General features: G+C 51.0%; 11 protein-coding genes and 1 long non-coding RNA gene across 34 annotated transcripts in view; 8 read left to right on the top strand and 4 right to left on the bottom strand.

The window, feature by feature from the left end:
• Positions 1-6,666, top strand: part of LOC112829588 (pepsin F-like) — a 10,210-nt gene extending 3,544 nt beyond the window's left edge. Inside the window, exons 3-9 of the mRNA XM_025879262.2 lie at positions 603-720; positions 822-940; positions 2,088-2,287; positions 3,957-4,073; positions 4,990-5,134; positions 5,225-5,323; positions 5,770-6,666. Coding sequence (XP_025735047.1) covers positions 603-720; positions 822-940; positions 2,088-2,287; positions 3,957-4,073; positions 4,990-5,134; positions 5,225-5,323; positions 5,770-5,922 — 951 coding nt within the window. The 3' untranslated portion in view covers positions 5,923-6,666. The remainder of the gene's footprint in view (positions 1-602; positions 721-821; positions 941-2,087; positions 2,288-3,956; positions 4,074-4,989; positions 5,135-5,224; positions 5,324-5,769) is intronic.
• A 16,742-nt stretch (positions 6,667-23,408) lies between these two features.
• LOC112829368 (pepsin A) lies at positions 23,409-32,190 on the top strand. Its single transcript, XM_025878892.2, has 9 exons — positions 23,409-23,608; positions 24,051-24,207; positions 26,094-26,211; positions 26,753-26,871; positions 27,594-27,793; positions 29,272-29,388; positions 30,431-30,575; positions 30,666-30,764; positions 31,876-32,190. The coding sequence occupies exons 1-9, from the start codon at positions 23,553-23,555 to the stop codon at positions 32,023-32,025; spliced, it is 1,161 nt and encodes a 386-aa protein (XP_025734677.1). The 5' UTR covers positions 23,409-23,552; the 3' UTR covers positions 32,026-32,190.
• A 6,166-nt stretch (positions 32,191-38,356) lies between these two features.
• VWCE (von Willebrand factor C and EGF domains) lies at positions 38,357-63,519 on the bottom strand. Of its 4 annotated transcripts, none has more exons than XM_025879489.2 (20): positions 63,222-63,519; positions 60,696-60,790; positions 60,500-60,589; positions 60,049-60,177; positions 57,725-57,841; positions 55,263-55,379; positions 54,027-54,155; positions 52,767-53,200; positions 52,591-52,684; positions 51,078-51,160; positions 49,557-49,644; positions 47,771-47,856; positions 46,318-46,435; positions 45,751-45,836; positions 44,327-44,423; positions 43,213-43,295; positions 42,021-42,111; positions 41,855-41,937; positions 41,478-41,568; positions 38,357-39,359 (listed from the first exon to the last, which is right to left on the bottom strand). In XM_025879489.2, the coding sequence occupies exons 1-20, from the start codon at positions 63,329-63,331 to the stop codon at positions 38,755-38,757; spliced, it is 2,826 nt and encodes a 941-aa protein (XP_025735274.1). In that variant the 5' UTR covers positions 63,332-63,519; the 3' UTR covers positions 38,357-38,754. The 4 variants fall into 4 exon arrangements, with proteins under 4 accessions (XP_025735274.1, XP_073739760.1, XP_073739761.1 ...); XM_073883659.1 differs by having other exon boundaries at positions 44,327-44,419; positions 45,771-45,836; XM_073883660.1 differs by lacking the exon at positions 60,500-60,589.
• Positions 63,520-63,722: 203 nt separating this feature from the next.
• On the top strand, positions 63,723-70,003 carry LOC141370967 (uncharacterized). Its single transcript, XR_012375504.1, has 3 exons — positions 63,723-63,838; positions 66,113-66,223; positions 69,915-70,003. It is a non-coding gene; the product is annotated as an uncharacterized lncRNA (long non-coding RNA).
• DDB1 (damage specific DNA binding protein 1) lies at positions 67,599-97,752 on the bottom strand. Its single transcript, XM_025878940.2, has 27 exons — positions 97,518-97,752; positions 96,171-96,319; positions 94,841-94,957; positions 94,272-94,493; positions 92,112-92,226; positions 91,082-91,179; positions 90,152-90,310; positions 89,461-89,544; positions 88,760-88,876; positions 88,051-88,153; positions 84,637-84,712; positions 84,432-84,540; positions 82,493-82,671; positions 82,232-82,395; positions 82,041-82,148; positions 81,681-81,888; positions 80,814-80,909; positions 80,593-80,704; positions 79,297-79,420; positions 78,785-78,949; positions 77,975-78,069; positions 71,774-71,944; positions 71,289-71,398; positions 70,851-71,020; positions 70,518-70,620; positions 68,994-69,117; positions 67,599-68,420 (listed from the first exon to the last, which is right to left on the bottom strand). The coding sequence occupies exons 1-27, from the start codon at positions 97,735-97,737 to the stop codon at positions 68,337-68,339; spliced, it is 3,582 nt and encodes a 1,193-aa protein (XP_025734725.2). The 5' UTR covers positions 97,738-97,752; the 3' UTR covers positions 67,599-68,336.
• Positions 97,753-97,811: 59 nt separating this feature from the next.
• Positions 97,812-110,737, top strand: TKFC (triokinase and FMN cyclase). 6 transcript variants are annotated; one of them, XM_073883662.1, is made up of 19 exons: positions 97,837-97,907; positions 98,274-98,528; positions 99,258-99,373; positions 102,243-102,432; positions 103,375-103,485; positions 103,560-103,741; positions 105,035-105,113; positions 105,421-105,510; positions 106,273-106,307; positions 106,386-106,470; positions 106,563-106,652; positions 107,208-107,324; positions 107,642-107,761; positions 107,922-108,059; positions 109,181-109,287; positions 109,392-109,495; positions 109,637-109,670; positions 109,775-109,864; positions 110,171-110,737. In XM_073883662.1, the coding sequence occupies exons 3-19, from the start codon at positions 99,371-99,373 to the stop codon at positions 110,330-110,332; spliced, it is 1,737 nt and encodes a 578-aa protein (XP_073739763.1). In that variant the 5' UTR covers positions 97,837-97,907; positions 98,274-98,528; positions 99,258-99,370; the 3' UTR covers positions 110,333-110,737. The 6 variants fall into 6 exon arrangements, with proteins under 6 accessions (XP_025734726.1, XP_073739763.1, XP_025734727.1 ...); XM_025878941.2 differs by lacking the exon at positions 98,274-98,528 and having other exon boundaries at positions 97,812-97,907; XM_025878942.2 differs by lacking the exon at positions 98,274-98,528 and having other exon boundaries at positions 97,842-97,914.
• Positions 110,738-111,810: 1,073 nt separating this feature from the next.
• CYB561A3 (cytochrome b561 family member A3) lies at positions 111,811-120,359 on the bottom strand. Of its 6 annotated transcripts, none has more exons than XM_025878945.2 (9): positions 120,215-120,358; positions 118,625-118,717; positions 117,846-117,953; positions 117,385-117,442; positions 116,589-116,787; positions 115,731-115,939; positions 114,930-115,084; positions 114,041-114,197; positions 111,811-113,374 (listed from the first exon to the last, which is right to left on the bottom strand). In XM_025878945.2, exons 5-9 carry the CDS (start codon positions 116,770-116,772, stop codon positions 113,351-113,353), a joined length of 729 nt encoding a protein of 242 aa, XP_025734730.1. In that variant the 5' UTR covers positions 116,773-116,787; positions 117,385-117,442; positions 117,846-117,953; positions 118,625-118,717; positions 120,215-120,358; the 3' UTR covers positions 111,811-113,350. The 6 variants fall into 6 exon arrangements, with proteins under 6 accessions (XP_025734730.1, XP_025734732.1, XP_025734731.1 ...); XM_025878947.2 differs by having other exon boundaries at positions 118,640-118,717; XM_025878946.2 differs by lacking the exon at positions 120,215-120,358 and adding an exon at positions 120,067-120,198.
• Positions 120,360-120,461: 102 nt separating this feature from the next.
• Positions 120,462-126,884, top strand: TMEM138 (transmembrane protein 138). Of its 3 annotated transcripts, none has more exons than XM_025878949.2 (6): positions 120,462-120,726; positions 120,809-121,042; positions 122,942-123,207; positions 124,255-124,426; positions 125,581-125,656; positions 126,153-126,884. In XM_025878949.2, exons 3-6 carry the CDS (start codon positions 123,080-123,082, stop codon positions 126,263-126,265), a joined length of 489 nt encoding a protein of 162 aa, XP_025734734.1. In that variant the 5' UTR covers positions 120,462-120,726; positions 120,809-121,042; positions 122,942-123,079; the 3' UTR covers positions 126,266-126,884. The 3 variants fall into 3 exon arrangements, with proteins under 3 accessions (XP_025734734.1, XP_073739769.1, XP_073739770.1); XM_073883668.1 differs by having other exon boundaries at positions 125,916-126,884; XM_073883669.1 differs by lacking the exon at positions 120,809-121,042.
• Positions 126,885-140,444: 13,560 nt separating this feature from the next.
• TMEM216 (transmembrane protein 216) lies at positions 140,445-156,205 on the top strand. Of its 3 annotated transcripts, none has more exons than XM_073883656.1 (5): positions 140,445-140,574; positions 141,241-141,342; positions 141,899-141,991; positions 144,664-144,865; positions 155,994-156,205. In XM_073883656.1, exons 1-5 carry the CDS (start codon positions 140,562-140,564, stop codon positions 156,067-156,069), a joined length of 486 nt encoding a protein of 161 aa, XP_073739757.1. In that variant the 5' UTR covers positions 140,445-140,561; the 3' UTR covers positions 156,070-156,205. The 3 variants fall into 3 exon arrangements, with proteins under 3 accessions (XP_073739757.1, XP_025734735.1, XP_073739758.1); XM_025878950.2 differs by lacking the exon at positions 155,994-156,205 and adding an exon at positions 145,157-145,733; XM_073883657.1 differs by having other exon boundaries at positions 140,446-140,588.
• CPSF7 (cleavage and polyadenylation specific factor 7) lies at positions 149,007-171,245 on the bottom strand. Of its 5 annotated transcripts, XM_073883655.1 has the most exons (11): positions 171,169-171,245; positions 170,439-170,557; positions 163,911-164,129; positions 162,974-163,077; positions 162,420-162,592; positions 159,143-159,557; positions 158,519-158,637; positions 156,200-156,368; positions 155,388-155,555; positions 151,402-151,422; positions 149,007-150,971 (listed from the first exon to the last, which is right to left on the bottom strand). In XM_073883655.1, the coding sequence occupies exons 2-9, from the start codon at positions 170,490-170,492 to the stop codon at positions 155,393-155,395; spliced, it is 1,416 nt and encodes a 471-aa protein (XP_073739756.1). In that variant the 5' UTR covers positions 170,493-170,557; positions 171,169-171,245; the 3' UTR covers positions 149,007-150,971; positions 151,402-151,422; positions 155,388-155,392. The 5 variants fall into 5 exon arrangements, with proteins under 5 accessions (XP_073739756.1, XP_073739755.1, XP_025734000.1 ...); XM_073883654.1 differs by having other exon boundaries at positions 149,007-151,422; XM_025878215.2 differs by lacking the exon at positions 151,402-151,422.
• A 70-nt stretch (positions 171,246-171,315) lies between these two features.
• Positions 171,316-184,138, top strand: SDHAF2 (succinate dehydrogenase complex assembly factor 2). 2 transcript variants are annotated; one of them, XM_073883652.1, is made up of 5 exons: positions 171,398-171,435; positions 174,047-174,178; positions 174,538-174,761; positions 174,846-174,955; positions 183,388-184,138. In XM_073883652.1, exons 3-5 carry the CDS (start codon positions 174,538-174,540, stop codon positions 183,516-183,518), a joined length of 465 nt encoding a protein of 154 aa, XP_073739753.1. In that variant the 5' UTR covers positions 171,398-171,435; positions 174,047-174,178; the 3' UTR covers positions 183,519-184,138. The 2 variants fall into 2 exon arrangements, with proteins under 2 accessions (XP_025734003.1, XP_073739753.1); XM_025878218.2 differs by lacking the exon at positions 174,047-174,178 and having other exon boundaries at positions 171,316-171,435.
• A 17,557-nt stretch (positions 184,139-201,695) lies between these two features.
• SAXO4 (stabilizer of axonemal microtubules 4) lies at positions 201,696-210,014 on the top strand. Its single transcript, XM_025878997.2, has 14 exons — positions 201,696-201,794; positions 202,325-202,463; positions 202,934-203,051; positions 203,323-203,476; positions 204,691-204,819; positions 205,427-205,490; positions 205,959-206,071; positions 206,441-206,500; positions 206,639-206,725; positions 207,064-207,177; positions 207,259-207,353; positions 209,003-209,167; positions 209,635-209,716; positions 209,902-210,014. The coding sequence occupies exons 2-13, from the start codon at positions 202,355-202,357 to the stop codon at positions 209,702-209,704; spliced, it is 1,278 nt and encodes a 425-aa protein (XP_025734782.1). The 5' UTR covers positions 201,696-201,794; positions 202,325-202,354; the 3' UTR covers positions 209,705-209,716; positions 209,902-210,014.
• The last annotated feature ends 3,744 nt before the right edge of the window (positions 210,015-213,758 follow it).

Here is a 213,758-nt window from a genome sequence, read left to right as displayed (position 1 = left end):
GGTTAGCCTGGTGATGGGTATTGAAAAGGGCACGTACTGAATGGAGCACTGGTGTTACATGCAAATAATGAATCATGGAACACTACATCAAAAACTAATGATGTAATGTATGGTGATTAACATAACATAATAAAATAAAATTAAAAAAAGGAAAAAACTAACAGGGTTATCATTATTGTTAACATAGGGTTATCGTTATTGTTAACATAGGGTTATTGTTATTGTTAACAAAAGGTCTCATCTCTTCTCCAAGAATGCATAGCCCAGCCTGAGAGACAAGCAGAAAGTAAATGAATGTCAAGGAAAAGGGCCAACTGCATGGTATTGATGTTCTATTTTGAATTCAGAGGAAGTGGTCTGGGGTGACCTAGGAGGGCTACCTGGAGGAGGAAGCACTCAAGCTGGGCCAAGAAGGGGGGAAAGGATTTAGTGAGTTGCGGGGGACACTGAAGAGCTTTTCAAATGGAGACACTGGCCTGAGTAGAGGCTATAAGGTAGAGTGGTTGAAAGCTGATTTCAGGACATCCGACAGAGGCAGGCACCCTGGGGGTCAGGGAGGACTAGGGCAATCTGCCTTAACCATCCCTTCCCGGCCCCTGCAGCTGGCCTACGTCGGCACCATCAGTATTGGAACACCCCCGCAGGAGTTCAAGGTCATCTTTGACACGGGCTCGTCTGACTTGTGGGTGCCCTCCATCTACTGCTCCAGCCCTGCGTGCGGTGAGTGCCTGCACCCGTCTCGTGCCCCGCCCCCCCCCCCCCCCCCCGCCCCATCCTCTGTCCTTGGCAGGCTGACAGATGCTCATCTCCTGTGTCTGCAGCTAATCACAATATCTTCAACCCTCTGCTGTCTTCCACCTTCCGGATCTCGGGCCAGCCCATCCACCTCCAGTACGGCTCCGGGAGGATGTCAGGATTTCTGGCCTATGACACCGTTCAGGTAACATGGAAACCAGAGGCTGAGGAAGGCTGACCCAGGGAGCAATGACGGCTTATAGGATCAAATGTAGGGTCAGCTGGGAGCACCTGTCTTTCCCCAAGTCCCCCAGCAGCTGGCTGCCTGCCCTGTGGGGCTGGCTCCCTAGGGAGACAGTACCCCTCGCTGACACACGGAATCCTAGAATAGCTAACCTAGAGGGTGGATCACTGTGCTGGCGGGGCTTGGGGGCATGGATTTGCAGCTCCTTTCCCCTTGGTTAGCTCAAGGCTGAATTTGGGGGGAACAGGGAGAGGTGTGGATAAACCACCCACTTTTATTTTTTCAAGCATGGTGCTGGGTGCTTTCATTGTAAGAACTTGTTTGATCCTGCAGCAGCCCCATGTGCCAGGCACTGTTACTGCCATCACGCAGATGGGTGAATCAAGGGAGAGCAAGTGCCTTTCCCAGGGTTATGCACCTGCTTAGTGGCAGAGCTGGGATGCGAAGCAGGACTCACACAGATGGGGGATGTTTTGGAGAAGAGGGCAGAACTGTTATGGAGCCTCTGGGTGCAGCTGAGGATCCAGGGACCTAGGCAAAAAAAGCAAGGGCCACAGAAGTAGGGGGGGGGGCTAAAAAATGGGTGCTTACCCTTGGGGGCCTCTGAGACTCCAATAAAAACTATGAGCTGCCTCCCCTAACGTGCCTGAACACTCACACGCACACAACAGCATATTTCCCAGGCAGAATTTTCCTAAGAGCTCTGATGGCTGGTGGTATAACAGGCATCTCTCTCTCTTTGGGCAGACACAGAATCCACAATTGCAATGAATTCACTCCATTTCTGTCATCAGAACTAGTCATGCCCAAAAGAAGACTATCTTACTCTCTATTCTTTCTGTCCTCGAGTGGAAACAATTCAGTCCCACTCTGAGTCTGTTTCCCCACCTGTAAAAAAAGAAGGGGGGGGATGACGTCAGCAGGAGGAGCAGGTGTTGGTCAAAATCCACAGGGTCCACGCACACGGAACCTGTATCTCTGTTCTGGTTTGTCATAGCCAGCCAGCCAGACCACAGCCACACCTTGGTTCTTCTCTGCCGTTAGTGGCATCTTCCAGCCCAGCCCCACTTTCCAAGCCTTTCCCTGGTGACACCCTCTTCTCCCACAGTTCGGGGGCCTTATCGATGAGTCCCAGGCATTTGGCCTGAGCTTGAGGGAACCCGGCAAGTTCATGGAATATGCAGTCTTCGATGGCATCCTGGGCCTGGGCTACCCCAGCCTCAGCCTCGGAGGCACCCTCCCCGTCTTCGACAACCTGTGGAAACAAGGTCTCATTTCTGAGGAGCTCTTCGCCTTCTACTTGAGCAAGTAAGTCTGGGCTGGACGAGCCGTTTGTCCAAATCAGCTGTAAGATGCTTCCAGTTACATGAAAAAATTGTAGACTACTTGATCCTGAAGTTTCTTTTTTTTTTTCTTAAAGATTTTATTTATTTATTTGACAGAGAGAGACACAGCAAGAGAGGGAACACAAGCAGGGGGAGTGGGAGAGGGAAAAGCAGGCCTCCCGCAGAGCGGGGAGCCCGATGTGGGGCTCGATCCCGGGACCCTGGGACCATGACCTGAGCTGAAGGCAAATGCTTAACGACTGAGCCCCCCAGGCGCCCGATCCTGAAGTTTCTTGAGAGAGAGCCTCGTCCAGGGGTCAGCACACTATGGCCTGGGGGCCCTATCTGGCCCAGCCCCTGTTTTTGTAAATAAAGTTTTAGCTGCCATTGCTCTACAATCGCGGAACGGAGCAGACACAAGGGCTATCTTGCAGGCGGCAAAGCCTAAAATCATGATGATCCAGCCCTTTACAGGAAAACTTTGCTGACCCCTGTAGTCCAAGTCCCTCATTTGACCGACGGGGGAACCGAGGCTCAGAGGGGAGCTTTGCACAAGATTGCCCAGGCAGGTGGCTATAGACGGGCTGTAGCAGAGGCCCCTGTGAGCTGAGGCCTCTGTGATGGGAGAGAGCCGGGCTGCAGAGGCGAAGTCCCAGGCAGAGGGAAAACCCCGTGCAATGGTCTGAAGGAGCACCCCAGGCCCAGCGAGGGGGCCAGTGTGGCTGGGGCACTGGGGGAGGAGTGGGGAGGGAACGGAGCCTGGCAGGGAGGCAGGGGCAAGGTTCGCCTGGGGTTCTGCACCACGTGGGAGTGGAGGCCTCTGGCAGGGGTGAGGCAGGGAAGAGACATGATCCAATTTCCACTTTTGAAAGCTCACCCTGGTTGTGTGCTGGAGAATGATGCAGTGGAGTGGAGGCAGGGAGGCCAGGGAAGAGGCTACAGCAGACTCTTTAGGAGAGAGAGGGTGGCAGCTTGGTCCAGGGAGGTGGAGGGAAGAGGGAGAACAATGGAAGGAGTTGAGATATATGTTGGAAGAACGGGCAACAAGATTTGCCCATAGATTTGCTCTGGAAGGAAGGAGAGGGGTCAGCAGAGACATGTCCCCCCTCACTAACAGCGTGCTCCCAGGACCTGCTACATACAGTTCCTGCACTGCAGGAACAGTGCAAAATGAAAATAGGAGTCCCCTTGTTCTACAAGTATTAGGAATTTCAAGACAGGGACAGCAGAGAGGTGGGACCTTGCTGAGCATGGGGCCCCACAGCCCGCACCCCATGTGAGCCCGGACACTCGGCTTTTCTGAAAGAGGACAGGCCAGACCTCTCTGGCTGGCACGTCCCCCAACTACATGGCCGAGTGCTCTGATCGCCAAAAGGGACTGGCAGAGGGGGTGGTCAGAGCCAGCCCTGCAGCCAGACTGTCCAGATTTGAACTCAGCTTCACCATCCATTAGCCAGGCCTCAATCCCTCTGGGCCCCAACCTTCCTGTCTGTAGAATGGAAAGCAGAGGAGTGCCTACTCCATGGGGCTTTGTGACGTGTGGACAAGTGAGCCATGAGAAGCGTGTCTTTAGACAATGCTTTAGACAAAGCAAATCCCCCCTCCCGGTTATTTTCCCCTCACAATGAACACTTCCCCCCTCCCCCTCTCAGAAAGGAGGAGGAGGGCAGTGTGGTGATGTTCGGCGGTGTGGACCACTCCTACTATAGCGGAGAGCTCAACTGGGTGCCCGTGTCCAAGCCCCTCTACTGGCAGTTGTCCGTGGACAGGTAAGCCCGCCCCTCTGAAGGCGGCCCCAGGTGATGCCCGCACACGCACACACATGCGCACACACAGACACATGGACACACACAACCGCCCACAGGTTCTAATAGCCCCACACCTCCTGACAAGGTCCTGGTATCAGCAGACAAAAGCTTAAAATGTCCTTTGGAAGCTTCCATAGCCCGTGTCCTGCCCCCTGGGCTGGCTCAGGCATTGGCTAGCCCATGGCCAGGGGCCCTGGCATCTGAGCTGGGAGCTGGTTGAGAGCAGCCTGTGACTCCCTTCCTGTCATTCTGAGCACCTGCTGCCCAGGAGAACCTCCATCTTCACTGTGTGGGCCCCATAATGAGCCAGACACCAGATACAGGTCTCTCGTCCCTCCCTCACTTACTGGTTCATTCATTCATTCAACAAACATATGTTCAGCATCTGCTGTGTGCTGGACACTTGAAGGAGGAGCTGAGGATAGAAATTGCTCTTACAGAGCTCACCATCTAACAGGGCAGATGTACATGAAACAAGTCACACAAATAGTGAATTACCACTTTGATACATGCCAGAAATGAGTAAAAGTATGCCGAGGTGACCAAGAGAGGAGCCTGATTGAGTCTGGTGGTAAGACTTCCCTAAAAAAGTGACAGTGAAGCTGGAACCTGGAAGGTGAGGAGAAATTAGCCAGACAAAGGGAGTGGGGATGGTTCTAGAAGGGGCTACTGGCATATGCAAAGGCCCTGAGGCACAAGAGAGCTTGGGACATTCAGGAACTGAAGGAAGTCAAGGAAGGTCAGTAGGATCAGAACAAGGGGAAACAGCTGTCAGGCATGAGCTGAAGGGGTGCCCTGAGGTCAGCCAGGGAGGGGGTGGTAGTGAAGGGAGCCCCCAGTGTGATCCTGGTACCTGCTTTATCCCCCTGTCTCTCAGCATCTCCATGAACGAGATGGTCATTGCTTGTGATGGCGGCTGCGAGGCCATTATTGATACCGGAACCTCGTTGCTGATTGGCCCATCTGACGTTGTCTTCAACATACAGAAGATCATCAATGCCAAGCAGTCCTACAGTGGCGAGGTGACGGGTCATGCCGCAGGGGCACTCTGGGCTCTCCAGGCATAGAAGGATCGGCTGGGCCAAACTTCTCTCTCACTCTTTCTCTGACAGTATGTAATTGACTGTGACGCCGTCAGCACCCTGCCTGACATCGTCTTCACCATCAACGGCATCAACTACTCAGTGCCAGCCAGTGCCTACAGCCGGGAGGTGAGGAGCCAACCCTGGGGACCTGGTCCTCAAATCTGGGACTTGCAGGAATGCGGGGCAGAGGCCGGGAGGAGGAGGCCCCCTGGAGGCGAAGCCACACCACTGCAGATGCTGCCGGGCGGCCGCGGAGGGCCCGCCTGGGGTCGGAAAGGCAGCCAAGAGACGGGCTGAGCTCAGTCTTAGGGAGCTGATGGGGGTGAGGAGAGAAGGAAAGGCATTTTCCGCCAGAGGGAACAGCCGGAGCGTGAGTCACAGGAAAGACACAGCAGAGTGTGAGGAGAGCGGCAGACAGTTCTGGTGCCTGGATGGGCACCCCAGTTCTGCAGCTGCTCAGAGAGCCACGTGGCTCCCGGGAAAGGAGGGAGATCCAGCAGAGAAGGGCTGGCTGTTGAAGGCGGGCTGCAAGTGAGGGCTCGGGCTGACTGGTGAGTTTCTGTCTCCTCCAGGATCATCAGGGCACCTGCTACAGCAACTTCGACGAAGGCAAAGGCGGCCTGTTCCTCTCGGACTCCTGGATTCTGGGTGATGTCTTCCTGAGGTTGTATTTTACCGTCTTCAATCGAGCGAACAACACGATTGGCCTGGCTCCGGCAGTGTAAATGCTGGAGCTGCTTCAGGAAGCAACCATTCCACCCCGCCACACACACACACACACACACACACACACACACACACACACACAGTCACTCGGGGCATTCCCGCCCGGGGTCCATCCTGAACTCTGTCTGGGGCTCTGTAAAGCCTGCTCTCGGTAGAGAATAAAAGACCTCATTTTCCATGGTGCTGAAATGAACGAGCGCCTCTCTTTGGATGGGGTTGCATCAGAATCAGGCAGGACTCCCGAATCGAGTCTGGACCACCCATGAGAGGAGCCCAAGGCCAGCTGGCTTCAGTGAAGGGGGAAACTACTGGAAGGCTACTGGGGACCCAGGATGCAGGAACCAGAGCAGGTCCAGAGGGCTCGGTGACCCAAGAAATCAAAAGCCGTCAGCTCATTCTTTCTCTCCCTCCCTCTTTCCCTTCTCTCATCTTTGATCCTCTTCGCCTGGCAAGTTTCTTTCCTCAGTCTTCTACGAGGGCCGAAGGACCTGGCTGCTGCCCGCCTCAGGGCTTCCTAGCCTTAAGGGATGCAAACAGAAAGGAAGAAACCCTAGAGAGGAGCTTAGTACCAGGCAGGGCTCTGATTGGCCCAGCTCGGGTCATGTGTCCAGCCCTGGACCAACCATTGCGGCCCGGACCTGGGGTACTCTGATTGGCGCTACTTGATCACGTGGCCTCGCTGGGCGGTGGGTGTGATTGACAGTTTCCTACACAACCACTTGGCCGCGTGAGCTGAGGAGAACAGTCCCCCAAAGAAGTGGCAGAGGTGTGTTCTGGACAGATGAGCAGGTTCGTGACTGCCTCCCCAGTCACCACCACCTCCACATTCAGAGGGACGGGAAAGGATCGTAAAAATAGATTCTGTTCTTCTGACCGCAAAAGACCGGTTGGCAGTGGCCTTCTGCTGCAGAGAGTCTCTGCGTGAGGCCCTTCAAACTCGGATGGTTCCACCCTGGCCCCCTAGAGCAAAGCAGGCAAAGGACCCCGGCCACCAGCTCGCTGCCACCCGCACCTACAGTGTCCTTTCCAGTCCTGCTGCCCGAGTGACAGGCCCACGTGAATGCCTGAGCTCTCCCCACCCCTCTGAGGGCCCAGCAGGACCCTACCCTTGGCCTCTGAGACTGTCCTGGGGAGACTGACCCCCTGTAAAAGGGGACCCACAGTGCACAAAGCCTTCAGCCCCCTCTGGGGCACACAGCCATGACACCCTTTGGTGTGAGCTGCCATGGTTTGGGAAGTTTGGGATGAAGGCATCACTTCCTCCCACCCGGACACCCCAGGCGGTGGCCCACGTTGGGGCTGCAGGAGTCAGAAGGCAGAGGGTGGGGGGGCGCGGACGGAAGAAGGAGTACAAAGGTGGAAAACAACGTCCTATCCGAGGGCATCGTGCTGCCACTACTCCGGTAGGACAAACCGCAGTGACAGTGACACTTCTTCATCCTGCATCCTTTCATCTGCCACACATTCACTGAGCACCTACTATGTGCCAGGCACTGTGGTGGACCCCTGGGATAGAAGCCAAGGAGAAAGAAAGAGACAAAGGAGAACACCCACCCGTGAGGGCCGGGTGGGAAAACGACAGAGGTGTTAGCAGGAGGCCAGAGGACTGACGGGCTTTCTCTTGCGGAGCCAGGGGAAGGCTGGGAGGGGCGGGCATCGACCTCAATCTTACCAGCCCGGCCGGAGACATAGCCCCAAGCCCTGCAGTTACCATCCGTGTGAGGTCCGCTGTGTGTCCACAGTTCCGTCCCAGTCCCTTCGATGACAGAGGATTATGATCACGTGAGGGGAAGCAAAAGAGGACTAGATGCAGGGCTGATGTAGGGTGAGGCCAGAATTGGTAATGTTTTCGAACAAATAATAAAAATCAAAAACGTCATGAAGACTCAGCTGTGTACAGTTTGTAAACTCATTTTCCAAGGGGGTCTTCATGGAACCATAGGCCCCTCCTCTCTTGGTCGGAAGCCGCCCATAAGAGCAAGAACAATAGGTCCAGGGAATTGCCGGTGCTGTCTCCCCGTGACCCCCTGCGAGGCAGGAAATGTTGCCCTGGTTGTACAGATGAGGGAGGTGTCCGAGCTCCTGGCTCCAGCTCCCAGTGACAGACACATAGTAGGCCCTCAAGAAAGACACGTTAAATAAATGAATAGTGGAATTTGTTAGTGCTCCCACTGGTGCATACTGCTGCATCCATGGCGGGAGACACGTGTGGCATTAGCGTGGCTTACCGCCATCACTTCAACCATAAAAGGTCGGGCTTTGCTCCCCCTAAACAAGCCCAAGCTCAAGGCTGGAGCTGACGCCCTTTAATGAACCAAACTTTCCTCGAGGCTCTGTATGTGTAGCCTGTGCCCCCAACACGGGCATTAATTCTGATCTTCAAAGCAAAGATCCCCTCACCCCCCAGCCCTCCACTTTGATCCTTTACCAATCACATCCTGAAGGGATGTTTACAGCCTTTGGTGAGAGAGAATGTAGGGAAAAAGGAAAAAGATAGCTTTTGAACACTTCTTGTAAGAATGTACATTGGTACCAAGTTTTTAGAGTTGATTTGTCGTCAGAATAAGGTGGGGGGTGGGAAGCTAAGCGTTATTCAATGAAAGAAAAAGGCTTCCAACAGAGAGGAGACGCTGGGGTTGCGCTGGAACAAATAAATCCATTCCCATAGACCAGCCATCCGGGAACAGACTGTGACGTGCTGACACCTGGTGGCCAAAGTTGATATTGCACACGCGCTCTTCCCGGTCACGGCGGGACCTGCCTCTGGGTTCCATCTGCTTGAATGGCTATTTGGCAACATAAAACCATTGTCACATCCACTCTTCCACCTTTAGACCTGCTGATCCCTGTTCAGACTTAGACAAATATATTCCAGATATTTATACTTAGCTGAAACTTATTTACTAGCTATACATATTTTCTCAGGGAAGCTATACTAATAAAAGTTGGAAAGTGGTACGTAAAGAAATGTGCAGCTGGAATTGTGGGTCACTCCCTCCCTCACCGCCTTCAGGTGTGTACTGCAAAGGCCCCTCCTGGGGAGGGGGTGGCTTCACTGGCACCTGTCTCTACAAGGTCAACCCTCGCCGACGCTCCCCCTCCCCTTCCTTGTCTTTACTTCCCTCCACCGTCACCATGTCACACACAGTATAATGTATTTATTTCTCTTGTGATTATCTGTCACCTTCCCTGGAGTGGAATTTCGTGAGGGAGCGATTTCGGTCTATCTTGTTCCTGATAGATCCCCAGTGCCTAAGTTAGGGCCTGGGCCATGAGAGATGCTCCATAAATATTCTGGGGATGAATGTTATGTGAAACCACTGTTAAGAAAACCACATCATCGGTTCACGCTGAGCACAACTCTGCAAAAGCAAGAAGTGTGGACATTGCCAACTGTTACCAGTTTGCTGCGGCTGGCTTAACAAACACCATGGACTAGGGGGGTCGGGGGGCTTACACAATGGAAATTCATTTTCTCACAGTCCTGGAGGCTGGAAGTCTGAGGTCAAGGTGTTGGTAGGGTTGTTTCTTCCGAGGCCTCTCTGCTTGGCTGGTAGGTGGCCACCGTCTTCTGATGTCTTCACGTGGTCTTTCCTCTGGGTGTGTCTGTGTCTTAATCTCCTTTTTTTTTAAGATTTATTTATTTGAGAGAGAGAGAGAGAGCATGAGCAGGGCGAGGGGCAGAGGGAGAGAGAGAGAGAGGATCCCAAGCAGACTCCCCTCTCAGCACAGAACCTCACGTGGGGCTTGATCTCACAACCCATGAGATCATGATCTGAGCCAAAACCAAGAGTCGGACGCTACACCGATTGAGCCTACCAGGCGCTCCTCATCTCCTCTTCTTATAAGGACGCTGGTCAGATCGGATGAGGGCCACCGATATGACCTGATTTCATCTTAATCATTTCTTTAAGGACCTTGTCTCCAAATACAGTCATATTCAGAGATTCTGGGGGTTAGGACTTCAACATATGTAAACGCTGGGGGAGGGAGAAATCATTCAGCCCATTACACAGATAAACACAAAAACTGCTGGGATGTGTCAAAAGAATATAGGAGTCAGCTGAAAGGGGCTCCAGGGGCCAAGCCCAGGACAATCTAGGCATGAAAAGGAAGAATAATAATACCGGATTATAACTCACTAAATAAAACAAGAATCTATGAGTACAAACAGATAAATAAACACATAGAGTGAAAGGACAGCCAGTCCTCACCATAGACTGCCAATCGGAAAATGTCAACAAAAATTGCCATCAGTTTAATGATCGATTCAGGCACAAATCCTCAAGGGATGCTTCAACTTGCGTGAAGGTCTCATGGGGAACAGCCTGTTTGCACAGTCTCAAAGCACCTCCCCACAGAATACCTTAGTCATCCCAGCGCGAGAACTGGAATGGACAATCTGGGAAGCAGGTGCCACCTTAACCAAGTCACCAAAGTCAGCAGCACCCAGAATGGCACAGACCAGCACCTGGTGCCTCCCATGACACTCCTGCAAAAAAATAAAATAAAATAAAATAACCTGAATCAAAAAGTAAGAATACCTCAAACAAACCCAAATCCAGGTACACTCTGCAAAACCAGCCCGTATTCTTCAAAACTGTCCATGTCAAGAACAGCCAAAGGTAGGCTAAGGAGCTGTTCCAGACTGAAGGGGAGTGAAGAGACCAGGCAACCAAAAATAAGGCACAGTCCTGGATTGAATCCTGGGTCAGAAAAAAAAAAAAAATCACTGAGAAGGACAATCTGAGGATAGCTGGTGAATTTGAATACATGCTGTGTATCAGATTGTGTATAGTATCGTGTCAATGTTAAATTTCCTCAATATGACCGTTGTGTCGTGGTTATGTAAGCCGATGTCTTTGTTCTTTGGAGATACACACTAAAGATTTAGGAGTAAAGGGTCATGATGTCTGCAACCGACTCAAATTATTCAACCAAAATAATACTCCGTGTGTGTGTGTGTGTGTGTGTGTGTGTGTGTACATAGAGCAAAATGGCGAAATGTCAATAATGGGTGAACCTGAGGGAAGTATACATGGGAGCTTGTGGCAAATTTTTCTGGAAATTTGAAAGATTTTCAAAATAAAAAGTTTCAAAATTTAGAAATGGTTTCATGCTTGGTGCCAGGGGTGAGACAGACGGCAGGGGAAGGGATGGTGCCTTACCTGAGCCAGCCCCGGAACAGAGAGAACAGGTGGGGGTTCCACTGCCCGCCCACGCAGGCCCGCCCCCGACTGAGAAGGGCGACCCATGCTGCAGGCACACCAACAGTGTGATTTCCAAGCCTCCAGCCAGACCCCCAAAGCCTCCTCTACGGGTCCTTAGTGATCATGAGCTCCTTCCCAAGGGTCTGTTGGGGTGCTTAACCACTCGCCCAACACGGACTCTGTGCCAGTTTCAAATGCCTGTAAAAAGTTGATTCCCCCTGGGAATCTTAGGCTACTCTCATTAAGACAGTTCAAATGCCTCCTCCTCCATGATGACCTCCCAGATGGTCCCTGGAAGTGAGCTCTTTTTTCTAAATGGCCTGTAGCACCTTGACTCTTTGGTATCCTGCTCTAGTGAACTATTACGATCATTTTCTGCCCATTATTACAATGATTTAAGTCTGGGTCTTATTCCCCCCACTCAGATGTGAACCCAAGGAAGGCAAAATTCATGGCTAATTTGTCTATAGCAGGCCTATTGTCCAGGACATGGAATGAATGAATGAATGAATGAATGAGGAGATGGACCAGGCAAAGGACTCATGGGGAATCTGGGTGCTCAGGGACCAGTCCAAGATGGGTGATGCAAAGCAGTAAGAGGGTCTAGAAAGACGCCAGAGGCTTCTGCATGCATTTGGGGCCTCACCACCCACCCCTAGGCCAAGGCCAGAAGCCCTGTGCACTCCTGCAGCAGGTCCTCTGGCTGGATGCTCCAGCTCTTTCAAGAACAGCTTTTTTCATCTGGAGCCCGAGGCCCAGGTCAAGGGTTTTAAATACCCTCCGGCCACTTTCCCAGCTCCCTCCACTGTAACCAAACATGATAAAGCCACAGGTCAGAAGCCAGGACCCAGGTCACTGCCAGAAAGAACAGGGCCTCGATCAGATCAGATTGGACCAGAACAGACACAGAGGATCAGATAGGTCCAGAGGCACGCTCACCAGGGAGTGAGGTGGCATTCGGAGGATAAAAGAGCTGGTGCCCTGTGGGGTCGGACTCCTTATCAGCGACTTTGACCTCTGTCCCCAACAGGAGTTCACCCCAGGCCACCAGGCAGATCCAGCTCCAGGGAGGCACCCTGAGGAGGAGCGGGGACTGTGAGGGGCAGAGGGGCTCTCTGAGAATCCCTTTGTCCCTGCTGTGGGACTTCAGGCCAACTCCTTGGTTATGCTCCAGTTCCTGAGAATTTTCCATACCCTGGTTAATATCTCCATCCTCTGCCAGCCCACTCCCAGGCTCCAAACATTTCCTTGTCTGCTTCCAGTTAACCCTTGTTCTGCCCACTTCCGAATGCCTGTCTCCCCCAAGTCCTTCTTGTGCGTTTTACCCAAAGCTGGGCTGGAGGCTCTGCTTACATACCTCCCGCAGGGCAGAGCTCACTACCTCTCTGTTGCCTTATCCATGGTCAACAACTCCATTTGCTTGAGCAGAACTTCTCCCCCAGTTGGGCCCCAGGGACGACCTGTGGGAGTTCAGAAATTGGGTGTGTGTCTCAGTGTGTGTCTTGCCCAGGAAAGTGGTAGTAAATGCTTACAAGCTTGGGCTCAGGCTCCAGACAGCCTGGGTTTGAACCTCAGCTCTGCCCCAGCTGTGAACTTCGGTAACCTTGAACCAGTCACGGAGCCTCTCAGCAGCCTACCAATAAAACCCGAGGAGGGGGCAGCCCTTACTGACAGGGCTGCCCTTACTCAACAGGGTTGCTGAGATGAGCCTTAATTCCCAGCACACACTTGCCTTTACACCTGTCAGTCATTACCATGCTCACTGGCATCTATGCCTTATTGTCACTGCCACTGACCTGCCTCCTTGTCCCAGGGGCTGGCCCGGGTGGGAGGGGCTTTATTCGACCCCCCCCCCACCCCCGGCCAGGGAGTTGGACTGGGCTGGGATGAGTGTCCTATCTCCCCTGTGCCATTTGCCAGCCCTTGGAGGTCTGGAAACCAAACCAAACCAATTAGAAATTCACTTTCCTTTTTTTTTTCAGGGATCAGGGCGCCTGGGTGGCTCAGTTGGTTAAGCGACTGCCTTCGGCTCAGGTCATGATCCTGGAGTCCCGGGATCGAGTCCCGCATCGGGCTCCCTGCTCGGCGGGGAGTCTGCTTCTCCCTCTGACCCTCTTCCCTCTCGTGCTCTCTCTCTCTCACTCTCTCTCTCAAATAAATAAATAAAAAATCTTTAAAAAAAAAAAAAGGCAGAGGGAGAAGTGGGTTCCCCGCCAAGCGGGGAGCCTGATGCGGGACTCGATCCCAGGGCCCCGGGATCATGACCTGAGGCAGACGCTTAACCGACTGAGCCACCCAGGCGTCCCGAAATTCACTTTCCTTAGTGGATAAGGAGGCTCCAGAGCCAGAATGAAGAGACTGCCTGCTTTTTCTTTTTTTTTCAATTGTGAAGCATAACCGACATGTAAAATAGGCTTCCAGCATAAATACATGATTTAACACATTATCGTGAAACGCTTAAGTGAACCCATGCAGGCCAAGAAATGGAACACACCAGCCCCCAGAAGGCTCTCACGTGTCTCCATCCAAGAGAATTTTCACCCCTACTATCCCAAGAATCTCAGGCCCAGTAGGGCAGGCAAAGTCAGCAACAGACCCTCTGAGCAGAGGAATCAAGGATGCCAGCTCAGCCTTCCACTGCTCTGCACTCTAGGCAAGCTGCTAAACCTCTCTGAGCCTCAGTTTTCCAGCTATAAATCTGTGAAATGGTGCCATATAGTCCTGGACCTATCTCCCAGGGAGATCTCATGCAGGCATGTGGGCACCTGGCCCCACACAGGTGAGTGCTCGACACCTGCAGGCAATTACTTTTACTAATCTGGGTGGGGACAGCTGTCGGGGTGGGGGGAGATTTCTAGGAGGGCTCTCACCTCTGCTCCCCCAAACTCCGAATCTGCAAATGAGATAGATACCCAAGAGGTAAGGGTGAGAAGAGCCTCTATTGCATGGGTTTTTCAAACTGTGTACCTTCGATTCCCAGGGGTGCCATAGAAATATCTTGTGGGGTTGGTGGGTCTTCATCCCCTCTGTTGCCCAGGCAACTCAGCTCTTCCCCTTTTCCTATAATGGCATTGCATGCATGTAAGATTTTATAAAGATATTTTGTCCCTAGACAATTAAATTACTGATGCAAAACTATAAGTTGCGATGAAAGACAAGCAACTTAATTGTTTTTTAAATGAGCAAAAGAGCAGGCACAAATGACCAATAAGCACAGGAAAAGGTGCTTAGCCATTACTATTCAGGAAATACAGATTAAAACCACAATGGGGAAAAGCTGAGAGCCTTTCCCTTAAGATCAGGAACACATCAGGATGCCCGCTCTCGCCACTATTGTTCAGCATAGTACTAGAAGTCCTAGCAACAGCAATCAGACAACTAAAAGAATAAAAGGTACTCAAATTGGCAAAGAAGAAGTCAAACTCTCTCTCTTCACAGACGACATGATACTTTATGTGGAAAACCCAAAAGACTCCATCCCCAACTTACTAGAACTCATATAGCAATTCAGTAATGTGGCAGGATACAAAATCAATGTACAGAAATCAGTTGCTTTCTTATACACTAACAGTGCAACTGTATGAAAGAGAAATTAGAGAAACGATTCCATTTACAATAGCACCAAAAACCATAAGATACCTTGGAATACACCTAACCAAAGAGGTAAAGGATCTATACTCTAGGAACTACAGAACACTCATGAAAGAAATTGAAGAAGGCACAAAAAGATGGAAAAACATCCCATGCTCATGGGTCGGAAGAATAAACATTGTTAAAATGTCTACGCTGCCCAGAGCAATCTATACCTTCAATGCCATCCCGATCAAAATTCCAATGACAATTTTTCAAAGTGCAGGAACAAACAATCCTAAAATTTGTATGGAATCAGAAAAGACCCCCAATCGCCAAGGAAACGTTGAAAGAGAAAAACAAAGCTGGGGGCATCACATTGCCTGATTTCAAGCTATATTACAAAGCAATGATCACCAAGACAGCATGGTACTAGCACAAAAACAGACATATAGACCAATGGAACAGAATAGAGAGCCCGGACATGGACACTCAACTCTATGGTCAAATAATCTTTGACAAAGCAGGAAAAAACATGCAATGGAAAAAAGTCTCTTCAATAAATGGTGCTGGGAAAATTGGACAGCTATATACAGAAGAATGAAACTCGACCATTCTCTAATACCATACAGAAAGTTAAACTCAAAATGGATGAAAGACCTCAATGTGAGACAGGAATCCATCAAAATCCTAGAGGAGAACATAGGCAGTGACCTCTTTGACATTGGCCACAGCAACTTCTTTCAAGATACGTCTCCAAAAGCTAGTGAAACAAAAGCAAAAATGAACTTTTGGGACTTCATCAAGATAAAAAGCTTCTGCACAGCAAAGGAAACAGTCAACAAAACAAAGAGGCAATCCACCGAATGGGAGAAGATATTTACAAATGACACTACAGATAAAGGGCTGGTATCTAAGATCTATAAAGAACTTCTCAAACTCAACACCCAAAAAACAAATAATCAAGTCAAAAAATGGGCAGAAGACACGAACAGACACTTCTCCAAAGAAGACATCCAAATGGCTAACAGACACATGAAAAATTTTCATCATCATTAGCCATCAGGGAAATTCAAATCAAAACCACATTGAGATACCACCTTACACCAGTTAGAATGGCAAAAATTGACAAGGCAAGAAACAACAAGTGTTGGCGAGATTGTGGAGAAAGGGGAACCCTCTTACACTGTTGGTGGGAATGCAAGTTGGTACAACCACTTTGGAAAACAGTGTGGAAGTTCCTCAAAAATTTAAAAATAGAGCTATCCTATGACCCAGCAATTGCACTCCTGGGTATTTACCCCAAAGACACAGATGTAGTGAAAAGAAGGGCCACATGCACCCCAATGTTCATAGCAGCAATGTCCGCAATAGCCAAACTGTGGAAAGAGCCGAGATGCCCTTCAACAGACGAATGGATAAGGAAGATGTGGTCCATATATAAACTGGAATATTACTCAGCCATCAGAAAGGAGGAATACCCAACTTTTGCATCAACATGGATGGGACTGGAGGAGATTATGTTAAGTGAAATAAGTCAATATATGTGGAACATGAGGAATAGCATGGAGGACATTAGGAGAAGGAAGGGAAAAATGAAGGGGGGGAAATCGGAGGGAGAGATGAACCATGAGAGCCTATGGACTCTGAGAAACAAACTGAGGGTTTTAGAGGGGAGGGGGTGGGAGGATGGGTTAGCCTGGTGATGGGTATTAAGGAGGGCATGTACTGCATGGAGCACTGGGTGTTATACAAAAACAATGAATCGTGGATCACCACATCAAAAACTAATGACGTATTGTATGGTGACTAACATAACATAATAAAATAAAATTTAAAAATAAATAAATAAAACCACAAGAAGTCACCTCCTTACACCCACTAGAGTTGCTAAAATTAAACGGTGGACATACCAAGTGTTGACCAGAACATGGAGTAACTGGAACTCCCATCCACGGTTGGTGGGAGCACAAAGTGGTACAACCACTTGGAAAACTGTTTAGCAGCTTCTACTAGAGCTGAGCCTACTCTATGATCCAGCAAGTCCACCCCTGGGTCTACACCCAACGGAAATGCATCCATAGGTTCACCAAAAGGCATGTACTAGAATGTTAATTGCACCACAGCTCCTAAGAATCCCCACTCTGGAAGCCACCCAAATGCCCATCGACCAGAGAAGAGGTCCAGAAAATGTATATTTACACAACGGAATGACATACAGCAATGAAAATCACCGACTTGCAGCTGCCCAATACGGAGGTGAATCTCACGAACATAATTTGGAGCCAAGAAGCTAGACCCAGAGCATGGGTGTTAGATGGTGCTGTTTCCCTAAAATACAGAAACAGGACAAATTAGTCTTTGCTGTTTGAGGTTAGAGGGGTGATTTGGTTTGCCGGGGGGTGGGGGCGAGGGCGGGTTTGGATCTGGAAGGGGGACCAAGGGGGCTCTGTGGGTCCTTGTAATGTTCTGTTCCTTGATCTGGGTAGTGGTTTATGTGGATTTGTTCCATTTGTGGAATTGCATCAAGCCATTCCCTATGGCACGCACCTTTTCGTGTGCACCTTATACATCAAGAAAAGCTTTTAAAATGACAGTAATAAACTGACAAGAAATCACCTGGAAAAATACACAAGCATTTCATTTTTCTTTTATTTTTTTTTTGAAGATCTTATTTATTTATTTGCCAGAGAGAGAAAACAAGCACGGGAGCAGCAGGGCAGAGGGAAAAGCAGGGTCTCCACTGAACAAGGAGCCCGATGCAGAACTCGAACCCAGGACCCTGGAATCATGACCTGAGCCAAAGGCAGATGCTTAACCGCCTGTGCCACCTAGGCGCCCCTCATTTTTCTTTTAAGAACAGGCTGCAAAACAGTGTGTACTGGACTATCTGGCCCCATTTTTGTAAGAAATAAATATATTCCTTTGCAACATTAATGCTGGATCATTCTGGGGTGGGGGGGGCGGGTTGAGTTGCATTAAAAGTTTTATTTGCCGAGCGCCTGGGTGGCTCAGTTGGTTACGCGACTGCCTTCTGCTCAGGTCATGGTCCCGGGGTCCTGGGATTGAGTCCCATATCGGGCTCCCCCTGCTCTGCGTGACCAGAGGCTCAGGTCAGGTCAGGAGGAGCCTGCTTCTCCCTGCTTGTTGTGCGTGCGTGCTCTCTCTCTCTCTCTGTCAAATAAATAAATAAAATCTTTAGAAAAAAAGTTTTATTTGCCTATAAGTAATCTATAAGGGACATGTATTATTTGTAGATTTGGGCCCAAAAAATGTTATTATAAATTTAATGTTAAACCCTGTGCCCATCCCTAGAGCAACTCCACAGGTCAGGGACTGGGGAATGGAAGTGTGTGCTGGGGCGAGGCCTTGACTGAAAGCCCCTAGGGGACCAGCCGGCCCACTGCCTATCACACCAGTTCGATAACACTTATCGTGCTTAAATGCTCCACTTCAGTCTTGCCAGGATTGGGTTCTTTAGATCTCATTCCATTGCTTGATTTGATATGTTCACGGAACATTTCTGAACACCTGTGCCCTTGGCAGGGGGTACCCTGCCTTGGGGATGCTGTTCCCGGGGCCCCTCAGAGCTGAGTGCCAGGCAGGGCTAATGGCAAAGTACACAGTGTTGTCTAATCTTTCTGCCAGGCCAGTCTGGCACGATGAGATTACCTGGCGTCCCCCCCCCACCCCTTGGCAGCCACGAAGCGGCTCTGGCTGATGATCAGACCTGCTCATGGAGGACATGTGGTCCTGGAGTCGGGGGTCCTCTTTCCCTCCCAGGAGTTCCTGTGGGCACCGGGCAGAGGGGCTTCCCTGAGTGTCCCCGGGATGGAGGCTGTGTTGGTCATGGAACGTCCACCTGACGCTCTAACCTACGGGCAGGAGCCAGGTGGGTGGGTGACGGCACAGAGTCTGGCCCGGGGGGAACAGTCTCCCAAGACCAGAGCCTTCTGTGACACGGGTTCTAGTCCCTAAACAGTGTCACTATCTAGTTATATGAACCTGTGTTGACCACTGAAACCTCCTGGATTGTAGGGATAATGCAGGATGACCATTTTTTAAAAGCTCATGTATCTCAGAGCACTGAGAAAAGCCTGGAGAGCCACAGAAACACAAGTCTTATTTTCTGGTTGGAGGCTTATGTGTCAACTCCCTCCTTGTCAGATCATTCATGTTGCCTGGGCAGAAAACTGGCTTGCAGGGCTCTGGAATGGCCCCGAGTGGGGACGAGCGGAGGCGGCTATGTGGATCCTTGTGGAATTTTCAAGGGGGTTTCTACAGCAATAGAAACTGTACTAGTTTCTATTGCTGGTGACAAATTAATACAAATTTAGCAACTTGAAACAACTCACATTTATTATCTCACGGTTTCTGTGGGTCAGGCATCCAGGCTCAGTCTAACTGGTCCTCTGTTTCAGTGTCTCTCACAAAGCTGTGGTCAGGGTGTCAGCCAGGGACATGGTCTCATCTGGGGTTCGACCAAAGAAGGGTCCACTTCCCAGCTCCCACGGTTGTTGGCAGGATTCAGCTTTGCGTGGGTTGTCAGACTGGGGGCCTCAGTTTCTTGCTGGCTATTGGCTGGAGACCACCCCCTGTTCTTCACTGTTTGGAGCTCTCCACGGGGCAGCCTGTCTCATCAGAGTGAGCGAGGGAGAACATCTATACAGAGAGACTACTGGCAAGACAGAAGTGATGATCCCACATAATGTAATCACAAAAGTGACATCCCATCTGCTCTGTCATATCCTATTGGTTAGAAGCAAGTCACAGGTCCTGCACACGTTTGGCTGGGGTGGTGGGGGTGGGGGTGGTACAAGGGGCATGGATACCAGAGGGCAAGAATAGTTGGGAGTCATCATAGACTGTGCCATAAGCTGAGAATTGGTGCCACCAAGCATTTCAGCCTCCCTCAGGCTGTTAAAATCTCTAATAAGGGAAGACTCAATTATCTTCACCAATTCAAGAGTTTCCCATTAGTGCAATCCAAAGAGCTAACCAGGTGGGAAGGAAAGAGCCTCCCCCACCCGCCGCAAATCATCCAACCTCTTTTTTTTTTTTAAAGATTTTATTTATTTATTTGAGAGAGAGAGAATGAGAGAGAGAGAGAGCACATGAGAGGGGGGAGGGTCAGAGGGCGAAGCAGACTCCCCGCTGACTCCCTGCTGAGCAGGAAGCCCGATGCGGGACTCGATCCAGGGACTCCAGGATCATGACCTGAGCAGAAGGCAGTCGCTCAACCAACTGAGCCACCCAGGTGCCCATCATTCACCCTCTTTTGACTTGACCACAAACCCCTTGAAGGCTTGGCATATTTCCATTTTGCTTTTGGATGTACCCCCAGCCACTGGAACATGCCTACCAGCCAGTAGCTCCGAGGAAGGTTGTGGTCAGAGCTTCTCCTCAACGGGCCAGCTTCGTCACTGCCGCCATTCGATGTGGAGGAGAAAAGCAGACTGTGACAGACTTTACTAGGGGTTCCAAAGGACCGAAACAGAAGCAGGGATGATGAATGTGTAGTTCTTTTATTTTGCATTTCCTTAAATGGTATTGCAACATCTTATTTGAAACAAATCCTGTGTGTCCTCTCCAGGGCGCCCCCACAGGCAGAACCTAGTGCCCAATTTCCCTTCGCCCCCTCCCTCGTGTGGCTGTCACTGGCTGAACGCATCACCTGTTATAAAGTCAGGGGCATCGCTTCTGACACCCTAGAGTGAAACGTACCTTTCCAAATGTACAATCTAGAGACAGAATATTCCCATCTCCCCAAAGTCAGCATCTTCCCCTGGCCTCTCACCTGTGTTCTGTTCCCATTATTTTTGCCTTTTCCAGAATGTCACATACAATGAGATTCATCCAGCAGCTCATTTGTGTCTATTGCTGAGCACTCTTCTATCAGGTGGCTACAGCACCATTTGCGCATCCAGGGAACAGCTGAAGGACTTCCAAGTTGTTTCCAGTTTTTGACAATTATGAAAAAAAGCTGTTTGAAACATCTGTGTACAGGTCATTGTGGGGACATATGGTTTTCATTTCTTTTCAGTAAATACCCAGGAGGGGGATGGCTGGGTCAAATGGTAAGTGCATGTTTACTTTATACAAAACTGCTAAGCCTTTTTCCAAAGGGGCTGACCTCTTGTGTGCCCACCTGCAGTGGTGGCCCAGCATCCCCACCAGCACGTGGGGTTGACGGTTGCTTCCATTTTAGCCACTGTAACTGCATGGCTGATTAGGGGCGCCTGGGTGGCGCAGTCACTTAGGCCTCTGACTCTTGGTTTCGGCTCAGGTCATGATCTCAGGGCGGTAGGACGGAGTCCCGAGTTCGGCTCCGCACTCAGTGTGGAATCCGCTTGAGATTCTCTCTCCCTCTCCCTCTGCTCCCCCCGCCATGCTCTCTCGCTCTCTCTCTAAAATAAATAAATTAATCTTTGAGAAGAAAAAAGTGAAAGTGTGCGGCTGGTTAGCATTCCATGTTTAATCCTCACAACGATCCCATGAAACTGGTGGGACCATTATCCCCATTTGACAGACGAGGAAACTGAGTCTCAGAGAGACTAGCTCACTAGCTCCGGGTCTTTCAGACATTCAGAGGCGGGCTGGGATTCCAACCCAGACCCTGGATCCAGAACTCTTCCTAAGAGTCCTCCATGGCCCACAGGAAACTCCAGTCAGGGGACTGAGGCGGAGGAAGGCACAGGGACCCACAGAGACTGGCCTGGATTCGAGCTCCCTCAGGCAAGTGGCGCAACTTCTCTGCACCTCAGTCTCCTCATCCGTCAAATGGGGATCATAATATTACTTACCATAGTGAGCGAAGAGTAAGAGGTCAATAAATCTAAGCTCCTGTCTCCTCTAACTGCCAAGGGAGAGAAACACGTGGGTGATGCCGCTCCAGGTAAATTAGCAGAGTGGCTAATTAGGGAATCATGACCCCACTCAGAGCCACGTTCCCAAGCGGCTCTTAGCTAAACCCAGTTTGCCTGGGATTAATCAAAACACGGTGGTGAACACTCCCGTGCACCATATAATCCATTGAGGGAAATGAAAGATGAATAAAATACACAAAATGATCTTCATGGTTCATTCCCCACACCTCAATCCTGAGGGCTCCCTGACTCTCCCTGCTACCACCCACCCACATTTCCCTTCATTTGCAAGTTGAGAGGTAGGCGCAAAAGACTCAGTCCTTCTTTCTTTCTTTTTAAAAAAAGTTATGATGAATGGTTTCAGATACACATGACAGATTACATAGGGTATAAAGAATAATGATGAGCACCCAGGTACCCGCCCCCCAGCGTAAGACCCCAGTTACCTTTGAAGCCCTGATGAGCAGCCCCCCACCCCCCTGACACACACACACACCCACATTCCCTCCTGCCCCGTGGCAGCTTTGAGCCAGGGTTTTATCTGGAGCTCCCAGAACTTAGGCAAGCATCTGCAGGACCATCAGCTCTACCATATAAGGGCTGAGATCAGCCCACAGGTCAGGGTGAGAAAGGCTGGAGGGGAAAGAAAAGAGAGGAGAGGAAGCAGGGACCAAAATATGTGAAGGATCAGCATTTGGGGGTACAAAGATGTCTTAACGGGTAAGTCTGAAATGCAAATGAGCTATGTACTAACCACACCTGGTCCCAACCTTGAACCACACTGCCCACCCCTCCACACTCACCCAGAGGCACTGGGCAAAATTTGGAGATTTCATAGAATCTGTGTCTCCTGATGCTAGAAAAATCAGGGGTGGCCCAGGGAATCAGATTTCAAAACAAGACCCACAGACAGGGCTTGCTACTGACTGGCAACCTCCCTCCTGCATATCTCCATCCCCCACAATTTCTGAATCAAAGTTTTCACTCCACTTGAACACTGAATAAAACCCACAAGGTAGAGAAAGAGGTAAGTATCCTCTTTTTTTTTTTTTTTTTTTTTAAAGAGGATCCTCATTGAAATCACTCACATGCTATTCTGAATTTGCCCAGATAGCTTTGCTCTGCGGTAGCTGATTGGGCCATGTTTTATGCATGGAGCACCTGGGAGAGACAGACCCTGGTAGGATTGCCAGAGTGGAGGCTTCCAGCAACCTGAGAGAGTAAGAGAGGAGCAATAGGGGGAGAAGGGTTGCAGAATGAGAAAGGCGCAGATTCCAATGACAAACCCAGCCTGGTTCAAGTTTGCTTCCTCCGGCAAAGGAAGGCAGTATTCTCCCGCTTGCTCAGCTCCCTCCCCTTCCTCTGTGCTGCGCGCACCACTTTCCCAAAAGTCAGCCCAACTGCCATGAGAAGCCTGTAGGCTAGTTTGACACCCAACAATCCCACAGGAGGACATTTCTGTGTGAAAATGTGTCCTGAGTCCCGAACCACCAACCTAGGAATGCGCTTTGGGGAAGCAGCTACAGGAACATGGTCATTGGCTGAGTCGGGGACTGTTCTCGCAGGCGCATCCCACAGGGACGGGGGGCGGGGTACAATGAGCCCCCTCGACATCTGTTCAGTGTTAAGAGCACTTTAGACCAATTTTATCAAAACATGCAGCTTGTCAAGTTTTAACGAATTCCGTTATTTAAGAAGTAAGCTACCACTCCGTAGCTTGCCCTCTGCAGGTCCTTCCCCACTGCGGCCGGTAGGGTCATGGTGGAAATCTACTCAATTGGAAACTTCCCGGAACAGAGCTGAGGGGCGGGGACAGTCTTATCAGGAACTTTTCTGTTTGGGGTTACGAAAATGGGTGACATTTGGAGGCTGATAAAGCTGATCCCCCAGCCCTTGGACTGTATATAAGGAGCAGCTCCTGCCTGCTCTCCTGCACTTTCCAGCCTTCAACCCTTCTCTGGAGATCGGGACCCGAGAAGAACCATGAAGTGGCTGATGCTGGTCACCTTGGTGGCACTCTCTGAGTGCACTATCATCAGGTGAGTCTGCAAGACACACAGCCCCCGGACCAGCCTCCCAGGGCTGTTTCCTTCTGCTGCCTGTCACGTTCCTTCCTTTCCCCTCACATTTTTCTTCCTTCTTCCCTCCTCCAACTCTTCTCTGCTCCACCACCTCCAGCCCCCCTTCTGGTTTCCCTCTGCCCTTTTGGGGAGGCAGCACTGATGACGTGCATCTTGTGTCCTACCCGGGGCTGGGTTCCCAGCTCCAGGACCGGGCGGGGTGACTTTGCGCAAGCATTCAAGCTCTTTGCGTTCGGGTGCCAAAAAGAGAAGCGTCTCCCCTCTTGGCTTCCCCCTCCTTCTCCCTCTCTTGGGCCAGCTTCCTTTTCCTTCCGAGGCTTCCGCGGCACCCCACGAGCAGACTCCTTGCCTAACTACGCTGCCTCCTCCAAGCCCCCTGTTTGCCAATGCTCCGTCGCAGGGTTCCCCTGGTCAAAAAGAAGTCCTTGAGAAAGAATCTGATGGAGCATGGGCTCCTAGATGACTTCCTGAAGAAGCACAGCCCCAACCCAGCCAGCAAGTACTTCCCCCAGGAGGCCGCTATGATGGCCACGGAGCCCCTGGAGAACTACATGGACGTGAGTGCCCAGGCCGGCCCCGGAGGAGAGAGAGGGGCTCCCGGGGGTCTAGGATGATGGGCCGGGGCTCCCAGGCAGGAACCCAGGGGTCTGAGCCCAGGATCGCAGACGCACAGGGGGTGCAGGAAAACTCACAGTCAGAGCCGTGGTTCTCATTGGCTCTTTTGTTCAGCCATCCCGTGTTTATGCACAAAGAGCACCTCCTTCTGTGCCAGGCATTGTGCCGGGCCCAGGGGCAGCTGCTGTGGACAAAACCAAGCGCGGCCCCTGCCCTCATGCAGCTCACAATCTAGGAGGGAGAGATAGACAGCAAGCGGGGAGCCTCACAAACCATGAAAAGCACAATGGGGCCAAGGGCTGCACAGTAAAATTCTCAGGCTCAGAGAGTGCAGCCGGGGCAAGCAGCGAAGGAAGAGCTGGGGTTTCCAGGGGACAGAAGAGTGTCCCAGGGGGTGAAAGCTCGTGCCAGATCCCGTGACAGTGGGGAACAGAGTGCATTTGAGGAAAGGAGACTGGTATTCATGGAGAGCGGAGAGGGAGGGAGAGAGGCACAGCGAGGCCTGCGGGGTCAGTGAGTGGAGCCAAGTCAGAGTCTCAGGAAGGTCTGCAGCCTAATTGGCACTGAGTTGCCTTCACCGGGAGGGCTGACATGACCAGATGGGAGCTTCAGGAAGATCACTCCGACTCTCCGATTTGGGACCCCAGGACAACACCCAGCCCTTCGGTAGATACTATGCGTCCCTACTGTGAATGGCCCTGGGCCAAGGGTATGAGACCAGGTTGCCTGTCCTTACAAGTTTAGCCTATTTAAAACCTCCAGCCCTGGTGCCTTGGCTCTCTTGCTTGGGAGCCACGTGACTTTGGGCAATCATTTACATTCTGACTGAGCCTCAGCTTCCTCGTCTGTAAGACAGAACCACTAATATCTACCATCAGGGTGTTGTCGCAAGTAATGGATGCAGGAATGTTTTTTGGAGTGCTTAGCATGGGGCCTGGTCCTTGGTAAGAGCTTGGTAAAGTCAGCCCACCTGTTCACTTAACAAATATTTAGGAAGCGCCTACTATGTGCAAGCAGCTAAGAAAACAGTGGTGGAGAAGTAAAGTTCCTGGAGCTTATATTCTAGAGGGAAAGACGAATAGAGACAAATAAATATGTAAGATAATATCAGGGAATGACAAGGGTCACAAAATAAAAATCGAGCAAAGGGGGAGGTGGGGAAGGGGCAAATGTAGGTAAAGGGGTCAGGGAGGGCCGCTTGGCAGAGGGGACGTTTGACTAGGGCTCTGAATGAGTGATGAGTAGGAGCCAGCCCAGGAAAGATATAGAATAAACATCTTTCTAGCACAAGAAATAGCCAAGTGCAAAGGCCCTGGGAGGGGAAGGAGCTTATCATCATCGAAGAATCACGAGACCAGCGGGGCTGGAACAGAGCTGGCAAGGGAGAAAGTGCTGCCCATCGTTAGGTGGCTCGTTGATCTCCCCATCAACAATTTACTGAAAAAAGCATTTCAGCATATATTCTGATGAGTGCTGTCAGGTTGCACCCCTTTCCGAGAACGTGCATTCTCTAGGACAACAAGACTGAGATATACAAGGCGAGAGCTGAAGAGGGGACAGCAGATTGGGTGTTCATGGTGCTTAGAAGAGAACAGTCAGAGGGTAACAGGGGAGCAATCAGGGAAGACTTCCAGGAGGAGGGGAGACCAGGCTGGGCCTTGAAGGATGGATGCATTGGACAGGGCAAGAAGGACCAGGAGAACAGTGAAGGGAAAGGTGGGAGATAGGCTGAAGAGCCGACCCAGACACAGTCCCCGGGGAGGCCAGGCCGGGGAGTCCCAGGGAACGGTGCGCTCGGTGAACTGTGCCCCCCATCCCCCCCGGACAGATGGAGTACTTCGGCACCATCGGCATCGGCACACCCCCTCAGGAGTTCACCGTCATCTTCGACACAGGCTCCTCCAACCTGTGGGTGCCCTCCGTCTACTGCTCCAGTCCTGCCTGCAGTGAGTGCTCGGCCCCGCCTGGCCCAGGCTCCCTGGCACCAGCCCTTCGGGGAGCCCACAGCACCCAGGGCTTCAAGCCTGGGGGAGGCACTCAGGGATTCACTCCACAGGCATTTACTGAGTACCTACCTTGTGCCAAGCATGGGGCTTAGGTGCCCAGGGATAACAGGGTGAATCACACATGGTCCCTGCCCTCAGGGACTTCAGTCCACTGGCAGAGAGAAGCGTGAAGGTGCTTAGCACCATGGATGACCGTGAGCCTGCTCTGCTCAGAGAGCAATCAGGGAAGACTTCCAGGAGGAGGGGAGACCAGGGGGTCCTTGGGGACCTCCCATCGGGTACATGGTCCCAACTGGCCCAACTAGACAGAAGTGGAAACTGGGAATGCTTAGGCTCTAAAGTTTGGGGGAAAGGTTACTTTTCTCCTCCAAAGCCCGCCCCCCCCCCCAGAACCAAGGCACCCATCTTAGGAAGACACTCTCAGCCCATGACTCTCGCTCGGCTTTTTGAGTTTGACGTCATTACTTCTTGCCCCTGGCAGGCAACCACAACCGCTTCAACCCTCAGCAGTCCTCCACCTACGAGGGCACCAGCCAGTCAGTCTCCATCGCCTATGGCACCGGCAGCATGACAGGTATCCTGGGCTACGACACCATCCAGGTGAGTACCTGCTGGCCGGCCACCTCCTCCGCCCAGCCCTGAAGCCATCTTCCCAGGACCCTGGGGACCACAGTGCACCCCCAGAGTGAGCTTATCCAAGCAATGTAGGTCTCGGTGACCACAAAAGTAAGCTGAAAGGGGACGCAGGAGGGGAAAGTGGCAAAGATGTCGCAGCCATTTCTAGGTGGAGCAGTAGTGGGTAAGGGGGTGGGGCGCCAGGAGCTTTAAGCCAACCTCAGCACCAAGTTGAATGCCAGGTAGAGGACAGGAGCAGAAGGCAAAAAGGCTCAGTTCTCTTTCAGCACCGCCTCCCCTTTTCATACCCCCACCTGCAGCCCCCCTGAGTCAGTGAACTCGACAAGCCCCGCCCCCGACCCTGCAGGGTACAGCAGGGGTCAAGGGCTCTGACTTGCCTGGGGTCTGCTTTGCACGCAGTCGTCAGAAACACACACACACACACACACACACACACACACACACACACACACACTGTGACCATCTGCTCTGCAGCAAATTCTCACTCCGCATCTCAGACCGTGGCCATCTGGAGATCAGTAACAAGCATTCCCAGGGCCAGTCCCTCCCCCTTCCTTCCAGCCTGCTGCCCTGGAAGCCAAGTCCTACTCGAAATGAAGCAGGGATGCTCTGGGCCCATGGCGGGCACCCCACAGTCCTCAGTCAACACAGGCTGACGGTGAACATCTTGGTTTCCCCCAATTCAGGTTGGAGGCATCTCAGACACCAACCAGATCTTCGGCCTGAGCAAGACTGAGCCCGGCTCCTTCCTGTACTACGCTCCCTTCGACGGCATCCTGGGTCTGGCCTACCCCCAGATTTCATCTTCCGGGGCTACCCCTGTCTTTGACAACATGTGGAACCAGGGGCTGGTTTCCCAAGACCTCTTCTCTGTCTACCTAAGCCGGTAAGTTGGGCAGGGTGGGGGGGGGGCAGCAGGGGGCCGTCCAGGGCTGGGTGGGGTGGACGGGGTCTCAGCAAGCAAGGGATTTGAAAAGTCAAGGTCTAAGTCTCAAGAGGTAAATCTCAGAGACAATGGTGCCAAATCCCTCCCTGACGAACCACCTTCCTTCGTCTTGTTTTACCAGTGTGACTTTTGTCACCTTGACTTACACAATCAAATGTCATTAACCATTTGCTCCCCAGCACCAGTCCCCTCATTGTTGGCCCCCGGGAGTGGATTAAGTGAATCCACTTAAAATGGAGGCCAAAATTCCATAGCAAAAAATGAAAATAGGATTTAATGTCTTGAACAAGGGAACTTTTAACTGATGAAAGCCAGTTTCTTCCATTAGTTAACAAAATCTAGATTCCGGTTGTGACTATGAGTTAGTTAATTGGAACAATGAATAAAGAATAAGCCAAGGGCTGGTTTGGTTGAGTAAAGGTTTATGCAAGCATATCAGAGGGTGTCATCAATTTTCTTGAGACACTCAGCTTTCCTCTGACACATCCTTCTCTCTCTCAAAGTGGTTTGTTGTGGTCGATGTTTCTCTCGAGTTGCTAACTGTTCTGCTGTAATCTCATTGGGTCACATTGTACTGTCGGATGTTTTCAGGGAGGTGGGGTGGGGTTAGGGGAGTGGGGATGGTTTTTTCTGTGGCCAGTTCTTTCATGGTTAATTTCCTATCATTGCCCGCCTTTGCTTCCCTATCTGACCCGAAACTGCAAGGATGTAGAAAGTGAATGTCCCAGTAACAAGGACTCCTACAATTTACAACAGGGGGAACCATTCATCCATTTCTCCTCTTGGCCACTTAATATTCCAGTCGGCTGGTGCACATAACCTGTCTTTATGGCTACTTCGGTATTCCTCTTATTTCTCCAACCAATCAGGGCTTTCTCCTTCACAGCACTCTGGACATTTTAGACCAGAGAATTCTTTGCTGTTGGGGGGGTGGGCTGTCCTGTGCATTGCGGAATGGTTAGCACCTCCCCGGCCTATTAGCTTTCAGTAACACCCCTTTACTCTTTCTGAATCACGACAATCAAAACTCATCCCAGATGTTGGCAAATTGGAAACCACCCCTGGCTGAGAGCCAGTGAACTACACCATCAGGTCCTTACGAGCGGCCACTGCCATGCATTTGCTTCTCTCGAGCTCCCCGCAGCAATGGGAGTGAACATGGGGTAGAAACCACACACCTTGGAGCCAGAAGGACATGAGCCACTCCCTGGCTGCGTGACCTTGGGCGAGTTGCCTCATGTCTTTGAGCCTCACTGCAAAGTGGAAATAAAAATAGTGACCCTGTCTGTCACTCACCACAGCTCCTGGCACTGGCAAGAGCGTAATCAAGGGTAGCTCTTAGGACGGGCATAGTAGATGTTCCGGTGAATGAGTGACTGCGTGAATGAATTCCTGTCTCTCACCCCCACTTTCCATAGCAATGACCAGAGTGGCAGCGTGGTGATGTTTGGTGGCATCGATTCTTCTTACTTCACTGGAAACCTGAACTGGGTGCCTGTTTCTGTTGAGGGTTATTGGCAGATCACCGTGGACAGGTGAGAGCTCTATGAAGGGCCAACACCCTGCTGTGGGCCCCCGGTCTCCTTTCCATATAGACTTGGAGGTAACTAAGCTTTCTAGAATCCCCCTGGAAGAGCCAGCGCCGGGAAATGTTCCCCAGGAGGAGAAGGCAGAAGCTGGCCAAGCCAGAGAGATCCCAAGAAAGGTACCTCCCTGGAGAAGGAAAGTCACTTTCCTTCTGGTCAAACGGGCAGGACAATCTCCCAGCAGACATGTCCACACATCCCAGCACTTAGCGGACCTTGAACTAGCTCATGTCCCTCCCTCCCACCCTGCGGTGAGGGGACTGACTTGTTTCAGGGCGTTCCTTTCTACTCTCCCCTTCGGGGCCTGCCCCTCCCCCAAGCAGCCTCGGTCCCCAGCTGTTCGTTGCCCAGCTGGCCTGCCAGGGTGACCAGCGGCCCAGGTTTGCCCGGGAATGCCCCATTTCCTGGAACGCCAGACTCACAGTACTGAAACCGGGATGGTGCTGACCAAACTGGCACATGCTGGTCACCTTGCATCTGCCCCAGCCCAGCTGAAACTTCATCACGTCTTCCACCTCCTGCCCCTGCTCCGTATCTCCCTCACTCCCTGCCTGTGATGCCCTCCTCCAGCTCTGCACCTCCTTAGCAACCTCGGGGGTCTGCTTGCCGGAGAAGCCTTCCGCGGCACCACCACCCTCCCCCTGGATTATGCTTCCGTTCCACGGCCATGTGTCCTGCTCCTCCGGCTCTTGTTCCACCAAAACCCATCTTTCCAGCCAGACCGTGTGTGCACTGCAGCACCGTGTGCTCACTGCAGCCTGAAGCCATGCGGCTGTCTGGTTCTGCATCTCCCATGCCTAGCGCAGAGCCTGCACTACTCAGTCGATATTTGTTGAGTAACTGAATGCGTGAATGAATGAGAATGGCTGGAATTTTATGTATTGGCCAATGGATGCAAGGGGGGACCCTCTGGGGCCACCTGGTTCCTCCTTGGGGAGATATATATATCCCCTGGGGACTCAGGGGACCCTTACTTGCATCTCGTCCTTAGTGTCACCATGAACGGACAGGCCATCGCTTGTAGTCAGGGCTGCCAGGCCATTGTTGACACAGGCACCTCTCTGCTGAGCGGCCCAAGTGATGCTATTGCCAACATCCAGAGCTACATTGGCGCCAGGCAGGACTCAAATGGCCAGGTGAGTCCAGCCCTGAGTGCCCTGATCTAGACCCAAGTGGTGGGTCTGCCATGCAGAAGAAACAAGTCTCCTAACCCTCACTCTTTCCAGATGGCGATCAGCTGCTCAGCCATCAGAAACCTGCCCGACATCGTCTTCACCATCAACGGCATCCAGTACCCTCTGCCTCCCAGCGCCTACATCCTGCAGGTAAGGGGGCTCTGGGCCAGCCACCTGCAGGTGCCTGCAGTGAATGTGGCCACGCACCACGGCACTTTGCACAAGGGAAAGTGCTCTTCCAAGGGCTGAAGCTGACATCTGTTCTGCACAGCCTCCAGAGAAAAAGGAGACATTTAAAATAAATGCAAGAATGACAATGTGGATGCAGCGCCCCCCAAGGGGAAAATGAGGCAAAGACTGGTGGCAGGAAAGGAGGATTTCCGGTTGGATGCCTGAGTCCAAGTCCTGGGTCTCAGTGACTAGCTCATTGATTCCGAGCCAGTTGCAAACTCTCCCAGCTCTCAGTGTCCTTGTCTAGAAACTAGAGATGTCAGCATTCCCCACCCCCAGAGCGTGGGTAGGGTAATCGAGTGGGATCGACCACATCAAAGCTACAAGGGGTTGAGCAAATGGAAACCATACCTTCCGTAGGGTCAGGGCTTGTGATGCTCCTACTGTCTCTGCAAGTAACAAATCTTTACTTGGTAGGGTATGAGCCACAGGACAACACTTCACCGACTACTATAATGCCAGGTGGAAAACCAGTTCTGCCCTGCGGGTCGATGTTATTCAGCAAGAAGTATTGATGGCCAGGCGGTTCCCTCGCAGGGATGCCAATTAATTAAGAGGGGGCGTGGCCTAGGCAATGAGGAGAGGGGTGGGTTTCAAAGCTCCCCAGGTGGTTCTAATGTGCAGCCAAGGTGGTGGCCCGGTGCCCTAGTAAGTGAAAAGGACTAACAGCTGATCTGCTTTGCCACCGGACGGGGTCAGAATGAGAAAAGGCTGTGTCACGGGGGCTTCCAAAATCCTTCACGGCAGCTGACTTCTCCCTAAACCTCTTAGCTCCGATGCTGATGTCAGGGTTTGTACATCTGCCAGAAACACTGGTTCATGTCTAGTAATCCCTGGAAACCAATAGCAGAGCTAACAGCTTATCCAGGCAGACCCCCGGCCAAGAAGAGCCAAGTCCCCGGACACGAGCCAGGAAATTCTTCCCTTGCACGTGCCATGCGGTGGCCCGGGGACCTTGATGCTTCGTCCCCGGCGCCCTGTCACCGCAGAGTCTGTGCCCCGTCTCCAGCTTTCTTCTCCTTTCCTCCAGAGCCAGGAGGGCTGTGTCAGTGGATTCCAGGGCATGAACATCCCCACCGCCTCCGGAGAGCTTTGGATCCTGGGTGACGTCTTCATCCACCAATACTTCACTGTCTTCGACAGGGCCAACAACCAGGTCGGCCTGGCCCCCGTGGCCTGAGCTGGCGTCTCTCCCGCCACGTCCCAAGAAGATCTAGCCTTAGTCGCCCGCTCTAGATGTATATAATTCTCCCAAATGTTCTTCCTATGGGACTGTGGGGGTGGAATCTTGGGCCCCTCCCCTGTCATACCAATAACGTAGAATAAAAACCTACCCTCCTGGAAAGTGTGCCTTGTATTTCTCCCCACACCACCAGGATCAGAACACCAGGGCAGGGGGACAAGATGACCATGTCCACTTGGACAACACCAAACAGTGACAGGGCTACACACCCCGTAATAGAGCCGGGAAGATGATAGGCCTTCAGCAGGTCCAGCTGGGAGAAAGACGGGCACCAGAAATACCAGGCCTTTTGCCTCCTCGTGGAATAGGGCACCTAGGTTCTTGGTGAGGGAGTCAGCTTCTTATATCTCCCAAAGGCAGTAAGAGATAGTGAGAAAAGGGAAGAGATTAGGGGGAGGTAGCATTCCACTGATGGAAATATTCCTAAGCAGGCCAGGCAGGGGATTGAGGGGTGACCAAAGCTGACACCCCCACATCTACTGGGCTGCTCTCTGGGATTAGCTGGTTGGTCCAGACTAACACTTGAAGACCCCTTGACGCTCTGGGTGCAGGACACTGAACTGATCCGATGGTTTTCCATTGGGGAGGGGGTGTGCAGAGGTTGTGAGAAGGCAGTGGGCATGCCCTTTAGCAAACACACCCTCGCCTGCAAATGGAAAAAAACCTAGAGCAGCATTTCTCCCAGTGGGTTTGGTAGCAAAACCTCCAGTGAAAAACAAAGTTACAGAATAAGCATGCAACATGTAGCATTCTAGGCCCTGCTTGGAGGTGCAGGAGGCCCGTTTCCCCAAGGCTCTGAGAAGTGCTCCCACAAAGTCATCTGTTTGACCTTGACCCAGCTCAGTCTGATGCCCAGTGCCTCTCTTGCTAGCAAACCTTTTGCAGTCCTATGCTCCTCGGCTGGACTGTTGGAAAACTCCCACGGCTGGCGAGCTGGATTCCAGGCGGAGGGCTGGCACTGGGCCTCCCTGCGGGGAGGGAGTGACTTTGGGGTGTCCAGGATGGGATGGCTTGGGAAACTCTCTTGTCACATCCTCCTCCAGTTTGTCGTTTGTCACTCACACAAATATAAGATGTTGGGCTCTAGGATGCCCTGGGTCTCCCCAGTGTCACGGATCCCCTCCCTAGCCCATTTTCCAGAGCCGAACAGTCTTTTTGAAATAGAAATCTTGATCACATCTCGCCCTTGCTTAAAACCTTCAACTAACGCCTTGCACTTGCACTTGGAATAAGACAATACATCTTCCAGGCTCTGCATGCTCTCTGGTCCCCGAGTACCTTCCCTGCCTCACGTTGACCCCCTCCCCTCACCGTGAGCCCCCCACCCACCCACCTGGGCTTCTGCCACCTCCACAAATACCCAAACTTCTTCCCTACCTCTGGACCTCTGTACACCTTGTGCCCTTTGCCTGGGTTGCTGCTCCTTTTCTCTTGACCTGCGACCACCGAGCATCCTGCAGATCTCAGCTTACACAGCACCTCCCTGTGAAGACTTCCCTGACCACCCTCTCATGGAGCCCGGCCCTCCTATCTGTTAGGGCACTCGGCACACCCTGCAATCATGCATTTCTACAAGTGCTCGTTTTAGATCCACGAAGGCAGGCACTGCTGAAGCCCCGGCATCAAGAGCAGGGCCTGGCACATCGCAGGTGCTCAATAAATATTTGCGGACTGAGTGATAAACTCAGGATGACTTTTTGAAAGGAAACAACAAGGAAGTGGATCTGCTTTCACTGAGGGCATGCTTAAGACAGCAGGTGGGTCCGCTCCCACCCCCACCAACGTTCTGTCCCAATCTTATTTGGTCCTGAGACAAACAGGTGGACTTCTCGGGTTTCTGGGGAGGAATTTCACACTGTCCTGGCTCCTTTGCTCTGTTTATGTTTCTGGCATTTCCCGAGCACCTCCCATGAGCCAGGCAGTGTGCTAGGCTCTGGGGATGCGGGCCCGTCCTCCTGGACCCTTCCTGCTCTGCTCCTGGCCCCTGCAGCTGCAGCTCAGCCCCTCCTTCCCGCCCCTCTTCCGTTTCCTCGCCCTGGGATGCCTGGATCCAGACAGAATCTAAAAAGACTCCCCTTTAAACAGACCATTTGGACTAGGAAACCTGGAGCTGACATGTCTGATCTGACTCTTTCCGCTTTGCCTCCAGGAGATAAGATAGATTCACATTCCTGTTCTACGGTCTCAGGCTTCCCTCCGTTCATCTTTCTCCATTCCCTGCAGGCCTCGAGGGTCTAAGCACAGCTCCATCCATCCTTCCGCTTCACATCTGTCCAGGAGTATATTTTCATCTCCCAGGTCTCTGCTCCACTCATCTGTGGAACCCACACCCTCCCTGGACGCGGGGTCTCGTGCAGTGCCAGTAGGAACATAAACTGGTAGGCTCCCTAAGGAGCACCATTTGGCAATATCTATCAAAATGAGAAATGTGTATACGTTCTGGCCCAGTAACTTCCCTTCTGGGAATTTATCTTTAAAACATACACTTGCACAATGATGTAAGTACGAGGTTATTCTCTGTAACATCTTTTGTAAGAGCAAGATTTGAAACAACCCAAATGTCCACCGATGGGGTCCACCCTGGTTAAACAGGCTATGGTGTGTGCACATAAGGAGCTACTCGGCAGCTGTAAAGAGGTTAAAAATGAGTATGCTCACATGCTTGCTTTGGCAGTACATATACTAAAAATGAGTATGCTCACTAGGTGCTGGGAAAAATCTTGAAAAGAGATTGTTAGGTGAAGCACACACATGCACAAAAACAGGTGACAACCAGGCTTATACTAAGAATCTTTGGATTACAAAAAAAGAAAATAAGATTTGCTTGCACTTACACAATGGAACTGAGAAAGGACACCCAGAATCAGAAACCGTAAAAGGAAGAAGAGGGGGAGCTGGGGAGACGTCTCACTGAATACAATTTTACATATTTTTATTTCTAATGATGTGAACACATTACATGTTAGAAATAAGGGAGGGCACCTGGGTGGCTCAGTTGGTTAAGGCTCCGACTTGGTTTTGGCTAAGGTCACGATCTCAGGGTCGTGAGATCAAGCCCCACGTCAGGCTCTGAACTGAGGGTGGAGCCTGCTTAAGGTTCTCTCTCTCTCCCTCTGCCCCTTCCCCCACTCTCTCTCACCTCTCTAAAACACACACACACACACACACACACACAAAACCAGGGCACCAGGGTGGCTCAGTCGTTAAGCGTCTGCCTTTGGCTCAGGTCATGATCCCAGGTCCTGGGATCGAGCCCCGCGTTGGGCTCCCCGCTCGGCGGGAAGCCTGCTTCTCCCTCTCCCACTCCCCCTGCTTGTGTTCCCTCTCTCGCTGTGTCTCTCTGTCAAATAAATTAAATCTTTAAAAAAAAAAAAAAAGAAATCTTTTGAGCCACCTGGGTGGCTCAGTTGGTTTCGCATCTGCCGTCCGCTCAGGTCATGATCCCGGGGTCCTGGGATCAGGCCCCAAATCAGGCTCCCTGCTCAGTGGGTAGCCTGCTTCTCCCTCTGTCTGACGCTCCGCCTACTTGTGCTCTCTATCAAATAAAGAAATAAAGTCTTTTTAAAAAATTATTTTTAAAAAAAGTTAAGGGAAGTTACTCTTAAACCTCTGAGTTATCCTAATTTTTTTCAAAGATTTTATTTATTTGTGGTTTGTCCTACTCGGCTTGGTTTGTCCTTGAGCCTATTGATCTAAAAACCTCCAACATTAGGTCTCTTGAACTGGGTCCGATCATTGGGCCCTTTGAGAACTCCCCAGGTCCGGTGAAGCTGACACCATGGACCAGGCTTCAGGCATCCCCTCTTCTGCATCCTCTACTGCTTCTCAGAAGATTCCTGAAGTGTGGAATCCAGGTAAGGGACCCTGAAGTGTGTGTTCACCCAAAACCAAACCCCCCACTGAGTGTTGGAGTCTGAGAATTCAGACCAGCTCCTGCCATTCGTTAAAAGCAGCCCTCACCCATCTGGGGTCTTGAAGGCAGTCCCCTGGCCTGCTGGAGCCAGCCAGCCCTGGACAGGGGCCCAAGCGTTCTGAGGCTTCTCTCAGGCAGAACACGTTCTCAGAAAGTTGGATCCCACCGGGGCCTTCCAACATGTCACGTCAACAGTACCTGAAGGAGGACAGCTCTGAGCCCCGCAGGGGTCCTGGGAAGGGACTATGCTGACGACAGTGTGAGAGAGTGAGAATCCTGGGCAGCCCAGAAGCCCTCTGGGGACAGCTCCTTCACCTCTTCCCCAGGAGCGTGCATGTGCCCGGGGGCCAGTGGAAAGGAGGCAGGCTCCATCCTCGACCCCAGCCAGCTGGACGTGCTGGAGAGCCAAGAGCCTGGGAACGAGAGAGGGACGAGAGTGGCATCCTCAGGCCCTCGGGAGGACGATGCGGAGTTGTGTGCCACACGGTCTCCCAGAGGGTCTGCAGAAGGACTGGGTGCCCATCGCCGTGACCTGCTCTGTAATGCACGGCGGTCGGTTTTCTTCCTGTCTCTGTCTCACCGACCCCTCCCTCACTGTGCTTTCTGGGATCACGCCCCCAAGGTCAGTGACTCCCCCAAATATTTCCCTCTAGGTCTGCTCCTGGGGGAGCCCAAACCAAAATAGGGTAATCACAGCGCCCTCCACAAACTGTCTCTGAAACCAGAAGAATTGCACCAGGTGTGCTGCGTAGGGACGAAGGCGAGCCTGGTAGTCAGAGAACAGGGCTCCCCTCCCAGCTCAGACGTCACAATCCGTGCAACCTCAGGACACTTCTCTGGGCCTCTGTGGTCCCCGCTGTCAATGGGGAGAGGGAGCCCAAAGAAGCATTTTTTAGACTTGGACCACCTTGGGGAAAATGTTTACAGCTATCCTAATGCCCTTCGTTTTGTTTTTTTTCTAATGTTCAAAATAAACACGATTTACTTGAGCTCTATGGAGGAGAAAGCTGGCATGAAAACTCAAACTGCACACTTTATTGAATAGCGATGAGCAAATTTTGGCACTGACTCTCAACCACTACCACCTTGACAGCTGGACTGTTCCAGAAGTGGCAACATGGAGGCAGCCAGCATGCTGCACGTTCATCCTGAAATTAGATCCCAGGGGGCATCGTGACGTGGGCCGGCTGCCCCCGGGGCGCAAGCACAAACCACTGAGAGGTATGGAGGTATTAGCGCATGCCATGGTCACAGCTACCTGGGACATTTACAGGTGAGGGAGCTGGACCTAAGGTCCCTGGGCAAGTCACAGCTGACCAGGGCATCCCAGACCTCACTGTCCATCACATGCCTCAAGTCTTACTGGACAAGAAGGTCTCTAAGTCCTTTGCATCTCTCAAGCCTTGGGTTTGCACGCTCCCAGCTAGAAATTCATTATTCCTGCCACCGCGCTGGGATTGGGACCTCACTGCCACGCTGGTGTCTGGGTGGGTGCCTCAGATGGCCTTGCATCCAGCACCTCTGCAGATGCTCCGCCCTGGGATGTGTGCTGAGCAGCCGGGCACAGAAGAGCTGGGGGGCGAGGGGGGTACAGCGCCCCACAAATGTGGGCGGGGTCTGTGCCCTGGGGGTTGCCAAGTAAACGGATTTCAGTGATAGCAAGCTGGTGACCAGGCGACAGCATAGCTCCCTGTCTTTCGGCTCCATCCCGCCCCCATTAACGATAGCACTGTCCTCTTTCCACCTGTCTTGTGAACTGGGCTCCACCACCCAGATCCCACCTCAGGACTGACGATGTAGTCCCACAGCTGCTGGGAAGGCTGTCTGCCCTCTTAGGGAACCGCCTGGGCTGAAAGGAGCCGCCAAGGTCACGCCCCTTTCCTGGGGCAGCCCAGTTAGAACTACTGGTCAACACGGGGCACAGAGCCCTGGCTCCTGGCACCAACTCGGGACAACCCTGAAGGGCCAACCTAGCCGCACAGGGGGTTGGCTGAGGCTTGGGACTTCTCCCTCGCTGCTGCCCTCCCCGCCTCCCGCCCACCCGCGGGTGCCACTGCTGAGAGGGTGCTCTCGGGAACTGCCCACTCCTGTTCTAGCTCTGAGGCTCCCACCAAGGGCACCCAACCCGCGGAACCGCCTCTGTCCATCTTTTCCCTTTTCACTGGAAGAGCCCCCCCACCAGCCAAAGGCAGCAGGTGCTTCCACAAGATGTCACCGCACGCCACCCCCGTTTGGGCCGGTTTTTCTCCCTTGCTGCAGGGTGGAGGTGGGGTGCTGGTTTACCACCCATGGGCTTGGAGTGACATTTCCCCACCTTTCCAAAGGCGAGAAGTGAACAAGCAGGGCAGTCTGGGGGAGACTAAGACAGCCTTTAATCAGGAAACCTCAGGGAGGGAGGCAGGACGGCTGGTGGCACAGTCCCAGGGGGATCCCAGGCCCTCTCCGACTCTTCTCCTCCAGAGCAGGGAGCTCAGCAGCCCCGACCTTCCTCAAAAGACAGGCCGGCTGTGGTGTCCAAGGATACTCACCATGGAGAGTGCCGATTACCTGTTCCCACAGCACGTTCCAAATGCCTCTTGGAGACAAGGCTGCGTGGGGCCCTGGGGACTTTCCATCCCTCCAGGAGCCTTGCAGAAGTGGGCATTGGGTCTCCCCGGCCTCATTGGCCCCAGAGCCTCCCGCCAGCACCTAGGGCTGCTGGCCGTTTTCTCTGTCCGGCGTGTCCCAGGCACAGCCCTGACCTGGAGGCCTGCTTACCCGGTGGCCTCATCCTCCCGTGAGGTCCCCGTGGCGGGCCGCTGGGGGCTGGAGCTGGCCGTGGCTGCGAGGGCTGCAGAGAGTCTGGAGGTGGCGGGAGAGAGTCTGCGAGGCCTGAGGAGGGTGGCAGGGGTCTCTGAGGGGCTGGGGGCCGTCGTGGAATGGGCTGAAGCTTCAGTCAGGACAATGGCAGACAAAGAAGGCCTTCTGGTCACTGTCTGGGCCCTGGAGGCGGAGGCCGAAGGCTCGGGAGTAACAGGAGGAGGCCCAGGAGCCCCGGGAGGGGTTGGAGGTAGAGTGGAGGCTCCTGGAGGGATCGAACGCCCAGGTGACGGCTGGGAGGCCCCAGGCTCCCCTGGGAACGTGCCCCCAGGCCCCAAAGGGGGTGAGGGTGAGGCCTGGGCTCCTGAGGGGCTCGTGGGTAAAGTCTGCCCATTAGAGAGGTTCGTTCTGAGATGGAGCTGGAGGACATGGAGCACCGACTTCGGAGGCAGCACTGCCGGGGGGCCTGGGCAGGAGCTACAGTTCACCGGGGCCACAGCATCTCCACGGGCACTCCGAGCTGCTTTGCCCACCTCCACCGCCTTCCTCTCTGGGCCATCTAGAGAGAGGTGGAGGAAACAAGATGCACTGGGGTTCTCCCGACAGCCGAGGCGGCCCCGGGACGAGCTGCACGGGGGAGGGACAGGGGCTGCTCACACCTGGTAAGGACCAGGGAGGCAGAGGGAGGCAGTCCGCCAAAGTCACTCTGCCAGGCCTTGGCTGTGTGACCTTGTATGAGGTGCATAACTCCGCTGGGCTTCTGTGTCCTCATCTGTAAAATGGGCATCCTAACGACTCACAGCGCCACTCTGAGCACTGACTGAATGGTGCGTGCGGGAAATCCCAGCCCAAACCCGGATGTTAACCACGGACTTGGGCTGATAATCCTGCGCCAGTGCGGGAGGCTCACAGATTGTAACAAATGTCCCATCTGGCGCAGGCTGTTGTTAGTCGGGGGAGGCTCTGCCTTCGCTCACTTTCGCTGGGAACCGAAAACTGCTAAAAAAAAAATAAAGTCTATTGAAAAAAAAATTTCTTTAAAAAAAAAAAAAGAAAGAAAGGAAAAAAAAATTTCTTTTAAGTCTCAGCCAGTCCCACAGGGCCTGGAGCCTGGCACATCATAAGGGCTTGATATATGGGAGGACAGCAAGCAGAAGAGGCTAGGCAGAGAGAACATGGGGTGGGAAGAAGCACAGGAAGAAGAGTGTTGGAGAAAGGTATATGATCAGGAAGAGACAGATGCTGTCAAGCCCAGAAAACCCGGAATGGACTGTATTTTAAAAATCACCCATAGGACGGTCACACAACTCTGAACCTGCCTGAAGGCACCGGATTGTATACTTTGAGCGTGTGAATTGTATGGGATGTGATCTATACCTCAGGAAAACTGTGACTTTTATGAATTATCAAAAGGAAACAACTCATATTCTACTGCAACAAAAAGTGCTTTCTCCTTCTATGGAGCTCTTGTTAGGAAGAGGCGCCTGCGAACGTAGCCGAAGCAGTGCATTCCAGGAGAAGGGGCCCGGCTCTGCACCTCACCTCCCTGGGCCTCTGTTTCCCCATCTGGAAGCAGCAGAGCACGGGGGAAGGAATCAGAGAGACCTCGGCTTGAGCCCAGCGCCACCAGCTAGAGCCCAGCCATAACACAGAAACCTAACTTCTCTGGGCCTCCGTTTGCCCATCTGCAAAAGGGAGGTATAATCACAGCTGAGGTGACATGGGTCACACGCTCCACACGTGGCCTGGCATCTTAGCTAACGATTAGTCTCTGGACTAATCAGGGGGAATAATCGCCATTGGCTTGCTGAGGAGTTTTGTGACGGGTTAAGCGAAGCAAGATCTACAAAATGCTCGACGGTTCTCAACAACAGGGCTATAGGGGCTCAGGATGCTTCCAGCCCCACCAGTCCTGACGGCAGCTCTTCGTCAGCCACGGACCTGAAGAGTGACCCTAAATATGGAGGATCCTCTTCAAAAGGCCAAAGGAGTTAAACAGGTATTTTATCCAAGAGGAAATCCAGGCCACATATCAGTAGGAAAATTCAGTGTCTTCCTGGAAGTTTAAAAAACATAAAGCAGAGGCGCCTGGGTGGCTCAGTCGTTAAGCGTCTGCCTTCGGCTCAGGTCATGATCCCAGGGTCCTGGGATCAAGCCCCGCATCTCGCTCCCTGCTCGGCGGGAAGTCCCGCTTCTCCCTCTCCCTCTGCCGCTCCCCCTGCTTGTGCTCACTCTCTCTCAAATAAATAAAATCTTTTTTAAAAAGGCATAAAATAGCCACATTTAAGGTACTTAATGGACATGTTAAATCAGAAAAATTCAATTCAAGACACACAGCGTAGAGTTGGTGGGAGTATGGGAAGCCAGCTACATCATGGTGAGTTTCCTGTTTCTAGAGGACCCTGGTCGGGTGAGGACCCGTCTGGTGACGCGCTGTCCTGCCCGAGGAGGCCCCACACTGCTCCCAAAGCTCCACCACCCAGTACTCCACCTGCTAACCACAGGGCCCCAACCAGGTGTCCTCGCCACATGCTGGCTATGTGACCTCGGGCAGAACACATTCCCTCTCTGAGCCCGGGCTTCGCACATCCAGCCCTTTACAAGTTCTAGGTTACTGGGAAGAAGAGTAAAGTGCAGGAAGACACGGAGAAGCTTCAGGACCCAGAGGCCCACTTACCTGGGCAGGAGGGACAGCAGTCCCCGGGGGGCCCAGGGGGGTCGGAGCAGGCCCGAGGGCAGGGGACCTTCTCACAGCTCACCTCTCCCAGCTGGGGAAGCACAAGCACACACATGAGGAAGCCCAGATTATCTCCCTTCCTGTAACAGTGCCCCCATGCGCCTCTTCCACCCACAGAAAGATCCTGGGATGGAGGCTGACACAGTAGGGCCGCTTTAAGGAACCCACAAAGAGGGAGGATACCATCAAATCCAAAGGCATTCTAGCTGCTACTTAAAGTTGGGAAGGCAGGAGGAAGATGGGCTTCCGTGGGCTAAGGGGACTCGGAGTTTCGCAAAGGGACAAAAGGCAAGCAGCAGTCCCCAGGCCCAGCTTACCTGGCACGTGCACTGGGTACAGGGCTCATCGTCCAAGGTGAACACCTGGCCGTTCACCACCTTCCTTCCCTCATAGTTGCAATCTGCAGGGGTGGAGGAGACCAGGCCGTGAGAGCCAAGGCCTCCCTGGGAGCCTGGGACGCGGGGCAGTGGCTCCCCCACTCACCTCTGCACACCGGGCAGCACTCCCCGTCAGGGTGGAAAGGGTAGGTGCAGGTGATGGGGCAGTCCATGGGGGAGCAGGCCACGGAGCCTAGCTGCACGACACAGAAAACACACGAGGCCCTTTGTTCTGGGCCGCCGACGAGACACTCGGGAAGGACGGCCACAGAGCCACTGAGTGCCCATCGGAGCCCCTGCGGTGTGGGAACAGGTTCATTCACTCAGTCAGAGTCTGTCTTCCTGCCAGAACGCAAGTCCCACGGGGCCAGGGGCCTGGCCTTGTTCACGCAGCTCATCCGTCAAAAGGCCCCAGAGGAACAAACCCACGAATTACCCGGCAAAGGTGAGCACCAAATACCAAGGAGAGAGAAGGACCCAGAGCCTGAAGCTCCCCGAAGCACGCGAGTGAACAGGACCACTCAGAGGCCGAGACATTCGGTGCTGAGTTCCCCTGATCCTGCAGACCTGCCCCTTGCCACACTGCGTCCTGACCCACTGCAAGAAGCTCCACCAGCATCAAATGTTTCCAGCAACACAAGCAGGAAGGCCTTTCCCCCCCATTTTCCCAATCCTAAATGATACGGACGATCCCACATGCTTTTTCAGACCGAGAGGCAGTCTGGCTTCAGGGCAAACTGCACCTCCTAGAGCACAGCATCAGAACACCAGGATTCGATTCTTGGCACTTCAGCGGACTAGCAGCAGGATCTTGAGGGAAGAGTGACTTCTCACTGTACCTCATTTTTATGACCCACAGATGGAGAGGAGAGTGGCTCCCACCTCATAGGATTCTTGCAAAGATTAATTGAGCTCATGCAAGGAAAGGGCCGAGAGCCAGACTGGCACACGGTAAGAGCTCCATCATGTGAGTCTATGAGACTGCAGCTCAGAGTCCTGGGCTGGAGTCCCTCACCTGTGTCCTCAGGGAGCACTCCCACGTTATACTATAAGGAGTCCCCCAGATGCCCTCTGGTCACCCAGGAGCAGAGGACTTTTGCCAGGCAGGCTTAAAAACGATTTCTCTGGCCCTGGGTAAAGATTCACACCCTGGGCAGGGCCGGAGGGAGCCAACCTTCACCGTGACCCAGAGTCACCTTTCTCATGGAGGGCTCTGGATTGTGCCTCCAAGGTCCAGGAGCTGGTGTCAGCCCCTGGGGAGTTTCCACAGACAGGGGTCAGGGTTGGGTGGGCCGTACCAGGCAGATGCAGCTCAGACACGGGTCCAGCACGGACGGGAAGGTCTGGTTGTTGTAGAAGATTCTGCCTGTGTAGGTACAGCCTGCCAGAGAGAGCACGGGGTGAGCGCCCGCTGGGCAGGTGGCCGGTGACCAGGCTCCTGCCAAGGGCGAAGGTCCGAGAGCTTTCTGAGTAGCAAAGGTCAGGCCAATTGCCTCCCCAGGCAGTCACCCCGGGGTTTGGGGAAGGGACAAAACACAGGTCTGGACTGGGTGCCACCTCTTTTTTTTGCCCTAGATTTAGCAGAGGGATCAGAATGTTTCCACCTCCAGGGAAGGGAGTGTTTCCTCCTCTGCCCCTCCCTGGGCAGGATCAGGCCAGAAGGGCTGGCCCAGGCATCACTGCCATCCTCTCTGCTCTTTCCCCCCCAACCCACTCAGCCAGTCCCCACCTTCCAGAACATTCCCCCACACCCTTCCCCTGGGCTTCCCCAAGCCCGCTGAGGTCTGATCTGAGTGTTGCCACCTTGATGACATTTATCACATCCTAGGAAGTAGAGAGCAGGTTAATAGGACAACAGGGAAATGTTTTAGAACATCTATATGCTATTTGTTAGATATAGACCTGGGACATAGCGACAGAGATACTTCATGAAAAGAGATTAGAAAAACAAAACCATGAGGCTAAAAGTGATAAGGGGCCCTTTTTAATTGTTTTTATTTTTGCTTTCTGTATGTACTTCAATAAAATGTTACTTTGGAAATCATGGAAAAGCGGAACATTAATATAAAAAAAGAAAACAGCATTGTTGTGTTCTCTCACGCTTCCCTGATTGTTTCACAGGTATGGTTCCTTGGTTCCCCCCACCCAGGCTGGAAGCTCAGCGTATCTCCACATCGGCTTCTAGCACCGAGACAGGGCCGGGCCTTGGGCAGACTGCTTTCTATCTCTGAAGCCTGCGTTCCTCATCTGTACCACGGGCTGGCCCCGTGGGGCTGTGGGGATGAAGCCCGTGTGGTGCACCCTTTGCATGGAGGAGCCTGGTGCAGGGCGAGCCCAGAAGCAGGGGGAGGGGGGCAGGATCCCACCAAGGGGAGCAGGGGGTGCTGTGCAGCCCCCCAAGCAGGAAATTACCTGCAGAACAGTCTGGGCAGCACTGTCCAGGGATCCGAATTGGGTGAGGGCAGGAGTCTACGCAGTCTGTCCTCTTGCAGCTCACGGAGCCATCTGCCTGAAGGAAGGAAGAACTTCACCAAGACCCCACCTGTAACACCAGGCCCCGCCTCTGTGCCCCACTCCGCCCTCCCAGCACCCCCCACCCCCAAGGAAGGGCAGTGCTGCAAACTGGCCGAGGCTTGCCATGATGGGAGGTGGCAGGTCCCCCACAAAGAGGACCGGCTCCTGGGGAAAGGGGGTGTGAGCCTTTCGTGAAAGCCTCCCTATCTAAGGAGAAGGAAGGTCAGAGGGGGGTTTTGGTCTCCGTGGCTTCCTGTCCCTCTCCAGCAGCAGCCAAAGCTCACCACCACCCCATCCAAATTCTTTCACTCAGCTTTTGCCTGGAACCCTCGCTCACCCCAAACCTATGGAGTACAATAAAATCCTATTTTTATAGAAAACTATTCCACCGGAAATGTCTATTTCAGAAGACAAAAGCACCACATATGGTTTCTTTCTTTCTTTCTTTCTTTTTTTTTTTTTGGTCTAAGACTCTGAATGTTGATGAAGCTTTTGTGTCGCTTTCTCATACTATGAGTGCCCTGGATCAGTCGTAAAGGGGAAAGGCAGCGGATATGCCCTCCTCCCAACTGTAATTCCAATGAAACGCTTCCAAGGTTTGCAAGGGTCTAAGGCTTTTTCACAAACAGTGCATCCGAGACACTCGAAGGCCATGCCTCTTACACACCAGTGTGCACATGAGTCACCCAGGGGATTAAAATGCAGATTCTGAGCGTGGAGGTCTGAGCAGCCACACCTCTGGATCTGGAGATTCTGCACGTCCGGCAAGCACCACTGGGGCACGGACCTCATTTTGAGAAAGAAAGCTCTAAGCTCCAACGGACTAAAATCTCTTCTAAAGCAGAAAGGAAAGCCAGCGTGTACTCAAACAATGAGCTGTAACCAGAGTGTTTCCTGGTAAGCGGCTGTATTTGCATCTGGGCCCATCTGACTCTAAGACCCGCGCACCGCACCGTCTCCTTATCCGTTTCGGATGAGCCGAGGTCACAGATTCAGGGGACCTCAGGAAAAACCCGGCAGTGTCGCAGGAAAGGCCCAAACCACGGAGCCTCAGGTCACCCCGCTCCTTCAGTTATCCGTGCCCAGGGAAATTCTGCTCTTGGGGCCACTGACTCCTCCCAAGCAGCGGGTCACACCCCCTTCTGTACAAATGGAAGCTGCCGGCATAGGAGGGGGACAGAGGATGGGCTGAGGCGGCCCAGCTTCGGGCACAGCAGGGAGGCCTGGCCAGGAGGGGCCAGTCAGGGCCGAGGGGTCTGCTCGGGGCAAGGCAGGGACAGCCGGGGCGGGGAGCAGCTGAAGGCGTGCAGGTTGCCATTCACCTGGCAGATGCATAACTCACAGGGGTCACCGGGAGACCAGATCTGTCCGATTGGAAACTCAACCCCGTTGTCGTCCAGAGAGCAGCCTGGCCAGGGGACAGTGAGGGAGAAAGCACGGGTGGGCACAAGGGCCAAGGAGGGCCCTGAACGCCTGCCCGACCTACAGCGTGCCTGCCACCCAAGGACAGCCGCCTCCACTCACTCCCGCCACGGAGAGGGTCCCCCAGAGCGTCCATCGCCCCACCTGCTGGGCCCAGGGGCTGCCTGCAGCTGCCGGTCCAGCTCCCTCATTTAGGGAGTTTTCCTTCCAAACACGTGCCCGGTCCACATAGGCAGCCTCATGCAAACAGATGCTTACCTCGGAACCCGTAAATGCACACTTACACACAAGCGCACAAACACACACGCTCCCAGAGACATACACGAGCAGATGCTGCTCCCACACACACAGACACGCTTCCAGAAACACACACTGGGTCTCAGCAGGTGAAGCGCCGCCACCCTCCTGGAGGGCATCCAGGCCCCGGGTGGGGCAGAAGGCCAGCATGCAGGGCTGGGGGCCCTCACCTGTCATGGGTGTGGGCTCCCGGCAGGTGAAACAGCACTGTCCAGGGCCCAGCCACCAGTCCTCTCGGGGGCAGTCCAGTTCCGGACACGGTGTGAAGGAACATTCTACCTCCCCATTCTGGAAGAGAACCAAGGGCACAGGCCAGTGAGGGCAGCTCCCCAGCCTTGGGCCGCCTGAAAGCTAAAGAGGAGGCTGGCAAGCGGCGGTCACCCTCCTAAAAGTGACAAAGAATCTGCGGGGGCCGGGGCGGGGGGGGAGTAGGAGTGAAGGTGGGGTGATGTGGGGGAGGGGGGCAGGAAGTAGGGGGGAAACACTGGGAGCATGTTCTGGGATGTCCCGCCTGTTGGGCTGAGGGTTCCTGCCTGCCCAGGCTGCAGCCCCAGCCCCATTTCCCCTCACTTCAGCAACAGCCTCCTGCTCTCCCTCCAGTCCGCCCTCACTCTGCGGCCTGAGAAAGTTCTCGTGCACCAAAGTGGGATCGCATGGCTCCAAAACTAAAACCCATCAGCAGCTCTGCCAAGCCCAGAGCCCTCAGCCTGGCCGGCGAAGCCCTTCATGACTGAGTCTGAGGTAGAGGCTATGGGGCCCCCTCCTCCCCAAGACCCCTTCCCCTAAGTACTGCCCTTGGCTGACAGGGGATGGGCCCTCCAGGTACCTGGATGGTTCCTTCACCCCCCACTCTGCTCCCCAGGAGCAGAGAGAACATATACAACTGACTGATGCCCAGCTCCCTGGCCTCTGGGCACACCCATCTCCACCATGCAACTCACTCCAGAGCTCCCTGTGGGATCAGCCTGAGACCCCGTTGTCCCCTGCCTGTCCGGCTTCTCTGGCTGGCTCCTCCTGAGAATCTTCAGAAAATCACTTACATGCCCCAGGCCCTGCTTCTCGGACCCCGACCCAAGCACCATCCCTGTCTGCAGCCTCTTCTCCTGCCTGACTCGTCTCCCACATTCCGCGCCCCAACCAGATGGGACACCTTCAGGCCCTGACAACAGGCCACACGCTTTCACCTCCTGCCATCTGCTCATGCCAGGCATGTGCTCTGCCAGGGACACCTGCCTCGGATCCTCTTCTAATAAGTCCCTCACCCCTCAGATCTCGACTTAGCACCTCTCCCTCCAAAAAGCATTCCGCTCCAGTCAGGAGCCCTAGTCACCTGCCCATGGCCCACCTAGGCTGTGGACCCCCTGAAAGAGGGGACTGGGGCTGTCCTGTGCTTAGCTGTGTCCCCAGCACTCAGCATTGCTCCAGGCATACAGTAGGTGCTCTATAAATAGCTCTGCTGAAGGGTGAACCTCATGGAGACTATGGGTAGCCCTTGGTGAACGCAGGTCCCCATAATGCCTTTGCTGCCTCAGTGTCCCTTCTGCTGCATGGCAGCTCCCATTCTCCTGGTCAAGGCATGCTAGCGAAGGCCTGTGCCCGGCCCTCTCTCCTGCACCCACCTACCTGGCAGACACAGGTGGTACACTCGTCACCAACCCCACTGAACACAGCCCCGTCTGCGTACCACCGGCCGTGGAAATAGCATCTCACTGCAGAGGAGAAAGGGAGAGGCAGCTCAAGGTCTTTGGGCTGGGGCCGCTAAGGAGAAAGGGGAACAGTGGGTCGGGGGGGCCCTGGGGAAGCTAACACACTCCCACCACGCTCCACAGCATGCACCACGCTCAGGGAGCCAACCACTCCCCACCAAACCCTCGACAAAAACTAAGTTGCTGCTTAAAAACTGATGGGAGAATGAAACACATGAAAACTAAGATCCTTAACCAAAAAGGGAGGGGACTCCCTGAATCACTAAAAAGTAACAGAAAAGCAGAAATGAAAAGAGACTGCCCCAGGGCTTCCTGGGTGGCTCAGTTGGTTAAGCATCTGCCTTCAGCTCAGGTCATGATCCCAGGGTCCTGGGATCAAGTCCCACCTTGGGCTCCCTGCTCAGCAGGGAGACTGACTTCTTCCTCTGCCCCTGCCCCTGCTTGTGCTCTCTCTCTCTCTCAAATAAATAAATAAAATCTTAAAGAAAGAAAGAAAGAAAGAGAAAGAAAGAAAGAGAAAGAAAGGAAGAAAGAAAAAGGAAGAAAGAAAAAGAAGAAAGAAAAAAGAAAAGAAACTGCCCCAGATGCCTAAGACAAGGTCTGGCACCAAAGCCATCCCCTGGAGACCAGGAGGAGTCAGTGAGAGCCTCTCATCCAAGGATTCTCCCCCCAAAACAGCCCACAAGCTGGCCCAGGCCCACCCGGCTTAGTCAGACTGCCCTGGGTTCAAATCCCAGCTATGCAACTCAGTAGGGAGGGATTTGAGGCAACATCCTTAATTTCTCTAAACCTCAGTCTTCCCATCTGTAGAATGGGGTTGATAAGAGCTGATAACGGTTACTACTGCATAGGCAGTATATTACCTATTCAAAAATGTCTTAGCTAAAAATAACATTTAAAAGTTAAGAAAACATTCATTTATTTTTTTTATTTTTTAAAGATTTTTATTTATTTATTGAGAGAGAGAGTGATAGAGAGAGAGCATGAGAGGGGGAGAGTCAGAGGGAGAAGCAGGCTCCCCGCTGAGCAGGGAGCCCGATGCGGGACTCGATCCCGGGACTCCAGGATCATGACCTGAGCCGAAGGCAGTCGCTTAAACAACTGAGCCACCCAGGCGCCCAGAAAAACATTTTTTTAAACAACACCAGCTTTGCGATCAGGTAGGCTTGATTTCAAGTTCTGTTCTCGTATTAACTGGTTGTTATGTCTCTGGGCAGTGACAACCTCGGTGAGCCTCAGTTTTGTGATCTATAAAATGGGGCTGTGAATAGTACTGCCTCAAGGCTGAGCCACACGGATTCAATGAGTTCGAGGGCTGGCAAGCAACAGCACAGAGCCGTCAGGGAACATTTGTGATGATTATGAGGTCATCCCGAGAAAAGAGAACCACATTTTTAACAAAGGACCAACTCATTAGTGGGGAAGGGGAGACGCCCTCCCAGCCTCAAGACAGAGCCATGCCAAGGGTGGACTCACACTCCTTCCTGGCTGTGTTGAAGGCGCCTCCTGGGGCGGAGAGCCCGATCTAGCATCCAAGCCACTGTGCACATTGTAGGTGCTCAATTAAACTGGCACTTTGGAATGTTCCACTTGATCTGAGTTTCTAAAGCAAAAATCAATGCCTGTCCTCTGCTCCACTCACCCTGCTCCCAAAAACACACAAAAGAGCTAAACCCCCCCCCAGCCCCCAAAGAGTCACTGACCTGGAACACAAGTACAGCAATCTGACTTCAGGGAGGTCTGACAGGGGCCGGGAGGACACTCGGGGGAGATGCACGACACATTTCCGGCCTGGCAGGGGAGAGATGGTGCTGGGTGGGGGCAGAGGGAAGGAGGAGAACCAGGCCCTCCCGCCCCTCAGCTCATTCCCTATTTCAAGCCACTCCTCGGGTCTCCTGCCCAACACCAAAGCCTCCTAAAGGAAGCCATCCAAGATCTCTGAATGCCATCACGGTGACAACAAGGACAGTGTGCAGGGACCCAGGTCCTGGCATTTACTATGGTGTGCCGAGAACATCCTCCCACAGCATACAGAAGCTCTGGAAGGATGCCGGGGAGAGGCAAACAGAGGTTACTCCACCAGAGACACCTTCCTGTGCATCTGAGTTTTGAACCAGGTGACTCTCTTGGCTAGTCAAAGAATTAACTTTAAAACTAAATTTCAAAATTTGGAAATTAAGGCAAAAGACAAAAAACAAAAAACAAAAAAACCCACAACAAGCCAAAAAACCAAAAACACTCCTCTGGAGCCAGCCAGAGCTGAGAAGCAGTGTTTGCTCCTCCACGAACGAGTCGTGTGACTTTAGCCAATGTACGTCAGCCCGCTGAGCCTCAGTCTCCCTATCTGCGAGAGGAGCTGGAAACAGTGCCTCCATCGGGGCTTGCGGAGGATTCGTGCCACGCACGACATGATCCATGAAAGTGCTTGGCCACTGCATGTGCGTGGCACCCACGGGGAGCTCGGTAAAGGGTGGTGCTAGTCGCCTCCGTGCCCCCCAACCCCCGCCTTCCACGGCAGCCGCCGCCCTTCACCACCAGGCTAGTGATGGTCAGAGGGAGGCAGTGAGGGGTAGTAGGCGGAGCCCAGGCCGTGGATGCAGACAGACCTCGCCTCAAAGCCCAGCTCATGCCTCCGTCCTTTCATCTGTAGAACAGGGACAGGAAAGCTGACCCAGACGAGCTGCCAGGAGCCACGGGTGAAGTGACAGAAGAAAAGCCCCAAGCCCTGAGCCTGGTACGCATGGAGTGCTCCTAATCCAATCTGTGGGACAGCACCTGGCCGTGTCCGGAACACAGTAGGTGCTTAATAACTATTCTTAAAGAAGCGAATTGGCGTACAGCAAAATAGTACTCTCCACGAGCTGAGCCTGGTAATAAGCCTCCTCCAACCCAAATGTGGATACCTTTATTGTGCTGGCAAATATTTTGCCTGGAGGGAAAAACAGCCTCCCTGGTGGGAAGTTTCCGAGGGAGTTCCATCCCCTCCCCTTCCTAGACAGATGGACCCTGTTTGCCTGCTGGCTCTTCGCTGCTCAGCACAAAGCTCCTCGACTCCACAGACCCCCACACCTTTAAATTAGACAGGTTCCGCCCAAAATCCACAACCTGGGAACTCTCTCTCCATTTGACAAGCTCACCTTTAACATCTGATCTTTCCCTCTTCCTCTAAAACCCCCAAAGGTTAGGAAAACACCCGCGAGGCTTTGGGCTCTTGTGATGCTCACCAGGCAGACACAGACAGTGCAGTTCTCGTTGGGAGGGGAAAACACGTCCCCTTCCGCTCGGATGACGCCACTGTCAAAACAGCCTTTGAAAGACAAACAGGAGTGGAGGCATCAGACCTCTTCAAAGTAGAGGAAGCTTGAGGTCTCATTACTTTTCCAGGCGTAATGTACCTGGAACCTTCTCTCACCGGTCAGGACGCCCCAGGCGTGACAGATCCAGGTACCCAGGACTGTGCGGTCCTAGGACCCCTGGAGAAGTAAGCAGGAGACACCCACAGAAGATGGCCCAGGAGGGCTCCATTCATGTCTGTAAACCCCGGACTCCATTGAGAACATGGCATTTTATTCCCATACGGCAAGAAAGGCAGCCAGGCAGCCCTGGGTTCAAAAACCTGGTCCGTCTGTTCATTTAACCTGAGTGACCTTGGACATGTCACTTAACCTCTATGGACTCAGTTGTCTTTACTGTAAAATGGGAACACTACCATGTGCCCTGCAGGGGCCTTGGAAGGATCCACAGCCTCACGTGTCGGGTGCCCAGCCATTCACATTCAGGGCTCAGTATATAGTAGGAACATGGCAAAAGATCACGATTATCATTAAGAAACCACTACGTCTATTCTCATTCTAACCCTTCGGAAGATGTCTTCACTGCAGCATCTTATCCCCAGAGCTTCAGAGAACACAGAAGTTCAGGCCCCTCCCCAGATCTATGGAATGAGAAGCTGTGTTTTAACAAGATCCCAGGGATCCCCGTGTGGAGTGAGTTTGAGAAGCTCTGTCGAAGGACTCGTGAGGATTTAGGGTCTGTATCCTAACAGCAAGGGGAAGCAAGTGAAAAACTGTAAGCAGGTTATGGGAGTAAATTGGAAAGGGGACAGAGGGGCGCCTGGGTGGCTCATTTGTTAAGCGTCTGCCTTCAGCTCAGGTCATGATCCCGGGGTCCTGGGATCAAGCCCCGAGTCGGGCTCCCTGCTCAGCGGGAAGCCTGCTTCTCCCTCTCCCACTCCCCCTGCTTGTGTTCCCTCTCTCGCTGTCTCTCTCTCTGTCAAATAAATAAGTAAAATCTTAAAAAAAAAAAAAAAAAAGGAAAGGGGACAGAATTTACAAAGGATTACTCTTCTGGCTGTAGGAGGGGAGTTGGGGCAGGGTAGGGGGACTGCTGGGTAGATCTGGAGAAACTCACTGAATGAATGAATGAATGAATGAATGAAGCTTAAAAGGATCCCCAGAAGATGAAAAGTTCCCCCTGAGGGATACCACAGCATACACCACCAGTGGTTCTCAAAGTGTGGTTCCTGGACCAACAAGAGCAGCATCACCCAGGATCTTGTTAGAAATGCAAACTCCCAGGCCCTGCCCACACCGGATAAATGAGACCCAGGAGTTGCCCTTCAAGTGATTCTAATGCCCCCAAAAGTTGGAGAACAGCCTTGCAGCTGCAGAAGGGCCAGGGAAGGGAAGAAGCAGGACCATGTGGGGAACTCACAGCCTCCCCCAGACCAGCTCCCACCTGCACACGATGGGCAGCACCCCCCATCTTTGGAGGGAATCGGGTGAGAACAAGCAGCTTCACACGTCACCTTCTCACAGGTCACCTCCCCGTTCTGGAAGCAGAAGCAGGAGTTCCAGCCGTCACAAGGCCCCAGACACCAGAGCCGGGCAGCCCCCAGGATCCCTCCCACCTACCTGGCACCAGCACTGGGAACACCCAGGCTCTGTCCAGCGGCTCCCTGATTCATACGTGGCTCCCAGGTGCCAGCAGGCAGAGGACCCCGGTGCCATCTGTGTGGCTGCTGGGCCCTTGGGCAAGGGCGGGGTCACCTCCTGTAGTCGTGAGGGAGGTCCGAGGGTCCCCAGGAGGGAGGCACCAGGCACGGGGGTGGCCACCAAGGTGGCCAGCAGCCGAGTTGGGGTGGAGGGCAAGGATGTGGGTGGCACAGGGGTGGGAGACGGTAGGCTGGTGGTCCTGACCCCAGGTGGGGGCCCCGGGGCCCCAGAAGGAGGGCTGTGTCCGGGGGAGAGGGCAGGCCGGCCCGCCTCTGGGGGCAGCAGTAACATCTTGGGCGGGTGCTGCAGGGGCTGCAGGATGGCCGATGGGGCCAGCACGGCTTTCGGGAAAGCTGAAACGGAAGCACAGGGGGGCTTAAATGCAGCTCCTCCACCACCAGTCACTGGATGTCTCTGGACCAGTTTCTTCATCAGCAAAACGGGTCTAATACCACCAGTTCGACCCAAGACCACGGGGGGCTGCAGTGACGATCGCACAAGGGGGATGGAAAAGCACCACAGGAGCAGGCCCAAGTGACAGGTTGGGAGTGGGTCCCCTGCTCCTCCCCCCCAGATGTGGCTTCCCAGGAGGGCATGCCGAGGTCGGGATGAACGAACAGTCTGGGGAAAGCTTGCCGTGGACTAGAAAGAGCATGCTCAGTATTTAGATGACCTTGTACGCATGTTTATGGGCGCACTGCTGACGTACGGCAGAGTGAGCTGACCCCACATTGTCCAAAGTGTCCCTGGGAGCCCAGGCTCCCGGACTCCTGTCACATGCTCCTCTATCATCTCCTCTATCATATGTTTTCCCCTTTTACCATTTGCAAGAAAACAAAAGGGTTAGGGAAACAGTACAATGACAAGGGAGGATGAGGATAAAGAAGTGGAAGGCGGAAGTGAGGAAGTGAAGAGGTGGAAATAACAAGATGAATTGAAAAAGAATGGATGCAAAAGAAAGAAGGCCCAAGGGCGGCAGGGGGCGGGGCCTGGGAGGGCCAGGGGCGGGGCCCGTGGGGGAGGGGCCCGGGCGGGGAGGGGTGGAGTCCGGGAGGGCAGGGGCGGGGTCTGGGGGGCCGGGGGCGGGGGGGGTCGACCAGGGCGGGGCCTGGGTCGACCGGGGCGGGGCCTAGCGTTGGGTCGGCGCCTGGGTCGGCGAAGGCAGGGCTGGTCGCTCACCTTCACAGGACACGCGGTCAGCTCGGAGCCTGAAGCCAGGTCGGCAGGTGCACAGGAAGCTGCCCACGGTGTTATGGCAGGAGTGGTGACAGACTCGCCTCTCCAGCGGCCTCCGACACTCGTTTACATCTGTAGGAGAGCTTCGCTGCCAACAGCTGCCTTGTTGGGGCGATCGACCCCTTCTTCCAACACCCCTAAGCCCAGAAAGCTGGGGCAGTCTCCTTGCCATGTTCTTATAGGGTCCATCCCTGCCTCAGGGTGTGGGACGTGACTCAGATGTCTAGGAGTGGGGCTGAAATCCCTTTGGAAGGTTCATACATCCAGATGGCATTTAATGGATGCACCAGTGACTCATCCCCCAGCACTACCCAGCAATGGTTACGCCCTGGCTGGTGGGGATGAGCCCCGCGGGGAATCTCATCTCCAAACCTTCCACCTTCCCACGTGGGGGTAGGGGATGGTGTGGCCCGTTCTGAAAAAGAGTCTCAAGAATCGTTGCACTGCTCGGGGCGCCTGGGTGGCTCAGTTGGTTGAGCGACTGCCTTCGGCTCAGGTCATGACCCTGGAGTCCCGGGATCGAGTCCCACATCAGGCTCTCTGCTCAGCAGAGAGTCTGCTTCTCCCTCTGACCCTCTTCCCTCTCGTGCTCTCTATCTCTCATTCTCTCTCAAATAAATAAAATCTTTAAAAAAAAAAAAAAAAAAAAGAACCGTTGCACTGACTGCTCAAGGTAGGCTTCGGGACAAATCAAACTCCGCCAGAACAAGGTCTGTTTTCAGGCCCATGGGACCCCACCTTCAACCCATGAGCCAAGCTTAAGCCAAACATGCCAATCCCTTTCTGGAAATTTCCGCTAATGGGCTGAGAAAACAGGGTTCTCCTTCTAAACCAGAGGAACCAAGACATAACATGCTTTATTTACCAAGGGGAGGAAAGGCAGCCAAGAAAATGGGTGAGCAGAGAGGAATCCCTGGGGCGTTATCTGGGAGAGGGGTGGAAGAGAAACCTAACGGGATAAAAGTGGCACGTGGCCAGGAAAAGTCCAAGACAGGGTCTTCCACGAGGAGCCACGTCAACCCCAGGGAAAGGCACGCTCTGAGCAAAAACTCAAGTGCTTACAGTCACCAGGCGGCCAGGAGGTCCGGACCGCTGGCCCTTCCCTGTCCCTGGGCTCGCCCTGCCCATCTTCCTGATGGGCATCCTAAGTATGAAGACGACAGGGTCCCCCCACCTTACCTACACAGGAGTGCCGGTTGCCATGGAGATGGAAGCCGGGTCTACAGGAACACCGGTAGCTGCCTATGCTGTTTTTGCATCTCTGCTGACAGGGGGTCCCGAGGCATTCATCAGTGTCTGCAAGGCACCAGGGCAAGGCTGCAGCTCATTTCCCCATGGAGTGTCAGAACCGTGTGCTCCCCTCTTCTCTCCCGTTGCCATCCCCTCCCCCACCCAGGGCCGTGGGAGACCCTCCTGACCCCTCTCTTTCTCACCACCCACATTCAGCCTATCAACGAAGTCCTCTCTGGGCCAGCCCTCTCTCTCTCCATCCTCACTGCCCTACCCCAGCCTGGGCCACCTTTGCTCTGGTCTGGAGAAGAGCAACGGCCTGATACATCTCCCCGTGCTCCTCCCAAGCCTTGCGCTACAGTGTCCCGGATATTCTGACCAAACATCCGGGCCACTCTCTCCTCCCACAGGCACCGATGCCGCACCACAGCTCATAAGCCCTGGAGGGCCTTTCCCACCTCCTTCCCTGTCCCTCACCTTTGTTCTGCCATCTTCCAAATGCACCTTCCTTGTGGGCCTCCCTCTTTGCCCATGGTCTTTCGTCTGCCTGGGATCCCTGTCCATCTCCTACTCCATGAGTAGGAAAACTCCTACTCATACCTCAAAACTCAGCTTCTATAGTACCTCCTGTGTCAAAGCTTCCCCATGCCATTGTTTGAAATTGTGAAAAACTGGAAATAATGTATATGTCCACCAATAAGAGAAGAGTTAGTCCACTGTGGGATAGGTGCCCCGCAGAGCCCCAGGTAGCAGTTAAAAAAAGCAAGGCCGGTCCATTTACCCTGATGTGGCGAGATCTTCAAGACAGATTGCTGAGAGGAACAAGCAAGCAGAGGCTCAAATCCCAGCTCTAACATGATCTTGGGCAAATTACTTAATTTCTTTAAGCCTCAGTGTTCCTATCAGGAAAATGGAAATAAACAGTACCAGCCTCACAGGGTCATTACGAGAAAGAAATGAGAAAATGCACGTAAAGCGCTTAGCATGATGCTGGAACCCAGCTCTGCACCTGTTAGCTGCTCATCCTATCACTGTGAGTGTGTGTATGTGTGTGTACACGTCGTGGGGAAAGGCAGGGAGGACATGCATCAGAGCAATGACCAGGTACGAGGGTGAGCTGTGTTCCCCCAGATGCACATGTTCAAATCCTAACCCCCCTCATGTGACGGGATTTGGAGGTGAGGCCTTCGGGCAGTGATTGGGCTTCGATGAGGTCTTGAAGGGGGCTCCCTCATGATGGGAGTAGTGCCCTTATAAGAACAGCCCTCAGAGCTTGCTCTCTCTCCCTGTGGGCACACAGCATGGAGACTGTCTGCAAGCCAGGAAGGGCCGTCACCCGAAAGTGAACGGGCTGGCACCATGACCTCGGGCTTCCCAGCCTCCAGAACCGTGAGAATAAATTCTGTTGTGTAAATGGTCCAGTCCGTGGGATTTTGTTATAGCACCCCAAGCAGACTAAGACATCAGGGTTATTCCCGTGGGAGAGCAGAGCGCAGGAGTAGCAGAGAAGGTCTGGAGGTAGCCATTTTTAAAACTTATTTTACAATTTATGACGATTTCAAATAATAGAAAATAATACCACACTTTCAGGGGGGATCTTTCGCCTTATCTGCCTTGCTTCCTTCTGGAAGTAAAAGGCTCCATCTTGGGCGCCTGGGTGGCTCAGTTGGTTAAGCGACTGCCTTCGGCTCAGGTCATGATCCTGGAGTCCCGGGATCGAGTCCCGCCTCGGGCTCCCTGCTCAGTGGGGAGCCTGCTTCTCCCTCTGACCCTCCCCGCTCTCATGCTCTCTCTCTCTCTCATTCTCACTCTCTCAAAATAAATAAAAAAAATTTAAAAAAAAAAAAAAAAGGCTCCACCTTCAAGGAAGGGGTAATTATGTTACAAGAGCTCCCTCATCCTGCTCACTCAGGAGCAGAATCGTCTCCCTGGGGCTCCCTCAGCACTTACCCCTCACCCCAAGCTCCTCCTGCCCCTCCCCACCAGATGGGGCAGCCAGGCCGCCGGCGGGGCAGGTGGAGCTAATGAAGGCAGTGGGTGAAGGAGCTCTCCCACGGCCCGCCCTCATCTCAGCGGCCCCCTCCGTCCTGCCCCTGGCCCTCCTGCAGGCCTCTCCAGCCCTTCCCTCCACCCTGCAGAGCCAGCTCAGAGCAGGGGCCCTAGAGATGGACATGCCAGGAGTCAAGCTGACCCCCGCGCTTCCTGCCGGAATGGCCTTGGGTGACCCTCAGTTTCCCCATCAGTAAAGCACGGAATGATAACAGGATCTGCCTCAGGGGACTGGGAAATGCAGTAATGCACGGAGCGCACACACCTTGGGCTGGGCGGGGCCGCATGCCTTCGACTCGGAGCCCAACCGCCCAACCGCCGGGGCTAGGGCATCATTCATTACCTGTCCCCGGGCCACTCACCTTGGCAGCTGTGGCGGTCGGCAGCCAGCTGCATGCCCGGCCCACACTCACACACAAACCCGCCTTCCGTGTTCACGCACTGGCCCTCGCAGGAGGTGCTTAGGCATTCATCGATGTCTGCGAAGAGAGAAAATATCCTTGCACAGACCACTCTGCACGTTGTCTGGGTACAGGGGAAGAAAAGCGACCCCACGAGGACGCCGTCCCCAAGCAAAGCCTGCCTTCAGCAGGGGGGAAACCACCACCATCCCCCAACACACCCGAGGAAGAAAGACCGGGCACCACCAGGAAAGTCATCAGCCAGGAGGGAACCACCAGAGAGCAGAGGCCAAGGGGCCAGGCTCCTTCTTTGTGACCCACGCAGACCAGACGACAGAGAGGACAGCTGAGACAGAACCATTTCCAATGGCCCCACCACAGGGCAACCCTAGGAGGGCAGAGGACACCGAGCAGGAAGGCTGATTCAATTCCATTAAGTGCTTATTGAGCACCACCTGTATGCAGCAGATCTGGAGGACTGCTGAGGACACCAGTGTGACCAAGACATGGCATAGACCCTCTAGCTGGTTACGGTCTGATGACATTAAGAGCCGCGCCACATGCCCATGAGGCCGGGGAACGCCTGGAGGACAGACGGGCAGAGGACCAGGAGGCACTGGGAGGAGAGACAGCCTGAGGAGCTTCCTCCCACCGCCAGGCTGGCCAGAGCTGAGGTTCCTGCTGGGCCAGTGGGAGGCTGAAGCAATGGGTTGAGGCCCGGCCGTGGAGTGCCGAGGAGGCCCTGAGCCTTCTGCCCAGGGTGGGGTGACTAGATCCAAGTAGTCCTTTGGGGAAGTTCAGGCGTGTGGGGTGAGGGGCGCCACCGAACAGAACTCCCCACCCTGGTTTCATGGCCTCCCTTCTCCAAGAACCACGGAGGCTCTCGAGGACCTACAAGATCTGTGTCTCCCACCCCCTGACCCCATGCCTGCCGGGGACCTCCATTCTCCCCACTTGCTCTCCCCACAGCTGGCCCCTCAGGACCACACCCACCGCCTCTAGGAAGCCCACCCTGACTAACCCATCCCACTGGGATGCCTCATGGTGGTGCCCCCCCCCCGCCCCCGCCTGGGGCTAGCTTTGACATTGTTCTCTGGCTTTCCCGAGTTCTGGTTTGCCTCAGCAACAAGAAGTGTGTGCAGAAAGTGCACCCCAGGAAACATTCAGGGAGGATGAATTGCTTCAGCCTTCCTGAAGAGGATGTTGCAATAAGCCCCGAGCACCAAAACTCCTCAGTGAGACCCTTGACCCAATGGTTCTCCTTCTGGGAATAACGAGAGAGGCTGATGAGAAGCCTCTTTACTGCAGCATTTACTAGGAGTAGCGAAACCCTGCAGACAACCTACAGACACGGCCGCAAAAAATTATGCCGTAAGCACTAGTCCCCACCCACAATATAAAGTGAGAAGAAGAATAAAAACTTTGCATAAGGTATGAGCCCAATTTATAAAACACACAGATATGCACACCTAAAACACACACACACAGGTACACACACTCACAAACACGCACCCAGGGAAGAGTGCAGAAAAAACAATTTCATGTTAGTAACAAATATCTCTGGGTAGGGACTTTGGGGACATGTTAGTTTTCATCTTCTACCCTTCTTTTACTTCCCAAAAGTTCCATAATAAGTTATTTTTTACTTTCATATGTGCAGAAGAAACATTATTTTTATCAAGTCAAAACTCAAACAAAAGAAAACAAAACAAGGGTGGGGGCTTCCTTTCACCTCTCTGGAAAGATACGCAAGAAACTGGTCCCAGTGGCTGCCTGTGAGGAAGGTAACAGACTTTGCCTGTAAGAACGTTTTAGAATCCCAAACAAATAGCACTTTTACAAAATAAGTACTGAGGTTGGCTTTCCTCGTCTTTCAAACATCACGATCCCAAGGGAGCCTTCCGCGGTCAACCAGCCTGCAGTGCTGGTTATCTGCCTCTCCGTGGGCCTGGCTCCCGGCACCTGGCCAGTTACGGCCCCATTACATGGGACCGTGGTTACCCTGACCTGTCTCCCCTCCTCCTGTTCAGAAGCAGGGACCAAGCCACCACACGTCACCCAATACAGCCCCTAGCTCAGGGCCTGGCCCATAAGAGGTGCTCATTATCAGAAGGGGCCCGTTTCTTGGGTTTGCCTGCCTCCCTGCCCACACTCCCAGCAGAGCTCGGCCTCGCTCGGCCTGGCCTGCATCTCTCCGGAGACTGTCCTGGCAGGACAGCCAGACGGACAGAGGAGGAGACAGAATTCCCGCCCGCCGCGCCCCCCACGGCGCCCAGGTCTCTCACCGGTACACCTGATGCCGACAGCCGTCTCTGTCATGGAGAAGCCCACAGGGCACACTCGGGCCACCTCCTGACAGCCGCCATGGTTACAGGTAAGGTCACAGCCGTACTCTCCACAGGGTCCGTGGGATTCTAAAACAGGCACCACACCCGTGAGCACACCGCACGCCGCAGTGCCCGCCACCCCCACCTCACCGGGGCTCCTCCTAAATTCTGCTGGGAAGGTGGCCCTGGAGGCTTAAATCCAGCTCTGCCACTTACTAGCCAGGTAACCCTGGGCAAGCCACTAACTTCTGTGCCTCAGTTTCCTCATCTGTAAAATGGGGATGAGAAGGCCTACCTAAGTGGGTTGCTGGAAGATGATATTCTAAGCAAGACAAAAGCCCAGAGCCTGGCACATAGTCGCAGTGCCAAAAGAATTCTTCCCATCAGCCATGGCCCAGCCCCGGTTTACCTGGGCAGGTGGCTCCTTGCTCTCCATCCTGGCAGGAGCAGATGTTGGGAGCAATGCAGATGCCACTCCCACAGCCAAAGGAGCAGAGGGCTGAGAGGAGAAATGCAGGTAAGGGAGTGGGAGCCCTACTCAGGCCAGCCCAGGGAGCCAGGGCCCTGCTGGGGAGGGTGTCTGGGGCACGGGGACAGGCACTTACGCAGGGTGCAGTGCCCGCTGCCCATGGAGGGGGCCCAGCCAGGGCAGCAGCCACTCCCGAAGCCCGAGAGGCAGACGTGGGGGCCCAGCCGGCGTCTAGGAGAGAGGAGAGAGCACTTGCCACATTGCTGTTCTGGGTGAGGGATTGGTCTGCCGTGCAGTGAAAGCCTCCCAGCCAGTCAGTCAGTCAGTCAACAAACAGTTCTTGAAACCCACCAGAGAGGCAGTGTGAAGTTCCCAAAGAAAAATGACCCAGTCTCTCCTGGAGGCAGGACAAAGACAAAGGTGTGAGAGAACAGACAGCAGCCTCCTACAGAGACCTGCGGCGTGAACACGGAGCAGAGTGGCTGGGGGCAGGGGTGCTCAGAGGGGCCTCGGCACTGAGGGGGAAAGATAGCAATGGATGAAGAGCCCCAGGCATGGCTGCCACGGGGCCTTTGCACTTGCAGTTCCCTCTATCAGGAAGGTTCTTCCTCAGAAATGTACCCAGCTCACTCCCTCCTTTACCGAGGTCTCGTCTCTGCTTATGTGCCTTCGCAGAGAGATCCCTCTTACCCACCCTTATCTTGCTTTATTGTTCTTCTTAACACTTACTTCCTGGGACCTTAAATTACTTATCAATTTGTTGTTTCGTTCATTGTCTGTCTCCCCTCTCATTCTCTGAGGAGCAGGGCTTCGTCTTTTTTGTTCCCCTCAGTGTCCAGAGCAATGCCTGGCACAGAGTAGGTGCTCACTAAATGGCTATTGAGGGAAAGGTTGAGAAAGGAAGCCAGCAGAAGAGACAAAGGAGGAGGGCAGCCCCAGGGGAGCCAGAGATGTCATTCCCCAGATGACATCTCTGCGGTCGGCGTGCGGGTGCCAGTAAAGGGGAGCCGGAGTGCCCGACACTGCATGAGGCATGGCAGAACAGCCATGAACAGGCCACTTTCCCCACCCTCAAAGGGACGCTGGGCAAAGATCCAGGTGATAACAAAACAGTGTGACCAGTGCCCCACGATGGGACAGGCTTTGGAGTCCCAAGGAGGGTCAGGGGAGGTTTCCTGGAAGGCCAGGATCTGGGCTCAGACAGGCAAGAGAAGGGGCAAGCTGTGGGAGTGGAGAAGGGGAGGGAGCAGCAGGTGCACGGACCGGACGGGGTCGGAGGCGGTGATTGGAACTGGTCCTTTGATGGGCTGGGCAGAGTGATGGAGCCCAGCCTGCTCTTAACTGGGAATCCTGGCACCACAGGAGAGGGACAAGAAAACCCGGCCCAACTGTGCGCTCCCCCTGCTGGGAATGTTCTGCCCGTCGGGCAGTGTACGGAGCACCCCCCAGGTGCCAGGGGCGGCAGCAGGCACTGGGGGACAAGGATGGCGAAGGCAGACTCACTCCACTCGGAGAAGAGCTGTCAAATGTGACAAGTACTCTGGGAAGGAGAACTGCGGGCACGTGGCAGCACAGAAACATCTGCAGCAAACTGTGCCTGGAGCCTCAAAGAGACGTTTCCTTCTCTGAAGTCATCACAGAAGAAGCAAGGAAGCGGGGCCCTGGGGGGTGGGAGGTGCCGGCAGCCGCGCTGTGTCCCCGCCGCCCCGGCTAGAGCCATTATGGCGGCAGCCTGGGAAAGCGGAGCCCGCAGCTCCTTCCCCTCAGACGGGGTTCCGGAAGGGACTGGCGTGCCCCCAGAGCGGCGGACGGAAGGATGCCCCGGAGGCTGGTGGAGCCGCACCCTCGGGTGGGCGGGGGCCGAGCGCCCCAAGGAGCCTCCTCGGGCGGGCGCTGACGGGGAGACAGGTGGCTGGAAGGCTCCGAAGCGCCGCGGAGCCGGGCCCATCTGGGCAGGAACTGGCGGTGGCTGCAGAACACACGTGCGAGCTGCGAGCCCGGCGGGGCCGCCCCCCTGCGCGCCCCCCGAGGCGGTGGCCGCGGGCCAGGCCGCGCGCTGACACCGTGTTCCCTCGCTCGGAGCATCACGCACACACGCGCTCGCGGCCCGCGGCGGCCCGGCCTCCGCCGGGAGGAGACTCGAGGGGAGGGTGGCATCCATCGGGAGAGAGCAAAGGGGCAAACACCCCACCCCCGCCCGCGCGCACACACAGGCGGAAAGCGAAACGTAACCCAGGGAGAGCCCGGCCGTTCCAAGGTCCACGGCGTGCGTGCAGCCTGGACGCAGGGGAAGCCCCCAGCCCCGGAGCTGCCGCGCCGCTCGGGGAGGCCCGTTCGCCAGCGACGGCCAGCCGCTCCGGAGACCTGGCACGTCCCGGGCTGCCCTCGCCAGGGGTCCACGCCCCAGGGCAGACTCAGAGGGGCTCACGCAGCGCCTGGATCTCCAGCCCCCGCCCCCCCGGCCCCGGTCCTTGCCAGGACAGCTCCCGCCCAGAGCACAGGCTGCCGTCTCTTTGTCCGGACCCCCTGGGCTGCGCCCGCTTGCGGACAGCGCCCCGGAGGGGAGCCCCGACCGGCGGCTGCCGGCGGCTCCCGGGAGCCCCTCTGCCCCACGCCGAGTGCGCCCCCGCGACGGGACAGGGGAGGGGCGCGAGGCGCTTACCTCTCGGCCGCGAAATGCCCGGGCTGCTTCCTCCCGGTGTAGCCGCGGGCCGGGGCCCCCGGCAGGAGGAGCGCGACGCAGGCGGCCCGGAGGAGCAGTCCGGCCCACATGACCGGCGGCGGCGGGTCCCCCCGGCTCGGCTGGGCTCCGGCGCGGCGCGCGGGGGAGGGGGCTGCCGGCCCTCGCCCCTCCTCCTGGCGCCGCGGGGAGCGAACCAGCGAGCCCCGAGCTGGCACGCGGAGCCGAGCAGGGGGGCTGGGGACTCCGAGAGGAGGGGCCGGGGGCCGCGAGGACACGCGGCGGACGGCTTGAGGGGGTCTCTGGCACCTCGGAGCGAAACACACAAAAGGTAGCGCCGCCCGCCGGCCGGTGGCCTCTTGGGGAGGCGCGGAGCCCGGGGCGGGGGCAAAGATCAGGGACCCCTGGGGGCGGGGTTTCAGCTTCGGCCCACGCCCCCTGCCCGGGTTTGGGAGTCGGCTTCCTGCGAAGGGCTATGGGCGTCAGACTGAGGCCGGGGGAGGAAGGAGACTCCCGGAGCAAGGCTGGTGCCGGAGGCTGTGAGCCCGGGGAACTGCTGGTCTCGGTGGAGCCGGAGTTGCCAGTGTTGTCCCAAGAAGGTACGCTGGGTCACTTCGTTGCCGGGCAGTTCTAGGCTGGCTCCCCGCCTGCCAGCAGCAGGTCTGCACACTAGTCCTGGGTGTGCGGGTCAGTGGATCCACCCCTGGCCAGGGGGCACTAGCGGGTCTAGAACCTAGAGGCTCCTCTTTGCTCCCTTCTGTGGCTGCCCCAGGTCACAATCAGAGACTGGGAGGCGGGGAAGTGGTGAGCAGGTGGAGGAAAATCGGGATCATCCAGTGGGGAGGAAGCGGGAAGGATGACCCTATGCCTTGTGTAGGAATCCTCCCTAGGCACCCAGATCCTTGCTTAAACACTTCCAAGGATAAGGAACTCACTACCTGTCAAAAGGCAGCCCAAGCCAGTTTTGAATAACTACATTTGTCAGGAAGTGCTTTGATTTCTCAGCTAAATAACCCCAGTTCCTTTGGTTCTGCCTCTGCAGCTGCCCTCCCACTGGCTACCTTAAGCTGTCACTGAGCTCCTTAACACTGGTGACCACAAATGACCATGGGGTGCCAACAATGGTCTGGACTCTAGTTTCCTTCCTTCCAGATACCATACTTTTATTAACACAGCCTAACAGGACTTGGTTTTTCTGGCAAACGCGTGATGCTGGTGGTTCATAACAGTCTCCACTGGAGGTGTTTCTGGCTGTTACCCTCTTATGTTGCTACTGTTGTTTCCTAAACACAGTAAGGCAATCAGGTGGGGGTTCAGGTGGGGAACCACCTGAACCTGTGTGCTTGAGCTTTCCCAGATGTTCGGATTTAGGCCCATTATCTCACCTTGTTAGTCTTGGTCTATCTTCTAATTTAAGCAATACATCCTCAGCAAGCAGATCACCAAAATATTCTGTATCATGAGTGCAACTTTCATACATATGTCCATCCTGAGTCCTAAGGATGCTCAGGCTCCTACAGAATCTTTCTTTTATGCCTTAAACATCCAAAGGCTCACTTTCTCCCTGCGCTGCTCATGCTGAATTCCTGTTACTTAAGTGTTTCAAGGGGCACCTGGGTGGCTCAGTCGGTTGGGCGTCTGCCTTCAGCTCGGGTCATGATCCCGGGGTCCTGGGATGGAGCACCGCATCGGGATCCCTGCTCAGTGGAGCGTCTGCTTCTCTCTCTCCCTCTGCCTGCCACTCTGCCTTCTTGGGCTCTATCTGTCAAATAAATATTAAAAAAAAAAAAAAAGTGTTTCGGTCTTTGGGCACCTGGGTGGCTCAGTGGGTTAAGCCTTTGCCTTCGGCTCAGGTCATGATCCCAGGGTCCTGGGATTGAGGCCCCGCATCGGGCTCCCAGCTCAGCGGGGAGCCTGCTTCTCCCTCTCCTCCCCTGCTTGTGTGCTCTCTCTCTGTCAAATGAATAAATAAAATCTTTATCCAAAAAAAAAGTGTTTCGATGTCCACATTGTTGAGAATCTAGCCCTGATTTATTCAAGAATAGGGATAAACACAAAGCCCTTCCTTCACTTGAGCCCACAAAACCTACCATACCACTGCCCTTTCTCTTTGCTACCTCGGCCACCACTCAATGTCAAACAGGTGCTCCTTCCTGATACTAGAAGCCACCCACAAATGCTCAACACAATTACGATGGACAAAAATTCCCTTTTACACACCTGTCCCTCCTCATGGCAGTCCTCTCCCACACTCCAGCACACCCCGGCTACCTCCTCCCTGAACTCTACTACTCTTTTTGCCCCCCCCCCCCCCCCCACAACCTCATCCCCGCCTCAGGCTCACTGGGAACTACGGCGGGCATAGTTGAGATGCAACTTTGTCCTTGAAGAAAATCCTCATTCTTCCCTCAAGACAAGCTCAGGATATTTAAGACTTAGCAAATCCCCACTAGTGAATTTCAAAAGAAACACCTCTCTAAATAGCCCCTGGCATTTCCTTCCTTCCCCTGATGGTTCCTTTTGACTTTATGGCATTCACCTTGCTCCTCTTAAAATGTTTGCTTCTTTCGCTTGGTGTTTGCTCCTTTTTGTCTTTTGGTTTGTTAGACCTTGAGGCTTCTCAAAGTCTGAGCTCTGAGAGACTCTAGCTTAGTATTGTTCATCTTCAAGGACTGGTTTAGGCATATCCCCTCGTTACAGCTCCTCCGTGTTTCCTCCCCACTTCTGTGGCCTGTGGCTTCTCTGTAACAAAAGGGACCCTCCACTGAGGGTGGAGGATCCAAGTTGTTGTTGGCTGCAGGAAGGCAGCCTCTGGCTTGTGACCCTTCCAAATGGTCATGTGATGAGTCAGTGTTTCTATTATTCTCCCAAAGGTCCATTCGTGCAGAGGCCTGGAGTGAGTGGCTCATCAGCGCCTACATGGAAAGGAGCCATTCCAGCTGGCTGCAGCAAAGCTCCAAGGGCAACCTTTCACCCCTGGAGAGGTGATTAATGGTTTTTAAAAGGGGATGTGGGAGTGTGGCAGGAGAATGTCAGTTTCCAAAGAATTGCTGGAATTCAATCCTGAGTGAATATACCCAAGAGTATAGAAAACAAACAAACAAAAAAACTCCAAGAACTCCACGGCTCCCAAAGTCAAGACTGAAGCCACTGGTAAGTAAGAACCTTCTACTCCATGTAGCAGGTCTCCATGGTGCAGGTCAGACCATGAAAAAGCACCAGAATATTCACCCCACCACCTTCTCTTTCTGATCGTAGCACCTTACAGGCAATCCTCCATCCAGGATTAACATTTTAAAATGATCCCCATCTGGAGACCGTTGCTTGCCTGCCCCATTAAAGCTGGCCTCTGGCATGGGGGCAGGCCTTTTCAATTCAAACCATGACTTGAAGAATTCAAATCACAGTGTTGAGTTTCAAGTTCAAACTGTGGTTTTTGAGAGATGCTGATGATTTTTTTCCCTTTAAGACCCTTATCCCCCACCCTCAGAAATCCCAGCAGAAGAAGGGGAAAAGAACAGTAATGAAACACAAGGAATGCCTCCAAGGAAGGAAACTGACTCCAGAAGACCCCCAAAGTAGAGATGCTTCCTTGCTCTTTCTCTTTTAAGCTAGAATCTCTCAAAACCACAGTTTGAACTTGAAACCACAATTTTCCTGACACTGTATCAAAGGCTGGTCTTAAAGGAGCCTGCCAATATGCCTAGGACCAACCCTACTCCCCACTGTTGGGACAGAGCAGCCTTTATTCCCACTGGATCACTGGTGGAAATGTGGGCCCAGGCATTCTGACCCACTGAGCTGAAAGAAGACAGGCTCGGTTTGCTGGACAGAAGGGTGAACCCCAAATGTGTCCCTACTCCTGAATTTTCAAACCAAAGGCGCCAAAGGTTTACTTGATTAAACCAGAGGAAATAAAATCAGCCTCCAAAGGGCATGTGGCAACAGGAAGCTGGAGGTGCATGAGGAGCCACTCACCCCAGCCAAGGAGCAGCGCCCCGGGGGCTAGCTGGCCGGGCGTTGTGCACACATCTAAAATGACATCAGGAAAGGCAACCCGAGCAACGCCCAGGCTCGGCAGGTTACTAACTGAGACAACTGGGAATCACATGGTGGCTACAGAGTCAAGAGCACCTAAAGACCACTGAACTTTGAAAACCTGACATCCGTTATCCTTGGGACCCCACCAAAAATGACTGCGTGGCAAAGGAGAGACACAGAGCTCGTTTCACTGCTCGAAAGGAGCTGTGGCAGCAGCCGCTGCCCTAAGGAGGGAGACAACTGTGCCTGGATTGGGCGTCGTGTGACTGGGATGCTGGGAAGCTGGGGAGCAGGAAGGAAAGCGGAGGCAAATGGATCTTTCTTCTTAGATTCTACTTTATTTGGTAAAACTCAGAAACTAACAACCAATTCACGGCCCCCAACCTCCTTCCCTCTGAAGGAGGCAGCTCCCCAGAGACAAAAAGGCTATGGCGGCTTGGGTATCACCCACCATCTCCAGGTTTCAGACTCGGGCAGCTCATGGCCTGGTGGTCAGGCCTCCAGACCCAAAGCTCTCAGGCAACAGAGAAAGCAAAAGGAAGCTCTCACTTCAGAGACAATGAACCCATCCCGCCCCTCTTCCCCCCTACCCACAGCATCCCCGCACCCCCAACCTAAATAAAAAGATAGCAGAGGACAACGCATGAGTGTGAGAGACGCACGCACGCACGCACACGCACACACACACACACACACACAGCACACAGCACACACACAGAGCTTCCTTTCAGCCCAAGAGCTGCAAAATCCCTCCCTGGAGGGAGGACAACTGGCAACACCAATCAAGGCTTGGTGTCCAAAGTGATGGTTGGAATCCTCTGGGACTGGTAAAAATCCAGGGAGAAAATATTCCACCTTCACCCCATTCCCAGGTCTCCAGTGAACTGGTTTTAGTTCAAAGAAATCCCCATTTCCACACAGATAGACTGTGGCTTCTGGGACAGCTAGCTTAGGGAAAGGCTTCCCACAGCCGAGAAGACAATGGTGGGGGAGGGGAGCAGGGCAGGAGAGCAAAGCCTTCGGGGAGGGCCTGGGAAAGGGGCTACCAGCCCTGGGCTAATGGATCCGCGTCAGCTCCTCCACAACCTTGATCAGGTCGTCTGCTGTGGCCTCTCGCTTCATCCCGCTGCCATCATCATACTGCAAGGAAGAAAGGGGAGGGCTGTGAGGGCCACAAGGGCACTCTCCCGGGGAAAGGGGGACAGTCACAGCAAGAGGGCACCTGGCCCCACTACTGCCATGGCAAGGAGGAAGGTCTCATCAGAAACTCACACCCCTTTCCTGAAAGCTACAAGTCAGCAAGGTCTACTGATGGCAAAGCTGGTTCGGAGGCCACCATCTGGCATATATTTCTGCCCCTTCCAGGATGTTCCCCAGAGGCACCATCTCCAGGGAGCAACACCCCAAAACTCCACACTGTGGAAACTTCTCTGCCCTGGAGGATCCTGACCTGATCCCTGTGCCTCCCGTCTATGGGTTGCCAGAGATCCCGCACGTGCCCGAACATGCCCTCGCTGCTGCAGCAAAGTCACACGGGGGGCGGGGGGGAGTTCCTAGTACTGTGCCATGCCCCTCAGCTACATCCCACGGGGGAAGGGCCATCTGCACTTGGGGATCGAGGCGGTGGCACCCGGCACTCCGACGCTCTCCAGCACGCCCGGCCCTGCCACGGACTTGGGTCACAGGCCCAGGACCAAACATCGCACAGCTCACCTGTAGGTTTGCCACAACCTCCTGCATCTTGGGCCGGCTGATGTCCAGGAAACTCTCGATCAAGTCTCCATCGATGAAGCCCGTGGCTGGTTCTGTCTTTCGCTCAGTATGAAAAGATCTCCAGGTGGACAAGTGAGTTAAGGAATGTGCGGTATCTGCAAACAGCCTTACTCTCGGTCACCCCCACCTCTGCACAGACCACAGTCTAAAGCAATCATCAGGGGCGCCTGGGTGGCTCAGTCGGTTAAGCATCTGCCTTTGGCTCAGGTCATGATCCCAGGGTCCTGGGATCCAGCCCCACATCGGGCTCCCTGCTCCGCGGGAAGCCTGCTTCTCCCTCTCCCACTCCCCCTGCCTGTGTTCCCTTGCTGTGTCTCTGTCAAATACATCAAATCTTTAAAAAAAATAAATAAAACAGTCATCAGGATGAGAACAGGAAACAACATTTTCAACTAAAAATCACACTGCTTTTTGGACAGCTTTGGAACTGAAAGACATTAGGTAGAATTATTACCCAATCTAGTGATTTTCAATTGAGGTGATCTTCAAGACAATGTTTTTAAAACTACAGATCAAACCCTCCTTAGTGTACGGCCTAGATGTATATTGACATTTTCTACAAGTGCTCCAGGTAGTCAGATGTGCACGCCTAGGAAGAACCATGCCCCTGAGTCTAGCCTTGACCTTCACATGTGAATAAACTGAGACTTTGTGGGACCAAAGCCAACACATCAGCCCATTGCCTCTCTCCCAGGCGAGAGCAGGAGCCCTCCCATCTCCTGCTTGGGGAGGACGCTTTCCCACTCCTGCAACAAGCAAATGTCCAGCAATACTGGGATCCTGGGTGTCCCGGACCAGGGGGCTGATCCCTGGGCTTCTGGAGTTTCCGGCTTCTTCACTTTTCCCCTCTTCTTCCACTAGCCTTTCTCACAAGGGTTCTCAGACACTGCTGTACCCAACAAAATCTCCGAAAGTACGTTCCTAACGTGGTCATCTATACTTCCCGTTTGACATGTAAGGCCAGAAAGACCAGAGGCAGACATATTTCAAGAACATTTCCAAGATGAACCAGGTAAGCTAGGTGACGGTACATGGGGATTCACTATATGATTCTCTCTACCAGCGTGTGTTTGACTTTTTCCATGAGAAAAAGTATATTTAAAAAACAGGACAGGGCACCTTGGTGGCTCAGTGGTTAAGCGTCTGTCTTGGGCTCAGGTCATGATCCCGGGGTCCTGGGATCGAGTCCCGCAAAAGGCTCCCTGCTCGGCGGGAAGCCTGCTTCTCCCTCTCCCACTCCCCCTGCTTGTGTTCCCTCTCTTGCTGTGTCTCTGTCAAATAAATAAAATCTTTAAAAAAATTTTAAAAAACTTAAAAAAATTAAAAAAAATTAAAAACAGGACAAAAGCCTATTCCCCATAGGAAACTAGTCAAGACCTTTCCTAAACGGACCGTAGTTTCCAGAGGCAGCTTACGGTAACGCGGCGGTCTACCTGTGCTGGGACACGCCTCTGGGAAGGATATAAGGAGTGCTCAATCTTGCCCACACTCTTGATGACTTTATTGAGCCGATTCTGCATGTCCAGCAGGAGGTTGTACCAGCTCTCTGACAGCGAGGTCACCAGCCCTGAAGCAGCAAAGGGAGCCGGGAGCTGCAGACAGCTGCAGAGCACGGAGCCCACAGCGAGCCGCCTCTACCAAGGGCAGCCCGGGAAAGCGGCGCGAGGTGGGACGGGCTTGGGCCACCTCTGCCAGTCAACTCCGAGGCGGCGTCCAGCTGCTCTCCGCTGTCCCTCAGAATGCTGCTCTGAGGAAAGGGGCCTGTGTGGGAGGGCACCGTGCAGGGGCTAGCCTTACCGATCATGCCGTTGACTGTGCCAAAGAGCACCGAGCCCTGCGTGGGGGTGGACGTCTCGCCCAGATTCTGCATGACCAGGGAGCCGTGGCAAAAGACGTTGACGAACTCGCCCAGGTGGAAGAGACCGACCTCCTGGAGGTGTTGCCGCTCCTCGTCAGTGGTGGCAGCGCTGAAAGGCGGCGTGCGAAACTCACTCCCCGCACCTCCTGTCCCCACCACGGGGGCCCTGGCAAGGACCCCATGCAGCGGACACCCCATGCTCAGCCTCCCTGGTGAGCCCACAGGGGCAGAGGCGGTCTGAGAAGCTGACTGTTGCGGCCTCTTTCCCTCGTGAAAGAACTCTACCTCCGTGAGGAAGAGCACCTATGCCTGAGAGGGCACCCGACGTCCTCATCACCAGACCCGGGGGCCCCACCCCGCCCAAGCCGGCCACTCACCTATCCTTCTGACACACAAACAAGTTAAAGGCATTTTCAGCCCCCAGGAAATTGTCATCATCCAAGATTTCCACAGCACTCATCCAGTTAGGATTAAAGTCTCGAGCAATCTTAAAATAGATAAGGTACAACAATATAATCGGCAGTTACCCAGAAGCCAGGTCTGGGACTGGTCTCTGGCCGGAAGCCGAGAGCCTGCCCCGCAGAAGATGCAGCCCCGTGTTTCACAACCGCCACTCTACAGGGATCCTACCCCCAATTTCCGGCCAACACATCCCATTTGGTTGCAGTTGCCCAGAAATGGAGCCTACTCAGATTCAAGTTGGCGGGGAGGAGGAGGTCTCTGAAAATACCTCATCAATACAGAATGTATGCTCCAGGGAAAACCTTCGGGCCCCCCCGGGCTTGACTACCCCTCACCACCAAAGAAACACTTGCAGGGGCCACATCCTAAGTGAGAAGTCTGCCCCCGTCCCCCCAACTACCTCTTCAAAGTTCCCCTCCATGGGCTTGTAGGCAAGCAGCAGCACTGAGCGCATCAGGTCGCCCACCAGGATGAAGTCGCCCTTGGTCTTCAGGTAGAGGGCCATGATGTTGTTGTAGTGATTGCACTCGGTACGAAGCTCCTTTTCTGTTGTCCACTCATAAAGCCGCACCTGGGAAGGACATCTCATCTCTCTCAATCCCAGGGGCCAAATCCTCTCCGACTGACCACTGTGAGCCTCCTCCCTCCTCCATCTGCAGCTCCATTTCCCCAAGTGCAGCATGGGATGTGACACGGTTTGCCGTGGTACTTGCGTGAATATTTTTTTATTTTGGTATTACGTATTTACGAAGTATGAAAACAGAGCAAGCGCATCAAACCGGTAACACAGTTTCCCTTTACATAAAAAATGAGTCAGTGTAAAAAATACTAAATAAACAGTGACGCGATACTAAGGACACGACAAAAGATGGTCTTCTCGTGACTGAAGGACAACTGACCTACAGAAATATTTCCGAAAAAAGAAGATCCATCTGCAGTTTCCTGATCAGAAAGGAACAAGATCACCTCCAAATGAACCGTCTTTTCTGAACCCTTCACAAAATATACAGTCCCAGAACATTCTGACGTGAACCCAATGAGTAGAGCAAATGGGATGGAAATTCCAACAGAAACATTGTCAAATAGCTGAAGGACTCTTCAAGCACGAGAGTCTGTGGCCACCCCTCCACCAAAGGGTTTTTTCCCCCTTTCTGTCTTCTCCTCTGCAATGTTTCTTCAGTTGCGACCACACCTCCAAACCAATGAAGATGCTTTACAATCAGCAGACAGACAAACAGATACCGGTCAGAGGAAGACAGACTCAACCCCCTGGAGAAGCCTGCCCTGGCAGACCCTTCAGGATCCCAGTGGTCCCACCCATGGCTTCTGCACACACAGGAACTCCGTGCAGAATATATCAAGCCATGATTTCTCAGGATTGTGTAAAGAACCCAAACTCCAAAGGGGCGCCCTCCAAGAACTATGCATGACAATTACATTGGCTAACACACCTCCCATCAGCAGGGTCAAGGGTGCCCAGAGCCCCCCATCTTTGTTAAGCCCAGCCTAACAGTGGAGTGAAAATGGGGCCAAATGTTCCATGTGCTATTGGCTACACACACTACCCCTCCACTCCACACTCTCCGCCTCCCTGTCTGCTGTGGAAACAGTCAAGGCCAAGGTAAGACACTACCAAAAACCCAAGATGCCCACTCTTAACCCAATAGGCTCTACACCTCTGCTGCCTAATATGGCAGCCACTAGCCACATGTAGCTACAAAGCACCTGAAAGGTGGAGTGCCTGGGTGGCTCAGTTGGTTGAGCATCCATCCAACTCTTGACTTCCACTCAGGTCTTCATCTCAGGTGGTGGGATGGAGTCCTGTGTGGGGCTCTGTGCTCAGCAAGGAGTCTGCTTGAGATTCTCTCTCCCCCAGCTCACATGCACACTCTCTCTCAAATATATAAATCTTAAAAAATAAATAAATAAAAGGGGGCGGCTTGCTGGCAGAGTCAGTCGAGCATCCAACACTTGGTTTTGGCTCAGGTCCTGATCTCAGGGTCATGGGATTGAGCCCTGTTATCGGGCCCCGCACTTGCCGCAGACAGTGCTTGGGATTCTCTCTCCCTCTGCCCTTTCCTGCTCGTGTTTTCTCTCTCTCTCGAAAATAAATAAATCTTTAAAAAAAAACAAGAAAGCAGGGGCGCCTGGGTGGCTCAGTCATTAGGCGTCTGCCTTCGGCTCAGGTCATGATCCCAGGGTCCTGGGATCGAGCCCTACATCGGGCTCCCTGCTCAGTGGGAAGCCTGCTTCTCCGTCTCCCACTCCCCCCTGCTTGTGTTCCCTCTCTCGCTGTGTCTCTCTCTGTCAAATAAATAAATAAAATCTTTAAAAAATAAAAATAAAATAAAAAAACAAGAAAGCAAGAAACACACCTGAAATGTGGCTAGCCCAAATTGAGACGTGCTTTGAGTGTAAAACATAAATCAGATTCTGAAGTCTTTGTGTGAAATCTATCCACAAAACACCTCCTAATAATTTTTGTATTGATTACTTGTTGAAATTATAGTTTAGCTCTATTGGGTTAAATAAAACATATTCCTAAAATCAATCTCATCTGCTTTTCACTTTTATTCACGTGGCGACCAGAAAGTCTAAAATCCCACCTGTGAGCTCCTATGATGCTCCCATTAGACAGCAATGGCCTAGACACCTCCTACCCAACCTCACACCCGACCCACCCAACTTCTGTGCACTGCTCTGCCCCCGCTGGAGCACGGTCCCCGGGCCATCCCCTTTCTCTAACTCAAGCACGGCTCTTTCACAAGGACCCCAGGCCCTCTCGGCTTCTCCCTGCCACTGTCCCCGGACAGCTGGGACTAGAGGAAAGACAGCCCTCCATGCACTTCCTGCCGGCCCTTCCTCACTTCCATCTTTCGTCCTCCCTAAGGTGCCAGTCCCGAAGCTCAGCCCACCAGACTCCGCCCGCACCGCCAGCCCCGGAGCAGCCGTGCACACCTTCGCCCCACCATTCTCCCCCACACAACCTTCCCGTCATTCCTGGTGACTTCTGCATTCACAGAGAAGCCCCAACACCGACCTCTTTCCTTTCTTGACCCCCTTTTCTCTGCATTATCTTGTCCATCCGGCAGTCACCCCTCAGGGCCTGTCACTAAAAATAAAATAACTCCAGGATCGGGGCGCCTGGGTGGCTTGGTCATTAAGCGTCTGCTTTCGGCTCGGGTCGTGATCCCGGGGTCCTGGGATCAGGCCCCGCATCGGGCTCCCTGCTCCGCAGGAAGCCTGCTTCTCCCTCTCCCACTCCCCCTGCTTGTGTTCCCTCTCTCCCTGTGTCTCTCTCTGCCAAATAAATAAATAAAATCTTTAAAAAAAACCCCTCCAGACCCTTGTGTCCTCAGTTTCACCGTTTCTCAGATGCCCCAAGTCCGTCACCATAAACCTGCAGATTCTCAACCCCACTGCCCTGTCGTGATCCTGCTCACCAGACAAAACCAGACTCTGGCATGAGTCTAGTCTTCAACAACAGCTGAGGAGAAGCAATGGATCGCTTGAACTTTGAGACCACTCGTGCCAGTTAGCTCCTCAGGCTCGCCAGTAACTGGATACTTTCCTGGTCCCTTACGCTCCAGGTCCTGAAACAAGGAGCCATACCTTCTCAAACCTCTGCTGCTACCTCCACCTCCACCCTTGCCCTCGGCTCCTTCACAGAGGACGGACGCAACCAAGAGAGGACCTCCCGTGCTTCCACCATCTGAGGCCAGCATGGAGGACTGGGTCCCACCTCCCATCAGTCTATTCAAAACCACAGCTCCTCTCCCATGGCCCATTCTGATCAGCACGGAAACACGCAGCCGCATTCCCATGCTTGAACAGCTAACAACTCTCTTGTCTGCCACCGCCCCCCCGGCAGTCACCCCATGACTCTCTTCGCCTTCACTGCAAAACCCCCCAAAAATGTTTTCTAATGCCAGTGGCCCTCTCGTCCCAGTCCTGATCAAACCCTCTTCTATCAACTTTCCACCCCACCACGCAAGCAAAGGAGCTCTGGTCAAGGGCAGCACCACCTTCCCCATTGGTAAAACCAGCAGCCAACTCTCGATCCTTACGTTACCTGACTTCAGGCAGCACTTGCCATTTACCAATGCCCTCCTACCTGAAGTGCTTTCTTCCCATAGCTTCCAGAAGTCTTCTCTCCTGGTTCCTCTCCTACTTTACTTGTCACCCCTTCTCCGTTTGGAGCGATCTTCCTCATCACTCCACCTTTTAAAAGCTGGAGGGCCCCAGGGCTCAGCCTTCCCATCTCTCCTCTACCTGCTCTCAGCGCCCGGGGGAGCTCAGGCCGCCCCACCCAGACTGCTGGCATGTTACACGCCGTGCCACTACCGCTGCCCCACCAATCCCCAGCGACCACCCTGACATCTTCAGCCACCCTGATGACTGAAATGACTGACACATGTCCAAAATCAGGCCTCTGGTTTCCCCACCGGGACCTACTAAGAACGCTGTATTTGGTCTCCGCCCCCAGTTCCTAACCCAGAGCTCCGAAAACACTTGTAACTTTCTAAGTGTGAGCAGCGTTTTCCACTGAGCCCCTCAATCCCCTGGAATTCCCTGGGTGATAGGAGTCCTTTGTTCTGATGAGGTAGCTCTTGGTGGTTCCTGGATAGCTCAGGATGTGGGCTGGTCACCACGATTAGAAGCCTGGACCTGTCGGCCCTCCTCCCCCATCCTCCAGGGAAGGGAGAGGCCAGAGATTCAGCTAATGATCGATCAGGCCTGTGTGATGGAGCCTCCATAAAAATCCCTCAAGGGTGGGTTTAGAGAGCTCTCAGGTTGGTGAAGACACCCACACGCCGGGAGGATGGCATACCTCCACTCCACAGGGACGGAAGCTCCTGCACTCAGGACCCTGTGGACCTCACTCGATGTTCATCTGGCTATTCATCTGTACCCTTTATGATAAGCCAGTAAATGTAAGTTAACATTTCCTTGAGTTCTGTGAGTTGTTCCAGCAAGTTATCAAACCTGAGAGGGAGCTGTGGGAACCCAACTTTGTAGCCATGTTGGACAGAAGTTTGGGTACCCCGGAGCGCCAGTGCTTGGGATGATGTCTGAGGTGAGGACAGTTCTTTTGGGACTAAGCGCTTAACCTGTGACATCTGACACCAACTCCACGTAGCCAGGGTCAGAAGTGAATTAAATTACAGCACACTCAGTTAGTGTCAAGAGTCGGAAAACTGGTTGGTGTGGGGATAAAAACACCACACATATGGCGTCACAAGTGTTTTGAGTAAAGAAGCGTTTCCCTTTACCTTCCAAACGTGCTCTACTCAGTCTTACCCCATCAGTAAATGGCCATGCCACCCGTCATGTTGTTCAGGCCAAAACTCTCGGCCCTTTATTCCACCCCCCCGCCCCCCGCCCCGGTCTCCTGTGTAGCACCCGAAGTCTCTTGGGGCTCATGTGTGCAGGAGAGGACCACACCTTGCCTCCTCCAGCAGCGCCCAGAGGCTGCTGTCTGCGTTACCACTAGAGCCTCACTTATGTCACCACTTCTGCCCTTGGGCCCCTCCAGCCCTTTCCAAGGTGTAAAGTGATCTTTCCAAGACCGAAGTCCAATCACATCCAAACATCTGCTCAAACCCTCCACAAGTTTCCATCATCCTCAGAGTAAAACCCCAAGTCCTTAAACAGCCGGTGCCTTCAGTCCTCTGGCCGCGGAGTGACCTCGCCCCGCACCCTCCAGCTCGCTCCCACCTCCGACTGCTTGCCCCTGGCTTCTCCCATACACAGGTATGGCTTCTCCCTCCCTTCTCTCAGGAACCCGCCCAGAAGTCACTGCATCAGCAAGACCCCGACCCTGTGCCGACACAGCCACCCCCACCCTGTTCTCCTTCTGACACTCCTCTAGTCCCTGCCCCACTTTTATATCTCACCATCTTGAGAACACATATGTACTATTTGCTCCTAAGCCCAGAGCAAATAGTCCATTTTCTTTGTCCATTTTGTCCACTGCTATGTCTCAATACCCGAACAGCACCTGGCACATAAGTGTTCAATGACTAGGTTATGAATAAACACGACTACTAGAAAGTCTCAATTTAAAGTACTTAATTGATGCTTTTTCACTCCCCGATTTCTCAGCACCTTGAATATCCCACAATACACTGAGGAGCTCCAAGAGGGAATTCAGGACACGGATTTTCCCAAACATATTTGACTATGAAACTTTTTAAAACCTTTTTGCAAGGGAGAAGGAATCATGGCAGAAGAGAAGCAGACTTTCAAGGGACCAGTGTTTCAGGGACATACTTAAGATAACATGGTCTAGCTCACCTCGTTCCACACGGATCAAACAGTCCCCCACAATGACACACTCGGAAGTACAGGGGCCATGGCTCTTACCCTTTCCTCAACACCCACAGCACTTAGGGTCTGATTCGCCACGGGGGTCTCCCGTAACCAAGGCTAACATCTGGCCCAACCTGAGCTCCCTGACTCCCAGCTCCACCCTCCATTCCCACCACTCTATCATTCCTAAAATCTAATGCATACGTGGCCCCAGGGAACATAAAGGAGACATGCTCTGTAGACAGTGGTGTGCAACCTAGGGTGTGATACCAAGTGGTGTGGGCCTCACCGTGCTGTTGATGCTGGCTAACAGCTTGCCGTTGAATTCCACCATGGAGTACACGGCTCCTTTCACTTCCTTCTCGGCCACGGTCTGTAGTTTTCCTGAGGGGAGAAAGATAGACTCTGAGTCTCCTTTATGAGCCCACACTTCAACTCATCAAAAGAATCCTGATTTCCCCTCTGGTTCTAATTCCTGCTCCCAAACCACGCATCTGAATGCAGGAAATAGAGTCAGTGTCTACTGCGGTTAACCATCACCACAACTATGAACCCCGACAGAATGTGCAGGGACTGCAGACTGTGTCCAAGGGCTGCCTCCCCCCGCAAAACTGCAGACCCAACTCTCAAGATGGAGACCAAATTCCATCTCGCCCATCTGAGCTGAGATTTGGGGGTTGACAGAGTCTTTAGAACCATCTTGCATTGGGGAAATGAGAAGAGACAGATACGAACACGAAGTGCTAAAGCTGGAAAGAAGACCTACATGGCCGAGCAACCAAGTGGAAAGCAAATCTAGGATTCCTCTGATCCTGGCCAATAGATTCTCTTACCAATAGTTCACCTCTCCCTTCGTCTTCCTTTCAAAAAGTAGAAAAGGAAAAAATTCAAGCCAGATTTTATTCGTGTGTCTGCTCGCTCCCCTCCCCCAGAACTCATTCAGACCGTCAGCAGCTTGAGCGGAAGGAACAGAAAGTCTCCTGTCACGGCAATTAACCCAAGCTCTTCCACTGCTTAACTAAAAGCTCTGAAACCAAAACGGTCTGTTACTTTCCCAGAATTTCAAATCTCTCAAAAGCTGGGGACTGTGCCCACTTACCGTCAGAATACTGAAAGACCACGATTCGACCCTGCTTGGGCTCCGCCTCTTCAGGATACACCATGGCCGTGCCCACGATGAAGTACGTGTTGGGGTCTTTGCCCAGCTTGCAGGAGACCAGGCTGAGGGCATACTCATTCTGCAGGAACTGGTGGGCATGAAGCACTGGAAGGAGAGCCAGAGGAATGACTGGCTGACCCCCACGCACGCGTAACCCTGTACTCCAGGGGGGGGCCCCAGCCCGGGTCCAAGCAAGGTGTGGGTGGGGGCGGGGCACCAGCTCCGACTGCTCCGGTCTCCTCAGCCTGTCCTGCCCTCACCAGCCTGCGCTGACAGGAGACGGCCCAGCACCCTGGACTCCTGGCCAACCCAGAGGTCTCCACCCCTCCTTTCAACTCCTCCTAGGATGGTCTGTCACAAGGTCTACCAAACCATGGAATCTGTCAGAGCCCAGAATAGGCTAGTTCAGGGAGGCCGTAGGCACAAAAGTGATAGGAAGAGCTCATGTGCACCTTCGAAGGTGTGCTGGTCGATGATGAGGAGATTGTGCACCTCCACCTCTTCTCCAAAGGAGGTCTCGTGCGGTGCCGTGCTGCTGGAGAACAGCTTGCTGGAGCTGACGCTGCTGGACAGGGCCTGAGCACAGAGCACACACACACCCCCTCTCAAAAGCAGGCCAGGTGCTGGGAGCATCTGGGTGAAGGGGTCAGCCAGGATCAGGGAACAGAAGCTGAGTCTGAACAAGGAAAACTCAAGGTTGGCAGCTCAAGTAGAGCATGAAGAACAGAGAGCTCTGGAGGACAAGCCTCGGGGACTGAGAATAAGGAGGAAAATTCTGTATAACGTTGACACAGTCAAAACAGAAGAGTCTAAGGGTTATTACTAATGACCATTAAAACAGTGATGCCAAAGGGCGCCTGGGTGGCTCAGTCGTTAAGCGTCTGCCTTCGGCTCGGGTCATGATCCCAGGGTCCTGGGATCCAGCCCCGCATCGGGCTCCCTGCTCCGCGGGAAGCCTGCTTCTCCCTCTCCCACTCCCCCTGCTTGTGTTCTCTCACTGTCTCTGTCAAATAAATAAATAAAATCTTAAAAAAAAAACAGTGATGCCCAATCAATCAAAGCTAATGAGGAACTACAGCAACCTAATAAGGGGAGAGACTCCATCTCGCTCGATGGGAAAAGCAGGGAGCACGTGAAATAAAAAGAAAAGCGTAAAGACTCTATATTCTGGATTATGGAAAGATGTCCCACCACAGATGTCTGGGAGCAAGAAAAACAAAGAACATATGATGTAAGATGATCAGCTAATATCTCCGAGTCTACTCTGTGGGGCTGTAGACTGCCCTACTATCCTCTGTATTGCACACATGAGGAATTTGAAGTTTAGACTTGCCCAAGGTCACACAACTAGTGATAAACCTTGAGGCCAGTTCTGTCAGACTCCAAATCCCACCCTTACCTATAATGCTATGCTCTCCCCAGTTACACATACCCTCCAAAGTGTCCAAATTGATGACAAAAGAGAATTATTCATCCTGCAAGACTATGGAGTAGCAGAATCATTGACTGCCACACTTACCCCAAATTCTTCCCAACCTTCCAAAGAGGGGGCCACATCCGGCTCGCTGCCTATGTTTACAAATAAAGTGTGACTAGAACCCAACTATCCTACCTGTTGACTATGGCGGCTTTTGTAACGGCCAACCGGAGTAGTTCCCGCACGGCTGACAAAGCCATACCTGTTACGTGACCCTTTCCAGAACAGTATGCCAGCCCTGCTCCAGCACCATCTTTGTCTGCGCCCTCACCTGGGTGCTGGCACTGGGCCTCAGGGCCGTTGTGCCGCCACTTGTGTCCTGGACTTCGATCCGGCTGGAGAGGACCCCGAAGCACTGGGACACTTCCTGATAGCAGATCTTCCTGGGGAGCAAGTGTGGACACTGCCTCTCAGAACAGCTCTGAGAGGGGAAGCACCTCACACCAACACCCACACCACGGCGCTCTGCAGCCCTCCTCCCCTGGCCCTCACCTGGGAGACTCGTAGAGGGGAACTGTGCGGATGTGCAGCTTCTGGATCTCATCGATGGTGCCAATGGTGAGGGTGCTGTTGTTGGCCAGTGCCAGGCTGGAAAGGAAGGTCTGGGTTTAGACCGAGTAGACCCAAGGAAGGAAAGGATTCTATGAGGCAACTCCGTAAGGGGAAGAAAAACAAGGCAGAATTACTCTAGCTTCCTCCAGGCAGTGGCTCTCAACTTTGACTCCAGGCTAAGAATCACCTGGGGAGACGTGACTGTTCTGAGGCCTGGTCCCACTGCTACCCCCCATCTTATCGAACAGGTCTGGGTGAGCCTCACTGGGTGAGCCTCAACTGAGGTTTTTTAACTGCTTTCTATTTAATGCTAATTGTAGCATTAGAATCTAGAACAGTGATTCTCGAATCATCATTTTGCATCAGAATCAGCAGGCATGCTTGCGCTTGTTAACGAGCCAACTGCTGGGCCCCACCCCCAGAGTTCGGTGGCTGCTGGTGGGGGACCCTACTTTGAGAACCCCTGCTCAGGAGGAATACACAATGACCTCTAAATCAGGGGTTCTGAAACCTGACTAACCACTTGAATCACTTGGGAGGTTTTCCTGAAAATACAGATTCTATGGCCGAAACCCCAGATCTACTGAATCAGAATCAGAGAAGGATTCGAAAAAATCTGTACTTTTTCAAAAGTGTCCCAGAGATTTCCGATGGGTAGCCAGATGGGAGAACCTCTGCTCTACACCTCCCGCCTCAGCTATTTATACTGATCAGACTCTGGGAGAAGGCGAGAGGGGAAGGGTTTGAGGAAAACGTCACGCTGCCCTCAATGAATGGCTCTTGTTGAAGAAAGAAAAAGAGGCTCACCTGTCAGGATAGCCATCAGAGTTGAGGGGACACATGTAGTTGACTTCCTTGAGGTTGACATTGGAGAAGACCAATTTGTGGTTGCTGCTGTAGATGACAGTGGGGCGGTCAGAGCAAGCAAAGACGTTGGTGGTAGAAAGAGAACGGAAAGTCCTCAATACCGTGGGCTGGGTGCCCAGAGTCACCTTCTTACGGTCGCTCAACAGGCCTACAGAGAGAATGGCATCAGAAGGAAGTAGGAAGGAAAGGAAACAGGACAAACAGCTGGGTCGTGAAGGTTCAAAAGCAGCACCCCGAGGCTAAGGCAACCCCACACTCCTTGTTTCTCCGCGGGCCCTCCATTCAAAGTGTTCTTCTCACCTGTCTCAATGTTGAGCCCGAAGTAGAAAAGCGCCCCATCTCCCAAGGCACAAAGGAGGTAGTGGCTACTCTCAAAAGTGGTCATCAGGATGGAACGAGGAATGATCTCTGTGGGAGAGGGGCACATTAAAATCTTGTTCCACATTCTGACTCTGATCCCAACCCTTCAAAGGTCCTTACAAGCCACCTACCTCCACCCAGCATCTCTTTGTGCAGTAGCTCAAAAGAGGGCAGCTTCAAGATACGCGCCGAGATGTCTGTCCAGAGGCCAATGGCACAAAGAGGGGACAGCCCATTGCCGTCCCCCAGTGGGGTGATGTCCAAGCAGGCCACTTCATGTTCCATCTCTGTGTGGCTGAACAAAGAGGAGTATGGCCGAGGAAGGACTCCGAGGATGAAAGAAGCCCCAGAGAACAGGGGAGGGGACAAGGAGCAGACAGATAAGCACACACCTGATCTGCCGGAGCTCCTGAGGGCGGATCTGCAGGTAATAGAGGGCCCTTCCCACCGCTACCACCACCTGGCTGCAGTTGCAGGAGGCCACGCTGATGTTCTTGCCCTGAGGCTCCTTCCACTCACCGACCAGAGCTTTGGGTTCCTGAGAGACCAACCTCACAGATGCTGAAGTGATCTACAAAAGGAAGAGAAAGGTCTCCGAGCACCTGCTGGGATCCACACACCAGTGGGAAGGTGGTAAACGCTGCCCTAGTGGAACCCTAAAAATAAACTACAGCAGCCCTCTTTGCCCTGTGTGTTTTCCCCCAAACCCCTGCAACAGTTAGTTCTGACAGATGCCATTTTGAGCTGAAGCCCCGAAGAAGACTGGACTGGCTTAAGGCTACTTCCACCTTACCTATCGGCAACCTGTTTCATTCTGATGAAGTCCTGGGAGAGGGATCAGTGGAGGAAGACCCGGTGAGTACAGTCTAGCAGTTTTTCTCATCCCAAAAATCAGTCCTCTAAAATAGCCACGTTCTTTACTGTGCATGAACCATTAAAATTATTTAAACTTCGGGGGTGTCTGGCTGGCTTGGTCAGTGGACTGAGTGTGCGACTCTTGACCTCAGGGTCGTGAGTTTGAGCCCCACGTTGGGTGTGGTGATTGTTTAAAAATAAAACCTTGAAAAAAAATAAAATTCTTTTTTTTTTTTTTCAAGATTTTATTTATTTATCTGACAGAGAAAGAGACTGAGCACAAGCACGGGGAGCAGCAGAGAGAGAGGGAGAAGCAGGCTCCCCGCTGAGCAGAGCCCGACGACGTGGGGCTCGATCCCAGGACAGGACCCGAGCCCAAGGCAAACACTCAACCACCTGAGCCACCCAGACATCCCAAAATATAAAATTCTTTAGTACAGGCTATGAAATTATCTTGAAATATGGTTAATCAATCTATTTCATCACTGAAATAAAACAAAAAGCAGGTTGCTGACACTGTAACGGACGTTATGAATTCATCTTAGGATGAATTAGGATTGTCCCTTTCAAAGCTGAGCTCCTATTTAAACAGGAAAACCCTTTAATAACAGATACATGAGCTGGTGCCAGTCTTCAGGCCACTAGTTAGGAAAAACTCAAAGCAATGAATCATTAGAAACTGGGCACCTCCCACACTTGGTCCACAAACCAAAAGAACCTTCCCTCTGGCTTTTGTCAAATCCACAACTGCCTGTTGGCCAAAACGAAGACCCAAGTGGATAAAAAGATGGACAGGATTCATTAATCCTCAGCACACAAGTGCCATACCCGACACTGGCAAACACTGACTCTGGCCACAGTTAATGAAAAGTTCCAAAGGCTAAAGAGATGTGCAGAAAGTGAAGACCACCAGGAGTCACTCTGAACTCAAAACAACCAGGGGGTGGGCAGGTGCTCAGAAATCAGACTCTCGTGGCTAACAAGGGCCAAAAGGACATCTGACCCCCATATCGCATACAGATTTAAAACAAAATCAGAACAGAGTAAAAGCTCTGGTTCCAATAATTAATGTGGATAGTGCTGCCAACAGTCATATATGGATGGGAGCGCTAGGACTAAATAGGTATGCATTAGTACAACAAAGGAAAACACGTGTCTCAGAAAACAGGGCATAATTAGTGCAAAAATGATACCCCAAACCATGAAAATATTATGATCCCAGTCTGTAAAAGAGAATGTGAATAAATACTACATATACTTACAGAAAAAAAATAAAGCTAAAAGGAACAACTCCAAAGTTAGGAGCCGTTAAGTTGTTTTCTCTGAGTGGCGGGTTATCAGGTAATTTTAAAATTTTTTTCTAGGATGTTACTTTTAGAGCCATAAAAACAGACTGCGGTAAAATCCCGCAGTGCTCTACACTACACTCTAGATCAAATTTAAGTCAACAGGGCTTGCCCTTTTCTGAGTCATTACCTGGATGAGCTGCTGATGAGCCACGTTGCCACAGAAGAAAGTCTGCTGATCATCTACGAAACCCATCAGTTCAGTTTCTTCCACCTCTTCTCCGTTTAACATGAGAACTCTGCAGGGGAAAGGAAGGCCTGGGTCAGCCAGACCAGCTCTCCCACCCTGTAACCCTCACGGAAACGCCTGCAGCAGGCGCCAGACTCACCCTTACCTTGTTTGGCCCACAAAAGAGAGCACCAGAGTGTCATCAGTCTCCCGGTTAGGGTCAGAGCGCAGTGGCCACAGACCTGGAACAAAGATCAAGGATAAAGATGCAGAGCACAGCCCAATACTCAGCTCCCCACATCTAAGGAAAGGCAGCCTGGCCTCAGGGAGGAGCAACAACTTTGTGGAGTCCGTCCTGAAGGTGAAACAGCCACTCTGTTCTTTCCTGGCTTTAAGACCCCGAAGAAGTTATTTTTAAAACTGTTTTGAGCCTAATATTTTAAAGTGTTTTTTTTGACTTTTGATAAGATGATACATTTCTATGACTCAAAATCAAAATTTATCTTTAAAATGTATACAGAGAAGTTTCACTCCTATACCTCTCCCTGAAACCTATCCCCCAAATAAATCAATAGTCTTTTATTCTTCAAAAAAATATATTTTTTTTAATTTAAGGAATTCGGTAGTCACTGTTTTATAACCAAATACAAATATAGGGGCGCCTGGCTGGCTCAGTCGGTGGAGTGTGTGACTCTTGATCTCAGGGTTGTGGGTTCAAGCCCTGTGTTGGGTGTACAGGTTATTTAAAAATTAAACTTAAAAAAGAGTTACACACACTCATATATATATAAAACTGCCCACCATACACTGTTCCGCACTAGGCTTTTCCATTTTATACTAAAGCCCTTATCAAAACGGAACAGAACCTTGTTTTCAAAAGCTACGCAGCATTTAATGACACAGATGTACCAGTTTTAAGTCTCCACTGATGGACACTTTTTCAGTATTGTGCATACAATGCCGCAACAAATGATCTTATATTTACATCACTCCGTCTGTTTGAAGGTATAGGGAGTAGATGCTTAGAATTAGGATTGTCCCTAAATCACTAAATTAAAATGCAGGTGCAGTTTTGGCAGACGTTACCAATGAGCCTGCTCAGCTCCTCTCGGCCCTCACCAACACAGCGTTGTCAAACATTTGGATTCTGGTCACCTGGTAAAGAATGGTATGACTATTCGGTTTTGATTTGCATCTCCCTTAGTACAAGTGAGGCCTGTTACCCGTCCATGCATGCCCTTTGCCAATTTGGGGGCAAGAATTTTGGTGACCTTCTTTGTAGAAAGGTTTCGATAAATTAGGGAAATTAGGCCTTTGTCTATAAGATGAACTACAAAGGTTTTTATCTGGATTGCCATTTCTTACGACTTAGCTTACAATGTTTTGTTTTGCCATGCAGAAATGTTTCATGTTGTTGAATTAACCAATTTTTCCCTTTGCTTCTGCACTTGGGAGTCATAGTTTAAAAGGCCTTCCCCACTCTAAAATCATAAAGGAATTCGACAACTTTGTCTTTTAACTTTTATATGGCTTCCTTTTTACATTAAGTCTAATCCATTTGGGTTCTAGCAAGGTATACAAAGTACAGTATGGATCCAAACTTATCTTTCCCAGTTGATAACTGGGAACACCATTTGTTAAACCATTTATTTAAAAAAATCATCTTTAGGGTGCCTGGGTGGCTCAGTTGGTTAAGCGACTGCCTTCGGCTCAGGTCATGATCCTGGAGTCCCGGGATCGAGGCCCGCATCGGGCTCCCTGCTCGGCAGGGAGTCTGCTTCTCCCTCTGACCCTCTACCCTCTCATGCTCTCTATCTCTCATTCTCTCTCTCAAATAAATAAATAAAATCTTTAAAAAAAATAAAAATAAAAATAAAAAATCATCTTTATCTCACTGAACTGAGATACCACCACCATCGTACACTAAATTCCCACATGTAACTGTGTCTATTTCTGGACTTTTTTCTAATTTCTGGATTTTTGAGTCTGCTCAAGGAACTCTGCCTATCAGTGCACCAAAACCACACTTTCATTTACTAAGGTTTAATGGTACGTTTTAATATCTGGTAGGGCTAGTCCTGTCTTGCTGATCCTTTTTAGGTCTTCCTGGCTTTTCTTGCTTCTTCCTTTTTCCATTTGGACTCTGGCTTATCTAGGTCAAGAAAAAAAAAAACCTCTTGACATTTTTATTGAGATACATTAAATACAAAAATAAATAGGTCAAAGAGGGGCGTCTGGTTGGCTCAGTTGGTTAAGCGTCTGCCTCTGACTCAGGTTGTGATGCCAGGGTCCTGGGATCGAGTCCCACATCGGGCTCCCTGCTCAGTGGGGAGTCTGCTTCTCCCTCTGACCCTCCCCACTCTTGTGCTCTCTCTCTCTCTCTCAAATAAATAAAATCTTAAAAAAAAAAGTAGATCAAAGAGAGACCGCTTTATAATTTAATTTATAGGGCCTTGGTGTGTTTTTCATTTCATCAAATCTATCCTTTGAATCCTTAAGAAGTATTTTAAATTTTCCCTGTATAGGTTTTACACATTTCTTGTTAAATTTATTCCTTGGTTGGGACACCTGGGTGGCTTAGTCGGTTAAGCATCTGCCTTCGGCTCAGGTCATCATGCTGGGATCAAGCCCCACATCGGGCTCCCCTGCTTCTCCCTGTGCCTGCCACTCCGCCTGCTTTTGTGCACGCACACACACTCTGACAAATAAACAAACATCTTTTAAAACAAAATTTATTCTTTGGTATTTTGCCTTTTTATTACTATCATAAATTAGCTCCTTCCCTCCACTCTATCTTCAAACGGACTGTGTTTTCACATGAATGCTACTGATTTCAGGACATTAATTTTATATCCTGCTGCCTTAACGAACTCTCATTGTTTAGCTTTCAGTCGATTCCCATAGATTTTGTACTTTTATGATCTCTTCCTTTCTAATTCATAGACCTCTATTTCTTTATCTGTTCCCATTCTCTTGATAGTCTAAATATTCTGATGTGCCTTCTATTTATACCTACGTTTTGCTTTATGATTCAATCTGATCATCTTTTTCTTATAAGTGAGCTTAGCCCACTCACATTTACTGATACAACATGTCAGATATATCAGACACACGTGCAGATTTCGTATCCTCCTGACTCGTGTCTACTACTCACACATCATAAAAGCCTTCCACTATGTAGTCTTTCTTTGATCTTTTTGATTATTATAGTCCTCCTGGAATTTAACTATGTATTTTTGTTCTGGAAGTTAATACCTTCACACTCACACCTTTGTATGATAATCTCAGTCTCCTCTTTTTTCAGGAATTCTTTCAGTTCCCTTATAAAAACAGTAAATTTAACTTACAAACTTTTCCTTTCCATTTCTCTACTCCACGATCCAATTTTGGTCAATCAAGTTTACTCTGGTACTTTTAAGTATGTTTAAGCTTCTACCACTTATTTGTCGTTATGACTTTTTTTTACTCTTCATCTGACCTTTCCTCTAGCTGCCACCCATGTGCCTTCACAACACATAATGAGGCCAAAGACCAAGGTCACTCGAATACGATTTGCATCTTATGTCTACCAAAGGGTTACCTTTGATGCCGGGTAAGTCAATGCTGGCATGCTCATGGATTCCAATTCCGTTCCGGATGATCCTCAAGGAACCTTCCTTGAAAGCCCCAGAGCAAGTAACCAGCTGCAAGCAGAGAAAACCTTTCTAAATACCTCCCTCCAGAGCCTGAGGCCATCATATGGATGCCCAGAAAATAAACAAGCTATACCTGATCCCAAGGACCCTTTCAGTGGAGCTAGGTTTGAGGAAGCGGACTTAACAGAGGCTGCTTTCCAAGCCCCCAAGTTTACCAAGCGGACAGGACGTTCGAGTCCAAGAAGCAGAAAGCAACTACCCCTGCTCCTAGCAAACTGGCTTCCATCCATAGAACCTAGTTCACTAGAAAGAGCACAGGATCTGGAGTCAGACACACCTGCAACTTGGAGGTTATGTGACCTTGGACAAGTTACTTGATCTTTCCCAGTCCCAAGCCTCCTCACTTCTGAAATGGTCAAGAATTCCTATCTAATTAGGGTGCTCATGTGACCACAAATGATATAGATCTGTATCACAGACCAAGCGATACACTCGATAAATGACAGTTATCTTTGCATCATTGGGATTAGTGAGTGAGGCTCTTAAAAGTTAACTTCAGTGGGCACTCCACACTCCACAAACAGGCAAGTCTAGGAGGACACAGTTTGAGTGGGCAGGCGTATCAGCTATTCATTTCTGGGATGACCCCCTTACCTGCCCCTGCCCCTGCCTCTCCAGGTCCACCACGCACATGTCCACGATGGGTCCTAAATTGGTAAATGTTTCCATGGCCACTACATAGGAGCCTTGTTCATTGCTGTCAACATTGAGCTAAGAAGGAAAAAAGAGTTAGTCCTGGAACGTTAAGAGATTCACCCTAAAGAGATGGTTATCGTCCAAAAGAAACTCTCAGTCCTATTAGATTGCCCTTCTTGTGCTCCACTGCATGCTTCTAGAAGGAGGTTGCTGACTAAGAAACATGGTTGGCCTACAGGCAAGCCTACAGGAGACCCACTAATCAGTCAGGAATTTCTAATCTATGAGTCCTGTGGATGGATTTCAAAGCAGCAGTTTGAAAATTAATGCAAAATGCTCGCAAGCATTTTTCTGCAGGGAAGGCCCAAAGTTTTTTTCTGGACGGGGGCCAGCACGGTAGACTACGACCTATTTGAAGGTAGCAGCTAGGTCTTGTTCATAATTGTATCCACTGCATCCAGCACCTTGCCTGACACATCTGTTGAATGAACCTTTAAGACAAAGAGCTAGTCAGGGGAGAATGTGAAATCAGCCAAGGAAAAAGCTGCGTAGTACGGACATGGATGAACTGAAGAAATTCTGCGAGGCTCCAAACAGGAGAAACCTGAAGAAGCAGTGAAGGCGGCAAAGTACCCAAAAAGAAGAAAGTGTCTTCTCACCTTCACAAGCTGGGAGTCCCCAAGGCGAGACCCAACGAACACAACACCGTTATCGAGGTATGTCAAGCATTCAGCAATAGAGGTCTAAAAGAGAGTCAATGGCATGAGAGACATCAGAACGAATACCCCATGGGAGACTGACATGTGCTACCACCTCCTCAACATCTGTTAAGAAAATGAACAGCTGGGGCCATGAGTCCTGAAACAATTCTCCATTTCAAATCCCCACGTCACACTAAGCAAATGTTCCTAAATCTCTGAAGCTTATGACTTCATTTATCACATCCTTACAGTCAGAAAAATCTACACTTCATCTTGCAGGTGCCTGCCCCAAACGATCATTTTAATCCCAATGGCTCTAGTCTCCTCAAAATAATTAGAAACCTCTAAAATTCACTGCATAATTCTTAAATTTTGGGGGGAACCTCTTCCTGGAATTAAATATCAGCATTAAATTAATGTTTAATTCTGAATGCCATCCTTTCTCTTCCTTTTTATGCTTGAGGTAGTGCCCAGCTGTCTGTGAGATTCTCCAACATCTCACGTATTCAAAAACCAACTTCCACAGCAGGACCGACCAGTTGTGGCTAGGTGCTAAGTACTACAAATCTCACACTGCTCACACTGTGAGTCACATTCCCACATTCGCTATACCCCTAGGAGAACGTAGCAGAGCAGGGTCAAGCCCTACCTCTCCGAGGAGCTCCACACGGAGATCTTTGAGGGTGACAGTGCCATCCATCTGCTCCTCCTTCTCCAAAAGCAGCATGAAAAGCCGTCCTTCCATGTCTCCCAGCAGATAGCGGGAACCATTGGGGTCCACACGATTGTGACACACAATCGTGCTTTGCTGCCAAGAGGGAAGACATGATCATTAGAGATTAAGTGTCCCCCATAATCAAAGAGCAAACCCTTGTGAGGCACTCCCTTTACCAAACCCAGCCATTTCACAAGCAAGGAATCCACTTAGCTAAGACTACATGTGTGAATGAAGACGGGGACATTTTTATTCTGAAGACAATTTTCTGAGGAACTCAATATACCCTAAATGGTTATTCACATATTATTACGCTGGAACACAGAAACATACAGAAAGTAGGAAGCAGCTCTAAGTATTCACTGGACTATGGATACTATCACAGATTTTGTTATTTCCTCACTATTACTAATTACCTCCCACTGCTAAAGCTATACCATGGATTTTGTTATTTAACCTTTAACTTAATTTTGTATTAATTCTTATGGCTTGAAACATTAAGGTTTGAAACTTTTAGGACTAGCTAAGTCCATACAACTGATTGCTAAGTTACCTTCGCATGACCTGAGCTCTGAAAACATTCAAAAAAGTCTGCAAAATTCTTCCCTTCTTAAAGTTGCCCCAGTTGATGGAAAGGGTACATTACTTTTACTTTACTACTTCTTTCTCGTAGTTAGCAACCAAGCTCTCAGTAAGCAAAACCAGGCCACTCTCTTTGTATTCCCAATGACCAACAGTGTCTTACATAGTAAACAGTGTAACAGACATATGTAAATGTCCGTTTGACAAACGGGGAGAAAGAGAGGAGCAGGGTTAAGAATAAGGGCAAAAAACAGGAGGGAAAAGTAAAAGACCGCTGCTCACCTTGATGATAGGAGGGGCAATTGCCAGGTATTTGTCACCATTGTGATAGGTGATTGATTCCTGTCCAATGATGATGGCCCCTCCGAAGGGCTCTGGGACTGCAGGAGAGAGGGCAGCATTAGAATGCTCAGCACTCGGGACCTGCCAAGCGCTGCAGCAGCAAGGGCACTGATCCAGCCATCTCTGAGGCAAATCTTAAGATAATCATTCTTTTTAAAAAAGACATCAAAGTCCAGGGAACATGACAGCCTTTAACTGAGACTGCTGTCTGAGAAATTTCAGGCTGGCATTATCTAACCCTGGCTGATATTTTTATTGTCACTCTTTTGGTGTTTCTGAGTTCCTAGCGGTGAGGAGTCTTCTGTGTTCTTCTGCCTGCATTCCTCCCCTTTTCTCTCCTCAACTCTGGTCCTTTCAAACTCAAAGCTTTTTTTTTTTTCCTTGTTCCTTAGCTTAATTTCTCCCATTAACAGGGCCACCATTTAGAAAAGCCAATTCTCACTTGAGAGTTTTAAAATTTCTCTCCTAGATGAGACGCACAACATAACGTCGTGGGGAGGATACAGGAGAAGGAGCAAAGAGGCCTGGAGTCAGGCCAAGGCTTTGTCAGTGTGGCACAGGCACGGGCAAGCCCCTCCAGCCAGGCTTCCTCATCTGTGAAACAGTCAGATTAGATAAGCTCTACAGGGCCCCTGCAGTTTTTAAACGTTATGCCCAACAATAAAATGAGAATAATTTCTACATGCCACTCTGAAAATCAATCTCAGTGGTTCATAGTTAACCCCTCCACCCCAAAATAAAGGAAAGCTATACTTCTTGGAAGGAATAAAAAAAGAGATAATCCCAAAGACAGCAATGGGAAAAGCAAAGGAAAGCACATTTAGAAATAGGAGACCTCAGGGCTGCTGAGTAATGAGTGTGTGTAGCAGCACCTGAGCACTGAAATGAAGGAGCAGAGGTGAGGCAGGAACAAGAGTAAGGAACAGGGCCCGACCTGGGGTCGGGGGACATATCCAAAACCCCAACCAACCTGCAATCACCATGGAAGCTTCAGCTTCTACGTTTTCCTGTTTCCAAGGGCCCTTATTGAACTCCTTCTCCCGGAGAGACACCTCGTAGGTTTTCACGTGCCGCCCCTGAGGGTCCTAGGTGGGGAAAGGTGGCGTGGTTAGCCCTTAAGACGGGTGAAGCTTGGACTGGAAAGGAGTCCTGAAAGGGACAGGCCACTACCACCCAGCATCTGACCATCCTATCACGTTGGCCTTACTATGCTGACCCATCTGTATGTTGACAGCCACCAGCTAAGCCTGTGACTGGGTAGACTGAGACTCAGACCTACTGTTTCTAACAACTCGACCAAACAAGACAGAGTTAAGAATTAGAAAAATCAATCTGACACACTATACTAATCACCACAGGAAATACAACGTACACAGGTACTATCTGTGGGTACTTATAAGATATATGCATGTTCTATGGCCTCAAGGAACTTTTGAAATAGCTTAAAAAAAAAAAAAACCCATATATTGAGAAGCTAAATATACATCTAAGAGATTAAAAAATTTGTTTGAGGGGTGCTGGCTGGCTCCGTTGGTGGAGCAAGCAACTCTTGATCTCGGGGTCGTGAGTTTGAGCCCCATGTTGGGTCTGGAGATTACTTTAAAAAAAATTTTGTTTGGGGGCGCCTGGGTGGCTCAGTTGCTAAGCTTCTCCTATCTTCCCCCCCCCTTCTTCTGAATCATGACTCAAACCCGGCCTAAGGCTGTCAAAGTCACCTCTGAGAGTCTAAAAGAGCAGGGACAGGGAGGGTGCAATCAGCCAGCGGGAGACGGCCTCAACAACAGCCAGATGAAAGCCTAAGAAGTTATGGAAAGAATTCAACACTGTTTCGGGGCAGGGGCCATATCTTAACCACTGTTAATAGCTCCTGACACACTTATAATGACTACACAGTTTACATAGTAACTCCCTGAATATTTACACCAATATCTGAATTTTGGGCACAAAACAGGAGACAGTCATTTTTAGTTGATGAAAGATCTTTCCAACAATGACCAGGGGTAAGACTGAACTTCACAAAAAGGTCATGCTGGGGGTTTGATTTGGGCCCCTGAGAGAGAGAGAGAGAGAGAGAGAGAGAGAGAGAGAGAGAGAGAGACGCGCGCACGCACAGGAATGAAGATGGGTCACAATGGGCAGCCCTGAGGCTAGGAACAGAGTCAGCCTTGAATAACCAACATCAGTGTTTTAATGACCTGGTATTTACAAAACTAAAGAAGGGAAAGAAATTCTAAGTTTTTATTTCAGCTATGATCCGTAAAGCACAGAGAACAAGATCAAACAAAATCCCCTGAAGTAGTTTCAACCTTATTCAATTGAACTTCATCCCAACAAGCCTCTGAACTCTAGCACTTACGGTGACGCTAAGGAATATACAAAAATACATCAGTGTTCCCAATACTTAGCACGGCTATCAAACGTGCCCACACACAGCACTTGGGACTCAGACTGTTTCCTTCCACTGTTTATTCAACCATATGCGATTGAAATGACCGCATGCTGTATGGCTTCTTGTTAAAAGGCTGAGGTTTTACCAAGATACAGCAAGTTAGTCTGATGCTCTGCCACCCCGCCCCCCACTTAACAAATCTGGCTCAGAGAACAGCTGCCCTGGATCAGCTCTGCTAAAGTTTTTTAGGCACAGACTAAAATAGAAGTCAACAGCCAACAAGTCACCAGAAAGTGAGTGCTGGACAAAATGCAAACCCCTTCTTAGAAGACATAAGTAAACGTCACCAAGATGTCTTTTTCTTTGCTTATAAGGGCAATTTCTAGATCATTTCTCTACAGCTAAGTTTTAATAATCCCCCAGCATGCCGTTAAGAGACTCAGACAAAGTATAAACTGGGTCACCCTATAAAATCTCCAAGGTCCACAAGAATGTAATCTCAGGATTAAAACCTGCTACCAGCGCCAGAGAGCTTCCTGCCTCATTAAATACTACTGCACTGGAGACGCATCCGCAATCTGACCCATATTAATTATGCCGTTCAAAGCGTTTCAGGACAAATACGTTAAACTCTCTGCCTACTCTACTACCAAATCCAGACAGTCCAATTAGTGAAAATCAACTCCCACAATGTGAAACCACATAGTTTTTCCCTCTCCACTCCTCTCTCTCTACCAGTACCTGGTAGACAAAGCAGATGGTAGGTGCTTGGCAACCATACAGGAACTTGACGTCGATGACATGCAGCTCCTCGAGGCGGATGTTAAAGGCCTTGAGCTCTTTATTGTCCCGATCTAGCGGAATAACCTTAAAAAGGCCATCATAGAGTCGCAGGCCAATCATCCGGCATTCAGGGTCGATGATGCCAATAATGCCCGTCTCCGAGGGGCGGCCAATACGGTCCTGGGAAGTAAAACTGGGGTTAGGGAAGCATCTCAACACTCAGAGTAACAGAGGACATCGGGCACCTCTTCCCCAAGATGATTTTAGGGGTGGTAATAAAGCTAGTGGCATCCAACTGACATGCCAGGGAGCCCAAATACAGTGCATATCTTCTTGTAAAACGCTGATTCTCAATGAATTAGTACCCTGTCCCTTGGACTCTTCCTTTCTTCATGAAAGCTTAAACCCTTAGTGTTTTCTCCCTGTTGCTCTGATCACAGAGAGAGCCCCCAGCGGTTCAATTTTCTTTATCGAGTCATGACAGCTCTATCCAAAAAACTCTCATCAGCCTGAAGCAGCCACCTCACCTGGACATTGCCATGGGCTCGCGTTATGATATCAATGCTCTCGCCACTCTGCTTATACTCCAGGATGCAGGCATTGTATTTAGCTGTCAGGATAAACAGTAGGTCCTTGCTCTCGCCCTGGAAACCAACATAATACCATCAAAAGAAGTTCTTTTTGAAACAAGAATACCTATCCAGCCTCTAAGCATTTTTCTTTAAGGATGCTAAATTCTTTAAGAACTTTCTCTTCTCCTTGAAGAGAAAAATCCATAGTGAGTAGGTAACACACATCAGATGCATACACCCTAAGGGTGTGTGCAAAAGGCCAGAACTGAAGCTGGTAAACATCTAGTCTGCACTTTGATGATTGTACATGTCTTTGCCCTACCTACAATAATGTCTTGTCTATTTCCATCTCAAGCTAATCTCACTCATTCCATTCAAATTCTGAAACATGAATGTAATGCCTCCTCTAATCCTCTCCCAAATATTTGAAGAGAGAAGAAAACACAATTAACAATGGAAGCTAAAATGGATCTACAAAGTCTTACCTACTTATTAACAGAGTCCCCCAAAGAGTGAATATTTTGTTCAAAGGGTTACAATTAAAATTTTGAATCCACTGCATTCTTGTCAGATTCAATTAAAATATAATGAAACAATATGGGTGAAAACATCTGAGTTACAATAATGATAATACTGTGATAACTGTTAACATAACACCAAATGTTTGCTATGTAATAGCTCCTATGTTATTAAACATTTCATCTTCATAATAACCCAGAGATTTTATACTGCGATCCCCATTTTGCAGACAGGCAAATAAGGCTCTGAAAAGTTAGGTGATACCCAAAGTTAAAATTAAGAAGGAATAAAGCCAGGACTGCCCTAACCTAGAGCCTACTCTGAATCACTATGGTGACCCACATTTCAAACTGCTTTAATTTCCCCTTCTAAAGAAGTCAACTTGATCAGTTTTTTCCTAGTGACTCTCTTCTACCTCTAGGAAGCTGGTTTGAGAATATAAATTGAGGGAAGCCTCAGTGGCTTAGTCGGTTAAGCATCTGCCTTCAACTCAGGTCATGATCCCAGGGTCCTGGGATGGAGCCCCACATTGGGCTCCCTGCTCAGCGGGGAGCCTGCTTCTCCCTCTGCTTGTGCGTTCCCTCTCTATCTCTGACAAATAAATAAATGAAATCTTAAAAATATATATATATTAATTGAAACCCGCCATTCAAAAGAAAGAGAAAATTCTCTCTCCTAAACCTCATTCCACCCACCCCAAGCAAAAGTGTACAACAATGTAAAACCATCTAAGTTCTCGTTGCTGGGCCCAACCCAGAGCACTTACCTTGGGCCTGAAAAGCTCCATGACTGCAATCTTCCCATACATGCCCACCTCTTTGACGGGCCGAAGCCCCTCAGCAGTGACCACATAGATCTCTAATCTCGTGTTTTTGGCAATCAACAGGTTCAAGTCTTCAGCTGAAGTAAAGTGTCCTGAAAGGAACAGATCCTCTAACTTTTGAAGCCAGAGCAGTACCTAAATAATCCTATCACTTCTACTTAAATGCCTCCAGAATTCTCACTTACTTCACATATTTCTCTGGCTCCCTCCATTCACTTCCTTCTCGCCAAATCCAGCACCTCAGAGAGTCTCACTTCATACATTCAAGAAAGCTACTTCCCTAATCAGACTAAGAAAAGTGGACTGGGCCTAAGAGCAGCATGTCCTTCAACTGACAATGACTGTGAAAAACCTTTCAGATGGCTCTGTGCCCTCAAATTTGACTTTTCCTACTGCAGTGGCAGACTTATCTAATTAAGGGATGCTGGAAACAGTGTACATCTCCCTTCAGTCCTTATCTAAATTTTCACAAAATCTTGACCAAACAGAGCAGAACAAATGCAAATTCTCAGAGCTTTATATGAAAACACTGCTTTGTCCACATCTCTTGCCTTCCCCGCAGTCTACCAATACCCTGGTCCACACTCCGTCAGAGCTTCCCACTCTACAAACAACAGGGTTTTGTTTTGAAATCATGATCAGTATTTACAGAAACATACAAATTTGAGGTCTTCATGTTCTGCTGAGAACGTGGATCAAGATGATTATTCCCGGGTTCTGGACATCTGCGTCCTTTGTAATCCTTGCAGTCAACAAGGCAAACCCAGAACTGGGCTGGGCCACCCAAACCCTCTTCTCCAGCAGCTCCCTCCAGTAAACAACAGCCCAGGGCAAAGAGAACTCCTCTCCTTCGGGTGAGTGCATACATTCCTCACATCCCTCCACCTCCTGCACCTCCCAGGCTCTCCCCCAAGAAAATTCTGACCCTCCAAGTCGCCATCACCACGGCCCCTTCCCCTAACCACACGAGGCCAATCTGGGGGCCCAAGCACCACCGCACAATCAACTCACACTTCGCTCTCTGTCCCAGTGGGCCGTCCCTGTCCCCGAGGCCAAGTGACCTCCCAGGACGAAAGGGGACCCTCGAGCGTAGCTTTTGCTCCCCAAAAGGCGCGTGCTGAAGACAGTCTCTTTTTAAAGTCTTGGGCTGGGGGAAGCTCCGTCGGCCGCCAGCAACTCCCATTCCCGGGACTCGGTCCCGCCCGGCAGCCCCAGGGGCCGCGGGCCTCCCTAGGCCTCGGTTCCCCCCAGCTCCCTCCCTCGCGGGGTCTCCTGCCCTGGCAGCCTCACCGGTCACGCAGCCGTTCACGGCGGTGGGCTTCTGTGCCGTTACCACGTAGTTGTACGACATGTCGAGGTCTGGGACGGCCCGTCGGCACTCGAGCGCAACGATAGGGAAATGGACACAGGCGAAGAGACAGGGGCCCCCACCCGCGCGCGGCGAACTCCACTGCCGCTGCCTCCGCCCCAGAGACACGTTGCAGGCCAGAGCGGCCGGGGCGCGAGGCATCACGGGACGGCCTCACCTGGCCTCTTGGAGGACTCACGGCGCCCTAGGCGGCCAACCAAAGGAGGCCCCGCCCCCTAGAGGCCCCGCCCCTCCTCTTACCGCCAGAGCCCGGAGTACCCGGATGAGGGCGCGCCGTCGGGGGTCGTTGTGAAGCGGCAGCGGCTACGGAGGTGCCTGGTGCGGGCGTGAGCGGGTGGGGGAGGTGCGCGGACACCCCCTCCGCTCTCGGAGCCGACCCTCCGCCCATCCACAGACCCTGTCCTCTCCCCCTTCCATTGCTCCGGGAGCTCTCGGGGCTGTTCTCCGTTTTGGAACCGGAAATACTGCGGAGGTCTAGAGGGGGAGGGGGGTGACAGCAATTTGTGCACCTCCGAGACTAGAACGGAGGTCCGAACCTCCCTCTCCTTAGCACCCCCAGTGCATCCAAACTGAGCCGGTACCCTCACCTGACCCTAGAATGATTGATCACCCCGCCTCACCTCGAAGGACACCAGGAGGCTCGCCTCTCCCGTTATAAACTATGTTTTATTTTTCAGACTTTGAAGGGCCCACTGGGCCACTTACCCAGCCTCATTCGTGCCCCTGTTGCTGTACAAATTCTGACCATCAAACACAAAATCACAATTTCCTGGATGAGACCCTTAAAGGCCCAGGAAAGCAGTCAGCCCTGCCATTTCCAGGCCACTCCACACCAGAGGCTTTGCAAGGAGTAGGGGGAAACCACGTGGCTTGGAGTACCTTCAGAATGCCACAGAGAAGGCGACCCCCGCTTTACAGATGAGGAAGCTGAGGTTTGAGGGAATGTTTACCTAAGATCCCCTAAGTAAGTCAGGCAGAGCTAGGTGGGGACCCTGGTGTGGATTCTTTCTCTAGCAGACACATAGCATAGGACCCTGGATGGCCCCAAAAGACCTCTGAACAAGGCTGAACCTGCAGGGAGCTGAAGTGTCATTGTAGTTTACCTGTGTGGTTTCCCACACCAAGGACTCTGCCTGACTTTGGGGGCACTGAATGACCGCTAGAAAGAACACAGACTTTGTAGAAAGACTACGTGTGGGTTTGAGTTCTGGCTCTTACCAGTATGACCTTGGACAAGGCACTAGAGCTCTCTGAGTCCGGTTCCCAGAAGTAAAATGGGGTGAGAGACCAGGCTGCCTCCTTCCTGGTGCAGTGCCAAGACCAAGTGTGTGAAGATCTTCGTAAACTAATTCACTGCACATGGTGCCCACGTAAGAGATGCAGTTACTCTGTGGGTAACTGCCCCTTGATGATGAGGTGGGGTGCTGTTCCTGGGCATAAAGGCAGCCCAGTATGGATCGATCTGTCTCTTTTGGCAGCCAGGTGCAGGTGTGAACCTTGGTCAGTCCCCATGCTCTTCTCCATCCCCAGTGCACGTACTAGAGTTTGGACTTGGATCAAAGTCTGGGGCAGCTCTCTCATTACCAGGGCCCTGGAAGCGTGATTGTGCCAGTAGGCTGCCAGTGCCCCCAGCAGCCCATACTGTTCCCCTCTTTCTGCAGGTGCTGCAGCCACCTTCACTGTGCTTAGACCCCCGTAGCACCCACAGGATTGCCCGTCCTCCAGCGCCTCAGTGCGAAGGTGTGAACTCAGTGTGCTTCAGAGCCTCCCCACCATGGTGAGTCCCATGAGGGCCAGGGCAGAGGAAGGACACTGTGGTCTTGGAGCAGTGGGGGTGCCAGCCCTAGGCGTGCTGGAGTTCCTTACACCTTGACGAAGAGACGCTGCTGCCTCCTGAGGTTCAGAGAAGTTAAGAGAGAGTGTCATCGTCCCTCTCAGGGCCGAGTCCCTGCTTCCCTCCATTTCCCAGCTGGTCCCAGGGCCGGGGCTGCAGCCCCTGAGTCCCTGCAGGGCCCATCTGGCCCTGGTCTCAGTCATACATTTAGATTAGAACAATTATTAGTTATCTACTCTGTAACAGACACTGTACCAGGGGCCATGAGGGATCTGATGCCTGTTCCTGAGCCTAGGACAAGTGTGGGCTGGTCCCAGAGGTGGGATCTGCACTGTGGGAGGCTCAGCATGCCCCTGGCGGCATCATTCCAGGCCCGCTCTAGAACTAGATCTGAACCAAAGCAGGCCTTGGACAGACCTGGGTTCAAATTTCAGCCTGTCACCAACCAGAGACCTTCTTACAAGAGACTTGATCTCTCTGAGCTTTTTTTTTTTTTTTTGCCTTCTCATCTGCAGTGTGAGGCCAATTAAGGCCCAGCCTCCAAGTGGCTATGAGGTGTTAATCAGACCAGAATCCTGGGGGCCTCACTCGGTGCCTGACCAACTTCCTTTCCTTTTCTTTTTTTTTTTTTTTTTAAAGATTTTATTTATTTATTTGAGAGAGAGAATGAGAGAGAGAAAGCATGAGAGGGGGGAGGGTCAGAGGGAGAAGCAGACTCACTGCCGAGCAGGGAGCCCGATGCGGGACTCGATCCCGGGACTCCAGGATCATGACCTGAGTGGAAGGCAGTCGCTTAACCAACTGAGCCACCCAGGCGCCCAACTTCCTTTCCTTTTCATCCTCTTGGGCCACTGGGAACCAGGTTTGGCATTGGTCCCCGAGCCCTCCTGTGACTCTGGTTCAGAAGTGGTTGTGAATCCCAGGCAGGACTGTCAGGGGTGGTGGCGGGGGGGGGGGGGGGGGGGGGGGGGGGCGGATACAGTCTCGGAGGGTGGTGGCGCTGGAGGCTGGGCTTCACGTCGAGGCCAGCTCACAGTTTCTTTGCACACCCCAGTCCCCGGAAGGCTCTGAGAGCCACAAGCCCGTGCCCTTACTAGGGCAAGGCCTCTAGCAGTCTCAGTCTTCCTCCAGGCCCTGGGGGAAGCAGCGCGATAAGGCTAACACGGAACCGTCTTTGGAGCCAGGCCAACCTGGTACTTGCTGGCTGTGTGACCTTGGGCAGAGTCACTAAACTATGCCTCAGTTTCCTCTCCAGGCTAATCTTTCCTCCATAGGGTTATTGGGAATATTGAGTGAAACATGCTCAAAAAGCGCTTAGACCCTGGGCCTGGCTCTCAGTCACTACTTGGGAACAGAGCCAGTAATAACAGAGTTTTCATTCGGCTTCCTTCCTGCTGACCTGGCCTGCTCTCCTTAGCCCAGAGCAGGTGGCTTGGCTTTGGCTCCTGCCAGGCCCAGGAAAGGCCAGAATTTGCTCAAGGGAACCAGGTGCCTGCAGGTTTGGGGTAGAAGCCTCCGGGAAAGGCCCCTTGACAGGACCTGGCTCGGCTGCAGCTGCCCAGGGCCACCAGGTGGCGCTAGGAGCCTGCCCTCTGGGTCCTCACCAGGCTCCTCTCTACGACAGAGGCAGAAGTTCCAGCCTAGTCTGCACACCTCGTTCAGCTAGCACCAGCTTTTCAGAAACTGCTTGAAAAGGGGAATAACTGCCTTTTATTCAGTTCTTAAACTACAACAGGTATATTATACTGCAGTCTATTAAGTCCCCGATTTGCTGAGTAGGACAAAAGTCAGAACAACAGGGTGTCCTCCCTGGGTTCTCACAGCTGGTGAGAGGCAGACAGGGGATTTGAGCCCAAGAGCTCATGACCATGACTGCAGAACCCAAAACCTTTGCCACTCTACCCCCCACGCTGTCTACTTCTGCCTGCACCCCATGTCAGCTCAGCTCTACCCTCAGGCCAGCTGCCTGAGACCTTCCCACCAGAGGTTCCCCACGGCCAGGTTCCACTTTCAGCTTGTGAGGACCTGCCCACCTCTTCCTGGTGGTCACTGGTTGCTCAGGTCATCCTAATTTGCTTCTTGGCCCAGCCACCGAATGATTTCACACCCCCAGACCCTGATGTGTACTCTCCCTCTGCCTGGAATATACTTGTCCTTGTTCCCTTCCCCCATGCCCCTCACGCCCTTTACTTCCCTAACTCCTACTTCTCCTTCCCGAAGACTCCCAGGATCCACTGAGGAGGCGGTGCAAGCGCATTCCTCTTGTGTAGCACTTCGCACGGCATGTGGAGATGATCCCTCTGTTTCCATCAAGGGCAGGACCAGCATTCTGTCTGGACCAGCACTGGGCACACTGAGAGGCTCAGGAAATGTTTGGCCGGCACCAGAGGCCCAGTTGGAATAGCCAAGGAGTGTGGGGCCTGTCTGGTACCTTCTCTTGGCACAGGAGCCTCACCTGGGGCTTCTTCTCCTTTGACAGAAGAAGGCTGTTGGGCCCTAATTTTATTAAATTCGTCTAGACTCAGGACTCTGGTTCCCTTTTTTGGTCTATATTGAAGCCCTTTTTGCAGATTAATTTAAACCGTAGTTCAAAACACTTCATAAATTTTGCCCTCAATTAATCCCGAATTAAGAGAACTCACAGAAACCTCCGCCTGAGAAAGTCATGCCCAGTTCAAGGTACTGCCGTGTCTCTGGAGTGTCCCTGGAGTCCTTATGGCTAAGGGGTCTCAACCATAGCAGTGTGGCTGGGCAGAATGGGAGTGTCCCTGCCAGCCACGCCTGGAACTTCCTCCCGGCTCCTGTCTTGCAGACCTCCAAAAAGCTGGTGAACACGGTGGCAGGCTGTGCCGATGAAGCCTTGGCTGGTCTGGTGGCCTGCAACCCCAGCCTGCAGCTCCTGCACGGCCACCGCGTGGCCCTCCGTTCCGACCTGGACAGCCTCAAGGGCCAGGTGGCACTGCTGTCGGGTGGGGGCTCTGGCCATGAGCCTGCCCATGCCGGTGAGTAGTCTGGGACAGAGGTAGGGGGGCAGGTGCTGGGCACAGTGGAGGGGGGCTCCTGGGAGATCCTCGGTGCTGCTAGGAGGTTTAGGACAGAGGCCAGGTCAGGCCCTGGTTCCCGCTGTCTCAATCCCTCAGGCTGTCATCTGGGGCCAGTCATGGTCTTCCTCTGGGCCTCAGTCTCTCCATCTTTAAAAACACAAGGTTGGGCCAAATGATCTCTCGGGCCCTTCCAGCTCTGAGAGTCAGTGATTTTGTGAATCCTGGCTTTCCAGGCCCCCGAGCCCTTCCCCTCCTCCATGAGGCCTTCCTGACTTTTCTAACCTAGAGTAGGATCTCTCTTCTGAATTCCTGCCCCGCATTTTCACATACATCACAGATAGCCCTGGATTGTTTCCTGCTCAGTGCCAGGCATGGCATGTGAGCTCTCCTCGAGAACTCCTGGGGGATGGGGGACCAGGCTTTGTATCCTCTGTTCCTTTCCTGTCTCCCTCGGCAAATCCATCCATCCACTAAGCGCCCTTCGTGAGCACCTGTCGTCATCTGGCACCGTTTGGGGCACAAGGGATATAACGGTGAACCAGAAAGACAAGGTGCCTGCCCTCACAGAGCTCCTGTTCTGCTTTGGGGAGACCGTAACCAGGTAAACGCATAAGTGAAAGAGAGTGTTCCAGAGCGCCTTAAGTGAAGTAGGAAAGACAAGAGAGTGGGGCAAAGGAACAGGGAGTCGCTGGGGATGGGGTGATGACTGCCTCCGTTGGGAGGTCAGGGAAGGCCTCTCCACGGAGACCGCTCCTGAGGAAAGGTCTGTGGAGGGCGACCCAGGTGCTCTTTCAGCACCAAGCCTACCATGGGGCTCACCAAACCATGAAGGCCATCAGCGTGGGAAGGCCCCGGGGACTGCAGACACGGGTCCCCAGCCAGTATCTGCTCCGTCTCCAGGTTTCATAGGGAAGGGGATGCTGACGGGGGTCATCGCAGGAGCCGTGTTCACCTCCCCGGCGGTGGGCAGCATCCTGGCAGCCATCAGGGCAGTGGCCCAGGCGGGCACAGGTAATCCTGGCAGGCGGGAGGGGCTGCTGTGGGGAGGGCAAGCGCTGATGGGGCCCTGCTGGCTGTTCCTGCAGTGGGGACCCTCCTCATCGTGAAGAACTACACTGGGGATCGCCTCAACTTTGGCCTGGCCCGGGAGCAGGCCCGGGCTGAGGGCATCCCTGTGGAGATGGTGGTCATTGGGGACGACAGTGCTTTCACCGTCCTGAAGAAGGCGGGCAGGAGGGGACTCTGTGGCACAGTGCTCATACACAAGGTGAGATTTCCCACGCGGGACACTGGCTGGCGGGCACCCCCCACCCCCAGCCTTCTCTTTCCAGGCAGCACCAGGGACCTGGACCTTTCTCGCCAGCCCATGCCCCCCGCCCCAGGAGGCTGCTCCTTCCCCAGGGCTCCCTGATCCAGGAAGGCCCACCATCCCCTCAACTCCCTAAGCCCAGAATCTAAGCGTTTTCCCAGACCCTTCCCTCTACTTCCCCCACACCCAGCCAGTTGCCCTGCCCTCGTGTTCTGACTCCTGAATTGCCCCTACAATACGGGTGCCTCTCGGAGCCCTGCCCTTCCTGCCCCAGCCTCGGTTCCGTGCCCATGTGCTCATGCCCACCCAGCTGCCCCTGCTCCTCACGGGGGCTCCCTGCCTACTTCCTGCCTCCCCCTCCAGTATGTTCCCCACGCTACCCCAGGGGTACCTTTCAAAAATGCATATCTGACCAGGTTGTTCACCTGCTGAAAGCTTTCTAGGGTTGCAAGAGTCAGTCTAGGCTCCTTGGTCAGGCGCCCACCACCCTCTTGCCCCTCCTCCCCGACTCTCTAAGTTCGTTTCCCGTCGTGTCTCTTAGGCTCCATTAACGCCGGTTCACTGCATGCCTAGGCTGCAGCTTCCTTCTGGGGCTTTGCTGATGCTTCATCTAAGGCTCTGAAAATTCTTTTCTTGTCCAGCCCCGCTTGGGCCTGGCTATCTCCTACGATTCTGTAAGGGCCCGCCGCCGAAGTCCCTCCTGTGCGGAGGCTTCCCTCCTCGGTGCTCCCATGGCATGCTGTTGTGATGGACCACCTCACATTTAGCGTTCAGTTTGTGTGTGTCTGTTTCCCCAGCGCCACCCCAGATTCAGAGTTCCTCCAAGGTAGGGACTGTCACTCAGTCACCTTTTTTCTTTTTCGCACACACTGAATGCTTGGCAAACGGTGGGTGGGTGGGTGTGTGAGCAGGGAAGGACAGCCTGAGTGTATACGCCATGGAGAACCAGCTCTAGGCTAGTAATCAGGAAACTGGCCCCCAACTAGCTAGGTGACATTGGACCAGTCACCTCCCTTCTTTGGGCCCATTTCTCCACTGGTAAAGTCCCTTCTGGCTCCCACAGATTGGGGTTCTTGAAGATTCCAGGCAAGTGCCTTTGAACACAGAGGGTGCGCTGTTCTGCCCTAAATATGGTGGGCCAGGCTAAAGTGGCAGCACCGAGATGCCTTCTTCCCACCTAGAAACTCAGGCCCAGCCTGTACCCTCCCCGCAAGCCGTACGCTGACTCCTTCCCCTTATCTGTGGGTGCAGGTGGCAGGTGCCCTGGCTGAGGCAGGTGTGGGGCTGGAGGAAATCACAAATCGGGTGAGCGCGGTTGCCAAGGCCATGGGTGAGTGCTGGCCCAGGGATTTGGAAGGGGAAGGTGGGAGGTTGAGGCTGACCTTGGGACTGACTAGGCGCAGGTTCCCTGTGGCTGCATAGGACTTTCCAGGTGATTCCCCAGGGGTTGAGGGAAGGTCTCCGTGGGGGAGTTCCTAGGGACTGGTAGCCTAGGGTCCCCAGACTGGGTTTCTCCTTCACCACTGAGGTGATGAATGTGGCATCCTGGCTCAGCGAAGAGGCTGCGGTGGCCAGGGCCCCCAAAGCCTGACACCAAGAACAAAACAGTCACCCTTTCCACACCTCACTTCCCGTAGGGACCCTGGGAGTGAGCTTGTCCTCCTGCAGCATCCCTGGCTCCAGACCCACCTTTGAGCTCTCGCCGGATGAGGTAGAGCTGGGCCTGGGTAAGTTTGGGGCCACCCCCTGTCCCGGCCCCGCCCGCGCCCTGGGTTTTGCCCGCATCTTATGCCCTGGGAGCTGGTGCCAAAGTGGTCTTAGTATTTTTTCTAGGCTTTCTGTTTTGTTGTGTTTTTTTTTTAGTTTATGTATTTAAGTAATCTGTATACCCAATATGGGGCTCAAACTCACACCCTTTGAGATTAAGAGTCACACGTTCTTCTGACTGAGCCAGCCAGGCGCCCCAATGTTAGTATTTTTAAGTGGGCACTTGAGGCCCTTCTGGCCCAGCCTGTCTGATCTCTTTACCTGCTTTGCCATCCGTACCCAGGGCTCTGGCCACAGGGGCTCTGTGCCCCACCGACCTCCTTGCCTTTGCTCACACCCTTCCTGGGCCCCTGGGCCCCTGCCAAAATGCAGCCCTTCCTCCAGAGGCAGTTCAGAGGCTACCCAGCTCTCTTCTTCCTCCCCGCATGCTTCCAAAGTGATGGGCAGAGGCCTCAGGTGGCCTTGGCTGTGATTGCCTCTAGTTGAAGCTACTTAACTAGTTAAAAGTTAAGCGGTTAAGCCTCTGGTTGTCTCCACCACCCAGCCATAAGCTCCCAGAGAGTGGAGACTCTGTATTTTTCATCATTCTGTCCATCATGCCCCACACTCCTCACATCCACAGTGCCTAGCTAGTACTGAGCACTTCGTAAATCCTTGAGAAAAACATGATGAGTGAGTCCCCAGGCCCTGAGTGGGTCAGCAGTGACCAAGTCTGTCCACAGGGATCCACGGGGAAGCTGGCGTGCGCCGGGTAAAGGTAAGTGAACTCCCTGGCCCCGGCTAGTCTAAGACCAAGGCCTTCCAGCACAGCTCATGGTGGCTCTCGCTCTGACAGATGGCAAGCGCCAACGAGATTGTGACGCTCATGCTGGACCACATGACGGCCTCCGCCAACGTGTCCCGGGTGCCTGTGCAGTCCGGTGAGGGGCTGTCATGCTGTCTGCCAGCCTTCTGTCCTACTCTGGGCAGGGGGGCCTGGAGAGTCTCACACTGGTGTTGTGTCTGTCCCCAGGCTCCTCAGTGGTGCTGATGGTCAACAACCTTGGTGGCTTGTCATTCCTGGAACTGGGCATCATAGCCGATGCTGCTGTCCGCACTCTGGGTGAGCCCCACACCAGAAGGGGACTTCCCCAAGCCCTGGAGCTCCTTTCCCTGCAGCCCTTTGAAGCTGGACAGAAGAAAAGCAGCCACAATGGAGTCTTGAGATGGCCCAGAGGAGGGGATGTGGGGGCAGACGGGCCCAAGTCAAACCGTCACTGTACCAGCCGACTGCTGGGTGCCTTGAGCCTCTCTCCTTGTCTGTGAAGAGGGGGCACCAGTAGTTCCTGCTTTTTAGGGTTGTCGTGAGGATTACATGAGATTAAACATACGTGTCACACTTAGCACAGGGTCTGGCACCCAGTGAGCAGTGAGAACTCAGAAAAGGAGACTTGTAATTACCCATCTTCCCTGTAGAGGGGGCACCTCCAGGGAATGTGGTAATTTGGGGCATCCTTGAGGGATGGTGGGAGGGAATCTGGCCATCTCCCTCCTAACCTCAGGGTCCTAGCTTCCAAAGTCCTTGTTTTCGTCTTCCTGTTTCTTTCTCTGATGCTCTGAGGGTAAGTGCCCATCCTCCACTCCTTCCCTCATGGACTTCCATGCTTTGGTATTGCAGAGGGCCGCGGGGTGAAGATCGCCCGTGCCCTGGTGGGCACCTTCATGTCAGCCCTGGAGATGCCCGGCATCTCTCTCACTCTTCTGCTGGTGGATGAGCCTCTCCTGAAACTGATCGGTGAGACCTGGAAGCTGGGGTCATCCAAGCCAGGCCTCCTTGTGGCCAGAAGGAGCCACAGGGGACTTGGAGACAACACCCTATCAGGGCTGACCATCACCTCTGTAGAGACACCCTCTGTAGAGACACTCCAGCCTTCAGCTCTCACTTGAGGAGCTGGTATTAGGATCCTCCCCAGGGACGCTCCATGCTTCCCTTGTATACAGTAGGCATTTGGTATTTGCTTGTTGATATGATGGGAGCCAGGTGGGGAGTCCAGGTCCCACTTGATCCCTGACTGGCTGACCCATGTTTACGAGTTATCCTGCTGTCCCTAGATGCTGAAACCACCGCGTCAGCCTGGCCTAACGTGGCCAAGGTCTCTGTGACTGGGCGGAAGCGGAGCCGGGCCGCCCCTGCTGAGCCTCTGGAGGCCCCTGTTTCCCCTGTTGCAGGAGGTACCAAGCCCTGCGGTTGGGAAAGGTGGCCCAGGGCTTTGCCTTGTGCTCTGAAGGGTACGGGGTGGGCGGGAGCTCTGGTACCCACACCTTCCACACTGGTCGGGGGGGGTTGTGGAAAGGCCGGGTGGCCCTCCGCACCACTGTCCTCCGTCTCCAGGTTTGACCTCGAAACGGGTGATGCTCGTGCTGGAACGGGTGTGCACCACCCTTCTGGGCCTGGAGGAGCATCTGAATGCTCTGGACCGTGCTTCCGGTGACGGGGACTGTGGCACCACCCACAGCCGCGCTGCCAGAGGTGGGTGCAGGGTCCCTCTGGGGTCAGGAGAGGGCTGGTGTAGAACATGCGTTCTGAGATTTTGGCATTTCGTGAACCGGAACAACTTCAAAAGCATGGCAAGTGTTCACGTGGAATGGCCAGCATTTATTTTGCCAAGAGAGATCATTCACAGAACCTGGCACCCCTTGCCCCTTTTTTTTTCCTAAGAAAAGGCTCTCCTAACACTACAAATGTAGAGGGGTGGTTATTACAAAATAAAATGTAATCTTTTTAATATTTTTGTATTTTGAGAGAGGGAGAGTTGGGGGGAAGGGGCAGAGGGAGAGAGAGAAACCCAGGCAGACTCCACACCGAGTGTGGGGCCCGGCACGGAGCCCCATCCCACGACCCTGAGATCATGACCTGATCTGAAACCAAGTCGGACGCTCAACCAACTGCACCCGCACAGGTGCCCCAAATATAATCTTTTTTTTAAATATGTATTTACGTAGGTATGTGTGTATGTATGTACCCCAAAATCAAGAGTCACGTGTTCTATTGAGCCAGCCAGGTGCCTCAAAATGTAATGTTTTACAGTGAATAATAACTTGAGGTTCAAGGGAAACTCCTACAATTGTCCTTGTTTTTCTCAGCTTAACAGAGACTAATGAAAAGCTCTTAATTATCCAGCATAATCCCGTCAAGAATCAGGGCTACCCCGGGCCTGGCACTGATCTTGCTGCTCTGAATACAGCAGTGAGCAAAGCAGATCAGAGTCCCTCGCGGCTCGTGGCTTATGTTCGGGTGGGGGAGGCACACCGTCAGCAGGGACTATCGGGAAGAGATAGAGGGTGGCCGGTCGCGGGGCTGAGGAGGAGAGATGAAGCTGGGAAGCGAGGCGTGGGAGGTCAGGTCGAGGGTGTCTGGGGCAGGCCCCAGCTTCTGGGTGACGGCCAAGGTTCCTGCCAGTCCCCGTTTCCCACCTCTCCCCAGACTGCATCCAGGATGTAGAAAGGGAGCTTTGGGAATCTCCTAGGTTGGTTCCCTCAGCCTCTGCCAGGGGCCATGCCTTCTGCTCGGCAGTGAGGCCTGGGTTGCTTGGTTGGGGCCCAAGAAGAAAGGAGGGAGGGTCTCTTGAGTTCATTTTTCTCTGCCTGCAGCCATCCAGGGGTGGCTGAAGGAGGGCCCACCCCCTGCCAGCCCTGCCCAGCTACTCTCCAAACTGTCCCTCTTGCTCCTGGAGAAAATGGGAGGCTCATCTGGGGCGGTGAGTGCCAGCAGCCCCTGGGACCAAAGGGCTGACCCAGAGGAGTCCCGGACTGGCCAAGGCCCCGGCCAGCCCCATGTGCTCAGTGTTCTGGTCCTCCCCAGCTTTACGGCCTGTTCCTGACTGCAGCGGCCCAGCCACTCAAGGCCAAGACTGACCTGCCAGCCTGGTGTGCTGCCATGGATGCCGGCCTGGAGGCCATGCAGAAGTGAGCCATGCAGAGCCCCATGCTTTAGACCAAGACGGGGCAGGGGGCAGTGGATGGTGTCACCTGCTCCCAGCCAGGCCCCGTCCCCACCCCCATGGTGAGTCCCGGCAGGGAGTCTTACTCATCCTTTTTCCCTGCCAGGTACGGGAAGGCTGCTCCAGGGGACAGGACCATGGTGTGTATTCAGCCCAGCCCTTCCCTCTTGGCAGTATAGAAGCCTTGAAGGCCACCCTCAGTGGCAGGGCCTGTTCTTACTGCCCTCTCCCTCACCTTGGCCAGCTGGATTCCCTGTGGGCAGCAGGACAGGAGCTCCAAGCCTGGAAAAGCCCAGGGGCCAATCTGTTCCAAGTTTTGACCAAAGCAGTCCAGGTGAGTGAGCAAGTTAGTATCTTGCCTGTACCCGTTTCCTCCCCCAAACATGGAGAGCATTACCCGTCTCAGAGGATTGCCGTGAGGCTTGAGGTATGTGGAGCCTCAGGGCGTCGAGGGCATAGCAAGCCCTCAGTAGATGGTAGCCTCTTGCCCTGCCAGAGGTAGGCGAGAGGTGATCTCTCCACCCTGGTGACAGTACTTAGGGTGCTGGTAGGGCTGAGACAGGAGGGTGTAGGGTGTCCATGGGAGGAAGGAGGCCTGCTGGCTTGTCCTTGAACCTGCTCCCATGCTCCCACCACTCAGAGCGCAGAAGCTGCAGCCGAGGCCACCAAGAACATGGAAGCTGGAGCCGGAAGAGCCAGTTACATCAGCTCTGCGCGGCTGGACCAGCCGGACCCTGGGGCAGTGGCAGCTGCAGCCGTCCTCCGCGCCATCCTGGAGGCCTTGCAGGGCCAGGGCGTGTGAGGGCCTCCTGGGCCTCGGTGCCTCTCTCACCACTGTGCAGAGATGACCACTGTCGCTTCGTCCTGTCTTCCAGCTGTTACCCTCCCTCACCGCTGGCCCCCAGGGCCTGTCCTGCGTTCAGCAGGGAACCTCTACCAGCCTCCAGAATTCCTACAGGAACGGCAGGCTGAGTGGGTCGTGTACCACTTTGGCCCTGCCTTTCCCCTCTTCAGGGAGGTGAAATTCAGGGGCCACCCCACTCTGCCCCTAGCCACCTCCGGGCCTCCACGATAGGCATTTTCCTTGGGTGGCAACATGGCCTTGAACTGGCCATGCTAATTCAGTTTTAAGGCTCTTTGTGGAAGGCCTTCTGACGTTGAGTGAGTGTAGAAAAGGAAGCGAATAAAAAACCACATTGAAGCAAGAGCTCCTGCTTCTGCTGAGGGACCTTTTTGCAGGTGTGTGAACCAGTGGGCCCACTAATGCCCCAGGCACAAAGCCTCAGCCCCGATTGAAAATGATCATGACCCATCCCCTACCACCTAAGACCCAAGGGCAGGGTCTGTGCCGCTGGGCTGTTTTCCCATTCCTGTTCTCCAGTACACACACCACACCCGATAGGTGTATTTTTCTTCGCACTAAACTTAAACAGAATTCACATATTCTTCGGGAATCAAATGGGACACTGGAAGAAATCACCACATTCTAAAGCTCAGTGGTTGAACAGAAACTGCACCCAAGCCAAACCCCAGGTCTCTCGAGAGCAACACTGACAGCGGGTGGGCAAGCAGGAAGGGGCTGTGGAGTCTGGCGCACGACACACGCCTGGCCCATCCTTGGTGCAGGGGCGCAGTTAAAGGCACTGGCGTGGACTCAAACCAGACTAAATCCTGATTCTGCTTCCAACCAGCTACGTAAACTCAGGTCTACTATTTAGCCTCTTGGGACCTGTAAAACCAGAATTGTACCCGTCTCATGGGGACATGGATGAGCACTGAAATAAACTGATGAAGGTAAAGCCCCCAGTACAGGCCAGGTGCTTATTCACTGAGAATCACTATCATCACCGTCCCCAACTCCTTCTGGGTCGTCTGCTCCACCGCCAGGAGGTGTCCACAGCTGGTCACCAAGGGAAGGGGGCTCTCCGTCACTTACTTTGCCCAAACTTGGCTGCAGGGCCCCTCAATCCCTGGGCCTCTCTCTCCAGGGTCCCCTGTCCCCTGTGGGTGTGCACCACGGGTCCCGGATCACTAGGTATGGTTATCAGTGTGCACAGGATGCACATACCCAGAAGCTGGGAAGGATACTGACATAAACATCTGGCCTATGGATCCCGATTCTACCATTTCCTGGCCAAGGGACCTCAGTCACCAGTGACCAAGTCCCTTATCCTTTTTGAGTTCTGGATTATAAAACAGGAAACATTTCCTTCCTTGTGAGATAACCCAGTACTCAAGCTTTTCCTTATTAAGGACAATCCACACAGACCACGAGTCACATACGATTCCAGGAGGACAATCACAGGATCTTCGGTGCCTTTTGAATTTCTGCTCCCGGGGCTGAGGGTCAGAACTGTCCAGAGGCTTTAATAAGTTTTTAACCACGATGTCAGTACAGTAGAGAAGGATTTGATTCTTCAACACATGATAAATGGAAATCAAGCTTCAGGTTACAGGCCTCCCACATGGAAAGAGGGGGCGCTGGTCATGTTGACTGAGGTGTCTGGCAGTCATCCCAATGGCTTCAAATGCTCCATCCCCTCGGGAAGTCCAGTCACAGGCCTGCCAGTGGGCCACGTGAGGGTGGGGTGGACCGTTAGCCTCGTCTCCACGTGCTGGGGCAAGTGCACCCAAGCCCCCGGTGTCCTGCTGCTTGTCACTAAGGACGGCAGTATGGAGCCCGGGGCCTGGCAGGGCTCATTCGGAGAGGGTGGGAAAAGCCACAGTGCCATCACAGAAGAGAGGAGCAAGTACTCCAGCACCCCAACCCCAGCTTCTCCTCGGGAGGCAAGTAGCTGCTCACCCTCTAGTGGAACAGGAGACTGGATTTGGCCACCCAAGTCGCCCGAGTGGGAAATGAGGCAGCTTGACACTCAGCAGGGAGCACCTTAGAAAGTGGCCGTGGCCCCAGGGATCTGCTGGGCATGATGCACCACAACTCTGGCTTGTTTCACGGTGAGCTGGAGAGTGAAAATCAGCCGGGCTGGGGCTCTGCCAGCCTGCCCGGGGACAGGCAGAGAAGCCCTGATCCGGGGAGGGGCAGCAAAGGAAGCCTGAGGCCCCCCTGGCGCTCAGCCCTCCTGGACAGCCGGGGGACAGGCTGTTGTTGGGGGAGCAGGCTGCCAGGGTTCGTCGGGTTGCCTGACTGTGACGGGTTTGCATGTCATGGGGCAAGGCCAGGATGTAGGCCAGGGCTGTAGCAGCGGAGCGGAGCCGCACAGTCCCAACGCAGGCGGGCATGAAACAGAACGGCAAAGGGCAGTCAGCCCCTCCACCGCTCTGCTGCCCTTCTCCCCGCTCTCCTTCCGTCACCTCAAGATGTGTGTGCCCAGCCTCACGTGCAGCTGGGCTGGCTCGAGGTAACAGCGGATGATGCCCACCCCACGGTGGGGGTGGCCCAAAGGAAATGCAGGCCTTTAAGGGAAAGCTGCTGGACACCGCCGCGTCCCTCACTTTTCACATGCAGACTGCACTTGAGTCCCGGCTCATCCGCACTGTCGAGAGTTTCTACCACATCCTTAGGGCTCTCGAGGGGAAGTCAGCTTGACTTCACACGCAGAGCGGGGGCAGCAGGAGCAGCTGTGGTGGGGCCAGGGGGGCCGTATGTAAATGAAGACCAAGAAGCTGAGGCCAGGAAGGAGCACGGAAGCTGAAGCCACCAAGCAAAGCGGGTGGGCAGCACACTGGCGGAGGGAGCAGGCCCCGCATGGAGGCCAGAAGACGTCTGGGCCCGGAGCCCAGGGCAAGTGTTGCTGAAACCAGACAGGAGTCCCAGGCAGAGCAGAGCTACTGAGGGGAAGCACCTCCACCTGCTCCTGGCTCACTCCCCATCAGGCAACAGGGGCTGGAAAGACAGGCAGAGGCACGGCAGTTAACAGCCTCACATCAGAATAGCCCCTAACATGCAGGAGCCCCCCCGGGCCTGAGCTGTTCAGATAGACCCCCAACCTGCAGAGCGGTCCCCATCCAAGCCACCACGGCTTTCAGGGATGACCCACAGCCCCTCGGCCTGATAGATACCCCCTCTCACCGCATCCTTCAGGCACTTTGAGTGGCCAAGAACAGGCAAAACCTACCCCAAGCACTCACCCCTTCGGCAAGCGCCCGTTAGATAAGCTCCCCCCCCCCCACGAGACTAGCCCCAAGGCTGGAAGAGTAGAAATTACAACACCCTTTCACCGTGCCCAGGCCCTTCCTTGAGGGAGAGAAGGCCACACTTTCCCCTCATGAAACCACAGGAAGTTGGGGAGGGGCATAAAGACCAGTCCTCTCCCAAGAGACAGGCCCCCGGAGCCCCCTGAGCCTGAGCAGCTGCATTTGCCACAATGGCTGGGATGCGCTACTTTGATACCAGGGCTCCCCATCAGCCAACCTAACCCCACCTTCAAGCTACTTGGTTTCCCACCACGCTACGGAGTGTTCTTCCTGGCAAGGCCCAAGACTTTCCTGGGTGACCCTTCTCGAAACCTGGCCCTACCCCAGCCTGGAAGGGGAGACCAGGACCCCATACCTGTCCTTCAGTCAGGATCCCTGGCTCTGGGCGTTTCCAAGATGAAACCAGGAGGATGTAGAACACCAGGAGCCCGAAGAGCACCACCAGCATCCCGAGGCTGTTGGCAAAGACAGCCTCACTGGGCAGACTGGAATATAGCTGGGTGGCATTTTTCCTGAAGATGACAAAACAGGGTGGGCCCTTGAGAGACTTTCCACCCGTGTTTGCCCAACACCATTAGCAGATGGTGAGAAAAGCTTCCAAGGACCATCTCTGACCTGGAACGTTAACATACTAAGTCCCTACCACCACGCAAATATCTACAGACTGCTTTCTACCTCTGCGGGAACTGAAGCTCAGAGAGGCAGGTGAGCTTGCCCAGCGTCAGAAAACTAGTAACTAGTAAATGGCAGAGCCAAGACTTAAACCCCAGTCTGACCTCCTACCTTATTTGCTTTCACTACCCACCCCCTGTCTTAAAAGAACGGGGGACGGTAGCGGTGAGGCATGCAGGCTGTAACCCCAACCCAAACCCCAGCGCCGCCGCTTACTGGCTGTGTGCCCTCAGGTCAGTTACTTAACCTCTCTGTGCCTCAGTTCCCTTCTTTGTAAATGGCAATGGCAATGACAACAGTATCTATGTTGTAAAATGATTAAAGGGTTAAATTTAAGGTGCTTAGAAGAGTTTCTGACGCACAGCAGGTACTAAGTCAGTTTGATGGTAGATACACGTTTGCTGACCAATTTACCGATCTCAACCTAAAGACTCCAGGACCTTCCAGATCAGGAACAATCCCAACCCCAAAGGCTCCCCTCCCTTGGCTAAGTCCTATGATCACAGGGTACATCTTTTGAAGACCCTATGCCTTCCCCTCCATGTCAGAGTGGGGGGCCCCATCCCACTCACAGACTGAAGAAAAGCTTCTCATTGATGCCGGAAATGACAGATGCAACGGACAGGGAGAGGATGATGACGCCAAAGAAGAAGTGGATGGGTTTAAGGAGGCTGCGCAGCCACACGGACGCCCAGGGCAGCAGGAAGACGGCAAAGCCCAGGAACCACTGTGAACACAGGGAGGGAGAACCTGACGGCCCTGTGCTGGGCCCAGAGGTGCAGCGGGCCATCCCGCCCCACCACGACCTCCTACCCTGCAATGGTCCCTCACCCCTCTTTCCCAGCTCACACCTCCCACCAGGTGCCGCCCCTAGCTTCTGCACTGTGGTCGCCTTCTTCGCCAAACCAGAACGTTCCATGAAATGCTTAGCTACAAGCCCGGTCTCCCGAAAGCCCAGCCATCCTTGTACGTCCCTGCTTCCTTCCAGTCCTGGCCCATAGAACTCCTCCCTTGTACGGGGCTGGCCTCAGAATGCAGAAACCACTTTCAGAATTGCTTCTGGTTCAAAGAAAGGTGGGAATGGGGAAGGTGGCAAAGATGACCTAGCGTCAGCGTGGCGTGTGCTGTGATCGGGGCAGCTGAGCGTGCCCCAGGACGACAGAGGGGCAGCGTGACAAGTAAGAGAAGGAGCAGGTGAGTGTGGGAACCGGCAGTCTCCTCCGGCCATTTCAGCTGCCGACGCTACGGGGTGTGCCCTGCGGGGCCGTCTCCAGGCGGTGAGCAGAGGGAGTGTGCGGTGCGGGTGAAAGGGCAGCCCCAACCAGAACCCCCAGCCGCCAGCCGGCAGCAGGAACCCGAGGGAGGGCACGCACCTGGCAGGCAAACAGGAAGACGGTGACGATGCCCAGCCAGCTGTGCAGGGAGTAGAGGTTGGCGACCTTGGAGTGGCGGTGGAACTGAAAGACGGCGACCAGCCCCAGCACGGTCAGGATGAAGGCCAGCAGGTGCAGGGCCGCGTGGCCAATCTTCCATGGCAGCTTGGGCCCTGCCCAGGACTGCGGCAGGCGGTACACCAGCGAGGCTGCAGAAGAGAACATCCCAGGGCCCGGCCTCTTCCCCTCGTGCTGCCCCACACTACTGCGATCGACGTTATCATCGTTCCCATTTTACAAGCGGGGAAATGAGGCTCCCCTGGGCCCCGAGGCCCAGCTCTGAATGCATGGGGCAAAGATGGGTCTGGCGGGAGTAAGCAGCTTCCTCGTGGAAGGACCTGACCAGGGCATGAAAGGCTCCAATCTCCTGCTCCCTAAAGCAGAAGTTGGCAAACTACAGCTCACGGGCCAAATCCAGCCTGCCACATGTTTCTGTAAGCAGTTTTGTTGGAACATAGCCACAAACATGTTTTGGGGTTATCTATGGCTACTCACAATACAGTAACAGAGATGAACAGTTGCAACTCAGGTCATATGGCCTGTAAAGCCTTTGCCATCTGGCCTTTTACAGACAAAGTCTGTCAATCCCTGCCCTAGAGAATCTGTAAAGCTACCCTCCTCAGACGCCCCCATTCTCACTACTTCTTCCTGCAAATGACACCTGGGCCCAGAGGCAGCCCGACCTACCCCACTCCCAGAGCCCCAAACCCAACAGTGACAAAGGCCAGCCCCGGGAAGGGAGAGCTCTGCCCCAGCCGGGTCTGGGTCATGGAATGTCTGCCATGACCTCGTACTCACCAGCACTGTAGAGTACCACTAAGCCAACAACCATGAGCACTGGGTGATAGTTGAACATGAGAATGGTGCCATCCCAGGCAAAGCCACCATGCCACAAATGCATCCAAAAGATGGTGAGGATGATACACATCAAGCCCAGGAACCACAGTGAGTAGAAGGACAAGTAGAACCATCCCATGGCCATTCTGAGCAGGTGCTCCTGGAAGAAGCAGACGTCACACATCCCTGCTGGCTCTGCGGGCTTGAGTGCACCTCACCTACCAGCTAGAGGAGTAACACCGAGCTCGCTCTTGCTGGAAGGGTGGACACTTCTCACTTTAGTTCTCCTGCCACCAGCCTGGGCACCGCCCCATGAGACCTGGAGTGCTGGGTAGGCCTGACCTCTGATTGTGGACAGTAAGGATGGCCCCACCCCAGTACCTGGCAGCACACAGTGCTGGGGCCGGCTCTGGAGAAGGGCCAGAGGTCAAGTCTCTCGGCCCAAAGCCCTGGGATTAGCCTCCCTTCACAGAACCAAAAGGTAAAGAATCCACCCCACCGTACCCCACAAAAAAGAAGGGACAGGAATCCAAATCCAGGCTAGATCACACAAATGCCTAGGCCCTCAGTTCTACCAGAAGGAGGCAAAATTATCATCTGCAAGGAGCCAACACACTGTTAGGCCAGCGGAGAGGAAGTCCTATGATCTCCCACTTCTACAGGTAAGTTCTTCGCCAGACGGTGAACTCTGCGAGGCTAATCCTCCCACTGAGGAAGTAAGATCGGGACTTCCCTCTGGGGTCCCCACACTCCACACCTTGAATTGGACAGCAGCCCTCAGATGTCTCTGGGCCTGAGACTTCTGCTTTCTCTTCCTCTGAGGAAAGTTCAGAAGAGAAAAGAGGAAGCAAGAACTCATGGTCTAGAAAGCAAGAGTTTATTTTGAGATTTCTCCATGTCCTTGATAAACTCAGAAACCAACTCTGATTTCAAGACAAATGCCTAGGGCCCTGAGCAGCTGCTCTTACAAACCAGGCAGCTGGGGTGCGGGCTGGCAGGCACACACACAAAGCCACGGGACCACGTCTGCGTTCAGGGGGCGTGTAGGCAGCACAGGCCTAACTCTCAAGGCTGTCACCCTGTCCCGCAGACTCACACCAAGGAGGGGACGCTGTGGCATCCTGCAGTTGAGATCCCTCAATCTGAACCAGCTAACAGAAAAGGAAGGCCCTGAAACAGCCAAGAACTCCCATGGCGATGAAACACTTGATTCCTCACCTTTAGACTTAGTGACAAGCTGACAGAGTGGTGGCCGAGGCTCCAATTCTTATGAAGTGGGGCACCTTGAGCAAATCACTTAGCATTTGTAGGACTCGGTCGTCTCACCTGCAAGAAAGTCATGGTAATAAGAATATACTGAAGAGCAGCTAGGAGCAGACACCCCACTAGAACCCATGAACATTATGATCCCATTTGCTCCCATGAGCAGTTATCATCCCCATCTTATAGACGAGGAAACCAAGGCTCAGGAAGATTAAATACCAGCATTAGGACCCAGTAAGTTTCAGGAAGTTTCAAAGCCTTGTCTGTTTGGCTTCAAGGCTCCTGTTTTTTCCTTGACCACAGGTTGTCGAAAGGGCAAGTAAGAAAATGTCCATAAGGACATTGTGAGAGCAAAGTATTCTCCTTTTCTTGGTGTTGTCACAGCAGTTCATCCTACCTACAAACTACATACAGCCTGAAGCTCGTGGCCTTCATGGCAGCCCAGGCCTGTCGGTGGCCCTGATACTAGGCTATGCCAACTCTTTCCACAGCAGGTGTCCACCTAACCAGAAACAGACACTGAACTCTCACAATGTGACCCGAGTTGGCAGTAGTCACTGAGAAAGGAAGATCCGAGGGGCTGGGGGAAAAACAAGCTTCCATAAGGCCAAGGGAAAATAATGCCACCATCTTCCTAGGAGTTTCATGACTCAACTACTAAGCTCAGAGATTTGCCACCCAGCCTCAGAGGTGTCCCCTTAGGCCCCGTAAGAGCAGAGAAAGTTTCAGGTCACCAGATGTTCAGTCACCTCCCGGTGAGGTCGGCATGAAGCACTTGGTCAGCAGGCTCCATCCACCAGACAATTATCTTTCATGACTTCCTTTTCCTTTGGAGAAGAAAAAACAAAAGTAAATATCATCCAAAAGGGCTGTGTCCACCCTTCTCGAAGAGGTCCTGGATTACGGCTCTGGGACAGACTTAGAGTTCACAATTGGGACACTTTTCTGACAACGGGCTATGATGTTATACTGCTCACAGTACGCAGATGACCCTACCTCTACGCGAAAGTGCAGAAGAAAAAAGAAGAATGCAGTAAAATTGCAACCCTAACACTGAGAATATTCTATCATTTATTCCAAGAAAGTAGGTTGTGCTATGATTTCAGGATGTGCTCACCATTGTTTGGTCTCTGATTCTGTCTGCACTTGGTCGAGCCCCATGCTAAGGCAGAAGTCACCATGCCCTTCTATAAGGGCCTAATGGAAAATATTTTAGGCTTTGCAGGCCAAAGTCTCTCTCCCAACTCTGTCATCAACTCTTCTGATGTAGTGCAAAAGCAGTCATAAACAGCACCTTCACAAACGAACACAGCCATGTGTCCAAAAAACTTTATTTAGGGGCACTGAAACTTCAGGTTCAGGTCATTAGTACAAATCAGAAAATATTATCCTTTTCATTTGTGTTAATCTTTTAAAAATGCAAAAACCATGCAGGCGGTGTGTCTTACTCTATCGACCATGATCTAAGAAATGTACTCTCCAACCTAATACTCTCCTCAGTCCCTTGACAAAAAACGATTCTCCCTGGCTGCTGTAAAAGAGATCAGGCCTCGGTGTAAGAAATGGGTAAGCTTCCATTCAGCCCTTGATCTTAGGAAAAGGCTCTATTCCAAACTCTTACAATATTACTTTTATAATTTAGAACTACAAATAGATGAAGGAACAGAAAGTCAATTTGTTGCCCCCGCTTCCAGGATGAATGGTGGGGATTTTGGAAACCCTGAGAATCAGACTTCGCGGTCAAGTCCTACACTCTTCTCTTACAGATCAAAATCACTGGAACCCAAAGAAGGAAAGCGACTTGGCCACGATGAGTGGCAGAGCTGGTACAGGAACCCGGGTTCGCTTCCCTCAGCTCCAAGGACTCCTCACGTCCAAACGTGGCTTCTGTAAAGTCAGGGCTCAGGAGTGAGGGCCCCTAAGTTTCAGTCGGGAGGTAGATAGGCAAGGCGCTCCTTGGCGCCACAGTGATTACAGACCCGCCCTTCCAGACGGCCCCGGTCTGGCTCAGGTGTCCGGAGAACCGTTCCAGGAACCCGGAGCCCGATCCCCGACTCTTCTGCGGGGACGAAGGGCTGTTGGTCCTAGCTAACCTTCGGTGACAATAAGGGCGAGGGGCTCCGCCTGCTGACTGCGACTCCCGAAGCGCTTTCGTGCCTGTACAACCACACCACACCTGTAGAAGGAAGGGCGCGGACAACGGTGTCCATTTCCTACAGGAGAAAGCTGAGGCCGAGTGAAGGGTAGCGACAGCGCGGAGAGGTAGTAGCGGAGCCAGCGCTCGAACCCAGATCCCTGAACTCCCCATCCGAGCTCTTTCTCACCCCCGAACCACAGTGGGTCGCAGGGGTCTCCGAGACCCGCCTCTCGCCCCCCGGCGCGGTAGCTACCAGGACTCCAGGCGGACGGAATCCCGGACCCTGCCGGAGGGGCGCGACCGTGCAGACCGCACCGCAGCCCCAGGGCTGTGAACCGAGCCGCCTCCTTCTCTTATAGGCTCACAGCACTTCCGGGCGCGCGCGCGGCCCCCTGGGAAATGAAGTCAGAGGTTGCAGACTTCCAACTCCAGTTCCTTCGCGGGCGTGTCTTCCCCAGGGAGCGCCGCCAACAGTTCGGCCCGGTCCCTCACCCCCAGCTCGTGTGTGGGCGGACGCGAAGCCTCTCGTCGGGGACTGGCCCTCAGCAAGGCCGCGGGGCAGCGTCTGGGAAGGTCAGGAGCTGGACGCGGCGTCGCCGGGAGCAGGAGAGGAGCGGGCCCAGGAAAGCGGCGGCCAGATATGGCAGCCGGGCTGGCCACAGAGCGCGGAGCGAAAACCGAGGACCGGCGGATAACACGGTACCGACGGAGCCCGCGTCCGCCATCTGCTGCCGGGATTTATTTATTTTTTTTAAAAAGATTTTATTTATTTATTTCACAGAGAGAGATAGCGAGAGCAGGAACACAAGCAGGGGGAGTGGGAGACGGAGAAGCAGGCTTCCCGCGGAGCAGGGAGCCCGACGCGGGGCTCGATCCCAGGACGCTGGGACCATGACCTGAGCCGAAGGCAGACGCTTAGGGACTGAGCCACCCAGGCGCCCTACTTCCGGGATTTAAAACCGGTTTCCGGAAGCCAGGACGGCGTCCCCATGACAACCGACGTTGGGGCTTTGAGGTGAGAGTGCTTGAGGAGTGGGTGAGGTGACCAGAATCGGAATTTTTGTTTTTACTGTTTTGGGTGTTTTTTTGTTTTTTTGGGGGGGGGGTTTGCCAAGGGAGCCGCATTTTGAGGTGGATTGGGAAGGATTGGGAGGAAAGCTGCTCTGGGGACAAAGGGAACGCGGCAGGGAGCGTGGACAGACCGAAGACGGCTTCGTTACCTCGCGAATCTCTGCCTCCTTAAAGCGGAGGCGATGGGCCTCCTTCCCGTAGAGTTGGCGGCGGGCGGCTCTCTGTCACGGATCCTCACGACAGCCCGCCGCGGTGGCCCGTGAGGTCGTGGTTTAGAGCGCGGGGCGTTGGTGTCGTCCCCCCGCTGTGAAGCCTGGCTCTGCTCCCCTGCGACCTGGAGGCACGACTTGAGCTCTGACCCTGGGTTCTTGCCTGTATAACGGGGGGGCTCCTTCTTTCCCACCTTGCAGAGTAGTCGCGAGGATTAAAGGAAGTTGTCCTGGTGGCCAAGTGTATCATGGTGCTGGTAGTAGGTGATAGCTGTCCGCTCAGAGAAAGTGCCATCATGCAGCCACTAAGGTGGGACTTCTCCACCAGCGGAGGGGGATGCGGTTCCTTAACCTCTCAGAGCCTCTGTGTGGTATGGGGATTAAATTCATACTAACGGCTGCTTCTCAAAATGGGTGTAGGATTAAGTAACCTGACGAATATAAGAAGAGCTTGTAAATTGTAAAACATTTTGCAGACGTTAATTTAATCTCATCCTCTTACACCTCAGAGCATTTTGAAATTTGTTTATAGATTTGACCCAGCTGGAGGGGTCACAGGACACCTGCAGAGCAATTTCTGGGCCTTGGATTATGTGAAAGTAAAGACTCAGCCCCCCTTACCTGGTGCCACTGTGTTGCCACCCCCTTAAACATAGAGTTTTGCAGGAGAGCACTATTTCCTCTGCCCTGCCTGCACCACTTCCCACTTCTGCGCCAACATCTTTCCCACCTAGTACATATCAGCCTGTCTGTTAAATGAGAGGCAGCTTTGGGCATTGGTTAAAAGCACAGACTCTGGACCCAAGCTGCCTGAATCCCAATCCCAGCTCTGTCACTGCTACTAGCAGTGTGACCTAGGACAAATTATTTTACCTCTCCGAGCCTCAGCTGTCCTATCTGTGTAATGGGTAGAGTAATACTAGTGTGTCTTCTACTTCATGGGGTTATTTTGAGAGTTACAGAATTTTAGTGCTTAGAATAGTCCCTGGCAGGGGTGCCTGGCTGGCTCAGTCCGTGGAACATGTGACTTGATATTGGGGATCAGTGTCATGAGTTTGAGCCCCATGTTGGATGTAGAGATTACTTAAAAAAAAAAAAAAAAAAAGAATAGTCCCTAGCATACTGTAAGTGATTATATAAAGGTTTGCTGCTGCAATTAGTATTAGAATTAGTATTAACTGCATGACCCAGACAGTCACTCTTTGTAGTGCTCCTAGATTCCTTTGAACTCAAAAGTGGAAAGAGCTCTGCGTTGGGGCGCCTGGCTGGCTCAGTTGGAGGAGCATGTGACTCTTGGTCTCAGGGTCATGAGTTCGAGCCCCACGTTGGATGTAGAGACTACTTAAAATGAATAAATTAAAACTTAAAGAAAAAAGAAAGAGCTCTGCATTTAGAAGTTTCCAGGCATGCAGAAAGTTTGAGGGTGAAGGTCCCTAGGAATGACTAGTTGGGTTTTTTGGGAGGTGGTAGTGTTTTTGGTCTTTGATGTATCCCAAGCAGCTAGAATGGGACCTGGCATGTAGCAGGTCCTCAGTAAATATTTACTCTATTAATGAATTTCTAACCACCTCTCTCTCTCTCTCTCTCTCTCTCTTTCTCTCTCTCTCTCTCTTTTTTCCTTTTTGCCTCAACAGGCCCTTGTCTTAGAGCAAGGAAAACAGCTCTGATTTGAGGAACTAGTGCTTCTCCCTCAGTGCTGGGGAGAAAGCCAGGAGCTGTCTTCTGGGGAACTGTGGAGTGTGCCCCTGGGGACCCAATAAAGCAGAAGGAAGATGCTCCAGACCAGTAACTATAGCCTGGTGCTCTCCCTGCAGTTCCTGCTGCTGTCCTATGACCTCTTTGTCAATTCCTTCTCGGAGCTACTCCGGATGGCTCCTGTCATCCAGCTGGTGCTCTTCATGTGAGTTCAGTGGGTGGGACTGGACAGCTGAACCCGAGCGGTTTGAAAGCTCTGACAATTGTGATTTAGCATTTTAAAGTTATTAATAGAGAAATCTTAGGGAAAATAAAATTTCATGTATCTTGAGTACTCCACAGACATGTCACAGATCCTGTATTTATATGCTTCTAATAAGGGTCTAGGATCCAGGGAGCAGTCAGAGGGTTATTTTCTCAGTCTGTGAGTAGAAGTATTATCTTACATTGCTATGAAAGAGGATTACAGAACAGTGAGCTCAAAGGGCAGTCAAATCTGTTATGTATATGGGATGAAGCTGTTGGCATTTTTCTTCCACAATGATTGATAGACTCCACGAGGCAAGTTATTAACAGAAAATCAGTCTTTGACACTGTCTTCCTTCATTCAACAAGCGTTCATTGGCCTGCCAGACAGTGTTCTAGGTACAGTAGTAAAGCTGACAATTTCCTGCTCTCACAGGATTTCCACTCAAATGGAAAAAGACAATGAATACATTTTTTTAAAGATAATTTTGAATAGTAACAAATGTACAGTGGATGGAAAGCGGGTGGGGCGGAGAGGGGAGGGCTCCTTGAGGCAGTGGGGTTAAAGGAGGGTTTCAGAAGAGGAGACATTGGAACTGAGACTTGAATGGCCCTAAGACACCAGCCGTGCAAAGATCAAGGGAAAGGTGTTGCCATCTGTCTAGGCGGAAATGTCTGGCAGGCCCAGGTTATGTGACAGGCGGGGCTGGCTTTTTCTGGATATAGGGAAGAAAGCAGCTTCTCCTCCCAAGTGTCTAGAAGGTCAAGAGCACCAGAGCAGGAAAGCTTTGTCTGTGGGCTGCACCTCACTGATGGGGCCAGCAGGGAGTTCGAGACTCATGTCATTTGGGACCCAAAGCCCATGCCACTGTTGGGGGGGGGGTGTGGTTTCAGGGGCCTAGAGCACAGGGAAGGCCAGACTTCATGGTGTCCCTTAGGACTTAGGGCCAACTCTTGGGTCGTCCCACAGACCTCCATTTGGCTGTATTTTGTTTGATGTCTGCAGCATCCAGGATATCGCGATACTCTTCAACATCATCATCATTTTCCTTATGTTCTTCAACACCTTCGTCTTCCAGGCTGGCTTGGTCAACCTCCTCTTCCACAAGTTCAAAGGGACCATCATCCTCACAGCTGTGTACTTCGCCCTCAGCATCTCCCTTCATGTCTGGGTCATGGTAAGAGCGGAGCTCTTGAGTTCCTGAATCCTTAAGGGGCTAGAAGTATCTTTTTTCTAGGAATCCAGCCTCAATTTTTTACATCTCACAGAAACCTTGACAGGAAACAGGTGTGTTTGTGGTGAATGAATGTGGTGCCGCCTGGGCTTGGGGAAGTTGCATAAGGCACTTCTGCCCGACCTTTTGTGTTAAAGAACTGCCTTATCCAAGAGTCAGGGGACACTTCTGGAATATTCTGTGCACCTTTGCCCCAAAACAGTCCTGGTAAAACAGGAAGGTGACTGTGTTTCATCATTAGCTGTTTGGGCAGGTGGGTGTTGGGACAAGGTATTCTTAGACATTGGTGTCCCGTGGGAAATGGCCAGGCCAAGAGTGTCACTTGCCCTTTAGTGCTTCATGCCCTCTGCTCTGTGCCCATCACACCAGAAGGACTCATCTCCAAGGTGCTGACACGGCCTCACAGCAGATCCCAGTTTTCATGGTTCAGATTCTCCTGCTTCACGAATTGTTCCATCTCTTTGGGTATTGCCGGTGTTTCTCATACTCATTTTGATGGAACGCATTAAAACCTCAGGGTTCTCTAGTCACTTCTCTACTAAAGCCACCTTCTTAGACTGAACCTTCTCTTAAGTCGCCCTTGTTATTCCAGAGAGAAGTAGAGCTCACGGGAAAGAAATAGCAGTGCCAGAGTCTCTTAAGCGCTTCCTGAAGAGGATTGTCTCTGCTCTGGTTCTTGGGGCCAAAATAGGTCCTGGCTTTGTACTTTGTGCTCTAAAGCTGTTAATCTGATTAAACCCTGAGTGTACTAAGCCTTTATCTGACAGGAACTGAGCTTGAGATCTTCAAGGAAAGACAGTGACCACACTGAACTGAGATAATGTGTATCACTTCTCCTTGGAAAAGGCTATGGAATGAAAGGGAATAAATAGCTTAGTTCAAACTCTCTCCTCCAGGGTTAAAAGGATATTTCCTTTGCACAGAAAAGGGAGTTTGAAGCTCCTTTGAAAAACACTCCTTGGGGTTGTGGGAAGAGAGAAGGAGGCTGAGATTAGCCTGATTTGAAACCAAGCGGCATTTCTGCAGCTAACCAAGTTGGAGATTCTAGGGCCTCATCTGGTCACTAACCTTTCCCTGTCTACTCATGTCTCCTTCAGAACTTACGCTGGAAAAACTCCAACCGCTTTGTCTGGACAGATGGACTTCAAACGCTGTTTGTATTCCAGAGACTAGGTAAGGACCAGAGCAACCTCAGGCCTCCCTTCAGTGGCACCCATGGCTCAGGCAACTAAGGGCCGCGATCCTGGCTTTCACAGTCCATCACGGCCAGCATGGGACGAGTAAAACAGCCATGACAAGAGCAGGAGGGATGGTGGCCGGCTGCCCTTGCAAGGGAGGCACTGGGAAATCAGGGGGCAGGGCCCCTCCGCCTTGTTAGGTTGTGTTCTTTTTTTTTTTTTTTTTTAAGATTTTTTATTTATTTATTTGACAGAGAGACACAGAGAGAGAGGGAGCACAAGCAGGGGGAGTGGGAGAGGGAGAAGCAGGCTTCCCACGAGCAGGGAACCCGATGCGGGGCTCTATCCCAGGACCCTGGGACCATGACCTGAGCTGAAGGCAGACGCTCAACGACTGAGCCCCCCCCAGGCGCCCCGTTAGGTTGTGTTCTTAGCCTGAAACGGATATTCAGGAGCATCACTGACGCTTCTTTCCTGCGTACTGCCCACAGCGGCGGTGTTTTACTGCTACTTCTACAAGCGGACAGCTGTGAGACTGGGCGATCCTCGCTTCTACCAGGACTCGTTATGGCTGCGCAGCGAGTTCACCCAAGTCCAAAGGTGACCGCTTCTTGTCACACTGATGGATGGATGCCTTTCCTTCCTGACAGAGGCTATGTTTGTGGCTCTGTGGGGTGGGCGTCGGCCCTATGCACAGGAAGCACCTTGACTTTACTAGGACCGTCTCTGGCCACTTGTGTTCAGCCATCAAGAAGGAAGATCTTCCGTCTTGCAAATTGAAGTGTTTCCCAGTACAGGCTTCAGTACATAACCCTCCCCGGCCTCCACCTCGGTTCTGCCCCTTTTCCTTTCCTGCTCTGTGCCCCTCTTCTCACACAGTGCTGTGAGGCTTGATCCTTGGGAGGCTGTCACTTAGCCTGGTACAGGAGGGGCTCCTGGCACCTGCTTTCTTTGCAGCAAACATAATTAATGGATGCAAAGAGTGACATTTCTGAGCTCCTGACTGATCACACTGTAGACATTTAGATTTTATACCTAAGGTGGCTTTTTTTACATTTTATAAATAGGAAATAAATCGAATTCTTTTTCCGTACATGGTAGAGTCTGTTTGTGTAGCTACATCTCTTCCCAGATAAGAAGCATGTCAAGTCCTGGCCTTAGCATTTACTTGACCCAGTGGGCAGCTTGAACCACAGAACAAATAAAGATATTTATTGAGTGCCGTTATGAGTATAAGCTATTTTTGTAGAAATTCGAGGTGCGATCTGATGCCCCACCCCAACCCTTGGAGTTCCAGACTTCTGTGCCTTTTTTTTTTTCGGGTTTTATTTATTTATTTATTTTAGCTGAGAGAGAGAGAGAGAGAACGTGTGTGCATGTATGCATGTGCACCTGGGGTCAGGTGGGCGGGGGAGGAGTAGAGGGAGGACAAGCAAACTCCGCGCTGAGCAGGGAGCCCGACATGGGCCTTGATCTCATGACCCTGAGATCATGACCTGAGCCGAAGCCAAGAGTTGGACGCTTAACCAACTGAGCCACCCATACGCCCCTGGACTTCTGTGCTTTATTCAGCACAGATCCCTTAACTGCCCTCAGAAGAATAAAAATGTTCCTTAGCCTGTTTTGGCAAAAGAAATTTTTTAAAATTCATATGCCCATGGTATCAGTTTTCTTTTGCTAGAATAATGTGTAACAGACTACCACCAAACTTCAGTGGCAGGTACCAATAAATAGTTACATGGCTCTTGAGCCTTGGGGTTCAGCTGATTGGGCCGGTTCAGGTGATTTCTGCTGGGCTTGCTCATGTGTCTGTGGTCATCTGTGGGTCAGCCAGGCAGCTGTGATGATCTTGGGATTTGGGGCTTTTGGCTAACCTAGGCTGGTCTCAGCTGGACTGACTGGGCTGTCCTGGTTCTCATGAGTCATCGTCCAGAGGACTAGCCTGGGTCTGTTCACATGACAGTGGTAGAGGAGCAGAAGAATGAGCTCCATTGTGCAATCTTAACTTCAAGCCTTTGCTTGTATTGTGTTCTCTTGGACTCCCATTGGTCAAAGCAAGTCATATGACTGAGCCCAGAGCCCAGGTGGGAAAGCACTGCAAAGTGTCCTGGTAAAAGGCACAGATAGAGGGAGGGCCATTAATTCAGTCTAACCACGTCAGAAGGTTGCTCTGTAAAACTCATCATTCAGGGCGCCTGGGTGGCTCAGTTGGTTAAGCGACTGCCTTCGGCTCAGGTCATGATCCTGGAGTCCCGGGATCGAGTCCCACATCGGGCTCCCTGCTCAGCAGGGAGTCTGCTTCTCCCTCTGACCCTCTTCCCTCTCGTGCTCTCTATCTTTCATTCTCTCTCTCTCAAATAAAAAAATAAAATCTTTAAAAAAAAAAAATAAAACTCATCATTCAGAAGCATTTTAGCACAGGGGTGGGCAAACTTTTCCTGTGAAGCTCCAGATAATAAATATTTTAGATTTTGAGGGCCATATGGTCTTTGTTGCAACCATAAGCATACCTTGCTTTATTGCGCTTCACAGATACCGTGTTTCTTACAGATAGAAGGTTTGTGGCAAACTCATGTTAAGCGAGGATGTTGGCACCACTTTTTTCAACAGCCTTTGCTCGCTTCATGTCTGTGTGTCGCATTTTGGTAATTCCCGCAACATTTCAGACTTTCTCATTTTGATTATATGTGTTATGGTGCTCTGTGATCAGCGATCTTTGATGTTGCTATTGTAATTATTGGGGGCACAATGAAGCGCACCCCTGTTGGTTAGCAAGTTTAGGCCATAGATGTTCAGCATGTTGTGATTCCACCGACTGGCTGTTCCCCGTCTCTCTCCCTCCTCTGGCCTCCCTATTCCCTGAGACATGACAGCATTGAACGTAGGCCAGTTAATAACCCTACCATGGTCTCTGAATGTTCAAGTGAAAGGAAGAGTTGCATGTCTCTCACTTAAAATCCAAAGCTGGAATGACTAAGCTTACTGAGGAACACATGTCAAACGCCAAGGTGGGCTAAAAGCTAGGCCTCTTGGGCCAAACAGTCAAGTTGTGAATGCAAAGGAAAAAAATGAGAAGCGCTGCTCTGGCATTCACACAAACAAAGCATAGCAGCCTTGTTGCTGATACGGAGAAAGTTTGAATAGAAGATCAAACCAGCCTCAACGTTCCTATAAGCCCAAGCCTAACCCATAGCCAGGCCCAAACTCTTCAGTTCTGTGAAGGCTGAGAGGGGTGAGCAAGCTGCCCAAGAAAAGTCCAAAACTAGTGGAGGCTGGTTCATGAGGTTTAAGGAAAGAAGCCAGCTCCATAACATACAAGTGCACAGTGCAGCAGCTGCAGCAAAAAGATTATGACTGGGGACACTTGGGGGGCTCGGTTGGTTGAGTGACTGCCTTCAGCTCGGGCCATGATCCCGGGGTCCTGGGATCAAGCCCCACATTGGGCTCCTTGCTCAGTGGGGAGCCTGCTTCTCCCTCTGCCTGCCACTGCCCCTGCTTATGCTCTCTCTCTCTTTCTCTCTGACAAATAAATAAAATTAAAAAAAAAAAAAGTTACAACTCACTGAAAGCTCAGATGATGGTTAGCATTTTTTAGCAATTTTTTATTTTTAATTTTATTTTTTTAAGGATTTATTTTTTTAGAGAGAAAGGAGGGGGAATGGGTAGAGGGAGAGGGAGGGAGAGAATCTCAAGTCAACTCGCCGCTGAGCGTGGAGCCTGACACAACACGGGACCGGATCCCACCCATCAGATCATGACCTGAGCCGAAACCAAGAGTCGGGCACTCGGCCAACTGAGCCACCCAGGCACCCCAGCAATTATTTTTAATTAGGTATGAATATAGGTATATATGTAGGGTTTTTTTTTAGACATAAAGCTAGTGAACTCTTAGTGGACTATAGTATGGTGTAAACACGACTTTTATGTACACTAGGAAACCAGAAAATTCATTTGACTTGCTTTATTGTGGTATTTCTTTACTGTGGTATTCTGGAACCAAACCTGCCGTATCTCAGGCGTGCCTGTAGTCCACTTCAGCATCATAGTGTGAAAGCGGCCAGAGATGATACGTCAACAAATGGATGCAGCTGTGTTCTAATAAAACTATTTAATGACACAAATTTGAATTTCATATCATATTCATGTGTCACAAAATATTTTTCTTTAGACTTTTTTTTTTTTAAGATTTCATTTATTTATTTGAGAGAGAGAGAATGACAGCACGAGAGGGAAGAGGGTCAGAGGGAGAAGCAGACTCCCTGCTGAGCAGGGAGCCTGATGCAGGACTCTATCCGGCGACTCCAGGATCATGACTTGAGCCGAAGGCAGTCGCTTAACCAACTGAGCCACCCAGGCGCCCTAGACTTTTTTCAACTATGTAAAAATGTAAAGCTATTCTTAGCTAAAGAGCTGTGCAAAACAGGCTAGATTTGCCCCAGGCCATAGTATACTGAGCCCTGATTTAGAGGGCTAGAATACAGTCCTGGAGAAAGAGAGACTATATAGTTAATCAGCTGTGCTGTCAAGATTTTAACAGTTATTAAAAAAGAAAAGGTACAGTGTTAAACCGTGTAAGGCCCCATATCCTATAATTGGAACAAGTGATCTAAAAAGACCTAACAAAGCAACCACCATCTATACTTACTATACCCTCATCTATAAAAAAGCCCAATTTTGAACTTTTCACAAAAGCTTGTATAGGAATATTATATTCCCCTTTGCTCACAACAATGCAGTTTTTTGTGCCCCAGAACGAATCTGGCCTAGATTGTTCTCTATAGTGTTTGCAGCTAGTGAGTACAACCAAATGCCTGTTTCCTTAAAATATTTGTGGCACTTTGGGGCCCTGTGAGTTCTGGGATGTGTGTGTGTGTGTGTGTGTGTGTGTGTGTGTGTGTGTGTTTACTTTCTTTAATAGCTAATATATTCATGTGATACAAAATTCAAGTTATTAAAGTTTTATGTGATTAGTTTTCTTCCTGCTGTATCTCAGCCACTGAGTTCCTTCTCTGTCCCCTCCCTGACAATCTACATTTACCTGTATACTACTTACAGATAATATAACATTTCAGAAACACTTTTACCGAAAACAGACATACAGTTTGCCATAATCCTCTCCCAGTCATTTATGTCAAACCTTTGACAATATGTGTATATATTTTAAATGCAGCTGTGATTATGGGGAATATGCCATAAGACAGTTTGCTTTTTCCCCCACTTAGCAGTAGGAATGTGTATTTATTTATTTATTTTTCTTTTTAAAGATTTTATTTATTTGACAGAGAGAAAGACAGCAAGAGAGGGAACACAAGCAGGGGGAGTGGGAGAGGGAGAAGCAGGCTTCCCGCAGAGCAGGGAGCCCGATGCAGGGCTCGATCCCAGGACCTGGGGATCATGACCTGAGCCCGAGGCAGATGCTTAACGACTGAGGCACTCAGGTGCCCCAAGGAATGTGTATTTAAGATGAGATGTTAAATTTACTCCCTGGGGACAGTCAGCAAAAAGAAAAGCATTTCACAAATGCTTAGAGACTTTTAGTAGGATAGAATTGCTCCTGGCTGACCAGTGCTCCAGTTAGTAAGTAGAAAAAAACAGATAAAATGCAAAAATCATCTTCCTAAAGGGCCTCAGAGAATTACTGAAGGAAAGACGATGGGGGGACCTAAAATTCTAAAGTAGGGAGATTCATAGAGAAGTGAGCTGACAGTCTGCAGCAGATTTTTCCCTGGGGGCATTTGCTGATTCTGGGTTTGAGCAAGAAGCTAAGAATCCAGGCGTTCCCCGGGTGGAGGGTTATAGCCAGGAAACAAGCTGAGCCAGGTTGTCTGACAACACTGGAGAAACAAAACTGAAGGCTGGAGGAGGCTTAAACACAAAACAATTACCTCCTCAAGATATTTACCAAATCTTAGGGCCAGAGGTTATCAGAAGCTAAACCTCAAAGCTCTGAAGAGCAGAACAGAATTTTTGGCAGATTTTTGGTGCTGATAATTAGAATTCAGGACCCACCAGCCGGAGGGAACCGGTGAACAGATAAAAAGCCCAGGACTCCTTACTAGGAACAAGATGAAACAGGTAGACTGACGCTTATCAAAATTGCAGTGCAGCCTCAAACCATCTAGTTCTTGAGCAAGTTAAGGTGATCAGTCCCCTTCTATCTGCCCTTCAGAGACAAGAGTGGAAGAAAAATCATCTAGAGACACTATATTTTTTATACACAATTTCTGGATCTAGTAATAATTACTGGCAAGTCAAGAGATAGGCCCGTATTATTTAAAACCAGAGTAGAAGTAAAAAAATAGGAACAGGTGACCCAAATATTGAAGAAAGTAGACAAGGAGTTTAAACTATGATTGATATGCTCATGAAACAGAGGAAACATGGAGAACGTAGATAAAATATTTAAACTATACGTAGGGATTTCTAAGAATGGCTGAGATCCTATGGGAATGACCCCTCCACAGATTAACTGTAAAGTCTGGACATAATATGAAAAACAGCTCCTTGAAGATACTGGAGAATGAAGGGAAAGTTTGATGGGCAGGCCACACTCTAAAGAGGAGAATTCTGCAGAGAAATTTCCCTATTTTTGCTGCTTGTAACTTGGCAGTAGGCAAAGTGGCATGTACGTTTGCTGTTGGAAAATCCCAGTACCAGAGTACTGAGCGAGGGCAACTGAAGGCGTGGAGAGAAAGATGAGAATCTCGGAAGGGAAGGAGCCAGAGAGGTGGGAATCCCCAGATTCTGTCTGCCCACATCTCTGCCCAAGCCCTGCGCCACGTATGTGCAATGCAGACTCATGGAATCTCAGCTAAAGACAGAAGATCTAGACTGAGATTGGAGCCCTCCACCCAGTAAGGGTGCCCTCAGGTGTGTCTCCAGCCAGGCTGATTACCTGATGCAACCAAAGGAACATTAGTCCTTGCAGACAAGGAACAGAAACCAGAGTCTCCACACTTTCACATTCAAAACTGACATGGAGGGGCGCCTGGGTGGCTCAGTTGGTTGAGCGTCTGCCTTGGGCTCAGTTCATGATCCCAGGGTCCTGGGATCCAGCCCCACCAGCAGGGAGCCCGCTTCTCCCTCTCCCTCTGCCTGCCGCTCCCCCTGCTTGTGCTCTCTCTTTCTCAAATAAATCTTACAAAAAAAAAAAAAAAAAACAAACACTGAGGGGCACCTGGGTGGCTCAGTCGGTTAAGTGTCTGCCTTCAGCTTGGGTCATGATCTCAGGGTCCTGGGATCAAGTCCTGCATCGGGCTCCCTGCTCAGCGGGGAGTCTGCCTCTCCCTCTCCCTCCGTGTGTTCATGCTCTCTCTCTCAAATAAATAAAATATTTTAAATAAAAAAATAATTTAAAAAAAACTGACATGGACATTGAGATGAACCAGATATGGGAACCAGACAAGGATATTAAAGCGGCAATGAAAATACATTCTCAGCAAAATGATAGGTGACCTCAGCACAGAAGCAGATAATTTTTGAAAAACAGAAATTCTGGAAATAAAAATGACAGCAACTGGGAATTTTTTAATTAAATGGATGGATTTAACAGCAAAAGTGGAGATAACCATGAGTCAGCGAACTAGAAGACAGATTAGTAGAAATTACCTGAGCTGAAAAACAAAGGGGAAAAAAGGATGAAAAAGAAAAAAAAAAACTTCCACAGACTAGTTATATCATATCAGACAGTCTGACATATTGTAATTGGAGTCCTAGGAGGCAAAGAGAAGGCACAGAGCAGAAAAAATATTTGGGGAAGAAATGGCCAAAAGTTTCCTTAATTTGATGAAAGAGAGATTTGTAGATTTAAGATACTGCACAAACCCACCTTGAGAAACACAGAAAGGCCACTGCTAGGACATCCTAGTCAAATCATTGAAAGCTAAAGGCAAAAAGCAAATCTTGAAAACATCAAGAGAAAACAACACACCACACAGAGAGGGATAACAATTGAAAGCTAGCTTCTCACTAGAAACTGGAAGCCAGGAGAGAACATAACATTTCTAAGATACTAAAAGAAAAAAAAAAAAAGGTCATCAGAATTCAGCATTCACCAAAAATATACTTCCAAGAATGAAGTTGAAATAAAGACATTTTCAGATTAAAGGAATGAGCTGCCAACAATCCTGCATTACAAGAAATGCTACAGGAATTCTTTGGCCTGAAGGAAACAGTAACAGACAGATGGAAACTCAGATTCTCAGAAAGGAATGGAGCACATCAGAAATAGTGCCCAGTTAAATAGAAAGGCTTTTTGTCTTTTTTCCTATTAATTTCTTTATAACATATATGAGTGTAGAATGCAATTTTTTCCCAAGCACACAGAATATTTTTTTAAAGATTTTTATTTATTTATTTGAGAGAGAGAGAATGAGAGAGAGAGAAAGCACATGAGACGGGAGGAGGGTCAGAGGGAGAAGCAGACTCCCCGCCGAGCAGGGAGCCCGATGCGGGACTCGATCCCGGGACCCCAGGATCATGACCTGAGCCGAAGGCAGTGGCTTAACCCACTGAGCCACCCAGGCGCCCCCCAAGCACACAGAATATTGACCAGTATATACCATAAAACAATTGGGCCATAAAACAATTCTCAATAAATTTAAAAGTGTAAAGAGTATGTTCTTTTTAAAAAAAAATTATTTATTTGACAGACACAGCGAGAGAGAGAACACAAGCAGGGGCAGTGGGAGAGGAAGAAGCGGGCTTCCCGAGGAGCAGGGAGCCTGATGTGGGGCTTGATTCGGGGCTCGATCCCATGACCCTGGGATCATGACCTGAGCCGAAGGCAGACACTTAAAGACTGAGCCACCCAGGTGCCCCTAAACAGTAGTTCTTTGACAATAATGGGATTGAGCTAGAAATCAGTAACAAGATAGCTAGGTGGTTCAGTCTAGGTCCAATCAGGAGACAGAAACCATACAGTAATTCAAACATGACAAGTTTACTATAAATTAAATAATAAAGTTATGGCAAAAGAGTAACTATGAAGATGTAAAGAGAATTCTAAAAAGGTACCTGAGGGCTGAGGGAGAGTACCCAAGAAAGGACAAACTTGGCAGGGTCCCACCCTAAGACTGGGGTTTAGACCTCACTGCAGCCCACTGGGCAGTAGACGAGTTCATGGGTTTGCCCAGGCCAGAGCTGCTTCCCGGCTGCCAGGCAAGACACAGCCCTCAAGGACACAGGTGAGCCGAGGCTGGTGAGCAGGTGCACAGGGAGCGTAAGGGCACTGCCTGCAGGCACTAGGCCCAGAGTCCACAGTATCCACATTGGGAAGATCCCAGGAAACAACCTTCCAGGCCACAGGTGAGCCAAGACTGTTGGGAAGGTGACCAAAGGTGTGCGCACGAGGCCAGGAGTGCATGACTGCCACACAAAGCATGGAGGGCCATGCGAATCAGCCCTCCTGGGAGAAGAGCCGAGGTTGGTAAGCAGATGTACAGAGGGAGTCGGGGCACTGCTGTGGGCATGTGGTGTCCATGCCTGGGGGGCTCTGGGACAAATGGTCCAGGGCATAGGTAAAAAAAAGGCTGAGGGTGCAGGTGCAGAGAGTCAGGGAGTTGCCACAGGTGCAAGGCCTGGAGCAAGCAGCATCCCTCACAGGGCCACCACAAAGTAGTCAGCGGGGCTGGACCTGGCCTGCAAGGTTGCTGTGGGAGTGCCTGCTCCTGGTGTGGAGCTGGAGCAGAGCACTGTCCCCCGCATGGTCCCTGACGTCCCCATGCACAGGCATTGCTGATAGACCATGGCACCGGAGCAAGGAAAAGCAAACCAGAGCTCCCTGCAGCAGAGAAAACAAGTCCTTTCCTTCCTCCAGTGTCCTTCTAGTGCCCTCTACTGACAAAGCTAACATCAGGCTCACTGTAAGGAAGAAATACTGAGACCAATCCATTATCAAAGAACAGGTACTAAAGGGTGAATCTGGAGCCAAGAGGCAAAATATAGATAACAGAATCCATCTTCTTGGCTACTCAGAATCCATATGTGCCCTTCTATACATATGTGGACTTCCCGATCAGTTATATTCCTACCAATAAGATTTATCTATCCTTAAAAGTGATATTCTCACCCTTCTCCCAGATGAGAAGACACAGTCCTAATACTGTATCCAGAGCTGGCTCTAGTAAATACTCCACAATTTTAGTCATGGTTCCATGAAATATTCTACTACCTAAAGATTAAATTATAAAGTTGACCTCCCACAATTTGTACATAAAACAAAAAGGGGAGTAAAAAGGAGAAAATGGTCAGTAGACACAAATATACATACAAGAATCAAAGAAACACATGCAAAGCTACTATAGTCCTCGTTTTTGTAACTGGTCATTTTTGTAAGTGGTCACAAGGACATAGTTGATATCCATGGCTTCCTTCTTCAACTACCCATTCCATATTTCCCTTGTCCTCAGCTGAGATTCTGGGGCTCTGGGCTCTTTACCTGGTACAGTAACCCAAACCCTCATTCTAAAAGATCTTCGTCCTTAATTGCCCTGCTTTGGGGGAAGCACGGATGTACTGAGAGGTGCTCCCAGAGAATCCTCTGGGTTCTAGACATAGTCTTCCTCAACTCCGTTGTGTAGCAGCAGTGGAATTTTCCCTTGAGAATCAGCATCAATTACGTCAGCCAGTCGACTGGACCCCCTCCCTTTGCCCAGTGGTTTAGTGGCATAAGGAGCCCAACATGGCCAGGTGGCAGTCTCTTCTTCCAATTCCATGGTACCATTTTTGTGTCCCTTTGTGGAACATTCCTCACTTGAGAACTAAAATCTCCAAATCAGCAGGCTCCAATTTTTCAGGGTAAGAGGCAAAAATTCTGTGAGTGGGTAAGGTGTAATAGGACGAGTCATTCCTACCCCCACCCCTTGGTTCCTGGACCCATGTTATGCTGGCCAGGGAGATGACAGCACCATAGGATGGTCTCCCATTCAAAGAAGTACTTCATTCTGTAAAGCAACCCTCATTATTTTATTTCATAGTGTTGTCTCCCACCTGGTGCTAGAATCCAGTCTTCAGTAAGCTGTTCCACTTTTCAAGGAAGCCCCCTGGTTCCAGGAGATGAAATATGTGTGGGAAGACCTGTTAATTCCGTGGGCATAAGCCCATTGCCAGAGTTCCTGTGCTGTGAAGTGAGTAGCATGATCAGATGCAATGTTGTACGGAGTTAATGGTGAACGTGGTGTCTCTGTTGGGAGGGCCCCAGGAAACGACACCTCAGGGTGTGGGTGAGCCAAGGCTGGTGGGCGGGGATGCAGAAGAGTCGGGGCACTACTGCAGGGTGAGATCTGGAGCCTCTGGTATCCGTATGAGGAAAGCTCTGGGAAACAGCCCCTGGGGTGCTGCAAGCTGAGGCTGGTGGGCAGGATACAGAGGGATCCTGATGCACTGCAGGTGTGGGGCTGTGGCAAGGTGAGCACCAAACCTGGGCTGAAGCTAAAAGATTGCTGTGGGACCCTCCACTCTTGGCACACAGCTGGGGCAGAGCACCACTGGATGTCCCCCCAGTACACATCTCTGACAGACTGCAGCAAGAGCAGACGCACACTGGAACCACGAAAACCCCTTTTCTCCTGCAGTGTCCTTCTAGCATCCTCTTATCACCGAGCTCATTGTAAGGGAGAAATGCTTCAAGTCCAGTCCGCTATCACAGAATAAGTGCTGAAAGGTGAATCTGGAGCTGAGGGGCACTATACTGATAACTGCCACACGGGGAAACCACTAAATATTTAGCAATTAAATAATACACTTGGTAAAGAATGCATGTGTCAAAGAAGAAATCATGAGGAAATTAGTACTTTGAACTGAGTAATAATGAAAATAAAACATTAAAATGCCTATGATGTAGCTTTTTACTAGAAAAAAAATATTTAAAATCAATGGTCTTGGGGCACCTGGGTGGCTCAGTAAGTTAAGCCTCTGCCTTCGGCTCAGGTCATGATCCCAGGGTCCTGGGATCGGGTCCCGCATCGGGCTCCCTGCTCAGCGGGGAGTCTGCTTCTCCCTCTGCCGCCGCTCCCCCTGCTTGTGCTCCCTCTCTCTCTCTCTCAAATAAATAAATGCAATCTTTGAAAAAATATTAAAAAACCAAAATCAATGGTCTAAATTTTTACCTTCAACTAGAAAAAAAGAGCAAAGTAGAATAAAACCAAGACCAGAACTAAAGAGAACATGGACAAAATAATAGAGAAATATATAAAACCAAAGTCAATTCTTTAAAAAGTTGATAAATCTTTAGCTAGACTGATCAAGAAAAAAAAAAGACATTATTACCAATATTACAAATGAAAAAGGGAATGTTCCTATAGATCTTATGCATATTAAAAGGACTGTAGGGTTATTTATAGACAATTTTACATCCCCATGACTTACTTTAGACCTGGAAGTTTGTACTTCTTGATCCCCGTTACCCATTTTGCCCACCACCCACCCTCCCACCCTCCCCTCTGGCAACCATCAAATTATTCTCTATCTAGGAGTTTTGTTTGTTCATTTGTTTTTTGTTTTGTTTTAGATTCCACATATAAGTGGAATCATATGGTAATTTGTCTTTCTCTGACTTGAATTTCATTCAGCATAATATGCTCAAGGTCTATCCATGTTGTTGCAAATGGCAAGATCTCATTTTTTTAATGGCTGAGTAGTATTCCATTGAATATATATGCAGCACATCTTTCTCCAGTCATCCATTGATGGACACTTAGTTTATTTCCGTATCTTAGCTATTATTGTGAATAATGTTGCAGTGAACACAGCAATGCATGTATCTTTTCTTTTTCTTTATTTTTATTTTTTAAAGATTTTATTTATTTATTTGAAAGAGAGAATGAGATAGAGAGAGAGCATGAGAGGGGAGAGGGTCAGAGGGAGAAGCAGACTCCCTCCCGAGCAGGGAGCCCGATGCGGGACCCGATCCCGGGACTCCAGGATCATGACCTGAGCCGAAGGCGGTCGCTTAACCAACTGAGCCACCCAGGCACCCGCGTGTATCTTTTTTTTTTTAAAGATTTTATTTTTGAGAGAGAGAGAGCGCGCGCGAGTGTGCAAATGAGCGGGGCGGTGGGCGGAGGGTTGCAGAGGGAGAAGCAGACGTCCTGCTGAGCAGGGAGCCCAATGTGGCACTCGATTCCAGGACCCTGAGATCATGACCTGAGCCAAAGGCAGACGCTTAACCCACTAAGTCACCCAAGAGCCCCACATCAATCTTTTCAAATTAGGGTTTTGTTTTCTTTTGATGAATACCCAGTAATGGAGTTACTGGGTCATGTGGTATTTCTGTTTTTAATTTTTTGAGGAACCTCCATGTTTTCTAGAGTGGCTGCATTAAGATACATTCCCACCAGCAGTGCACAAGGGTTTCCCTTTCTCCACATCCTTGCCAACATTTGTTATTTCTCATCCTTTTGATAATAGCCATTCTGACAGGTGTGAGGTGATATCTCATTGTGGTTTTGGTGTGCATTTCCCTGATGATGAGTGATGTTGAGCATCTTTTCATGCGTCTGTTGGCCATCTGTAGGTCTTCTTTGGAAAAATGTCTGTTCATGTCATCTGCCCATTTTTTAATCGGATTGTTGTTTTGTTTTGTTATTGAGCTGTGTCAGTTCTTTATATATTTTGGATATTAACCCCTTACTGTATATATGTCTACACTGTAATTGCTCCTTCTCCCCAGGGGCCCTGGCTTATTAGCTGCTTGCTTACAAAGGTGCTGAGCCATTACCCTGGGCTCCTCAGATGTGGCATATCTACTGTGCGCACCGCTCTCTGGGCTCATTGTCACTCAGAGGACTTGGGTGCAGGGGAACCATGCTGACATTCCCGCTGCTTGGGGTGCTAGGAGCAATTCAGTCTTACCTCCCCATCTGAGCTCCCCGCGCTAAAGAAAACCTTCAGCTTGCAGTAAGTTCTGCCAAGGGGAGGCATAAGGGGAGAGAGGAAGGCAGAGGAGAGAGGAAGGAAACAAGCCTGGCGATGTACCCACCGCGCCTGGTGGGAGGCCTTCTCCATACCTCTCTCCAGGTGCATGGAATTGCTTCTGCTCCTTCCCTTTTATGCCTAGAAGAAAAAAATTCCCGCCCCACCTCCAATCCAACTAGCGAGGGGTACAGCACAGTCCTTGAGGGTTAGTCACTCTATTCAAATTACCTGTTTCCTGCCCTGCGGTTTAAGAGGCAGTCAGCCTGGGCCCACTGCAAACCCCTTTTCTTTCCACTCCCCTGCAGAAAGTGCTTACTCCAAATGGTATTCAGGCTTCAAAACACAGTTCACAGGCCATCCCTGGGAAACTTCTTTCCATTCCCACCCAGGAGTACTTTGGCCTCTCAACTCCCCTGCACGCTCTGGGTCACCTGTGGTGATCACGTTTCATCTTTGTGTCTTCACTGTGCTTCTAGGACGGAGCCTCCGGTTCTGACTCACTTTGGTGTCCGCTAACTACCTGGTACCTGCTAACCCCCACCCGGCATTTGCAGAGCACGGTCGCGCAAACCGTTTCTCATTTTAAGACCGTTGTTAGAAAAGAGAAGCGTGGGGCTAGGGCCTATTTACCAATCCTGTGGTCACGCTGCCACAAACTGACCACTTCTGCCAATGCACTGTCACCTGGGGTTGGCGAGCCCGAGAACGGCCTTTGCCCCGGGGCCCCGCGGACGATAACCTTGCTCCCTGCCACTGCCCCCCCCCAGGCTCAGCGAGCCGAAATCCCAGCGACGGCGCTCTACGCTCGCGCTCCTCCCCGCGCACGCGTGGCCGGCCTCGCGCGAGCCCCGGGCCCTGGAAACCATAGAGTGCCGCGGGCGGACAGAGGGGCCAGCAGCCGGGGTCGCTCCATCCCCGCTTCCGGCCGCGCCTCGCTGCTCTGGGAGCGGCTGCGGCGGCGTACGCAGTTTCCATGGGGACTGAAGATGGCGCCGCGAGGTGAGATTCTGGAGGTGTGTGAGTCTCTGATTCTGATGCCTTCAGTGTCCCTCTCCCCCCCGTTAGAGCCCGACCTAAACTCTTCGTTCTCGGGTGTTAGGGACATCGGTCCTCACTTGTGTAGAGTGGGGTTTCGCAGCCCCACTTTCCCTGAGTGCCTGAAGGTCTCGAGGTTCGGGTCTCAGAAACCCCCAGATCCTGGGCTGGGCCTATTTCAGGCCGGCTCAGTTACGAATTTGCTGTGTGACCTCGCACAGGCCAGTGCTGGCCAGTGGTGGCCTTTGCGCCCCAATGGCCCAAATAGTGACGGGGTTAAGATCTTAGAGCGGCCTTGCCTTTCACCCCGAAGACAAGAGTCGGGTTTGACGGTGATTCCGGGGATGGAAGGAAGCCCCCTACACACACACACACACACACACACACACACACACACACACACACACACACACACACACACACACACACACACACTGATTCCGGGGATGGAAGGAAGCCCCCTACACACACACACACACCCTCCCATTATCAGCAGTCAGAAGTACCCCAAGTGGTCTTTCCCACTAGCTGCGACCTCGTGTTTTCTTCAAGTTAGGCACAGAACCATTCAAAGAACAGAGATTGATGTGCCATCGTGCCCATCCCTCTTATTTGTGCTCATCTTTTCAGGTAAACGGCTGTCCTCTACCCCGCTGGAAATCCTGTTCTTTCTGAACGGGTGGTATTATGCTACCTATTTTCTGCTGGAACTCTTCATATTTCTGTATAAAGGTAAGGCCTGGGGCTTGACTACCCTTGCCTCAACATCCCTTCCGCACTTAAGCCCAGAGTCAACTCCCATCAGGAGCCTTCTTATTTTTCATCCTTTTCTGTAGCTCCTCTTCACTTCTTCATCATATGGCTTCTTTGAGAATGATTCACTAGGAAGCCCCTTAGCAAGAGTTTCCTCAGTTTGGGAAATGTGGGCTTCTCCGTCCTTATTCTCCCTCGTCACCTGTCTTTGCTGAGCTCCACTGTAAGCTCATTGGTGACCCTCAGAAACTATTCAGTGGCCAGTGTACCCATGTAGATCCAATCATTTTGGAGAGTGGAGGCCTCACAGACTTTTGGATTTAGGAGTGAAATCCCCTAATAATGAGTCGGCCTCTAACAGACACAGTCACACTGTGAGTTAATGTATCCTGTAGCAGGTTAACAGATCCTACCCACATCTCACTAACTAGTTCATGGAAAGCTGATAAGACGCATGCCCTCTTGATCCCCAGGTGTAGGGGAGTTCTTGTGGGTGCTGTTTTATGTTTGCAAACTCTGGCTTTTGTGTCGGCAGCTCTCCTGCTACCATATCCAACAGCCAACCTAGTACTGGATGTGGTGATGCTTCTCCTTTACCTTGGAATTGAAGTAATTCGACTGTTTTTTGGTGAGTGCTGTCCAGAGAATATTTCCATTCCTTCTCAGACAGACTTGATTAGCTTGATTAACAAGAACAAGTACATAACCTAGTCTCACAATAAGAGATTGGATCTGGTGGAATGTCCCATTACTCCCTCTCTGAACTTTCAAGCTGCTTCATATTTTGGGTCAAGCTTTACTTGTTGCTCTGTAGGGCCAGAGGTGGGCAGTAGCATGATATTTTAGATAGTTCCTTCCTAATTTCCTAAGTGTTAGGAGAGCCTGGTTCCTCTCACTGGCTTGCTTGGGAGAATAGATTTGACTGTAACCCCACGTTCAGGGCAGTATATGTCACACAAGTCAGCACTAAGGTCCCCTCCACTCTCTGAATAGGGATTTCTTAGGACCCTTTTTTTTTTTTTAAGATTGTATTTATTTATTTGACAGAGCAGAGCACAAGTAGAGGGAGCAGGCAGAGGGAGAGGGAGCCCAACATGGGGCTTGATCCCAGGACCCTGAGATCATGACCTGAGCTGAAGGCAGGTGCTTAACCAACTGAGCCACCCAGGCACCCCTAGGACAACTTTTTTATTCTCACAGATCCAGAGCAAATTCATTATTAGTTACAATATCTTATCCCAGAAAACAGTGTTAAAACACAAGCTGAGAAGAAACAGTATTTGCAACACGTGTAACAAAGGATTAAGAAGGCTCACATAAGTCACTAAAGAAAAGATGACCTAATTTTAAAAATTGGTAAGGGACACTAATAGGCAGTTCATATAAGAATAATTACAGGGGATCAGTAATCATGATAAAATGCCCAAACTCATTAATAAAAAGCAAATTGAAACAACAAAATAATAATTTCATCCATCAGATTAAAAAGATTTCCAAATACCCAGTATTAGAATGGGTGTGAGGACCAGGTCTCTCTTTCTTTTCCCACACTTTTTGGGAATGTAAATTAGAACAATTGTTTTGCTAATAGTTTTGCCATGTAAAATTTGTATTTTTTTTTTAAGATTTTATTTATTTATTTGAGAGAGGGAGGGCATGAGTGGGGTCGAGGGGCAGAGGGAGAGAATCTCAAGCAGACTCCCCACTGAGCACAGAACCTGATGCAGGCCTTGATCTCACAACTCTGAGATCATGACCTGAACTGAAATTAAGAGTCATACACTCAAATGACTGAGTTACTACCCAGGTGCCCCTAAAATTTGTATTCTTAGTCCTGACAATTACACATCTAAAACTGGTTGAAAAAAACAAACACTTCTACAGATAGCAAAGTACCTATTGGAGAAAGCTTATGGCCACATATTTTGTTTTTGTTTTTTTTTAATGTTTTATTTATTTATTCATGAGAGTCAGAGAGAGAGAGAGAGAGAAGCAGAGGGAGAAGCAGGCTCCCTGCCTAGCAGGGAGCCCGATGCGGGGCTCGATCCCAGGACCCCGGGATCATGACCTGAGCCGAAGGCAGAGGCTTAACCATCTGAGCCACCCAGGCGCCCATGGCCACATATTTTGTAACATCAGAACATTAGAGGGGCCCCTGGCTGGCTCAGTCGTGGAGTGTGCCACTCTTGATCTCTGGGTTGTAAGTTCAAGCCCCATGTTGGGTAGAGATTACTTAAAATATAAAATAAAAAAAAAAACAGAGGGGTGCCTGGGTGGCTCAGTCAGTTAAGTGTCTGACTTCAGGTCAGGTCATGATCTCGGTCCTGGGATCGAGCCCCATGTTGGGCTCCCTGCTCAGTGGGGAGTTTGCTTCTCCCTCTCCCTCTGCCCCTCCCCCCTCCATAGTGATCTCTTTAGCTCAAATAAATAAAATCTTTAAAAAAATTGGAAACAACTAAACATCTGTCAATACAGGATTAAATTATGGAATTGCCTCAATGAAATTGTTCATACCATTAAAAAAAAGAATAAGGTAGTTATACGTGGAAAGATGTCTTAACTTAAATGGGAAAGAATAAGTTGAAAACAGTATGTAGAGTATGATTCCATTTTTTTTTTTAAATGGAACTTATTTTTTTTTTTTAAAGATTTTGTTTATTTATTTGACAGAGAGAGAAACAGCGAGAGAGGGAACACAAGCAGGGGGAGTGGGAGAGGGAGAAGCAGGCTTCCCGCTGAGCGGGGAGCCCGATGCGGGGCTCGATCCCAGGACCCTGAGATCATGACCTGAGCCGAAGGCAGTCGCTTAACCAACTGAGCCACCCAGGCGCCCCTGATTCTATTTTTATAATAAGTAGTAATATGTTAAGTATATACACATAAAAAAACTGAAGCAATACACATCGTTCTGTAATGATGGCTATCTCCAGTGGGGAGTCATGGGGCCTTTTAGTTTCTGTATTTTCTAAAATTATTTTCTGTACTTACATTAGTTGAAAAGTTTTCAATGATTATATATTATAATTAAAAAAATATTTCCCCCAAGTAAAGAAGTCACTGTCCCTTGAGTGGGGAGCCAGACTTGAAGCAGGACCTTTGGAGTGAATGACTCCATCCTGTGGCACCTCCAAAGCCTCTCACTTTTAGCACAGTGGGACCCCATTTATAAATCTGCCCATCCCCATTCAGGATCATTTTTCTCTGCCTTGCCAGTCTATCCCATCCCATCCCCCCAACCTTTTCTCTGAGTCCAGGGAAAGCAGGCCACCTGGAGATGACTCCATGGGCTGTGTCTGACAGGTACAAAGGGGAACCTCTGCCAACGAAAGATGCCACTTGGTATTAGCGTGGCCTTGACCTTCCCATCTGCCATGATGGCCTCCTATTACCTGCTGCTGCAGACCTACGTACTCCGCCTGGAAGCCATCATGAACGGCATCTTGCTCTTCTTCTGTGGTTCAGAGCTGCTGCTTGAGGTGCTCACCCTGACGGCTTTCTCCAGGTACCGCTGCTGAGGGACCATTTCCTGTCACCTGAGGGTTGGGTTCCCATCTCATCCTAGGGAGGGACTCATTGTTCTTCTGAAGCCTGAGGGGTCTGAAGCACTTTCAAGGGGGAAACGGGGTACCTATGGGATTGCTTTTCCTATTCAGGGTAGACAGTTACTCAGGGAAGACATTCTCCTTGTTCTCTGGGGCCAAGAAGCTTGGAATATAGAACAGTTCAGACCAGCTGCTCTTGTTCACTGGCCTTTTAACATTTTCTTTCTTTCTTTCTTTCTTTCTGCCATCAGTATGGACAGGATTTGAAGTACAAGCATTTCAGCCAGCAGCCCTCATGGGCTGAGACCACAGATTCTTCTGGTCTTTAGCCACACCAATGAGAATTGGTGAGTCAGGTTGTCCTGGTAAGGGTTGCAGCTTTTCCTCAACACAGACATTCGGGCAACAAACTGAGTGTGAGGCCACTGGGCATCATCTTCTAAACCAGGACCATCAGCCTAAGAGAACTGTTGTATACTCCAGTGTAGGGAGGGGCAAGGTTGGCCCATCCTGGCCCGTCTCAGAACCAGTTCCCTGCTGAGCTCCAGTTCTCTTTGATCCTCGTGGCCAGAGCATCTTGTGTGGACCCTGTAGGCTCCTTGGGCTTCCAGCAGGACCAGAGCCACATACTCCTCGTATGTGCTGTGCCACCCCTGTCACACGAGCACAGAGAGCCTCGGGACGGTCTGCTCCCAGGGTGATGCACAAGCCTCTCACCTTGTTCCTCAGAGACTGAGCTCCAGAACTTTATTAGCGGCTCATAGTGTTATTTTTCTACTCTCATCATGAAACAAACGTTATTTTATAATAAATGTGTATTTTCTATCATGGGAGTTGTAGCCTTTTCCTTATGGCACCTGTCCCTAGAATTTCATCCACTCCAAGGGAAGGTAGGGACTCTCCCAGCAGTTTGTTCTCAGGCTGTGCTGAGCGATTGTGTGTGGACACAAAAGCAGTGATGATTTTCTTCCTCCAGCTCTAGCCTGAATTAATCCCTAAAGGCATTGCCAACTTCTGTATCTTCTTCAAGCCTGTCATCCTAAAAGACGGCTTATATTCTTCACCTCTGCCTCAAAGCCAGCATTTTTTCTCTCATTCCTCCTACAGATCATTGTCAGCTTACCAGAATGAGGCATGAATACTTGGAAGAAGCATATTCAAAACTTGCCAGTATTTTTTGGTCATTTATTTTAAAATTTCAAGTTAACGTAAAAGGAAACATACTTTCTTTCCTTCCTTCCTTTTTTTTCTTTCTTTTCTTTTTTTCTTTCTTCCCTTTCCTTTCCCTCCCCCTCCCCCCTTCCTTCCTTCCTTTTTTCTTTTCTTTTCAGCTGGAGAAATATTGCCCTACATGCATATATCATTTCCTTTTCCAGTAACCGTCTTTAAAACCTTCTCATCTTACTCAGTAGTGGCTTTTTTTCTTCTTTCCCCCCAAGAAGCCACCAGGAGCCATGACAGAATCCACTTTAGAAAACCTTGAGCCATATGGCCCCTCTGCTGTCAGAAGAGTATCTGCTCTTGCTCAAAGTCAAAAGTTAATTGATCTTTAAGCATTTCCGTGCTTTTAATTCTGCTTATTTCCTGTGATCAAGCTCATTCTCATCCTGTGAAGGTCTCCACTGTCCAAAGCACTTATCATTTTTCTTGTTTCCTACCCCTTCTGTGTCCTTGCCTCCTGGCTGCTTTTGGAGTCCATCCAAAAACTGTAGTAGACAGGTCTAATCCACCATGAAACAGTGAAACAGTAACAAAAAATCCAGTTGGAACCTCCTTGATATTTCAGTGACAAACCCCACCCATCCCCTTTCTGCTGCTCACACTGCTGCCTTCTCTAGCTGTGCTTTGAAGAAGTTGTTGGCATCAAGCTAGACAGGAACTTGTTCTCCGTGGCCTCCCCATTTCTTTTAGAGGTTCAGTGGTTAAGGTCACTCTCCTGGCAACACAAGATAAATGAATGAAAGGCTCAGCTGGAAGTTTAGAGGTGGCTTATAATTAAAAGGCACCTTAGAAAGGAATCTGATCCCCCACTTTGCAGGCTTAGAGATGAGAAAGGAACAGCCACGCATCACACAACTGGTTACTAACAGCTGGATCTCGAAATCTTGTCTTAGGAGTCTCAGTCTAGATCGAGTAAATTCTACTCAACAGGCACCACTTAAGGAGAATGAGTGGTTGGCAATGGGGATAGAATTAGAGCAGGAAGTCCTCTCATTTATTTCGTGCTTCTCCGGGAGCTTAATGCATTGTGCTTCCTGTGGATGGCTCCACAGATACTCATTCTTCCGGGTGCTTCCTGGAGCCACACATGCAGGTGTAGTCACCCCAGAATAAAACATCATACAACAGAAATTGAGGCAGCAGGGGATGGGAATGAGCAGAGCTAGTCTTTCAGGGTTAGCTGTGGTCAGATGCTATATTTGAAGGCCAAGGGAAGTCACTTTACTGCCTATCTAGACCTGAAGGATCAATATTCTGGAACAGGGGAGAGGACCTGAGTGAAGGAGTAGGGCTTGTAGGGCTTGGTCACATGGGCTGGTAGAGACCTGCTCAGGTATTCACACTCATGGCTAGAACTTGACAAGTGACTGCAGTGGCCATCTCTAGAGGCTGAGGTCTGGCCCAAATCAGGAAGCACCTGGGACACACAGATTCGGGTTTCTGGCTCTACACCATGACAGCAATGTGTAGGAGACTAGTATTCATTCAGTGCCTGGCAGAGTAGATTTAATCCATACCACGATCCTGTGAGGCAGAAGAAAATCAACTCGAATGTTAAGTCACCTCCTGTTTGAGGGCATTTAGCTTAAAAAGTAAGAGTTGGGATTTGAACGAAGAGTAACCCAAAGGTCATTCTCTTTCTGTTTCACTATGGTAGCGCTTCAATGAAGAACGTGCTGACTTCTCTAAACTACCAGTCCTCATACTTTAGTTTACATGGAAGTCATCTAGGATATAAAAAGTAGATTTCTAGGCTTCATGTAGAAGTGGATGCAGCCCAAAAACAGGAATTTTAGCAAGCGTAGCACGGGACCACAGAACTTGCCTTGAGAGCCCACTCGTATTTCCCTCACACTGTGCACTGTCATAGAGATTCTGGGCCCCCTGAAGGTTTCTTGTTTTTATGCTGATCTTGCCTTTGCAGGTCCCAATACACATTATGTATCACATGGTCTCTGGTTCATCTTTTTATACATGTAACTCTCCTCTTGGCTCACCTGGCTTTTTGAAAAGCCAGAAGCCTTCTGGAATTCCAAGGAGTTCACCCACAACATTCTCCTAAACTTCCTAATCTGTACTTCCCGATGTTGAGACAGCAACCCAGTTCCCAAAACATGTTCACATTTGCTCTCTCAGATTTTTTTTTTTTTTAAGATTTTATTCATTTATTTGACAGAGAGACACACAGCAAGAGAGGGGAACACAAGCAGGGGGAGTGGGAGAGGGAGAAGCAGGCTTGCCGCTGAGCAGGGAGCCCAATGCGGGGCTCGATCCCAGGACCCTGGGATCATGACCTGTGCCGAAGGCAGATGCTTAACAACTGAGCCACCCAGGCGCCCCTACTCTCTGATTCTTAAAACACCGCTGTGTGAGAGGCAGAATAGCGACTGTTCTCAGCTCAGTTAGGTTATGCTGCTGTTCACCCCGCCCAAGCAGGCACTGGCAAGCATACTTCCAGACTCCCAAGCAGAGGAGTCTTCCCTTCCTGAATTTGAGAACGTCAGAACTGAACTGTAAAGGGAGGACATTTACTCAGAGAATGAATCTTAGGAATCTTGAAAGACAAAGGACAACTTGGAATTTTTCTTCCCTTAGTTTAGATGGCTAAGGAAGCAAGCTAAGCCTCAAGGGGGCACTTCCAAAGATCTGCACTAGAGGCTCCCTAGTGTCCCCCAGGCCACCACACACCCGACCTGGGATTCCAGCTCAGAACTCGGGGGCTTCAGTGTCATCCCACAGCCTCTGCATCAGCCCCGGCCCATGTCCCAGACACCTCAACAAAGCTATTCAATGCAGAATCCATAAAACAGCTCACACCCCATTTATTATTTAAAAATATTTTGTTACAAAAGGAAAAAAAATACAATGCAGTATAAAAGATTGACAGCGTCATCAAGTTTATTACACAATTTTCAACCTATCAGAAAGACAAACAAATCACCGACAACAGGGGGACGGGGCCTTGGCCTTTTTGAGGGCTGGGTTTTTTTTCCTTTTGCTATCAGGAAATAAAACTAAAATTTGTGTCATTGAGTAAAAACAAAACAAAAATGGGGAGAAAAAAATTCTCCGGGTAAACGGCTTTTCTGGTATTCTATGTATTTTTTTTCCTTAAACTGTCACCATACTCCGTTTTCTCTACATTTTAAAAAGACACCCGGAGCTGCTCTCGAGGATAAGCACATCACTTAACACTTGGCCAGTTGGGCGGGGGGCCATGTTCTGAAGTGGAGGTGGGGATGGGGTTGGGGACAGGGGAAAAAAGCTACAAAGGTGTAGCCTCTGTCCCAAGGGAATGTGCCTGTCCAACCCTGGGGGGACCCCCTCACTGACTGACTGAGGGCTTTGTCAGATACGTGCAGGGAACAGAGGAAGGGTTCAGTCCAACTCAGTCTCTTCCCTCTGAGTCAGAAGGGTCTCCAGTGACCCTACCATCTCACATGCCACGTCTCTTCTCCTGCTAGGTGTCAAATGCCCTGTACGTGCATGCGGTAGCGCAGGACCGTTGCTGCCGCCATCAGCAGCAACCACACCACAACTTGGATGTTAGGGGAAAAGCAATTCCATTTGCCTGTGTAGAAAATGGCCCCCAGAGTGGTGGTCCTTAGAACTCTGAGCCGAGCTCATCTGAGTCAGGCTCCACTTCCTCCTCACTCCTCATCAGAGGCAGGAAGCACCTCCACGTAGAGCGAGGGGAACTATTAATACGTCAACAGTCAAAAGGTGGAAAGACACCAACAAATCTGTGACTTCACCTGCCTACTAGTGCCAGGTTCTCCCACAGTAAGTAAAATATGTATGTACCTGGGGGATGCAAGCCCATGCTCACATCGAACCTGAAAAAAGAAAAGCCTCTATGGAAGTAGGCCACAGCCTGCCCAGCCTGCCTCCTTTCCCACCCCTCCTGGTAGTTCACAAGGGTTCTTCAGTGCTGAGGTCCGCTGTCCCCGTCTCCCAAGGGCAGTAGCTTCCTCTAAAACAAGGAAGCAGCCTTCCTGGGGGAGGGGCTCCACGTGCGAAATGGAAAAGCCCCAGGAAAGGGAACACCTAGTACAACTGGTTATTGCAAGAGGCAACCAAGCACAAAGCAGCAGAGGGTGGTAACTGGCTCTGCCGGGCTCCCCAGCAGCAAGCAACCTCAAGGGCCTTCTCTGCTTAGGAGGGGCAAGTCCACTGAGGCGGCTGGGCAGCAGGGAGGTGGAAAGGTTCAGCCCTCTGGGAGGTCAGGGAAACGAACCGTCAATATGTAAGAAGAAAAAGCAAGAACAGGAGAAGCTTCTCCTAAGGGAATTTCTGTTCTCAGGGTCCCTCCTCAAAGGGCTGGGAAGGTAAAGGAGTTAAACAAAGAAGTGGTATGTTAGCAAGGGGTTTGGACCCTCTTGGCCCCATCAAACCTAGTGCTGAGGGCAGGACCCTGGGCATATTTTGGCACACCCAGTCACTCTCCTAGATCCTGCATGGAGGATCCTTTTTCTTTGGGAAGAAAGTCTTCCCATCAACCTCACCACTGAACTGCTCCTGGAGAATCAGAAACTCCTACGTTTCCTTGGACAAAGCACCATTCTCTATGGAGACCAGGGGCCTGGACATGTTTTCCTCCTGTCTGCCACCCCTCCCAACCACACAAAGTCTTTAGGTTCCTTCTCCTGACAAACAGGAGGTGTGGGATTGGGAGGGCTGCCAGGCAGTCTTCAATCCTGTAGGGCAGAGGGTATTCCCTGGGTGTCTGAAGGGGGCTAGGGGTTTGGAGGAAGGGGGAGGGGTGGAGTGGCCTCCGTCCTTTAGTCCTGATCAAGGTGAGGAGATGCAAGTCCATTAAAAAAACATTTGCTTCCAACCAGACTCCTGCAATGAGAACATCAGAAGAAAAAGAAAACACACGTTAGAGGTTACCTTCTGATTGATGGGCTTACTCGAATTACACTGGCCTTGTCTAAGGTTATAATGAATGAAGTAGGATATATACACAGACAGAATGCAAGCCTGGGAAAGTGAAGGAAAGAAAGCAGGACTGTCTGGGGGCGTCTGGCACTGTGCGTAGTGAGGGAATGGTTGCAGAAGCTACAGTCAGTAGAGAGAAAAAAGCAGTGACATCTCACTTTAAGGTTAGGGGAAAACAGACAATGAAACAAAGTCTCAAAGCAGTTTGACTGAAAAGGAGACTTTGGCTGGAGAAGTATAGAAACTACAACAATCCAAAAAGAGTTGCAATAAAGAAATATGGGGAGTTGAAATACCATTTCAGAAAATCTGTTCTGAGCAAGTCAGAGCTTACCTTAAGGGGAGGGGTAAAAATCTGGAAATGGGAGGTACAATGGTAAGAAAACAAATTGCACATAACCAAACCCATTAACCCCCAAACACCCGAGAGGCCCTAGCAGGGAGCATGTACTTACACAGGAAACTCCTAAACTTTTCTTTTCAAGAAGACTTGTTTAAAACATTCCAAACAGTGTCCTTACGAGTACGTGTGCGTGCGCACACACAAAGAGCCGGATTCGTTCTAACCTGTACTAAAAGTCAAGGGTTTCTAAATCTTTTCCCAGACAACAGTGTTGAGTAAGGGATCAAAAAACAGCCTAATACCAAGCAAGAGTTATCTGGCCAGGCCAGAAGAGAAAGCAGAGCATGGAAATAAAAGAACCAGTAGTCACCATTCAAAGAACCTAAAAGCACAATTAAGAACTTCTGCCAAACAGTAAGGCACTGTTAAGCCACTTACCACATCTCTACCAAACTTAAGGTCCCTAGTATGGCCAGCCCTTTTGCAGTGTTGCAGCATCAGTAAGCCGGGGAGCAGCCCAGTCAATCTGACTGCATAAAATAGAATTAATAGCTAACAGGAAAAAGAGAGATTCAATCCAGGCTTAAGACTTCTACTAATGGCAAAACCCACAACACAGCCTACACACAAATGCTCACTCTTTACGTATGCTCTTCCGTAACCCGGAGGAGCTATCCAAGAAAAAAACATCCACAAGCTGCCCGATCCTTCAACATTCTGAACTGGCACTGTTTAATCTTGGGCTCCTCAGAATCTGTTACAGAGGCCGCTGCCTTCTGGCTTCTCTAAACACCTATACTGGCAGGCGTTTGTCTCATTTTCTATGGGGGAAAACTGAAGCCCTTGGTGCCTCTCCACTTCACACCATTTGGGTTTTTGAATCTTTGCACTGGATCAAAACTGAACAGAATGTTTAGTTTTCAGTGGACCAGGAGGAAAGGAAATGAGGTGAGAATGATTAGATCTTAAGTAGGATAATATCCTAAATAATGAGCCAAGAGCCGAGAACTACAAGAAGTTGAAGCCAAAGCTCCACATTACCTAAGGATATCCTCAAATTTCAAAGCATACGCACATACTCCAAAAGAGATATAATTTGGGAACTGTCCATACAAAACAACAAAGGAGAACTAGTACATCAAAAAAAGTCAACTGCAGCACCCAATTCTTAGAGCTTGTGGTTACATTTGGTGGTAATGTTTGGATGCAGGCAGAAGCCAAAGTGGCCGATGAGACTTTGTGCCCTGGTGGTGGTGCCCATCCTGAGGAAGAATGGACAGAAAATCTTCCTGTTTGTATTGCTGCCTCTAGACAGAACACACCTTTGGCTCTTAGGGAACACCATCCATACAATATGAACACTAGTATTTTCTAACTAAAACGTGTTGTACACAGAACTTGCACAGTTCTCCAGCTAAATGGGCCCAAGTACCATCTCCCCAACATGAGACCTCCTACCTCACAACTTGGTGACTGCAGATAGAATGCAGAGTCCTTAAGATGAGGATGTTAGAAACTGACATTTTTGGGGTGTCTGATTCAATTCTTCTGGAGTAGTTATTTGGATGGAATAACCAACATATCTAAGGGATAAAAAATGGGGACCTGGAAAACCTGTTCCAGAGTTCCTCCCACCAGCCAAATGACTGTTTTCTAGGAACTACCAGGTTATAGGTTCTTCAGAGTTATCCAAAGTGCATCACCCTCATAATGGAAAAACAGGCCCATTTTACAGGTGGAAGAAATGAAGCAAAATGACAGCTTATGTTTCAGGTTCAGATGTTCAATCCCCAAATACTCGTTATCAGTGGATCTCACAATTTCTCTGTCAAAAGGCTGTTAGAAGCAAAGCCACCAGGAATGGTGACATGCAGTTATATGTTCTAACTGCTAAAGGGAATGTGGCCCCAGAGACTAACGCATCCTCTGCACGGACAAGTACCTCCCTGGTCACTATTCTAGTCTTTTCCACTCTGAAGGACCCACACTGTGAGCAGCAGGGTTAGGGAAGGGGTGGCACCTGACCTACAGCAACACTAGCAACTGCGCCAGCTCCAACAGGAGCAGGGACATGCTGCTACTGCCACAGAAGGGGTGGGACAGGGACAGAGGTCTACTCTAGTGCCCGCCCTCCTGCCCACTCCGAGGCCAAGTTAGGCCAGAGCTATTTGTGAGCCCCATCTCTCCTAGCGTCCTGGGGACACATGGGTACCTCCCCCAACTCTACCTGTTGCAAAATCTAGAACCCACAGCCTAACTGTTGATTTTACATGGATTACCTTAGATTTCAGTGATGTCAAGCCCGCTAAAATTTTGTGGAATAAATGAGTGGTTTAAGAACAGAGAAGGAAAGCAGGTAAAAAAAAAAATGGTAACTTTTCATTTTCCCACTCATTCGCCTCCTAAAGAAGACAACAAAACGAAATTTCCAGCTATAACTGCTTATATTAATGGCAGATAATGCCAAACAACAAAGTAGAGGGTGGCAGGGAAATTATAACAGAACTCCTTTCTTGTTAGTAGGTTGTCAGCAGGCCAAACGCTGCACTTGCCTACCGTTTAGGGTCCAGCTACTGCTGGTGAACTACAGGCATTCCCAGGTAGTGGCAGGGTCTCTTTTCTCGTTTTCAACCAGTCACCACCCACCTAGCCCCTAGCCACCCGAGAGCCGTTCCTAATCCTCACCCTCCTGTTCAGTTACCATTACTTCAGATCAACCAAACTGGCAAAAAAAAAAAACCACACACAGAAAAACAAAAAACAAGGACATCTTCATAACACGCCTGATGTGAAACCAAAGTCGAGAAGAGACTCTAAAGTCATCTGGGTCATGCAGCAGCTTCTAGGAACCACAAACAGATCATCCTAGCCAGAGTCTAGACTACTTTTAAAGGTCTCCAGAGACACAGAATCAAAACCACTCTTGCTTACTTGTATACTAGAAACAATCTCTGCTGGAAGCTTTCCTTCAGTCGGGATAGCTAAATTGGTGGGATAGAATGAAGGGGCTGGAACGATGGGGCTGCTGTCGCCTTCTGCCCTCCCCTCCCCCACCCCAAACACTGAGGCCTGTCTGAGCAGGAAGACTGAGAAAAAGCAGAGCTGGGGATGCAGAGGGGTTAAGTCCTGCTGGGGATGCAGAGGGGTTAAGTCCTGAGGACACAGCTGCAACCCCTGGATGCAGCCAAGCCTAACTCAACTTCTCCATAACCTGAGATAATTTAGTTCCCTCACAACTCTTCTGCTTTTGTTTTGGAAAAAAAAAAAAATCGCTGTAAATTTTTTGTTCCCCGAACAAATATATCCTTCCGTTGAAGTAACCTCCACACGGTTTCTACATTATTAAGTATGATTTTTTTTTTCAGATCAGCTTTCTCCTAAAGTATCCTGAGTTTCAAAATCCCTTTAATAGAGCGCATAAATCTTTCGCTTTTTACAAAACCCCTTTAATAGATGTTAATTCTTAAAATCATCAATGTTGCATCTCAAAAACTAACAAGCAGGCCATGTTCTTACTTTTTTGTCTTGGTCAGTTTCCTGAAAAAACCTTGAAAGTTTAGTGGGGTGAAAATATAACTGGCTATCATCTACTGAGAACTCGGTATGTGACAAGTACCATGAGTGCTGAATGCTCTGGATTCAGCCAGACAGCTGCTCTTACCATGTTCGTTTACAAATGAGGAAAACCGAAGAGCAAAGTTATTATGGCCCGCATCACTGTGCCCTCAGGCCGGATGCCATGCTGTCTCTCGGATACCAGGTTAAGGCAGACAAGACACAAACAAAACCAGCTCAATCTCAGGTCCATTTCAGGGTGAGAATTCTCCAAATCTGCCCTCCTCAATTCTCTGTTACCTAAGTCAAAAAGTCCTCCCCTTCCCTTTATTTGCTTTAGAAAGAGAGAGCAGAATCTTCACGATCAGTAATTTCTCTTTTATACAAGATGGCCCACAGCCGGGAGCGGGGCTTCATCCCACCTTTCTCAGTGGTGCCGGTCCCGTTCTCTATCCCGGTGTCTCTCGTGCTCCCGGTTCCTTTCTTGGAAGTAATCATCATGCCGCTCTTCGTTATGAAGCATGTCCCGGTGCCTCCTACTGCTCTCCCGGGACCGGCTAGGCGATCGCTCTCGGGACCGGTGTCTCTTCCTATTAGAAAGACCCTTCAGCCTTGCTCAGAGAACCTACCGCATGCCTTCCAAGAGTGTTGTGTTTCGGTATCTTCCGGTACTTGTCTGAACCACTTTTCTATGATGGGCCCAATGTCTGAGAATGTTAGCTCTTTGACGCCTAGTCTTTTTTGGGAAAATAGTTAAGTCAAATGTGTTGAGGTCTTACTAATGTATCAGGCACAGTGCTAGGAGCTTTACATGCTTATCTCACCCAATCTCTACAACAGGTCTGTCAGAGAAGTACCACTATTGTCCCTTTTTTTAAAATGAGAAAAACGATGCTTAGAAAGCTGAGTGAGTGCTATACTCAAAGCCATACAAGTACTTAGGAGCAGAACTGGGATTTGAATCCAAGCACGTACGGCTTCAAAGCCCACGTTCTTAACTACACCAGTCTATCTTCACTCCTAAACAGCCCACTGCCTCACCCAACACGGACTGCGGACATGACATTTGTTAATGCAGATGCTTGGTTAATTCCTTCCCCTTGAAGACATCAGGGCTAGCCTGCTCTTCCAGCCAGGGCCTTGCCAGATCCCCTGGGCTCTCTTCCTCCCCCTGCCAATCCCTGGAAGAGTGCTGCTCGGGGCTGGCAGGCCACTGGAGCAACCGATAACTCACCTGGACGAGCTCCCGCTGGCACCCACACTGTAGGACTTGGCTTCAATGCCGTGAAGACAGTCCTTAAGAGAGGAGATGAGGACACGGCAACGCTCATCATTGGCGACCCGGGACTGTTTGATAACAGCAATGGCTGTGAGCAGCGTCTCAATCGCGTCACTGTAATCCCCTGACAGGGGACGGATGGGAAAGGCCAAGGATGAGCAGAGGCAGTAAACTAACTGGACCAAAAGGAGAACTCAGGAGGACACAAAGCAATAACTCGTTCCCACAGAACCATGGTAAGATGGATGAGGCTCAAGTGGCAGGTATAAAAGTGGACGGCACCTATGTTCCAATAGTCTGCAATGAGACAGGTTCTCAGGTGTTGCTAGCGGGCATACAAAACAGGGCAGGGTGGTCTGAGGGTGATCTGACAATATCCGTTACAATAAACAATGTGCATACTTTTTGACCCAGCAATTCTAAGAATGTTCTACTTCTGTTCACAAGTATGTACGCTTAACAATGTTACATTTCAGCATTATTTTATCAAAAAATCAGACATAAAGTTCCTTCAGCAGGGTGCTATAATAAATTATGGGACACTGGTTTTATAAAATACTACACAGTTGTTAAAAAGCACACGATAAATCTGTAGGTAAACAAAGTAATCCACGTAAAGCGCTTAGCACAGTGCCAGGCACACAGTAAGGGCTCAATAAATATTAGGTACTATTATATATTGACGGATGTCCAGAATATATTAATTTCTAAAAATCTGTAAAATCAGTATTCCATTTTGGTAAAAAGCATAAAAATTATACATATGTTGTCATATGCACGGAAAAAAGAATCTGAGGGACAGACACTAAATTGTAGAAGGTGGTCTTGGTGGTGGCCCTTGTATCGAGGACTTTTATTAAAGATGTGTGTACACATATATGTGATGTATATCTAACACGTCTACATGTGGGGTGTATTTATATATATATTTTAAATTATGCTGCCATCAAGAATTAGCCCCCTTCATTCCCCAAAGGTGAGCAATGCCTGGCTCAGGTATCGTGGTCAGGGGCTGGGTACTTGCACAATGCTTTTCCAAGCTAAATCAAGCGCATTACAGACAGAAGATAGTGCGAGGAAAGCATAACACCAGCCAGGGGTCCAGTGATGAGGACTGGCTGCCTCCTCTGTGCAGGGCAGCAAGAACAGAATGGAAACTGTGGAGGAACTGTGATTCTGTGGAAGTCCAGGAATACCAGGATGTCAGCTCTACCGGGGTAGGGAATTTTTGCTTATTTTGTAGGCATTCAATAAGTATTTGTGGTTTGAATGACTAGAAGGAGAACAACAAAAAGGAAGGGAGATAGAGATTCAGTTACTGATCATCTCAAAGTGAAGGAGTTGGTAAGGAAGTACAATGACTATTTCCTTTATACTCCTCTGTATATTGGACTTGTTAAAATGAGCACAGATTACTTTCTAATTAAAAAATCCTTCAGATGTCAATGAAAGTTTTCTGGAGGAAAAAAAAAAGAGAGAGAATACATGTATTTCCTGCCTTTAACCTACTCTGTGGATTCAAATTTTGCAGCCAAAGATGAGAAATTACAGAAAACAGATGGTAATATTTAGTGTTAACTTATTTCTTAGGAGAGCTGACAATCCCCATTTACATTAATGTGGGAAACTCACAAGAAGGAAGCGAGTATGACTCATATCATAATGTGAACTTGGACCAGAACCCTAAAAAGAACCAAAGATTCCATGCCAGGGCTCTCCGAGTCACAGCTCCTGGTTCTGCCCACTTAATACTAACAGCAGGGCAAGACTTAGCTGTAAGGGCACATTATGTCTTACGATGACACCCAACAGACTTGCCTCCTTCTAGGATAGGCTACAGGCAGGCCAGCAGTCTGTCTAGACCCCCAAATATAAAGAGATTCCCTATCAAACCACATCTAGTTGGGGTATCAGTCCTAAAAAACCTGGGATCTACACTAGGCACTACATAGACACTAGATCCACTGATCAACTACTGAGATCTCCACAAGGCCAGGAATTCCATTCTACAACAAATACTACAATAAGATATTATTAGTTATTTATAGTCTAGTCATTAAATTTGTTTTCACGGGGCAGGTCTGGATACAGGCTAAATAAATAACCCTGGAGCGTCCCTGAAGCCATACAATCAGGTTATATACTACTCAAAATGTGCCACTCTAGAGAATCTAACAGTGCTCCAACTTTATCTAGTTGAACTTGCCAACAGAAATGATAAAACATGGAAAAACTAAAGGTAAGGGGAAGACAGCAAAGGTAAGGGTGAGTTACCTGCACTGGCTCCAGATACCGCTTTGGAAATGGCACTGCTGGAAATTGCTCTATTTCGCTTCATGATCTCTTCAAATTCTGCTTCACTCACTGTAGAGGGCGGAGGGCCCGAATCTCGGCTGCACAGAAATAACACCATTCCTGATTGCCCACACCTCTTATCATCCTTACCGTATTCTACAGTACAGTGTTACTTAATCATGCTCTCCTATATGATGTCTTAAATGGTTCTCAGCCTGCTGACATTTTATGTGTTCACATTCTCTTCAAGGACAGGATTTACAACATACTCTTTTGTAATTCTGGCGTGACCCAATAGCGCTAGACATTCACAGCACCCCTAACAGCCACATACGGCCCTCGATTTAATCAAGATCCTTAAAAAGGAATATAAAAGACACGGTTTAGGTCAAGACTTAGATGCAAATGAAACACCAAATAAAAAACATTATCTAACAGATGGTTAACTGTTTCCCAGGACTCAACACTATGACAACAGAGTTTCCACAAGGGAGAACACAAAAATTCACACTCACTCACTTCCTCAGGGAGAACAAAATGCTTGACACATGGTCTACCCTACTATACCTGGCTCAGTTCTGAAAGGAACAAAATAGTCCTTACCTGCCATGGTGGTTATAGGGTGCTGAGGCCTTCATGTAAGTATCTGGTGGAGGCCCCACTGTAGCATTTGGTGGGGGGAAGAAGGCTGGATTGAGGTGAAGGGCAGGTGGGATGGCCCCAGGGGGAGGTACAGCCAGATGAGGAGGTAATCGAGGAGGAGGGGGCATGAGATGCTGGTAGTGGATGCCAGGAGGAGGAGGAGGGACCCCAAAGCTTGAGGAGAGAGGAGGTGGGGGTGGAATTGGGGGTGGGGGCAGACCCATCAGGGGGAGGGCTGAAGGAGGGCGATTGAAGTAGGGCAGCACACTGGGGGGCTTATCCACACGGGCAGATGAGGGTACAAGGTTCTCAGAGGGCGTGGCCCGTCCATCAGCAGAATCACTAGAATCCCGGGAATGGGCCCGTGGAGGTATTCCTATGAAGCAAAACAGAACTAACGTTACTGCCCAAGGCTTTACACGTACCCACGGGACCACATCATCCTTCAGCAAGAGTCCTCCAACACCATACTGAAGAAGGCGACAGGCAGCTGAGAAAGAAGGTAAGATCATCTACTCCCTTTTCTTTGGCCTCAGAAAAAAAGGGCAGAGGCAAGTTAGTTAAGTCATAAATCCAGAAAGCAGTATCACCCCAATTCCATGTCAAAGAATGATCTTTATCTAGAACTCTTTGTGCTTCACAATTTATCCTTAGATTTGTTTTCTATTTCTAAACGCAGGATCCTAATTAACCCATGAGAAAATGACGCTGTTGAGAAGTCTGTTCATTACTGTTCAGCTGGATTCAAGTGGATGTAAAATCAACCATCCCTGATTAAGAGGTTCAGGGCCTCTCTCCTTAGACCACTACTAGTTGACCTGAGACCGGTACTATGCCACTGTGCATCTGAAATTTTCTCTTCGCAAAGGCACTCTGGCCAGGGAATTTGAAGTGAGGAAAGGGCAGGGATAGATACTTCCTCCATCCACATACCAAAACTGGTCAGTGGGATGGGGAAGAGACATACACCACAGAAGACTAGAGGTCAAGTGAGAAGTAGAGAGAAAATGGGAGGTAAGCCAAAACAAGATGTGCCCACAGAATGAGCAGATGGCACAGGTGACAGCAGGGACTCCTAGTAAAAGCTTAGTAAAAAACAAGCCTCATATCTGGGGAACTCCCACTGTATTTCAATGGCCCAAACACAGTACCCCACAGAAACATCACCACAGCACCTTGGTATGGTGTTGTGCACAACAGGGACTCCCACATGCTTGTTTACAGCTGGGAACGTGGCTGTCCATTGTCAAGTCACTCAGTTAAGCTTGTTCACTCTCTCCAATTTAATAGTCTACTCCAAGCCTGGTTAATGTAGAATCCAATAGAACATGATCCCATGGCCTTTGGGGTCTTGGAGGCAGAGAGATGCTGTTAGCAGTCAAATGTGGACAGAAAGGTGAGTGCTCCTTAAACTAACACTTGCTGGTAAACCCAATTCCGGTTTCAAGCATCCGGGGACCCATCATCTCAGCAACCGCCCTTTCTCCACTGTAGCAGATCACTGGTGCCTATCACGGCACACCTGTGCTTCATGTCTCATCCACATGGCAACTTGTTTCTTCCCTGAGTTCCCTCAAACCAAAGAAAGAGGTATTAGCAAGTGGGATCCTCTGAAAGTTAGTCATCCTCCCAGCTACTCTTCCCACTTCTGCAAGGGTTCTGTTTTGTACCTATGGCTATAATCGCAAGACTAGCAACCATTTGTAGGCAGAGGAAGTCCACCAGTTGCACTTAGTGAATTAACAGAACCCAAGTCTGTCAACATGACAGAGCAGGAAAACACCACTCCGTCACCACCATCTTTTCAGCAAAGAAAGGGAACACTGAGGAGTAAATAGCTAAACGGAAGTAGGAATGTTATCCCTAATGCAACTATACATTTATGCAACTTAGGAAAGTCAGAAAAGGGTTGAATTATACAAAGACTCTGAAACAGAGGAACTTGAAAATTCAAGTTGTCAAAGAAAAGTGTGTGCCTTTTAACCCAGAGCAATGGGAGTTCACACTATACCCATCTAGGCTCTCAATCTAGTTAAAAGAACAGTTGTTCCTATGCAAGAGAGAAGTGGCCATATCTCCACCTTCAATAAATCAATACAAGGTTCCAGTGGACCACCCAATTCAATACAAGGCACTACTTTGAGAGCAGGACCTAAGATGACAGAACGCAGGTGATGACACTTTCCCCCACCCCCACCCCTCACACCCACTGTCATAAAAGAAAAGTAAAGGCAGTTGGCTGCTTCAGGCAAGGCCTTGCAGGGTGGCTGCACCTTGTGAGGTCAGGACAATCCAAGGTCTGGTCCTCAGGTTTCGCAGGTTCAGAAACTCGACTTTAACAGTTCACCCAGGGGTGATTGTACCCTAGGAAATTGATTCACGCTAACCAAACTCACAAGAGACTGATTCATAAACCAGAATGCCAATTTATTAATTTACAATGAGAAATATAACTGCCAAGCAGACCGGAATACTTGTGTCGGCTGGTCAGCGCATTCTCTTCCCAGTAGGAGAGCCTAGTTGGGAAACCAAATTAGTATCAGAAGGTGGCTTGGTGAGTACAGAATCAGGATAAAGGGAGTAAAGTGAACTCAAGGGACACTATCATCAAGCTAAGGTAGTATGATGCAGCTTTATTAGTGGGGAATACTTGCCAAGCAGACTAAAATATCAGGTAACTCAAAGGGCACCCTCTCCCCTGGACAGTGCTGGAGAAACATTGTTAAACTCTTCTTTTCCAGCATTCCTTTTGGTTGATTCCTTATAGAGCACCCTTCCAGCACATGTTTATGACAAGATCACAGCCATCTTTACAAACATTACCTGCATATGTTAGGGCGGCTGCTTGTCATTTATAAAGAGCACGTGTTGTAATTAAGCCCATTCACTATACACGGATTTTTTAGACAAAACCACATAATTTAGAGTTGGCAGGAACTTTAAACATCATGTAACTACTTCAGAGAGGGGAAGAGGCCCTAAGCAGTACAGTGACTTGCCCAAGGTCACACAATTGAGTCAGTGGCAGAACCAGACTATAACCGGAACCTACCTGACTCTCAGCAGAGTGCTCTTTTCTGTACACAGCCTCATTTTTGGGTCTACTAATTGACCATGCCACCACCCATAACCACCACCACCCTCCCCCCACCAACTCCTCCACATTGCAGGCAGAACCCACACCACAGAAAACAAACCCACAAACTTGCCCCCCTTCATACAGATGGTCTCCACGTACCCCCTCTTGGGACTCGGACGCACTCACGTTTCCGAGCCTGTGCCTCAAACTGTGACAGGTTCTGCCGGGTGGCCGGCCTCACGTCCACTTTTTCTCCATTAAGAACTTTTCCTGGAAGGAGTTCCAACAATTTGTGGACAGAGTTTTCAGAGGCTACCACCACCTCAGCATACCTTGGGGAAGAAAAATTAAAAATGAGTGAGATCTACTAGGCAACCAAGAGAAGAACAAAGAAATTCTCTTCCACTTTTAGTGAAAACGGGTGAAGCAAAAGATACCTTGCTAATACAACATACACAAAACTACCATCAACAAAAAGGTGTCAGCCTATAATCTTCCTACTTATTTGGAACCAGAAATCAGCTCTTTTTGCCCCTCAATGGATGGACATTGTTACATTGCAGCTAGGTCCCCATTCTAAGGCGCTCTGCCAAAACCAAGGCAATAACCTGGGCCAGGGGTCAGAGGGATTAAAATCCAGGGCCAAAATACAGCGTAGACCTGTTATCCTAATGATGACAAACTAAAAGGGGCTTCTCGAATCCAGACCTCACCCTTTGGACTGGCCATTTGCTCGATTCTCTGCAAATTTCAACTCCACCACATCATAGACTCCTATAGAGCGAATAACCTGGATCAGCTGCTGGTCTGTGGTCCACTGGGGCCGGCAAGATGGAAAAGGAAGAAATGTCAAGAGCTACACCCCCTCCCCACCTAGAATGTCCCAAACCCTTTCCCCAAACCTAGGATTCTAGTCACAACCATGACCTCCCCACAGAAACCCAAGAGCCCATCAACAGTTCAATTAGTACAGACTTTTCTTATTATCCTCACCCACTCAGAATTCCAAAACCCCCCACCCCCTTCCCAATCCCCATCTTTTAAGATTAAGAAAATTAAAACCTATTTTAACTTTGACTGCCATTTGGGCTGGCTGGTCATCAGTTCAAACAATGATTACTAACAGCTTTTAATTACAGACCTGACAGGCTACAGTTTGATGACTGTCAGGAACTTTCCCCTCAGTATGTACATTTCCTAATTTGGACCCTCCCTCCACCAGCCCCAAAACTTGTCTGTCACACAGGAACTTTTGCAGAACAATGACCACCTACCCTGAGTGTACTAGAACTATCAAGGTCTTTGATCCCTGTCACCCACTGTTATCAAAGGACCATCGAATGACCACCAAGAGTTCAAGGTGTTCATTCTGAAATCATCCCACAGATGACCCTGCTAGACATAAAGCCCCAGGGTCAGGGGCATTAACAAGATGGCAGAAAAAGCAACTACCCACTTATTGCTTTCTTCGGCACCAGTACGTCCTCAGGATAGTTCTCTTTCAGAGATCAATCCAACCTGATCCCAGGAAAAAGAAATCCAACCCCATCAGAGCACAAAACAGTGCAACAGTGGTTTTTGAAAATGCCATCACCTCCCAGCGCTCTCCCTCCAGCCTACCCAGGAGGCTTTTTGGTTCCCCATGCTCACCCAGGAGAAGCTGCCCACATAGACAGCAGCTCGCCTATTGCGGAGGCCACTGTACGTGTACAGGATCGCAGGACTCTTGTTATTGGGCTTGGGAGACGGCTCCTGGCGAACAGGAGGTGGTGGCTCAGTGCTGCTGCTTCTGTCATCTGAGGGCTGTGAGGTGGCTGTCAACACGTCATCATACAGGTCAATCTGATCTGTATTGTTGAACTCTGGGTCCTAAGAGATGGGTTGGCAAAGGTGGGTTTGCAGACCTTCCACTGGGTTCATTCTATTTCATTCTAGTTTACTTAAGAGTCCACAGTCAAATACTTCTTAAAGCAACATACAAAACTTCCCTGTTCCACTCTAGGAAGCTAGGTAAGAATAATTTTTCACTTAAAACCATTTCACTGAATTATGCTTCTGTAGGTTTTTCTCTCAAGACCCTGTTAGTAGGCTATAATGTTTCCAGCTTCAGCCAACTGTAAGAATCAAAAGGTACATGATGATTACACAAGCAAACTAAGAACACAAAGACGCACCTGCTACTGTTGTCAATGAGGTCAGCTTCTAAAGACCACATCTAAGAGTAAGGAAAACTTATTTTCCACATCTTACGCTATTTCCAAAATCAAGAGTTACACAAAACTTACAACTCTATTTAATAAGAGAATATATTCATTTAGAAATAAAAAGCAGGGAAAAAATGGGAACCCAGAATGCAAAAAAGAATTAGTGTTACTAGTTTAAAACTTTTAGATTTACACAAATGATTCAGAGACGCTCTAAAACTCGTAGTACACAATCCCATCTTTCTAGTAACCATCAAAGAAACATTTTAAAAAGGGAAAAGAATAACTCTGGGAGATTTTCCCTTACTATTTCTCAGATAACAACACAGCTCCAATACATTACCGAGACACTTAGACATAAGAGACTTTTGGGAGCAACACCAGAGATGTTCAATGATACACAAAAACAGTGAAGTTCTCTCAAATCTAAGGGTCAGAAAACAGGACAAGCACCCACACCATAAGCTATGTCACAGTAAGCATTTACAACATGAACATGTACTCCGAAACATAATCAGAAATATATTTTTTGTTTATGTGTTAATGTTTACTTATTTATTACTGTTATAGACTGACTGTGTCTGTCCCTCCAAAATGCTATGTTGTAACCCTATTCCCCAATGTGACCGTACCAGGAGGTGGGGTCTTTGGGAAGTAATTACAATTAGACCAGATTTTGAGGGTGGAACCCTCATGAACAGGATTAGTGCCCATATAAGAGCCAAGAGAGAGAGCTTGCTTGCTCTGCTCTACATCCATGAGGATACAAGCCAGCATTCTGCAACCTGGAGGAGGGCCCTCACCAGCATCCAAACCTGACTTCAACCTTCCAGTCTCCAGAATTGTGAGAAATAAATTTGTTGTTTATAAGCCATTAATTTTTTGGTATTCCGTTAAAGCAGCCAAATTAATGCTGCTTTAACGGAATCCTAAAACCATTAAGAACTACTACCAGGAGATCTTAATGTTTCAGATTTGCAATATTACCTCAAAGAGCTCTTTTTATGTTAAGTATCAGACAATATTTTTTCAGATAATATTCTAAAACATCCCAACAGTGCTAAAGATGATGCTGCCAAACTGACAGAGACAGAAAGAAGGGAACTACAGCTCATTCATGTCACTGCTGTGTTTTTAAAAAGGGAATAAAGGAAGAACCCACGTTAGATAACTTGTCTACTTCCCTGAAGAAAGAGAGCACTTCCTCTAATGCAACTCAGGACAGGAAGCCCCAATAACTTTCTCTGTTCAATTCCATCATAAGAACTGTGGATTCTAAAGTGAGACTAGAGAGGGGACTCACTACAAAACTCATTCCTAGACCTATATACCATCACACACTTCTGGAAACCATCTTTTAGTTTCTCAGTTCATCTGACGTACAGTGGAAGAACAGGCACACAAAGGTAGCACTATCAGACTGTTCTGATAGTGAAGGGGAAAGGATTCTACTTCCTGAGGCATATAAATAATTTTAAATACTACAAATACTCTAAAAAACCCCACAAGAGAGGAGTTTATACCTTGTGAAAATATCAGAGAGAATGGCAAAAGAGAGTAACCCTTTTAGAGGGAATTTAAAAATAAGAAAAGGCAGGGGATGCCCAGGCAGCTCAGTCGGTTAAGAGTCAGACTCCTGGTTTCCGCTCAGGTCATGATCTCAGGGTCATGGGATCGAGCCCCATGTTGGGCTCTACGCTCAGTGTGGAGTCTAGTTTAGACTGTTTCCCTCTCCCTCTGCCCCTCCCCTGCTCATGTGCTCTCTCCCTCTAAAATTAAAGAATTAAAATCTTAAAAAATCAAACAACAAAAGGAATAAGTGAAGACAAATAAGCACAGGAAGACTGTTCTAGGTAGTCAAATTTATAAACAAATAAGCATCTGGCATAAAAAAGAGTATGTAAAGAACAGGAAGAGAAGCTAACACTGGAGAGCACAGGGTGGATAATAAATTGAGTAAAGTGAAGTGCTAAAAACTTGAAAAATACAATGGGTATAAAATACTTCATAGCCCTTATGTCTCAAAGAACTGCAACTCTAAACAAAATCATTTATTTACTCATTCATATAGTAGGTACAGTGATACGCCCTTATGGTTCAAGGTAAAGGAAAAAGATGGAAACCACTGGATCCTCTCTGATGTTCTAATCCTTAGAGAGCACTACTTCACACCAGGGTGCTTTTTAAATTTAAATCAAGGATTCTGAAATAAAACTTAAAAGGGGAATGAGGAAACACACTATCTTGGATACTCAGTGGAACCAAACTGGAATTCCTTCTAGGAAGTACCTGTGATTCAGAGATTGTGTCTAAAATTTATAATACAAAAATTACCACTGATAATTGGGTAGTAAACTAACACCCAGATCTGGACAGCTCAGAAACCGCACACATCACCAGGAAATCGCCAATATTGCAAATCTAGGCCAATAATCTACTCTTTCAGGACCCTTAGAGAGCACAATAGACTCAAGTCCTGAAAAACCTTGTATATGGATTACCTTACCACTTTAAGAAGCACAAAAGGATTCAATGAATCCAAAATTGTCACAAGATTCAAATGGTTTCTCTGGGCCATAGAACCTCGGTTCAAAATAGTTGGTGGGAACTGTTCTGATGCACAGAGCAGGCCTGTTGAGGAGTCTGTTGAAGAAACAACGTATCAAGTTGCTTGGATTTAAATCTACTGGCAACACCAATTCATTTTAACTTCTTCAGCTGGTAAGACAGAAAAACAGGTAAGGGCCTGAGGTTTTTCTGATTACCAAATGAGCTGGTGATTTATGCAGTACTGGATTAGGTTAAAGCAAAATCTAATTCTACAAATTAAGTGAAAAATATAATGTTTTATGTGCACTGATGCTGAAGATTTCATTCCAGGGAGATTAAAAAGTATGTATTTAAAACTGAATAAAGATCTCAAGAAAAATTTTGTGTTTAACAGCATAGGAAGAACTATGACTGCCTCTGAAGCTTTTTAGATATAAAAGAACTTGCATGATTTTGAATTTAAGAACTTCTTCACCCGTGTGCTCAATGTTTCTACCCTCCAACCCCCTTTTCCTGATATCTGAGGGAAGTAAGAAAGGCTAGGAATGATGGTTCTCAAAGCCACCTACTTGATACCACTGTTCTTTTAATTGTAACTAAAGCTCTCAGTTTTTGGCTTTATAATAACTAGCTCTAGTCCTCACCTTATGCCCTCCCTCTCTGCCACTGTCCACTGCCCTCAACCACCAGGAACAGAACCTCTTTTGAACACAGGGATCCATTTCTTCCCTGTTCCCTCGTTAGTCCTGACACTGTGCCTAGCAAACAGAAATTGCTCAATAAGTACTTATTGATGGAAGTAGCGAACAGAATTGGGCAATGTGCAAAGCACATTCTACTTTGCTTAGCACAAGGAATAGAGGCAAAACACTCAGCAAAACGGCAGCTCTCACTTTTCCAGACCACCTCTACCCAGCCCAAGAGAGCAGCTGTGAATTTTGACTCCTAATGTGACAGGAGTATAGTAGCTCTGCAAAAGAGCTCTTGTCAGAAGAGGTCAGGGAGTCAGCACCATAGGGTTCCGTCCAGGAACCATGTTCATTCTGCTTGGGGAGCAGCGTACGTGTGACAGGGCTCTTGTGCACGGGCTGGCTCAGGATAAATCCTTAATATTCCTAAAACATTCTAAAATACAATCTGTACTGGCTGCCTTCAGTCTAACCCTGCTTTTAACAATCTTTGCCAAACAGAACTTTAATCACTGTTTTAGCAGACTCCAAATTACACTAAGCCCAGCTTTACCAAAAATTAACTCATTTGGTGGAGGGGGGATGCAGGCACTGGGCGGCACCCCTCCCTGGACCTTCCACAAATGGACATAAAACACTCAAAATCTATACTTCTTTCAACTTGCCAAGCAATAAATATTGTCTGTTTGGTATAAATGTCTACTAGATTCCACATACCATCTTTGGACTATCTTAAACCCATAAAAAAGTCTTTTCTAACTAGAGAGAGGAGAACAAATTGAGGCCAATGACTTCTTCTCTGACAAAGCAGTGACCACTGGACAAGGCCTATGCCTTGTCTAGAATCTCCAAGTTATACTGCTTAAGAAATTACAGATTTCCATTTTTTTCAGATCAAATGTGGCTAGACCTACCCTGTTCTTCCAGTTTCTCAAAGTGAATCAGCACCATTGTTATCAACCCACAGAGAAGGAAATTAAGGGGGGAAAAAGGGTTTTTATTAATAAACAACTATGAGAACCTTTTCTTCCTGTCTTGTATTAAAAACGAAACAAAAACAAAAATAACCTTCAACTTGTAAACAGTAGTAAAGGTCTGATTCAAAGTTAATATGGAAAACAATGGTGTATAACTAAGTTAATATACTAAACCTTTCTTTTCATCCATAATCATTTGACTTGTTTGAGCTCAAAAAGTTTTTTTCAGGGTGCCTGGGTGGCTCAGTCGTTAAGCGTCTGCCTTCAGCTCAGGTCATGATCCCAGAGTCCTGGGACTGAGCCCCACGTCGGGCTCCCTGCTCAGCAGGAGGCCTGCTTCTCCCTCTCCCACTCCCCCTGCTTGTGTTCCCTCTCTCGCTGTGTCTCTGTCAAATAAATAAATAAGATCTCTTTAAAAAAAGAAGTTTTTTTTTCACATATTTAGGTCAACCGGCAGCCACATGTACATGACTCCAGTTTATCTGAGACGTGGGAAAATGTTTAAATGGTGAAGCTGATGGGTACAAGCTCACTATACTATTCTACTTTTGTGTTCTAAAATCTCCATGTTAAAACAGCACAATGTGTTAAAAAAATTTTTTAATGTAAACTTGCGTCAAGTAAAGAAAATGACATATATAAGACCTCTGTTGCCTTGTATAAAAGTCAGGGTCTAACCAGGGGACCTTCTTTCTCTAATCTGTTCTTTTTATCCTCTTTCCAGGTCCTTATGTATACCCACTGAAAGATCCTAACGGGAAGAACCAGTTTACTCAAGTAAACTGGGGCTAAAAAACAATCTGCGCAAGATATTACTAAGTTTTAAATAGAAACTATGGAACATTCTTGAGATTGACCTCAGTATGTTATTGTTTCAAGGGACATCACTACATAATGTTCCTTAACATAACATAAATCAACCAACAATCCAAGGTATATGAGGGAGTTTACACGTACTTTTTAACTGGTTTGTCCAACACCTTTACTTCTACCCTCAAAACAATTAGATTCATCAATAAAATAAATTATTACACCAAAATGCCTATGTACCTCTCAAGACTACAAACCACTTACAGAACGAAGTAAGACCCAAAACAATCAGAATGAAGCTGCAATTAAATGCTAAAGTACCTTTTATACCGTTTGCACTGCCTTATGGAGAAGAGGATTATATTTCTCCAGCTGCCCTTTCAGAGCATCGCAAAGCGGGGCGCCTGGGTGGCTCAGTGTGTTAAGCCTCCGACTCTTGATTTCAGCACAGGTCCTGATCTCAGGGTTGTGATCTCAGCTCTGCACTGGCATGGAGCGCTTAAGATTCTCTCTCCCCCTCCACCCCCTTTCCCTCTCTACAAGGAAAAAAAAAAAAAAGAACTGCAAAGGAACAGGTATGAACACTGTCCTCATGAATACTACAGCAAACATAAGTGTGATTTTTTTAAGTGTGGGTAGTCTTTGAGGAGACTGACACCCAAGTTCGGCCTCCTGGGGGAGCAAGTTCCACAGGTTGATTCATCATTCTATTAAACCTGATTTTTATTTGCTCTTAAAGCTTGTAAAATTAAGCCTTGGGAGCTTAAAATTAACATAAAGCGGAATGATCAGACGTCTTGAAAGTCTGTGATAGAGTAAAATTTTAGACCCGATAGAGGGACGTTCAGGCCTAGCAAGGACTACGACAGCTTGGAACCACTGCAAGTTTGGTGAAAGTGATTCTTCAGCAGATCCAGTAAAGTCCCAATGCTCCCGATGACCCCTCACCTGATTGAACTCCTCGTCAGCATATATATCAATCAAGTCCACTCCTTCTGACATGGCTCCGGAAGGAAGATCGCGAGCCCGGAGAACGGACAAAGTAAGGAAGATGCCACTGCGGTATCCTGAAAGAGGCAAGAGTTGGAAGGCATGAGGGTCCCGGGCTGGGAGGAGAGCAATGGTTGCCAACCTCCCGTCTCCAGAGACGCAGCATCCCGGCAGCCCAAGCTCGGTCCCACCCGCTCCGCCCCGCCCCCGGCCTCGCGCCGCCCCTCGCTCTCCCAGGCCGCCGGGGCTCGCGGGGCTCGCTGCCCATCACCCTCGGGCCCGACCCGAGTTGCGCCGCAGCTGCCCGTGGCGCGACGGCAAAGTCCAGGCCTCTGCTCCTAAGGGCCCTGGGACGGCGCTGCGAAGAACGACCGCGGCGAAGCCCGCAGCCCCAGCCCGCCGCACCTGCCTAGGCCCCAAAGCGGTCCCGGCTAGAGTCCCCGCGGGTCGTGGAGCTCCAGCCGCCTCCGCTCCCCACCCAGGCCTAGTCCTCGCCCCCAACTAGGCCCGCCCCGCTCCCTCCCCACAGACTCGGCCCGGCGCCCTCGGCCTCCTCCCTCAAAGGCCCGCACCGCCCCCCGTCCGCCGACTCCGGCTGCCCCAAACTCAACCGACCCCCTCCCAGTTTCAGCGCTGGCCCCGAGCCCTCTTCCGGCCCCGCCGGCCCCCGGCCGCGCGCCCCCGTTACCGGGAATATGGCGGCGGCGGCGGCGAGTCCGGACTAGGCCCGAAGCGCGCGAACCGCTCTCGGCCCCAGTCCCGCCCCCCCCCACCGCTGACGTCACACGCACAGCCACTTCCGCCACACGCAGGGACGCATCTTCCGGCTCTGGCCCTTCAGCGATGAGGTCCGTATTTCAGGCGTCCGGAAGTTCCCGGAAGTTGCCACGCCGTAGGCTTCCGGTGTGGGTCGGGAAGGATGGCGGTGGCCTCCATGTTACCGGGTCTGACACGGGTGAGGAGAGTGGAGGTTTTAGGGTCCTGGGCAGGGCATAGTGGGGATTGAGTCTCGACTTCTAACGCAGTAATGGAGACTGCGAGGAGCATCCAGCTGCCTGATAGCCCAGGGCAAGGGCAGAACCAAGGAGAGATCCGCCTTGCAACATAGGAGATTCAGGTCACATCCACTCTTTTCTTAGCCCACTGTGTGCCTGTCTCGTTCAGAGACCCAATTCAGATTTCACCTGTTTCCCAGGTGGAGCTGGCTGCACCGCCTCTGTGCGCCGCTTCTCTGTGTTCTTAAGTCTGTTCTTTTGTCTAATACCTGTTATGATTCCACTTCTTAAGATCATTTTTTTGTTGTAGGCTTTTCACACTGAACTTCTCTCAGTACTGCTTTTGTGCTGCTTATAATTTTTTTGTATCTTGCGTTTTCGTTGGTCTCAAGATGTTTTCGAATTCCCCTTTTGATTTCTTCTTTGACCCATTTGAACTATTGGTTATTCATGAGCTAGAGTGTGTTAATTTTCACATATTGGTGAATTTTCCAGTGTTCCTTCTGTTGTTGATCTCTAGTTTCATTTCACTGTGGTCATTTGTATCATTTTAATCTTTTTTAATTTGGTAAGACTTGTTTTGCAGCCTAAGGTGATCTATCTTGGAGAGTGTTCCCATCCAAGGAATACATCCTTGAAAATAATGTATTCTTCTGCTGTTGGGTGAAATGTTCTATACGTGTCTGTTTTGGTCCATTTGGTCTATAGTGTTGTTCAGGTCTTCTGTTTATTGATCTTCTATCTAGATGTTCTATCCATTACTGAATGTGGAATATTGAAATCTATTTTTATTGTATTGCTGTTTATTTCCCCCTTCAGTTCTGTCAGTTTGCTTCATATGTTTGGGTGCTCTGATGTTGTTTGCATATATAATTGTTTTATATTCCTAGTACATTTACCCCGTTATCATTATATAATAATGTCCCATATCTCTCGTGACAATTTTTGACTTAAAGCCTGTTTTGATTGACATAAGGAGGGCCATCTTTGCTCTTTGGTTACCATTTGCATGGAATATCTTTTTCATCCTTTTGCTTTCAGCGTATGTATTCTTACATCTAAAAGGAATCTGTAGTAACAGCGTATAGTTGGATCCTATTTTGTTTTTAAGATTTTATTTATTTATTTGACAGAGAGAGCGAGAGCACAGGCAGGGGGAACAGTAGAGGGAGAGGGAGAAGCAGGCTCCCCGCCAAGCAAGGAGCCCGATACGGGGCTCGATCCCAGGACCCTGAGATCACGACCCGAGCAGAAACCAAGAGTTGGTCACTTAACCAACTGTACCACCCAGGTGCCCCCACAATTACATGTTTTTGTGTCATATATCCATTAGCTTATGTTTTTCTATTTTAACTTTTATACCAGAATTATGTACCACTATTACAGTATCCTGTATTTGCCATATATTTATCTTTACCAGTGATCTTTATGCTTTCATATGCTTTTGTGTTGCTGTCTGTTGTCCTTTGGGTCCTTTGGGCTTCTTGAATTTGGATGTTCATTTCTTTCACCAAATTTGGGAAGTTTTTAGCCATTTCTTTGTATTATCATTGTTATTTTTTTTAAGTAAGCTATATACCCAACGTGAGGCTTGAACTCGTGACCCCAAGATCAAGAGTCACATGCTCTACTGACTGAGCCAGCCAGCTGCCCCTGGCTGTTTCTTTAAATAAGTTTTCTGCCCCTTTCTCTTTTCTCCTTCTGGGTTCCTATAATACTTATATTCGTCTGCTTGATGATGTCTTATAAGTCCCTTGGGCGCATTTTAATCTTTTTCATTCTTTTTTTTTTCTTCGTCTGATTGGGAAATTTCAAATGACCTGTCTTTGAGTTCACTGATTCTTTCTTCAGCTTGATCAAGTCTGCCGGTTAACCCCCGTAGTGAATTTTTTTCATTTGGTTATTGTATTCTTCAGTTCCAAAATTTGTTTGGTTCTTTTTAATATTTCTTCTGTTGATATTCTGTTCATGCCTTGTTTTCTTAAGCTAATTGAACATTTTGTTGACAGTTGTTTTGAATTCTTTGTCAGGTAATTCATATGCCTCTGTTTCTTTAGGGTCGGCTTCTAGAGATTTATTTTGTTCCTTTGATTGGACCATGTATTTCTGTTTCTTCATGTTCCTTACAACTTTATGTTGGATCCACACTTGAAAAAAGTCACCCCTCCCAGTCTTTTTGGACTGGCTAGAGAAAGACCTTCACCAGTCAGCTTGGCTAGAGATTCCAGGAGTCTCTCAGACTTTTTGTGTGGATAGGTCTTCTCTAGGCTTGTGTGTGTAAATTCCCAGTTCAGGGATTTGCTGGCTTCTTTTTTTCAGGAGTCTGTGACCTGGTTTCTGGATTTCTCATAAAGGGAATTGGTCCATGTATTGCTGAGTTGGTGTCTCCATGAGAGAGAGTGTGAGACTTCCTGTTCCATCATCTTGCTGGTGTCACTACCTTCTCACTGCATCTTGATAGGTTTTGCCCTTCTCTAGATTGGGAGCCTTTGGGGGATTGGGGACCGTGCCATCACTGTATGCTCAGATTTCAACACAAGCAAGTGAGTAAAATATATACCATTCCATAAGAATTTTGAAGGAATATAAAGGAAGGAGAAAATATTTCTGCTGGAGAATTTCTGGAAAGGTACTAGTAAAGAGCACATTTGCAGTTAGGGTTGGGTTCCAATCCTAACTGCAGGGACTATTTGGGTGACCTTGGTAAGTTATTTAACCTCTCTGAGCCTCAGCTTCCTATGCTATAAAGTGGGGATAGTATCAACATAATTTTTTTTTAAAGATTTTATTTATTTATTTGACAGAGAGGGAACACAAGCAGGAGGAGTGGGTGAGGGAGAAGCAGGCTTCCTGCTGAGCAGGGAGACCAATGCAGGTCTCGATCCCAGGACCTGGGATCATGACCTCAGCCAAAGGCAGACATTTAACAACTGAGCCACCCAGGTGCCCGTCAACATAATTTCTTAAGAACTAAATGAGATTGAATGCATTTAGCACCTAATAAGTGTTGAGTGAATGACAGTGATGGTAGTCTTTATAAAGATGTTTGTGGTTTATTTCAGATGCTTGCTCTGTCAAGGCGCCATCTAGTGTCTCCTTTGCTCAGCACACCATCTTTCGGCCGTTTCTACAGAGGTGACAGCCCAACAGATTCCCAAAAAGACATGATTGAAATCCCTTTGCCTCCATGGCAGGAGCGAACTGATGAGTCCATAGAAACCAAAAGAGCCCGGCTGCTCTATGAGAGCAGAAAGAGGGGAATGTTGGAAAACTGTATTCTGCTTAGGTAGGGAAATATGAGACTTGGTGTCACTTTCTCTTTTATTGGAGATAGCTTTTTCAACTTTGTTCTCTCTCTTTCTTGTTTTAGCCTCTTTGCTAAAGAATATCTGCAGCACATGACTGAGAAACAGCTGAACCTCTATGATCGTCTGATTAATGAGCCCAGTAATGACTGGGATATTTACTACTGGGCCACAGGTACTGGGCATGATCAGCAAGCAGCATGATGTGAAAAATAGGATGACTCGCGCTGATCTGGGTCTGGAATTGTGTCCTAGGCAATTTTTTTCTTTGTTCATGAAGTCGATACTCAACCCCAGCACTCTCCAAATTTTTCAAAGCGTGCAAAATTGTTTTATTAAAGTTCTTTGTTGGCAAGCAATAGAAACCTGTCTAACGTAAGCAAAAAGGGAGTTTAGTGGAATGGTGTGGAAAGGCAGAATTACAGAAAAACCAGGCTGGGAATGGTGTGGAACCCGACAGCTCTAGAAAGCTACATGGCAAGAGCTCCTCGATAGTCTCACTCCAGCACTGCCTTTGGGAAGAACAGTTCTCACTCTGTATAGTTAGGATTATCTTCGGCTATCAGGTTAAAATAAAAAAAATCGAAACAATAGTAGCCTAAACAAATCAGGACTGTACTTCTCTCTCATAACAGCAGTCCAGAGGTAGGCATTCTATTCAGAAGTCATGAGGTCCAGATACCCCTTGACGTGTTCCTTCTTCCTCAGCATGTGCTGTCTACCTTGTGGTCGAAGGTGGTTGCTGTGGCTCTCTCTGTCACGTCTGTGTTTCAGCCAGGAGAAAATGTGTAGAAGCACACGCCTTATTTTTTATAAATCCTTCTCAGGAGATTATGCACCACACTTCCAATAGTTTTCCATTGGCCACAGTTCAGTCACATGATGACGCCTAGTCACGATGAAAAAATAATATAGTCTATTTCATGCATCCAGTTGCAGCGGGGGTTCTCTTGTCAAGGAAAAATGGGAGAATGGATATTAGGGTACATCTCATCCATTTCTGTCACACTCTGGGTCTTCTGGTTTTATGTTCCCAGTCCAGACTTGAGTCATAAAATAGAAACCATTCTGTAGGTTCTGAGTATAAAGGGTGATAATACAGAGTCTCAAGGCACATATAAACATTGGGAAGCCCACAAAGTATAAAATATTTCCTCTCTGGTCCTTTAGTATTGTTGAGTAAAAGTCCACCATGTGACTGTACCCCCCCAGTTTATCTGTTGACCAGTTGAGGGACGTCAGGGTGTTTCCAGTTTTTGGTGATTCTGAATAAAGCCACTATCAGTGTTCGCATATAGCTTTTTGTGGATGTAGGTTGTAGTTTTTCTTGGATACATACCCAGGAGAAGGGTCACTGAGTTGTATGGTAAGAGTTAATGACAAACTTTCTGTAACAGGACAGGGAGGAAGTACTTCAGGCTGCGCAGACCCTACCGTCTATGTCTTGAGTCTTCACTCCTGCCGCTGGAGCGCACACGCTGCCACTGCTACAGTGTTGCAGTCAGATTTTATTGACAGACACTGAACTTTGAATTTCATAGAATTTTCGTGTGTCACGAAATACCCTTTGGACTTTTTTCCTGAACCATTTAAAAGTCATTCTTAGCGCACAGGCCGTGCAAAAACAGGCAGGAGCCTATAGTTTGCTCACTCTTGTGTTGAGTGGAAGAGACCAGACTCCCAAGTCCAGCCATCCATACTGTATGATGCCATTTTTATGATATTCTGGGAAGGGCAAAACTATAGGGGTAGAAAACAAACTAGCAGTTGTCAGGGACTGGATGTGAAGTTCCCCATCCTCACCAGCACTTGGTATTATCAGGATTTTGTTTTTGTTTTTAGCCATTCTAAGAAATAGGCAGTGATCTTTCACTGTAGTGAGTTGACATGGCCCTGATGATTAAGGATATTGAGGGTCTTTTTTTTTTTTTTTTAAAGATTTTATTTTTATTTACTTGACAGAGAAAGACACAGCAAGAGAGGGAACACAGGCAGGGGGAGTGGGTGAGGGAGAAGCAGGCCTCCCGCAGAGCAGGGAGACCAATGTGGGACTCAATCCCAGGACCCTGGGATCATGACCTGAGCTGAAGGCAGATGGCTGAGCCACCCAGGCGCCCCTTGAGGGTCTGTTTTAAGTGCTTATTTGCCATTCATACATCTTTGCTAGCATGTGTCTTCAAATCTTAGCCCACCTTTGTTTTTTTCTTAATCGGGTTGGTTCATTTTCTAATTGAGTTTTGAGTGTTCCTTATTTATGTGAGATTCAAATCCTTTGTCAGATACACGTCCTGCAAATTTCTTTCTCCTTGCTTATGGCTTATCTTCGCATTTTCTTAATATTGTCTTTCGAAGAGCAGTTTTTAATTTTGGTGAAGTACAATATTTTATTTGGTGAGTTGGTGGATTGTGCTTTTCATACTGTGTCTTAAGAATCTGCCTTATCCGAAGTCACAAAGATTTTCTCTGTTTTCTTCTAGGAATTTTATAGTTTTAGAATCACCTGTTCAGTTTCTCCAAAAAAAACCCTACTTGGATTTTGATTGGAGTTGTGTTGATCAACAGATCAATTTGGGAAAATTCCTTTAGCAATTTAGAATTGTCTAATCTATGAACATGCTGTATCTCCCATTTATTTTGGTTTTTTACTTCTTTTTTTTTTAACATTTAATATTTTTAAAAAATTTATTTGAGATAGAGAGTGAGCACATGAGCTGGGGAGAGGGACAGAGGGAGAGGGAGAAGCTGACTTCCTGCTGAGCAGGGAGCCTGACATGGAGCCCGACGTGGGGCTCGATCCCAGGACCTTGAGATCATGACCTGAGCCAAAGACAGCCGCTTAACTGACTGAGCCGCTCAGGCGCCCTTGGGTCTTTGACTTCTTTAATCAGCATATTATCTGTTGTTGTATAACAAATTACCCCAGAACTTACTGGCTTTAAACAAACCCACCTTTAATATCTCAACCTTTTTGTGGATCTGGAATCCACTCATGGCTTAGTTGGGTGCTGTGCTTTACTCTGTCACGAAGTTATAACCAAGGTGTCAGCCTAGGGTCTGGGGTTTCATCTGGAGGCTCAGCTAGGGGAGGATCTGCTTTAAGTTCTCTCTGGTGTTGGCACAATTAAGTTCCTCATAGGTGCCCCACCCGCAGGCCTAGGTTCTTTGCTGACTGTTGCCTAGAGGCTGCCTTCTGTTCCTTGTCCCAAGGGCCTCTCCTACTTGGAAACTTGCTTCTTCAAAGTGTGCAAGCCAAGAAGGCAGGAGAGGAGTCTGCTAGCAAGATGGAAGTCTCAGTGTTTTGTAACCTAGTCACGGAAATTACATTGTGTTAGCCTTGCTGTATTCTGTTGGTTAGAATCAAGTCATTAGGTCCAGCCCAGGGCAGGGAGTAGGGGTGAGAATCACACAAAAGCATGATACCCAGGTGGAGATCACTGGGGGCCATTCTAGAAGTCTGACTGCTACAATCCGTCTTTTGTAGTTTTCGGCATATTTTGGACATATTTTGCTGGATTTGTACCTAAGTATTTCATATATTTTGGTGCTATTATAAATGGTACTTTAAGAAAAATTTTCAATTTCCCGTTGTTGGTAGAATGTAGAAATACAGTTGATTTTTGTATACCGTGACCTTGCTGAGCTCACTCAGATCGAGAAGCTATTTTGTAGATTCTTCGGGATTTTCTGTGTAGACAGCTGTGTCATCTCTGAACAGAGAATGTTTTCTTCTTTTCCAGTCTGTATGCCCTTTATATCATTAATTTGCTTTATTGCACTGTCTGGGTTCTCCGGTGTAATGCTGAATAGTGGCAGTGAGAGCATCCTTGGCTTGTTCCCAGTGTTAGGGGGAAAGTATTCAGTCTTTCACTATTAATATACTGTTAACTCTAGGTTAGTTGTAAATGCCTTTTATCAAATTGAGAAAATTTCCTTCTGCTTGTAGTATATTGAGCCTTTTTTTCATAAATAGATGTTGAATTTTGTCAGGTGCTTTCTAGGCATTTCTGTAGAGGTGATAATTTGTCTGGTCATATGATTTCTTTTCCCTTAGTTTATTAATATGATGAATTTATTTTATTTTATTTTTTTAAAGATTTTATTTATTTGAGAGAGAGAATGAGATAGAGAGCATGAGGGGGGAGAGGGTCAGAGGGAGAAGCAGACTCCCTGCCGAGCGGGGAGCCCGATGCAGGACACGATCCCGGGACTCCAGGATCATGACCTGAGCTGAATGAAGGCAGTCGCTTAACCAACTGAGCCACCCAGGCGCCCGATGAATTTTTTTTTTTTTAAAGATTTTATTTATTTATTTGACAGAGATAGAGAGAGAGCACAAGTAGGCAAAGCGGCAGGCAGAAGGAGAGAGAGGAACAGACTCCCTGATGAGCAGGGAGCCTGATGGTGGGGCTCGATCCCAGGACCCTGGGATCATGACCTGGGCCGAAGGCAGACGCTTAATCGACTGAGTCACCCAGGTGCCCTGTAGTTTCTTTTATTCAGTCTTATAGTCTCTATCTTTTCATTGGGGTATTTGGCCATTTGCATTTATTCAGTGAACAATGGGGTTGAGTTAAAATTACTGTCTTTTTGTTGCCTGTTTTTTCCATCTTTTTTCCTTTTCCCTTCTATTTTCCATGTTTTTTTAATTGAGAATTTAAATTTCGTATGACCTCCATTGTTGGTTTATTGTTTATACTTCCTGTTATCATTTTTTGTAGTGATTGCCTTAGGCTTTACAATACACATCCTTAATGAATCAGTCTCCTTTCAAGTTATATTATACTGCATCACATAGGATGTGAGAACTTCACAATAATATACTCCCAAATCCTCCCCCCATCTTTAGTGCTGTTGTAATTGTACTTTTTACTTCTTCTTATGTTGTAAGCCTACACTATATTTTAGACAATTATCTTTAGAGCAGTTTAAAATAAGGAAAAGAATAAGTTATATTTTATATGTATAATTTATATAAATTATATATGTTGTTTATTTTTTTACTTTTTTAAAGATTTTATTTATTTGACAGAGAGAGACACAGCGAGAGAGGGAACACAAGCAGGGGGAGTGGGAGAGGGAGAAGCAGGCTTCCCGCTGAGCAGGGAGCCCGATGCGGGCCTCAATCCCAGGACCCTGGGATCATGACCTGAGCTGAAGGCAGACGCTTAACGACTGAGCCACCCAGGCGCCCTTAAATTATAATTTTTATAGTATGTCTTATATATGTACAACAATAAATAACAGTGTGTCAAATATATTTTATATTTACCTTTATTTTAGTGCTCTCTGGAGATCTTCATTTCTTTGTAGAGATCCATGTTTCTATCTGGTATCGTATTCCTTCTGCCTGAAGAACTTCCTTTAATATTTCTTGTAGTGCAGCTCTGTTATTAGGAATTATCTCTGTTTTTGTCATTTTTCAAAGATACTTCACTGGGTATAGAATTACAGGTTCACAGTATTTTCTTTCAGCACTTCACAGGGGCCCACCTGTTTTGCTCTTAGTGTGCAGGATTGAGTCTGTCGGTCGGGAGCTGTGCTGGGTTTGGGTTTGCTGTTTTGGTTACCTTCATCGCACCTCCAGCTTCCAATTCGTGTAGCGTTACCATGTGCTGTTTCCTGGTTCTTGTAGTTTCTGACAAGAGGTCCGCTGTGTCTCTTTATTCCTATATATGTAATGTATCTTTTCTTCTTGAATGTTTACAGCATTTCATCTTTGGTTTTTAGCTGTTGAATATGATATGTCTTGATGTTTGTTCTTGGTATTTTTTCCTGCTTGGGTTCTCTGGGCATGTTGGATCCCATTACACTGTTTACTTTTACCCTACAGCTTTTGGATTCTGTTTTGTGTCTTAAGTCTTTTCTTTTTATGTATCAGTTTGGGGAATTTGTATTGGGTAAGACTAATTGATCTGTCTTCCAGTTCGCCAGTTCTTTCCTTGACTGCAGGGTTGAGTCTCTTGATGAGCCTGTTGAGGTCAACCTGCTTATTTGCTACTGTATTTTTAACATTTACATTTGGCTTTTACAATTTCCAGCTCTTTAGTGGAGTTGCTCATCTGTTCCTACATTTTGTCTACTTTTTCTGCTAGAGCCTTTAACATATTCCTTTTTTTTTTTTTAAGATTTTATTTATTTGAGAGAGAGAATGGGAGAGAGAGAGAGGGCATGAGCAGGGGAAAGGGCAGAGGGAGAAGCAGACTCCCTGCTGAGTGGGGAGCCTGATGCAGGGCTCGATCCCAGGACCCTGGGCTTGACCTGAGCTGAAGGCAGACACTTGACTGACTGAGTCACCGAGGTGCCCCTTGTCTACTTTTTCTACTAGAACCTATAATATTTTAGTTATTTTTTTTAAGATTTTATTTATTTATTTGAGAGAGAGTGGGAGAGAGAGAGGGCATGAGCAGGGGGAAGGGCAGAGGGAGAAGCAGACTCCCCACTGAGCAGGGAGCCTGATGTAGGTCTCCATCCCGGGACTCCAGGATCATGACCCAAGCCGAAGGCAGATGCTTAAATGACTGAGCCACCCAGGTGCCCTAACATATTAATTACTTTAAATTCCATAATAGTTGTAACATCTGGGTCATCCCCGAGGCTTTTTCTATTGATTTCTTTGTCCCTTCACAGTGTGTTGTGTTTTTCTTCTTCTGTGCACATGTGTATCTCATAGTTTTTGATTGAGTACTTAGACATAAGTAAGACCGTAAAGAGCAAAGTAAATAGTATTTATGCCTAGAAATGGGCATGCTTTCAGTAGGCTGTTAGTATGGGGATCAAGTCAGTCTAGTTAGGAGTTAAGCTCACCTAGATTCTGTTATTGCTTTGCTCTCCTGCACTGCACCATAAGCCTCTGTTGCTACCATCTGCGTAGAGTAGGGGCTGAATTTCCAGAGGGTATTTCTCCATGTTCCTGTTCTACCCTCAGCTCTCAGCCTTCCTCCTGTTTCTATGCCTCAAAGGGAATCTCTCTAAGCTCTTGACCTTTCCCGGCAGTAGATCTCTGTTGCTTCCCACTTGGGGGGAGCAAAGTTGGGAGGGCAGTCTCCGTTATCCTGGTTCACCTTCAGTCCCTGTGGCCCTGGGTCTTGGGTGGGCTCTCTCCGTGGCCCTGCCTGTCCCACAGGACGAGTTTTGTTTTTTTTTTTTCCCCTTTTCTCTTTTCACCATCCCAAATGGGTCTTCACGTGTTCCAAGTAGGAGACAGGATTTGCAGACCTAATCCCAGTCTCTTAAGGCCTTTGTTTGGTAGAGGAGAAGGGCTGGGCTGGGCTTTGTGCTTTCTGTGTCGTGTTGGCTGCTCCTGGCCTACATCTCTGAGGGAGGCATTCTCCCACCTCTTGCTCTGAACCTGGCATCGGTCAGGAGCACACTCTGGAGGTTTGTTGCGAACAGCCCGTGGGGCGCACACTCCCTCGTGTGGTGTCTGTGGCTAGCCCCTACCTGGCTTGTAGCAGCAGGTTCGAAATTTTAGCTGAACTCTTCTTACCTGTCCAGATGGCATCTAGTGTGTCTTCTTCCCGGGCCCTGTCTCAGGCGAGCAGGTGCTCATGTGCAGTTTCTCCTTTGAGGGGCTTCTCTTCCCTTAGATTTTGTTCTACTTGGTTGCCCTGTGACCTCGGTTCTTGGATGACTTCACAGAAAGTCATGCTATTTGTAGTTTTTCTGGCTCTTCTTGTTAGGATGAGCACGGTGCTCTTTCCAACTTGCACCGTCCTTAGGGGAAGCCTAAACCTCCTGGACTTTATTTCGATCATTACAAAAAAACCCCAGCACCAAGCCCACTAGATGCTGGGCTGTGTGCTGAGTGAGGGGGAGTTAAGCTTTGAGGAATTCTCTCTCCCAGCGTTGTAGTCTTGACAGGAGGGTCATTCTCGAGCACATTACCTAAGCTTCCTCCGTGGGAGGCTTTGCTTGTAATGGGAATCTGAAGCGAGTGTCTGCAGGTGGAGAGAGAGGTGGGAGGTAAGCAGGCATGCCAGGCCCCCTTGCACACCCCCGAGATGACACTCCCGTGGCTTTGCTGTCCATGCCCTTGGGGCCTATCCGTCCGCATCTCGTTCTCCCGGTTCATGTCCATTTTGTGTACCGCTGATAGCCTTCTAATGAATTCTTTTTTGCTGAAGTTGGTAGAACTACTAGTCTGTCATGTACAACCGAGGACTTCTGCCTCAGGAAATGTATAAGCTGGAAGGAGAAACACAATACCCAGAAAACACTGAAATACCAAGTGCAGAACAAAATAGTGCCGCCGAGCTTGGACAGGCCAGGGGTCTGCCGACTCGTTCATAAAAGGCCAGACGGTAAATAGTTTAGTCTTGTGGCCATATGGTCTCTGTTGCCAACTACTCAACTCTGCCATCCTAGTGCAAAAGCAGCCGTGGACAGTATGTAAACAGATGGGAGCAGCTGTTCCAATAGAGCTGTTTACATGTGCAGGCAGCCATGGTTCACCAGCTCCCGCTGTAGGCCACCATGTATACTTAGAGGAAGAGTAGAGACAGGCTGTGTATTTACTGGTTCTTTGCAAAGGCCAGAGTTTCAAGGGTCAGGGTCCCCGTGCCTGAGTATTAACGGCCATCATTCTTTCTGCCCATTCTTCCCTTGCAGAAGCAAAACCGGCCCCAGAAATATTTGAAAATGAAGTCATGGCCCTGCTGAGAGACTTTGCTAAAAACAAAAACAAAGAGCAGAGACTGCGTGCCCCAGATCTGGAATACCTCTTCGAAAAGCCACATTGAGCTGTGCACCATTGCCTGCCCTGGGGGCTCAGTCCACGGACCCTAACTTAGGATAGACACTGGCCTCGACTTCCTGCTTCCCCTGAGACACTCAGCCTTCCCAGACTGTTTGTCTTGCTTCAATTGAGGGACCCATCTCTCAGGACGCGTAAATACTGGGTGTGACTCATTCTAAAACTTTGTTGGTTCACTTTTAAGCCTAAAAGCGGTTGCTGGTGTTGCCAGCACTCTGGCCTGTTTCTCTGCCACAGGAGGGCAGTGTCGGGGAAGGGATGGTGCTGGCTCGTTGCTTTAGCCCGAAGTGTGTGTTCAGTGCAAAGAGGCAGCCAGCTGCAGGGGCTGGGTGGCAAGCTTCCCCGAGCAGCCCAGGGCTTTATTCAAGTGAAATCCCTCCCCCCCACCCCACCTTTCCCACCCAGTAGGGTCCTTCCTGCCAGGGCAGCAGACCCAAGCCCCCTGAGCTGAGTCAGAGACACGGCAGGCAGAAGGAGGGCGGCAGGCAGGGATGTGTGGGCATGCTCCTGACGAGTCCACATCCTCCTCATCAGGTTTCCTCTAGAACGTTCACTCTGTAAACTGAAAGATAATTAAATATTAAAGAATATTTTATGAAGGAAAAACCACAGTTCCCGGCCCTCACACAATTATTTTAATTCTGTCCTCACATAATCCATAGTCATTTGTCTCCAGAGTTATACAAGGTGACAACCACAGGGTTTATCCCCATGTGGCACGATGGCAAACTTTTTCTGTATTTCTGCAGTCTTCCCCATCACTGTAGTTGACGAATTGACAACACATAAGCAATAACATCTTGGAATCGGTTGAAAGAGCTGAGCTCCAGGACCGGAAGACTAATGTGTTTGGCTAGCAGTGGTCTCCCTGGAGGGATTTTGCCCTCAGATCTGTAATCCAGTCAGAGCTGTCATCACCCGGGCTGGGCCAGGACCATCCGAGGGTGTGGACCTCAGAAGACAGTCTGGGATGGATGAGCACGGGGTTGGTGATCACAGGAGATGCACGCAGAGAGGAAGCGCCTGCTTCCAGCATTCTGGAGAGCCGCCTCCTGGTCCTCCCTGCCCCTCGGTGTTCCCCGCTAAGGAGAGGAGAGAAGAGAACTAGCCTTTACTTACACGACCCTGTGAAAGCCTCACAGCACCCCTATGGACAAGTGGTGTTATGCTGATTTCGTAGATGAGAAAGTGGGCTCAGAGAGCACTTTGTCCGAGGTCAAGTAGCTATTTAGTCAGAAAGTGACAATCTCCTTTAGTTCTGCCTGCAAAGTGTATGAACTTTCTACTAGACCACTCTTCACTGGTGGAAACTTAGTAGGAATTCATGCTTTGGAAAGTCAGGGCAAAAGACATGATCATTCTGAGACAGTGAACCTGTGTGTCACAAAGGGGGCGGGCAGCTGCCAGGTGCTTCCCAAAGTAAGCCCGTGGCTCCCCAGGGCAGCTCGTGTAAGTGACAGAGCAGTGTCGGCACTGGTTTCAAGTTCAGATCTCGGTTCCGCTGCTCATTTGCTGGCTGAGTGCATCGCCCTGAGCCCCCGTTTCCTCATCCACAAAATGGGGGTGATGACTCTCCTTATCTTAGCTGATTGTAAATTTCAGATGAGAAGAGAAAAAGCTCACGAAGCTCTTCATTGGCCCCCAGCACACTCAGCTCTCCGTAGATACTAGGTGTCAATGCTTGGTCGAGGCCCCAGCCTGAAACTTAAAAGCCACCTCCTAACACCAGTCGCCTGGCATGTCACTGAGGTCACCAGAACTTGTGTGGGGCAGGCTCCTGTGCAGATGGGAAAGCCAAGCCCGCTAGAGAACCACGGGGGTGTCTTAGCAGCCAGGGGAGACAGAAGACACCCTGGGGGCGAGAAGTAGGCGTCAGAGTGACAGCTGGGAGGCAGAAGCAGGGCTCTCTAGAGGACGTCCCCCGGGACTTCCTGCAGACTCTGGCCACTTGGGGACTCGTTTGATGTGCTGGGCAGAGGGCGTTAGGCAGCCAGAGAGTGTGGAGTGAGCTGGACTGTGAGATGTGCACACAAGCTGGGCAGCGACTTGCCCATCCATTCTGGATGCTCCCGCACCCCACCCCGACGGCCTAGTGGGCAGCTTAGGCCTTTTCCCCCCCGGGGGTTCGAGGTCTCCTGACCCTGATTTTGTCTCATTTAACATGATGTTCAACTGTTGCCACTGTCACCTGGGACTGGCGTGCTTCTAAAGAACTGTTTTCCTCCCAGGCTGCTGGCTTGTGTCACCTCAGAAAGTGAAGGATCTTGCTAACTTCAGCTGCTCAGTGTCAGACTCAGGGGTGCTATGTAAACAGTTTTTCCCTTTATTAGGCATTAGCTAAAACTAGGCTGGCCCACAGTGCAATTTTTTTAAAGATTTTATTTATTTATTTGAGAGAGAGAGAGAATGAGAGATAGAGAGCACGAGAGGGAAGAGGGCCAGAGGGAGAAGCAGACTCCCTGCCGAGCAGGGAGCCTGATGTGGGACTTGATCCCGGGACTCCAGGATCATGACCTGAGCCGAAGGCAGTCGCTTAATCAACTGAGCCACCCAGGCGCCCCCACAGGGCATTTTTTAAAAATTAATAAATAGCAAGGGCCAGCAGCCCCCCAAGGACTTGCGGGGAACGGGAGCCAGCCCCATCGCTCTCAGTTTGACGCATCACTGCTCAGTGACCTCTTTCTCAGCCGGGGCCGGGCACATGAGCTTCTGGCCCTGCGCTGCCCCACCTGAAGTGGTTTTGTGAGTCCTGCCGGCCAGGCTGCCTCGTGACCCGTCACACTGGCTCACAAAGGCTGTTCCCTTCCCATTCTTGCCTCTCTTAATCATGTCAAGTCTTCAGGATGCACAAGCCAAACTCCTTTGCCCGAGCTCTGTGCCTTGGAGGGGGTCTTGTGCAGGGTCATCGCTGTTGAGGTCATCACTGGCTTCGGGCATTATCTGGAGGTTCTCTGGTCTGTCTCACAGCTCCAGCCAGGGTGGCACACTCACAAACCTGGTTCGTTTTTTTGTTTTTTTTAGAGAGGTTTTTTTTTTTTTTTTTTTAGAGAGCATTCGAGAAGGGAGGGGAGGGGCAGAGGGAGACAAAGAATCTTTATTTGACAGAGAGAGAGAACGAGAAAGGGAACACAAGCAGGGGGAGTGGGAGAGGGAGAAGCAGGCTTCCCGCCCAGCAGGGAGCCCGATGTGGGGCTCGATCCCAGGACCCCGGGATCATGACCTGAGCTGAAGGCAGACGCTTAATGACTGAGCCACGCAGGCGCCCCCCTGGTTCATATTTTTAAACATTACCAGGAAAAGAGATTCTGCTAGCACGGTTGAGAGTCTCACATTTATCCGCCAGTCCATCCGCCACACTGTCGTGGCTCAAGGAAGGGGAAGGGTTCATGATACGGAAGCCGGGCAGCCTTAAGGGGCCAGCAGGTCTGGGAGACTTCTGAGCTGACGGCCCCCCAATAGCACAGCCGGCCGTGTCTGAGGGGGTAGGCCTGCCATCCTGCAGTTGTCAAGTGAACAGTGCCAATCAGCTTCCAGTGAAGCCACCTCGGACACTTGAGTTTCCCAGGGAGCCCTCTGGGAGTGAGGAAGGGTGCCTTCCCCAGTGGGCTACAATGGCATTGGTGGGACACGTGGCCTGAGGCAAGGGAGCTCTTGCAGCTTTAAGGAACACCTGTCTGTTAGCAGTCTGACATTTTAAGGTGGATTACAGAAAAGTGGAAGCTATTCAAGATAAGAGGCTTGAAAGGGAAAGACATGCAGAGAAGAAATCTACCACGTCGTAACCTGTAGTCAGAGGAGGAGAGTCTTTTGCTGGGTCCCAAGTCTTGCCTGAATCCAGATACTCCTGCCAAAGAGGAGGATGTTCTCTTTAAAAAGGGCACTGTGAACACATCTTAAATAACGACACATCATAGCTTGTAGTTTTAAAGCAAACGATGACCTTAAGATGTGCATTTTGTTTGCTAGTGGATTTCAGGTTATTTCGTCAGTATCGAGTGAAACGTTCACCTTTGGCAATGCCTGGGGACACATGGTTAGGGCAAATACAGCAGGGCGGTTAAGGGCAGCAGCTTGAGAATCGGACCTAAGTAAGACTCCCGGATGTCCCATTCATCAGCCAGGTGGGCACGTTAATTTAACCTCTCCATAGCTCTGTGTCTTTTTTTGTAAAATGGAAAGAAAAGGAACCTCCTTGCACGTGTGGGTGTAAGGACCAAATGAAGTCCCGCATGTAAGATGCCTAGCACAGGACCTGGCGCCTTAGCAATAGTGCTCTTTGCTAATGGCGGGCCCAGTGCTGCTGAGAGCCTCCCCTGGACTCTCGCTGAATGTCCACGATGGTCATTAAGGGGTAGGCAGGGCTGTCATTCCCCTTCCGCGGATGAGATAAGTGAGGCCTGATGAGATTAAGCTACTTGCTCAACGTCACAGAAGAGAAGCGTTTGAAGGCAGACCTTGGGCAGGCACCATGGGCTACACCCCCTCCAAACAGGAACGCCATCGCCAGCCCTCCCCAGCTACTGGCTTCTCGTCCCAGCTCTCGTCTTGGTCTGTGGACCAAGAGCCCCTCCCTTGGTTCCCTGCAGGACCCCTGGGCCCTGACTCTTGCAGACATGACAGCATGGCCTCAGCGGCTTCGGCCTTAACCCCCGAGCCCTCCAGGCAGGACCAGTGCCACCTCCAGATGATGGTTTGGAGTTGAGAGACGCTTTGGATTTGGGGGGCAGTCCAAGGACAGGGCTCAAACTGCCCTGTGTCAACGGTTTTATCCTTACCTCGAGCAGCAGAGATGAGGTTTGAAGCTTTCTGGATCTTCCTGTCCCTATCCGTCCTTTCCCTCTGAGTTGGAGGCTGGCTGTGGGAGCTGGATGTGGCTGGTTGGGAAGGCCACACGAACCCCATTCCAGGGATGGGGTTTCCCAAACACAGATCTGAGCTTCCCAACCTCCCGCACACCCCTGAGTCCCGTGCTTTTGCTGACAAGCCAGTGCTGACTCCTCCTAGCCAGAGACTCACGCCAGTCCCCTTGTGAGCAGGACCCTCACTCCCCTGTTTCTCTTGGCTCCCACCCTCTCATCAGGGTCCTGCAGAGGTGAGAAATGTTTGTAGATACTGCACTAGATAATGTGTCTCCAACTCAAGTAGAAAAAGGCAGTTGGTTAAAAAAAGAAGTGATGCCCAGAACTTAATTTTAATGATGTGCTGTAATGGTCTTCACTATGTTATGCATTAGCAAAATGTTTGGTAAAACTGTTGCCTTCTCTAACTTGAGAGGAACCCCACGTGCCTTCCAAGCTGGCAACCCACGGAGAAGAGGTTGGAAAGCCAGAAGCTAGTCCTCTCTGTCGGCTACTGTTGTCTGCATTTGGTGAGGAGTTACGAGGAGGAGGTGAGCTCGGGAAAGAATTAGATGGTGTTCAAGGGAAATAGAATCCGGAGATCCAGGGCCTTCCAGGGTTGAAAAATCTTCTACACCCTAAGTAGAAAAAGATGAGGAACAAGAAAAACTGGGGGCAACAAAAACCCAGTAAAACTTTTCCCTTGGATAATGTGCCTCAGGACAGGATCAGACTAGGGCATGCCTCCTATTTATTATTCTGAGTACCCTCAAGACAGTCATTGAGGAGAGGAGAGGTATGGAGGTGAACTAGCAGACAAGTTAGGTGCTAGAATTGTCTAGGAAAAGACTTGGGGTGAATGTGGCTATGGGCACCTAAAACTGACAAGAAGCAAATGGGTCTGTGGAGAATTGCATTGCCACCGGAACCATGCGCTGGGGCTCCCCTCCTCTCACAAATGAAAGTCCTTGACAATTTGCAGCTGTAAAAGGACCCTTGGACCTCCAACCGTGGACCTCAACCATGAGCAGGAAGGAGAGTATGCATCCCCGCAGGACAGGCTCCACCATACCCATTTCAGAGGTGGCCAAAGTGGATGGTGGCCAAGGAGGAGGCCCCCAGATGGAAGAGCCGGGGCCAATGCCAACAGTGAGCAGGAGTCTCCGGCAAAGCAGGACCAGTGAGTGAAGGAGCCTCCCTGCAGTGCCGTCCCTGCCCCACCACTGTATCGGGTGCCCCAGGGGATCCGCGTGCCTGTCTTTCTGGTCCATGGGTCCCTGGCCCAGGAAGAGGCTCTTTGGATGAGAAGAGGCTGGGGCACCAGTGTCACCAGAGACCCCAGGCTTCAAGCCAGATGCAGGGACGGGAAAGGACTTTGGGTGGTGTCCCTTGGGGAGAGCGTGAGTGTGCCATGTGTGAGAAGAAAGACCGGCTGGTTTGGCGCACAGAAGGTTGGGTTGCAGCAGAGACTACGGTGTCTGCCCACCGCACTGGCGCTTCTTCCTGAGCATCCGGGAAGACGACAGTCTCCAGCCTGCCTTCCGTAAGGCCGGTGCTGCGGGCTTGGGACTGGACATGGGTGGAAGTAAGGAAAGCCACTTTCCGGCCTGGCCCTTTGAAACACCCCAGGTGATCCTCAGCCCACTCCTACCCTGCCGCAGACATCCAAGACATGTTCTAGATGGGGTACCTACACGAAGGAGGAAGGTCACCTGAACTCCCAAACTGCACAAATGAGACATGAACCTTTCCTGTGTCAAATCAGGGCGATTTTGTGCTTTATTCATTTCCTCGTTACAGCCTGTCCTACTCTTGACTAGCACATCTTGCTCTGTCAGACACATAGTGCTGTTGAGCCTTGAACAATGTGGGGGTGAAAACCCACGTACGATTCAACTCACCAAAAACTTAACTGCTAGTAGCCTACAGTTGACCAGAAGCCTTATCAGTAGGATAAACAGTTGGTCAGCACATATTTTGTATGTATGTGTATTATACACTGTATTCTTACAATAAAGGAAGCTAGAGAAAGGAAAATGTTATTAAGAATATCATAAGGCGGGGCGCCTGGGTGGCTCAGTTGGTTAAGCGACTGCCTTCGGCTCAGGTCATGATCCTGGAGTCCCGGGATCGAGTCCCATGTTGGGCTCCTTGCTCAGCAGGGAGTCTGCTTCTCTCTCTGACCCTCTTCCCTCTCGTGCTCTCTATCTCTCATTCTCTCTCTCAAATAAAAAAAAAAAAAAAAAAGAATATCATAAGGCGGGGAGGCGTGGTGGCGCCTGGCTGGCTCAGTCAGTACATGTGACTTGATCTCAGGGTTGTGAGTTCGAGCCCCATGTTGGGCATAGAGCTTACTTTAAAAATAATATTGTAAGGAAGAGAAAATACATTTACAGTACTGTACTGTATTTTTTTTAAAGAGTTTATTTTGAGAGCGAGAGAGAGAGAAAACATGAGTGGGGGAGGGGCAGAGAGAAAGGGAGAAGCAAGCTTCCCGCTGAGCTGGGAGCCTGACACAGGACTCAGTCCCAGGACCCTGGGATCATGACCTGAGCTGAAGGCAGACGCTTAACCGACTGAGCCACCCAGGCGCCCCAGTATTGTACTGTATTTATGGGGGGGGAAAACCACGTAGAAGAAGACCCACATAGTTAAACCCATGCTGTTCAAGGGTCAACTGTATATCACTGCCACTTAAATATCAGACCTCATTTTGGCCGGTCTTTCTCTGGTTCTGTGCTCCAGCCTTTAAGAGGCTCCTTTAACCTATTCTTGCCACAATCCCTCCCACAGGGCCTTTGCACATGCTATGTACTTGTGGTCAATCTGCCATCTCACTCTCCACAGTGACTGGGTCAAACATACCCATCCTCAAACCTGTGACTTTTCATTTCCCTCCATTCTCAGGAGATGACCTCACTGACTTCAGGGGAAATCAAAGCCATCAGATAGGTCCTTCCTTACTTCCCATAGCTGCACAAGCCGTTCTGTTCCCACGCAGGAGCTGTCCCTCCTCCCACGTGCAGCCCATCCCTCTACCTGTACTTCGGATCCCATCCTTACCTCATTCCTTCCTCCTCGTCAAACAGTCCTTATATGTTCACGTGTCTCACTCAGCGGCTTCCAACTGGCAAGCCCGGACTTCTTCGCCAGAGCCCTTCCCTTTCCTCCCCTTCACAACCCAACTTCTCCAGCTTCCCCTTCACAACTGTACTTGTCTTCATTCCTTCTCTTCCCCTGACTAGCTGTCCACTTCATTATCCTATGAGTGCGGCCCTCTCCAGGTAGCGATGTTCTCTGCCTTTCTCCTAAGCAGGGACGGAAGGTCTGCTAGCTGTGATCTGCCAACCCTTGCGTTCGCAGGAGGTCTCATACTCCCCACATGCCTCTTTTCAGAAGAGATTGCATTACCCCATTTCTACGTGAGGAAACAGAAACTCAGGCCTACGGTCACACAGCTGGGAAGCAGCAGGACAGGAAGGAAACCCAGGTTTCCCCAGATCTTGGTGTGTACTTCCCAACACCCCACCTGTCCCAGACTTACCCTGACCACTCCTTGCCTTCCTGAGCTTTGCCGTATCCGTGCACCGTCTACACTAATATTTCCTTACTGTCTTCCTTGAGTTCCTTCTTTATTTAAACCAATTAATTTTTAAAAGGAAACTACATCACAACTGTAAATGGGAAAAACCATATCGATGGTGTCACTTGCCAAAATTAACAAGGTAGCTATAAAAACAAATGCTTTGGGGGATGCCTGGCTGGCTTAGTAGAGCATGCGACTCTTCTCAGGGTCACGATTTCAAGCCCCACGTTGGGCGTGGAGCCTACTTAAAAAAAAAAAAATTTTTTTTTCAATACATAAAATGTTGTGGACTTTTTCTAACATTGTATTATAAAAAATTTCATATGTACAGCAATGTCCAAAAGAGTTATACAGCGAATAACTGTATGTCCTATCCACCACTTAGATTCTACCATTAACTTTTTACTTACTGGATTCATCCATCTACTTTTTGATTCATTTCAAAGAATATTATAGGTATCAGAATGCTTCCCCGAAATATTTTGGAACACATATCATTTATTAGACTTACCCATTTATTTAAAGTTGTTTTATTTTGCTGTAAAGTTTACATACAGTGAAATGCCCAAATCTTAACTGTATATTTGCTGCCTTCTGGCAGGTGCCCACACCAGACTCCTATCAGGAAATGGGAATTACCATCACCCTAGAAAGTTCTCTCATGCTCCATCCCGGTCAGTCCCTACAACACACCTCCCCACACCCCAGGCAACCATATCTCTAACTTTTTCTTTCATCATAGATTAGTTTTGTCTGTTCTAGAATTTCATAAAGATGGAGTCATACGGTATGTACTCTTCTGTATGTGTCTGCTTTCAGTCAGCATAATGTTTTTGGCACTGCCCGCACCGGTATTTGGTCCTGTTTATTGTTGAGTCGAATGTATCACATCGAATGACTCTACCCCATTTAGTGTATTCTTTCCATGGATGGGCACCTGAGCTCCTTCTGGTATTGGGCTCCAGACAATTCTTCTTGTGATCGAATGTTTTTATTTCTCAGTAAATATCTAGAGGTAGAATTGCTAGGCCATACGTAGGTGTATGTCTAGTTGAAAAGCAAGTGCCAGCATGTTCTCCAAAGCAGACGTACCATTTTGCACTCTCATGGACAATGTATGGGAGATCCAGCTGCCCTGCAAGCTTGCTGGAATTTGGTGTCAGTCAGTCCTTCAAAACCTAGCCATTCTTGTGGGAAGGAACTGGCACCTCCCTGTGGTTTTCATTTGCAATTCCCTGACAATGAATGATGTTGGATATTTTTTTCACGTGCTTATTGGCAATTCATATGTCTTCTTTTGTGGATGGCAGTTCATTTTATTATTGAATTATCGGAATCCTTTATACATCCTGCATACCAGCCCTTTGCTGATATATGTTTGCAAATATTTTTTACCGCGTCTGGGAGTTGTCTGTTCATTTTCTTCAGTGTCCTTTGAAGAGCCAAAGTTTTAAATTTTGATGAAGTCCAGTTTACCAGCTTTTCCTTTGATGGTGTTATTGCTTTTTGTGACCTGTTTCAGAAGACTTTGCTTCTCCCTGAGTCACGAAGGTACCTTTATATCTTGAATGAATTTTTAGATATGGTGTGAGGTAAGGTTTGAGGCTCTTTTCTCTTTCTGTAGAGATACCCAGTTATTCCAACATCATTTATTAAAAAGACTTCCTGTCCTATTGGCTTGCTATGACATCTTTGTCAAAATTCATGTCTGTAACTGTGGAAACAAACAAAACCACATTATTGAATTTTTAAAAATTTTAAATAAAATGTTCAAATGAAAATTAAATGCAGCTAAAAGTAGTCTAATTGAGTTACAAAAATTCATATTTAAAAATGAGTTCCTAAAAAAAAAAATAAGTTCCTCACTAAGAAAAATGGGACTGTCAAGGACTGGTCTATCATGAAAGATTTCTTGGTTTCCTAGTATCATTTATATCTAAAATGAAAATCAAGTTCTCCATCAAAAAAAAGAAAAAAGCCATTCTCTTCTTAAACCATGGTATGAACCAGCTTTGAGAATGCCAAGAGCCCATATGTATGTAGGTGGAGAGAGCCAAAGATGTTAACTGTCTTTCTGATACAGTTATCAGTTTGTCACGTACAAAATGGTCATCAGCGTCCAGGAGGGTTTGTTGCGGTGATGCAGGTATAGTCAGTGCTTGGAAACCCACACCAGTGACCCTCATCACCTACAGGGCCCGTCGACCGTGTGGCAGGAGGGTCATGTGGTCGTGTGGGCAGTGTCCTGGTCAGTGTCAGGAGGACAGCCAAGACCACGCTTCTTTTAGCTTTCTCCTGAGCCTAAGAATGGCGACATGTGCGTACCGGGTGAGGCATGCCTCTCATTTTAGCTTCCCTACTCCTCCTAGAGAAAGGCAGACGCACCCAGGTCATCCCGCCTTTGCTGGGAACCAGAGGTGCACCAAAGCCACGCCACCTGCCCAAGGGTCGCTCCACTGGTGAGCTGGGGAGGTCGCACGTAAAGCCGGGCCGCCTGGCTCCACGCCCGCCCTCCTGAGCCCTCTGCAGGTTTGCCTTCTCGTAAGAAAAGAGCTTGGCACGCTGCCTACACATACTGTTGCCATTACTTGGTGATGTCGGTTTATAAATTGTTAAAAACCTGTCTGTCTCCATCCGTCCTAAAACATCAGGGAGTGTCCCTTTTGGGAGCCCTACATGGCTCCTTGGGTGCTCCCCACCTGCATCCTCCCCAGCACCTCCTGGAGGCCCTTTCTGGGGCTGCAGCAACCAGAGCACCCCAAATCCATCTCCCGCCGCGCGGGCAGTCCCCGTCTGTACCACACTAGCCTCGCGGTCCAGTGGTGACTCCCGACACCGCTTAATGGCATGGCCTTCATCTCTGACCACAGAACCCTCTCGTTTAGCTTGAGAATGGCTCTGTGTGAGCGATGTTAACGGAGAAGTGGCTTACGCAGATCTGGGCTGTAGGAAGACCACCGGGACAGGGAAGGGCACTCCAGGCAGAGGGAAACTGCAGGGGTCAAGGAGCTGACAGAACGAGGGGCATGTTTGGAGGGTCTCAAAATGGCTTGCGGTGAGGCTGGAGCAGCAGGGCACCTGGCCGGTTAGCCTATGATCATAAATACACCTCCCAATCTCAGTGGCTTAACAAAGCAACGTTTATTTCTCACTTGGGCCAAGTCCGGTGAGAACGGGGCAGCTCCTTCATGGGGTGGCCGAGTGCCCCAGGCGCTGCCTTCTCAGGTCGCCACACACAGCGAGGGTCAGCAACGAGGCCTGAAAGGACGGCGGATTTTCAATGTCATGCCCAACCTTTTGCACTTAATTCTGAAATAATAGTGTTGAAAGATGATAAGGCTTCACAGTCAGAAAGGGCTAGGTTGTGCTGTGCTAACAACCAGCTCCGGATGGTGGTGGCCCCCGAGAGCTTGCTCACACCGCATGCGCGTCAGGCCTGTGGGGGGCTCCGTGTGATGTCTGTCGCTGTCGTGCCCGGCCTCACACTGGCTGAGCAGCCCCTTCTGGAACACTGCAGGTTCCAGGGACAGAGTGGCTGGGTCGGCCCAAGCTGCCGGAACAGAGCACCACAGTGATCCGGGCAGCCGACCTCTGTGCGGTGACTCAGTGACCCAGGCTGCTCCCATCTTTCATTCTTCTGTCCCGACACGGGGTCTCCAACCCACATGCACGGCCACTTGTAACTCCCTCCGGCTGGGAGTGGACACACTGTGTTTATCAAACCACAGGGGAGGCCGGGGAATGTAAAACCATCCCAGACACTTACCGAGTGCTTTCTCTGTGCCAGGCTGCGTGCTAAGCACTTAAATGTGTCTCTTCTGAATCACTCAGCCTGACTGTGTGAGTTCTGCTACGGGACCTCACCACTGTGACCTCATCATACAGCTAAGGGAACAGCCTTCGAGAAGTTAAGGGCGTCCGAGAGCACAGGGCTGGAGATTCGAACCCAGACCTCTGTGTATCCAGAACCCCTGCTCTGGATCCCTGCCCTGGGTTCCTTGCTGATCACTGCCGACAATGTCTTCATCCCCTTGGAGCCCTGGGATTGGGTTCTTATTTTCTGCTCTGTCTCATTTCATCTTCCCCGGGAGTCATGAATTTTTAAACCTCGTGCAAGATCAACCTCTTCACCTAGAGGAGACAGTAAAAGAACAAGAACAGGCAGAAACGGAAGAGCCATCAAACAAGCACGCCGGAGTTCTTCCAGGAAATGTCCACCTGGGGCGGGGAATGAACCAGAAGAAGTTGTGCGGGCATGGTGGGAGGTGGAGAGTGAGTGCTCAGGTCATCAAGGGAATTGTTGCCTTTTAGGAAAAGAGAGACAGAGAGTGGACTTAGGCCATCAGACTCGGGCTACTGCCGTTTCTGGCGGTGAGGAAGGACCTCGAGAGAGAATGAGCTGGGGTACTGCTCTGGCTTTGGCACAGATGCTGGACGGGTGGAGGAGGAGGTGTGGAGCCAACCATCATTTCCAGGACTGTTTGGAGAGAGAGGTCCAAGGCCCTGAGGCCAAAACAAACAGCACAGCCTTCTGTTCTGGCCCCGCCCTTATTTTCACAGGCAGCAGGACCAGAGAGGGTGGTTAATTAAGGAAAGTCACACAGCCCTGTCTGTGCCGGAGCTGGACAGCAAAGCCAAGTTCTAGAAGAGGCTCAGAAAGGAGCAGGGATGTGACCTGGTCTCACTCAAGACAGGAGCCCTCCTGCCCCTTCCTCTCCCACCAAGGGATATGCACCCCAAAGAAATGAGAGCAGGCATTCAAAGAGATATTTGTACCCCCATGTCCATAGCAGGATTATTCACAGTAACCCAAAGTGGAAACAACCCAAGGGTCCATGCACAGCTGAATGGACAAACAATGTGTGGTACATCCACACAATAGATGTACACAGCCTTTTTTTTTTTTTCTAAAGGAAATTTTGACACGTGCTACATTGGGGATGAATCTTGAGGACATGATGCTAGGTGAAATAAACCAGACACAAAAGGACACACACTGTATGATCCCTCTCACAGGCGGTCCTGAGAGCGGTCCAATTCATCCAGACGGAAAGTAGCACGGTGGTTGCCAGGGCCTGGGGGGCACGAGAGAGTGTGGAGTGAGAGTTTCATGGGCACAGTTTCAATTTGGGTAGGTGACAAAGTTCTGGAGATGGATGCTGGTGATAGTCGTGCGACATCATGAACGTACTTAATGCCACAGAACTGTACACTTTAAAAAAAAACCGTTGAAATGGTAGATTTTCTGTTACATGTATTTTGCCACAATTTTAAAAAAAGGATAACCGAGTCCCCCCTCTGCGTGTCACCCCCAGTCTCCCGCTCAGCTGCACCCCAGAGGCCCGCTTCCTGCTTCTTAGTCATCTTGGCCGATTAGGTTGATTTCAAACCTTTCTTCTGTGGATTTTCGCCCCAAGGTGTCCAGCACTGACCAAGGAGCTGAGTGCAGAAGAGGACAAGGGAGGCACAAGTTTCAAAAAGGAAAACTGCCATCAAAGCTCAGATTTTGGAGCTTTGGAGAACCTTCTAGTTCAACCCAGGAGGCAACATCAAAGCAGCCACCAACTTGCCCCTCGGGGCCAGCTGCCTGGATTCAAATAATGCCCCCTCCCCTATACACTGTGTGACCTCAGACAAGTGACGCAGCCTCTCTGTGTCTCAATTTCTTCATTTGTAAAATGCAGGTGCTGATGCTACCCCCCGCCCCACCCAGGAGCACACCTCACTATGGTCAGGTTTGAATGTGTTAATACATGTGAAGCACTTAGAACAGTGCCTGATACCAAATAACAGCCCACAAGAGAGTTTGCTATTATTGTCATCCAGATTCAAGTGAATTCAAACTTCTGCTTGAATGCCTTCTGGGATGGAGAGCTCACTCCTCACCAGGGCACCCTGTTCCCCCATTAGAAGGTTGGGTGTATTAGAAAGCTTTTCCCTCCTTGAACCTCTCTTCCTGACAAAGCTGGCCCTGCCCTCTGAGGCCTGTCATGAAGACACACGTCAGTCAAAGTCAAACGACACCACCTGCTCAGGGGTGTGCTGCCTCGTTTGCCTGAGCTGATATTCCTCCGGGGACCCAAAGCTCACACAGCCCAGATCCCGGAGCGCAGATGTCTGTCCCCATTCAGGACTCAGCAGAGGGTGGTGCGCGCTAGCCTTGGACGCCCATCGGGGCCCTCTCCCATTGGTCCTGGCTGTGGAGTTCTGTGCACCAGGGCCCCAAAATCCTCTAGCTGGTTCCTGAGCCTCAACCTTCCAGGCTTCAGAGAGGAGGCAGCTGCTGGTGTCTGGGGCCAGCCCAAAGGTGTCTGTAGCCCTTCTTTCTCACAGGAGGGAAACAGGGCTGAACATTACTGCTCAGGACTGGGAAGGTCTAGAAAGGAGAAAGAGGTCACCCATCTGGCCAGGGCAGTCTGTCCCTTTGGAAAATTGCTGAGCTCAACCAAAGAGTGTTAAGAGTCTACTGCTACAGTCTCAGCACTTCACAGGTGCATTTGCCAGCATGTTCTAGCAGGGCATGGCGTGGATTCTGGGGTCAAAGCTGGCTCTACCCCTTCCTGCCCGTGAGGCCTACTACCCCTTCCTGTGTGTAAAGCGGGGGCAGTAACAATAGTCCCTGCTCGTAAGGCTGGACTGAAGAGTGGAGAGACGGCGCAGCTCTGCACCTGCATGGAAAATGCTTAATAAATGGGAACGGTTATGGGAAGAGGGGCTTGAGGTGGGCCCTGGATTTCCCACTTAAAATCTGGAAGGATCATTTAGTCTGCTGCTTCATTTTACAGATAGAAAAACAGGCCTCGAGCCAAGAGGTCCAGAACTCACACCGCAGTTTGGTTACCGCCCAGACCAGCACCTTGCGAGCAGCCCCGAGGCTCTTGCTTCTTGTAGGCTCTGGCCCTTGCCCTGCTTGCCAGGCCGGCCCCTTGTGTTCTGGAGGGCAGGTGAGGCAGGGTGGCTGGGGCAGGGGCGATAGTGGCTCTCCCCCTCCTCTGTTCCCTCCAGGAGCCCCCTAGCCTTATGAGGGCAGCACCTGCTGCATCTCCTGCAGTTCTGAGTGACAGCCGCTGGGTGTCGCCACACAGCAAGAAAACAAAAACAAAAACAAAAACAAAACGACGGGTCGCTGGGAGCCCAGACCTAATGGGAGTTCCGTCTGGGAACAGACACCTCCCAGAACTGCCCCCCATCGTCTGTGGGCTCCACGCCAGGCTGTCCCCAGCAGCTCCAGAGTTCCCCTCACAGCGCTCCTGACGATTTCAAGCCTTTCACCACCTCCTCTGCCCCACCAGCTGCTGAAAGGGAGACCTGGCACAGCCTCTCGCAGCTTGAGCTCCCCCCTCCCACAGTGCTCCACAGCCACGTGGGACCCATCACCGCCCCCGGCCTGCCAGTGCTACCCACCTTTGCCCTTGCAGGGCCTCCAGGTGGCGAGCCCTCCCTCATTTCCATCTGGGACGGGCCTGCTGCCTGCTAGACACTGTGCACAGAGGATTCCGAGTGCTTTATGTGTACCGCAACCCCATAGGTAGGTACCATTTTCCAGAAAGGGAAACTGAGGCACAAGTAACACGCATCGAATCTTAGTTATTAAGTAGTAGAGCCAGGGCCTATGCCATCAGCTTCAGAGTCTGAGCTCTTGCTGGTAACCACTTTTCTATGCACACTCCATCCCTCTCTCCTGACCACCCACGGAGGTCTTACCCTCTTGTGGTGTTTCATGGGTGGGGCTCACCGGAGCCTCTGTCATTAGATGGGGAGAGCAGGACTGTGTGAATTCACCTCTGGCCTTGCAGCTTCTGATCCCTGAACAGAATGGTTACTCTGATGGGGGCCTCTGCTTGGCCCCGGGCACCTCTGAGTTCAGGACCTCTCTGCGGGGATCAGGCAGGCTCCGTCTCTGGCAGGTCCAGTCACTTCAGGCCGACTGCAGCTAGGGCATCTCCTGGGTGGGGCAACCCCCTTTCCCTTGCCACCCTCTTCATCCATACCTTACTTTCCCTTATGAGTCGGGGTGCTCTGGAGCTGACTCATACCAGCTCGTGAGAGTTAAAGGCAAAACCTCCAGGAAATTTGTGAGCTGGTTGTTGAACGCCATTGTTAAAAATCAAATTATATAAACTTACAATTTAATAAGTTATATAAAAACAAAGGTAATAGGGGAGCTTGGCTGGCTCAGTGGTTAAGCGTCTGCCTTCGGCTCAGGTCATGATCCCAGACCAGGGTCCTGGGATGGAGCCTCGCATCGGGCTCCCTGCTCAGCAAGGAGCCCTGCTTCTCCCTCTGCTGCTCCCCCTGCTTGCGTTCGCCCTCTCCCCCCCTCTCTCAATCTGTCAATAAATAAATAAATAAAATCTTAAAAAAAAAAACCCTGAGGGTAATAAATATTTCAAAGTCATTACCCTCTTGTTATATTACTACATTTGTCTGTCATTCATGGTCTCAAGGTCACTTCTGTCTATTGGATCTGTCCAGTGCAAATTCTATATAGCGGTGGCTCCACAGGGGGCCGAGCATGATTTCCCGACCCCCTGCTCGGTGACCTTGCCTTAGTAGTTTGAAAGCAGCCATGATGGGAGTTTACACCACAGAAACGTGGCAAATGCTACACATGGCGGCCCCCCACTCCCACCCCATCCCCAGAGATCCAGTTAAACAGTTACAGGCTTCAAAGCCCCTTGGGGCAAAGGGGCCGGCCCAAAGGGAGCAGGGCTCACTCCCGTTGTAATCCTTCACCGACTCTGAGGCCTGGCCAGAGTCTTTGGGCCTCACCTTTCCCATCTGCAAAACAGGCTGAGAATACAGCTTTGAAAAACTGAGGAGCCGAAACCATGCCCTCAGGAAATCTGCCAACAGCCCCCCGGAAGCGGGTCCGGTTGCGGCCCTCGGTGAAGAGGAGGAAATGGGGGGCTGTAAGGGGACAGGCCCCCTCATCAGAGACGACACGGCAGGATTGGGCCACACTCCTAGCAGCTGGAGCTTGTTGGCCCCGTAACCATAGTACCCCGGCCATAAGGGGGTCTGGGGGACTGTCCGAGGTAATAATGTGTGTGGAAGGGGGCGCCTGGGTGGCTCAGTCAGTCGTCTGCCTTCAGCTCAGGTCATGAGCCCGGGGTGCTGGCTGGGAGCCCGCTTCTCCCGCTGCCTGCCCCTCCCCCTGCTTGTGCGCGCTCTCTCTCTCTCTCTCTCTCTCTCTCGCTCGCTCGCTCTCGCTCTCTGACAAATAAATAAACAAAATCTTAAAAAAAAAAAAGTGTGTGGAAGAGCTTGGCACCGATCTGGCTCCAGCAGGAAACGGAATAATTCCCCGAGAGGCTTACAAGTGGGGTCTGGGCCCACCCACACTGGAGCCTCAACTCTTCTCTTTCCTTCTGTTTTCGAGATCTCTGGCCCGTCAAGACACTGCTTGTCTAAAGCCTCACTTTCCCCGCATGGAAAGAGGGATAATAATAGCCACCTGGAAGAGCCACTCAGAGGATTGGCCATAAAGGATAGAAAGTGTCTGCTGAGAAGTGGATACTTAATAAGTAGGAGTGATGGTTTGAGATTATCTTTTATTTCTTGTCACTCAAAAGACAGCAACAATGCCCAGCCCGGTCCAGGGAAGCCGGCGACTGGGGGGCCAAGGAGGCAGGACCTCGCCCTCATCCCGGCCAGCTCGGCCTCTCAGTGGGCCCTGGCCCTAGAAGGGCCTCAGAGGCGGGGACACTGTTGCTAGGCACCGGTTGCCAGGCGACACACTGTTTCTCCTGGCCGGGCCACCTCCCAGAGGGCCTGGGCTTCCCTGGAGCAGCTCCCGTCCCCTGCAGCCTCTCACCAGAGCCGCAGCAGAGGGCAGGTGAGGGTGGGGCCCGCTGCGGTTGGGCCCCAGGAGGGCCTGGCCAACGTCCCTCAGCCAGGCCCCCGCCCCCGAGCAAGCTGAGGGAGGGACAAGGAGCCCCGGGCTGGCAGTGAGCTCCAGAGCTGGGCTGGGAGGTTGTCTGTCCATTGGGTTCCCAGAGGAAGCCAGGAGGGGATTCAGATAAGATCAGGGGCTCGGAGTCAGATACCCCGGGGCCTGAATCCTGGCTCCTCCCACCCATCATGAGCTCATCCTTCATCACTTGGCGTCCTAGTTTCCTGGCTGTAAACTGGGGAGATAACGAGGTGTGGGGAAGGGGGAATGAGCGTATATGATTATGTGTTGACGACGACCAGTCCTTCCTTCAGTTGGGGGTGTGGGTGTCGGTGGAGAGGGACGGGCCGAGCGGAAGGCCCTGGCTGGGTGGGGCTCCAGCTTCACCTCTGGGGCCTCTGCAGCCTGGGCCTGAGACAGGCTCCGGGGCTTGGGCTGCTGAACTGATGGGGCTCCCTGTGCTTCCTCCCTAGGCGCCCCCCGGGGCCCTGCCCCACAGCACCATGATGGGGAAAGTCCCCTTGGGGGTTGTCTCCCCTTATGTGAAGACGAGTTCGGGGGGCTGCACGGATCCCCTGAAATTCTATGCCACTAGCTACTGCACAGCCTATGGTGAGCGCCCCTGTGTGCTGGAGCCACCCTAGGCCGTGGGGCAGGATGGGGGGAGGCCCTCCCGCTGTGAGAGGAGCAGCCCCAGCGGCCCTGTCACACACGCTCAGAGGGACCCCAGCGAGCTGAACCGACCCATCCCCTGAGCACCCCCAACAACCGTGTCCATGCCTGTCCCATCAGGCTGGCTTTGCCCCGCTGCCCCTCCCCCGAGTCCATCCCGTGATTCTGCCACACTGACCTTGTCCCTCCCCTATTCTCTCCATTCCCCGCTGCCGCAATCTCGAAGGGCCAGGCTTTCACGGCTCTTGTTCCAGCCCCTGGCTCTATGCCTTCTCCATCCCGAGGACCCCTGGGCCCTGGGGGGGGGGGTTGGGGGTGTGTGGCGGGCCCTGCTTGGGAGGCCCTGCTCACTGTTCTTCCACTCCCCTGCCCCACGGGCCTGTGCTGTCCCCTGGCTTCTCCTCCGGCAGGTCGGGAGGAGTTCCGGCCCCGCACGGGCAGCCACGAAGGCACAGGCTACAGATCCAATTACCGGCCTGTGGTCTCTTACCCCGCCAACCTCGATGCCGTGGACAACCCAGCCATGGGGTAAGGTCTGCAACCCCTTCTCCCTCCCTGCCCCGCTGAGCCTTAGCGCTCAGGGCCATTGGAGCTCATCGGCCCGACTGCGGGCTCCGTGCATGGAGACCCTGAACCTTGCCTGGCCTAGGTCTGGCGTCCTGGGGCACTCAGGGCATGGCACCCACCTGGGGCCCCAAGGCAGGCGGACTCCTGAGGCATCTGTGGGAGGTTTGAGGGAAGTGGGCAGCTTCCAGAAATAAGCACTGCAGCCTCCGGGTGGCTCCTGCTCTACCCTCAGGGAACAAGGCGGCCACAGTTTCCAGTCAGTGACCAGTCAGAGCTACTGCCCCCTGGAGGCGCCTGATGGCAAGTACCCACTGCCGTGGAACATGCATCAGACCAGCTCTGGCTACTGGCGGGAGAAGCCCAGTGCGGCGACCCCCACTAAGGAGGTCAGTGCTGGGCTAGGGCCAGGAGACAGAGGGACCCCAAGGCTGGGGTGGAGGAAGGGCCGAGGGGGCGGAGAGCGTGAGGATCCCCCCAGCGGGGTGGGACTGCCCTGCCAAGAGTTGGCCCAGGCTGAGACTCCTGGGCGCCGCGGAGCCACCATGCGGCTGAGAGTCTGCTCACCCGTGTCACCTCCGTCCCCATCCCCGGAGGCACCGCCACCTCCCCTCCACCTCCATCCCCGTCCCTGTCACTGCCGTCACCCCCACCACCCCCGTCTCCAATCCCAACACCAACCCCACCCCCGCCCCGTGGTCCCCACCATCCCGTCCGCATCTCCAGCCCCGCACGACCACCCTCACCACCAGTGTCACATTTCCTTTTGTCGTCCCCATCTTCTTCACTCCATCGACATTATGATCATCGTCCTTATCACCAGCAGGAGAATGTATACTGTCATTCATTCGTTCATTCATTCATTCATTCAGCTGATGCGTTCTGAACATCTCTTTTTTTTATTAAGATATTTCATTTATTTGTTTGAGAGAGAGGATGAGAGAGAGAGAGAGCACATGAGAGGGGGGAGGGTCAGAGGGAGAAGCCGACTCCCCGCTCAGCAGGGAGCCCGATGCGGGACTCGATCCCGGGACTCCAGGATCATGACCTGAGCCGAAGGCAGTCGCTCAACCAACTGAGCCACCCAGGCGCCCACTGAACATCTCTTTTATATGTGAAGGTGCTAAGTGCTGGGGAAAAATGCAACAGGGAAGAGGCAGGGGGTGAAGCAGTAGTGAAGGGGTTGCAACTGCAAACCAGGAGGGTGGGAAAATAGCTTGCTGTGGAGACGCGAGTCAAAGACTCAAGGGAAGTTAGTGTCCCCTAAGTGCAGCGATGTGAGAGAGAGTTCCAGGCAGTGCAGATGGCAAGCGCAAAGGACCTGAGGTGCGAGTATCTGATGTGACAAAGAATAGCAAGGAGGCAGGTGGCTGGAGCCAGGCAAGGAGCCAGGGTCCTTGTGGGTCTCTGTCAGCCCATGGGGTTCTACTCCTAGTACAATGGGACTATTGCAGGGCTCTGAGCAGAGGAGGGACATGACTGGACTTTGTCAAGGGACCCCTCAGGCTACGGATACTCTGTAGGGGTCCAGGGCAGAAGCAGAGTCAAGACATGAACTGCCATCCCTTTGCCTGGAGTGTGACTGGCCACTTCCTCCTCCCAGGTCAGGAAGGTCCATTTTGACACCCAGGACTGTGGGCCGCAGGCCATCACAGGGCTGGAGCCCAAGGACGTGCCCCTGCTCCACCAGCTGCAGGGCAAGGGCTCGATGGAATGGGAGAACGCCCGGCATGTGAGTGGGCAGCCCCCGGTCAGGGCTGTGAGTGGGGCAGAGGGGCCAGACTCACCTCCTTCCCCTCCTGGAGACGGGCACTGCTCTGACTCAACCGAAAAGCCAACTAAATGTGGGCTCAGGGTACCTAGAAAAACTGGGGAGAGCCAAGGATATTTGGTATTTCCAAGACAGCATCAACGTGGTCACCACGGGCTTCCTTATTCGGGTCTTAGGACTTCACCCCAGAGGCCCCTTCCCTCCCCTCGCCCATCCGGACTCCCCGAGCTCTGGGCAGTGCAGTGTGGTGGGAAGACCTACTTTACTCCCTTAGCCTCTTTCCTCGCCTTGGGCCCCCCCTTCAGCTGAGTCCCTGGGTCCCATGTTCATTCCTGGGAGTCCAGTGTGGGTGGGACGGGCTTCATTGTCACAGGAGAACTTACCGGGAGTGTGTGGGGTTCTGCTGCCCCATCAGAGAGGGGCCTGCCGGGCCTGCCGTCCCTGGCTTCCCCTCGGGGACTATACCGTGCGGGTCTGCTCAGAACACTGAAGAGCCACCACTGCCGCCAACCGGCCCCAGGCCCTGGTCCACCTTGCGGGCCCCAGTGCTCTCCCTTCTGTGTTCCAGGGCCCGTGCTTCATGACCTCTGAGTACAATTCCAAGTATCTCAAGGAGCCTTCAAACCAGCCAGGTAGGCCCATGTCTGAGCTCATGCTTTCCTCCCACTACACCTCCCTCCCCCTGGCCACAAGGAGAGACATGGCAGGGGCGGGGGGTGCAGACGGAGCTGGTGCTGGACAAAGAAGGCACCAGCAGGAAGAAAGAAGGGTACAGAGGCAGCCTGGGGGACCTGTGCCCTAACGCCAACCCCCCCCGAAGGATGACTCACTGGTTTAGGAGGGCTGTTGATCCCGACCCCAGCCGCCTCCCGGCCTGTTGGCACCTGCCCTTCCTGCACCTCTCTTCTCCTCTCCCGTGTCGTTCTCTGTCCTGAACTCTGGAGTCTTCCTGGTGCCCATGATCCTATAGCTCAGGCGTCCAGATCCTTGGAGCCAGCTCCCTCCCCACTGGCTGGGACACTGAGCCTCAGGAGGCCCTGTGGGTAGAGCCAGCTAGGTGGCCGGGATGGGGGGCAGCACAAGGGGGATGTCTTTTGCAGATCTCTTGCAGAAGAAATCAATTGGCGCCAAAGAAGAGACTGGCTTCACTGAAGAGTCCACCAAGAACCCCATTGTCTTCCAGCCCCCTTCCCAGGCCCTCCCTGGGGACCCGGTAAGTCAGGCCTGTGCCCATTAGAATCTCGGGGTGACTTCTAGCTTAAAATGTGTGAGCTGCTGAACCCTGTGGTCAAACACGAGATGAACAAGTGTGGGTAAAAACCATTGCTTTGGCCCAGCTCCCCCAGTTTACGGATGAGGAGACTGGGGTCCCAAGAGGAGAAGGGGCAGAGCCAATGTTACTCAGAGTCCAGGCGAGGGCCCTGGCCTGCTGCAGGTTCTCACTCAGCATCGTTACTCCCCAAACTCTTCCCTTCCCCGGTTACCCCAATCACACGCACGTGTCGTGAGCCCCCTCTGCGCTCAGGCCCCGGGGGGCAGCTGCCGCTGCCGGGCTGACGCGCCTCTGCGGGCCTCTTTCCAGGTCCTCCTCCCTGGCCGGAGTGTCACCAGGTCTGACTTCCTCCCCATGTCCCACCCTCATGTAAGCTGAGCCCCTGGGGGTGGAGGGCGGTCTGACCCCAGGGCCTGGGGTCCTTCCGTGGGGCAGTGGGACAGTAGCTGGAGGACTGCGGGAGGCGCAGCTATGCTCTGGTGCCAGGGGGCTCGTCTGCGGCCTTAGGGGGACGAGTTCCTGCCTGTGCTGGCCAGAGGCTCCGAGTGGGAAACGGGCTACAACCGGGTGACGGAGAGGACCCTGAACCCCAGAGTGAGTGGACTTCGGGGACCGGGGGGCGGGGGACTCCCTCAGAGCGGGAGCATTCCCACGGGAGGGGGCAGGGAGGTTCCTTGGATGCAGACACACTTGGGCGCTGAAGGATGGGAAGGATCAGAATATCTGGACCCTCCCGGGGAGGGGCGAAGGCCCAGGGATCGGAAAGTGAGGGGTGTCTTTGACCCAGGGAATTCCGTGTGCCTGGAGGGGCAAGGGCGAGGTCCTGGGGCTGGGGGCAAGCTGGGGCCCCGTGTGCCTCTGCCGGCCCTCCCTCTGTCCTTGCCGCCTGACTCTGGCCACCCACCGCCTTTCTGTGGCTCCGTCCCCTGCAGGTGCCCCCTCCCGGCCCAGAACCTAGCAGCATGAGCCACTGGCAGTTCCAGCCCCCGCAGCGCATGCAACAGACGAACTTTGCCTTGCTGGGCCGGGAGACCGTGGGGAACAAGGTGAGGCCGGGGTGCCCAGCCCCACTCCCAAATCTCCACCCCCTCCTGACCTCACAACTCCTCTCCGTGCCTCTGGTGCAGGAGCCCACGGGGTTCAGCCTCAACAACCCCAGCTACTTCCGGAACCCTTATGACCCTGACATGGATAATCGGTACCTGACCACCTACAACCAAGGGTGAGCACCCCCCTTCCCTGTCCAAACCCAGGGCTGTGAAGCCAGCACGCATTTCACAGGCAGACACTGGGACAAGTGATGAGCTCACAGCCTGTGAAGTAGACCAACACTGAGCTAGTGTGGGATCCCCCAGAAGCAGCCCCTGAGCCAAGGATCTGAGCGCGAGCCTCTTACTGGGGAGTGCGGGGGAGCTGGGAAGTTGTGTGGGAAAAGGAAGGCAGCCCAAAGCCAGCGCGTTATTAACCAGATATCCCGTGGGGAGGCTCTAGAAAACTGTGCAAACACACGACTCAGAATGATCCCGGCCAAGGGGAGAGCGAGCTGGGATACTGGTACCCCCACAGCCATTGGTCAGTAGTTTAGGGCGGTCCCCGGGGACCATACTAAAAATCCCAGGCACCTCCTTGCTACAGTTTGCGAAGCAAGCCCCAGCCGCCCAAGGGCAGCCGACCTCTGCGCTTCTCCCTGATGCTGTGCCCAGGCTGGTGGGCAGGGGACGAGTAAGGGGCTGAAGGGCGTCTGGGTGGAGCAACATGGCATCTGCAAAGATACTACGTCCAGTCCATGGTGGGGGGTGGGGGGCTCTGCGTTCCCAAGAAAGTAAGCTCTTTGCCGAGCATCCGGGAGGGCTTCCAGGAGGAGGTGGCCCGAGAGCCATGGGGAGGACTCCCGGGACCAGGACTGGATGGGGAGGGCATTGCAGGAGTGGGTTAGAGCCTCCTTGCATGACATCTGTCATCTGTGCCAGCGTGTGTCACTTGTGTCCACACTGGCCCCCCACTTGGTCTCCCAAGTTGCCTCCCATCCTTGGGGCTGGCGCCCCTCTTTGGGACGGGGACCTTGAGGCTCAGATGGGAGAAGTGGCACCTAAGCCACATTGCAGGTCCGTGACACAGGTGGCTGCTCCAGTCCCCATGAGGGGGAGGGGGAGGGGCAGAGACTCAGGCTGGGTGTCGGCGGACAACAGTGTCCCTGTCCGTCCTTGGGCAAACGCCCTCCTCCAGCAGCCCCGGCAGACCGTCGGCCCCAGCCATGTCTACGGGGTCCTTCTCCCGCCCGCGCATTGGCTTTCCCGAGCTCCTGCCAGGGGTCAGGCGCGCGCGGCTCCTTCCCCAGGGGTTGTAATCACTGACTTCCTCATGTATCTCTCTGCACCCCCACTTCATACGCTCAAGGGCATGGCCCACATCTTACTCATCCTGGCCCTTTCAGAGCCCGGCCCAGTGCTCAGGGAGCATCAGCAAAATGCAAGCAAAGTGGACCGCCCAGAGAGAAAAGAATGAGCCGGGGTCTCCACTCCCCCACTCCTAAGAAGTTCATGGGCCAGGGAGGGAGGCAGTGTGCAGACTGTCCTTTCTGCTCCCGAATGCTGGCGCAGCATCGGGGGGCTGGGCGAAGGAGGGCCGTCCAGCTCAGCGGCAGAGCCAGGGCAGGCTTCCCGAGTGAGCAGCGTTCCCCAAGTGGACAGGGGCTCAGGGCAGAGGACACAGCATGAGCAAAAGCAAGGAGGCTGGAGGGATCTGAGGCCATTTGTGCTCTGCTGGAGCCAAGATTCCTGTCCAAGAAGGACAGAGAGGCTGCAGAGGTGGGCGGAGGCCAGCTTATCACCAGCAACACCCCCGCCCCCCCGTCCCCACCCCGTGCTGCAGGTACTTCGAGAATATCCCCAAGGGTCTGGACCGAGAAGGCTGGACTCGAGGTGGCATCCAGCCACAGAAGCCCGGAGGCTATGCCCTCAACCAGCCGGTCACCCGCATGGAGGCCACCCCCAACCCCACGGAGAGCCTACGGCACCTGCACCCCCACGTGGGAAGGTAGCCAGCCCTCCCTCCCGCTCTGTCCTTTGCAGCATCCAGGCCTTTCCCCAGCTTCTTCCCTCCCTCCGTCTGTCTGAGAGGCCTATTTCTTCTCTCTGGCTTGCTCGCAGCTTTTCCGGCTCCTCCCCCGCTCTCCCCCGCGACCCCCCCCCCTGCATGGCCGCCCCCCCCCCCCCCCCCCCCCGCCCCGCCTCGTTCCCATCCCAGAGGCCAGCTCCACACCTGCTCCCTGCCAGGCTGCAAGGGGGTGGGGACAGAACTGAATGGACTGTGGTTCTGCCTCACTCTGACTCCTTTCGGCTCAATTCAATTCCTCAAAAATTACATTTCTAAGACAATGGCCCAGAGTTGGCAGGCAAAGAATGTGGCTTGGCTGAGAGCTGCCCCAGGGGAGGGGCAAGCAGAAGAGCAGGTCCCACCTTGCCTCACATCCCCCCTCCCCTCCACTCCTCCCCTGCCTGCAGAACCCTGATCGCTGTGGATCCCTTCTACCAAGCCCCACCTCACAGCAGCCGCTTCATGACACCCAACTGAGCCTGAGGCTGGGTAAGGGGCGCCCCGCGTGGGCCAGACCCACATCCCCAGCCCTGGGTCAAGCGAGCCCTGCTGGGGACCCAGCCTCAGAGTGAGGGGTGGAAGACCGGGGCGGGGGGGGGGCTCTCAGGGCCGGGGGAGGGCACAGGACCCCCTCCCCCTGGGAGCCCCTCAAGTCTCATCTCCGTTCCTCACAGGTTTGCCAACCCAGCGGGCAGGACGGGAGCCGGCTACGGTCCCTACCCCCACCCCTCCCTGCCCAGATTCCCCTGGCTACTTTCCTAATGAAATAAAGAGCAGTGAAGCGGGCCGTGTGTCCAGTCACTGGCAGGGGAGCTGGGAAAAGGATGGGGAGGTGGGGTACGGGGCGCGCATGCGGGAGTGGAGGGGCCCCGGGCCAGCTTTGGAGTCAGGGAGGTCGGGTTGGACTCACGGTGACACGAGGGACAAGGACACAGATTCCTCTCCTGTCGGGGGGTCTCCTACAGTTGGTGCTGAGTGCTCAGTGGGTGTGGAAGGCCGGGAGCCCTGGCAGGGAGCCGGCGGTCAGAGTGGGGAGAGGCAGAGGGGGGGCAGAGGGGCAGGCAGTCACAGAGATCTCTCTCTAGAGACGGATGAGGGTCTGTGACGGAGGGACGCCTGGACCCTGAGCCAGGGAGGGGCAGGGGCTGGTTGAAAAGGCTGGTGCCTCAGGGCAGCCCTTTTGTGAGATTTAGAACAAGGATCCTCCCCCACCCCCAAGCACAGTCCCTAAAGAGCAAACTTCTTGTGGGAAGAATGCATCCCTTCCTCCAGACTCTGCCCCCTGACACGGGGGCCCTCAGGCTGCAGGGCGGAGCCCAGGCTGCCTCTCAGTGCCTTCCCTCACCTCCAGCAGGTGCATTTGCACAGTGCACAACTATGCAACCGCACGCTGTGTTCCTGCCGGCACCAGGTCCTCATTTTATAAAGGGGAACCTGGACCCAGAGAGTGTGCCTCAGTTGCTTGAGGTCCTAGGGTAGAGAGGCAGCCGCAGCCCAAGGCGGGGATGTCTCCAGCACCTTCCAGGCCAGCCGGCATGCCGAGGGGCAGACTCAGTGGTCTAGCAGCTGCCCCCTACACCCCACCCTCCGTGGGTGTCTGTGGAGCAGCGCGGCCGGCCCCGGGGGCCCGGGTGTACCAGCCGTCTTGAACGGCAGGCCTGGGGGCTGTCCTCGCTAGGCCTGGCTGGGGATCCATGTGGGACGTGGGTGGCTCCAGCTGGCTCCAGCCCTGGAGGAGGGGAGGAGGGGACACAGTCTCTCCGCTGCAAACCCAGCCAGACTCCGGACCCAGTGACAGCCCCACAGGCTGTGGGTGGGTCCTGCAGGTCCGTGGCCTCCAGCACTAGGGGTGAGTTACCAAATCAGAGATTTGCCAACTGGGCTGGGTCCCAATTGTGGCCTGGCCGTGAGGAGGTGGGGGAGGGGATCGACAGGGCCCCCTCCCGCCCACAGTCCCCTCCCCCCAAATACACAGACCCCTGGAGACGCACACATGTTAACACGCACATGCCAACAGACAAGGACACACAGACTAACACATAAGCACGCCGGAGACAGATGGAGACATACACAAATGCACCGAAACACCCGAACGCTTGTACATGCAGACAGACACGCAGACACAGAGGCAGACTTACAGACATTCAACATGCTTAGACCCAGACACGCAGACACACCCCAACAGACGAGCAGAGACGTACGAGACAGACGGACAGACACACACACACGCCACTGCACGTGTCCGTGTCCTTCTTGCGCACCAGTATCCTTTTACAGCTCACCCCTCCTCTGTCTGACTCAGTAGGGGGTACGGTGTTGGGGACACTGGAGCCTCATCACACCCTTTCTCGGTCCCCTCCACCTCCCATTGTCCTGCACCCCGTTTCTAGGCCATGTGAGCTGGGGCCACCCCATGATGTTTCCTGAGCTGGAGCTCTGGACCGCACCCGAGGGAAGGGGGCTGAGTAGCACCTTTCTCTTTCCTTTAGCCCCTGCCTTCACCCCGTTCGGCCTCTCTCCAGGCAGCCCGTCCCAGCCTCCCCGTTTGGATCCTGGGCCCCAGCCCAAAGGACGGTGTAAGGACAGGGTGACCCAGGGCATGTGGTAGCAGGAAGGGGGGGCCAATGCCTAGCTTAGGTGGTTCTGGAACCCCTGCCTGGTACAGAGCATGGATTTCCCCAACTTCTGGACGAGGAGACAGACACAGAGAGGTGGAGCCACTCGCCCCAGGTCACACAGCACCAAGGGCTGTGGGTGGGCACCTGTTGGTAAGGGCTGGCGTGGCGGCCCAGAGTGGCGGCTGCCTGGGGGGGATGTGAGTTGACTCCGAGTCATATCCGCCTTCCTGACCTCTGCGCACTCCACTGAGTTACTCAGGGCAGGCCCCGTGGGGGAGGCAGGTGTGAGCTGGCCCTTGAAATGGGCAGCATGGCCAGTGGTGGGGGCTGAAGGCGGCGAGGCTGTGGGCAAGGACACAGTGCAGGGGCCGGCTCAAGGCCCGGCCGGGGGTCGGGGGGGGGGGGGGGACGGACAAGTGAGGCTGTGAGGTGGCAAGCCCATGGGGAAGGCGGGTTAGCTAGGTTTTCCTGCCATGCTAAGGAGCCCTTCTCTGTCCTCCTCCTCAATTAGGGGACTCTGTGTCCCCAGGGCAGGAGGGGTGGATACTCCCCACCCTGTGCCTACTGAGGTCACCGAACCCTCTGTTGAAGGGAAGGCCTTTGCCCTGTCACTCCCCCTCTTTGCTGTCAGGTGAGTGTGGGCGCGGGTCCTGTGGCTTCATTTCCCCTCGCCCCTCTGAGGCTTGAGTCCTCGGTCTGGCCCCAGCCAGCCTCAGCCCAGCGCCCTCTCTCCACCCCCGCCGCCCCCCCCAGCCCCGGCGGGGCCTGAGCTCTGGGGTCAGACTGCCTGGGCTCATTCCCGGCTCTCCACACCCAAGGCTGCCCCCTGCCCTGGGCTGTGGAGGCCACCTGACGGTTCTGAGCAGAAGCAAGTGGCAGGTCCCAGGCTGTGGGCTACCCGAGATGGCGGGCATAAAGTGCTCTGCGGGGGACGAGTGGCTGCCTTGATTCTGGCGCAGAGGGAACAGGGGCCCAGCTAGGAGTGGGGACTTGAGATAGTCACAGGCTCTGGCTCTTGCTTCCTCCTGCTTGGCCCTGGACAGGCCTCCTCAGGACCCTTCTCCGGGAGCAGCCCCCTCATGGGTCAGGTAACCCACTGTATGGCTTCGCGGGGAGGCCGAGGCTGCCCCTGTCGTGTCCCCGAGGGCAACTTCTGCCGGGCTCTCCTGGAGGCAGCCTGCCTGTCCCCGCACTGGAAGCCAGGCTTTGGGCGTGGAGGCGAGTCACTCGCAGTGGGTGCCGATTGTAGACGCTACCAGAAGCTTCCTTCTCCTCCCCACAGCTGCTTTAGAAACTGTGGGGGGGTGTACAATGACAACAACTAACTAGCTTTCTGAAGCCCCCACAGCCTGCTGGGTGCTGGGAATATTCCATGGGCCTTCAGCTCTTCAGCGAGAACGCCAGGGGGCCCCTCTCCGGGGGAAGTTTGGGGGCACGGGTGGGAGCTGCGCTGACAGCCGTGGTGTGGGGGTGTGCAGCCCCGCGGGCTGGTGGGACAGCAGGTCGGGGAGAAGCGCTGGATGCCACGCTCTTGGGCCCCACCTCGGACGCACGTGGACGCGTGTGAGGCTGCTGCCTGTCACGGAGCTGCGGCAGCTGACGTTGACAGGTACCATCTGGCCCAGGTCACGTGGTGACGTGCAGAGCCACCAGCTTGCGGGCTTGACAGCTGGCCAGGTGGGGAAGGCATCTGTCTGTGGACCTGGAGCCCCCCCCCCCCGGGGGAGGGGGTGGCAGGAAGCCTGCGTGGGGAGGACGGTGGGTTTGCTACGCCCAGACAGATGGAGGGCCTGAAAATGAGAATCCGATCCCCGCCTTCCTCTTTGACCATCTGGAGGGCCACCCATTCTCAAGGACATTTTCTGAAGAGCCAAATATGCAAGGGTAGAGGAGGAGTCAGGAAGCACCCTCCA

Source organism: Callorhinus ursinus, unplaced genomic scaffold, assembly GCF_003265705.2.
Source record: "Callorhinus ursinus isolate GAN/ISIS: 27379988/994484 unplaced genomic scaffold, GSC_fseal_2.0 scaffold51, whole genome shotgun sequence".
NCBI lineage: Eukaryota > Metazoa > Chordata > Mammalia > Carnivora > Otariidae > Callorhinus > Callorhinus ursinus.
The sequence above is the reverse complement of the archived record's forward strand: the minus strand, read 5'-3'. Positions and strand labels throughout refer to the sequence as shown.

Bases quoted from the DNA above. Each gene is read 5' to 3' on its own strand.
- LOC112829368 (XM_025878892.2), top strand. From the start codon at position 23,553: ATGAAGTGGCTGATGCTGGTCACCTTGGTGGCACTCTCTGAGTGCACT. The intron at 26,212-26,752 runs GTGAGTGCTCGG...TGCCCCTGGCAG, and splicing joins CTGCTCCAGTCCTGCCTGCA to GCAACCACAACCGCTTCAAC. The intron at 26,872-27,593 runs GTGAGTACCTGC...CCCCCAATTCAG, and splicing joins TGGGCTACGACACCATCCAG to GTTGGAGGCATCTCAGACAC.
- VWCE (XM_025879489.2), bottom strand. From the start codon at position 63,331: ATGTGGGCCGGACTGCTCCTCCGGGCCGCCTGCGTCGCGCTCCTCCTG. The intron at 54,156-55,262 runs GTAAGGTGGGGG...GCTCTCCTACAG, and splicing joins CAACCGGCACTCCTGTGTAG to ATGTAAACGAGTGTCGGAGG. The intron at 46,436-47,770 runs GTAGGTGGGTGC...GTTCTCTTCCAG, and splicing joins GTACCACCTGTGTCTGCCAG to AATGGGGAGGTAGAATGTTC.
- DDB1 (XM_025878940.2), bottom strand. From the start codon at position 97,737: ATGCCTCGCGCCCCGGCCGCTCTGGCCTGCAACGTGTCTCTGGGGCGG. The intron at 82,396-82,492 runs GTGTGTGCTTAT...CTCTTTGTTCAG, and splicing joins CAGGAGCTCCGGCAGATCAG to CCACACAGAGATGGAACATG. The intron at 78,950-79,296 runs GTGCACATGAGC...CTCTCCTTCCAG, and splicing joins CGACCAGCACACCTTCGAAG to TGCTTCATGCCCACCAGTTC.
- TKFC (XM_025878941.2), top strand. The intron at 103,486-103,559 runs GTAATCCTGGCA...CTGTTCCTGCAG, and splicing joins AGTGGCCCAGGCGGGCACAG to TGGGGACCCTCCTCATCGTG. The intron at 106,308-106,385 runs GTAAGTGAACTC...TCGCTCTGACAG, and splicing joins CTGGCGTGCGCCGGGTAAAG to ATGGCAAGCGCCAACGAGAT.
- CYB561A3 (XM_025878948.2), bottom strand. From the start codon at position 116,772: ATGGCCATGGGATGGTTCTACTTGTCCTTCTACTCACTGTGGTTCCTG. The intron at 115,940-116,588 runs GTGAGTACGAGG...TCTCTTCTGCAG, and splicing joins AGTGGTACTCTACAGTGCTG to CCTCGCTGGTGTACCGCCTG. The intron at 113,375-114,040 runs GTATGGGGTCCT...CTGTCTTTCCAG, and splicing joins GGATCCTGACTGAAGGACAG to CCCCTGTTGCCTGATGGGGA.
- TMEM138 (XM_073883669.1), top strand. From the start codon at position 123,080: ATGCTCCAGACCAGTAACTATAGCCTGGTGCTCTCCCTGCAGTTCCTG. The intron at 123,208-124,254 runs GTGAGTTCAGTG...TGATGTCTGCAG, and splicing joins ATCCAGCTGGTGCTCTTCAT to CATCCAGGATATCGCGATAC. The intron at 125,657-126,152 runs GTAAGGACCAGA...TACTGCCCACAG, and splicing joins GTTTGTATTCCAGAGACTAG to CGGCGGTGTTTTACTGCTAC.
- TMEM216 (XM_073883656.1), top strand. The intron at 141,343-141,898 runs GTAAGGCCTGGG...TTGTGTCGGCAG, and splicing joins CTTCATATTTCTGTATAAAG to CTCTCCTGCTACCATATCCA. The intron at 144,866-155,993 runs GTACCGCTGCTG...ACTCCTAAACAG, and splicing joins ACCCTGACGGCTTTCTCCAG to CCCACTGCCTCACCCAACAC.
- CPSF7 (XM_073883654.1), bottom strand. From the start codon at position 170,492: ATGTCAGAAGGAGTGGACTTGATTGATATATATGCTGACGAGGAGTTC. The intron at 162,593-162,973 runs GTGAGGTCTGGA...TTCTTCCCCAAG, and splicing joins GCAAATGGCCAGTCCAAAGG to GTATGCTGAGGTGGTGGTAG. The intron at 158,638-159,142 runs GTAAGGACTATT...ATTTCTGTGCAG, and splicing joins CCCTATAACCACCATGGCAG to CCGAGATTCGGGCCCTCCGC.
- SDHAF2 (XM_025878218.2), top strand. From the start codon at position 171,400: ATGGCGGTGGCCTCCATGTTACCGGGTCTGACACGG. The intron at 171,436-174,537 runs GTGAGGAGAGTG...GGTTTATTTCAG, and splicing joins TGTTACCGGGTCTGACACGG to ATGCTTGCTCTGTCAAGGCG. The intron at 174,956-183,387 runs GTACTGGGCATG...CTTCCCTTGCAG, and splicing joins TATTTACTACTGGGCCACAG to AAGCAAAACCGGCCCCAGAA.
- SAXO4 (XM_025878997.2), top strand. From the start codon at position 202,355: ATGATGGGGAAAGTCCCCTTGGGGGTTGTCTCCCCTTATGTGAAGACG. The intron at 207,178-207,258 runs GTGAGGCCGGGG...CCTCTGGTGCAG, and splicing joins GGGAGACCGTGGGGAACAAG to GAGCCCACGGGGTTCAGCCT. The intron at 207,354-209,002 runs GTGAGCACCCCC...CCCGTGCTGCAG, and splicing joins CTGACCACCTACAACCAAGG to GTACTTCGAGAATATCCCCA.